The 281,129-nt window shown below is 51.2% G+C and overlaps 56 protein-coding genes and 1 non-coding gene across 57 annotated transcripts; 25 read left to right on the top strand and 32 right to left on the bottom strand.

Moving 5' to 3' along the window:
* Nucleotides 1-496: 496 nt before the first annotated feature.
* On the top strand, nt 497-3,225 carry DCS_05829 (heterokaryon incompatibility protein Het-C; the record flags this gene model as incomplete). The annotated part of the gene is made up of 6 exons (XM_040803130.1): nt 497-850; nt 921-1,227; nt 1,298-1,858; nt 1,924-2,103; nt 2,163-2,695; nt 2,746-3,225. 6 exons carry the CDS (start codon nt 497-499, stop codon nt 3,223-3,225), a joined length of 2,415 nt encoding a protein of 804 aa, XP_040658163.1.
* Nucleotides 3,226-3,848: 623 nt separating this feature from the next.
* DCS_05830 (uncharacterized protein) lies at nt 3,849-6,562 on the bottom strand (the record flags this gene model as incomplete). Its single annotated transcript, XM_040803131.1, has 4 exons — nt 3,849-5,250; nt 5,431-5,957; nt 6,038-6,391; nt 6,440-6,562. 4 exons carry the CDS (start codon nt 6,560-6,562, stop codon nt 3,849-3,851), a joined length of 2,406 nt encoding a protein of 801 aa, XP_040658164.1.
* A 2,565-nt stretch (nt 6,563-9,127) lies between these two features.
* On the top strand, nt 9,128-10,458 carry DCS_05831 (hydantoinase/carbamoylase family amidase; the record flags this gene model as incomplete). Its single annotated transcript, XM_040803132.1, has 3 exons — nt 9,128-9,426; nt 9,473-10,336; nt 10,386-10,458. The coding sequence occupies 3 exons, from the start codon at nt 9,128-9,130 to the stop codon at nt 10,456-10,458; spliced, it is 1,236 nt and encodes a 411-aa protein (XP_040658165.1).
* A 1,362-nt stretch (nt 10,459-11,820) lies between these two features.
* Nucleotides 11,821-13,669, bottom strand: DCS_05832 (uncharacterized protein; the record flags this gene model as incomplete). Its single annotated transcript, XM_040803133.1, has 2 exons — nt 11,821-11,847; nt 11,918-13,669. 2 exons carry the CDS (start codon nt 13,667-13,669, stop codon nt 11,821-11,823), a joined length of 1,779 nt encoding a protein of 592 aa, XP_040658166.1.
* A 2,500-nt stretch (nt 13,670-16,169) lies between these two features.
* On the top strand, nt 16,170-18,017 carry DCS_05833 (uncharacterized protein; the record flags this gene model as incomplete). Its single annotated transcript, XM_040803134.1, has 1 exon — nt 16,170-18,017. One exon carries the CDS (start codon nt 16,170-16,172, stop codon nt 18,015-18,017), a length of 1,848 nt encoding a protein of 615 aa, XP_040658167.1.
* Nucleotides 18,018-20,370: 2,353 nt separating this feature from the next.
* Nucleotides 20,371-22,408, top strand: DCS_05834 (uncharacterized protein; the record flags this gene model as incomplete). The annotated part of the gene is made up of 5 exons (XM_040803135.1): nt 20,371-20,545; nt 20,598-20,771; nt 20,892-21,022; nt 21,077-21,553; nt 21,623-22,408. 5 exons carry the CDS (start codon nt 20,371-20,373, stop codon nt 22,406-22,408), a joined length of 1,743 nt encoding a protein of 580 aa, XP_040658168.1.
* Nucleotides 22,409-24,548: 2,140 nt separating this feature from the next.
* DCS_05835 (uncharacterized protein) lies at nt 24,549-25,304 on the top strand (the record flags this gene model as incomplete). The annotated part of the gene is made up of 2 exons (XM_040803136.1): nt 24,549-24,616; nt 24,704-25,304. The coding sequence occupies 2 exons, from the start codon at nt 24,549-24,551 to the stop codon at nt 25,302-25,304; spliced, it is 669 nt and encodes a 222-aa protein (XP_040658169.1).
* Nucleotides 25,305-25,382: 78 nt separating this feature from the next.
* DCS_05836 (uncharacterized protein) lies at nt 25,383-28,253 on the top strand (the record flags this gene model as incomplete). The annotated part of the gene is made up of 1 exon (XM_040803137.1): nt 25,383-28,253. The coding sequence occupies one exon, from the start codon at nt 25,383-25,385 to the stop codon at nt 28,251-28,253; it is 2,871 nt and encodes a 956-aa protein (XP_040658170.1).
* A 538-nt stretch (nt 28,254-28,791) lies between these two features.
* DCS_05837 (WD domain containing protein) lies at nt 28,792-30,428 on the bottom strand (the record flags this gene model as incomplete). Its single annotated transcript, XM_040803138.1, has 6 exons — nt 28,792-28,950; nt 29,037-29,163; nt 29,236-30,015; nt 30,070-30,165; nt 30,215-30,254; nt 30,302-30,428. 6 exons carry the CDS (start codon nt 30,426-30,428, stop codon nt 28,792-28,794), a joined length of 1,329 nt encoding a protein of 442 aa, XP_040658171.1.
* Nucleotides 30,429-31,967: 1,539 nt separating this feature from the next.
* DCS_05838 (phospholipase A-2-activating protein) lies at nt 31,968-34,401 on the top strand (the record flags this gene model as incomplete). Its single annotated transcript, XM_040803139.1, has 3 exons — nt 31,968-32,018; nt 32,088-33,573; nt 33,626-34,401. The coding sequence occupies 3 exons, from the start codon at nt 31,968-31,970 to the stop codon at nt 34,399-34,401; spliced, it is 2,313 nt and encodes a 770-aa protein (XP_040658172.1).
* A 462-nt stretch (nt 34,402-34,863) lies between these two features.
* On the bottom strand, nt 34,864-35,631 carry DCS_05839 (uncharacterized protein; the record flags this gene model as incomplete). Its single annotated transcript, XM_040803140.1, has 2 exons — nt 34,864-35,420; nt 35,493-35,631. The coding sequence occupies 2 exons, from the start codon at nt 35,629-35,631 to the stop codon at nt 34,864-34,866; spliced, it is 696 nt and encodes a 231-aa protein (XP_040658173.1).
* A 2,467-nt stretch (nt 35,632-38,098) lies between these two features.
* DCS_05840 (uncharacterized protein) lies at nt 38,099-38,974 on the top strand (the record flags this gene model as incomplete). Its single annotated transcript, XM_040803141.1, has 1 exon — nt 38,099-38,974. The coding sequence occupies one exon, from the start codon at nt 38,099-38,101 to the stop codon at nt 38,972-38,974; it is 876 nt and encodes a 291-aa protein (XP_040658174.1).
* A 439-nt stretch (nt 38,975-39,413) lies between these two features.
* Nucleotides 39,414-41,658, bottom strand: DCS_05841 (cell wall glucanase; the record flags this gene model as incomplete). The annotated part of the gene is made up of 3 exons (XM_040803142.1): nt 39,414-40,627; nt 40,718-41,274; nt 41,327-41,658. 3 exons carry the CDS (start codon nt 41,656-41,658, stop codon nt 39,414-39,416), a joined length of 2,103 nt encoding a protein of 700 aa, XP_040658175.1.
* Nucleotides 41,659-46,979: 5,321 nt separating this feature from the next.
* Nucleotides 46,980-50,347, top strand: DCS_05842 (C6 zinc finger domain protein; the record flags this gene model as incomplete). The annotated part of the gene is made up of 6 exons (XM_040803143.1): nt 46,980-47,018; nt 47,313-47,337; nt 47,394-47,575; nt 47,621-47,989; nt 48,072-48,205; nt 48,418-50,347. 6 exons carry the CDS (start codon nt 46,980-46,982, stop codon nt 50,345-50,347), a joined length of 2,679 nt encoding a protein of 892 aa, XP_040658176.1.
* A 389-nt stretch (nt 50,348-50,736) lies between these two features.
* On the top strand, nt 50,737-50,816 carry DCS_t58. Its single transcript has one exon. It is a non-coding gene; the product is annotated as a tRNA-Gly (tRNA).
* Nucleotides 50,817-52,418: 1,602 nt separating this feature from the next.
* On the top strand, nt 52,419-55,587 carry DCS_05843 (helicase-like protein; the record flags this gene model as incomplete). The annotated part of the gene is made up of 2 exons (XM_040803144.1): nt 52,419-53,128; nt 53,187-55,587. 2 exons carry the CDS (start codon nt 52,419-52,421, stop codon nt 55,585-55,587), a joined length of 3,111 nt encoding a protein of 1,036 aa, XP_040658177.1.
* Nucleotides 55,588-56,183: 596 nt separating this feature from the next.
* On the top strand, nt 56,184-58,361 carry DCS_05844 (uncharacterized protein; the record flags this gene model as incomplete). The annotated part of the gene is made up of 3 exons (XM_040803145.1): nt 56,184-58,081; nt 58,133-58,249; nt 58,298-58,361. 3 exons carry the CDS (start codon nt 56,184-56,186, stop codon nt 58,359-58,361), a joined length of 2,079 nt encoding a protein of 692 aa, XP_040658178.1.
* Nucleotides 58,362-59,785: 1,424 nt separating this feature from the next.
* Nucleotides 59,786-62,268, top strand: DCS_05845 (dimethylaniline monooxygenase; the record flags this gene model as incomplete). The annotated part of the gene is made up of 5 exons (XM_040803146.1): nt 59,786-60,058; nt 60,128-60,616; nt 60,678-60,942; nt 61,146-61,973; nt 62,057-62,268. 5 exons carry the CDS (start codon nt 59,786-59,788, stop codon nt 62,266-62,268), a joined length of 2,067 nt encoding a protein of 688 aa, XP_040658179.1.
* Nucleotides 62,269-62,873: 605 nt separating this feature from the next.
* DCS_05846 (uncharacterized protein) lies at nt 62,874-64,475 on the bottom strand (the record flags this gene model as incomplete). The annotated part of the gene is made up of 1 exon (XM_040803147.1): nt 62,874-64,475. One exon carries the CDS (start codon nt 64,473-64,475, stop codon nt 62,874-62,876), a length of 1,602 nt encoding a protein of 533 aa, XP_040658180.1.
* A 1,269-nt stretch (nt 64,476-65,744) lies between these two features.
* On the bottom strand, nt 65,745-67,604 carry DCS_05847 (zinc finger domain-containing protein; the record flags this gene model as incomplete). The annotated part of the gene is made up of 1 exon (XM_040803148.1): nt 65,745-67,604. The coding sequence occupies one exon, from the start codon at nt 67,602-67,604 to the stop codon at nt 65,745-65,747; it is 1,860 nt and encodes a 619-aa protein (XP_040658181.1).
* A 5,767-nt stretch (nt 67,605-73,371) lies between these two features.
* DCS_05848 (uncharacterized protein) lies at nt 73,372-74,718 on the bottom strand (the record flags this gene model as incomplete). The annotated part of the gene is made up of 2 exons (XM_040803149.1): nt 73,372-74,390; nt 74,505-74,718. The coding sequence occupies 2 exons, from the start codon at nt 74,716-74,718 to the stop codon at nt 73,372-73,374; spliced, it is 1,233 nt and encodes a 410-aa protein (XP_040658182.1).
* Nucleotides 74,719-75,614: 896 nt separating this feature from the next.
* Nucleotides 75,615-78,736, bottom strand: DCS_05849 (Nitrogen assimilation transcription factor nit-4; the record flags this gene model as incomplete). Its single annotated transcript, XM_040803150.1, has 7 exons — nt 75,615-75,638; nt 75,702-75,996; nt 76,096-76,785; nt 76,841-77,075; nt 77,148-77,266; nt 77,325-78,409; nt 78,482-78,736. The coding sequence occupies 7 exons, from the start codon at nt 78,734-78,736 to the stop codon at nt 75,615-75,617; spliced, it is 2,703 nt and encodes a 900-aa protein (XP_040658183.1).
* A 1,520-nt stretch (nt 78,737-80,256) lies between these two features.
* DCS_05850 (Nucleus export protein Brr6) lies at nt 80,257-81,816 on the bottom strand (the record flags this gene model as incomplete). Its single annotated transcript, XM_040803151.1, has 3 exons — nt 80,257-80,607; nt 80,664-81,619; nt 81,705-81,816. 3 exons carry the CDS (start codon nt 81,814-81,816, stop codon nt 80,257-80,259), a joined length of 1,419 nt encoding a protein of 472 aa, XP_040658184.1.
* Nucleotides 81,817-82,221: 405 nt separating this feature from the next.
* Nucleotides 82,222-83,552, top strand: DCS_05851 (transcription factor IWS1; the record flags this gene model as incomplete). Its single annotated transcript, XM_040803152.1, has 2 exons — nt 82,222-82,713; nt 82,767-83,552. 2 exons carry the CDS (start codon nt 82,222-82,224, stop codon nt 83,550-83,552), a joined length of 1,278 nt encoding a protein of 425 aa, XP_040658185.1.
* A 1,015-nt stretch (nt 83,553-84,567) lies between these two features.
* DCS_05852 (protein kinase domain protein) lies at nt 84,568-85,926 on the top strand (the record flags this gene model as incomplete). Its single annotated transcript, XM_040803153.1, has 4 exons — nt 84,568-84,961; nt 85,029-85,348; nt 85,408-85,648; nt 85,715-85,926. 4 exons carry the CDS (start codon nt 84,568-84,570, stop codon nt 85,924-85,926), a joined length of 1,167 nt encoding a protein of 388 aa, XP_040658186.1.
* A 1,083-nt stretch (nt 85,927-87,009) lies between these two features.
* On the bottom strand, nt 87,010-87,819 carry DCS_05853 (uncharacterized protein; the record flags this gene model as incomplete). Its single annotated transcript, XM_040803154.1, has 1 exon — nt 87,010-87,819. One exon carries the CDS (start codon nt 87,817-87,819, stop codon nt 87,010-87,012), a length of 810 nt encoding a protein of 269 aa, XP_040658187.1.
* A 2,108-nt stretch (nt 87,820-89,927) lies between these two features.
* Nucleotides 89,928-90,947, bottom strand: DCS_05854 (uncharacterized protein; the record flags this gene model as incomplete). Its single annotated transcript, XM_040803155.1, has 1 exon — nt 89,928-90,947. One exon carries the CDS (start codon nt 90,945-90,947, stop codon nt 89,928-89,930), a length of 1,020 nt encoding a protein of 339 aa, XP_040658188.1.
* Nucleotides 90,948-93,483: 2,536 nt separating this feature from the next.
* DCS_05855 (uncharacterized protein) lies at nt 93,484-94,434 on the bottom strand (the record flags this gene model as incomplete). The annotated part of the gene is made up of 1 exon (XM_040803156.1): nt 93,484-94,434. The coding sequence occupies one exon, from the start codon at nt 94,432-94,434 to the stop codon at nt 93,484-93,486; it is 951 nt and encodes a 316-aa protein (XP_040658189.1).
* A 1,486-nt stretch (nt 94,435-95,920) lies between these two features.
* DCS_05856 (uncharacterized protein) lies at nt 95,921-96,708 on the bottom strand (the record flags this gene model as incomplete). Its single annotated transcript, XM_040803157.1, has 2 exons — nt 95,921-96,643; nt 96,703-96,708. 2 exons carry the CDS (start codon nt 96,706-96,708, stop codon nt 95,921-95,923), a joined length of 729 nt encoding a protein of 242 aa, XP_040658190.1.
* A 1,374-nt stretch (nt 96,709-98,082) lies between these two features.
* Nucleotides 98,083-100,485, bottom strand: DCS_05857 (serine/threonine-protein kinase Sgk2; the record flags this gene model as incomplete). The annotated part of the gene is made up of 1 exon (XM_040803158.1): nt 98,083-100,485. One exon carries the CDS (start codon nt 100,483-100,485, stop codon nt 98,083-98,085), a length of 2,403 nt encoding a protein of 800 aa, XP_040658191.1.
* Nucleotides 100,486-101,441: 956 nt separating this feature from the next.
* On the bottom strand, nt 101,442-102,008 carry DCS_05858 (uncharacterized protein; the record flags this gene model as incomplete). Its single annotated transcript, XM_040803159.1, has 1 exon — nt 101,442-102,008. One exon carries the CDS (start codon nt 102,006-102,008, stop codon nt 101,442-101,444), a length of 567 nt encoding a protein of 188 aa, XP_040658192.1.
* Nucleotides 102,009-104,706: 2,698 nt separating this feature from the next.
* Nucleotides 104,707-105,907, bottom strand: DCS_05859 (glycosyl transferase; the record flags this gene model as incomplete). Its single annotated transcript, XM_040803160.1, has 2 exons — nt 104,707-105,741; nt 105,887-105,907. The coding sequence occupies 2 exons, from the start codon at nt 105,905-105,907 to the stop codon at nt 104,707-104,709; spliced, it is 1,056 nt and encodes a 351-aa protein (XP_040658193.1).
* Nucleotides 105,908-107,771: 1,864 nt separating this feature from the next.
* On the bottom strand, nt 107,772-109,341 carry DCS_05860 (uncharacterized protein; the record flags this gene model as incomplete). The annotated part of the gene is made up of 4 exons (XM_040803161.1): nt 107,772-108,030; nt 108,089-108,289; nt 108,354-109,172; nt 109,229-109,341. The coding sequence occupies 4 exons, from the start codon at nt 109,339-109,341 to the stop codon at nt 107,772-107,774; spliced, it is 1,392 nt and encodes a 463-aa protein (XP_040658194.1).
* Nucleotides 109,342-113,876: 4,535 nt separating this feature from the next.
* On the bottom strand, nt 113,877-115,123 carry DCS_05861 (uncharacterized protein; the record flags this gene model as incomplete). Its single annotated transcript, XM_040803162.1, has 4 exons — nt 113,877-114,002; nt 114,059-114,243; nt 114,335-114,850; nt 114,907-115,123. 4 exons carry the CDS (start codon nt 115,121-115,123, stop codon nt 113,877-113,879), a joined length of 1,044 nt encoding a protein of 347 aa, XP_040658195.1.
* A 4,937-nt stretch (nt 115,124-120,060) lies between these two features.
* DCS_05862 (uncharacterized protein) lies at nt 120,061-120,906 on the top strand (the record flags this gene model as incomplete). Its single annotated transcript, XM_040803163.1, has 1 exon — nt 120,061-120,906. One exon carries the CDS (start codon nt 120,061-120,063, stop codon nt 120,904-120,906), a length of 846 nt encoding a protein of 281 aa, XP_040658196.1.
* A 3,834-nt stretch (nt 120,907-124,740) lies between these two features.
* Nucleotides 124,741-126,552, bottom strand: DCS_05863 (uncharacterized protein; the record flags this gene model as incomplete). Its single annotated transcript, XM_040803164.1, has 1 exon — nt 124,741-126,552. One exon carries the CDS (start codon nt 126,550-126,552, stop codon nt 124,741-124,743), a length of 1,812 nt encoding a protein of 603 aa, XP_040658197.1.
* A 1,076-nt stretch (nt 126,553-127,628) lies between these two features.
* Nucleotides 127,629-133,102, bottom strand: DCS_05864 (uncharacterized protein; the record flags this gene model as incomplete). The annotated part of the gene is made up of 17 exons (XM_040803165.1): nt 127,629-128,280; nt 128,364-128,444; nt 128,507-128,940; nt 129,017-129,201; nt 129,252-129,316; nt 129,371-129,421; nt 129,473-129,544; nt 129,602-129,800; nt 129,867-130,109; nt 130,170-130,332; nt 130,454-131,148; nt 131,230-131,249; nt 131,388-131,601; nt 131,655-131,934; nt 131,993-132,222; nt 132,278-132,833; nt 132,941-133,102. 17 exons carry the CDS (start codon nt 133,100-133,102, stop codon nt 127,629-127,631), a joined length of 4,302 nt encoding a protein of 1,433 aa, XP_040658198.1.
* A 2,656-nt stretch (nt 133,103-135,758) lies between these two features.
* Nucleotides 135,759-141,070, top strand: DCS_05865 (vesicular transport protein; the record flags this gene model as incomplete). Its single annotated transcript, XM_040803166.1, has 6 exons — nt 135,759-135,767; nt 135,822-136,326; nt 136,380-138,993; nt 139,755-139,899; nt 139,957-140,192; nt 140,248-141,070. The coding sequence occupies 6 exons, from the start codon at nt 135,759-135,761 to the stop codon at nt 141,068-141,070; spliced, it is 4,332 nt and encodes a 1,443-aa protein (XP_040658199.1).
* A 1,094-nt stretch (nt 141,071-142,164) lies between these two features.
* Nucleotides 142,165-143,887, bottom strand: DCS_05866 (uncharacterized protein; the record flags this gene model as incomplete). Its single annotated transcript, XM_040803167.1, has 3 exons — nt 142,165-142,927; nt 142,988-143,060; nt 143,128-143,887. 3 exons carry the CDS (start codon nt 143,885-143,887, stop codon nt 142,165-142,167), a joined length of 1,596 nt encoding a protein of 531 aa, XP_040658200.1.
* A 1,097-nt stretch (nt 143,888-144,984) lies between these two features.
* On the bottom strand, nt 144,985-145,535 carry DCS_05867 (uncharacterized protein; the record flags this gene model as incomplete). Its single annotated transcript, XM_040803168.1, has 2 exons — nt 144,985-145,315; nt 145,375-145,535. The coding sequence occupies 2 exons, from the start codon at nt 145,533-145,535 to the stop codon at nt 144,985-144,987; spliced, it is 492 nt and encodes a 163-aa protein (XP_040658201.1).
* Nucleotides 145,536-149,624: 4,089 nt separating this feature from the next.
* On the top strand, nt 149,625-150,758 carry DCS_05868 (uncharacterized protein; the record flags this gene model as incomplete). The annotated part of the gene is made up of 1 exon (XM_040803169.1): nt 149,625-150,758. The coding sequence occupies one exon, from the start codon at nt 149,625-149,627 to the stop codon at nt 150,756-150,758; it is 1,134 nt and encodes a 377-aa protein (XP_040658202.1).
* Nucleotides 150,759-157,385: 6,627 nt separating this feature from the next.
* DCS_05869 (uncharacterized protein) lies at nt 157,386-159,557 on the bottom strand (the record flags this gene model as incomplete). The annotated part of the gene is made up of 1 exon (XM_040803170.1): nt 157,386-159,557. One exon carries the CDS (start codon nt 159,555-159,557, stop codon nt 157,386-157,388), a length of 2,172 nt encoding a protein of 723 aa, XP_040658203.1.
* Nucleotides 159,558-161,484: 1,927 nt separating this feature from the next.
* Nucleotides 161,485-163,599, bottom strand: DCS_05870 (uncharacterized protein; the record flags this gene model as incomplete). Its single annotated transcript, XM_040803171.1, has 2 exons — nt 161,485-161,784; nt 161,842-163,599. The coding sequence occupies 2 exons, from the start codon at nt 163,597-163,599 to the stop codon at nt 161,485-161,487; spliced, it is 2,058 nt and encodes a 685-aa protein (XP_040658204.1).
* A 3,867-nt stretch (nt 163,600-167,466) lies between these two features.
* DCS_05871 (uncharacterized protein) lies at nt 167,467-168,411 on the top strand (the record flags this gene model as incomplete). Its single annotated transcript, XM_040803172.1, has 1 exon — nt 167,467-168,411. One exon carries the CDS (start codon nt 167,467-167,469, stop codon nt 168,409-168,411), a length of 945 nt encoding a protein of 314 aa, XP_040658205.1.
* A 6,335-nt stretch (nt 168,412-174,746) lies between these two features.
* On the top strand, nt 174,747-175,388 carry DCS_05872 (uncharacterized protein; the record flags this gene model as incomplete). Its single annotated transcript, XM_040803173.1, has 2 exons — nt 174,747-174,890; nt 175,023-175,388. The coding sequence occupies 2 exons, from the start codon at nt 174,747-174,749 to the stop codon at nt 175,386-175,388; spliced, it is 510 nt and encodes a 169-aa protein (XP_040658206.1).
* A 4,364-nt stretch (nt 175,389-179,752) lies between these two features.
* DCS_05873 (uncharacterized protein) lies at nt 179,753-180,544 on the bottom strand (the record flags this gene model as incomplete). Its single annotated transcript, XM_040803174.1, has 1 exon — nt 179,753-180,544. One exon carries the CDS (start codon nt 180,542-180,544, stop codon nt 179,753-179,755), a length of 792 nt encoding a protein of 263 aa, XP_040658207.1.
* Nucleotides 180,545-187,145: 6,601 nt separating this feature from the next.
* On the bottom strand, nt 187,146-187,805 carry DCS_05874 (uncharacterized protein; the record flags this gene model as incomplete). The annotated part of the gene is made up of 2 exons (XM_040803175.1): nt 187,146-187,460; nt 187,650-187,805. The coding sequence occupies 2 exons, from the start codon at nt 187,803-187,805 to the stop codon at nt 187,146-187,148; spliced, it is 471 nt and encodes a 156-aa protein (XP_040658208.1).
* Nucleotides 187,806-193,791: 5,986 nt separating this feature from the next.
* Nucleotides 193,792-194,226, top strand: DCS_05875 (uncharacterized protein; the record flags this gene model as incomplete). Its single annotated transcript, XM_040803176.1, has 2 exons — nt 193,792-193,841; nt 193,914-194,226. The coding sequence occupies 2 exons, from the start codon at nt 193,792-193,794 to the stop codon at nt 194,224-194,226; spliced, it is 363 nt and encodes a 120-aa protein (XP_040658209.1).
* Nucleotides 194,227-205,227: 11,001 nt separating this feature from the next.
* Nucleotides 205,228-205,636, bottom strand: DCS_05876 (uncharacterized protein; the record flags this gene model as incomplete). Its single annotated transcript, XM_040803177.1, has 2 exons — nt 205,228-205,554; nt 205,613-205,636. The coding sequence occupies 2 exons, from the start codon at nt 205,634-205,636 to the stop codon at nt 205,228-205,230; spliced, it is 351 nt and encodes a 116-aa protein (XP_040658210.1).
* A 14,956-nt stretch (nt 205,637-220,592) lies between these two features.
* Nucleotides 220,593-221,531, top strand: DCS_05877 (uncharacterized protein; the record flags this gene model as incomplete). Its single annotated transcript, XM_040803178.1, has 1 exon — nt 220,593-221,531. The coding sequence occupies one exon, from the start codon at nt 220,593-220,595 to the stop codon at nt 221,529-221,531; it is 939 nt and encodes a 312-aa protein (XP_040658211.1).
* Nucleotides 221,532-225,521: 3,990 nt separating this feature from the next.
* Nucleotides 225,522-226,827, bottom strand: DCS_05878 (beta-lactamase family protein; the record flags this gene model as incomplete). The annotated part of the gene is made up of 2 exons (XM_040803179.1): nt 225,522-226,648; nt 226,701-226,827. The coding sequence occupies 2 exons, from the start codon at nt 226,825-226,827 to the stop codon at nt 225,522-225,524; spliced, it is 1,254 nt and encodes a 417-aa protein (XP_040658212.1).
* A 5,709-nt stretch (nt 226,828-232,536) lies between these two features.
* On the bottom strand, nt 232,537-234,406 carry DCS_05879 (uncharacterized protein; the record flags this gene model as incomplete). Its single annotated transcript, XM_040803180.1, has 5 exons — nt 232,537-232,990; nt 233,042-233,044; nt 233,153-233,266; nt 233,375-233,710; nt 234,225-234,406. 5 exons carry the CDS (start codon nt 234,404-234,406, stop codon nt 232,537-232,539), a joined length of 1,089 nt encoding a protein of 362 aa, XP_040658213.1.
* A 1,081-nt stretch (nt 234,407-235,487) lies between these two features.
* On the top strand, nt 235,488-236,937 carry DCS_05880 (uncharacterized protein; the record flags this gene model as incomplete). Its single annotated transcript, XM_040803181.1, has 2 exons — nt 235,488-235,705; nt 235,761-236,937. The coding sequence occupies 2 exons, from the start codon at nt 235,488-235,490 to the stop codon at nt 236,935-236,937; spliced, it is 1,395 nt and encodes a 464-aa protein (XP_040658214.1).
* A 1,048-nt stretch (nt 236,938-237,985) lies between these two features.
* DCS_05881 (uncharacterized protein) lies at nt 237,986-238,502 on the bottom strand (the record flags this gene model as incomplete). The annotated part of the gene is made up of 2 exons (XM_040803182.1): nt 237,986-238,162; nt 238,335-238,502. The coding sequence occupies 2 exons, from the start codon at nt 238,500-238,502 to the stop codon at nt 237,986-237,988; spliced, it is 345 nt and encodes a 114-aa protein (XP_040658215.1).
* A 4,226-nt stretch (nt 238,503-242,728) lies between these two features.
* DCS_05882 (putative GMP synthase) lies at nt 242,729-245,518 on the top strand (the record flags this gene model as incomplete). Its single annotated transcript, XM_040803183.1, has 17 exons — nt 242,729-242,773; nt 242,841-242,879; nt 242,941-243,122; nt 243,173-243,201; nt 243,257-243,385; nt 243,461-243,574; nt 243,636-243,799; nt 243,855-243,951; nt 244,019-244,174; nt 244,226-244,256; nt 244,317-244,387; nt 244,439-244,492; nt 244,692-244,735; nt 244,790-244,827; nt 244,912-245,104; nt 245,161-245,197; nt 245,268-245,518. The coding sequence occupies 17 exons, from the start codon at nt 242,729-242,731 to the stop codon at nt 245,516-245,518; spliced, it is 1,674 nt and encodes a 557-aa protein (XP_040658216.1).
* A 3,316-nt stretch (nt 245,519-248,834) lies between these two features.
* DCS_05883 (uncharacterized protein) lies at nt 248,835-250,222 on the top strand (the record flags this gene model as incomplete). The annotated part of the gene is made up of 2 exons (XM_040803184.1): nt 248,835-249,210; nt 249,270-250,222. The coding sequence occupies 2 exons, from the start codon at nt 248,835-248,837 to the stop codon at nt 250,220-250,222; spliced, it is 1,329 nt and encodes a 442-aa protein (XP_040658217.1).
* Nucleotides 250,223-267,069: 16,847 nt separating this feature from the next.
* DCS_05884 (uncharacterized protein) lies at nt 267,070-267,936 on the bottom strand (the record flags this gene model as incomplete). The annotated part of the gene is made up of 1 exon (XM_040803185.1): nt 267,070-267,936. One exon carries the CDS (start codon nt 267,934-267,936, stop codon nt 267,070-267,072), a length of 867 nt encoding a protein of 288 aa, XP_040658218.1.
* Between the last annotated feature and the right edge of the window lie 13,193 nt (nt 267,937-281,129).

The following is a 281,129-nucleotide window of genomic DNA, read 5'->3' on the forward strand; positions in this document are numbered from 1 at the left end:
GCCAGCTGGCTGCCGGGGAACACGAGTGCGTCGGTTGCGCGCTCTGCAGGTGCGTGCTTGCATGTATCCTATGCTATTACCCGTACATCTGCTCCTGCTCCGTACTGTAGGTACTCCCTTCCCTGCTCGCTTCGCTTCCCCGCCTCTGCAACTGCTCGACATCCTTGCATGGATGCCGCCTGTGCCGACGCGGAAGAAAAAAACCTCATCCTCCTCCGCAATCCTCGACGCATTACTCGTCGAATACGCCGCTGCTCATCGTCCTCGTCGTCGACGCCGCCCTCTGTCGCCGCCGTCCAAGTACGCTTCATGCTTGCCCCGCGAGCGGCCTCTGCTCCCCCGACGCATGAGGGCTCGTGGCGAGCGAGCCAGCCTACGTCAGGCGTGGCCTCTTGCTGCCCATCGTCGGCCGTAAGCTCACTCACCCCTTCCTCCCCTTGCGAGATGCAGAATCTCGGCTCCATTTGCTCCGAGCTAATCTTGACCTTTCCAAGCCATGGCCGTCGTGGGCAAGGCTAGGACTAGCGGCCCTTTGCTGAGACGGGATGCCCACACCTCCTACGCATCGACGACCAGCCCTCAAGGGGAGGTGGCACCTACCGTCGAGCTAGCTTCGCCCCTCGACCTTGGGGCGGATCACCCTATAATGCAAAAAGTCTGGGTGCTCGCATCCGCCTCATGCGTCGCACCCGTGAACACGGCACCTGCACCGCACCACCCTCGACGGCCCCGGCCGGGCCACGGGGACCAGGGAGGCGAGAAACCAGCATGGCGAGCAAGACGAACCGCTCGAGGGGCCTTCGTGTCATGCACACGTGCGTACCTTGTTGCCCTTTCCGCCGCGGTACCGGTGCGGGAACCCGGCTGCATCCTCGTCCTCGTCCTCGTCCCCTTGCCCGCGTCGTATACGCCTATATCAGCATGTCGGTACCGTGCCCGTTGCCCGAGTCGCTTCGGCTTCTACGGGGAGCATCGGCGTATATATGGATGGCCCCCGGCCTCCCCCCGTCACCGTCCCATCCCGATCCCCCGCTCCATCACCGATCCGTTCACGACGCAACGCTTGGCTGGTGCTTGCCCGGAGCGCCGAGTACGTCGACATGCTCTCCCGCCTTCACCTTCCCGGTCTCTTCCTCGCCTTGGCCGTCCCGACCGCCCTCGTCGGCCAGGCCGATGCCTTTGGCGCCGGCAACGTGGCCTCCATCTCCAAGGTCGAGGGCAAGAACTGTAGGTGCCTCCGTACCCTCCGCCGGCACCTTCGAGGCGAAGCAAGCTTACCTGGCCCCCCCCTTGGCAGGGCGACACGGTGACATCGAAGATGTGCTCCTGACCTTGGACAAGGCCCAGGCCTTTGGCGGCGGCGCCTTTTCCCCCACGGATGTGGCCCACGTCTACTTTGGCAACTGGCTGCGCGACTACTCCCAGGCCATCGACGTCAGCACCCTCAAGTCCGTGCCCATCGATGCCACGGGCCTGCTCATCAGCATCGTCGGCTTCTTCACCTTCGGCTACGGCACCGGAGACTTTGAGGTCACCGCCAGCCGTCTCGGCGTCTACCGGCCGGAGGAGCACATTGACAACCCCAAGAACTACAACAACAATGAAAACGCCCGCCAGTACGACAAACGACTGCGAGGCCGCGTCAGGGACGAGGAGCTCGCCGTGGACCCGAACTCGGGCATGAAGAACTACATCGCCAACGATGATCCGCAGCTTAAAATCATGACCTCGTCCAAGTTCGTCAGGAGAGAATTCCAAAAGTTCATCTGGCTCGGCCGCGAGTACAAGAAACATCGCAGATCCAGGGACCTCACCGAGGCCCTGCGCCTCCTGGGCGGTGGCCTCCACTGCCTCGAAGGTGAGATTCTCCCCTCGTCGTCCCCGTCATCCTCGACGGCCGACCCGAGCTGACCCGACGGCTAGACTTCTTCGCCCACAGCAACTACGTCGAGCTTGCCTTGCTGGAGCTGGGCCAGGGCAACGTCTTCCCCCACGTCGGCACCAACACGCGCATGCCGGTCAAGGGCACCAACAGGGACGTCTTCCCCCTTGTCACCGGCACCTTTGGTGCCACCGACTTTCTGCACTCGGTCCTCGGCGAAGGTTCGCGCTTCCGCTTCCCTCCGAAGCGACATGCGTCGCGGCTAACCCGTCGCCGTCAGTCCACGACTCGGTCGTCCAGAACGAGGTCGACGAGCTGGAGGGTGTCCTTCGAAACTTCACCAACACCAACACCGGCCTGCTCCGCTCCCTCTTCAGCCTCATCCCCTTCGGCGTCCTCCAAGGCAATCCCGGCGTGACCATCGACCACCTGCAGAACGACGCCAAGCAGAACATCGCACCCGTCTCCCCCAGCAACACGGGACTGTTCACGACGTACATCCGTAACGTCATCATGCACGTCATGCCCGGCATCAAGTTTCACGACGACGTCGTCATGGCCATCTCGCAGACCGTCCACGGCATCCCGATACTGCCACGGGTCGTTCAGCAGCTCCAGGAGCAGATATCCAAATTCGTCTTCTCCGTCATCGCCCCCGTCGTCGTCCCCCTCATCCATCAGGTTCGCGGCGGGCTTCAGGGCGGCGCCCACGGCGTGATCCAGAGCAGCTCGGCCGAGCAGTTTGTCGTCCTCGACGATCCGCGCAGCCACGACCCGACCCACTCGATGATCGCCAAGGATCACTTCTCCAACGTGGGTTCCTCCGCGGCTCAGTTGCGGCGCTCGGATGCTGACCGACGCAGATATTGAACGGCATTTCCGGCGAGCTTGCCGCGATATCCGTGAAGCGGATTGTGCCCCAGCTCATGCATGCCGTCGACGACGAATCCGTCGATGTCGACGCTCTCCTGACCCGCATCATCCACGGCGTCCTGCACCACCCGGCCCAGAGGAACATGGGACACGCCGAGGTTACGGCGGCTCGCATGGAAACCTACAGGCACGTCAAGCAGTGGTGGTCAGGTTTCGGTAGACGCGTGAAGAACGACTACCTCCGCAGGCTATCGATCAACGGCATCCGCCATGGCTGGAATCACATCCATGGTGTCCAAGACTCTTCGGGTCGGCTGCCGATGAATGTTCTCTTCCGCAAGAAAAGGACCTTTGGAGAGAGGATTGCCGACTGGGCTGCGTCTGCCATTTTCGGTGGCATGAAGACGATTTTCCTCGCCATCATCAACAAAATCAAGGCCTCGCTGCCGAAATGGCTCCGTCCGTCATGAGAATTCACACGACAAGCGCATGTATATACGTCAATTTCAAGCGTAATGAAGGGTTGGCCGGGAGTATGCTGCAAGGGACCGAGATCTTACTCTGTCGTCAGAGTTTATGTTGGGTGTAAAGACGATACGAAATTTGATCAACAATTACTACTGACTGTTGCGTGATGGCGGCGTAACGGGCACCCGAGCTGCTTTCCTGCCGTGCCATGCCGTGCTGGTCATGTCATAGCCCTTGCCCCGTGGCTGATCATTACCACTAAAAACCCTTTGCCTAGGATACCGGGAGTCTGCATCCCAGGCTCGTCATCCGCATCCTGCCCACGTAAAGCCCTTTGCAAGACGCGCAGATCACGATATGATTGGACCACCTAACGATGCCATACCGGTGCAAAGGCACAACGACAACGGACTTTGGGGGGACGGGTGCACAACGCCAGGTAACCAGTGCAATGTCATGGAATAACAATGATCAAGTGTATCATAGCAACTTGCATCTAGGATATACCAAAGTAACCATGCGGAAAGACAGTACTCGGGCGTTCGCTCCCCCCCCCCCCCCCCTTCTTCTCGGAGACACGATCCCGATCACATCGGGGTATGGTCATCCACTAGCAACAGTGTGGCTATTCTTGGTATTTAATGTTAAAGGACGGTGATACGGCAGTGTCCCAGTCGGCATGATTTGTAGCATTACCAAAGATTCGTAATGCACGGACGACAATCATATACCTGCCCGGCGGCGCGTAATTACCCGATTCGAGCATACCGTCAAAAGCAGCCGTCAATTCCCCGTGGGGGTTGTTGATCTGAGGGAATGATTTTGGCTGGCCGATTGTCTTCGTGCCCCAGTACTCGGTTGTAATATTCTGACAGGGGCAGGATAAAGGCAGAAGATGTGCTGTCATGAGACGAGATCCAAGGATTAGCCTGCAGCCAATACCGGGTAGGATATCTGCGGCATGTTCTTTACGACCTCGTCTAGGGAGAGTAATGGTTTCTCCTTCCTTTATAAACTGCGAATTGGGAGACTGCATCATCCCGACACCATTGGGATCCAAAGAGGTCGAATTGCGAAGCGAGCCGGCAAGACCTTGGTAGGGTATAGATAGAGAGGTAGTGCCGTCGGTACTGTTTATCACAATCCAGCCGGACCACAATGGTAGTCGCCAAGCATTGAGGCCCGATGGAGGGGTTGGTTGTGCTTCGAAAGTAACCCGTTGGCCAGCTTTGACAACAATGGTGTCCTGGCTAAACTTAAACTCTGCAGCAGCCGGAACGGTCTCAACGCCAGGGAATGGGGATGCGTTGCGGGACCCATTGGCGAGGGTATATATGGTAATGGCGGGCACGTGGGATATTCTATAAGTCATTTCCGTCGAGCCATTGTTATGAATGGTGACCGCTTGCGACCTGACAAAATGATCGCTATCGTTAAAGGAGAGGCTGGAAGGCGCAAGTAGGGTTTTGACAAATGCTGCATCGTACGCTTGAACGAGACCAGCTCCCTGCTGGGCGACCGGGGCATAATAGTCGTAGAACTTTGTGCCATCATTGAAGCGCTGGGCCTTGGCAGTAGAAGATAGTAGGCTGTTGATGGTGACGGGGTCAAGATGGCCGCGAACTTCGCGAATCAGTGCAACGATACCGGCCACCAACGGCGCAGAATTAGACGACCCTGACTCGACAGCGTATCCCCCCGCAAGGTGGGCAGACAGCATATTTCCACCGGGAGCCACAAAGTCGGGTTTCTGATCCATCGTCCAGGTAGGGCCCCAGGAAGAACGGAGGTCAACGGCACCGCCAGTAGCACCGTTGACGTAGGTAGATATCCTTTGATTCCGGGTAGAGGGGCTGGCCATCTTGAGGGTGACGGTCCTGCCCTTGCGGATAAGCTCGACCCACCGGTCGCCCGTGTCTTTGTCCACCGCACCGGCGGCAATTATCCTTGCTCGGGTAAGATTCAATTCTTCAACGTCATACCCCGTACCATGTGTTATGAAATACTTTGCCCCGTGAGCAACAGCACTGATGATTGTCGAGCGAAGGCACTTGTTGTAGGGGACCAAGACAATCTTCCTTCTCAGGCCGGGCGTGCCACGCGGGAGCTTGCAAGAGCGAGAAGTGACGGTGCTCGTGGCTCAGACGTCGAGCGCCACGCCATGCCAGGCAGAAGGTTTATGCGGCAAATAGTTAAAATCGACATACCCATCACCATCGACGCGGTACTCTGCCTTGAACATGGGCGTGGGCGTGAGGATATTATCCGAGAAACCAACCGAAGTTGCCCCCTCTGTATCGCCGGGAGAATTTCCATCGAACGGACCGGTTTCGCCCGAATTGCCCGCCGCAAAGATACAAGGGACGCCGTTCCAGACAATATTCCTGATTAACGAAGACTCTATTGAATCGGAGAATCCTTCAGAAACGCTAAAAGCACCGACGATGACATGGGCGTCATCTTCAAATGCTCTGCTGTATGCTTCGATTATCGCAGCGGTCGACATGCGGCCCTTGCAGTCGACGACACGGTACGCGCCGAGGGTAGCCTTGGGAGCAACGCCGGTAAAGCCCAGCCGGTTAGGCTGAGCGGCGATAATACTAGCGACGGAGGTGCCGTGGCCGTTGCAGGAATCCATAGGGTCCTTGTCTCCATCGACAACGTCGTAGCCGAAGGATACGAGACAGTCTTGCTTGCGAAAACAGCCGCCGAAAGCGTCGTGGTGATAATCAACCTATAACCGTCTTCAGTACCACGGCCGTCATTGCCGTTTTTATCCTCGCACGGGTTGTGGTGATGGCGAGGACAGCGTACACCCGAATCGACAAGGGCAATCCTGCTGCCGTTGCCGGTATAGCCCTTGGCGTGAAGCATGTCTATCTGGGCCATCATAAGAGGGCTGTTGACATCAGCCACGTTGGCATGACGACGCTTCACCGTGTGTTCCTTCTTGTCGGTCCCCATCGACGTCGTTGGTGATTTGGGCGTCTGGTACTGCCGAACGCGCTGGCAACGCTTCACCGCGGGATTCTTTTCCCACTCTTCCGCCAGCCTGATGGCTTTTGTCGACTGCGAGACGACAACAGTGTAGCCCCTGAAGACCTTGTAGTTGAACTCCTTGACAACGGTTGCCGCCCCGGCGACGACATTTTTGACCGTGCCGAGGTCCTAACCATGTGAGCTTCAAACCAGACGCAGTCTGTGACCAAGACCTACCACGCCATCCGCGGCCTCGATGATGTAGGAGACACTCTCGTCATCGGTCGCGGCCGTGGAATTGTCGGCCAGAGTCGTCAAGGCGATTTTCGCCAGCAAAAAAAGGAGCGATATGCAAACCATGGCTGCAACCTGCTACCCATGAACCGATGGCGAAATGACGGGCAAGACGGGAGGGAGGCGAGCAAGACGTTCGCCGGGTCGGGGGTGGCGGGCCATTTTGAGGGAAGCCATACGAAGCAATACCCGTACGCCGCAGGAAGGTGGTTGATTAGAACGCATGATGATCGTGCAGCGATGCTTGTGCTATTCGGTGTCGGCAGCCCTCGCCGAGGCGGCCGTTGTGTGCAGTTCATCGCTCTAGTCTGGACGCCAACTTGACGGCATGGACGACGGTTCTTGTCCGCGCATTATGCCTTTGACGAGGAAGCCAAGCCGTCGCTCGAGGAGGACGGCAGAATCCAGTCGCGGTGGAATAAGACACCAGCGGGCCATGGGTGCGTAGGTAGGCAAGTGGCATTACGATGATGTCTGGAGGTGCATGTGGAGGAGCAAGATGATGGCGAGTGATCAAAGTGTGTGAAAAGGTTGCCATGGACAGAGCTTCACCGCCATTCTGTGAGTGCACCGCACAGTACAGTGCGGGGCAGACGGTGCAAGTGCAGACTGCCAGTGCCTTGTCGGTTGACTCGAGCACATGAACGGACACTTGCTCCGTACTGGCAAGTTGCTCGTGAACTTGAGTAAAACTTGAGCAATACAAGCAATGCACGGCACCCCATCTACTGTAGGTTATGAAGACCAACTAATGAGTATTCATCCTGCACGGAGTATCACGGAACAGTTGTACTCTGTTTGCGTACGGCACTGCAAGTAATGTACAGTACGGAGTACGGAGCAGACGTACTGTGATTACATGTACGGAGTACTCCGTACAAAGTCCTTCATTGCTTGTAGGTGTGCTTGTAGGTGCAGTTAATGCAAAAAGTACAAGTACTTAGTAAGTACTCAAGTGCTCCCGACGGAAGCAAATGACAGTACCTAGAGCAAGTACTGTACATGTACAGTACAGTAGTAATACTCCGTATGATTCTGCCGACATTAGCACCAATAACGACAAACAGTACAAGTACTAGTTAATGTTGGTACGTGTACCAAGATAGGAGGTGTACACCCAAGTACTTGCATGTACAGTACATTCGGCGGCAATGGAAGGACTTGTGCTTGTGCATGTATTGTAATATCCTTTAGCATGTACTTACTGTACTGCACAGCCATTACAATGTTCAGGTTCCCCGTAAGTACGCAGTACAAGTCCTGTAACTGCTGTAAGTACTGTACTTGATTCCTCGGGCACATGAGCCTCCAATAGCAAGTACTTACATGTACTCCGTACGCCATCATACGACCAGCATGGGCCCGTTTTTCGCTACTCCTCACTCAAGTACAACCAAGTACTCCGTACTTGTTCTGTACGCACTTGTACACCTTCTCATACTCGGTGAGAAGTGCGGCGCGCAGTCGTTGGTACTTATTCCGTACCTACATCGCATGTATTGTTAGTTACAGTGCGGAGTACGGGGTACACCAACGGTACACTGTAAGGACTTGTTTAGTGCTTCGCCTACATGAAAAAACGCTGGGTCACAATGTAATATTGCTTGTACGGATACAGGTAGGTTACTGCACATGGGTGCCACAGCATTTCAGCATGTCGGCAGGTGTGTAAGGGTGTAAAACTTGGTACCTAATATCTAGCATGATGCAACGAGTCGAAATGTTCCCAATGGCGTGGTGCTTGAATGATGGCTCTCTTTGCTTCCAAGTACTTACCAATGTGCAGTACCTAGCAGGTACGGAGTAAATACGAGGTAATGGGTGGGTAATGTACTGTACAGTACCTAGTGCTGTAGTTGTACTGTATGCTCCTCCTCGATCCAAGCACTGCGCTGACAAGCATGTACGTTGTTGTAATACTTGTAAAATACTTAGTGCACTGTACTCCGTACATACAAGGGCACGATAGGCAGCGTACTCCGTGCCGGCTGCATCTCTGTGCACTGTACTCCGTACATACATGGGCACCATAGCCAGCGTGCTCCGTGCCGGCTGCATCTCTGTGCACTGTACCCTGCACATAACGATAGGCAGCGTAAGTACTCCGTGCCGCCTGCATCTCCGTGCACTGTCCTCCTTGTCACGGGACCTCCCATTATTTCGAGCCTCACACACAGTTGGTGACAATGGTAGTAATAAAACAGACGATATCGCCAAATGCCGACGGCATCCAATGCCGGCCTGCATGCTCGATAATATGGGTCCTTCCACCCATGACACCGTCGTGTCGCCCTCGTCGACGAAAAACGACAGGCCGCGTTGACAGACCGCGTTTTTCTCCCTTGCCCTGGCAGCCGACGGGAAACGAATCTTGCGTCGAGCCATGGCCATGGCCACCACCTTCACGCGGACCGCCGCCTCCCGGCCGTCGCTGCTCTCTCGACGCCATCATTCGACCAGTCTCCGGATCAACGGTGACAGGCTCAACGAGACGCTCCATCACACGTGCCGCTGGGGCGCCGCTCATCGCTATGGAGAGTCCGTCGACCCCGCTCGTGCCCCGGACGGCCCTCGTCTCCGTCGTGCCCCGGACTCGGCTGACGCTGAAGCAGGCACCCGACCCAGACCGGCATGGCCCGCCTCGCGCTGACGGACGACGACGCGAGGGCGAGGCGCTGGTTCGCCGAGGAGACCGAGGCCTTGGGCTGCCGCCTCGTCGTCGACGAGATGGGAAACATGTTCGCCAACCGGCCCGGCTCCGCCGCCTCCCCCTCCCCCATGATTGCCATGGGAAGTCACCTCGACACGCAGCCGCGCGGCGGGAGGTACGACGGCATCCTCGGCGTCGTGGCTGCCGTCGAGGTCCTCCGCACGCTGCACGAGAACGGCTTCAGGACGCACTTGGACGTCGGAGCCGTCAACTGGACCAAGTGAGTGACTTCGTCCGCACCGAGTCGGGGCTAGCCTCCCAACCAGCCAGCATCGCCGGCTGATCGATCCCCCGTCGCCCAGCGAGGAGGGCGCGAGGTTCCCCAAGTCGATGCTCTCCTCCGGCGTCTGGGCCGGCGTCGTCCCGCTCGAGGATGCGTGGAACCTGGCCGACGTCTTCGACCCGTCCGCGACGGTCAAGTCGGAGCTGCGGAGGCACGGCTACCTCGGCGACGTGGCCTGCTCCGCTCGTGCCGACGCCGGCTTCCCCCTGTCCGCCCATTTCGAGCTGCACATCGAGCAGGGGCCGATCCTCGAGCGCGCCGCCAAGCCCGTCGGCGTCGTCCAGGGCGCGCAGGCCTACCGGTGGTTCACCTTCACCGTCCTCGGCCGCGACGCCCACACGGGAACGACGCCGCTCGACGCTCGGAGCGACCCTCTTCTGGCGACGGCCAAGATGATCGCCTCCTCCCACGCCATCGCGAAACGGCTGGGCGCCCTCGCCTCGACCGGAATCGTCAAGATCCCCCCGAGCTCGTCGACCAACACCGTCGCCTCCGAGGCGAGCTTCACGCTCGACATCCGACACCCGCGAGACTCGGTCGTCGCCGACGTCCAGCGGCTCTGCCTTGAATCCTTCGAGAAGATCGCGCGAGAGGACGGGAAGGGGGTCCATCTCCGCTGGACGCTCGACACGGACTCGCCGGCCGTCAAGTTTGACAGGCGCTGCATCGAGGCCGTCGAGGCGGCGGCCGACAACGTCGTCGGACGAGACCGATGGCTGCCCATCACCAGCGGCGCCGGCCATGACACGGTCAACACCAGCGGCAGGTGCCCGAGCGCCATGATCTTCGTGCCGTGCAAGGACGGCGTCAGTCACCATCCGGAGGAATACTGCAGCCCGGAGCATTGGTGGGTCCCTCTCTCGAATGCCACTTTTGCTGCGCTGACTCGCCTTCAGCGCCATCGGAGCTCAAACTCTCCTCGAGGCCGTTCTCAACTACGACAGGATGATGTCGGGGAACGCACTCTAGCCTTTGGCTCGAAGACAAAAGGCCCTACGTTTGAACGGCATGTGGCTCGCACTCTCGAGTGCTGGCTTGTTTGGGTGCCATGGCGACGAATGGCACACGGGGCTTTCGCATGTTGCGTATTCATGCTGCAAGAGCCAGGGGGTCAGTCGTGCTCGTCATGGCGTGCAGTCACGAGAGGACAGATCATGTAGTCATGATGCGTCCTCCCACCGTTGCTGCATTCAGGGGTTTGCCCCTGCCGTGCTGGATGTGTCGTTACGTTTGCTTTCATCGCGGACCCCTTGCCGGCTGGCCGCTGGCTGGATAATGGCCAACTACCAGCCGGGCAGAATGGATCATGTTGTCTCGCGACCTGCTGGAAAATGTCTCGATTTTACCCCGTCGTTGCTCCGCTCGACATACTTCTGTATGAATGATTCGCTCGACTTCGTACCGTTCCATACTGGGGCCGATATGCTTCCGTCAGTCGTCACCAACGTGGTGAGCCAAGTCGACGTAGGATACGGCACCACCGAGGCTGAGGAACCCCTTTGTTGTTACCCTCGCCCTCCCATTCCCATGGACATCAAAATGCGCCATGAAGGTGGTATGGAATGGATTCGGTTCGGCCAGTTGGCCACCGATGACGGAACCATCTTCGAGCCATTCTTTCCCGCCGCATGGAAGGAGGGAAACAGTTGGACGATGGCACCGTGTCTATGCTGAAAGGACAATGCTTGGGTTGTTGGGAATGAGAAATGAAGAGCGTGACCAGAGCACCAAGTGTGGCATATGACTATAGTGACAATAGTGACAAGTCATGGTGAGAGGAACTGCTACTCAGAACCTTCCTCGCCATCTTTTCATACGTATCGAACGAGGGACGGGGGGCATCTGAACATGTCCATGGGCCATCTGGAGCGTGCGTAGTGTATAGGCCATCTGGAACGTGCGTAGTGTACGTGCCATCCTGGGACGTACGTAGAACGTGCGTATGACGTGAGTAGAACGTGCTTAGAACATGCTCCGGAGCAGGGAATCGAGGTGTGCCCCGGCAAGTGGATGATGCTTTACACTCGTCCGATGCTCTTCAGCGACGCAACCTGCCGTTTCAAGGGTTCCCTCCAAAGGTGAACTGGACCGATCGCAGCAAAGGCACCTCTGTTCCGGGAGGTTAGGGATGCAATTCACATTTGCCGTAGTATTGGGCAAGTTCGGTGTACAAGACTGGACCAAACTCTTGCCCAGATACCCCAATACTGGCGAGCTGATTTTGTGGGATTATTGGGGGAAGACTTAGGAAGAAAGCGTCTGCTATTTTTCTCTCGTCTGAACCGGGCTAGAGTTGCCAGTCGTATCAGCATGGTCTACTGTTAGTTTCGTTCAGTACCGGCGGGAACTTACTGGTAACTAGATTCGGCGGCTTTTGTCAGTGTTGTTTCTTGCAGCAGAATCGTCGGCGGTCAAGGATGGAACTTACAAGTTGATTGTACCCATTCCTGAAATCTCCGGCAGCCTTTGCCAGTTGTGAGGGAAGATGCTGAAATGCTCTTACGATGTCGAACGTGCTGTTTCGGAGGTCGTTATAACCATCTTCCATTGCCCCTGGAATTTCGCCGACTGCTTCTGCCAGATCACCAAGGGAGCGGGCAAAAGCGTCCAAGTTTTTGGCACTTTCGACAGTGGTGACTAACATGACGCCTCCCACGGGCACCATGATTCCCCGTAACCCTTCCCCAAGGTCTCTGGCAGACTTCTTGAACGCCTCGAGATTTTCCGCGTTGCTCAGGTCTTGCACGGCGCTTTTCACAGCCTCCGGGATTCCCTTTACCGACTCTACAAGGTCTTTGACGGACTTTCTAAAAGCCGTCACGTTTGACATGTCAAACAACCGCATGAAAGTAGGCCCGATCGAGAGTATCATGGCAGGGAGCTTTTTGATTCTATCCATGAGGGTGACGTGCTTTGAAGGCACCACCACCAGGTGAACATGATTCTGCTGCAATGGCCGAGGGCCGATTAGAAGACTGCCGAGATTAAATCCGCCATGAATCATGGGTAAACGTACCGAATGTCCCCGTGCCTCGCAGGTAACAATTGCCACGAGAATGCCCCACGTAAGACCGGTGACAAAACTAAAGCCCTCAGATAGGCCCTGTTTCTGATGCGGGCTCTTGGCCGGCCTTTTGTCGGAGTTGCAGATGCCCCTCTTTCGCTTGGACAAAGTGCATGACTCCGAAGTGACGCCCTTGAATTTTGCCTTGTCGGCCAGTTCTGGTGGTGCAGCCAGGATGACGGCTATTTGACTGTTCAGGGTTCCGTCGAGCGTTCCCATCTCCCTGTTGCGGTGATATTGCAGAGACATTTTCTTCCAGTCTGTTTCCAAGTTCACTTGCTGCCTGCGTTGTTCTAGGAGCCTACGATATTCCGGCCTGCTTGCTTTCGAGCCACTTTCCAAATACCAGTTGGCACTGATATCCGTCGACAGCTTTCGGAACCTGATGGCTTCGCATACCATCTCGATGATGACGATCAAACTCCTCTGTAATTTTTGCATATCCTTTCCTAAATTCTGCTTGTCCTTTGCGTTTCTGTCGTTTCCTTTGCGTATGCGTTCCGGCAGAGTAGCGACTGAGATGACGGCGTCTGCCATTCTCGCCTTGTTGAGTATGAACGAATCTCTACCATCAACTCCCGCACCAGGCAAACTTGCGGGGGGTTTCTCCAGTTGGCCGTAACTGCCATCATACGCCAATTCATGAAACTCGTCCCCGCCATATACATCCTCGACACCCATGAATTGATAGCATTCTATGCCGTCAGCGGTCTTGGCACTGTACCCGTCCAGGTAGAGGTTGTCCTTTCGGACTTTCAGTACCAGTTGGACAGTTTCGCTTTGTAGTGGAACGTCCCACCAGTCGTGATCTGTATCCGATGGGAGAACCCAATGACTTCCGTCGCCCTTTACAGCCTTCCTCCCGACCTTGTAGCGCCATTTGTCTATAAAGTCGAGGTAATGGTCATTGGTACTCTTATCGACATCAAAAGGCCTCCTTGCAATATCGAAGTTCTTGGGTGACTGTACATTCTCGATCCGATCGGGCGGCTGAGAAGTATCGTCAGGCCCCCCTCGCTTGTCAACATAGCCCTTGATGATGCCTGCTTCTAGGCCGACCAAGGGAGGGTTTCGAGGGGTAACGACGGAGGCGGTGACCGTGAAACCGATGAACATCACGCGTGCGAGACAGGACATCATGCTCCTGGCCAAGCCTAAACAAGTGATGAAATTATCGAGTTGTGATTATTATTTTGCTCGCAAGTGCCGTGGTGGGTTGATGAATATTGCCGCCGCTGTCCCCAACTGTTTTGTGATGGACGAGAGCCTACATGCAGGGAGATTGCCGACAAACATGTACATGTGGTCATGTGTTGAACCGCGAAGACTTTATACACTTACTTCTTACGCACAAGATGCATATTATGGCATTGGTCGATGAACCTTCGTCCACAATACTCTGCTGAATCGTTGTATGCCGATTTCTCGTCCTCAAATGGCCTACGTTGCCGCACGTGCAACAAAGGGCGTCGTTCATGACACGTTCATTCCTGGCACGAGACATGTCGGACGCTGCTAGACCAATACGAAGTTAGCTTCACGGCTAGGCATGGTGTTCATCCTCAGTTAGATAGTTTGCATAGTGCAGTTCCTTTCTCTAGCCCAGCTGAAGTCTGCCCCTCTCCACCCGCCCCCGCCGGGTTGCTTAATGCGCTTCTCGTATTGGAGTTTACGCGCAGCAATGCCGTCGTGATTCTGTTGTCATCGGGCGATGGATGCCTCATCCTCATCAGCTTGGGTCGTGGAACTTTGCTAGGACGGGAGTATGGCCGCTGCCAGCGTCTGAGCGGTGCCTGTACCACACGCTGTATGCCGCGCTCAAACGATTGTACAAGTATTGAGACTATTCCGCCATTACAAGTAGACTATTGTAATCGGGGTGGGGCATATTACACCCCGGAGGATCCTTCGATGCATCAAATGAGAGTCACTTGATCCTGCTCAGTGTTTGCAGCGTCTTGAGCGGGTGTGAAAGTGAGCCCATATTCATGACTACGTGGAACCACCAACCCAGAAACTCGGTCCTGCAGCCTCGCGGCAATGATGGCAAACCAGTTTATCGCAATACAAGTTGGTGGCCAACTATCTACTCACAAGGGGCTTGACGACAAATCCTGGAGTGTGCCAGTTCAGGGGTTAACGTACAGATGGCGTAGTCCACTGGTGGGGATTGTTGCCATTGAAACTGCAGTTTTGACATTGCACCGAGCGTTGCCACAAGGCGATGATGCACCACCGCTATATATCTTGGTCGCTGGAAGACAATGGCTGGATACTTGGCCCTACAACGATACCATTGTGTGACGGTTACGCACCGTGTTCTACCCCCTGCAACTGTATTCAGAACGGCAACAATGTAAATCAACCATGTGTCATAGGCAGGGTTGTGATTTTGGTTTGTTATTTACTTCGCTAGTTAGTTGACGAACGAGTTAGTCTTACAATTTGCAAGGAAAACATTGCAAGTATATGGCACGGATTAGGGAATCAACCAGGCTGTTAGTAATAGCGTAATGGAACCAGTCAGTAACTCGACAAGAGTGGGATATTGCAACATATGCGACACAGTTGTAGCAGCAAGTGTGCAATTACAATGTATGGGGGACGGTTAAAAATGCGGTGCGATTATCTATGTAAGAAAAGTACGGGAAGGACAGGACTATGTATGTTCAGGAGGTAGTACCTTAATTGGTAACAACAGCGTAGATCAGCATGTAGTTGTCGGCTTGTTCTGAACAATCTATTGATCTGCGCATTCGGCGATTCCGAATAGACTGTTGGTCTGTTCGATCAGCCGCTCTGGATAATCAGTTGGTTTATTCGGTTGGCAACCTCGAATAGCCAGTTGGTCCGTGCAACTGGTTGGTAGAACTGTCAGAAAAGCGGAAATTATACAATAGAATAGCTAGAAAAATGCATTTCTTTTTCCTGCCGCGCGCTGACCGTGGATAAGGGTGGATGTTACCGGCCGCTGTTAAATCGGCCTGGGAATAGACACCGTATCCCAACAGCCTACCCGGCTTTTCACCTGGCGCCCTAGTGCCGATCAGTACATTACGAAAAAGCACGGAGAAAAACGAGCTGTACCAAACATGAAAATATTCCGTTTGCGGGACCTGGTAGGAAAATAGTTTGTGTGTGTGATGGTTTGTGTGTGTGTATATATTGACCAAGGCAAGTCGGCAGAATCACCTAGACTAGGATTAAATAGGTCGCGTCACTGCAACCTCTTTTCCCCCCCTTCGTACCAGTTTGATTCATTGAAAGAGATCTCTTGTTACCAGTTTCCCCCAGAACTGAACCAACATTGTGCCTCTTAATAAATAGTGTGTTAAATATATCCTACTACTTAGTTTCGAATAACGTATGGGGTAATCGCGGAGGCCCCCCATATCCTTATAGGCCAATTTCTTATTAGTACAATGCTGTAATTACATGTCCGTTTCCTGCAAGTACATAATATCCTTGACTCAGCTATGTATGTGTATACAAATTATACAAATGGAACAGTACCGCTTTGATATCAATACTAATGGCGGTTATACGACATGAGCAAGTACAGATTCAGGACGAACAATACCCGAAATTGTCATGACAATATATCATACTGGACTGCATGAATCTTCTTCGCGAGTTGGTCACCGACTTGGATGCGAAAGTGCCCTTGTCCTCTCTACATCAGACTCTTAAAGGTCCGAGCACAGAGACGCAAGACGATGCCAACGCGGTAGAAAAGGAAGAGGCGCAAGAAAACGGACAAGCGGATGGATCCAAGGAGACAAAGGGAAACGGCAAAGCAGGAACAGACTCGGGGGAGGAGGCGGCCCAGCCGATCCAGGGGAACGAGGACGAGGGCACCGCCGTCCGCGAACCGCATTGCAAGCGCGGGCTCGAATGCAGACCATACGGCCAAGGGGAGAGGGCGGCGGCCGGCGAAGAGTTGACAGTCGTCGTCGAAAAGGCGTCGGCCAAGCACTTTGAGACACTCGCCTCCCAGCACAAGCTCACATCCGTCGTCGAGTCCACCTTTCAGAAATCAATACCCGAATTTCGCAAGGATACCTTGGGCTATCATAACGGCCATCCGGCCTTTGCCGAAGAGCCGTCGCTGTTGAATGGAAAGGTGCTGGCATCGGCCGGCAAGTCGCTCGCCATGATCGGCGCCGGCGCCTACGCCTACTCCGTCATGGAGGTCATGGTCAAGAATGCGAGCACCATAGACCGCGTCGCAGCCCTGACGTCTATTGTGCCGCTCGTTGGCTGCGGAGCTTCCCTTGTCGAGCACGTTGCCGAGGGCGGCACTGGCCAAGGGGAGATTCCCGAATATCTCGACAATGCCTTGTGCGCCATAGGCGATACCCTGCTCTTCACACCCCTGGCCCCCATCGGCGTCGCCATCCAGGTATCCCGCTTTCTCCTCACCCTCACCAAGGCGTTGGACGGATACATGTCGGAACCGAGCCAGGCCAAGGCGGCGCGCGACGGCGCTTGGCAGACCTTTCTTCAGGATCACATGTACCGCAGGCTCTCCTCGGTCGAACTCGGTACGAAAGTATACAACGTCCTTGCCGTCGAGTCCCTGGTCTTGCTGTCTGAGGGCGCCCACACGATGGGAATCCTCGAGGCGGGCCGGCAGGGAGCCCTCGACCGGACGGGGAATTTCACCGAGAAGGAACTGCTCTCTACCTTTTTCCGCAACGCCAAGGGCGAGGTCGAGAAGGGCATCTCGGACGAAATGGCCGAAGCCCAGCGTCGGGTCCTGCTCAAGCTCGTCCAAGACGCGCTCGATAAGCATGAGGCGGCCTCGCTCCGCGCGCTGGCCTCCCAGTACAATCGGGCCTTTCTCCGCGACAAGTTGGCTTCCTCGAGCGAGCGAATCAAAAGGTTTATACGCAACGATCGCTTGCCCATGCCCAACCCCCTCGTCATCGCCTACCTCATCGGCCAGTCGACGGGAAAGACGGCAAAACTGCCACCGCTATCGCCGGCATCGCCGTCTGATGCCGACGAGGCGTTGACACCACCGAGGGCGGAGGAGAGCAGCACGGTCGGGCACCTGCATCCGCTTACGTTACACCTCGCCGACTATTTGCAGCGAAAGCAGCCTAGCCTGAGCAAGGAGGCTGCCGACGACATCATCAGGCGGCAAGCCCATGCCGTCATGGACTTTCTCCAGGGGAAAGGGGACATGGAGGATGTGGCCAAGGCGTCTCCGGAGCTCAGCTTGTCGGTCGTGCACGAGTTTTCCATTTTGGTTTCCATGAAGCTGGGACGGCTCTTTCAGTATTGGAAACCGTCGAGCACGGGCGACTTTGCATACTTTCCGAACTCTGCTAGGGAAGGGCCGGGCATAGTCGAGTCGGCTCTGGGCGCTGCCAGGGGACTGGTTTCGGACTTTACCAAAGCCTATTGTGGAACACCTATATTGAAGGACTTGATGCTAGGATGCGACTATTTTGGCTAGAAGGGTGATTTTTGGTGTTCTATGATGGATGAAGGTGTGTATGATTTCTTTTGCAGGACTTTTCAGCACTCTCCATATACGTTGTTAGACTTCTCTCTGTCCAATCTCTCTACTGTTTGTCCTTGAATTTTGAAACTTTCGAGACAGAGTAGAGTCGCGGGTATATAGTCTTGACCACTAAGAAATAGCTTTAAAGATTAGAAACATTGTCATGTTGTAGGCTCGTCGAGCAGACGGTCGTGGAGGCAAGTAATTATAAACAACTTGCCTGCCTACTAAGGGTCACCTAGCAGCTACGGCCTTTCAGCGTCTGAATGCAATCACCCATAACTGTGCATTAGGTCTTAATCGTCTCGTTATCGGAGCCAGATACTACGTGCGCCGAGTTGTGTAAGTTCCATCCACATTGCCCAAGTCAATCTCCGTCCTCATCGACCTAACGCTGCGCACGAGTCGTCGACCACAGGAATTGCATTCGTACGATATGCAGCAAATATAACGGTGAAATTCTCGAGGCGAGTGGACGTGTGCGCTATGGCCAGGTGCAGTTGTTCTCCAGCCCAGCCGAAGTCCGGCCCTCTCCACCCGCCTGAAGGCTTGCTTAATGCGCTTCTCGTGTACGAGTATTCGCCCAGTGATGATTTTCGAGTGGAACGAGTAGCATGTCTCAAGTACGAGCAACGCGGCCGTGATCCTGTTGGAGATGGCATCACCTCGTGGAGCAGGCGTCGCGGAACATGCTCGTAGCGAGGAGGTTGGCAACTGCCCGCAAATGAGCAGTGCCGGCATTACCCTGAACCGATGCCGCGCTGAAATCAAGAGACTAGGGAATTATCCAGTTGGGGGAGTACCGCCGGGTTTCATGCACCAAATCAGAATATCTTGAAACCGTTTGGTGATGGACAGCACCTTGAGCGAGTGAAAGTGATCCATGTTCACGACTACGTGGTGATATTACTTCTCAGGACTTTAGCTCTCCAGCTTCAGGGCTGATAACAAACAGTATACACTGACAAATATCATCTTCGTAACGTCGGCGGCTTCACGTACATCGTGGAGTATGCCAGTCCAAGGGGCTATAGTGAGGTGGCAAAAGTGACGATTCACTTTGTAACTTGAGCTCTAACAAAATCGAATCGTCACTTTTGTCTAGTGACTGTAACGTACAAAGATAAATGGCGCAAAGTCCAGCAAGGGGGAATGATGCCGCTGAAACTTATGGTGTCGAAAAATGAACTGGGCCCATCATCGCCACTTGGTGCATTTTCTTTCTTGGTATTCTCGTTTATACACCTGCGGAGCACTTGTTAATTATTGCGAGAATGCGACTAGATACTACTCCGTAATACGGCCCTCCATATCGAAAACAAATGTGTCGTGGTTGCGCACCAATTTAGCCCCCCCCCCTAGTAATAGCTGCAGTTTGAACGCTGGCAGTGCAGATCACCCATTTGCCAAAGGCACTATTTCGATCGATCAGTGCCTAGTAACTCCTCTCATGGTACTTTGTAGTATCCATGCCATGATCTACTCATGCGGGAGCGGGAGCATTTACACTTATATTCCTATATTCCTTTACCCATTTTTTCATGCAGTTAACATTGGGTGTGAAGGCATTCGACATTTTCTCACGTGCGGCTTTACAGTTTCCAAATACATAAACGCTGAACAATCTGTATGATTGGATGAAACAAGCAACTGCTTGTAGATCAATACGATTTCTCTACACACCCATCAACTTGTTTCGACTTTGTCAACATGTAGAGTTTAGGGGGCTACTAATGCCTGGCAAGCTGGAGTAAACCCGGGATAATACTGCGCCGATAAGATAGTAAATCAGCATTGGCCAAGTTAGTATATACTTGCATGAACTGTTGCTCCGCTTCTAATTTCTGCATGCTGCCACAGGCAAGATCATGACTCAATTTTGCTGCCACTAACCGATGCAAGTTTATCCATCTCATTACTTGTACAGGCAAGCCAGCTTCCCACCTATCACATGCGGCGTATCGTATCATGGTGCACTGCAGGGCCAGGCTAAGCATCCCGCGATGATATAGTCAAAGTCGGGCAAATTCAGAGAACTCACTTTGCCATGTCAAGAAAGGTTAGATCACGACTTAGTACTTGATATGATCTTGAAGGGAGAATCTTAGCTGAATCAGGCAGAACTTTAACTATTCTCTTACCGCAGTTGTGCGGGGGCCTCGCAATGCACGAATTCCAATGCGTCCCTTCTGGTTTCTGTGGGTAGAGCCATGTTGTGTCTGTTCAAAAAGGCGTGAACCTGCTGCTCCTGCGAACCAGACGTCAATCCAACCAGACACCCTTTGACGACGACAAGCATGTCAAAATGTGGGAAACATTCCCGATTATTGCGCAACTGAAAACCCTGGTTCAGGCTATAACTGGTGACGTTGCCGGTGCCAGGAAGACTAATGAAGAATTCATTGATGCTTGGACGAACCATCTCGGACAAACGGCTTCGGATTTGGCGGATGGTGTTCCAGTCATTGGACATGTAAAAGGTATGCCGCATTGGCTACTTTCACTCTGTGACAGTTCTAATTTGTCAACTAGGAATTGTACACTTTATTATGGGGGATGTCGAAGCTGCAATTCATTCAGAAGAAGCAGCATCTCGCACACTTGTCGTCCTCAGTGCTGCAGCCCTTACGGCTGGCACCGGGGGTCTCGCTGCACCTGTACTAGCAGGTGTTGTAGGAGGGCTTGCGGCCGATACTGTTGTCACAGGTTCGTTCGATGAACATTCGTATGTGGGAGCGATTTGAATTCGATTAACGAGGTACGAATAAGGAATCGAATCCGCTCGTCAGCATCACTGGGCACCCGAAGGTTACCTAACGGTCGCAGACAATGTCATTTCGAAACTGAACCAAAGCCACTACGAACAGCTTGGTGGTGACCTATTTGATGGCATCGTACTCGGTGCTATGGATCGATATGTTGGTAGAAAGAGCGTGGCAAAGTCCCAAACTACAAGGGTAGGCTCATGCTTATTCATTGATATCCCGAGTCGTACTAACCTTATGCTGAAGATATATCGAGTTGAGGGCAAGAGCATGATAAGGATGAACAATGGCGAATCACTCAAGGACTTCTTTGCCGGCGATAATCAACGCGTTTTCGAGTATAAAGGACAAGTTGTCACGCGAGAGAAACTTCCAGGCCTAGAGCACCCCGAGTCATTATCAAGCTCGGTTGAAAATCCGCCCCCATCGATAGCCAAGCCAAAGAAGCGGGTTGGTAAACTACGGTCGGTTGTCAGCATTCCTCGCAAGGAAACTACAAACGCTTTCATCTCCATCTTCGACCCTAACGCGTTTAAAAGTCACGGGCGTATGATCTTTCTTAACTTTGGAAATGCTAAACGAATGTACGGATACTATGCGCAAAAGCTTATCGACCACCGGAAGTTTGTTGCACAATATCGAAAGAAGTATGCTCAAAGCGTCGATGGTTCTACCAGCAAAGTAACGCCAAGCAGCCATCAGCTTAGGGTCAAGTCATTCGAGGTATTTCCGATTCTCCTTTTTCAAACATCAATATAATATAATACAGATTGACTAATGTCCTCTTCCTAGGTTATGACACGCGACCTCTCTGCCATTGAAGTAGAGGCCATTTCGGAGTACAATAAGCATCTTGACCCTCAAAGCTACAAAGGAGTTTTAGTCGTGGATGCACACGCGAGTAGGCAGTACGGGTTAGAAAACTGGCGCTACACGCCTATTTTTGAAAAGATGATACCGAATACGTTTCGCAAGGAGACGCCTTGGATTGCGCACTTGCCGACACCGGTACTCAAGCTGATCCGAGATAACATTCTTGCTGGTGGAAAAATCCGAACTTTCAAGTACGTGAACGGAAAAGGGATAACGGGTGGTTCCGAAAACGTGGATGGCAGCAGAGGTCGACGACTGTCAGCTATGGAGCTTCATGCAATCACGGGAGAGGAAATCTCTACCGAGGATGTCATCCCAGACCTACCTCTGCTACACTGTCGACATGTTAAAAGAATCGTGCAATCGATGGACGACAACGCCACAGACTGGACCGACCACTACGAGTACCTGGTCAAATTCGACGAGGCGCCGCCGGAGTGGGTTCCAGCTGACTTTATATCCATCGAGCTTCGGCGAAATTTCTTCCTCCGCGCCATGAAAACCGCGAAACCGGTTGGTGAGTTTATGAAGGCCGCGGCGCCTGGTTTTGTGGCCGTCAAGCGGCCGGATGGAGAGGTTTCCGTCATCGAGGAGTCCTCTCTGTTTTGGCGCGAGGAGGAAGTTGGCACGCATGGCCTCGACCCGCGCGAAGTTGATTCGATCCTGTACCACCTGCAGACGGACGATCACAGGCCACCCGCTTGAGGGTGAAGCATCGGCCGAGAGCAGACGTGTAACCGACGGACGATGGCGGTCTCAGGACGATCATGTACATAGCGTGGCGTATTGATTTTAGATTCGACTCTGCACAGGTCGGCCAAAATACCTGTACGAGTATAGCACAGCGGCATTCGTGATGGGAGGATATATAACACCGCCGTCAACGGGGATAAGGCTCGGATTTTCGCCGAGCAACGACATCTACCAAGACGGTAATTTTCGGCGGTATTTGGACAGCTAGTCCTTGGAGGAGACAGGCCACTGATCTCGCCCCAGTGCTGCAGGTCCTCCGGATACTTGTACATGTATGTCACCATCCTGTACCACCAGCAGAAGGAAGACGAGAACTTGATGGCAGGCTGAAGAAGCAAACGTCGGTGGGAGCTTTGTAGTATCGTGAAGGGACCTTTGTCGTATCGTGAAGGGACCTTTTTCGCACCTCATCAAGTCAAGGGTTAGATTGGCCATGCAGCTTGCGAGCCGAATCTAATCATTGTCGGGGATACCTTGGGCCACCTAGTTGCGGGATGAAAGGGGATGGAAGCTCCCGTATTTGTCAAGCGAATCCATCGAGGCACCTTTGGACATTGGTGACGATGATCAAAAGATGACTGTTCAGATGCTCATGCCATCCACCTACTGGCTCGCCGCCACCAAGCCGTCTGCACTCGGAACCCTTGGTTGGAGTAGGTCGGAGTGCTGATGATGGGTCGGAATAGCAGCCGACAGACTTGGAGTCGGGAACAAGACTGTCATGCTCCGGAGTGGGCTTCATGTCGTGAGAAAAGAGGACGAGTTGCTGCTTGCTGATAGTCCTGCCGCCACCAAGCCGTTGCACTCGGAACCATTGGTTGGAGTAGGTCGGACTGCGGATGATGGGTTGGAATAGCAGCAGACAGACTTGGAGTCGGGGACAAGACTGTCATGTTCCGGAGGGTGAGCTTCCTTTCGTGAGAAGGGAGAACGAGTTGCTGCTTGCTGATTGTCCTGCCGCCATCGCTGCGTTCCAACGGCTGGCGATAGATGGGCGGCATTGGTTGCTGCCTAACGATGCCCAAGGCAACAACTTCCACGCACGGAAGGAAGTCTTGCCACTCACTTCAGTACATGCATGGCCTCGCTTATACACATACAAGCATGTCTGCTCACGAATAGTAACAATACAGAGGAATAATAATACTTGGTAAATACTTGGTAAATACATGTTCACGTTTGCACTGGACCACTCACTACTGTACATACTGTACATGCTGTACACGCTGTACACGCTGTACACGCTGTACACGCTGTACACACTGCATACAGCGTCGTACCCAGTCCACGCATAGGTACCTACCCAGTCCACGCATAGGTACCTACTCACCACGCATAGGTACCTACTTACCACGCATAGGTACCTACTTACCACGCATAAGTACCTCGGTAGGTACCCACGACGCCATGCACCTGGGCTTGTACGCCGCACACGGCACGAAGAGCAAGCACCACGATAATCAAATCTTCAATCTTGGTCGAGAGGTGACTGATGTCTAGGTTGCCAGCATTCCTTCTCATCTTTGGTTAGGCCAGGCAGACACTTCGCTAGCAGCGCTGTGCGAGACCCGCGCAATGAGCTCGAGATCTCAGGGCATTCTGCATCGATATGCCATGGGGGTTTGATCCAGGCACTCCAGGCACCAGCTCGGCGCTGCTGTCCAAGTCAGCGGTGTCGGTGCTACAAGTATCGTAACGAGCTCGCACCATTTGCGGGTGCTGTCTTGTTTGGTGCAAGGTATTTGCCGGTGACTCACTCGGCGCCCAGTGGGTGGTGCCACAGCGGTCGACCCCCCCGAAGGACTCGCTCGTGCTGCCGACGGGCGGCCTCCCTCATTACGTCACCCGCCAAATGACGCCACCGAATAGACCTTCTGACCCGGCCTGGCCTAGCGAGGCAGAAGCATAACGCCTACCGTATGCCAACACCTGCAACCCCGGCAATCGCTGCCATCGTCCCCCTCATTCATTCCCCATTCCGCAGTCGATGATGGAGGCCGTGCCGAGATGCCCAGGGTCCATGGGCTAGCTGCTCCTGGGGGCTTGACCTTGAGGACGCCCGTTGACGCCTCCGTCCGGGCTATCGACGGCGATGAAGCACGAGGGCTGGCATTGGCAACGAGGGACTGAACAGAGCTTGTTCTCGATATCAAACTGCGAGTGAGCAACAAACAAGCAGCAACAACTCGAAAAGTCTACAAATAGATCTCCTGCCCGCCCCCCCTCGCTGAATTGCCTTCCAACTAGGCCGAGCAAGAAGCTCCACTCGAACAACCAGCTCGACTTCAACAACCAGCTCAATTCCAGCAATCAGCTCAGCTCAACTCCAGTAACCAGCTCAGCTCGATTAACCAGCTCAGCTCGACTCCAGCTCAGCTCGACTCCAGCATCCCGCTCATCCAGACTTCAGCAACCAGCTCAACCCAGCTCAACCCTGTTCGGGCACTATTCGGGTAGGAAGCTCAACCCTAGCAACCAGCCCGACTCCAGCAACGGGCTCAAATCCAGCAACCAGCTCGACTCCAGCAACAGGCTCAAATCCAGCAACCAGCTCGACTCCAGCAACGGGCTCAAATCCAGCGGCCAGCTCAGCTCGATTCCAGCAACCAGCTCAACCCAGCCCAACCCCCAGGTTGAGCAGGCAGCTCGGCCTAGCTCTAGCAACCAGCTTGGCTCCAGCAACGACCTCAAATCTAGCAACGACCTCAGATCCAGCAACGACCTCAGATCCAGCAACGACCTCAGATCCAGCAACGACCTCAAATCCAGCAACGACCTCAAATCCAGCAAAGACCTCAAATCCAGCAACTACCCCACATCCAGCAAACAGCTCAACCCGCTCGAATAAGCAGCTCAACCGTGGCAAGCAGCTCAATCCAGCTCAAACAACCAGCTCAGCATAGCAGCCACCTACCTATCGATGACCATGGCTCGCCATATTCCCAACCTACCCCTGTGCGGCTGCTTCGTCGTCCACGCCGAGCGGCGACAATGGCTTCCCCTCATCAACCTCGACGCTCACGCCACCATTCTCGCCTCCACCTCCCGCACCACTCTCACGCAGACATTCACCAACGACAGCCCCGCCAAGCTCGACACCGTCCGCTATGATTTTCCCCTCTATGACGGCGTCTCCGTCGTCGCCTTCAAGTGCACCGTCGATGACCGCGTCATCAACGGCGTCGTGCGGGAGCGTGAGGCCGCCAAGAAGACGTTTGACCATGCCGTCGCCAGCGGGGAGACCGCTGCGTTGCTCGAGCAGAACCTGCGGGCTTCCGACGTCTTCACCACCACTCTCGGCAATGTTCCGGCCGCCGAAAAGGTCAAGGTCGAGATCACCTATCTCGGCGAGCTGGAGCACGACGCCGAGGTCGACGGTCTGCGCTTCACCATCCCCACCAGCATCGCGCCGAGGTACGACGGTGGCGGCACCGTCCGAGGCCACCACAGCAACGATGCCGTCGGCGACGGAACCATCTCCATCGTTGTCGACGCCGAAATGGCCGAGGGCTGTTCCATCTCCAACATACAATCCCCGTCACACCCCATCTCCGTCGACATCGGCAAGACATCCGCCTCGGCATCCTCCAACGAGCCCGCCTCCCTCCGGAGGGCATCCGCGAGGCTCTCTCTCGGCACCGCAGTCCTGGACAAGGACTTTGTCGTCTACGTCGTCGCTGATGGCCTCGCCAACCCGACAGTCTTCCTCGAAACCCATTCAAACCTCCCCAACCAACGCGCCCTCATGGCCACGCTCGTGCCCAGGTTCAACCTCCCCAACGACAAGCCCGAGATCGTCTTCATCTGCGATCGCAGCGGGAGCATGGGCGTCGGCGACAAGATGCCCAATCTCGTTGCCGCCCTCCAAATCTTCCTCAAATCGCTCCCTGTGGCCTCGCGATTCAACGTCTGCAGCTTCGGCTCTCACTTCAAGTTCCTTTGGGACAGGTCCAAACACTACGACCAGGAATCCCTCGACCACGCCGTCGCCCACCTCGAGTCGTTTTCCGCCGACTTTGGCGGTACCGAAATGTACGAGCCCCTCAAGGAGGCCTTTGCTCGACGATTCACCGATATGAACCTCGAGGTCTTCCTCCTCACAGACGGCGAAATTTGGCAGCAAGATGAGCTCTTTGAACTCGTCAACGACAACGTCTCCAAATCCAAAGGCGCTATTCGAGTCTTCTCCCTCGGCATCGGGGAGGACGCAAGCTCCGCCCTCATCCATGGCGTCGCCCGCGCAGGCAACGGCTTTGCCCAAATGGTTGCCACCAATGAAAAGATGAACAAGAAAGTCATCCGCATGCTCAAGGGCGCCCTCACCCCTCATGTCACCAACTACGCCCTCGAGATCAAGTATGAACAGGGCGACGCGCCGGCTGACGAAGACTTTGTCGTTGTCGAAAAGGCCATGCACACCCTATCCGTCCATCTCGACGGCTGCTCGAGCGGCGACGAAGAGACGAATAAGGGAAATGGTGCAAAGGAACCAATATCGCTCTTCGACCCAACCATCGAAAACAAGGACCTGGAAATTTCCGACGCAAGCACGGGCATTGGTGACAAGTTCAACAATCTTCCATTCATCTCGCCACCCTCCTACCTTCAAACGCCTTTCGAAATACCTGCGCTCTTCCCGTTCAATCGCACCACCGTCTACGTCATGCTCTCCGACGCTACGCCTCACAGGGAGCCCAAGTCCATCGTCCTCACCGGAACCTCTACGCACGGGCCACTGCGGCTAGAGATTCCCGTGACGAAGCTTGCGCGCGAGGGGACGACGATCCACCGTCTCGCCGCTCGCAAGGCGATCCAGGAGCTTGAGGAGGGGCGCGGCTGGATCGTCCACGCGACCGACGGCAAAGGCAACCTCTTGAAAACCAAGCATGAAGGCCAATTCGAGAGAATGGTCCAGCGAGAAGCGGTAAGACTGGGCGTCGAGTACCAGGTCAGCGGCAAGTGGTGCTCATTTGTTGCCGTCCAAGAAAAGAGCATGCCTGGTGAAAGGGCAGAGGAGAAGATGGTGCTCGGAGAGTTTGAGGTTCTTGGTCCCGAACAGCCAACGCCCAGAGGCCATGTACAGCTGATGTGTAAGGCTGCCGCCCCCATGGCGCAATTGGTGGGAAGAGGAGGACCCATGTTGGCTCAAAGGCAAGCTCCGATGGCTGCCCAGATGGCTCTTCCGATGCAGGATGCTATGATGGCTGCTCCCATGGGTGGTCCTATGCCGGCTCCCATGGGTGGTCCTATGCCAGCTCCCATGGCCACTCTGATATCACCTCCAGCACCTGCCAAAAGCTTCGGGGGTGCCTCTTGGTCGATTCCATCCTTTCGAGCAGCAAAGGCAGCCATAAGTCGCTTTGGTGCTCCAGGATCATCCGAGGGTGCTTTGCGCAAGAGAGCACCGAGCGAAACGGCTTCCTATTCAGCTGCTTCGCCTGGGGCTGCGGGGGGTGGTGGTCATGCGTGTGGTGGCCATGCGGGCGCCAACCCTCTCTCGGAACTGGCCTCCCTCCAGACTTTCATCGGCAGCTGGGAATGGAATGCCGCGCTCGAAAAGGTGCTGAACGTGACGGAGAAGCAGACTTCCGCCATCGTGTTGCCCTTGACGGGGGGCAACAGGAACGACATTCTCGCCACCATATGCGCTGTGCTCTACCTGAAAAGGAAGCTGGCCAGTGAAAGAGATGCTTGGGAGTTGATGGTCGACAAGGCGGAGGGCTGGCTGGAAGAGCAGACGGGGAAGAGTGCGGATGTGCTGGTGAAGATTGTACTGGATGCTGGCATTCTTTCATAGTGTGGGTTGATGAATTCATTCTAACCCCCCTCCCTGCCCCCAACCCTCCTTGCCCCCAACCCTCCTAGCCGAGCAATAATATGTATTCGAACACGGATGTTTTGAGTCTTGTCAATAATGTATGCACATGTTTATGCATTCTACGCTGTTTCCCTTTTCCTTGGCAGGCTACCACGACAAAATACTCATGATCAGCAGCAAGCAAGAAAAGGGGCCCTCGTATCCAAGGCGCCGGAAGCCTCCCGTCTCGCCACTCTAGTGCTACCGCAACTTGCAATCAATGAGCCAGGCACGGAAATGGATCGTTCAGCATCAACGACACATGACAAGAGCCCTCACATGGGTGAGAATAGCATCGGAAGCTCAGGCGATGAGCCATCAGATGGTTGTGTGTAGCATTGGAAGCTGGGGAGGTATCTGCAGCCACGTCGCGACCAGTCGATGCATCCCTCCCTCCACCACCGTGAGAGTCGCTCAGCAAAGCTCCAACCTAGGGTGATGTGCAGTCATCTCAAAAGTGGGTGGGAAAAGACGACGATTAGCCCGACGATATCTCGGCAACATGTGAAAATGCTTCGTCAACATGCGCCGTCCAGAGCCAAGCCAAGTTCCTGTGCCAAGCACCACTCTGAGGCCCATGATCCCCGGCACCGGGAGCGACGCCGGCAACGGCTGCATCGTGGCCGTGTCGAGCGGTCTAGTGTATGAAGCATCGGAAAGGTTCTTGGCAGAGTGGTCCAATGCAGGTCCATCTCGAGGTTAGAGTCCCCGTATCCTACTCACGTCGGCGGCATGCTCGTCTCCGGCCTGCCTGCGTTTCGAATCCACCTCGGAGCCGGTCGCAGACGTGCTGCCGGTGTCGGCGACGCTCGGCTCAGAGTCGTCACGGCTGCTCGGAGGACTGAAGCTGCTGGCATGTGATGGTTCGCGTCGGCTGCGGCGGCTTTTTGCGCTCGTGCCGAGCTGCTCTGCGTCGTGCTACTCGGCCGAGCGCTCCTGGTTCGCGCCACCCTTCCAGAGGCCGTACTGGCCCTCGCAGTTCTTCCACAACTTTATCGTGCCGTCCTCCGAGGCCGTCGCGTACAGCTTGCCGTCGGGCGAAAAGGCGATGGACCATATCGGCCCGTGGTGGCCCTTGAGCGTCTCGATCTCCACCTCGTCGTCGTAGCGAATCACCCTCGCCCACGTGCCCGGCTCCTCGCCCACGACCAACTTGCGCCCCTTGACGTCGAGGCCAACGCTCGCGATGGAGCGAGGCATGGTGATGCGCTTCAGCTCGTCCATGGCCTTGTGGCCACCCCAAAAGCACGCCGTCTTGCCGGCGGCAACGGCGAGCACGGGTTTGCCGCCGCCGACGTCCTCGGCAGACGCGAGGCCGGGTGCGAGGGACACCATCTCGCACGATTTGATCTCGCCGTCGAGGACCTCTTGGTGAATGCAGGCGCGGCTGGGAAGGTCGAGCCAGCGCAGGGTCTTGTCCGAGGCCGTCACCACGACGTTGGGGTCTTGGGTCCAGCAGATGAACTTGATGGAGCTCGTGTGAACGTTCTCCCCAATCTCGAAGCCGGACGCCGCCGGGATGGTGATGGCCTCGCCGTTGAACGAAGAGGCCAGTTCGGAGAGGTCAAAGATGCGGAGCTTCTTTTCCATGCCACCGGTGGCGACGAGCTCCGAGTTGTCGGGCGGGTAGGCGACGGCCCGGACGATGTGATCATGCTGGAGCGATGCGAGCTGCTCGCCCGTGTGAGAATCCCAAACCTTGCTGCGGCGAGGTCAGGGACGAACAAACGACAGGTGCCGGCGGCGGCTCACGTACGCGGTAAAGTCGGCCGAGGCGGTCGCTGCAAAGGCATGGTTGGGGCTCAGCCTCGCCTGCCAGACAGCTCCCTTGTGGCCCAGAAAGGTTCCTATCCTGAGGGGAGATGAGCATCGCCACTCGACACCGTCGAGAGGGTACTGACCAGTCTCCGTTGACGCCGTCACGGAGCATGGCGTTGCCATCTGCGCCGGTCAGCGAGCGGTTCCCCGGAGCGGTCGGCCGGACGAACCTTTGCAGGCCGAAACCATGAAATATTGGCCATCCTTTTCGAGGTTGGAGAAGCTGATGTGCGGCACCGGTCGAGAATGGCCGTGGCAGGTAAGCGGGACGAAGTTGCGGGGAGCCTCGGCCGCCATGACTGCGTGCGAGGTGAGGTCGGTCTTTTGCTCGACGGTGCAACAAGTTCAACGTGAGCGGAGCCGTGAGCAGGTTCCGGGTCGAAGGCTGCTTCGTGGGTGAGATGGTGAGAGGCAGCACGGTGCGAAGTAAAGGAGGGCGGAGCACAAGAGGAGCAACGTATGTGATAAATCGTAGCGATCGTGGGTCTCGTAAGCAGGCGTCGTGGCGTGGCTTCTGTCGTCGAGCTGTCCTCCGTCACGCGAGAGCGGCGGGTGTCGAGGTCGTGAGGCTTGATGGCAAGATCGGCACGGCGGCGTCTCCGTCGTCTGGATGAGAGACGAGGGAATGTCGACTGCGAAAGGAATGAACGAATGCCGCTCCCAAAAACAAAAAGAGGCCAGACTTGGTGCGGTCGTGGAGGTCGAGTCGGACGGAGAGGCGATGAAACAGGAGGAAGCTTTCACCTGACACTCGTAAGTCGTCGACGGGGTTGAAAATTGGCGGGGCGGCTGACTTCATCGGCCGGAAAGCCTTGACCGCCTGGCCTGATCCGGTCGGTGACGGCGAGGTCGAAGGCGGCAGAATCCAAGCGCCTGCGACGCCACCGCAGCGAGGCTCTGGAGCCCATCGTGGCGGTGGTGGCGGTGGTGGCGGCGGGGAGGCAAAGGCGGGGTTCCAGCTTCCAGGCACCCGTTGCCCAGGAGTAGTAGTTGTAGCCGTGGGTAGCTCCAAGTACCTGCACCGCCACCCGGTCGTATCAGTACATGGAAGTGCTGTAAGCAGTACCTCTCAGGGCGTGCACTCGGGCGGGTGCCAGCGCTATAAGCTGGCGCTGGACAAGGGGCCTGCATGTACAGCTACATGTTATGCCATTTTATGTGCCTCGTAGGTACCTACCTGTGCAGGGACTTGTGCTACATACAAGTACTGTGCAAGTATTGTATTATTAGGTACCTACCTGTGCAGGGACTTGTGCCATACACAAGTACTGTGCAAGTATTGTATTATTAGGTACCTACCTGTGCAGGGACTTGTGCCATACACAAGTACTGTACAAGTATTGTATTATTAATTATGACTTTGGTACCTGAAGGCTCCAAGGCACCAACTAATCCAACCAATGTGTCACCACCACCAAGTCAGTCGGCTGAATCACCATCCTGCTCGACCTCGCTGACTGCCATGCAACTCCATCCCGCCCCCCACGCTGCTCACGGCCCAACTGCCAACGTCGACTTTCGCCTGCCAATCCGCTCTCATATCTCCATCGCCTCTCTCCTCCTTCGACGGCTCGTATAGCTCCTGCACGGTCGTACTCGGGGGGGCTCCCAGCGTCATCGTGCTTCCTTCTTCCTTCATCCCCTCCCCGCGTCCTGATTCCTTCCCACGTCCTCCTTGCGAGCCAGAGCAGCATCCTCACGCTCCTCTCGCCTCACCCGCACGTCCCCTTCGGCTTCGCTTCTTCAGCACACCTCGACAAGCCGAAGATCGAGAGCCGAAGACTGTGGGCCTTGAACGGAGCTAGATTTCATCCTCGGAAGACGATCACGGCCGCCATGGCAGGTGATTTCCAGCTGTCGGCGCAGCTTCTTGGCCACGAAGCCGACGTACGCAGCCTCCCGCTGTCCATGCCCTTCCACTCGGCCGCACCGCCTGTGCTGACACCCTTCTCCTAGGTGCGGGCGGTCAAATTTCCCTCCCCCGATGTCATCCTCTCGGCGTCCCGCGACTGCACCGTACGCGTCTGGCGTCGCCAATCAGGCTCCCCGCCCTCCTTCGAAGGCAGCCTCGTCAACAGAGGTTCCGAATATGTCAACTCGTTGGCCTTCATCCCACCCGGCAAGGACCACATGGACGGCCTGGTGGTGTCCGGCGGCAAGGACACCATCATCGCCGTCAATTCACCCCGGCCAGCCTCGTCGGAGCATTCCGAACGACTGCTCATCGGGCACGCGCACAACGTCTGCACCCTCGACGTCTCCCCCAGCGGCAGCTACCTCGTCTCGGGCGGGTGGGACGGCCAGGCTCGCGTGTGGAACTTGACCAGCTGGAACACGGAGATGACCCTCGGCGGGCACGAGGGCATGTCGGTCTGGAACGTGCTTGCACTCGACGACAAGACGGTCGTCACTGGTTGCGCCGACAAGGCCATCCGAATATTCGACCTCACGCAGTCGTCCGGGGGCGAGGCCATGCCCAGGTCGACGATCCACACCCCCGATATCGTCAGAGCACTCTGCAGGGTACCCAGGGGCCACCCCAGCGGTGCCGACGTTGCGAGCGCGCACAACGACGGGACGTTGAGGCTGTGGAAGCTGAACGGGCAACAGGTTGCCGAGCTTCACGGCCACGACAGCTTCGTCTACTGCTTGGCCACTTTACCTTCCGGAGAGATCGTCAGCTCGGGTGAGGATCGAACCGTCCGTGTATGGCGCGGCCAGGAGTGCATCCAGACCATCGTCCACCCGGCCATCTCCGTCTGGGCCGTCGCGGTGAACGCCGAAACCGGCGACATTGTGACCGGGGCCAGCGACGGCGTTGCCCGCGTCTTCACCCGTCGCCCCGATCACGTGGCGGACAAGGAGACGCTGGCGCTGTTTCAGAGCTCCATCGAGGCCTCCTCGATTCCGCAGCAACAGCTTGGCGGCATCAACAAGGAGAAACTTCCAGGTCCCGAATTTTTGACGACAAAGTCGGGCACGAAGGATGGTCAGGTGCAGATGATCAAGGAGAGCGACGGCAGTGTCACGGCGAACCAATGGTCGATGAGCAAGCAGCAGTGGACCAAGGTTGGAACGGTCGTCGATGCCGTCGCCAGCACGGGCAGGAGGGTTGAGTACAATGGCCAGTCGTACGACTACGTCTTCGACGTCGACATCGAAGACGGCAAGCCGCCGCTGAAGCTGCCCTACAACCTTTCGGAGAATCCGTACGAGCGAGCAACCAAGTTTCTCGGCGACAACGAGCTGCCCCTGTCCTACCTTGACAACGTCGCCAACTTCATCACCGAAAATACAAAGGGCGCCACGCTGGGCCAGACGGCGCAATCATCGGGGCCAGACCCCTACGGTACCGAGTCGCGTTACCGGCCTGGAGAAAGCTCTCAGCCCCAGCTTATCCCTCAAAAAGAGTATCTCGGCATCTCGGCTGCCAAGTACGAAGGTGAGTGCCGCGTGTGTGCACGTTCGTTTCGCGGCACTGACAAGCGTCCTAGCCATGTTTAACAAGATTTTGAGCATCAACAAGAACATGGTCTCATCCGGTGGCAAGGATGCGGCCCTGAACCCCGGCGAAGAGTCGGTCCTTGTATCCTTGCGGGAGGCGCTCGAGACGAACAAGTCGATAAACCCGCAAGCGCTGGATCTGGTGGTTCGAATCGTGACGCGATGGCCGTACAGCGACATCGTCTCTGGGCTGGACGTGCTTCGCTGCGTCGCAAAGTACCCCTTGGCTGCGCAGCGCTCAGATTCTCAAACCGGAACGATCCTCGACGTGGCCATGACGGCCTCGATCCAGGACAGCTCTGCGCCGAACGAGAACGCGGCCATGATGGGCGCGCGCACGATTGCCAACCTGTTCGGCTCCGCCGATGGCCGCAGCCTCGTCAGCTCTCACGCCGGCAAGGTCATGTCGTTCCTCGAGCGCCTGGCGGGCATCACGGGCGGCGAGCCCATCGGAAAGACGAACCGCAACATGCTCATCGCCTTGACCACGTCGGCTCTCAACCTGTCGGTGCTCGTCAGCAAGGAAAAGCTCCTCTCGGCCGACCAGCGTCGCCGGCTCCTGATCCTTCTCGGCACCGTTCTGAAAGACCAGACCGACTCGGAGGTGCTGTACCGAGCGCTCGTCGCCCTCGGCACGACGCTGAGCGCTTCCAAGGCCGAGGCGGCGAATCTCGATGCCGCCGCGTGGGTGCGTGCCGCAAGAGACAGGGGCGCCGAGGAGAGGGTCAAGACGGTAGCGGATGAGTGCCTGCGTCTGACGCAATGAGCATCGGCAGCTACGAGCTCGCATGGCCTGTACGATGTGCATGTTGGGTGCTCAGGGGAGCAGAGCGGGTTGCGCGTCTTCGCCGGGTGGCGAAACAACTACGACAATGTCACCGATGCGTCCATCCGTGCGGCCGGCAAGCCGAGATGGTGTGCAGAGTCGTGAAGTAGGAGAATGATTGTGTTCGGTTACGCGTTGCGTTGAATTATTCGTCACGTTTACGGTGACCTCGTATTACGTCGTAGGCTGCACGGCGCCGCCATGTCCGAAAAAAATGAAATGACTTATGACATGAGGCATTGCAAGGCATATTCAAGCTCGGCCGGTTATCGGGAATCCTCCTAGGGGTATCGAATTCGTCACATGTTCGTTGGGGTCCGGTGATTTTTTTTTTTTCGTGTTTTCTCCTGCTCGAACCATTTTTACTTTCCACCCCTCGCTCCCTGGCTCTGGCTCGTCGCTTCATGGCAAGGCCCAGAAGGCACCCAGCAGCAGCGACAGGAAGCCGAGCCAGCTCAAGCTCTCGATGGACCGCACGGCGCCGCTCTTGGCGTAGTTGCTGGATCCTGGATTCTTGGTGGTGATGGTATACATGCTTGCGAAGCCAATCTCGGTCGAGTTGAAGCAGTTCGTCTCGTTGACCTCGGGTATGCGCGGGTCGCCGGGATCGGCGAAGATGATATCGACGCAGGAGTACAAGGCGGCGCCGTGCTGGGCAAGCTCGACAACCTGGATGGTGGCCTTGTCGCCGGCCTTGACGGACGCGTTGGCCGGGAGAGGCACTTGGGGGAGGCAGACGGTGCCCGGGTACGGGTTGTTGGTGGGACCGATGATCTGCAGCGGGTGAACCATGGGGTTGGACATGTTGGGGGGGCCACCGTCGGGCCCGTCGGTGCCGAATCCGAGGTTGACGTAGATCAAGGCAAGGGAATGCCCCCGGAACCAGCCGGGTTGGAAGGAGACGGCACCGCCCGTCGTGGGCCAGTACGTGCGATTCTTCGTCGTAGGGACCCCGCCGCCTGAGCAGAGCAAACGTCAGCCGCAAGGTTCCCGCCGTCACGTGCATGCGGGACGACGAGGCACCGTCTCACAGGGATATATCCATTGCATGCCGTAGGGAAACGTCTCGTTCGTGATCAGGTTGTTGCCTCTCCAGCCGGGATAGGTGAGGACGGAGTGGGCGGCGGCGACGGCCACGAGAGCCAAGCTAAGGAGGCCCGCGAGCGGCATCGTGACGTGGACGAAAGGCTTCGTCGAGGCGTGCCGTGGTGGATGCCGAGGAGAACAGCAGAGGCTCAAGTCGACCACTCAGGCTGCCAGCAAGATTCGCATTTCGTATCGTGGCAAATTTTACCGGCGCGGCCAGAGAGTGGTGCGAGCCGGGAGGGGTGCGAGGTCGAGTCTGGGGTCGGTTCGAGTTAAATGGCGAGCGAGCGAGCGAGCGACTGCCCCGGTCGGCGGTCTAGGTAATGGCGGTCCGTCCCCATCATCATGGCTGGCCTATATTGCACGGCTTGCAAGTAATAATCCATGCAAGTACACGCATGTACTTGCTCCGTACTGCTGCTGGACTTGCTTGCCGGGCCCCAGCCGCGTTCACCCAACCGCCAACGCCCAGTGCAACGTCGATGGGAGGGGGGGCACGGGCAAATCGGACAAGACGACGGCGGCAGGGTTTCGTGTGGGAGGTGGCCAGTACTGTTCCTGCTATGTAAGTAATAGCCAGGTGTCAGTGCAAGTACGAGCACTGCAGACGCGACGCAGAGCGAGTGCTGGGATGGCACACGACGACAGAGTTTTTGCACCTCCCAAGCACCAACTCACCGGACTCCATACTGCACGTAGACGCGGTACTTACCTAGCAACACTCTACGGTGCCCGCACGGGACACCAAGCAGCGAGTAAGTACCATGCACCGTACGTGACAGCACATCAACGCCCGTGTGCATGCACCTGTTGGTGTGCCACCGTAGGTTGAGAGCACACCGCACCGCAGCACCGGTAGGTAAGTAAGAACATGTACTGGAGGTTGGCCGGTAGGTGATCAGTGGCACGGCACGGTATCCGTGCGTGTTCGTGGACGTGAACCGAAGGCGTGCTGGGGATATTCATGCGGGCAGAGAGGCCCAACGGCTGAACGGCAAGGATGAAGCATGCGGGAAGCGTCGACGTCGGGGGGGGCAAGGGACGATGCGGAGCCAATGGCGAGCCAACTCCAACGGGTGGCACTGCGAGTTGATGACGCCGCAAGGGACGCAGGGGCCGGAACCGAGGAGACACGGGCTGGTGGTTGGACGGGGTCCATGGTTCTTAAGCGCCCAGCCAGGGCATGGGTGCTGACGATGTGGATCTGCCAACCAATCTTGGGCACCCCCTCCCCTCCGGCCAAGGGTCATGCGAGATGAGTGCAAGGCACCTAGCAGGTGCACGTGCGAGCATCGACCTGGGATGTCTGGCGGTGCCGATGCTCGAGGCGAGATGGAACGTGAAGCTGGCGATGGAGGGCGAGGCCGAGGTTGGAGGTTGAATCCGTGGTGGAAGCTGGCCGAGTTGGTGGTGGAAGGAAATATTGACTCGGTCACGTGCTGCACCTGCGCTCGTATCCTGGCTTGGAAGATTTCGGGTATTCATGGCTTGAAAAGCTTCGGGTATTCATGGCTTGGACAAGTACAAGTCGAAGGGGGGTAAACTGGTAATACCGACAGGCCTAACGAGCGAAGATTCGAGGTACCTCCATAACAATTTCAATCACACACTGGCCGAAAACCACTATAGCGTAGTAAGTACTGTACAACAATACAAGCACAGTTCACGTACTAACCCTAGTCCTGTATGTAAGTACGGAGTACTCCGTAAGTACTCCGTACGCCTACTGGGATGCCTGTGGTGCCTGGTACAGATAACGGTTGGATAGGTACTGGGTACTTGCATGCACATGTATTGTTGGACAACCTGTGCATACAACTACAGTACAGCACAGCACAGTACACACACGTACTGCGTATCCGTACTCCATACATGCTGCGGTTGCTTACAGCACGGTGCTTGTAGTTACTTGTACTCCATGGGGAGTCAGTATTAATTGACACGATAAAGTACTATCTGATGATCCTGTACACGCAGTGCCAAGTTCAACAATCAGTGTGAGTTCAAGTACCGTCGGCGGAAGAATAAGAATGTCGCTGTACTTGTACTTGCTGCACTGTACTGTAAGTACTGTACTTACGAGCACCTACGTAGGCACTTCAGTACAGTACTTGTACGCCTACTGGTAAGTACTAGGTACTTGATTGTACAGATCTCCCCACGTACTATTCTTGCAATACAGTACAACTACGGAGTACGGAGTACAGAGTACTTACAACGGACTTACAGTGCAACTACAGGACTCAAGTACTAAGATGCACTGTAATTACTCAAGTACAGTACAACTGCAGCACTCCGTACGGAGTAGTTGCACAGTAATTACTTACGTACAACTACAGTAGTTGCACAGTATTACATACAGTACTACCTGCTCTACAAGCATACATGCATGTAAGTAGATAAATTTTTGCTCCCTCACGACAACACAACCACACTTCATCGCAGTCGGCAGAGTGCCATCGCTCGCGGCACTTGGATTACCATCATGTCGGAACGCGCCGGATGACAATGTCGAATCCCATTCGATCCTTCGATTCACGGGCCAGCCGTCATGTCGCCCCTCCCCGCATCCACCTCCAACGACAGGTCGAATGAGGACGACGACGACGGGCAATGGATCCATGTTGCCCGCAAATCAAATCGACGCCGCCCTCGTAGGCAACCTCCTCTCGCCGCCGTTGACTCCCGGCCCGCAGGCGCTTCCCGCTGCGTCTCCTCCATCGCGGCCGAGTACCGCTCGCTCCGGGCCTCGTTCGAAACGACGTCCTGCTGCGCTCGACTCCGCGCCCTCGTCTCCGAGCGCATCGTCCAGAGTGCACCGGACATCACGCAGGCGGTGTGCCTCGGCATCGGCACCTTTGACCCCCCCGACGGCGGCTGGGAGGCAAGGAAGAGGACGCACACGCAACTGGCTGCCTTCCTCGTCCTCGTCGAAGAGCTCGGTAAGCTTCGACCTCGCCATGGAGGCTGCACACATCCTGACGGCTTCGTAGAAGCCATCTCCGGCGACGAGATACGATGCATCTTCCAGGAACCCATCTTCACGCCGTCGGACGTCGCCTTCATCGCTTCCCTCGGCCACCGTGTCGTCGCCGACCCGCTGGCTTGCGAGCTCGTCGACCCGCAAACGCTGCTGTACGGCATTCACCTCTACCGACCCATATACGCCCGGTCGCTCCGGAAATTCATGCCTGCCATCTTCGTCGGCACGGGCTGGGACGTCTGGGACGGCGTGTCCCTCCATGACGATGACGCGAATGCCGATCTGTCCCGCCTGAGGACGATGGAGCGGGAGTATCAAAAAGCGTCCTTTCCGCGGGACACCGGAGGCACTGCGTTCTCGAGCACCTCCGTCTACTGGAGGCAGTCAAGCGAGAGCAAGGGAGCGGACAGGGCCCACCGGAAAGGGGGTGGCGGCGCAAGCTGAGGCATCCATCGGCCCGCACAAACAGGACTCCTTTGACGGTCGGGACGACAAGCCAAGCACGTACTTTGGTGCCGTATATTCACTCGCATGCCCCCCTGCGTGATCATATCGGGCGCCTCCTTTGTCGCATCGGCATCGCCATGGCGGGCGTCCCAGGCACGCACGGACCAGACGAAAAGGTGTGTGGGAATAATGCCCCAAGTCATGTGAGATGGTATGTGGTCGAAGCATACAACAAAACAAACTGCAAGCAAGCCTGCGCATACCTCTTTCGATCCCTCAAACCCAAATCCTAAACGCCAAACGCGGCAAGCAAAGAAAATTCCGACATGGCAAAGGTCGGTCGAACGTGCGCGTCAAAAGTACGTGCGAGGTGAGCTCGGATCAAGGCCGGAATCGTCACGTCGGCATCCGACGCCGACGCCGACGGCTCCTCCGCTCAAGAGACCGTCTTGCCGCCGCAGTCGGGGATTTTGATGCCGTCCTTGAGTCTCCGGCTCGTGTCCATGAGGCCCCATTTGTCCTCCCATTCCTTGCCCTTGGTGTTGAAACGGACCTTCCACGGCTCGTCAAAGGCCTCGAACCAAAAGTAGTTTGTGCCGTTGTCGAGCGCCGCACACACCCAGTCCGCCATGAACTGGTTCATCTCGTCGATGCCGGCAACGGAACCGGGCGAGCACGACGTCGTCTGGTCGCTGCCGCAGCTCTTGCCTCCGCCGCTCGGCCATCCCGTCTCCGAGATGACGTTCTTCTGCTTGTCCGACTTCCAAAACGGGCCGTCCTTGTTCTTCCAGAAGCTCCAGGTCCAGCTGGCAGCCTTGTCGGCCGCGACGCCGGCGAAGAAGGGGTGGATGTTGGCCATGATGTAGTCGCTGTCGTCGCCGAGCTCCTTGGTCCAGTCGTCGCCCAGGTCCGACGTGGCGACGGGGAGGTTGATCTTCTTGGCCGTGAGGTTGGTCCGCACCTTGTCGAGGACCTGGCCGAGGGTGGTGATGGTCATCTCCTCGCGGAAGAGGATTTCGTTGGCGACGATGACGCCCTCGAACGGCTTCTCGCCGTACTCGTCGAGGATGTCCCACATCTGGGCCAGCTGGCGGCTGTTGGTCGTCGCGTTGCCGTCCTGCCAGACGCCGAGCCAGATCTTGACTTGGTCGGTCAGCTTGAGCTGGTTGACGGCGTGGATGAGCATCTGCGTCTGGTTGCAGTCGGTGCCGTAGAGGCGAATCTTGTTGGTCAGCTGGCTCAGGATGGCCACGTCGCGCGTGACGTTGTTCTGCGACGGCGGGTTCTCCAGGCAGTCGGGGTACTGCGTGTTGAGGGGCGTGTAGTCCATGCCGGGGAAGACCTTGTGCAGCGCCGGGTTGTTCATGAGCTCCTTGATCTCGGAGCTGTTGATGTCGAGATCGCCGTTCTTCTTGGTGTCATCGGCCGCCGACTCGCCGGAATTACCCCCTCCGGCGGCATCCTTCTTGTTGCCGCCGACGACGGCACCGAGGACGCCGCCGACGATGCCGCCGACGACGGCGAGGATGACGACGATGATGATGATCCACTTCCACTTCTTGCTGCGGCCCTTCTCCTCGGCCATCCAGGCCGACGGCTTTTCCCCGTCTCGCTGGGCGCCGGCGTCGTAAACACGGCCACCGCTGCCGCCTACGCAGGCGATGAATCGTCGTCAGCACTCCATCTCGACCTACGCCGCAAGCACGCGCGCCGCGGCACGTCGTCGCCGGATCGACATACCTCTGCTGCTCATGAGGCCGGCCGCCCCTCCCGCCGCGGCCGCACCGCCCACGGCGGCGGCGGGACCGATGGAGGCGGGAACTCCTCGGTTCGAGTGGGAGCTCGGGGACGCGGCTCGCTGCGGGCGAGTTGCGTATTGGATGCCGTCGTCTCCGTCGTCGTCGATTTCGTTGGGATTCACCACGCCCAGCGTGTGGTTGTGCTGGGGTCTGGCGGATTGCTGGTACGGGTCATCGGCGTACGAATCGTTGAAGCCCAGGCTGCGCACGCTCCGTGCCGGGGAGTGAGTGCCGGAGCCGGTGCCCAGGGGAGTGCCGAAGGGGTTGAGGCTCGAGTGCGAATCCTGGTCGGGGCCGCGAGGTTGGTTGGGGTCGTACGGGTAGCCGCCGCCGCCGCCGCCGCCGCCGCCGTTGTACGGCATGTACTGTCCCCTCGGAGCGAGCTGCTGGGTCCGCGAGGGGGGAGGGGGGATGTGTCCGGGGTGCATGACCTCGAGATCGGACCGGTCGGCGACGGAATAGGCTATGGCGGCCATGCCTCCGGCGGCGGCGGGTTGGCTGAGAGTGTCAGCGGCGAAGGGGGAGGGGAAGGGAAGGGCGGGAGACGTACCCGTACGACGAGGGGCCGTCCTGGGGTGGCCGGCCTCTACCGTTGCCGTAGTAGCCGTGGTCGCCGTGCGGCGGCGGTAGAGGCGCCTGGCCGTTGTTCGGCAGACCTCGCGCGGGTGTGTTTGAAGGTCGAGGGTAGTCTTGGGGGCCTCGCGAGCCGCCTGGGTGGTACGGGGCCTGGTTCCGCGACGAGGCATCATCGTAGTAGGGCGACGCCGACTGGGGGTATCCGTCGTACGGCACGGCGGCGTGACGACCGGGGCCGTCAGGTTGGCCACCGTAGGATCCCAGAGGTTCCCTTTCGTAGGGATCGTCGACGGGGTAGTGCTGCATCTGCGCGGTGACTTGACGACGCGACAACTGTCGACCGGCGGCCGCTGCGTGGTGTTGTAGGGGGGCGGGGGACGACCTGGGACGGTGCCGCAGGGAACGGAGATGAAATTAACGAGTTGGGTGGTGGTGGTGGTGATGGTGGTGGTGGTGGTGGTGCAAGACGATGGCACGACGCAGACGAGGATGCATCGACAAGCCCGCGTGTCGAGCGAGACGGGAGGATGGGGCGGCACCTGGCTGCGTGAACTCGTCGTTCCTCGTACTCGTATCGTACACTTTTGTTTCCTGCTCTCAGTCTCTCGTGCACGGCTGGATGGCGGCAACGCAAAACTGCCAGACGACGTGGCCGTGCAGAGTCACTGCAAGCGACGTCTTGTCACGGGCCTCGCGGTCGTCGAGCGGGCGGGAGGACTGTGTGGCGATATCAACCCGTTGCTGGTTCGGTGGAGGCTGTGGTGGTTCGTTCCCAGGTCAGACGACGAGTGCGGCAGCTGGCGGGCAACGGACGTGAGCAAATCAGACGGCGTTGCCGCGGGCGACGGTGACGGATGGAGCAGAGCGGGACGTCGTCGTCGGTACGCCGTGGGCCAGAGGACCGTTCGGTGGCAACGGGTGGCGATGGAAGGATAAGATTGAAGCCGCTGGTGATGATGCCGAAAGCCTGAGGGGGTCAGCCGAGGTGAGAGGAGGACACGCAAGACCGTCACTAGGGTGCCAAGTGGCAAAGGGCCGGGACTGCGATGGATGATGGCAGGCCCAAGAGACTGACGGGCCAAGCTCGACGCACCCGTATATACGACAGGCGCACCGCCTCACGGGAACGAGCAGGGCCGCACTGTACACAAAGTACAAGCAGCAGCACCGCAAGTACCTACGTTGCATGTACTGCAGACGCAAGTACCTACGCTGCATGTACTGCAGACGCAAGTACCTACGCTGCATGTACTGCAGACGCAAGTACCTACGTTGCATGTACTGCAGACGCAAGTACCTACGTTGCATGTACTGCAGACGCAAGTACCTACGTTGCATGTACTGTACATGCAAGTACTGTACGAGTAAGCCCAAGTGCTTCGTATTCAGCAGCGTCGCAGGGTGGTTCCGGCCTCCGGTGGCTTGTGTCGCAGCCCTCAAGTGGGAGTCGAGCGATGACGGCCACATACCTCGACCCAGCGACATTGTATCTTCGGCCGAGGCGGGAGGTATCGGCTACCGGGGACCGCCGGCATCCCGCAGGGCAACGGCATGTACAAGTACATGCGGACGGTGGCGAGGTACCGTCCTCCCACTACGTGCCTGAGCCAGTCCCTGTAGAGTTTCTCGCCGCCCCAATCTCCACCAGGACGATTAGCGCCTTTGCCCATTTCAGATCATGTACTGGCACGTACCGAGCACCTCGCCGACACGGTTTGCTGCGCCGCCGCGGGTGGAGGGATACCTGCAGGTACGAGGATCTGCGTGTTGTGATCAGCGGGGCAGGTGCTTGGCGCCTCCGCCCCACTCGTACCTGCTTGTGGCAGGCAAGCAGCACAGCACCTGCACTCGGTACTTGTACCGTACCGTACATGCGCTTTCGCCTAACGACTAGTATGAACTTGGTCGGTTTCCAAAAACAATGCTAGTCCCCAAATAGCACAGGTTTGTGCTATTATTAAGTATGTGATTTGTTGTGATTTGTTGCTGCTACAAAAGGAGTAAAGAACTTGCGTGCCCAAGTATACTCCGTACTCGCTTGCTTGTGCCTATACTTTGTACATACAGTACTTCTTTGTACATGCAAGTACTGTACAGTAAGTACTTGTACATACAGTACATCTTTGTACATGCAAGTACTGTACAGTAAGTACTTGAGTAAGTACTAACCCGTACAGTACGTACTGCAAGTACAGCAGGTACTCCGTACCGAATTACGGAGCACGCTAGCCACAAGTACAAGGACAGGTGCATGTACTTGTGCGGCAGTAATTTCTCGGTGCTCAACGCCGTACTTGTACACCCACCTACAAGTACCTTTGTCCTTTGCCGGTAGGCATCACCACGTTCGCCTTCCTCCCCAGCACCGCCTGCTCGTACGAGCAAGTGCGTGCCATGACGTGTCGGTCGGTTCAACCTTCCAGTCCACCAAGGGCTTCCTACTGCGTGTAGTGCCTTCCTAGGACCTCCTGCTAGCAGGAGCCGGGACCATGAGCGGTACCGGTTTAGTACTAGCAAGCGGCAAGTACTACTTGTACGTGCTAATGGTGCCAAAGATACCTGTGCGTACGGAGCACGGAGTGCTTCTTCTCCGAACAGAGTGCAATGGTGGTAATAATTGCCTGCCTCAGGGGTGCCCAGATGAGCGCTTTTCCCAGGACGGGTGTGATGAGAACGATGGTGCCATCACTCTGCCGTGCTCGGTCGCCTCAAGTGCTCGCACGTCACGACCGACTGCCTGTGCTCCGCGCCGAGTATCCATGCTAATAACGGCGGGTGTCGGTACGCTTGCATGACCCGTTCGTCCACCTCCCAGTTCCTGGTACCAACCGACGGCTGCTAACCTTGCGGTCGGACGAGTGGGTTGGATCTGCATCCGACACGCAGAGCGTGTGCACACGAGCACGTGGCCGCAAGTCCTGCCGTTTCCAACAAGACGAGGCCGACAGCGATGCCCTGGCTTCGGTCCCCCAGGAGTCGGCGCAGGTTCGTGCCCGGATGCGAGCCAAGCAAGAGGCTGGGCACACAAGTCACGGCCGAAGGATCATCCATGCTCTTCGGGTGACGAGTGCGTGCGCCTCTGTTATGTTGTTGTTTGTGGGCATTCCTATCCGTTCGTCATGCCTGCGAGGAAAGGTCGGCATCATCCCGTGGGCGGCATTCGTGGGCTCGTGCCTGCTTGTGGACGGACAGCAATCAACAACACAACACCTACCAATGCTAGCGATGCGCCTTGTTGGAGAGGGTCGGCGTGCAAGTGCTGGCCGTCTCGGGCCATTCGTCCATTCGTCCGTATTTGGCCGGCTCCATGTGCCCACGGCCAACAATGACCTGCCTGCTCCTCGGATACTTGCTGGTACGACTCGGCAGACGCCGTCATCCGTTGCCGAGCTGGCCCACTGGGCAGTGTCGTGTTGATGGGCAGGAAGACGGAGCCCTTGTCGTGAGACGCTTCATGCAGATGCTGCTCGGTGTCTGGTGTACATTTTGCCCCCAAGTGCTTCGGATCAACGAGGCCACGCCGGCACTTTCCTTGCGTGCCTTAGTATCATTGGTGCGATGCACTGTACAACTACTTGCTTGCGCACCAACGGTGGTGCTCCGCACGGAGTACTTGTACTGCGGTTACTGTTGGCGGTACCTACTGTTGGTAATTAGTAGCCACCACTCCGCAGATGCAGGTGCCTGCAGTGCCTGTACAGCGCCTAGTACATACAGTAGGTATGGTGACTACTGTACAGTACAACGTCTCGGAGTGCTTGTAGTACTGTGCTGCGGACGCCCTACTGAAATTTCTAATTAATCAGTAATATAACAACTTGCGGGATTTATAATTTTAGGTTGCAACACTTGCTATTAATTATTAATTGTGCTCGCGCATCCATGCCTGCCTACAGTACGGAGTACATGTGCGGGAAGCACCAAGGTACCAAGATGTGTGCCGTACATGTTGGTACCTCTAGTACCTGGTCGCATGTACATGTACTTACTTGCCCAAGCAGATGATGTGCAGCAGTATTTACATGCCACATGCCATGTGCCGTGAGTTGAGGAATGAACATGGCCAGGTGGATACAAAGTAAACACCTACTGGCATTTCGGAATAATAAGCAGAAGAGCCGACATTGCTTCAACCATGCCGCTGCAGGTACCGGCCGCGTACGCAGGAGGACAGGCCAATGTGCAGGCCTCGTGTGCTAGGTACTGCTTGCAAGCACCACTAGGTACCTACCTACTGTGAGTATTGCATTGCTAGTAATTACCTAGTAGCTACCTAGTAGATACCTCTGTAACGGCATCAAGATACCTACCTCCCAGATATTAGTAGGTACAGTACCTATCCACAGATACCTCCGTAACGGCATCAAGATACCTACCTCCCAGGTATTAGTAGGTACAGTACCTATCCACAGATACCTCCGTAACGGCATCAAGATACCTACCTCCCAGGTATTAGTAAATACAGTACCTATCCACAGATACCTCCGTAACGGCATCAAGATAGGTACCTACCTCCTAGATATTGGTAGGTACAGTACCTACCTATCCACTGTAGCAATTTGTTGCAGGTCTGGTCTCGGCATGTTCGCCTGCAGCGCGGCACAGTAATTATTACTGTCCTCTTGCAAGTTTCCGCTCTGATCGACAGAGAGCCCCCTCCACGGAACTCTCCTGCACCTCGCAACAAGGCATTCCCACATGCCACCCGAACTCGCACAAGGGCCACACTTGCGCCGTCCTGCCGTTGGCAATCTTGCTTCCACGCCCATACGACGGCACGACAAGCGTCGCGAGTGGACTCGCATCTGTCGCAGGCATGCCCTGGCAGCTCGCAGCTGCTGGTATTATGTAAGCACGTCAAGCGCCAGGCTCGCCGAGTTTCGTCTTGCCACCAATTACGGCGTACCGGCGTATTATTGGTTGGCGGAACCATGAAAGCATCCACACGCTCAAGGCCATAAGTACTGTAGGTATATTACATATAGATGCGCGTACAACTACGGAGTAATTACTCGGCACCATAAAGTGCTACTATTTACTATACTTTGACCTGGCGGGCGCAATGACAATCTGCTCGTACATGTATAGTAGCAAGCTTGCATGTGCCTGCATGATACTCGTGCGTTGCGCATGAGGTGAGTTTGAGAATGGCACAACCACAATCTAGCTGACTCGCCGTCGGCCGTCTGATGCATGCCTGCCGTTCCTTTGAACCGTTTCACCCTAGGCAGCGCTTGAGTCGTCGTTTCTCGTTTGTGCATTCCGTCGTGGATGTATCGTTGGAAGCCCCGAGAGCCACTGTATTCATTTGCACCGCCTACACCGTACTGCAGGTAGTTGGCTGGCTCAAGCATCGGCGAACAATTGTCAAGTGTAGGTGTAGGGTAGCCACTCACACCGTGACGGCAACCTCGGAAACCAATAATATAATACAGTATTGTTAGTGCCTAGTTGTCGTAGTACTTGCTGTACCATGGGCACGCGGTAGGGGTACTTGTAATTACTTGAATACTACTAACCAATATTACTAATTACTAATAATACCTACAGAGTCCTCCGAACCTTGGTGCTTGTACTTATTTATTGCGCCGGCCAAGGCATGCGGCGGCCTGGGGCATCAATCCATCATGGAACCATTAGCAATTTTCACTTCACTTGCAGACCAGGTACGAGCAAGCAAGTGCTTGAGAACAGTCCTTTGGTACATACGCATGTTGAATTGAATTTTCATAAGGTTCACATTACAGTACGGATGGATTGACTGACATGTTCTTGGCTGCGTGCTGCCGATACGCAGCGATCGGCTATAGTGGCAGTGCCACCGCTGTAAGATGGTGGGCAAATACTTGGTTGTTGGCGCCGGAAATTCGTGCCGTAGGGGGGACTGGCGCTGTCCGTTCAGTGTCTGTCTGCATCTAGTACTAGTACCAAGTACAGCACTTACCTACACTTACCTACAGTATACAGTAGTATTATCAGTACTAGGTACCTTTGGCCCCCCGTACAAGCTCCTTGTTGTACGGGTTCCGGTACACCTGCAGGTTCCGGTACACCTGCAGGTTCCGGTACACCTGCAGGTTCCGGTACACCTGCAGGTTCCGGTACACCCGCAGGTTCCGGTACACCCGCAGGTACCGGTACATCCACTGGCACGTACGGCGGCACAACCATCGAGTACATGTACAACTACGGCACGCCGACTCCGTACTCCGTGCAGCACGACGTCAGAGCTGCCCTTACTGGCCGGCAAGCGGCAACTCCACCGTAGCTCCTGTCAAGGTGGCGAGGCCAGCCTGTCGCCGGCTTCCTGTGCACGCATCCCCCCGTCTGCCGTGCTTGCGGCCGACTCCATCGTTCGCATGCCGTCCTCGCCTCGCCAACCGTGACACCGGCGGCTCCTCCAACTTCCATACGACACGTCGGGGCCCCCGTCGGAGGCGGCCGTGCAGCGCTGCCGCGACACCACTGCCCATCACGAGCGGGCCACGCCTCGCCACCCGCTGGCCACGCCTCGCCACCCGCTGGCCAGCGGTTCCCAAGCACGACAGCGGGCGTGCCGGGTGCTGTCGTTTCGGGCACGGAGGGCAGCCATGGAGATTCAGTTTTCTCTTTCCCTGACGGGTGCCGACCAGAGCAGGTATGCGTCCTTCGTTCCGTCGCCGGCCGACGAACCGTCACCTTCACCTTCACCGACTGACTGACTGACCCGTGACCCGCAGCTCGACGCCGTCACCCACCGCCAGGTCGACCTGGTCGGCGTCGAGAGCCGCGGCCACGCACAGGTTTGCTCTCGAGTCCAGGACGAGACACACCCGTCGCAGCTCGGTGCGAGCACGCACCGGCTGCAGCACCTGTAAACCCTCCTCTTCGCCTCCGCGGATCGCCCTCGGCCCTTTCCGCCACCACGATCCGCCGCTCCCGGCAGATTGCTAATTGCTGGACGCGTAGGCAAGTAAGTGCAACTCGACACGAACCCGTCCGAGTCGAGCACTCCGACACCCGCCACCAACATCCGCCGCCATCCTCCCCTCACCCCCCTCGACTTGGTTGACAGCGGCCTGCCAGGAAACGACATGTCAAGTGCGATGAGACGAGGCCGGCCTGTCTCAACTGCCTCAAGTGGCGAGGCTACTGCGGCTCATACGCCCGCGAGGCCGCCGACTCTCCAGCCTCGGTCGCCGGTGCGCCGGACAAGGCGAGGACCAGCCCGAAGCCCGTTGCCGCCGCGAGCGCTGCTCTGCTCCTGACCGAGCCGACCTTCCACGCCCTTCGCTTCGCCAGCGTCGAGCAACGGGCGTACTTTGACGAGTGGTGTGCCCTATCCGTCAACTTCCTGAGCGGTGGTCTGGGCCGAACGCGGCTGTGGACGGTGACGATGCCCCAGCTGACGTTGGAGGAGAGGACGCTTCGCTACGGCGCCATGGCCGTCGGCGCCATGCGCAAGGCCCGCGAGGTGGCTGCCGTCGGCGGCAACGAGCACTACCTCAACGCCGTCGTCTACTACTGCGAAGCCCTCCGCCTGCAGTCCAAGGCGAGGCCGACCGAGGAGGGGCTGAGGACCGCGCTCCTCTCGTCGCTGCTCTTCATCTGCTTCGAGACGCAGCGTGGCAACGTCGCCGCCGCCCTCAAGCACGTCACCCACGGCTTCAGCATGCTCAACGAGCTTGCCGCCTGCACCGAAATGGCGCCCGCCCTGGTCCGCATCGCCCCGGCCCCGCCCGCCCTGGTCCAGGAGATTCTGGACTGCTACAAACCCCTCGAGATGCAGTCTCGCTCGTTCTTGGGCTCCTACAGGAAATTCTTCTTTCCCCCTCAGCCGCCGCCGCCGCCGCCACCGCCGCCGAGCGATGCGCCCTCCGGCTCGCCGGCTGCTCCGCCAAAGTCGTCGCCGTGGCCGTCGCCCATGCCGTCGCCGCACGCCGTCGCCGCACGCGCGCCCACCTCCCGGTCGCCGCGGCTCGGCCTTCCGAGTCCGCAAAGCCCTTGCAGCCCGGCGTCGGCGGCAGGCGCCGCTGGAGCTGCACCTGGAGACGTTCCCCTGTCGGGCAGACCCTCGCGCCCGCCGGGCATCCTGCCCTTCACGAAGCTCACGCCCTACTTTCGACCCAAGCTCACGCGCATCACGGAGTTGCGAGATTTGCCACCCGCCTTCCGTGACATGGACGAAGCCCACGGGTACTGGGCCCTGGTGCAGAGAAGCATGGTGCGGAGCATTCCCATGCTGAGCATGGTCACCTCGCGCCTTGCCCTGACCAAGGCGGCCAGCGAGGCGGAGGTGGAATCCAAGTTGGCGACGGTCAAGCAGAACCCCGACGTGTCCGAGTTCGTCGCGACGTCGCGGCGCTGGCTTCGGAGCTGGAGCGACGCCTACGAGCCGCTGTTCCGGGAGGCATGTCGGAACTCGAGCAAGCACTCGGACGTGCACCTCGAGGCCCTGAACCTCCGCGTCGAGTATCTCCTCCTCTACATCTACACCACCATCCCCCGCTTCTCCGGTCTCGGCACCGCCAAGGGCCTCACGACCCAGTATCGCGAGATCAATCGACTTGCCGAGACGCTTCTGTCGGCCACGCCCAGCTGTGGCTTCGCCATGGACTCGGGCTGGACCTGGCCGCTCTTCGTCTCGGCCTTTGCGTGCAGGGATGCCGCCGTCAGGGCCGATGCCATCCGGATCCTCGGACAGTATCCGATCCGAAATGCGCTGCGAGACAGCCGTGTCTTCCGGGCGATTGCCCTGAAGAACGAAGAGGTCGAGGCGGCCGTCGCCATGGACGGCCACGAAGCCGACCAGTGGCTTCGCCTGAGGAGGAGGGAACTGGTCTTTGAGGATTTCGGCACGAGCATCATCTACCGTTCACCGCGGAAGAACCCGGCCACGGGTCAGTGGGACCTTGTCGAGGAAGTCGCAGGGTTCAACGTCGGATCGGACGGAAAGCTTCATTGGCAAACGCAGCCCATTTCCGAGTCGGCCTCGATCCTGTCGGGTGTTTGTTGACATGCGACCCGGAACGACGTCGCCAACGGTTCAGTCTTCATCATACGGCAACGACAGCCGAAAAACAATCAATGTCGGAAGCTAGAATTGAATCCAAAGGCGGCCCGGCCCCTCACCCATTCCCCATGCCGCTTGGCGAGCGTGTACGATGGTCCATCATACCCGTGCATGATGACTGCAACGAGAGGTCGACACCCGCCAGTTTCGCTGGCCATGCTCTGCGAAAATAAACCGTCCTCACTCGGTACTTGGTCATTGATGGTCATTAATTTGAAGCAGAGCATCGTGAAATATCATCCTCGGCGTCGCGCTGGCTTGCATCACTGAAGCCCCATTCGGCGGAAGCATCGTACTGCTTAAGTTGAAACTACGCTCCACTCGTCATCGAAGCGTGATTGGTTTAGTGGTAAAATTCTCCGTTGCCATCCGCAACGTCGGGGAGCCCTGGGTTCGATTCCCAGATCACGCAAGTCATTATTTTTTGCCCATTGCTCCAGCAAATGAATGACTTTATTTTTGCTGAAGCTTGCAGCTTGCCCTGCCCATCATCTTCGCTCGCGTGTGAGTGATGAACGATCTTGCTCTCGGCTGGTACTGTGCTATTCGTATGGTCGGCGTCACTACGTTTGTGATATTCACGCCCACCTGCATGCGCGAGTGGCAAAGGTCAGTGGTGCGTAGTCAGTGGTGCGTCCGCAGAGCATGAAAGGCAATTGAACGTGCCGGTTGATTGAACATTGCATGATGAGGGATTGTGATTGATTTGAAGCGGAGCAGCGTAAGCAGCGTATAGTTCACGTCGTCTTGTTGTCGCAAAATTGCCGCTCGAGCCAGAGACAACGTCGTTGATGGTGATGCTTGGTTTCGCGAATATAGCATCATGAGCTCGGTAGCCAAAAGATTACGTGAAAATTTCGTCACACGATTCTCTTATTATGTCTTGCACATAGCCGCCACTGCTTGAATGACCAAGTTCTGCAGAGTCGACAGGCGAACGACCCGGCTCTGAGTGCCATGGCAACCAACCAAGGCGTGAATGCTGTACGGCAGGCGATATTACAATGACCATAGCCATTCGTGAGCCAGCATGTGAGTTGAACGGCCTCTCTCACGTGAGGCTCGTCTGCTCCAGCATTGCGTTTTCCTCCGACTCGCACTCGTCTTGGAACCTCATCGCTCGCTGACTTGATGCTGAACGTTGACACCTGGATGGAACAAACCACCGACCACCAACCACCAACCGACAACAAGACACTGCCCGAGCAACCTACCCAGATACACCGACACCAGTAGGCAAAACCATACTGTTTCTTGGTCTGATGCAGATCGCCCAACAGACGCAGTCCGTTCCGCTCCAAAGGACCCCGGAATCGAAGAGATCGAAGTGGTTGACGGAAGAGTACCACGAGCACTCGGTTCCTGCCTGAGGTTGAAGCCCGAGAGACGAATTGAACACCAAGAGACTGTTCGCTGCGCTTTATTTCCTCCTCCAACCCGTCTTCATCCATCTCGCCCCCCTCTACTTTGATTTCCTTCTCAGCTGCTCACGAGCCGTTGTGAATAGCGCGTTGGACTGCAGGTGGCTACGAAAGTCCCTGACATCTTGTGAGTGTTCTCTTCTGATTTTCTTTCATCTCCATCGCTGAGCGACTTGCTCACGCCGCGTCGGTTGCACCTTGCGTATGGCAAACTTCAACCCTTCCGTTGTCAAAGCTGCCTGCTGGCTCTTCCATTGCATGTTTCTTCGTGCCCTGCTACAACTCCCTACTCCCTGAAAGCTACGACCTCCTAGATGCTCCCTTGATTTTGGAGTTTGATTGATTCAAGAAACCTTTCTGGCTCCGCTGTCACTTCGGAAATGCCCCTCTACACATGCATCATGATAGCAATGGACGATGACGATGACAACTAGTGGTGAATTTCTTGCTGGAAAAATCACTGACCGTCGTCCAGGAACACCACTCATTCCTCCAGTCTCGATTGTTCCGCCGCCACCAAGACGCCGTGTTTGACTGGTTCGGTTTCTCGTGCTTCCTTTGTAACGAATCGACGACGAGCCATACGACGCACCATGGAGTCATCATCTCCTCGCGAAATCATTGCCCAGCATGTGCACAGACGGCAACCTCACGACGTCAGCGGACTGCCGAGTGCCCAACGTTGGTGCCTCGCCCCGGAGGTCCCCCTGGCTGCTGAGTTGATGGCAAATGACCCGCCGGCCTTGCCAAGGGTTGATCAAGAAAGGGCGATGCCCAAGATGGAATATCTGGAGGCGCAGTATCGTCTTCACAGATACGAAGCCACGGAACCGCTGCGGAAAGCCATCCAGCAGTTTCGTCGCGACCAGTTCACGGCGAAACAAAACAATGCGTTTACATATACTCAGGTGTGTCGCACCACCGATCCGGGCCGCCAAAGGTATGCTGACCCGGTCAAGGTCAAGATACATGGATACATTATCAGAAACTCGAGAGCCGCGTGCCGCGTCTCCTTTTCCACGGAAAACGACGACTCGGAGATGCTGGGGACGGCTCCCGAACGACTGCTCCCTGGAACTCTTGTTGCTCTGACACCTCGTGCAGATGGATTTCGCACAAAGTGCCTCGTCGCGACGGTGGCTGCATGCTCCGACAGCGGTTCGGCCGTCGACTTGACCTGGGCCGTCGACACCGACGCGGTGATGGACCCGACAACCATTTTCGTCATGCTGGAACCCAAGCACGGATACTTTGAAGCGAACCGTCACATCATGCTTGGCCTGCAGCACGCTGCGTTTTCCGCGTAGGTGGACAAGAGGAGTTTGTTCGTACCGTCCACGTTGACTGACATCCTCGCCCAGATCACGTCTCGACAAGTACATTTACGAACCGTTTTCGGGGCACAAGGATGCTCTGATTTTGCGAGAAACCCCCTGCAACCGAGCATCGATCCCACCGTCGGCGGAAAGCTTGGATCCGTCACAGCGCGACGCATTCAACCTCGCCACCTCCAAGGAGCTCACCATCGTGCAAGGTCCACCAGGTACCGGAAAGACCTTCACCTCGCTGGTCGCCATCGAGAGCTTTGTGGAAACTCTCAAACACTGCGAACATGGCAAGTGTGAGGGGACACCGGCACCGCCCGTCATCATCGCGGCCCAGACGAACCATGCCCTCGACAAGCTACTCGACCGCTGCATGAAATGCGGCATAGGCAGCATTGTCCGCCTTGGAGGTGGATCTACCAGCAGCACCATCATCGAAAGATCGCTCTTCAACCTTCGTCGGAAGTGTGGGAGTCGTGATGGAAGTGCAGAGTGGGGGACGCAGAAACGACTTCGCCGTTCCCTCAGAGATGTCATCACCGAAGGGTTTCCCGCAGGCTTGTTGGAGGCCAAAGACATGCTTCAAATGGGCTTCATTAGCCATGACCAGTACCGATCGCTTGTCGAAGGCGACTGGGAGACGGCGGAGCCGATGGAAGGACCTGTCGCCATCTGGCTTGACCATTATCATCAGCAACGGCAGCGGGAGAGCCCCGATGCATCCGCGGCCTCTGCGTTCACGTCGGGAGGCGAGAGGGACTTTACGCCGATTGAAATATCGAGACCCGTGGCTGCTCTTTTGACCTTTCAGCATGCAAACGATGTCAACGATATCTGGCTACACCGGGCAAAGCGGCTCTTGGCAATGAATTCTGACCTGTATCAAATCAAACCAATCTACAGAGGCAACGTCTACTGCTACCTTTACAAAAAGATGTTCGACGCAGTCACGATCCAAGTGCAGCGCATCGTGCGCGAGCTCGACGCGAGCTGCAGGAACCTGACGGCGGCCCGATGGGAAACGAGCGTCCGGGCGATTCGCGACGATGGCGTCCGAATCCTTGGATGCACCACGACGGGTCTTGCCAAGTACCGCGGTCTGATTGCGGCTCTCCAACCTCGGATCATGCTCGTCGAAGAGGCGGCAGAAGCGCGCGAGGGCAACATCGCTGCCGCCTTGTACCCGACCCTTGACCAGCTTGTTCTCGTCGGAGACCACCAGCAGCTCGTGCCTCAGGTTCAGGTCCACGAGCTCTGCGTCGAACCTCACCGGCTCAACGTGTCCCTGTTCGAGAGGCTTGTCAACCTCAAAATCCCGTACTGCGCGCTCCGCGTGCAGAGGCGCATGGTTCCCACGCTTCGTCGAGTCGTGCAAACATTCTACCCCAACCTCGAAGACCATGAAAGCGTCACAAGGCCGGCGCTTCGACCTCCAGTCCCGGGCATGGGCGACTGCCGCTTGTGGTGGTTCCAGAATCGGTGGACGCAAAGTCGAGGCGCCGACGGTTACTCCTACGCAAACCCCAGAGAGGCGGAAATGATCGTCTCGTTCGTCAGATATCTCGTCCAGAACGGAGTGAGGCCGCAGCAAGTGACGGTCTTGGCCTATTACTCGGCCCAGGTTGAACTGATCAAGCGCAGGATGACGCGCAATGCCTACCTCATGGTTCGGGCCAAGGCCGTCCGGGACGAGACCTTGGCGGACTTTGAGTGGGCGGTACGAACCATTGACGGATTCCAAGGCGAGGAAAACGACGTCATCCTGCTGTCCCTGGTTCGCGGGCCAGACACGCTCGGCGGCAGGGCCAAGCCGGGATTCGTTGCGGACGAGAACCGAGCGGTCGTTGCGACGAGCCGCGCGAGATGCGGATTCTACATCTTTGGCAACGTGGAAAACGTTCTCCAGGGCAGCAGAAGAAGCAGGGAGACCTGGGGTAAAGTTTTTCGAGCATTCGAGGGACATACGGGCGAAAGCCTCCCGGTAACCTGCCAGGCCCACGGCAAAGTTACCAAAATATCGCAGCCAAGAGACTGGGATGACGTTTCGACTGGTGGATGCCTCGCCAGGTGCAGGGTAAAGTGCGCAAATGGCCACCCTTGCCTGCTGACCTGCCATCCCCGGCAAACCGACGACGACGTGGGCAAGAGGGATTATCCCAAGAACGCAGCACCATACGGCCAAGCGTGCCAGTGCGCCCAAGGCTGCGGCGTCTGGGACGACCAAGCGCAATCGATCGGCCTCGATGGCAGCTTCTCTGCACCTCAGCAGCCGGACGGGTGCGGTAGCCAGGACAATGCGATGGTAACGAGTGACATGATTCTCGAGCAGGGAGCCCACAACTACTTTGAAAGCTTAGCCAGAGGAAACCAAAGCGACGAATCCGACTCGGAGTCGTTCGAGGAACTGCTCATTTCGCTGACGCGGAACAAGAAATAGAGCGGCAACGGCAGGGCTGGGCGAGGAACTTTTCTTCGCCGGAACCGAGCAAGGAGTCGACCAAACACCAGCGGGCTCCGACATTGAGAGAGGATGGACGAAGTAATGAGCAAATATTTGGGAGACTGGCAACCCTGAGACGACAAGGCAGAGACATGAGGCGATTGTCAAGGTCGATGATATGGCCGTCACGGAACAAGAATGAGGCAACGTCAAGGACGGTTCGGTTCGTTGGAAGCCAGGTAAGGGGCAATGGGGTCACGCAATAATTTCCAACAAGATGGGATGCTTGATATCTGGCTGATTTCGTGACGTGCATGGGATGAAATTCTTTTGTTGGTGTCGTATTCGGTGAAGATGTCGAGCAGGACTTTATTAACCGTCGAATATGCAGTGCTGCCTATTGCTGCGGCGGCCAGGACGTGGGTGCCCCAGGCGTTAATTCCTTCGTGCCTTACTAAGCCGACCAGTGAGAGCCTCAACTACGACGGCGACGAGGCTGAAGACCTAGCAACCTCCCGTTTCCCAGACACTTCCAGCTCAAAATCGGCGCTCTCGGCTCTCGGCTTCGTCCTCAGGCTGCCCCATGGAACGCGATGGACGAGGAGGATCGGTTTTCCGCCAGCTCGGCCGAGTCGGAGCGGGAGAATGAGCAGGATGAGGCGATGGAGGACGTCGACGAGGCAAACAACGACAACGAGGCAGACGAGGACAACATGGACGAAGATGACGACGGCGACGACGACGGCGAGGTCGACAACGAGGTCGACGGCGACGACGCGGCTGACGACGGGCAAAACGCCGACGGCGAGACGAGGATGAAGCCGAGCAAGTCTGCGAGCCCCGGCCCCCCGACGCCTCCGTCACGACCCATGGTTCGACCCGAGGTGCTCACGGCGAAGCTCTACGACATTGTGCCCACGATGGCGGCGCCGCAGTCCACCAGCGTCAACGCCATGGCCATCACGCCCGACCTGCGATACTGGATAACCGGAGGCTCGGACGGGTACATCCGCAAGTACGACGGCGCCGGCACCATCAACGGCAAGCTCGCCTTGACGGTGGCGCAGAAGCACCCCTTCGTCGACAGCGTCACCAAGGCGGGCATCCTCATGTCTTACTGGGAGAACGAGGAGCCGTCGTCGTCGAGCCGCGGCGACCAGGAGCACGTGCTGTCGCCCGTCTACTCGCTCGCCGTCCACTCCGAGGCCCTCTGGCTCCTGTCCGGCCTGGAGTCGGGCGGCATCAACCTGCAGAGCGTGCGGCACGACGAGGGGAAGAAGATCTGCTGCCTGCAGCGGCACACCAACGCCGTGAGCGTGCTGACGCTCGCGCCCGACGAGACGAGCGTGCTGAGCGGCGGCTGGGACAAGAACATGTTCGACTGGGACCTCAACACGGGCCAGACGAAGCGGAACTTTGACGGCTCCGGCGGTCAGATATCGTCCATCGAGCTGCGGCCGGCGAGCGGCGTGGCCATCCCGGCCGAGGCGGACGAGCCGATGCCGTCGACGACCATGACGTCGCACGACGGCCTGCCGCTGCTCAACGGCGGCTCGCACGACGAGGTCGACGGCGGCTCGGCGACGGGGTTCGAGGCCGACGCGTCCGCCGACGCGCGCGACGCCGAAGCCTCGCCTGCCCACGAGAGCCTGTTCGGGGGCAGCGACGCCGGCAGCCTGTTTGGCGAGACGGCAGGGGAGCAGCCCTTTGGGCACGACGACGACGGATTCGGCACGAGCATGGGCATCATGAGCGGGCACGAGGGCGGCATGGACCACTCGGCCGACATGGCCATGGCCGGCATGGAGGCCGAGGAGGGCGAGCCGGCACCGTCGACGCAGACGCAGACGCAGACGCAGCAGACGGAGCCGACGGAGACGGCGTCGGAGCCGACGCAGACGCAGCCGACGCAGACGCAGCCGACGCAGACGCAGCCGACGCAGACGCAGCCGACTCAGGACGAGATGGAGGCTGGCGCCCGCGCGACGAGCGAGGGCCGAGGGGACGAGTCGCCACCCGCGCCGGTGACGACCGAGACGGGCCCGGCGGCGGCCCCTGCTTCCCCCTCGCACCGGCCGCCGGAGGATTCGCGGCAGCAGGCGGGGGACGGGAAGGCGGCCGGGAGGTCCCCGTCGCCGGCCATGGTGACGACCAACGCGCAGGCTCCGGCGCACTACGATCCTTCGCGGTCGTCGACGACGACCTTTCTCTCGTCGGCCATCGACGGCACCATCCGGCTCTGGGACAGGCGGATGGCGCAGCCGGCGGCACGCATCGCCAACCGGCCGGGCGTGCCCCCGTGGTGCATGAGCGCCTGCTGGAGCCCCGACGGCAACATGGTGTACGCGGGGCGGCGCAACGGCACCGTCGAGGAGTTCGACGTCCGCAGGGCCAAGCGAGGCTGGGAGCCCGAGAGGGTGCTCAGGTTTCCCGCCGGCAGCGGCGCCGTGAGCGCCGTCAAGCCCATGATGAACGGCCGGCACCTCGTGTGGTAGGTGACGACGCCTCGACCGACGACGGGGCCATGACTGACGGGCCGCAGCGCATCTCACGACATCCTGCGCCTCTACGACCTCCGAGACACGCGTGCGCTCAAGCACTCGACGGTGCCCTTCCTCATCATCCCGGGGCCGCCGCGGGCCGGCGTGATATCCGGCCTGTACGTGGACCCGACGAGTCGGTTCATGCTGAGCTCGTCGGGAACAAGGGGGTGGGAGGGGACGAGCACCGAGGTGCTGATTGGATACGAGATCAACGTCGTGAACGGCTAGGCGGCCGTGCGTCGCGCGTGCCCTCGCGTCGAGGCGACGGCCGGGACGTGCAAGGGTGGGTGGCACGCCGCCGCGAGCTGCGGTGCGACCGACCCTTGGTGGCCGGCCGGAGGATTCTGCTCGACCTGGCGTCGGTTGGTCGACGGGAGTTGTTGGCGCCCCTCGGCACTCTTCGGTAGGACCGGAGGGTGTGGGGGGTGGTGCTTCGTATTATTCGGTGCTGGTTTCCAACAGCCTAGCGGCATCTCAGCATGAATCTTGGTGTTGGATACGGACGCTGGACGACGGACGCTGGACGACGGAAGCTGGACGACGGAAGCTGGACGACAGACGCTCCGCCGGATGCTCGGTTGATGGCGTCGCCGATGATTGTTGGTCGTTGCGTTGGTCGTGTCGTTGCTCTGGCTGTCCCCGTTGGTCCGTCAAGGTTTCTCCCGCCTCTGGGTGTGCGTGTGGGCGGGTGGGTGCGTTTGCGTTTGCGTGAGTGCGTTGGTTGTGTTGTGTGCGTCGATTGTGTTGCGTGCGTCGATTTTGTCGTGTGCGTCGATTTTGTTGTGTGCGTCGGTTGTGTGGTGTGCGTCGATTGTGTTGGTGGTGGTTGATTTCGGTGTGGTGTATTTCCTGTTGGTTCTGCCCCCCTCGCCACCCTCCTGTTTCTTCCCCCTCTCCTCATTCGACCGGCCTCGACGACATGGACACCGTTGGTGGCACAAACGCCGCCACGAGACAGCTATTGTCGTGCCATCGACCCACTCGAGCTTGCATTGATTCCCATTGTCGGCTTCGCTCTAATCCGTTGGATCCGTTCGCCCTTCCCGACGGCGGATCGCCCTGCCGACCGGTCGACTGACGTTGCACAGCTCGTCCGTCTCGAGCAGCCACCGCTGGCGGGCCGTCTGGGTCGATGCGGACGCTGGTCGGTCTTTGCCTTGTCGGAACGGCACTCGCATGCTGTCCATGACTGCTCTCTGCCACCCCGGACGTGTCCTTGACCCTTCGAGTCCTCCGATGGGATCGATGGTGCACCTGCTGACGGTTGTTGAGCATCGCGAGACGCCACGAGGCCGACCCATTTCTTTCAAACCACGCCAGCCTCGCCTTTCGAGCTGCGGCAGACGGCCTGTGCGGAATGGGACGCGGCTAGAGTTATCGGACAATGTAGGACAATCGGCCGCGGCCTCTCGTCCGAGTCGACTCGCCGGGGCGCCTCGTACGGCTGACGATGGGCACGGGCCAGACTCGACGTCAACAATAGGCATCCTCCTCGCCCGTCGGGGGAGAGTCCACGATGGGTTCAATAGAAGCGGGAAAAGTCTGTGCGTCGTCGACGACGCCGAGCGGAATGGTCCGACGAAAATCGAGTCGCCGGCGAGGCGGAGCTCACGATGAACCGGAGGCATATATTTAGGTCGACGAGATCGACGATGCCTCGAACCTCCGTCAGGCCGCTGCTCCCACGCATCCCCTATCCTAGCCTCTCCTTCGACTCGCCCCCTATTCTACCTCGTGTCCTTAGCACGCCATCTCCCATCATGAAGGTTGCCATCATCGGAGGAGGCCCCGCCGGCCTCGTGACGCTCAAGTACCTCAAGGAAGCCCACAAGTCGCTGGCATGTGAGCCCGTCGAGGCTCGCCTGTTCGAGTATCATGAGCGTGTCGGCGGCACCTTTGCGGCCCGGACGTACGAGGATGCCGAGGTGAGCGAGCCGTGCTTGACCGCGGCCGATCATCGAGAGCCCGGAGCGGCCGTCTGACCGTTGAAACAGCTCGTCTCGTCCCGACAGCTCACCATGTTCTCCGATTTCCGCGTCGACGGGCCCGAGGACTTCATCGCGGCGGAAAAGTACGTCAAGTACATGCACGACTACTGCACGCGTTTCGACCTTTGGCCGCACATCAAGCTGCGCACGCGCGTCGTCGCCGTCAACCGACGCGCCGGCGCCGACGGCAAAGGCCATGTCATCACCTACAAGGCCCAGGACAGCCAGACGCGCCACGAGTGGGAGTGCGACGCCGTCGCCGTCTGCTCCGGCTTGCACGTCGACCCCTGCATCCCGCACATCCCGGGCATCGAGAACGTGCCCATGACGATCCACTCGTCCCAGTTCAAGACGAGGAAGCAGTTCGGCGAGGACAAGACCGTCATGGTCGTCGGCATCGGCGAGACGGGATCCGACATGGCCCACCTGGCCGTCACGTCCCCGACTCGGAGGGTGCTGGTGTGCCACCGCGACGGATTCCACTCCGGGCCCCAGGTTTGTCGCCTCCGTTGCGTTCGCGCTGCGTCTGTGCCGATGCACGCTGACGGTCGCCCAGAGGAATCCCGGGCCGGCCTTGTTTCCCATCCTTCGCGGATTGAAGGACGAGGAACACTTCAAGGACCCGGGCATCCCCATCGACGTCAGCCGAGCCAACATCTTCGACACGGCCTACGTTCACCCCATCCTCCGGAACTCGATGCTGCTGTGGAACTATTACGACTGGTACATCAACTCCATCCTCTGGCTGTCTGGAGGCAGCACGGCCGGCATGGACCAGTGGTGTGGCGAGATCAGTCGCGAGCGCCATCACCCTTCGAAGAGTAAGCAAAGAAATCCACGCAACCCTCCCCCCCGGCCCCCTTGCCGTCTCCTTTACTCTGCACACGCACGCACACACACACGCACACACACACCTACCCACTCACTCACGCACTCGCTCTCACACTCTCTCACACATACACTCACTCTCACATGCCATGTTTGACAGAGCGCGCCCGGTAGCTGACGATTGTGCACGATGCAGTCTTCTTCAACAAGTCGACCAAGATAATCCCCTACCTCAGCCAGCCGTACCGTCCCTCTCAGCCTGGCAAGGATCTGTGGCTCTTTGCTCTGCGATCCGCCATCGTCCAACGCCCTTTTGTCGACACCAAGGGCAGGCACGTCGACCTGGCCCCCTGGCCCGAGGAGATCGACAGCGACGGTTACGTGCGCTTCCGCAACAACGGACGCCCCGAGTACGAGCGCATGAAGAATGAGAAGATCAAGCCGGACATTGTCGTCTTCGCCACGGGATACAGCCAGAGCTTCCCCTTCCTCAACACCACCGACGGTGGCAAGGCCGGAGGGGAAAGGAGGTACCCGATCGCGAGCGAGGCAGACGTGCGCGAGGTGTGGAAGCGGGATGACCCGACCGTCGGCTTCATCGGCTTCCTCCGACCATCCTTCGGCGCCATCCCGCCCCTCGCCGAGATGCAGGCCCAGCTCTGGATCGTCAACCTCCTCGCGCCCAGCAAGATTCCGCGCCCCCTTCTCGCCGAGGACGAGCCGCACTACCGGCTGCTGCCTCCCAAGGGCTGGCGCATCACCTACGGTGTCGACCACGAGAGCTACGTCTACCAGCTCGCCAAGGACCTGGACTCGGCGCCGGGACTGTGGGACGTCTTCGGACTCATGGCCCGCCGATTCACCCGGCCCGTGGCCTGCTGGAAGCTGTTCATCCTGTGGGCGTTTGGAGCCAACCTGACGACCAAGTTCCGCCTTCAGGGTCCATGGCAGTGGGACGGCGCGCAAGACCTCTTTGTATCCGAGGAGTTTTGGCAGACAATCACCCGAAGACCCATTTTCTGGGGTAAGTCCTCGTTCCCCTCTCGCCGTTCCATCCCCCACCACGCCAAAACACGGGCACAGTTTCTGATGACGGTTGAAATACAGGCCACTTTGCCGTTTCCATCCTTCCCATGTCCATCTTCGGTCCCCTAAGCCTGCTGTGCTGGATCTATGCCACCATCGTGGGCGCCGGCTCGTGGCTTCTGAGTCCGATTCTGGGATCCTCTCACGATGGAACCGAACCAGAGAGAAAGGACGTCAAAATGGAGGTCAAGAGTAATGGAACAAAGCTCACACGATGCATGTCATCGCAGTAGGCAGCCCTCTTCATTAGTTGCCTCCTTGGTTAGGTTCATCCTCGGCCATCTCTACGAGGCCGAAGGTGAGCGGGAGAGAGGGTCAGAATGGATGATCGATAGTCGATGGAGGCTGTTGAGCTGTACGGAGAATGAACGTGTGAAATGGCCATGGGAATATGGCATGCAGCACCGAGGTTTTTTTGGGGGCGTTTCCGAGTTTGATCGTTGGTTGTGTACATATTTATGATCGTGTATTGTTCCCAACGTGTGCAAGCTCTCTTCTCAAGTGCCGTCTCGTTTGTCTCCGGCGCGCTACTGCGCTGAAACCGCAGACTCACTCTTCATTCGATGCATGAAATCACCAGCTCAGGATTGGTCATTTGAAGTTGTATTCTATGCTTCATCTTGAATCATTGCGAAAGCCAAGGATGTACGTCAACAGAACAAACAGTGCCATAGCTGTGCTTACCAAGACTAATCAGACAACAGGCAGGCAGATTGACTCAACACGGCCGAGCCTACCATCGTCACGCCTCATCGTCCTGCCTCATCGTCCGGCATTTGATAATAATGGTGGATTGCTGATTTGAACCCTCTCAATCCAATTTTCGCCCATAACCGATCTATTGTAGCGGCCCTTTGCCGTCTCGAAACACCTCATCCCACCAATGCTCGTTTTCATCAGCCGAGCGACAGGCAGCATCAAGCTCAATCTCTTCAAGTGGTTCAGCAGCCGAGTCCTTGAGAATCTTTGGCTTTTTTCTATCCTTGTTTGACATTGGAGCCCAATAGGTGATGTTGGCGCCTTGGCGATGGATCGAAGCCAAGGGAGCGAGCTCTGCCAGCCGGAGATGAAATTCGAGGAGTTGTCGAAGGTACGGGAAATACCAAGGTCTATCCCACCACGTCGTGATGCGGGCTTTGCTGTCATTAACGTGAGCGTTGTGGTGCATCGCCACCGGCACGACTTCGGTGAACAGATCGGCGTATAGAGGCATATCCTTCCAAGCGGGAGCCTTGACGACGTCCGCCAGAGGATTCCGTGCCGTTGCAACGTCCTCCGGGAGATGCGTGAGCCGCACAGGGGAGATGTTGAGCCGCGCCGAGTGCTCGTCGATGGCCGTCTGGTTGCTCAAATGCAGAAACTCGCCATCGATTTCAGAGAAAACAGTGGGAACGACCAATTGCTGACGGTAGTCGAGACCGAGATGGAACTCCAGGTGATGCTGCACTAGATCCATGGCCTCGTCACCGACGCCGGTATCGTGATCCCTCTGCCACTGCCTCCAGATCTCCTGATCGGCGAAGACTTCGGCAAACATGCCCTGGTCGCTCCATTTGTGGGATCTATCGCCAACGACATCGTTGAGCTTGCCGAGGACGCGTCGGAACAAGTGGCGCATGTCACCTGCGGGACCGAGGAAGCTTCCACTGTTCAGGTAACGCGCGCGATTTTGGCGGAACTCCGGATCCATGTCCGTCTTGGGGCCGTAGAGGTCTGCCTTGAGCGGACTCTCCGGAAGCTTGTCGCAGCGCAGGTCGTACCCATCGGAGGGCAGTGGCCAGCATTTTTTTTGAGACGAGGCGACGATGGTCTGCTTCATCGATCTCGGCATCGGCCCTCGTCCGCGCCACCGCTTCCTTAGCTTCGCGTTTGCCTCTGCGTTGATCTCGTGATACCGCTGCAACATGACCTCTGGAGGAAGCTGGAACCAGACGTCGTGGGCATCTATCATTAGGACTAGATCATCGTCACCGAGCTTCTCGTCGGCGTGGGCGTCGTCTCGCATGACGGCGTCGAGATAGCGCATGCCGCCCGATATCTTGGTGAGATGGGAGCCGCCATCCCACTTCGTCACGTCGCGGAAGTCGATTCCCCAATTCACGAGAATTGGGCTTGGATACCCAAGCGCGACGGCACTCGCGATAACCTTGCAGAGCTTGGGGCTAGGTTTGTCCACGGGGATGATCACGACGAGACGACGATCGCTCGGACCTGCGTCTTCTTGGTCCTGACCTTCCGTTGCGCTCAAAGGTCTTGGGCCCTGGCCTTTGCCGCGAGTGAATGAATGGCCTGCCAATGCGACCAAGAAGAGGGACAAGACGATGACGGCGATTCGGAAGGTGCTGAACGGCTTTCGCGAGCTGCCCGGCTCGTTCAGCGGCCGGTACCGGTGCAGGAGACCCCTGGACACGGCCGATGTTAACCATGACTGTCGTGCCATCGCGACTCTCGTGTCCCGAATCACAAGATCATAGCGTAGAGCCCCACGATTGGGCTCGATGATTGCGGAAATTGAAAAGATCGGACGCTGCTCGACAAAAGGAAAAAAATCACCCGGGAGATGAAGCAAGCCAGGGGGGGTGAAAGTATGTTAGCCTGGGAAGCCACAAATACGAGTGCGTGATCAGTCACCTTGACATACTTCCAGCGTCGTAGATGACCATTGCACACTAATAACAATACGCAATTCGCTCCACCTATGGAGGATTAGTTACTCTTGTCTTGGTTCATTGGCAAAAGTTTCCATGACCTACCCAGGACGGAGGTGTAACGCCACCAACTGTACTCGGTAGGGGCCGACGGTGAACGACGAGGAATCCAACAAGCATCCAGCTAGATCGTCATTGCATCTCAGAGTCCTGGGAATGCAATCCTGTTAGCTCGGATGCGGTGTCCGAATGGTTAGTTGGCCATGCCTTGACCAACAATAGGCACTTGCACGAGAGATTACATGGAAACCGGTGGCCAGGACAGCATCATCGGCATCATTTTGCTTGCATGTCAAGGTTGAGGATGGTTGCAGGACCCTTGGTCGTGGCAGCACTGGGAAGCCGTTCTTGTTTTCGACATATTGCGACATGCAGAGATCCGGTTCCTGTTCATGGTCAGGATCGCGTAAATGAGGTTTCGGGAGACAACATCATTCGTGCAGCGTACCATCGTCACTTACAGTAGATTTGAACCCGTGCCACCTTGCAACGATGGCTTCCCTAGAATCGTGTTGGATGCTCCGGTTCACAATGATCCGCCGCCGACCGTCCGAATCATGTCCCAGCCTCCACGGTTGTCTTGCACAAGACTGGGTCCCGCGACTCCAAAAGCAAATCATGACATAATTAATCTTTTGAATTCCCAACGCATCGATTGCCACCAGCGCCGGATTCTATAACGACAAGCTATAACGAGCTACTTGCATTAGGATTCTAGACGTCATGCTCGGCATGTCGCAAGTGTAGCGGCGATCCCAGATGAGCCTCCAACCCACCGTCAACCCACCGTTGATCCCACCGTCATGGGGTATTATCATTACTTCTTATCGTGGTGTTGGCTGCCGGCTGCACCATGTGTGAATGGGACAGCGTCACCCACGGGCCATAAAATCGAAAGGGTTCATGAGCGCATTCGCAACAGAACCAAGGGATGAGAAAGTTGCAGGAAAAATCACTAGGTCGGCTTCGCAGGCCGTGCGACGACTCGGCCGCCGCATCGATCATGATAGGACGCCGGGGTCGCCAAAGTACTGCAGAATATTCCAGTCCACCTCGGTTCCCTGCGACGGCTGCGTGCTTGGATCGCTGTGGATGACGGCACCGGCGAGACTCTCCCAATCCTCGAAGACGACGGGCGTGGGAGAGTACTCAAAGTCCATCATGGAGTCCGACGAGGCGGCCGAGGAAGACGCCAGTTGTGGTGGCTTCTGGTGCTCCATGGGCGAGTGCGTTGCCGCCAATGGGGATTGCGAGGCCGTCAGAGGCGAATGCGCGGCCGAGTCTGGCGAGGGTCTCGCGACGGCGGCGAACTGTTGCGAGGGGACGAACATGGTGCCTCGAAAGGGTGGCGCAAAGGGGCCCTGGCCGCTGAGCCGCGGCGACGAGAGCATCGGTTGCTGCGAAGGAAGTGCCGGCAGCTGAAATTGGGGGGGCGCGTCCTGCGGCGAGAACTGCTGCGAGGGCATCGCGGCCACGGCGGAGAACTGGGGCGATGCCGAGGCCTGGAGGGTAAGGACGACATCCGCCAGATCGTAGGCCGAGCCGGCGATCCAGCGCGCCTCCTCCTCGTTCCCGGAGAAGAACTCTAGCAGGTCCTGGAGCTGGCCGTTGTTCTCCTTCTCGAGGAAGCCTTGGGCGCGACCCGTCTTGCTGGGATGCCAGCTGAACTGCGGTCGTCGGCCCGAGTATTCGCCTTGCTTGCCGCCGACGAGAGCGTCCCACGCCTCGTGGATGAGCGGCTGGTGGAGCAGGCCGTAGACGACCCTAGAGTGCATCCAGTCCCCCTTGGTGAGGCCCGACTCGAAATGGCGGGCGACATGCTCGACGTGTCGTTCGCGGGCAGGGTGCAAGGCGGAGCAGAAGCCGCAAGCCCAATACTTGCGCTTCCGCAGGAACTTGACCACCTTTTCGGCGTGCGGGCAGGTTGTGCAGCCGTGGCACTGCTTGTGGTGCTGGTTGAAAGAATTGGAGCCCCAGAAGCTGCGGTTGCAGCCCGGTTCCGGGCAGGGATACTTCCTCCATCGCTCGTGAAACTCATCCTCGTGCCGTTTCCAGTCGTACTTTCGCTTGAAGCTGGTTTCGCACGAGGTGCACCAGTATATGTTCTGCCTGCTCGGGCCGACGGCCGTGGCGGGCCCATGCGTGCCGTTGAGCACGGGCAGGCCGGAGGTTGTCGGGGGGATCGGCAAGGGTGCCATGGATCGTCCGCCCGTCGTGCCCGAGTTCCACGAGAAAGAGGACTGAGCAGAGTTGGTGGACCATATCGAGGCGTGGCCAGACGAGCCGGAGCTGACGGAGGAGACGGATATCCTGGGATGATGGGAGTGGGAGAAGGGCGCAGAGGGAGGGGCGAAGATGGAACCGTCAGCATCGCCGACAGTGCTCGAGGCCCGGCTCTCGGAAGGCGCATTCACCGCAAGGTGAGCGGAGGACCATCGTTCGGACACGTCGTCCGGCAGCGGCTCGAGCTTGACATTCCCCGACGGCGACGACGGCGACCGGGCGGGGGGACCGGTGACGGCGAGCGTGGGCGTTCTTCCTGCCGCACTGGTGCCGGAAGCCAGGTGAGGCGGCGGCGAGGGGCATGGAGGCGGCGACGGCGGACGCTCGGCGACGAGCTGTTGCGACTGCAGCTGCGACGAAGCGGGTGATGGAGTTGGTGACGAAAACGAAAGCTGTAGTGACTGGCTGTCATCGACCCACTGGTGAAGAAGGTCCTTGGACAGACCGGAATCGATCAAGACTTGCAAGTTCTTGCGCGCCTCGGCGAGAACGTCCTGTGGTGTAGAGTCCGTAGGCTGCAAGGGGGAGGCCGACGACGGCTCCGGCCGGTGATGCTGGTAGTTCTGGCCCTGTTCCATGGTGAGATGTCGCCGAGAAGTTTGACGACGGCCAACGAAACGAGCGAGAAGACGGTGACGACGACGACGCACGGCAATAAAAGACGGTGATTAGGCGAGGCGCCGTGGGAGGGGGAGGGGGGGGGGAGGAGGAGGAGGAGGAGGAGGAGTAGGAGGAGTAGGAGGAGGAGGGGAGAGGGGTTAACAAAAGGAGCGAAAGCGTTGGACTGTTGCGAGGAGAAGATGCAGACGAGGCGACGAGAAACGTTTTTAACGGATAGAGTCCGCGGGTGATGCGAGGAAACGCCAAGATGGAATGAGCAACGACAGGGTTGTTGCTTGCTGCGCAGTATGGCAAGCGAAAAACAGGCAAGGGGACGGTCAATCCTGTGCCATACTTTATGGATCAGGCATGAGATCCGCTACGGCGCGAGTTCCCGGTCAGCCCAGCAGGCCCAAACCGAAGGAAAGTCCGAGCATATAGGGAGCACAGGGCGATTGCGGATAGAGGAAGCGATTGGGGTCAGCAGTCGTCCGTACCCGGTCGGGACTTGAGGGATGCTCGGCGTCAGCGAGGGCATGAGCAGATGCGGATGCGTGCTCGTGCTATTTCGGTTCCGAACGACTTCTCGCGTCGGCCGAGATGATGATGATGAAGGAGACGACGGATGGGCCCGGTGACGAAATGAGCGAATGCGCGGACGAGCTCTTCACTCGCGCTCAAGCTGCATTTCCTTCCATACGGACGCACGTGGTGGTGGAGAAGAGGTGAGCGGCCGGTTGGGTCTGTGCCGGGACGATGCAAAGGCGCAGGAAGCTTAGACTTGACACTGGAGCGAAGGGCCTGAACATGCTTTCGAGCACGGGCACACGGACGGGGAATGGGCCAACCAAAGCGGTCTCCTGTCGGCAATCGCACGACGGAGGGACCGTTTCGTCGACCACGTTGCCAGCAGAGGCTGACTGGATGATGGGTTTTGATGAGCGATGGGGCCTGAGGGTCGCCGACAGGGCCCCTGCGCGTCTCTGTTCATTAGGCGGACCGCAGGACGGCGGCGACGGACGGACGAGAGGTGAAGGGCCCGGCAGGGGGTCGCGCCGGGACACGACACCAGGCCAGAATGGCAGCAGGGGTGTAAGGATGATTGAAGGGATCCTGGATGCTTCAGATGGAGTGGATCGTCGTCGTACAGCGCACTTGGACCTGCCGGCGGCGCAGGCACTCGAACGTGTACATGCATGTGCACGGCATGGCGGACGACCGGCGGCGGCGGCGAGCGAGCGAGCGAGCGAGCAAGGATGGGTGGCTGGATTGGGGGCCGTCCTGCCGAATTGGCACCGTGGCATGTCGGCGCAGATGCATCTGACGGGCCGGCGAGGTCGTCATCATCATCGACGCGCCTCTTTGGGGGGGCCGCATGCTGCCGGTTCGTGCATGGAACGACTCGTCCCTATTCCGGCTCGACCGATGACGGACGGGTGACGAATGGGCAACCAGGCTTCGGCTTGGCGCTCAAAGGCCGAAGCCTGGGCAGTGCGGGCCAGTGGGAAAGGAGAACGGGCAGCCAGGGGCAGGTCGAGCCAGGGGCAGGTCAAACGGTGCCTGGGCGAGCTGATTTGTTGCCGATGATCCACGGGGCCCTTGTGCCCCGGAGCGCCGACAGGGAGAAGGAACTTTGCCAACGTACGGGCAGGTAGGCGTTGCGGTGCGAGGGCGAAAAGGCCGTCACACATGTGACCTGAAGGTCGACGGCTTCGTTGGCTGACATTCGGAGGCGGTTCGTGTGCAAAGGACTTGACCGTCGTTGCGAGCGTGATTCACATGGTTGAGACTTTGACACGGCGGCGCCCGACGGCGACTCGATACCCTAGCAGAGGGAGCATCGGCATCATGGTCACGGCCAAGGCGGCACCCAATGACTCTTGATGGCGGATGCTCGACGCTGGATGCCGGAAGCTCGAGGTTGGATCGTGGATTCCAGATGTTGCAGGCCGGAAGCTGGAAGCTGGATGCCGGAAGCTGGATGTCGGAAGCTGGAAGCTGGGAGCTGGAAGCTGGAAGCTGGATGCTGGATGCTGGATGCTACTAGACGTTACTCCGTACTAGATGCTGAATATTGGATGCCAGATGTTGGTGATGGATGCCGGATCCCGGAGACGCATGGGTGGCCTGCTGCTGGAGCCGTTTGCGCGACTTTCCGCTGCCTCCTGGTGGTTGGTGGGTTGATTTCGCTGCCGCTGGAGGCTGATGTCGCCTTCGATGCAGCCATGTTTGAGGCAAATGGGCCGGCAAGGATACTTTGCCGCCAGTCCATCAGTCATCTCCTTCATCATCAGTCGAGCCTTCCTTGCTCGAGGTGCTACGAATTGTGTGCAAGTACGGAGTACGGTGTAGACGCACATGTATGAGTACATGGCTCTGTACATGCATCCTTGCATACGGAGTAGTATTCATCATACATGTACAAGTTCAAGCAAGTACATGTACACAGTTCCATGCGGTGAACGGATCTCCCAGCGGCGCCTTCCTTCTTGCTTGCATCCTCCTCTCACTCACCACAGCAGGAAGAACTGACGGCGCCAGAGCGGTACTCGTACATGCATGTACTCGTACTTGCATATAAGTACTCGTACTTGCACAAGTACGCCGTGCCGTAGAGCACCAGTAATTGATACCCATGATAAAGTGCTAGGGTGTACCTACAAACTTGTATTCGTTAACCGCCACGACTTCGTTCAGAGTACATGTACTGTACGACATGCACTCATACCTGTACATGTACTTACTGCCGAGTCTCGTAGCTTCCCCGACGATGCACAATTTGCTCCTACCGACTTCGCACCGCTAGGGGTCCTCCGTCGTCCATGTTGTTCCTGCTCTTTGGGAACTGGCCAGATAATCATGATTCATAACAAGAATGGAAGACTTCACCATCACCATCCCGTACACTGAATGCAACAGTATGCTCGTGCCGACAATGGCTGGGCCACCGCGTCGTGGCAAGACAAGGACGGCGACGGTCTGCCGATCAGTCAACCCTAGGATCGTGCAACTCCATGCGATGCCCAGGTGCTACATGAGGTGCTACCAATACCTCCTGCCGATGATCTACTCGCCACCTCGTTAGGTGCTACGGTGCTACGGTGCTACGGGTGAGATGAAGACTCGTTACCGCCCCAACTCCGTATCCAGGCCGGTGTGCATCACAAAGGTACCTCCAATCTTCATGCAAGGTCTTGGTACTCGTACTCATGAAGTGCACAGCCCGCCAAGCACAGCAGTAGATGACCTCGATTCTCGATGCCAGATCGTGGTGTCCTCATTGGTCCCCCCGTACGAGCTCCCCCGTCCTTCTCTTCTCTCGGCTCTGACCACCAACGACACAAGCATCGGCGCCAACGAGCATCAGGGCCAACGCCAACGCGACCGACACCTGAAACATGTCATGAGGTGCTGGGCCCCTACGAGTGCCTCTCAGACTCGATGTTGGCGAGATATGGGGAACTGGCTCGAAGCTATCTGCCGCCTGTCTCTGCTCCCCATGACGATCTCGCGCCGGGTTCGCTCGCCTCGACCTTTGGCCGTTGACGAGTTGGCATCTCCCGCCACGGTCATGCCGACCCTTTCGATACGCCATCCAATTTCTCTCGTTGATGCAAGCTGGGACAGGCCTACAAGCTTGGATGCTCGACGCTTGCTGGTACCTCGCAGAATTCCCAATCCGAAATGAGCCGGAGGAGGCACATCTGCCTTTGCACAGCCGGACTTCCTGGACCGGAACTTGGATGGATATCGGCATGCGTGGAGAAAAGGCAACGGAGCCAGCCAAGCTATTCAATCATTGGCTATTCAATCATTGGCTACTCCTACCATCAACATGGCCAAGGTGACCATCGGGCCGTTTGAGCTGCTTGCCACTGACTAGTGGCAATAACCGCAGCAAGCACCGGGTAGAGCCACGCTCGATTGTCCATGGAGCTTGGATGATGCCAAGTGCCATTTTTACTCTTACTTATGCCAGCTGCGTGTCGTGCAATGAGTTGTTTGCCTTTGCAGCCATGGGTTCTGGCACTTTGTTCGCCAGCCAAGACATATCACTGACGCCGAACAAGGTCTACCTGCATTTCGGGTCTCCAATCGCCATCCATGGTGTTCTTTGAGCCTATCCGCACCCGCCGTCGGAGGCCCGCAAACCCGCAAGAATACGAGGGGTGATCGGTTCTTCTGCCCCGTCTCGTCACTCACTCACCCGACTTCAACACCCTTCGATGGGAACGAGCACAGCACGCCCCGGGCTTGATTTATTTCGCCGTCCCTGTGCTCCGCATGAACCCCACCACCACACAGCACGTTTACAACCTTCTGCCAATACTGCAGAACGAAGCCCCACGCCTGGCCGGGATGTGTTCGGTTGGTTCACGTTCTCGGCGCAGAGAAACCAACACCCCATCGTCGTGCGTTTGAACCAGTCATGCTGAAGTTCTCCCTACCCTGCTTCTGAAATGCTCGTTGTACTGAACCCCTCCAGGGACTACGAGGTATTGCCTGTTCATCGATCTGCGATCGTTGCACAGACGTCTGTGCATCCAAACCATACACCCCCCAGTGCAGTCGGTAGTTTTTAGGCCGCCATGACCGCACGATAGCAAGCCAAATGCAAGGTTGCTCGCTCGCTACCCAAAAAAAATGCGGGAACTCGTCATGACGATTTCCACTTCGGCCTTGGGTGTCTGTCGAGGCCCAGTGGCGGCGTTTCGGGGCACATCGCTATCCACTTTCCGCTCGGGCCGGCGGCGCGAGCGCTACGACCAGCACGCTTCGGCTTCGGCTTCTTTTGCAAGGGTTCATGCAAGCCGTCGCAGTTGCTGGATCCCGGCATTGGCCCCCCCTTTAAAGCATTTTTTTATTATCGGGGTCTGCTCATGGGTACGGTCCTTGTGTGGACTATTACATCATTCCTCCATGCGCAAGGGCTCGAATTCCATCACTACGGCGCAATCTTTCTTCGCCGGACGATGCTCTCGTGTGCGCGTTTCGTCCAGAGATCATCTTCATTTGCACTGCTATTCTCGTTGAACGATGATGGCAAAGTATACAAGGACTCCTCTTCACAGCAACGGATGAGGCCCACGGCACTTTGCGATTGCTTCCAACCAGGTTGGTGTGCAGTACTCGGCAAGTTGGATTGCTACGGAGCGAATCAGGTCGAGTTTCCGGAGCACGAATGGTGTCCCACCGGCGACAGAGAGATGAAACGCCGGTCTTCTCGGCATCATGCCGCAGGAAACAGGAAAAAAGTAATCATGGTTTATCCAAGGCCAGTTGCCCCAACCGTCGTCGGCCGTCTTTTCAAAACAGCCGACGGGCATCGCCGTGAAGCACCACCACGCCATGCACCATGTAAACCAACTCGACGGTCTGACCAGTTGATTTGCACCGATCCGGCCGACGCACACGGCATCAACGGAACATGTGCGAGGAGGCAGATGAGCACAAAGTCAAGAAATGAGGCCCGCGGAACGTGCATATCGTCCAAGGACGGATACAGGGCGCCGCCTTGGCTTGTAGTCGACCTGCTGCATTTGAGCCAAGCCACGTCGTCGAAAAGAAATGCCTGATCCCGTACTCTTACGCCCCGCCCATGAAACATTCTTGCAGACGACCAATGCAGAAGGCGAAGCCATGGCATGCGAGCCGGCGGACGTGCACAGAGGGAAGAAGTGAGTCTCTTGGGCACCAAGTTGCGTGCAGAAGCCGACGGGACTCGCGGGCTAGGCCCCGAGCATGTCAGGCGCTCGTGCTGAAGTAGTAGTTTTCCCACAGGTACTCGTAATCCTCGAGAATGCCGGCGACGAAGCCTGGCATCCTCCTCGTCACGCCGCCCACGATGTTCTTGGTGACGTTGTGGTAAAAGGCGCCGCGCATCGTCCACCAGCCCATGGCCCATCCCCTCTTGTTCCACTCGTCCCGCTCGAGCGTCGTGGCTCGCAGGCTGCGGTCACGAAGCTGGCGGGCCGCATACTCGACAGTCAAGCCGACGAGCCACGGGGTCCACGACTTCTTGTTGCGGCTTCGCGCGAGGGCGATGGCGTAGACGAGGGGCGCGAGAATGTGAAGCATCTCGGCGGCCTGGGCGCTGCCTTGAACCTCGTGAAGGAGCTTCGTCGCAGGCTTGATGTCGTCGGCGGTGAGGACGCGGCCAAGCAGATAGGAGTTGATGTCGCTCGAGTCGGGAAGCGACGGAAGGCTCATGCCCGTCCTGGGCATGAACCATTCGCGCTCGTGAGGCGGTCGTGCGTTCTCGGGGCCGCGGCCGTCCATGTCTCTCGCGGCGGCACTCTCGGGCGCAACGTCGTCCATGAGCTCACTCTCGCTCCGCGGAGAGCTCTGCTCCTCGAGCGCCGAAGGCTCGTCGTCGTCGCCTTCGGGGATCGGTTCGCGCTCCGGCAGAGCCGGCGTCACGAGAGGGCGCGAACCCGTGATGCGGAGCAGAAGCAGACGGCAGACGGCCTTGATGGCCTCGAGGAGCACGACGACCCTCCACCGGGACCTTTCCCCGCCGCGGCGCTTGGCTGACATTTCGCAGAGGAGCTCGGTGTAGACGACCATCTGCAGAACGATGGCGATCCGCCGATAGATTGTGCTCTTTTGCGCCCAGAAGCGGGTGTAGCGAGCGTGACCGGACCGGGTTGGCGGCACCGGCAGCTTCGAGACGGCGCGCGAGAGGAGGCTGTCGTGGTAGAGGGACAAGAGCTGGACGCCCGAATGGATCGACTCGGACGCAATCTCGGCATCGCGGAAGCGGCCTATCGGACTCGGACTCTACACGTTAGCCTGGACGCTCGTCGGCCCTCGGCACGCTCGCATCTCCACCGGCAGCAGGGCCGGCCGGGCGAGGGTCGACGACGTTGAGGACATACCAGGTATTATGTAGGTGAGGCTCCGCAGCGCGCTCTCAATCTGCGAAACCTGGCCCGCGTTCTTGGCGATGAAGTCGTCGTACAGAGACAGCCATTGCGGTGGGAGGCGGAGAAGCTGGCCGACCGTGGGCTGCTTCTTGCCCGTCGGTGGATGCTGGGGCGACGGAGCCGCCTTTGGTCGAGGGGATGAGCCGGCAGACGCGGCAGCCGCCATCGTCCTTCCGTCTCCTATCCGATATTGCGAAGCTATTCGTCGTGTCGGCAGTTATCGGAGACTGCACATGTTGGTCGCCAACAATCGAGGATGCCGAGGGAGAGATGGTCGACGAAGCGGCAGTCCGTGCGTGGAGAGAGTGATGAGATGGATGGATGGGGAGGGAGGGAAGCGATGGATGCTAGACAGTGTGATACTGTTGGATGGCCGAGTCAAACAAGGTTCAACCGGTCGGGTGGTTGGGTTCGGCCAGGTTGTCGGAATGAGGAATGAGGAAGAACGAGGTGTGGGTGGATGCGAAGGTGGGCTCGCCTTTGGGTTACTCCGGTTGGCTGGCTGCGGAGAAGTCAGCAGCCGGCAGCAACATTACAGCACCCTCCCCGTCAGGCACAGGCTCTGGCATGGCGCCGCAGGTGCTGGCCTCTAGGTGCTTACAGGTGCTTACAGGTGCTTACAGGTGCTTACAGGTGCCTACAGGTGCCTCTAGGTGCTCTGTTGGACTCTGTGGTGCTCGGTGGTGCTTACAGGTGCCTCCAGGTGCTTACAGTACAGTTGCCTCCAGGTGCCTCCAGGTGCTCACAGGTGCTCACAGGTGCTCACAGGTGCTCACAGGTGCTCACAGGTGCTCACAGGTGCTTACAGGTGCTTAAAGGTGCCTACAGGTGCTCTGTGGTGCTCTGTAGTGCTCTGTAGTGCTCTGTAGTGCTCAAGGTGCCTACAGGTGCTCACAGGTGCTTACAGGTGCCTCCCGGTGCCTCCAGGTGCTTACAGTACAGTTGCCTCCAGGTGCTCACAGGTGCTTACAGGTGCCTACCGGTGCCTACGGCTACGCTCCGGTACCTATGGCAGCACTGCAGTCCTACCGCACAGGGCTCCTAGCGGTCGTGCCCAGGCTCCTAGCGGTCGTGCCCAGGCTCAAGCTGATGATTCGGATCGTCAAGCTGACTCTCATTGCCGCAGCAGGACATCGCAGGTATGCGTACCAAGTTTTTCCATGCTGAGATGCAGGAAGAGATGAGATGCATCTCTTCGCAGGTAGAGACATGGGCGCGCAAGCCCAACGTCAGGTTGCTCATGTCGACGGCAGCCTTGCCTTGGGAGTGCACGTGAATCATTCGCATTCGCCATTGATACTCCGATGGACCCATCGTCGTCTCGCCCGTCGCCTTCTCTCGCCTCATCGTCGTCTTCTCTCGCCTCGTCGTCGTCTTCTCTCGCCTCGTCGTCGTCTTCTCTCGCCTCGTCGTCGTCTCATCTCGCCTCATCGTCGTCTCTCGCCTCATCGGCAAAGTGTCGCCAAATCCATGGCGCAGTGGCGGCGAGCGCAAAAGGATTCGCGCCGTGCGTCGCGTCGTTCATGCGGCGGCCGCGGGTCACAGTATCGCAAAGCCCGCCTCCTCCAGCTCCTTTCCGGTCGGGAGCATGGGCCTTCCTTGCATGGGAAACGGCCAGAACAGCGGGTTCTCGACGCTTGCCGCCACCTTGCTGCTCGTCGGTGACCTGTCCATCTTGCCGCCGAGCTCCCGCGCCTCCTCGCCCGCGCCCCAGGTGCAGATAAAGTCCTCGACGTCCATGTGAGGGGTGTAAAAGTTCAGGCTGCTCGTGTAAGGCCTCACCAGCCGGTCGTACTCTTCGGGGTTCAGCGTCGTGCCCGTGTCGATGTCGACGTCGACGTTCCACTTCCTGGCCAGGTAGCGCAGGATGTTGAGCGCCTGCTCCGCGAACCGGTGGCACGGCGCCATTTCCGTGAGGTCGGCGATGCCTTGCTTCAGCGCCTCCGACACTTGCGGATCGAGCTTGGCGGCCGTCTTCATCTTCCCCTCGCCCGGCTTGGACGGCGCCGACGAGGCACCGACGGCCAGGAGCATGATGGACGAGGTGAGGACAAAGTACGGCACAAAGGACGGCGTGTGCTGCAGCGTGTAGAGCTGCGAGTACGAGGTGAGGACCCCCTGTATGGCGGCGGCCGCCTGCGAGCAGACGTCGCGAGGCGCCACCTTGGAGCCGATGATGCGAAGCTTGATGAGCGGCCGGAAGAGGAGCAGGATGGCAAAGTGATAGTACATGCTTGGCCCCGTCAGCGGCGGCACCGGCAAGCTCGACGGCGGACGAGGGGACCTACTGCGCGAACAGGACGGCGGGCGTGAAGTTGTGGCCGAGCCGCAGCACCTCGGGGATGCTATCGTACCAGTTCAGGTATTGCGTGTAGATGCTCAGCAGGTCGCGCGCCGTCAGGAGTTTCCCGGGCGAATGGAGGAGGTAGAGGGACTCGTGAACGAGCTCGCTCAGCTCGCAGAAGCACTTGTAGACGGACCGAACGTTGGACGGCTGCTCGCACGATCGGTGCAGGGGCGCTCCTGCGACGTCTCAGCACGTCGAAGGGGGCATCCCCGTCGGCGGAGGGGAGGGGGGAGGGAGAGGCGGCTTACCGTCGTCCGTGTAGGGAACCCACCTCGATGCCTCGATGCTCCCTATTATTGCCGGCTTGGGCGGCAGATGCGGGAAGCGGGAGCTTTGCGGCAGCGAGCCCGTTGCCAGCGACCAGGCGCTGGGCGAGCGGCAGTCAGCACCGTCGACGGCTCCTCTCGCGCGGCGGATGAACCTACTGATCCAGGGCAAAGGCGCCCCAGAAGGTGGCCGACTGCACCGCCAGCTCGTCCTCGTCAACGTCCCCGTGGATGCGGTGCAGGCCCATCTCGACGGCCAACCGTATGCTCTGGCCGGCGTAGTACCAGCTCTCCGAGTCGCGACCGCAGCTCGCCTCTCGGATGGACATGATGCCGAGCGCCTGGATCGTGGTCAGGGAGTGATGGTCCGTCTCCTGGTAAAGCAGACGTTGGGATTCCTTGAAGAAATGGTCGCCCGAGGAGTTGGCATCATCCGGGTTCGCCCTCGTCCTCGGCTGGGTCGAGAAGCGGCAGCCGAGGGCGAGCAGCGCGTTGACCAAGATCGGCGAGCAGTACCTGTGCCGGACGTCCTGGAAGTCGCGGAGAAAGTGCTCTTTGCTGAGGGAGGCAAAGGTCGGGTACTCCCAGCAAAAGTACAGGGCGAGCAGGTGCTGGACGAGGTTGACGTCGCCGGTGATGGTCGTCCACGTCTCGGCCGACCGCCTCATCTCCGGCTCGTTCAGGGGGGACAGGACCTGCTCGAGCCCGCGGAGCCTGGGCAGGGCCTCGGACACGTCGTCGGTCTGCATGCCGTCGTCCCACGACCCGACCCTCGCCTGCGGCGGCCGGACGTCGGGCACCCAGCTCATGGCGTCGGCGTGAGAGTGCCTCCGGCCCACGTCGGCCTGGCCGTGCGTCGAGTAATGCCACAGGCTGCTCTGACCCATGTCGCCCCGAGGGCCAGCCTGGTGGCCGTCGAGGACGAGGCGTATGGGGGCCAGGGTAGGGCCGAGCGACGGGCCGCCGAAGTGCGTCATCTGGCCGATTTCGAGATCGGCCGGCTGCACGGGCGGAGGCAGGGATCGACGGTTGGACGCCAGGGCGCCGCCGGCCCATTCGGATATGTCGTCGATGGTCTGGCCACCACGCAGCCGTCTCAGGGCCTCCTCCCACAGCTCGGGCCGGACGAGGGCCCTGAAGACGACGTCGCTGGAGCGCTGACGCTGCCGCAGGTTTTCGATTTCGCTTCGAAGATTCTCCTTGGATTGCCGCACGGGGATCTCGTAGACGCATTCGGCGTCTCGCTGCAACCTGCAGCGGCTGCAGGGCCTCTGCCCGTCGCACTACGCCGAGGGGGCCTTGGTTAGCCGGTCGACGCCAACGTTGCCACGGCGGCGAGATGGTACCTTTGCTCGCTTCTTGCGACATTCGGTGCAGGCATTGGGCGTGACGACACCGAGGCCCCGTCTCCGCTTGGAGCTTTGGTTCGCGTTGGCCCCCGCCGTCGAGCCGGCGGCGCCATGACTGACGGGAGGGAGGCCGGCGTTGGATGCCGTCGCCTGCGGCGTGTCGCCGGTGCTGGGCTGACTCGGACCCGAGGGCGTCTGGCTGCTGCTTTCCCGACTATCCATCGGTGTCGAGGTGCCGTGGCCGAGCTCGAGCGGATGGGGCCCTCGCTTCACCGACGATGGGCAGCTGGGATGGGCCGGAGACTGGACCTCGCACCTCTGCCGGCGAGATACATGTCACGGACGAGCCGACGAGACCTCTAGAGCTCCCGTGAGATGCAGACCTGCGAGCCAGCACTCGCCTGTGGTGGGTCGAGAGAAGCCGGACTATCGCCACCTCGCCGACGGCGGAGCTCCAGGCGGTGGCTCGGGTGAGAGGTGCTGCGGGACCTGACCTTGCTCGCTTTCGTCTGTCAAGAGTCGGAGCCGAGGGAGGCGGCGAAGGAACCGAAACAAGCTGGGTGACGTCCGTCAAGCACTGAACCTAGGATGCTTCCTCCTCGACATTGTCCGTCCGACGGCGGGAACGAAGATGCTGGACGAGGTCCGAAGCTTCCACGACGTCGAATGCCGGCGACGAGCTTGGGCAGATTCCGACCAGAAAGGACCGTCTTTGAGCTGACCGTACCGAATTAACTGTACCGAATTAACCGTACCGAATTGACTGTGCTGAATTGACCGTTACTGAATTGACCGTTACTGAATTGACTGATGGGTAGTGGAAGAGGGAGAGATGTCTGGTTGCGGGAAACACGTATGAGGTTTCGACTCTTTGTCGGTCAAGTGGCGCCTGCTAATTATTCCGATTACCTACTCCGTCGTACTTGCCGTAGCCGTACTTGCTGTATTAGTTGTAGTAGGTGAGTACCTTCAGCAAGCAGTACGGAGTGTTACTGTGCTTGTACTTGCAGTGTATTGCTCCTTGCCGCACAAAGGTACATCTACACCGGCTACAAGTAGATGTACGGAGTACGCATGTATCTATGTACAAAGGTGAGTCGGTAAACGCCAAAGGCTAGATGCTAGGTTGTGTCGGTACTAGGTACCTGGCATTCAGGTGCATCTACAAGTAGAGGTACCTGGCGTTGAGGTGCATCTACAAATAGAGGTACATTCGAAATACTAGTCCGCCTATTTCCCGGCATCGACCATCGATAGCGGCTTGGTGTCCTGTGCGAATCTGTTAGGGATCGACAACAGCGATGTATAGGGGCGAGTGATCCGCTACGGGGGGACTCCGTTCCCTGTTGCACCCATTCTCAGCGAAACATGCCACTGGAGTTCCTCGGGACAGCGATCCCAGACTCCATATAGCACCAGACACAGCACCCCTCAGCGCCTGTAGGCAACGCCTAGCGTCTGAACAGACCCGTTTAGCTTGCCATCGTCGCCCGCAGCCTCGCCTCGCTCTCGGGCAGCGATCTCGCTCCCATCCGATTGCCTCTTGATTCTGATTCCTCAGGGCCTTTTTTCCCGCCGCATAATCCGACAAGACGCTTACTAATCCTACAATTTTCATCCTTCATCCAACCGTCATCCATCCTTCATCCAACCGTCAAGGCTGGTCGGTTCATGGAGACTTGCCAACGAATCTCGTACGGCAAAGAAGAGCAGTCTCGACGTGGCAACCACCCAATGCATCCTCAGCGGTAGATGTTGCTCGGAGGAGCTCGTCCGTACTTGACCGGACTCGGCTGTCGGCTTCCCTTGCTGGGGCTTCGTCTCCCCGACGGAGTGCCGTGCGGCAGCGCCGGCATCAGGTTGAGCGGCGAATTCTCCGTGTCCGTCCCCTCGTCGAGCATCTCGGAACGCTGCACCTTGGGCGTCTGCACCGGCACCAGCATGTAGCCGGGGGCGATGCCCGGCGACTTGGCCGAATCTCGAAAGCCGCTGCTCGACAACGGCGGGGAGGGGCTCGACTTGATGCCGCTGGGCCTGCTCAGCGTGCCGACGTTGAGCGTCGTGCAGACGAATATGAAGCAAACGACGATGCCCTGCCGTAGGGTCAGCACGTAGCACCGGCGCGCGGGGCGTCGTCGTGTCCACCTACCCAAGCCTTGAGGTTCATGGCCTCGGAAAATTCGTTGATGATCTCGGCCACCTGCTTGGCCGTCACCTTGATCCTCATGATGGACTCTGGCGTCTGCATCATGCACTCGTGCCACTCGCCGCACATGGCCGTGAGGGCGGGCCTGTCGCCCTTGGCGCACTCGTTGATGCGGTACTGCGTCTGGCATTCCGTCATCTTCCGCTCGAGCTCCTGCCTCGCGAGCTCGTTGGCCCGGAAGATGTCGTAGCGCACCGTGCTGACGATGGACCAGCCGAGGTACGCCAGGACGCAGACGAGAAAGAGATTGGCCCCAAACTGCATCCATCGCTGCATGTGATCCGGCGCGTTGGGATACTGGTTGAGCATGTGAAAGAAGGCCTCAAAGGTGCCCTTCTGCCGGAGCCTGTCGTTGGGCCTCTTCGCCTTTGAGGCGTGGGAGACGGCGTTCGTGTCCGAGTCCGCGTCGCTGTCCGTTCCGTGGTGACGGCCGACGCTGCCGACGTCCCTGTCGTAGTTGTGCCGCTTCCGCTTCCTCATGCTAATCGACAGCTCTCGGCACGGCCTAATCTCCCCCCTGCCCGCCGCGTGCTTCTTCGAAGGCAGCCCCGACTTGCCGTATCTGGACGCCTTGTCGATCTTGAGCGGCAGCATCGCACCGCCCATGGCGACGTCGGATTTGTGGTCGACCTCGGGCGTGTCGTTGGGATAGTCGGACACCTCCGTCAGCGCGGGACTGTCCTCGGCACCCGAAGCCTCCGAGAGCACGACTTCATCGATCGGTCTCCTGGGCGTCGTGAAGGCAGGATTTCGGAAGGGCGGCGCCATGTTCCTCGACGACACCTGCGGCGTGAAGCTTGACGTCTGCGGAGGGAACGGACGGTATTTCGACGGCGTCGAAGGATTGGTAAAGGGATTTTGATTTCTTCGAGTCGGAGATTTGAGAGGCGAGGCAAACACTGAAGCTCATCTCAGCCAAGTCCTGCGGCGTGCGGCAAGACGCAGAAAGGCAACGGTTCGCAGCTTGGGTCGGGCGGAACTCACGGTTGCCTCTCGCGACATTCTGGGCGGCTTGTGCGAAGGGACTGGTGGGGTCGAAGGGGCCTCGATCTTGGTACTCCCAGTCCATGGGACCCTCGCACGTTCGAGAATCCATCGGCAATCAACGGCGATGCCGAAATGACGACGGTGATGATGCTCGTGTACAGAGTTCGCCAGCCAGAAACATGGGCGGCAATTGGAAGTGGCAAGTAAACAAATGCCAGGTGGGGCACCAGGCGCGCTCTGATTTGCTGCCTCTTCCATTGCTTATGTCATCATGTCTGCCTCGCCAGGCTGAGATAAATTCCCCATTGTCATGAGGCATTCGACCAAGTAATTACTGGCAAGAATATCGCAGCAACCTTCAGCAACCTTGAGCATCCGATTCGCCGTGCATCGCTGATTAGATTTCGACAGAGGCTGCCATTCTGCCTGCGACGAATTTCCATCATCGGGGGTCGACACACGTGAAAAACCGACGAGCATCCTGCCAAGGGACGTCGGCAGCCCCATTGCCACCATGTCAGACGCCGAGTCGGTGCTCGACTCTCCCGTCGACTCGGACGGCGGCTTCGACCAGGATTCCGACCTTCTCTCCGAGGTCGACGAGGACCAGTTCGAGGACTACGACCCGGAGACGGCCAACATCGAGGACCGCCCCGTCGACATCGACGAGGATGTCGCTCGCACGCTAAAGGCGAGCAAGCGGAAGCGTGCCGAGGGCGAGGCCCCCAAGAAACCGAGGGAAGGTCGGCGCGAGAAGAAGCGTCGAGACCGCGACAGCCACGTCGCCGCCGACGATGAGCCCGATGCGGAGACCGAGAAGCCGCAGCGGAGACCGAGACGGGTCGGGGATGAGGAGAGACGGCGTGCCAAGGCCGACGCGGCCACGAGGGCCCAGAACGACCAAGATCTCACGCCGGAGCAGAGAAGGGCCATGGCCATCGATCGAGCCCTGGACGCGGCCATCAAGAAGCCCTCGGCCGGCAAGCGGAAACGCAAGGACGAGATCGTAGGTCCCACCCGGCAGCGGCCTGCCACGTCCGGCTGACGTTTCGGGTCTAGGATCTGGAAGACGAGATCGACGACAAGCTCGCCGAACTCAAGAAGCGCATGGACAAGGCGTGCGTCCAGGACAACGAGGCCCGGGGCGCCGGCCAGCCGGCCCTGCACAAGCTCAAGCTCCTGCCCGAGGTGGTGGGGCTCCTCAACCGCAACAACGTGCAGCACGCGGTGCTCGACCCCGACACCAACTTCCTGCAGCACGTCAAGTTCTTCCTCGAGCCGCTCAACGACGGATCGTTGCCGGCCTACAACATCCAGCGCGACATCTTCATGGCCCTGACGAAGCTCACCATCGAGAAGGAGTCCCTGCTGAGCAGCGGCATCGGAAAGGTGGTGCTGTTCTACACGCGCAGCAAGAAGCCGGAGCAGAGCATCAGGCGCATGGCGGAGCGCATGCTCGGCGAGTGGAGCAGGCCGATCCTGAAGAGGACCGACGACTACAAGAAGCGCCACGTCGAGACGCGCGAGTTTGACCACGAGTACGTCGTCCGCACCCACCTGTCGGGTGCACCTTGGCTGATTCATCCCAGGGCCGCCACGGCCGCGCAGCGTCGAAAGACGGGCTCGCAGTTTAGCCTCACCCAGCGCCCGTCCGTGTCCGCCCGCGACGCGTTCCTGGCCCCGTCCCGCGGCGACAACCAGGCGAGGATGGGCCACCTGCCGCAGAGCTACACGATTGCTCCCATGAGCACCTTTGACGGCACGCGAGGACAGGATCACCGGCCGCTCGGCGCCAACGGCATGGAGGCCTTTAGGCGCATGACGCAGAAGAAGAAGCGGGCGTAAATCCGCCTCCTTTGCCGTCGCCCCGACTCCTAAGCGAAGATTGGGAGATGGATTGGCCATTCATCGCCCCGGACAAGCACTCTGATTAATTGCCCGCAAATGATGAGTTGAGATTTAGGCACGATTCGGTCCTTTGCAGCAATCTTCTTGGCAAGCATACCCATGGGCAAGCCTTAATGACTGTTTTATTTCCAATACATGATTGCCCCCCCCCCATGACCTCCATCACGCACTGCTATTCTGATCCCACTCTCGGTCTTCAACATCCATGTGCAGGTGTGCAAGTAAGTACAGACTTGAGGGATTCTAGGATGCAAGTAAGTGATGTTTGGCAGGACATTTCGGCACAGCAAATACAACCTGCACGAGATTGAAGCATGATTAGTACAGGGGGACAGAGGCCGGGCCTACCATGGCGTATTGCCGCTGCTACTAGATTTGCAGCAAATATCCCAGGGGCTTGAGGCAACATTCATTCCAGCAGCAAGGAACCAGCCAAGCATGGTATGTATATGTAACATACTCGGCACATGTGAACGGATCATTGTTCGCCGCCGTCGGATGAGGCTATCCGCTGACAAGGCTGTTGTCACTTTTTGAGTCGCTGAGGCGCGGCACGTGACTCTTTCATTTTCGTTGATTACGCGTCAGCCTTCAATACGCCCCGACCTGCTCTGTTCAACAACGAACCATACATACTTGTGTTTGTGTGAGATACATACTTGTGTTTGTATGAGCCTTTTCGAATAATCTTCCGGCATGACCCTTGTTCTAATACGGCCACGAACCATTGTCCAGCCGCTTCTGCTTCGTATACCTGCCTTTCGCCGAGTGCACATTATACAATCACCTATTGAGGAGGCAGAGCTTGCCGGTAATCGTTTAGCTGCATTTCATCCTACAAGACCTGGACATGTACTTGATGGACGATTCAAAGTCGTGCTGAAGCTTGGCTTCGGCATTTCGTCCACTGTCTGGCTGGCGGAGAATCTTCAACAGTGAGTGCTCCGACGTAATGCGAGGTATTACTCCGTACTTGAGGCTCTATTCTTACTGGCAAGTTGGTGCAAGAAGCAACAAGTCCCCAATGCCACGCTATGTTACCATCAAGATCCCAGCACTTGACATTGACGTGTCAAGAGAGACGAGATATTCAAAGCTCATCAACCATGCCAACCCTACTCACGAAGGCCTCTCCTTCCTCAGAGTTCCGATTGACGAGTTCAAGTTAAAGGCTGCCACCGGCACACACTCCTGTCTGGTTTACGAGCCGATGAGAGAGACGCTGTTTCAACTGCAGCACAGACTAAAGCGACAGAGGCTGGCCCTGCCGCTTTTTAAATTTTTTATTTACTGCCTCCTTCAAGCCTTGGATTATTTGCATACAGAATGCCGAGTTATACATACAGGTTGGTGTTTTCATTCTCCACTTTTACTTGGTCCCGGTGCCTCGATCCTAATGAAGATGGTCCTTAGATATCAAAGACGACAATGTTATGATAACGATAGAGAACGACAAGGTGCTGGAGGATTTTGTTGCCGAATGTTTGGAGGAACCACATCCAAAGCACGTCAGGAGCGTTGATGGCCGAGAAGTTTACCTCTCGAGGGGCGACTTTGGGCCGCTCCGAGGCGCGAAACTGTTACCTGAATTGGCCGACTTTAATCTCTGCTACCCTGGTCTGGGAGATCGCCGGCATCTCTCACCAATCCAACCCCATCGCTATCGGGCCCCGGAAGTGTTTCTCGGGTGCCCATGGTCATATAGCGCTGACATCTGGAACCTGGGCCTTGTTGTAAGCACTGGGATTTGCCGCCAGCTGTACGTTCAATGACACTGGCTGACACTCGGCAGATGTGGAATCTCTTGGAAGATGCCAATATATTCGAACGCCCTGCTGGCGAAGATGGCGAGTATGACGCCCATGTTCACTTGGCCCAGATGGTATCCCTTCTAGGCGACCCACCCCCGGCCTTGATAGCTCAGGAAAGGCTCATGCGGGACCACCAACTCAAGGAGCCCGTGACTAACTCGCGGGGTGAGCGGTATTACAACATGAATCAGTATTGGGGAGGACCATTCTTCGATGACCACGGTGCGTTGCCTCGCCGGCCCTGATCGGCACCACCCCTCCACCGTGCTCATCACATGTCCATTGCAGGTAAAATCTTCCGCCAAGATTTGATCGACGAGGAACGGTCGCTTGCGGATACGGTTACCGAGATCGGTGGAGACGAGAAGGAGACGTTTCTTGACTTTGCATCCTGCATGCTTCAGTGGATACCCGACGAGAGGAAGACGGCAAAGGAGCTTTTGAAACACCCCTTCTTCGATTCCTTCTATGAGGAACGCATGAACGACAAAAGCGGTTGACGGTTTTGAGACGACATGTTTGGCAGTGGTTGCCTCGAGATGGCAGATTGGACGATGTGGCCACTGTCGCAGGGGACGCATGAGCTACCCGTCCTGTGATGATTGGGGACCATGTGGCCATTGTCGCAGGGGACGCATGAGCTGCCCGTCCTGTGATGATTGGGTACCGGCTGCCATCAACAGCCATGACATGGTCCGTTTCGTCCACTTTGCAAGAGCTCGCCTCACATCTCCGGGGGTTTTATGTCTCAAAAACGACGATCCGCCTCCGCAGGTTTAACGTCCCAAAAAAACGACGATCCGCCTCCGCAGGTTTTGCGTCCCAAAAACGACGATCCGCCTCCGCAGCATCATCTGATGCGATGATGACGGCACCGATCGGGCACCTTGCACGATGAGTGGATATGTTATGGCGAGAAGACGCTTCGCAAAATCAGAGCACGTCATTCAAACGATCGCAACCAATGCGAAGCAACCGGCTTGGCCACTGCTAGATTTGACGGCTGCCATTGCGTCTCGGGTGCTTCGCTCTCCCCGGTAACCTCTCGGATGCATTCAACTTGTGCTTGTGCTTGAAAATCTTGGAGCAAATCTCCCAATGGCGTCTGCTCCTGCATGAGTATCAATGCCCTTCCGTGTGCACGTCGATGACAGGGGCAAATGCTTGGTTGCCATGTGCTCCGTACAGACACGCACCGTTCACTCGACTGCACACTCAGGCATGCACCGTACGGAGTGGTATGGCCCGCCACATGCTTGGGCACTTGGGTGAAGAAGGTGAATATCGTGGCCTCCTCATGTACGTGCACGGCACACCGAGTACATTGACTTTGCAGCCATCCGGACGTCAACTCGAGTGCCGTACGCGTTGTCGCGTCCCGTATCGGCAGTGTTGATGACTCCCCCAGCCGGTCTCGGATAGTGCTCGTCGCCATGCCGGAGTCTTGCCGTTGTGCGAGAGCCGTGATGATTCCATTCAACCACCGTGATCCTTGTTGCCTTTGTTGGAATGCACGAGTATCGAGCTCCTTTGCAGGGCAACGCTTCATGTTCTCGCCATCTCCATTCATGCCCGTGTCTGCGCTATATGAAATTTGCCGCTCTCCTCTCAATCGCGGGCTCGGGCGTTGCGATACCGGTATCTTCCAGTTCGTACGACTCATATCGATTCGGGGTACATGGCCATGTCGTCTTCTCGCCCGACGGAGGCGCCTGGCTGGCGGCCGTGGTCAAAGGTGACATGGCCGATTCCATATATCCCCACGCCGAGAGGCTTCGTGACGAGGCTGCCCGGGACGCTGCATCGACGCCGCTGGCCGGGCTGGGTGTGTATCCTGGGGGCGGAGGAATCGATGCCACAAGCTCCGCCGGTAAGGGTCGAGGCGGTGTTGATGGCTGAGGCGGCATCGGCACCATGCGCGAATGGGTTGCGGCTGGGGGGGTCATGTCCTCAAACCTCCAGCGCTTGGGCTCGACCGAGTTTTTCATTTCTCGTCTCGACTTGCGACAGCGGAAGAAAATAATCAGGCCGGCGAGGGCCATGGCGGCGGCGACCATTGCGCCGATGGCGATGCCAATCTTGGCGCCCGTCGAAATGCCTCCCAACTTGCCTTCAGCGTCCGGATCCGCAACACCTGCGGCTTCGAAGAAACCATCTCGACTCATCTTGATGGGCATGTGAAATATGTCGCACACAGTTGACATGTGCTCGTAAGCTCCTGGCAAACCGACTTGGTCTGTTTCGCCCAAGCACTCGGCATAGTCATTGAGGAATTGTTTGTCATCATAACCGCAGATGCATCGGTCATACTTGGTTGTCTCCAGGAACGCGCAATCATTCTTTGTCAAGGATGAGCCGAAACATGACGTCCCGTTTGCCGGGGGCGTTGCCATGCTGGCTTCGAGGCTTCGAGGTTGCAAGCAGGACGAGTTGGAGCCGGCGTAGGGCGAAGGAGAACTGTCAATTGGCCTCCAAGGGTCAATGGCCTCGTCACCGCCCGGGCACTCGAGAAAATTATTGGTGCGGCAATGAAGCTAGCGATTTTGCCTTTCGAGCATTGCTGGAGAGCATGGGCCGGAAACGTTGCGAGGTCTGGTGCGGGTGATGGAGCCACCGACGACGAGCCAAACATCCAAACGCGACGACAGCATGCGAGATTGGATAAAGGCCGTGGCAGGACGAAGGATTAGGAGTACTTGCTTCCCATGAGCCGTTTCCTACCAGCAACCAGCAGGCTACGCGTTGATCAACGCACACGCTAGTGGTGTAAGTCCTGCACGAGTCAAGTTGGAGCAGAAAAGTCTTCCATCGCCCTATGCTTCTCCACATGTCATGGATCAACCAAGCAGTTGACACACGGATTCTCTAGCTCCTCATGGTGGGGGGATTCCATGGGACCAATGCGGTGACGAGTTCATCACTCCGCCATCTTCTGCATGTACCAGGGCGCGAGAAAGGGATTCGAAGACGAAAAGCGTGGACCAGAGGAGCATGGATAATGGACCCATCGAGCTGCCCGTGCTGTGATGCTTGGGTGATGCTTGGGTGATGCTTGGGTGATGCTTGGGTGATGCTTGGGTACTGGCTGTCATCGACGGCGATGGCATGATCCATTTCGTCAAGTTTGCTCGGGCTCGCATTTCCAGCGTTTTTGCGTCCCAAGAACGACAATCTGTCGAGGCAGCAGCATCCATCCAAGACGATGACGAGGGCACCGATCGGGCGGGGGTTGCACGACGACGACTGGATACTCTAGAACATGTCGAGGTGAGCAAACGGTCGGTACAACAATGACATGCCATTCATGATGAGCAGAATGACTGCGACCGATGGCTAAGCGACCATTCTGGCCACTGCTGGGTACCGTTCTGTTGGACCGCCGAGGTTGCGTCTTGTTGCCACGCTCTCGCCTGTAACCACCAGGGTGAGGTGGCAAAGGTTGTGCCGTGAGGTGAAGTCTCGGGGCAAATATCGCCATTGCATGTGGGTATGCATGTATGTGGGTATGCATGTATGTGGGTATGCATGTATGGGCTTCTGCGTATGCATGTATGCGCTTCTCCGTATGCATGTATGTGCGTATGCATGTATCGGCTTTTGCATATGCATGTGCTTGTGCATATGCATGTATGGAGCTGATATTTGTTGCGCGTCCAGAGTGCTTGGTAATACCCGTTACTGAAACTTGTTTGGGTGACAAAGGTACATGTCGTTGCATCTTCATGTACTTGCAGGCGTACGGAGTGCGGATGGCTACTTTCATCACACCTACCCGAGTACATGCATCAACCCCGTATGTAGGTAAGCGATACTCTCACATATTCCTCTGTCGCGCCAAGGTGCCTGTAACGGGGTGGTAAGCGGGGTGTTAGTCGTGTAACGGTGTCCCCTTCCACGCCTATGCAACAGCGTGGCGGTGAAGTTCTCGTGATTCCCAGCAACAACACGAACACCAATGAACCAACTTCTCCCATCCGACGACGATTGATTCATTGATGCCGTCCATCAAGCGGATCCCCTGCTCGATGTTGCAAGGGACAAGTAATAATTATTGCACCTACGGATTGCTCCCTATCCATACTTCAGGACTGCACTAATCGTCGCAGGGGCTGTGCTGTTGACCCGCAGCGTCTCACATTGAGCTCATCGCCATGCGAGCCTCCTCATCTTTCCGAGAGCGCAACACCTGAACGAGCGGGCCAGAAGCACAGTCGTCACGGAACTGTCCTGCTCGATTACCGTCGTCATTTTGTTTCATCGGAATGCACGAGCATGGCACCCGTTCACGCGGCCTCGGCGCTGGGTCCGAGGAGTGAGCTCGGGAAAATGATAATATTACCTCGGTGCGGAGCGAGGTGCTACTCTTCCTGCTGATGCCGGGAGCCCAGCTCGCGCAAATCAAAGACATCGCTTCATGTGTATGAAAAGTACATGCTTTTTTCCATTCGTTCACGGCCGCTTCATGCTCTTGGCAATCTCGTCACGCCGCGTCCGCATCGATCTATATAAAGTTGGCCACTTCCACCATTCCCTCGCGGCTTTGCCTCGCCGGCTCGGGCCTTGCGATGCTGGTATCTTCCAGTTCGTACGAGCGGTATCCATTCTGGCGGCATGGCGATGTCGTCTTCTCGCCCAACGGCGGCGCCTGGCTGACCATTGTCAAGGGTGATATCGCAGATTCCACGTACGTCCACGCCGTCGGCGGCGCGGCGGCCTGGGGCGGCGTCTGCGGCGAGGCTGTCCGGGGCTGCGTCGGCAGAGTGTTGACACCGCTGACCGGGCTGGGCGTGTATTCGGGCGGCGGAGGAACCGAAGCCGCGAGCTCGGCCGGCGGCAAGGGCCGAGGAGGCATCGATGGCCGAGGCGGCGATGGCTCGGTCGGCGTCGGCCACGCGCGCGGCAGGGCCGTGGCCGAGGGCGAGATTTCCTCATATCTCCAGGACTTGGGCTCGACAGCCTCGCTCCGTTGCCGTCTCGCCTTGCGACGGCAGAGAAGAAGAATCAGGCCGCTGAGGGCCACGGCGGCGCCGACGATGGCGCCGACGGCGATGGCGATCTTGGTGCCCGTCGAGATGCCTTCCGCCTTGTCGTCCGTGCCCCGGCCCGCGTCCCGGCTTGCGTCCTTGTCTGCGACCGGATCGACGTCCGGATCCGCGACACCGGCGGCTTCGAAAAAACCAGCTCGAGTGATGTTGACAGGCACTTTAAACCTATCGCACACGTCCGCCAGGTACTGGTATGTAACCGGCAGATCGACTTGGTCCGTCGCGCCCAGGCACTTGGCGTTGTCTTTGAGGAACTGGCTGCCGTTGTGACCGCATACGCATCGGTAATACGCCGACTCCTCGAGGTACACGCAGCCATTCTTTACCGCCGACGCCTGGTAACATGACGTTGCGTTTGTCGGGAGCAGCGTTGTGGCCGGTTGGAGGGCGAGGACAGAGGTTGCCAACAGGGCAACGACGAGCAGGCGTACGGCAAAGGCGGACCGTCGTTGGGTCGCCAATATCACGCCTGTCATTGCGCTCACTGCCGCGGCCGAGGCGGCGTTGGCCTCGGAGGGCCGGTTGCCTCGTTGATGCCTTTTGATTTGGAGTATTTCGTCCTCGCAGGAGAAGGCACGGAGTTTGCGGTTCGATCAAGGCACGGGCGCATGGGTCGGCAACGTCGTAAGGTCCGGTGTAAGCAGGTTGTAGGCTGTAAGTTGTAGGTTGTAGGTTGTAGGTTGTAGGTTGAAAGGTTGTAGGTTGTATGGAGGTTGTAGGTTGTATGTAGGTTGTAGGTTGTAAGGTTGTAGGTTGTATGTAGGTTGTAAGTAGGTTGTAAGGTTGTAGATAGTTGAACAGATGACGATGAGCCCCATGTCTAAATGCCGACGCAACAACAAGCGAGCAAGGAGGCGAAGAGATGATGATGGCAGGACAAAGGCGGGACAAAGAAGGGGGATGGAGCAAGGAGTAGAGCAAGCTGCCATTCTTCAAGAATTCTCCTTACTCGTTCGATCATGAGCCCTGCCCACTAGCGGTTACACATTCTTCCAACTCATACCAGGAGATGACTAGTTTTGTTGTTAGCTCACCACAGTCCGCGAACGCGCTATACTAATTCCGCCACATGTTTGGAATCAAGGAGCAGGCCAAGGGGGGGGAACCGCGCAGTTGGCACGCGTGGGCGTTGTCCTGGACCAGGGCAAATCTCTTGACTACCATGTAATAAGTAAGAGAGAGGAGGGAGGAAGAATGGCGAGAGAGTCCCGCAGGGATCAAGACAGTCATCGCCTCGTTGCTGCTGTGAGCTACAACAACTGGTGACTAGATCCAGACCTCTAGGGTAAGTGTCGTTGCGAGTCGAGCTCCACGATGGAACTCATGAATACGGATCAACTCCATCGTTTCCTCCTCAGCCTCGTGAGCTTGGAACCTCTCAGCTGCATTGATACGTGGCAGCCCCTTTGCGGCATCCGATAGCCCAAGCCCCGTACATTCGTCTCGGTTGTCCGATCCAACTTGCAGAGTGTATCCCATCATTTTGATCCAGTCTTCCGTTGTCCTAGAAACTATTATTGCCGACTTTCGTTCCCGACATTGGCTGCGCATATAGCGCTTCGGCTGCTACCAAGTGCTGCCTGTTCGTACCGGTTGTTTGTACATTGTTTCTCTCCATGTCGGATATCCGAGCCGATAGCTACGAGCTATGACTAAAATCTCCTGCCTTCCTCTGGTTGATTTTTGCGATTAATGGTGAGATGCAATAGGCAACTTTTAACCTGCGACATGGTAGTTGAACACCCGTGACATGGTAGTTGAACGTAACACGGTAGTTGAACACCCGTGACATGGTAGTTGAAGGCAACACGGTAGTTGAACACCCGTGACATGGTAGTTGAACATGACATGGTAGTTGAACACCCGTGACATGCCAGTTAAACACCCACAGGCTTCGGTTGTGTTTCCCATCCACATGGAATCATGCTCCAAAACAGATGTAATGAAAGGACTATGAACCTGGTCACTTCCGAATGGGCTGAGCACGGGCTATGACTATTGTGTTGGAAGTATTTCGAAAAGGTGCATTGGTGTTATTGCATTAGACATTTCGCAAATCCTTCAGGTATTGTCCCACCGCCTTGAAAGAAGCATGCACTCGATCTGTCGGAGGCTTGGGAAGGGCAACCGTATTGAGGAGGGCATCTGGAAGAGGCCATCCGAAATAGAAATTCCTCGGGGGCATCACAGAACGGCATTCTTCATAACAGGGCAATGCTGTAATAGGCTCTCAAGACCACGTTTTTTGAAGTTTGTTGGAGGCTTTTTTTGATTTGAGACGTCATTGATTTGCTACCCTTATTATTCGAATCATGTGATAACACTATATCTGTACTGTAGTATAATTGCCATCGAATCCTTCAAGGAGGGCGGGGAACGGCATGAATCATGAGCAGTCCAAGTTCTACCACGAAATGGGTGGGTACGCAAATATCTCGGTGGGAGAGACATTCTATACCTACCCAAGATATCAACAGCATCATATCTTCAGAATCAGTCTGTCAAGTTCGTCTGGGTCTCCAGGGGGCGTTACAATACCTATCCTTTGCTTTGGACTGAACCTTCTTGACCTTCTTGACCCGGAAGTATAGCGGCCTGATAATATCGAAAGCTTCTGGGACTTGACTCAAAATTTTGAAAACATAAAGACTCATGTTATTTTTGGCGGTTGCAACATCGTTGAAGCTCCTGATTTCCTACACATGGGTCGACTCCAGGAAGTTTTAATCCCGCGGCTAAGTCCACGACTCGAGCGCACACATCCAAAGCAGGACATGGAAAGAGACGCAAGATCGTGGCGGTAGGTATGATCGGTCTTGCGGAGCACCTTGAATGCCATGAGTTTATTGCATTGCACCCGTCTGGTGCCGCGCTCGGCTCAGGCCACCATCTCTTGCTTGAGCTCGACAAACGTCAATAATGGTACCACAGAAGCCATCTCCCACCGTACATAATGTTAATGGTTGTTCAAGGCAGCTTTATGCTCTCAGCAGTCTCGCTACACCATCGGATCTAAATAAAATTTGCCACTTCCGCTATCCTCTCACTACTTTGCATCGCCGGCTCGGGCGTCGTAATGCTGGTATCTTCCAGTTCGTACGACCGATATCCATTCCGGGTGCCTCGCAATGTCGCTTTCTCGCCCAACGGCGGCGTATAGCTGGGCATCGTTTGGGGTCCTATGGCAGTTTGGGGTCCTATGGCAGATTCCATATACGTCCAAGCCAGGCGCGTTTGCGGCAAGGCTATCCGGGACGGCATCTGTAGAGTATCGATACTACTGACCGGACTTGGAGTGTATTCGGGCGGCGGAGGAACCGACGCTGCAAGTTCCGCTGGCAAAGGTCGAGGCAGCATCGACCGCGGAGGCAATGATGGCTCGGCCGGCATCGGCAATGTACGCCGCAGGGCTGTGGCCAAGGGGGAGATTTCCTCATATCTCCAGTCCTTGGGCTCGATGGACTTTTTCATTTCTCGTCTTGCCTTGTGACGGTAGAAGAAAAGAATCAGGCTGCCAAGGGCCATGGCGGCTGCGACTGTTGCGCCTATGGCGATGCCAATTTTGGCACCCGTCGAAATGCCTCCCGGCTTGCCGTCAGCGTCCGGATCCGCGGCACCTGCGGCTTCGAAGAAACTATCTCGACTAATCTTGACGGGTACTTTAAATTCGTCGCACGTATCTGACAAGTACTGGTAAGCAAGTGGCAAATCGACTTGATCTGTTGCGCCGAGGCACTCGGCAAAGCCTTTGAGGAATTGGTCGCCATAATAACCGCACGTGCACCGGTAATACTCGGTCGAATTCATGTACATACAGTCTTGTGACTGGAAACATGACGTTGCGTTTGTTGGGAGTCTGGTGGCGGGTTGGAGGGCGAGGACGGTATTTGCAAATAGGGCAACTGTAAGCGTACGTATTATGAAGGCGGACCGTCGCTTGGCCGAGCTTGTCGTGCTTATCATTGTTATTACTTCCACGGCCTTGACAGCGTTGGCCTCGAAGGGCCGATTGCCTCGTCGGTTCCTAGCAGTTTCGGATATTCCGTTCTATGAAAGAATGCAAGGAGTTTGTAGTTCCATGAAAGAACAAGCACATGGGTTGGCAACGCTGCAAGGTCCAGTCAGTGTATGTATGTGTTGAACCGATGACGAGTCCAATGCTCAAGTGCCGACACAACAAGCAAACAAGGATGAGGCAAGAAGATGGTTGGGAGAAGAACGTGGACAGAGCGAAGAGTAGGACAAGACATCCGATAATTCATCCTACTCGTAAGTACATGATAAGCCTTGCCACTAGCGAATATACGTTATGCTAATTCATGCTAGAAGTTGCCCGGAACTAGTCATGCTATTATAAGTAGCACACCCGAGTCCGCGAACGAGCTTTGATTCCCCACATGTCAGGAATCAGGGGAAAAATGGCAGGCATAGCTAGTGGGAAGAATCACGTTATTAGCCATGTGTGGGAGCTGGTTTGGATGTAGACGAATCTCATGACCAATTCCTCTATAATATTTGGAGGCAAGGAGGGTTCCGAAGGCATTCAAATCAGACCTCCATTCCTGCTGCCAGCCACAACCAGTGACCGGACCGCTAGCTGCTAGAACTCTGGCGTAAATTCGCTATTGTGAGTCGATTAGATCTCCACAATCGAATCAGGAATCCTAACAATTCAATCGGTGGCTCCCCTGCCTCGAGAGCTCGGAACCTTTCGCCTTCTCTAATACGTAGCAGGCTTAGGGTTGTAGCATCTGATACGCCCACGCTCCGTAACTCGGTCTCAGTTGTCTGATCCATATTCTAGAGTATATCCAATTTTTGATCCTGTCTTGCGTAGTTAACCAGGAACCGGTGCTACTTGCATACGTTCCCAACATGGGTTGCGCATATTGCCTTTTCTGACATTACCAAGCGGCGCCTGTTAGTACCAGTTGTTTGTACATAGTTTCGCCATTATGTTGTCGAATATCCGAGCAGCTAGGTACGAGATGTAACTGCAGTCTCTCCTGTATTCCCCTGGCCAATTTATGGGAATCAATAGCCAATAGGCAACTCTTACCCTGCGACCATGGTAGTTGAAAACCCGCGACATGTCAGTTGAACACCGACAGGCTTCGGATGTGTTGGATGGAAAGGGGACAGAGCTGCCCTTTTTGCAATAATGGGGTATCTACTGCCATGAATGGCAATGTGGGTGGTACATTTTGTCAACTTTGCTTAAGCATCTCTACGCATTTTACGTCCCGAAAAGGACGATCTGCCTAGGCAGCTCCGCGAATAACAATAATGCACGCAAGCTTGGTCCTCCGTTCGGAGTGAGGTGCTACAGAGAATCCAATCTCTTAAACAAAACATATCGCTTCGTCTCATCAATATGGATAACACATGATTATATTATTTGATCAAGCCTGCTTTATGATCTCGGCAATTTCGTTGCACCATCAGATCTTTACACTTTCTCCATTCTCTTCTCACTTTGCACCGCTGGCTCGGGCGTTGTAGGACTAGTATCTTCCAGTTCGTACGACGGAGTTCTATCCTGAGTGCCTGGTGGTGTCGTTTTCTCGTCCAACGGCGAGCCATGGCCGGCCATCGTTTGGGGTCCCATTGCAGATTCCAAATACGTCCAAGCCAAGGGCGTTTGCGGCGGGACTGTCTGGGACTGTGTCTGCAGAGAATCGTCAACACTGGCCGAACTGGGAGTGTATTCGGGCGGCGGAGGAGCCAATGCTGAAAGCTCCGCTGGCAAAGGTTGAGGCAGTGTCGACAGAGGCGGCGATGACAGCTCGGCCGGTGTCGGCAACGTGCGCGGCAGGGTAGTAGTTGAGGAAGATAGTTCCTGAAAGCTGCAGGACTTGACCTCGACAGCCGTTTTTATTTTTCGTCCCTTGTAACGGCAGAAGAAACAAATCAGGCCACCGAGGGCCGCGGCGACGGCGACTATTATGCCAATGGCAATGCCAGCCTGGGCGCCTGTCGAAATGCCATCCGGCTTGGGTTCCGTGTCCAGGCCTGCGTCTGGATCTACAACACCTGCGGCTTCGAAGAAACTCTCTCGACTTATCTTGACTGGTACTTTGGACGCGTCGCATATCTCTGATAAGTACTGGTAAGAATCTGGCACATCAACTTGGTCTGTCCTGCCTAGGCATCCGGCAAAGTCTTGAAGGAACTGGTCGTTACTGTAGCCGCATATGCATCGGTAATACTTGGCACCCTCCTGGTATTTACAGGCATGTTGTATTCCGTACGCATGCAAACATGGCGTTGCATTTGATGGGAGTGAAGTAATCGCGGGTTTGAGGGCAAAGACAGTAGTTGCAAATAGGGCAACTGTGAGCGAGCGTATGGTAAAGGCGGACCGCCGTTCCGTCGAGCTTATCGCGCCTATTATTGCGCTCTGTCCTGCGGCCATGCGGCGTTGACCTTGAAGGGCCGGTTGCCCCGTCGATGCCCAGTAGTTTAGAATACTCTGTCCTGTGATAAAGGGGTAAAGAGTTCGCGGTTTGATAAGGTGGGCAATGTTGCGAGGTCCGGTGTGTGTATTGTTGAGCCGATGACGACGAGCCCAATGCTCAAGTGCCGACGCAACAAGCAAGGATTAGGCAAGAACAAGAAAATAGTTCGAAGAAGAGTGTGGATGGAGCAAAGAGAAGTTCAAGGCATCAGAAAATTCTTCTGCTCGCAAATTACTACAGCCATCCCATTATCGATTGCCATTGTGCAAACTTTGTGCTAGGAGATGCCCTGAACGAGTCATGTTTTTCCAAGAAGCCCACCAGAGTCGGCGAACGCGTCATAATTCTCCACATTCAAGTAATTAAATTAATAACAGGCAAGGCTAAGGGAAGAATCATCTGGGGTAGGCATACGTAGGAGCTGGTCTGGAAGGAGGCGAATCTCTTGAAACGTTTATAATTGATCATGGTGCAGGAAAGGGGGAAACCGAGAAAGTCATTGCCTCCATTCCTATTGCCACAACCCCTATTGCCACAACCAGTAACCAGACTGCTAGCTGCCAGACCTCCAGGGCAAGATCGCCGTCACGAGTCGGGCTCCACGATGGAATCAGGAATCAGGAATCCGGAGCAATTCCATCGGTCGCTCCCCAGCCTCGAGAGCTTGGAACATTGCGGCTGCTTTGACACGTAGGGGGCCCTGGTTTGTAGCATTTGAGACCCCAATGCTCCGTAATCCGTCCCAGTTGTGCGATCCAACGTCTGGAGTATATTCAATCATTTTCATCCAGCCTTCGTGACATGGCTAGATGGACCAGAAAACCGTTTCATCAAAGTATCCCGGACATTCCGGCCAATGGTGCATCGTTGTGACTTCAGCTCCATTGGCACGCGGATGATAATGGCCTTACACTTGAACTACGGGCATTTTCGTAGGATATTAGACATGGCTGATTCGCCAACTTCACCTTCGAATCATGCAGGAACCCCATTACTCCGCCATCACGACATGTACTGCATCATGATGTAGGCCTTTGAAGAAACCAAGCGGGGAGCGGAATAAAGTCGTAAACGGTCCGAATCCGGTCACTAAATGAGAGCGCCATGTTTTCGGTGGGAGACCGTATATCCCTACTCATAATACCAACAATTCTTACAGACCTCCAATAGCCTCGTCATATGCTTCTATCATGGGCCTGTAAAGTTGGTCTGGGTCTCCCGGGGGGGTTCCGAAGCTCACCCTTTCATCCTTGTCCAAGGGGAAGAGAATCTTCCTGATCCGGAGGCATAGCGGCTTGACAATGTCGAAAGCTTCTGGAAACTCGCCCATAATCGTTTCGAGGCCGTTGATGCTCATGTGATACGATTTGGCGTCGGCAATATCGTCAAAGCTCCCGACTTGCCACTTACGGAGCCGACTCTTGGAAGGTTTGTCTCCGCGGCTGAAGTTGTTTTTGGTCCATGATTCGCGCGCACACATCCAAAGCAGGACGTAAAAGAATGACTCGAGGTCATGGCGGTAGGTATGATCTGTCTTGCGGAGCACCTCGACTGCCATGAATTGCATCGTGCCCGTCCGGTGCCGCGCTCCGCTCGGGCTACCATCTCTTACCTCGGCTAGATCAAGGTCAATAAGCATACCGCAAAAGCCATCTGCAGTCTTGGACTCTGTAATAATAATATTATTGGAAGAGACATCCCGGTGGAGAATATTACCGGCCATATACAGGGGTTGATGTGCTTTGATGGCATCTCGCATTGACTCCAGTAGTTCCCTGATTGTTGTAAAGTTGCTGATATAACGGCCAGCTGGTGAAATGACGAGGCATGAGTAGATCCTATTCTCCCATGGGCCCTCACCACACGCATATAAGCTAGGCGTAGTCTTGGTTATGGACAGCTGCTTGCTTAAATTCGCGGGCAGCTTTGAGAGACGATTCTTCCGCAGCCGCTTAGGTCCAGACGCATCAGAGGTATTATCGAATGATGATTCACGCTTGTTGCTCTTGTTGCTCGATGTCTTTGCGCTTGGTGTAACCGATGGCGAATCGTTAAAGCAGACTTCTTCATTCCGGAACTGGTGACGTTCCGGAAACTGTAGCCCCATGCGCATTTCAGCAATAGTAGTAATGCGACGATAGGCCACTGCTCTTGCTACCCCCCGAACGCCCCTTTCTGCTGCCAGTTTGAGCTGGTGAATCTCAAGCTTTCGCTTGTCTGAAGCCCAAGAGAACTTTGCAACACTACTATTTTCGGCCTCGCAGCATGTTGTTCCGCGACAGACGATGGCCTTCTGTCTGACTATTGGCATCCCTAGCCTGATCCTCATTTCGTTGCTGCTACTCCCTGTATCGTCCAGTATAACATGACGATATCTATCCTCCCGCTTAATAAATGTGTCCAAGCCCATAGCATTATCGTCCATTGTAGCATACCCAACAATAGCCCGCGCAAATATTTCCGGCTTATCGTGAATATCGAATGGTCCCGAGCTGTAAGGCCCCGACCGATCAAAGACCCAAAGCTCCATTGTAGAAGCGCAGAGGGTAAACCCATGGACAAATCGGCGTGTGGGTTGGTCGATAAAGATCCCTCGGATATAGCGCGTAAGGTGTAGGAGATCTGCCTTTAATCGGCCCTCGTTATATGACTTCTTTTGCTCTCCAACAACAAGGACCTGCTTGAACTCAAAGGTTGCGCTTGCTCCTTTACTTGTTATCCGAAAGAAGAGATCCATTCGGCCCCTTTGCTCCTTGAACTGGTTGGCGGTTTTGGTAGTTTGGAGCTTGTATGGTGCGTCGGCTAGGTTTCGCTCCTCTACTAATCGAAGCCAGTCCCAGACCGGTTTTTCATCAGGGCTGGCCGGAAATTCCGTCCATTTCTTGCCGTTATGCATTTCCATCATCCCCTTGAGCATCTTTTTCTGTTGTTTACACCAGGTCTTGGTATCAAAATACTTGTCACAGAAACCCCCAACATTGCGGAAGGTACAATCTTTTATCTCGTAGAAGAGCTCTCGCCCAATAATCTCACGCGTCTCGCTATCGGCAAGTCGACTCGACCTGGACTTGACTGGCGTTCCTTTGAAGGTCGGGGTGATGCTAGACAGAGGAGGAGGGCCAAGAGTGTCCAGGAGATAAAGGGCAGCCTCCCAGATATCGGCATCGGAAGATTTTGCGATGGCAACGTCAATAAGTGGCCTGAAATTTTCTAGACAAATTGAGCCTCCGCGGACAGACTGCTGTATGGCGAATAACTTTCCCGCAATGTTGCCGCTTCTGTCTGGTGTAGGTAGGAAGTATGCTGCGGAAGAGTTGAGGAGCGCTCCCAGAAGGCTAGCAACCAGACCAACTTGCAGCTCATCGGTGCAATCGCGCAGTTTAATGCAAACAGTAGCAAATGCCTCATCGAGTGGGTTCTCTGCGACAATCTTGATCTGGTCCTTGCTCAGAGCCATGCTTGAGGAGGTCGTGTTGTCACGTCGTCGTGTCGCGTCGTCGTGTCGCGTCGTCGTGTCGTGGGTATGGGACAGCACGTCGCGACGAGAGAAATGCATAAGGCACACGCCGAGTGACGTAATAGAACCGGAATTGTAAAAAAAAGCATGGATTGATTGCCCACTACAGTACTTATCCCAATAAGCCGGCTTGTAAGCACATGTAAACCTAGGTTATTAGTGCTTGCTCAACTCATGTAAATAGCATAACAAGGCAGAACTCGAGCGGTATACTGTACTTGCATACGTACAAAGTACAATTCGTTCATCTCACTGGGTAGGCTATATTGTTCTTGCCAGGTCAACATCTGTATATATAACGGCCTGCTCGGATGCTTGTTTGTTTGCTTCGAGCCGCCAACTTATCTCGAATGGCTGGCTGGGCGACTCGTTTTGAAGCCCTTGATCATAATGCCCCTAATCCTAGTGGCCGATATATCGTCAGGCATTCGCAATCATGGCTGATTGGCAGAGGCAACCTTGTTGAATTCATGTGGTTTGTAACAACGCCGCTTTTACTCTTGCACACTGGTATCAGCCCAATGTTGTCTTCTTGGCTATGAGCAGCGACTCGAAGTCATAATCAATGCATGCTAACCCTCATGTTGGTAAACCAAGGCTTGCAGTGCGTTGAAGCCAAAACAATAAAACGTACGATACAATAAAGCCGGCTTATTGGGATAAGTACTGTAGTGGGCCGTCCATGCTTTTTTTCTGTTATACCTCGATGCCAAGAGCCTGCTTAATTTTTCACAGCAGACAGAGTTGAACAGTAATACACCAAGTGAAGTTCTTAGATTTACTTGTGCTACAACCGTTACAGGAACTATAGTTTTACGTAGCTTACACACCCGCTACAAACAAGAGCTTTAATCATCTCCTTATGCAATTTACAAGCACTAGACTGGTGGTATTCGTACCCCCCGCCCTTCCCAGGAAGACACAATCCATAGTATGAAAGCAGTAGATGAAACTGCGGGAGAATCATCAAACTCAATTCTCGTTGTGTGCAATAACTATTCCATCTCGGGTAGGTATGACTTCATTTTACCGCATTGGTCAACTGGAAACAGATCTGCCGACTTGCGAAGCAGGCCCGAAAATTGGCCGGCGTGCTCTTGAATGTTGTGCTGGTAATCCGCAGACACCCTAGCAGTAACAGTCTTTGTGACTGATTGGAATTCGTTGTCGATCATCGAAAGGTAAAGCCGAGCGTAGGCACAGGCACCCGCTTTGATGATGGCATCCCTTGTATCGGTAAAGGCAGTCAGAACAGGCTTTCCCTCCTTCTCGACGTTCTTGAAAAGCTCTAGAAGCGCTTCGGCTTCCTGTTTGGAGAGTTGAGCCGAGGAGTCTTTGAAATCGTCCCCGGCCTGTCTCAGGGCACCGAAAACCGGATCGAAGCCTTCACCGAGTGCGTTGTTGAAAAAGGGAGTGAAGACTTTCGGTGGGTTCTTGGCGAAGATCCTAACGCTATCATCCAGCTTGTCTACGGCATCGACAAGAGGAGATAGTGGGGACGCATTCTTGACAACGCCGGCGGAGGCGACGGTAGCAAAGGTAATCGCGGATGTGAACTTCATGGTGGACGATGGTAGTGTAGAGAGCGGTATTCGTTGGCGGTAATGACAGCGGTGTATTGACAGAGGGAGTAATGATAGTGGTAGTAATGATTGTGGTGGTTTTAGATTTGTTCAGATAATTGTTGCCGATGCATTCGGATACTTATATATATTTGTTTTCCACATGAGAACTCAGGTTATGAAAACTGGTAACGCAGCACTGCGAGGGAGTTCCGTTTGATCTGAGACTCAACACTATGCATGACATCTTGTTCTTCACACAACCCGTTGCGACCGATGTCTCCCATGCGCGAGTAATAGCACTTTCAGGCTGTTTGCAGGAGTATCCCCGAGCCGATGCAATTGTACACGCCATGCATTGACTCTTTGCCCTTGCCCAACCTCGGGGCTGTTGGTTGTAACGGGGACGACGCTCTGGAGCTCATCAACGTCTCAGGCATAGCGTGTCAGTTCTGAGTTTGGTATCTTTCACGCAATTTGCAACACGGCAATCTACGCCACTGTCATAGGGCATTTGTCGTGAATAGCATGGTCCACTAGGCACCTTTAACGCCCGTACAGGAGTGCATTCACAGCAATTACTCGTGAAACAAACCCCTGATCATGTAAATGCAAGTACAGGTACGATATGTATGAATGAAATCCATTCTCATGACCAGGCGCTATGTCGCTGATCGCGTCTTGCTTCCAGTTATCAGGGAGACGTCTTGAATCTGAAGACAATCCCCCACTCAGGAGATGAGTGCCCCCTCTGTACTTGAATGGGATTTTTATTGCACTGTTACTATTTTTATTTCATTTCTCGAATCGTAGCATGACGCGTTCTGGATAGGAGACCAAATCTAAAAACCTAGCGCCGAGCGCGGTGCACACTAAAATAGCGATTCGTGACTCGTCTCTGCGTGCCATTGCAAGTTGCCGACCGTAGGATCACAACGATGCGACTGTTTCTGCATTCACACTCGTCTCTGCGTGTCATTGCAAGTTGCGGACCGTAGGATCACAACTATGAGACTGTTTCTGCATTCATACTGAAGGGCTGATATGGATTTGGTGGTCAACTGAGCTTTACCGTATTAGCCAACTTTCACAGCTATTACTGCAATGTTCACATTATTACTTATGTCTCACTTAAAAATGTGACGCCACACTAAGTGCGGAGTTAAGAGCCTACATATTGTAACGACTTAATTTCCAATTTACATCACGTATTCGTGACGTGTTTCATATGCAAGATTCACCTCTCTCATTAGAGCCAGGTGTAACTGGGCATGAAGGCCTCACAACTTGGCTTGTTGGAATCGCTCACTTCCATCCACAGAGGTAATTGTCCGGTAACACCGGCGGTGTACATACAGTAATCATCTCCGGTAGTTGCCAGCCGTAATGTGCAGCGAAGCTATAACACGTCAAGCAAAGTTTACTCCGTATGCTCAAGCAAAATGGTTGGACCTTAAATTGCGTCTCAAATTGTTCAAAGGTTTTGCCGCCCGAGTTGAGGATTGAATAAGGCTTTAAACCCCCGGGACTGGAGGCGTTAAAAATTTGCAGACTTCACAGTCCTGTTCACTGTAAATAAGGCAAAGAGATCCCCATAAGGCGAGTATTTCCCAATCTCAACTCGCAAGCTTAGAAAGTCAAAGTTATGAGCAACACTTGGGGATGACTGATCCGAGATGCCGCAAGTCGTTTCCTTGAAGTATTGAAAGTATTAAAAAGATCCGAGATGCAGCAAGTCGTGCCCTTGAAGTATTGAAAGTATTAAAAAGATCCGAGATGTGGCAAGTCGTTTCCTTAAAGTATTGAAAGTATTAAAAAATCCGAGATGCGGCAAGTCGTTTCCTTGAAGTATTAAAAGTATTGAAAGTATTAAAAAGATCCGAGGTGCGGCAAGTCGTTTCCTTAAAGTATTGAAAGTATTTAAAAAGATCCGAGATGCGGCAAGTCGTTTCCTTAAAGTATTAAAAGTATTAAAAAGATCCAAAATGCGGCAAGTCGTTTCCTTAAAGTATTAAAAGTATTAAAAAGATCCGAGATGCGGCAAGTCGTTTCCTTAAAGTATTGAAAGTATTAAAAAATCATGGGTTTCTTTCGCAACGCTCAGCAAGGAAATTAGGTCATGCGAATTTTTGTACGCAGTTCAATTTGCGGGCGGCAATGGAAGCTGTAGGCGCAACCCTACTGATTAACTGGGAGACCGCAGCCAGCGTTATTTATGACCCTTATTGCTTAGCACACGGGCTCGTCGCAGGCCCTACCGATTATAACTTCTTCGGCCTCGCTCAATTTTTCAACAACTATGATATTCTCAAAGGTCTTCTTTTTACAGATGCAAGAGCACATTCCACGAAGCTTGTTTTATTGTATGTAGCTTGGCATTCGGCAATGGCAGCCGGGTTATCGTAACTCGGGCATCGCCATAAACCGCACCTGATGGGTTTTTTGACAGTGCCGTCAGAGGACGGACACCTGCACCGGAAAGGTGGTCCTCATACAAGATATTCACTTTCAGGAGCGTTGATCAGACTGGTTGAAATCCTTATTGCTAAAGTGGCTGTAAGTGTATCCGCTATAAGTTTACTTACTTGTATATGCTTCTAGCTATCACTGGTAGGTATGCTATCCAAACTTAGTCTATTGGTACACAGCAATTCCAGCAACCGTTGCGCCTCGTTTTTAACCCAGAGTTCTCTACTCCTCATTTCCCGGTGTTGGTATCGTTCAAACTGATCAGTCCTCTTTCATACATTACATTTGCAATAGGATATACTGCGCGCGCAAAGTTACTCTGTCTTTCTAGTATATATCGTGGCGTAATCCCTTTGTGACCCTTGATGTTGTATACTTTCTTTGAACCTTTAAATGCGTGTAGAATATAGCTACTGGACCAATCTCGGGCCCAGGTCGGGCGGTTGTTATCCACGACTGGTAGCGGATCGCCCTGGGTGAGATTTTCGATGGCCGACGTGATATCGTTGTGGACATCGTATAATTTGGCGACGTCATTGTCTTCCCAACTGAGAGGTCCAAAGGCCGCTCGCTCCATGATCAGCATTTCTCCAGGTTCGGCAATGAGTTTTTCCCCAATCTTGGTAATGACCTGGTTGCTATGGGTTGCCCATTTTCCGTCGAATGCCGGGTGCATTTGCTCGGTCCATTGCTCGATCATCTTGCCGCCTTTTGCCGACATAAAAGTGCCACTCATTACATCGCCATCCTTTTGCCTGCCTCCAATAGCACGGAAGCCGCTCTCGCGCAATACCTTGATATCTCGCAGGGGGTGAGCGTCGAAGTCGATATACACACCCCCAAAGTCACGTACTGCCTTGACCCTTACGAAATCCGATCGATGCGCCATGTGAATGATCTCGGTGCCGGTATTCGTGCGGGTTGGAGCTTCAACAATATTCACGACGACCCCAGGAATGCGGAATATCAGCTGGCTCCATTTACCTGCCTGGCCGTTTCTTGCGCGTGTAATGGAACCATCCAACGCATTGGTGTGCAAATAAATCTTCTGAGGCGCCCAATAGTGCTTGGCGGCAAATATGGACAAATAATCACTAAACTGAAAGCCGAAATCGGCCTTGGGGTCTTTGAGTACGTAGACGAAATGTACCAGGTTGGGGATACCGTCCCGACCGGCGTGTGAGACGTCGTTCTGACCAGCATGCGAGATGTCGTCCTGGACGGCATGCGAGATATTATCCTGGACGGCATGCGAGATATTATCCTGGCCGAGAAGCAAGAATACGAAATTTTTGCGTTCAGGATGTAATGAGAGTATGATAAAGATTGTAACGCAAAGGCTGACTGCAATGGCAAAGACTGATTTGGAATAAAGGAACAGCATCGTTGACAAGGTCAAGATATCATACGCGCAGAACGAACTGAGCCATTGGTGAGGGTCGGAACTGTTTCAGAACTGTTAACTGATTGCAGGGATGCATTGATATAAGTACAAGTGCTGCACTTGTACAACTAGGTGTAAGTAATAAGTGCTGAACAGAATGGCGCGACCTGACTCGTGAATCTAAACAATGCTGTACTTGCAGTAATTGCGTAGCTGCTGTTATGCTCCGTACCCATACAGGAGAACTGCCTATTATGCGGTCTACTGATCAAGCAAGCCTTGCATTTTTATGACACGCTTTTTAACACTAAAGTAGATCGGGGCCATGCCTTCAGTGGACGGCGTAGGAGGGTCGACGCGTCAGTCAAGTAGGCAATGGATGCCCTCCTATTCTACCCCGTGCTCCGTGTGTACAGTACTTGTACTGTACAAGTAAGCACTTGAGTAGGCGTAAGTAGGTATTACTTCGTAGTACATCAAAGGACAGGCATACAACAATAGTTGCGTTTCGTGCTAAAACACAAACTGTTGCTCTTAACTATACTCACTAGTACCAGCACCGCCGATTTTGAAGCTATTGCCAAACCGCTCCCCACCCTTAATGCTGCTCGTAGTGCCGCTGGCGGAATTTCTCCAGATGAGGGCTTTGCTTTTAGCAATATCTCGCTATTGTTTTCTTAAAACGATGAAGCTAGGTATAGGGAGGCGCAAGATTTGTTTCGATGTTGACCTTGCGAGCGGAGACGAGGCTGAGTGGACTCAAATGAAGGTTGTAGTTGTATTACATTACATGTAAGTACTTACTGTAGTTGTTAGTATTATTGACCCAGAGGCGGCGAGAGGTCGAGGGAGTGGCAGGAGTGACAAGTACGCCATTACCATATGTATTGAAAACACCCTACCAAAGCTTTCGATATATATGTACAAGCACTAACTGGTTGCTTCATTAATTTAAAGCATCGATTGCTACATTACCTAAACACAAGAATATAGTACTATGACCTAGCAAAAAGGCCAGTCCATACCTACTACTCCGTAGAATGGGGGTTCCTTCGCACGCACTACGTTAAACGAATCTGCGTTATTAAGAAATTAAACAAGTTCTCCCGCACTTAGTCAACAAGACGTCTTGATTTATTTTCTGTTCAGTTCGTATTCGTCATGTAGTCCGAAGCTCGGGCTACCAAAACGCCATCAGCAACACTGGTGCACTTCATCACCGATAGCCACGGGCATTAGTGGTACAGTTTGGGCATCCTCAGCCGCCAGAGCATTCAACAAGCCGGAGCAGTACGCAGCCTAAACTTCTGACAGCGTGGTTGATCGCTACCCTCGCTTGCTACCGTGAGCAACTCACTGCTACTAGTAGAGTTTGCGGTTTCACCTACTAGTAATTCCTGCCACGTAGAAACAGGACGTATTGCACTCTTACACAAATGAACAATGCATGGACAACTAGCAATGCCAGAAGCAGCAAGAGTTTTCTTCCACTTTGCTCATGATAAATGGAACAGCTTGCCTTTGTTCGATGGCATAGCTCGGACTTTGACTGATGTCAAGCTCCTAGTATACCTTCGTGGAAAGACTGGGCGTCGATATAAATAGGCGCAGAGATGTACGAAGGTATAGTGACTCGCCAGTGACCGCGATACGCATGCAATAGTTCACCGTGGAAATGGTGGGCTCCAGACGGCATGCTAGTAATACTGCAGGTTTTATTTAATTCCAACCATTCTTGTGACTCCCGATTCCGCAACCTCGTGGCGGCGAGACGATCATGGGCATAGCCTTTTACTTATCGGACGGCATTCTAAATGCTTTCTTGACTGTCTGCCTTGTCGTATTCACGCGACTTGCTTCGCCATCCCTTCTTATGAATAGAATGCCCGTGTCCTACCTGTGCTTCGAGCTCACGGGCTTGTCGAGTTTGTCTTGTTTCTAGCAGGAACGCCATCGAGGCTAAGGGCAAACTTGGCGGTGACATACGCGGCCGCCTTAGTATTGGCCAAGATGGCCTCCTGGTTGACGTTGGTGATGTTGTCGCAGGCCTTGTGGTAGCAGGCGTCAGGCGGGTTGTCTACCGGTAGCAGGCCGCCGGTGTAAATGCCAGCAGCTGGGATGCCTAGCTTGACAAAGCCGGAATAGTCGGAAGAATTTGCATCATATTTCCTGTGCACCGTTAACGTTTAGGAACCGCCACTTCGTCACGCAAGCGATGAATCCCTACACGATCTTGGCCGGGAAACCATTTTTCAGAAGATGCTCGACCAGGGGAGCGGCCCCTGCCATATCCGCGTCGTTGTTTGCCTCGACTGTATAGTTTGGCCTAGGGCTGCCGATCATATCCAAATTGATGTACAGCCGAATCTGGTCCGCCTCGGTTTCGTTCAGCTTCGATGCGTAATGACGAGAACCGACGATCGCAGGCCTATTTCAGCGTGAGCGCAAAGGTCACTGCCGGCTGGTATTCCTCCGTAGGACAGGTTGCTTACTCTTCCGCTCCCCACCAGGCGAATCGAACCTTGTTCTTGAAGCCCGTATACTTGCAAAAGTGCTTGGCCATTTCTAAAAGGGCCGCAACACCGCTACCATTGTCGTTGATGCCGGGCCCCGCTGGAACGCTGTCCAAGTGGGCGCCGAGAAAAACAACATTGTTCGAGTCGCCCGATTTGGTCTCCGAGATGATGTTCCAGGATTTCCTCGGCTCGTAGAGTGTGTCGACAAACAGGCTTACGTTCAGCTGCTGTCCATCCGTTACCTGCTGGCTCCATCTCAACCCGGTATCAAGCCCGACAACACCGACAGGGAGTGGCTTGACGACAGTGTCACGATCGAGATAATCACCGACCATCTGTCCAGCCTTGTCGCTATATACGATAACACCAAGGGCACCATTATTCTTGGCAAGCTGCACCTTCTCATCAATGTAGCATTTGCCATGCTTGATCAACACAAACTTCCCACTGGCATCGGTGCCATTCCACTGGTCTCCAAAACATCCCGAGCCGCGTTCATCGTCCACTGGAATATTCATAAGCAGCGCCGTTAATCCTTCGGGCGGCGTGGCCATGTTGTGCGTCGGCGAGATGACCGGGGTGTTGTCACCAGTCGGGCCGGTGAGTGATATGTTTTTCAACTGGTAGTACGTATGCGTAAACTCCTGGACCGTCGTGTCAAAGTACTTGCTGATGCCATCCTGCACACGCTGGAGAACATAGTTGAAGGAGGCGAGGTAGCCGGACGTGCCGAAAGCCCGATTCCCCCCGTGATCGTTGGCGATTGTGCTCAAGTTTTCCAGCACATTTATCAGGCTGTGAGAGTTAGCCCATGGTCACAAGTGATTAACGGAGAGGAAATAACGGCCAACCCGGTCCATTCAATATCTGCCTCGATCGCTTCAGGCGTCAGCGCTGGAGGAGCCTCGGCCGCCGCTGCAACAAGGAGCCGCGAGGCGTACAACACAACAAGGAGAAGATTCATCGTAGAGCCTCGTAGCCAACAGGGGGGTTGCCTTTGTAGTTGATCCTGCGTTCACAGTTCAAAGAAGGCTTGAACAAGTTAACTGGGAATTCATGGTAAAAGTACTCGTAGGTGTACTTGATGCGCCAACAGCCTTTGCCAGCACATATGTCAAATATATCCAAACCCTAGAGCCGGCTATATAACTCATACGTAATGCGAGTACTCCTGCTGCATCGTCCATGTAAGCACCTGCCCAGTTGGGGGGGCTAAGATGAGATGTTCGTACAGTGTTGCATGTAACTAAAGCCCTGACCGAATCCACCCGCTCGATATATCGAAAGAAGTGGGCATTGGTTCGTTGATAGACCCATGTAATGCACAAGTGATATAGCCGAAAGAAAGCATTGCTCGGAGAACCGGCAAGAGTTGCCGCTGCATGGATACCTGCACTACTACTAGTACGCAACCATCGAGTAGATGCGAAAGATTGTGTACAGTAAGTACGCAGTGTCAAGTACTTGCTGTGAGGAATAAATTTAGGGGCCTAGGGTCCAGGCTCATATACTTGGTGGTTCATGCAGATACAGGAAAAGCGCTCACTAGATCGAAAACAGCAGAACCCGTAACATAATGGTGCATTATATGTACGCAACGGTGTATTCAGTGCAGGTTGGGAAGTAATGCTCTGTGCACTCTCCAGAAAACAATGGATTTAGCTATAACGTTTGAGTGACATTTCCTGTCCGGCTCGACCTTTTGATAAAACCAACAATAATCTACATTCTGTAGATACCATATGCTGGACTCTACTTGCAGAATTGTGTCCATTTGAAGATTCAATCATCTCCTTGTTTAATATGCGAGTCACCAAAAATATGACGACTCATCTGAAACAGGAGTAAAAGTCGAAACACTGCTCGGGAATGAACATCCTGTAATACGACCGTTGTCAATATCCCATACGTGGCGCTGCTGGCTCATACAGGCCGCAGCGATTGTCACATCGCTGCTATGCAGAGGTGCGATTCGTTTCGACCTCCAACGAGAATCAGCACAAAAAGGACTCATGTTTGCCGACACTTCTCATCTCAGGCTTTGTAAGCTAAATATCTAGTTGATGGAGTAACATTTCAGCCACGCGAGCAACGATACAATGGATCTTTGTTTAAACGAAGCCCATATAGCGGCCTCCAACCCCTGAGATGGACCAAGCCTGGGGCCGTTTTACCGAGGCTGGCAGCAGTATGTTGGTCAAGATAACGGAAGGTCCGCCTTTCTGCTCTTCAGCATCGTTTCTGACTGCGTTTGGATCCAGAATCGATACCAGATTATCCTCCAATACTGAACATTTCCTTAGAAGATGCTCGAGCATCCACAAGTTTTCCACTTCAAACAGCTGTCCATCTCAGTGAAACAGAAAACCTTGGCTACATGGCCAGCCTAGGATTCTTTCATCAAATCCATTGTCTCGTCAGCAAACTCAAAGAGGCCTGTTAACAAGCAAATACTGACCAGATAACGTTATAGAACATGCTTCGGAAATTTATTCATCTCGATTATTATATAGTGACTGAGCCCGGCTGGTTCTCACAGCCATATCTGCGAGAGCATGCTGGTTAGACCCTACTTGGCTTAAAATGGTATCTTGCATTCCAGTTTGTACTGATAGACGAATCTAGATCACTGCGTCGACATGTTGCGCGAATCCATCATGTGTTACGGCGATACTACCTTGATCGTTTATCACTGGATTTACGGTTACGGTGATCCGGTTCCTGATTTCAGTACCAAGGTACGTCCGTCACAAAGATTCAGACTCAAGGTGACTAACAGATCAAATTAGCATACTTGCCGAAATCCGGAGGCTATCCTGGACTGGATGAAGAAAAACCAAATCATACTCAAAGACGCAGTGTTGAAACATGGGGAGTTGGATCTGCCCGAGATATTTTGAAGAGTTTATCTGAACCTGGCAAAGGCAAATTTTGGATACAGTACGATGAATACAAGAATGTGACAAGGATATGTGGATTATAGTTAATATTGCCTACATCAGAAAGCCTGTGATCAATATTTTGGAGAGTTTCAAACCCGCGGGAATATTTGGCACCCATCTATCTGTCAAGTTAAAAGTCATTATGAATATTGCCATGTAGTGTGTGCGTGTGCCTATTTCTGCTAGAGATCAATATCCAATCGAATGTACAAAGCAGGTGCAGGTCGGTAACAGAGGCTGGGGATACTATCATGTGGGTTAATATGCGCAAAGCATTTATTGTTCATATTTTTCAACTTCAGAGTATAACGCTTTTGGTATTCGTACCCAGGTTTCTTTCTGTTTATTATTGGCCCCGGCTGACCAACATTACCGATCTGGTGCTGACCGAAACCTGTAGGGCACTCCAAAACGGCTCAGTTACGTTGGAAGGCTCCATGTGCGGAAGGTAACATCGAAATACGTCATGCCGAGTACAAAGGTTCTGCGCAATATGAATATCCCCCGCATTAATGTACATATACTCCGTTTTAAGTACTCTGTGAATATCCAGTAAATGCCTCGAGTTAACTTTCCGTGTGAAACCGTCGGAGTAGAATCTCCGCATGAGTGACATCGAATAATTATATCATCCTTTCATGTTTGGTCCTGAATGGCTTGAGAATGTAAGCCTCAGCTCTGTTTGCAGCAATATTGCAACCTGCTGCAACGGAGTTTGTATTCCTCTTATGAAAAGTGAGTCTGAACAGAAATCCCTTTTCATGCCTGTTTTCCCATGCAATAACAGTAACCAAGATCACGAGGCCAACTTTTAGATACACCTTGGCCGTACCATGAGACAATATGTTTCCACGTTGGTCTCGATTGTTGAGCAAAAATGAGGCTTCAAGATACCAATTGTTAGAGCATTCCGAGGCTGTCTCTAGTCGATGGCAGCATCGATTTTAAGCTTTGTTTATTACTTATATCGTCACAGTTCTATGTGTCATGGGGGTTGACGTTCTTAAGTTGAAAAGCAAGTACCTTCTCAGTGAGACGGAGCGATTATATGCCATCTTTAGCAAAAGTAAGTTTGGCTATCTTGAACGATGGGGCAATAGTTGACTGTATGAGAAGTTCCAACAGAGTCAAAACTGTTCCAACCAAACCAGACACTCAACGATGTGTTTCCTCACTCCGTTGCTACAAACCTTACAAACCGGAGTCTGTGGGATGCGCTGCAACCACGTAAGATATCATTATGAACTGGCCGCTTGTGGACTTGAGCTTATTATTAAAACAAAGGAGGTGGTGGCTTTATTGCAATTTCGAATCCCAAGCACTACGACCTTACTGGTGGGTTTCCCGTACGGCATGACAAAGGCGACGGCATCTCACGTAAAGGATTCGGCATATCAATGTTTCACCAGCTACATTGTCTAGTATGTCATCAACCAAGTTTCTCGTCAAGTATTAGCGTTCTAATCATGCCGTCACTTTCAGGCTGCAATCAGGTCAGCATACCGGACAAAAGCTATTAATGACCAGCATCTTAACCACTGTTTCGAATATCTCCGCCAAACATTGATGTGCATAGGGGATACAACTCTAGAGAAGGTTATTGTTGACAAAAATGGATTACTCAAGCCGGAAATCGATGGCTGGGATACTATCCGTAAATGTAGGAGTTGGAATATGCTCTTCGAGTTCGCAGAGAGTAGGCGGGTTAAAGTTCAAGACTAAAGCTAAATTGGATGTAATTCTGGATAACGTCATTGCTCAAGAATGACCCTCCACCCCTTGCCAAGGCTTCAAGAGGACTATTAAAAATGGTGTGCATTTAGTCATTCGATTATACACAATTCATGGATACGGAGGATTAAGCTCTAAATTGAGTCGTCGAAACAAGGATTGACCTCTTAATTGAGTCGTCGAAACAAAACGCTATCCGCATCATAAACTTCAAACCGGTATCTACATTGTACGGTAGATCCTACAGGACAGTTCGTCTTTGAAATCACAGCGTATTCCAGAAGTCGCTAATTGCCTAGAAGAATTTCTAGACATTTTGCTTTACTCGTGATTTGACCTCTTTCACTAATCCTAGCCCTCCTGCACAACTCAACCCCGGGGTGCTACAAGCTACACTTATGCCTCATATACCCATTTCCTTGAAAATGGTGCTATCCCATGTAATATGTAAGGTTAGCGTGGAGACCATACTATAATGAAGCAATTTATGATAGCAGGATACAACAAACGCATGCAATACAGCTACCTGTACCAACCACAATACAGTCATTGTGCCTGTTACCATCACATCATAGATACAGATAAACTGTTACTCACTGCCAATTGAATCCCATACACGAACGAGTATAAATATTACCAAAAGTACGATGCTAATGTACCGATATCCCGGGTTCTCCTACAGACACGCCTGGCTATTTCCCTAATATACACAAGGCTCAGTACTTGATCTAGATAACCAAGTACTGAGGACTAATGTGAATCTACAGACTATTCTGCAGGTTTTCGTAAATCAGGATTAGATCCATACCTCCTGACTGATGCCCAATCACTCTTGCGGCCCAATGTAATATTTCTCAGTAGCCATCTCTAGTATCCGATCCAGGCATTTCGGGTTCAGTATCGAAACGCTGACTTGCATTCGGAAAAATCCGATTTCCTCTATAATTTTGGCCTTGTTAGCTTCCGATAACGTTATGGAGCTAAATTTATTCTTTAAGAGGAACATACCAGACATTTCCAAAGTTGTTGATCATTTTCTTTCCCGATTTCCGCTTGCCACTTTTCCAAGGGTAAATCTCCAGCCCAGACTGGTTTCATTTGTTTTCCGCAATGGCCGACTGGGGTTGGATTCACAACAGGGGCATGGTGGAAGTAAAGGCCCGTAGCAGTGTGGCGTACGCGCAATCGAATACCTGTTGGGTGTGATTATTAGCAAAATAATTCAAAAGCTGTATTTCATTCTGTACGGCTGGCTTGCCAACAGATATATCTGTTCAGACTCACTTTTCATCTTGAAATAATCACAGGGCGGCGGGAGGCTACCATAAAGGCTAAATTTAATGGCAGGCCTGTGCAGTAGCTTGAGAACACTCAAGTCCTTCAGCGATATGTCTTTCTTTTCTCCGTATACATCTGGAATGTTAACGCTGACTGAAACGTTTTCTCCCCTTGAAATTCCATTGAATAGGGGAATTGGTTTCCCCCCTCCGATATCAGCAACGACCTGGCCATATGCCTCCGCCCCAGGCTCATCAGCAATCTCAACCTCCAAGGTCAGTTCGTCAAATTTCGCCTCCTGGGCAACCTTGTTCGCAATACTGCAATGCATCTCCTTTGATTTGCCGTTGCACTCATCTAGCTTGCATTCTTTTGTTGACGTATCCTTGCATGAGATGCCAGGTACGCAGTTCTGCACATACCGACAATCGAGGCCGTGTATGCATGCCCATGTATCAACCGTATCGCTGCAACTGTCCCCTCTTCTTTGAATCAAGTGTGGGGTTTCTTCAGAATCTTCTGCTGACACTCATCTTAGTACACAGACGTGCTGCTGAATGCCACAGTAATCTTCTTACTTCTTTTCCTTTTGATGGTGCCGGCGTTGGGATTAACGGATTTACGCATGCTGGGAACACACTGAATGAGATCATTCTGTAGTGTTGTTTCCTCCAAAGCTTCTTTGAACAGCCGATGTTGCTCGCTATCTGTTGGACATTGTAACCCTCTAGCTGTTAAGGTGAATGTCGCTTCGCTATTGTCCAATGGTCTTTCATGTCGCTCAAGAGAGACCATATGTCGTTGGTTGAAGTCTTTAGGTTGCGCAGCGCCGACCTGTATCGCAATTGTAACGAAAAGAGCGAAAAATGAGCTCATCTTCGTTCCATTCTGCGTTAGCCAAGCAGTCAAAGTTATCCGTGTATTTGCAAGGAATACCTTTGCATACGACATGACCCAACTATGTATTATTGTCGTTTTCCAAATAGGACGAGGTCGTGAAGTTGACGTATATTACAGTGATACTGACAGTCTTTCAAGTCGTTATATATTTATTGTCGATGCAGCAGGTCTTGCCAAGCCAATGCCACGTAGGTGGTTTAACTTTGTGCACAAGGGACGGAAAGTAACACTAGGTCGATGACTCGTTTTTGAACGAAATATCCCTGAACGCAGCCCTCAATGTACGTGTGCTTGTGTGGCCTCACACGTTTGTATATACTTGAGTGCATGTAGAAAGAATTTATAAACCTGTGCTTAATTAAGCAGGTTGCTATGTTTATATTTTCCTCGTATTACTTCGGACCATATGTGGAGTTTCAGCACGTAGTGCAGGGGATTTGCCAGGCATTCATTCCTTCCTGCCTCCTTCCCGCAATACGTATGAATATTACCAGCACTCGGACGTAACGTTTTACTGCGCCTTCTCCTTTGTGAATGGAAACATTTACCAACCACGGCCAAGGCGGGGAGATATGGCGCGACTTTGCCCCATTATACGATACTCCTCGGTTTTAGGATCCGACACTGCTGTCAAGGCCTATACTTTAGTTGCCTACATGGGATACGCAATTAAGTAGACATCAATCGGTCTATACTCGCGCTGCGTCACGATACAGCCAATGTTCACTACAATAACCCGCGAGAAGCAGTCTTTACGACTTCTACTACCAGTGTCACTTATTTTGATGCTTTCAATGTAAACTAATAATCTCGTTTAAGTAATTACCGCTCCGACTACGGAGTACCAAGACAGGTCGTCACTCCGGCCCGACCTCATACCCTCGTGCCTTGACGCCGGCGGGCCCGTCTCCGCTCGAGGTAACTTACATCTTTAGGTAGGAAGGCTACACATCCATTTCGGGGCGGACTCGCATCACCAAGCGTAGTAGGCTAGGCGTAGCCATCATTCGCCCGGCTGTAGCTGTCGTTGCCCAACTGCCTATGACAGTTGCCTATCATTAAGCTATTTCCATTATTACTTCAGTGCAACGGCTAGTGGACTAAAAAGAGTCAACTCTTAGTGTACGGATGAATGAGTCTGGTGATCGACTTTGCGGGAATCATACCCCGTTGCTGTTTTGTCATACAAGAGGCTGTGAGATGTTAGTACCATGGCTTGTTGTTGCTGTACGTGCAAGAAGGGACTTGAAGTGGATTGTAAATTTGCGGATCCAAGTGAGGCAAAGAAGAGTTTAAAAGTACTTGTCCAATTTGTTTGCTAGAGAAGTCTTTTCCATCTTCAGTTTGCTCAGCATTACTATACATAATCGGCATGGTTTTCGCAACCTAGTAATCTTGTCCCGCTGGTATGTCTGTTGCGTGAGCGGCCTGGATAATAGCACGAGTTGGGATGGCTTAACTTTCAGCCAGACCTAAGCTCCGTCAACGATTGAAGGATGTATGATAATTACCTAGCAGAACAAAAAAGTTCCATGTATACATAAAAATGTATTGAACATCGGAAATATTTTAGAGTGTGAATGTACCTACAGGTACGCCCGTACTAGTAGGGATTAGCTGATGCTATAGTGTGCTATGTAGTTGTAGTTGTACTTAAGCCCAAGCACCGAAAACTCAGAATCAGGTACGGAGATCTCTTCAGGTACGGAGATCTCCGTAGGTCAGGCCCCCATGATAGTTCCAGTGGCCTGCCTACACAGGTACATAGGGGGGTGGGGTCTTGAATTTTCATACTCACAACTATGTACGTGCACGTTGAGAGGGATGTAATCAAGCATCACATGTACTCTGCTCCCCCCCGTATTGCTTGTGCAAGATACGAGATCCATCATCTGGCGCTGCGGAGCACCGCCAAGTTTGAACTAGTCCTCGAAGACGAGGCCGGGCGAGGAACAGTCAAGACCTAGTCCCACTTGCCGAATGTCACGATGTGCCGTAATGTGACTTCAAATCAGGGAGTACCCTGTATTATATGGTACCATGTAGAAAATACGAACGCCGCAATGACCCGAAATAGGCGCCCTCTCCCGAGAGACCGGTTTCTGGGAGGTTCCCCCATTCTCCGATCATGCTATACTCTATCTCTATACGTCGTTTGATCTTGAGATGGTTGAAGTTGAACAGTATCTACATCGCACCGCCAATATATTGACATTGAACTGAGCCATCAGCTCGACCTAACGGTGTCGCTCACGGGTTTTGATGCCTGCTAGTGAAATTGAGACAAGTCATGACAATTACCTCCCAAATTATCATGTAATGGAGGATCGTGCTAGATACCTACAACGTGCAGAAGAGTAATACTCCATACCTGGCCTGCCATTGAAAGGATTCGTATTATTTGACTGCTTTAATTCAGCATTTAGTATAATTTCATTCGTATAATCGTATCGATCGTTGCGCCATCAGGCATTATTTGTAGCCTGCGTGCTACAACTATCACCGATGGGTGATAACCATTGCGCCCGGGGGGGGGGGAAACAAGAAGTGCATTGCCCCATAAATCAATCGTATTTCCATCTGTCGATGATACATGGTAGCATCGACAAGCAACAAGGCCAAGACTCTAAGGAGTCAGGTCGGATCCTTTCATCCCCGACACAGTACATGCTTGAGCGGGCGCCCCGACGGCGGAATCTTCATCCCGGCTTGTAATCCACCCGAGGTATTTGAAGCAGCTCCCGAGGCTGCTTGGTGGATCACCGTGCCCCTGCAATCGCGTTTTGGACTCGCCCAGTAAATCGGCTGGGAGCTAGTAATACTAGTATTTGTACTTGTAGGATCGAGAATAACGCTTGTTACTTGGACTCGCTTCTCAGCTTGCCCATTTTTAAATCTATTAGTCCCCCCTTTTGAATTCTAGTATAAAATCAGGTAGGTGTACTGATACATGTACTTACACAAAGTACGGAATACCCGTCTTGCTCCATGCATTATAATCTGATACTTAAGAAGGTGTATAGACCGCCTGCTGGTCGCCATCTTATTATATACAAGATCCACATATCTCCATGGTCAGTATCGGTAGGACTTTGCTTCATGACGGCCATATGTAGCAATGATATATCCTGGCATGAGCTAGGTGTAACCGGACATGAAGGAATCAAAGCTTGACTTGCTGGAATCGCTCACTTCCCCATCCACTCCGAGGTACGTTTCTAGCAGGGCTGGTTTGTCTGCTCAATACGTATGATTAAGCCAGTAATTACTCGGTGCATAATGTGGGATTGCTGTAAGTTGCCTAGACAACGAAATTCTCTTCTAAACATCATAATTTATTCACCAAGCGTGGGTAGATTCTCAGCTATGATACTTCCGCCTTACATACACCACGCAACTGTTGCTACTAGTACTCCACGCATGCCTCCCTGCACTTTGCAAAAGTTATTGATCCTCACACTTCAAGGTAAGTACGGAGTACTCATAGTGCTGATAGCGATGGTACCACTTTGCAATTGCAATTTCATTTTGCGCAATGCTGAGCATTCATTTCCGCTACCAGTCAAGTACAACAACTAGCAGCACTTGATGTAAGTAAGTAATACTTGTTAGTATTTCCAATACGAGTAATTATGTGTGTGTGCTCGTACTAGTGAGAGCAATCAATAGCACATTCACGGTACACTCTAGAGGGCGTTGCGGGAACCGCGGGGTGCTCTCCCTGTAGACACGACTTGGAGGCCACTCATGAGAGAACTTGAATTAATATCCGGTCGTTCGATTTGCCAGCAGTCCACAATTGGTGGCTCAACTACAACCACAATACTTATAACCAAGTGCGGAGTACTTGCAGTATAGTTTAAAGTACATGTTACGTTTTTGACTCCGGTTTGCAACGTGAATAAATGTGGCTGCAAACACGCCAGAAGACTGCTCATGCTCAACCGATACACGGTTAGGGGTTGGTTGCCTTTTATTTTTGATCCCAATGAAATAACCAGTGAATACAGGAGAGACTTTAGGGAAATATTGTTAACTGTAGGCATCCATCAACCGACCTGCTCGGATATTCGACCGTGGAACCCGTCCCTGCCCTACCGGTGTGGCTGTTCATAGTTCGATCACGAGCGACTGGCAGAGGGAACAGAGGCGATCGATGACTGTCTGATTCATATGAGAGCCTCCTTCGAATTAGTCAAAAAGCTTGTCCTTCTTCCAGACAACTCCAACACGTACCCAGTCGCGTGATGATTCCCTCTGGCCTTGCCTACGACTTAATTCTTGATATGTGGAGAGTTCAGCGCGTTCGCATGACTTAGTGTGCTAAAATTACTACAAGATTATGCATCATGGAAGCCAAGTAATACAGAACTTGCATGAATCGGCAATTCTTTTAACAAGCCGCTAGTAATGCAGGCCCATATACGGAGGAGCCACACGAACGAAGAATTCTTTGAAGAATAGCCGACTTATATCACTGCACTCCTCGCTCCATCCATTTCCTTCTTCTTCTTCGTAATATCTTCTCCTTCTTGCCGCCGTCTTTGCTCCCGGCTGGCTTTATTCTCGGCATTTAAACATTCGGTTCGTTGTCATCAGCTCAATAACCTTCATCAGCCCTTACAGCGTTGCCGATCGTTGCTTGTTCCTTTATCGAATCGCGAACTGCTTGCCTATCCCATGATGAAATAACCCGAATTACGGGGGATTGACCTGGCAACCGGCCCTTTGAGGCCAACACCGCCATGGCCACGGGAGTGAGCGCAATGACGGGTACGACGAGTTCGACAAAGCATCGGTCTGCCTCCGCCATACGTTCGCTCACAATTGCGATGCTCGCAACCTCTGTCATGGCCCTTGAACCCACCACAATGATACTCCCACCCAAAGCCACGCAATGCTACCAAACATCCTCAGTTGAAAATGGCTGCATGTATCAAAACAACCAGACCAAGTACTACGAATGCGTATGTGGCTACGATGGCGGCCATTTCCTTAAGGATAACGCCGAATGCGTAGGCGCGATAGAGGTGAAAATCGATTTGCTAAGTGTTTATCAGTACTTGCAGGTGACGTGTGATGCGTTCCATCTACCCGTCAAGATGAGTCAAGATGATTTCTTGAAGACAGCAGGTAATATCACGGATCCGGAACCGGAACCGGACGCAGACAACAACCCAGGAGGCATTTCGACTGGCGCCAAGATTGCCATCGCTATGAGCGCAATAGTCGCCGCTGCTGTAGCCCTCAGCGGCCTCATTTATGTTTTCTGCCGTGCTAAGGCGAGACGAGGAATAAAACAGTTTGCCGAAGCCAAGTCCCGGAGATATAAAGAAATCACTCCACTCCCTCAGCCACGGCCCTGCCGCGCAGGGCCATCCATGTCGCCTCGGCCATTGCCAGCGGAGCTCGCAGTATCGGTTCCTCCGCCGCCCGAATACACGCCCAGTCTGGCCAGTATTAATGCAAGTGCAAATGCTCTGCGGATTCCGTCTGAGGTTGCCTTGCCGCAAACGCGCTTAGCATGGACGTATATGGAATCTACGATGTCATCCTCGACGATGCCCAGTCATGCCCCGCCGTTGGGTAAGAAAACGACATCGCCATGTGTACAGAATGCATATCGGCCGTACGAACTTGACGATACCAGTATCACAACGCCCGTGTCAGCGATATAAAGACGCGAAAGAACGACGGAAGTGCCAAGTTTCATTTAGACCTGATGCGGACGCAATCTACTGAGATCACCAAGGACTCAGCATGAATATTGGTCGTACGGACTATAAGATTTTACTAGTATTACAACACCCGAGTTAATTGCGTCTCAAGTCCTTCAAAGATTTTGCCGCCCGAGTTGGGGATTTAATAAACCTTTAAAACCCCGAGGCCGGAGGCGTTAAAATTTGCACAGACTTCACAGTCCTGTTGACTGTAAATATGGCAAAGATATCTCGATAGGCGGGTATTTGCAGACTTCACAGTCCTGTTGACTGTAAATATGGCAAAGATATCTCGATAGGCGGGTATTTCACAGTTTCAACTCGCGAGCTTAGAAAGTGAAACTTATGGGCAACACTTGGGGATGACTGATCCGAGATGCGGTAAGTCGTTTCCTTGGAGTATTTATATAACATGTGTTTCTATCTCAATCCCCAGCAAGTCAGTAACGACATGCGTTTTTTTGTACGTAGTTCAGTTCGTGGCGGCAATCGAAGCTGTAGGCGCAACGCCTGCTTAACTTGGAGATTGTAGATAGGGGCTTTTTCGGAACCGTATCAAGTAGCACACGGGCTCGTCCAAGGCCCTACCCATTATCAGTTCTTCGGCCTCGCTCGATACTTCAACAACAGTAATATTCTCGAAGGTCTCCTTTTCCAGATGCAGGAGCACATTCCATGAAGCTTGCATTATTGTATGTTGCTTGGTACTTAATCGGCCCTCCTATTACCAGCCACAATGGCCCTCAGTTTGGCATTGGCTCGCTACTACAAACGTTGGCTTGATATTACATGGTTTGCAGTATGTACAAACGGAAGGCCACTATTGCTGCATCGCCAGCTTTCCAACTCGACACACCAATGTCAATAGCCATACCTCAGAATGGGGCTTCCTTCGTACGCACTACGTCAAACGAATCTGCATTGCCAAGGAACAAAACAATTTCTCCTGCACTTAGTCAACAAGGCGTCCTCATTTATTTTCTACTCATCTCGTATTCGTCCTGTGTCCAAATATTAAAGCACCCCGCATTATTATGCAATAGTATATTATCGACTTTCAGCCTGCTTGCAATTATACGCATGACCTCCATTCAACACGATGGCCAAGTATATATATTTTACTTTTATACAATGACACAAGCATAGGCCTGTTGCAAAACATGACCGTGCAGCCTGTAGAAACCACTCTTGTACTCTTGTTGGGTAAACTGTAGAGAGGGTACCGACAAGACACGAAGCCAGCTAAAGATTCTGTAGAAACCTTGCGCTGGGTTCAAGGTAGAGGGGACACGGCTGCCATTGGTAAAGCTCTTGAAATATAGTTAGCTGTTCGAAGGCAAATTATGGACGCAGCCCTCGAGAGTATTGCGGAGGGAAAGCTACTCAATTGCAGACCGTCACTCTCCTAACTATTTGCAGCTACCAAGGGCAGCTTTGCACCAATATGCCTCCTTCCCGCCCGGTGTCCCAACACTGGATGAACTCCCTTCTTGAGGGAATTCACCATATCATCAACGTCGAGGTATCCCCTCCAACATTGGCTCCTCATTACACACCCTACGACAGTTGCTCAAGGAGGACTAAGGGTCCCCAGAGGGCCCGTCTGGTAGACGACAACATCAGCGCTCTTATCTACAAGTCATCAACATTATTTTTCCAATTTTCTACCTGTCCATATCTCGGCTCTACGGCCTTTAAGATTGCTAGTAAACCTACTGCCTCGGGCGCAGTGCGTTTGGTACGTGGTGCATGTTACCTCCACCACATCACTTGGAGGTAGATAGGACTGTTTATTCCAAAATACCTAATTATCTACTAACATTCATAGGTGGGAAAGAGTAGATTTAACAATGGAGCAAGTTGAAATTAGTGTCGAAATTGTAAAATGCCGGGTCCAAATAGCAATCCTCTCGAGAATATAGCGGTACAAGCACTAGGATAATCAGTCGCTGGGAATGACATTGTGGATGTTACTACTTCGTACTCTGTTCTTGGATTGGGGAATGCTCTCGTGAATATATGTAGTACTCCATACGGAGTACTTGTAGAAGGATCGATCACTCCGCACATGCATTCCTGACTACCTGTTGCGATTCGTTTGGGCGCGAGAGGATCAAGTCCCAGATCATGGTATGAGGATTCTGTAAAGTAATGGAATCCACTGGTCGTACTACCTAGGCTCCTCGAATATACTTATACGCATCCTGCTCGGTCTATATGTAGACAGTACATTTTTAGGGCAAGAGCTATTTTTGCGAGATGAATATCTAATTTCTGTGGACTAATGTAACAACCGCGACGATGGCCCCTTTCAAGTCATAAGGCCAGGACGCCGCAGTCAAGTCTCGTTGGTTTTTTTTCTCATTCCATTCAGAGAACATTCCTACGAAAAACTCTCTACTCCTCAAAAGAGTTGCGAGGCCAACAAGAAGCTTCCTATCTGACGACTTCAACCCCAAATCGTAATATTGTGTTGGATTGCAGAATGCTAATTTACGCCTTGACATCGGTATTGCTTTTAGGGGCCTTTGCTGCGCCCGTTGATACCACATCCAACCGTGTCCAAGCAATGGATCCGGCGGCCAATATGAGACTTGCAGATCAGAGAATCGTGAGACGATCAGAGATCGTTTCTGGCAAACCTAAAAGAAAATGCATTGGTTGTACTGTACGTTTCCCCGTTTCTGCATCAGCCGGCCAAGAACATGACAGACTGGTTTTACTAACAAAGGTCCATGTCATGTAGCCCAGTGGCGATTCCCCATTCCATCGCGATATCCTCTCCTTTGCAAGGCGTTAATGCTACATCAAACCATGTTTTATGCGCAACTCAATGCCGTCTGGCAAAGACATATTTACGTCGTTTGGGCAAGCCATGAAGTCGTCGGGGGGGATTATCGGTTACAACTATTGGGCTTTCACAACTAGATTTCCTCATTGTGTGCAAGGCTTGTACTAGTCAAGGCGCCTATTAGTGATGATACTGGACAGCTTAGTATCCTCAGATAATATAAAACAAACCCTCGCACCATACTTTGAGCCCATGCTTACCAGTCAACACATTTGGGTATTCCGTTGGGCCCTGCAACAGTGGCTAGACAATTCACAACATGGCGTTTGCAATCCAAGGGGGGAAGCATCGATACGAATACTTTGCACAATGACAGACATTACTCGGTTACAAGAAAGGGCGTGATTCGTAGAAGGCATCACGCAGTGTTATGAAGAACTTCTGTGTTACGACATGGTGGGTGAGTACAGGCCTCACCGTTACATGACGGCATCCTCAATCTCCTATGAACGAACAGGCGGAAAGCTTCGACAACGACTTGGTCTTTACCGCTTCTCTTAGCCGAGCTCGTGGATCCTGTTGCCAGATACAATTTTGCGCTGCAATCTGACGTTGGAAGTCGCCGGATGAACCTGTCTGGCTAGCAGTGACGACAAGTGGCAAGGCTTCCTATCCCGCGTCCCAAACCAACCCTTTCAGGTGAGGGCGGACTACCCTGGATATTCTACCACATATTGCTATGATAGCTGACAGCTATTACCGCAGACTTGGGCGGTTTGAGGGTTAGGGTTATGCCTCGCGTATAATGCAGTGATTTCCATAAAGAACTGCATATCGTCATGCATTGGAAATACGAAGAGTAAAGTATGTGCAGTGAAAGATACAAATTGCGCCCACGGCCAAACCCCAACCTGATATCCCTTGATCAAGTGCGGCATGTCCACATATTCACAGCGTCCTTCCATACGCCCACGGCCAGATCCCAACCTGATATCCCTTGATCAAGTGCGGTATGTCCACATATCCACGGCGTCCTTCCATGTCATAAAGTAAGGGTTCTGAAACGCAGCAGCGGGTTCCTCTCCCAGCTCGTGGATCCAAGGATGGCCGGCACGGGTCGTAGCGACGTGTTCAGAGGCGACATTGTGACCCCACCACCACCATCGCGCATGGTCTTCGGGATTCGAGCTTGTTGGAGGAAGGCCGTATCTCTCAATGACGCCGACGGTGAAGAAGCCGCGGCAGTCGTCACACCAGAAGCTTTCCGAAAGGTGAGCGGCGAGGGCTCGTGAGGCCGCGACACCCTTGGCACTCAGGGGGGACGGTTGATTGTGCATCGCAAAGTGAACAAGTGACCACACTTGATTCGGCTGGTTGGAGAGCGTGCCGGCTTCAGCCAGGGCCTTGTTGATGGGCGAGCCGGCGACGTCCGCTTGGGCGACACAGTCGGCGGGACTCCCGAAAAGGTTGGGATCCGGGATCAGCTTCATGACTTCGTCGAAACTCGGTATGGCGCCGAAGAGTTCTGTCGGCCACAGAGCGGCGATGATGTTGTAGAACCTGTGCTGAGTCGCGAGCACGCTCACGCCGATCTTGCTCGCGCGATCCCAATAGGGGCACGCTCCAGGGCTCGCAACCTCGCCCGGATACAGGAGGACGACGCGCCTCAGCGCTTCCACCGTCTGGTTCTTGTTCAGACCACCCTTGGGCGTGCCGGGTTGTGTCCTCGGGCACTGGGTAGAGTCCCACCACGGACCGTAGAAGCATTTGTTGACGGGTCGTTGGATGACGCAGGTCGACGGGCGGACGTCAAAGTCGGCGCCGGTGCATGTGAGCCCGGGACCGCAGACGAGCGGCCGAGGGAACGGCCAGCCGTTCTCCTCCCGGAAGTAATTCAAGCCGAATTCGGGCTCAAAGGGGCCAAACTCGAGCGGGTTGCCGATGCAGCTCTGATCCTCCTTTCGGAACTTGACACACCGTCCCCGGGCCGGTTTCCATGCCTCAATCTTGGGCCCGAGCTTGATGCCGTAGTCACCGACGGTGCTCGCGACGCAATCCGCATTGTAGCTCGAGATCAACGCTTCGTCGGTCGAGTTTGCGACGAAATCGGCGGCGTTGTAGCAGTACTCCCACTGGGGAGTGGTTCCATCACGATTCATCGCCCACTGACCCCATTTCTCGTGTATGTCGATCATGCACCACTCATCCGCCGAGCAGATCCCGGGCTGTTCGTAGCAGTCAAGTCGAGGTGGGATCGGACAAAACACATCCTCGCACGTCAACTTGACAAGGTCTCCCTTGGCCGCCGTGCGGACCACAGGGACAGTGCCGCTCGTGTCGGCGTACGTCATGTCCTGACTCGCGATGCTGCAACCGGCCTGAGTGAACCACATTCGCTGGTCCTTGTCCTCTACTCCGCAATCGATGGCATCCTTGCCACCGCGCTTTTCAACGGGACATATCGAGTCGTTGGACGACAAGCGCTCGACCCGTAGCATCGCCCATTGGTCCTGGACAGCGGCAGGCCAGGAAAGGCGGTAATGTGATGGAGATGCACGAGCATGGCCCACGAACGTCGCAAATACGAGGCCGAGCATGGCGTATCGTTTGCGGGGTCCTGCTCGGATGTTCATGGCAGAGACTGCAGTGCGAGCGTCATCCAGCTTTCGGAGAGTCGACATATTTGCCAAGGCTTGGTGCCTCGAGATATCTGGGACCACAGTAGGGTTGAGGTTGCAACTTGGAATATCGACAGCAACTAGCTCCAAGTCCAAGTAGTTGAGGCGAGCTAATAATTGATATTCATCGTTCATCTGCCAAATCAATGGTGTTATTCTAAACGCTACATTCCACGGTTCTCGCCGGCTCGCGTGTTCGGAATTCAACCATTCCTTGCAAGCAAGGGTCGCGTGTACCATGGAAAAAGGGAGGGTTGTAATAGCACGAATTGCGAGGGCGACAAGCTCGTCCAGCCAGCCCTATCTATGTCATAACTCGCTATTAAATAGGCTTCGGCAACGGGGTAAACGCACGGCTGATGTTCCCAATGTTGCATGCGGCAAGTGTGTTTGTTTGGATCCAGAAACGCTGTGTGCTTTGTAGAACGAGCCTGTCAGAAATTGCACTCGTATGACTGTGCTGTGCCGTTAGAAATTGCACTCGTATAACTGTGCTGTGCCGTCGTAAAATTGCAATGCTTTGCTTATTTATCTGGCGGCCCTTCTTCCGCCCTCGGACACGTTAAGGGGCGAATGCCTCTGCTCCCTCACTACACTTCCCCCGGCATCGATATGACGCCGGCATTTACACATTCTGAAACAACAAAAAAACAGTTTAATACAGCCTGTTTGGCATGTCGAACTCCTGAAACAAAGCCGACTATGAACACATCGCTCATTCCCGCGGGCAGCTCCATCCTATTAGGGTGCAAGTTGCGACACCATCACGATTTGGCACTAGGAATTCCAGGGTTTCGCTGTCTAGCCTTGAATGCTTGTTTATATTTCTAGTGCACACGTGCTGCCTTGATGGAACATTTGGGCCGCCACCGAGAACTGCGTGGTTGGCGATGAATCGCTTGCTTGGGATTGCGTCTTGCACTCTCCAGCCAAATCCCTCCTTTGGGAAATGCTGAAATGGTCAGGAATTGGCACAAGAGAACTTTTACTGTTCTCTCTTCGCATACCCTTGATTTGCAATTGTGAGATATAGCGACAATTTCGGCACTGACATACAATGAGATCGTTATGGATAGCACATCATCCAAGTTGGTCGCGTGGATCTACAAAAAACACGCCGAGGGAAACCTGCTGCCCAGAAACTGGTTGTGCAGTACAGTCCAAGGTACTGAAACTCATATCGTCTGCCATCGTCATTGCATATTCGCGCATCAGAGGCCGGACTCTATGGATGGAGTCGGGCGGTGATCCAACCCCAATACTTCATCTGTCCTTTCAACTTTCTGTATCACACCGTCGGCCATGGTGACAATCATGTCCGTCGACCTCGTTTGACTGGCGACAATGCTCAATCTGTGAGATACGGCGATGACTGTGTGCCCCTGTTGGCAGAACTCCTTGTCGATCACGTCGTGGATCAACGATTCTGTCTGTGTGTCGAGCGAAGATGTTGCCTCGTCCAGTAGAAGAATTGGCTTACACTGGGATCCCAATATGGCCTTCTTGGTCAATGCCCTGGCAAGCCCCAACAACTGGGTTTGACCCGTTGACAGGGTGGGCAGCTCGGAAACCTTGCGATCCAGAATGTCCGCGGGATTTGCCAGTTGCGGACCGAACAGGGGCTCCCAAACGCCAGTCTTTTTCAACGCGTCAATCAATGTCGGGGAGTCGGCTTCGCCACTTGGGTCAAGGCTGATGCGTAACGAAGCGTCGGGCAAAATCATGGGATCCTGCGGCACGGTGATGAAGCACCGCTCACGAATTGTAGCTCTGGATACGCTGGATAGGTCGATGCCGTCCACACTAACGTTGCCGGTGATGTCGATTAGGCGAAGCAAAGAGAGAAGTATGGAGCTCTTTCCACTAACATTTGAGAGGCAGCGTCAGTTTCTTGATTTCATCGTCATCAATGTTGAAAAGAAAAGCATCTGAATTTGGCTGCTTACCTCCCTGTTCGCCCGCAAATCACTACCTTCTGACCGGATTTGATGTCAAGAGAGATATTACAAAGTGCAACGGCTTTTTGGCTATATTGTTATCCGTTAGCTAATGACATCGTCTTCCATGTGTTGCCGAGACTGAAACTCACTTGTATGATGCGGTGAGTTTATGAAGCACTACGTCACCCTTTTGTGGCCAGGATACATCGGGAACGACGTCTTCCCACGGCTGGTCTTCGTGTTGAATCTCATCATCCAAAGTCTTGAGGCGATCGATGGCTCCTAGTGAGATCTCAAAAGTCGCCCAGGATTCCACCAAACGCAGAAGCGTAGCGTTCGTGACGATGATGACGTTTAGTGCAGCACCTATCCCGGCACCGTCGGTGGCTCCTCTGCCAAACAAGGCCAATGCGATAATGCCTATGGAGATTGCTGCAAGCATGAGGTCCAGCACAAGGGTAAGCCACCGCCGAAGACAAGACAAAAGGTACAAGGGGCCTTGCGAGACATCAAGCGCGCCGTCGAGATTTGATTGACAGTGGCCTTGCCAGCCAAAGGCGCGTATAGTAATTAATCCTTCGACCTACAGGCAATTTTCACCGGTTAGCGACGTCCACCCTTTGAATAGCTTGCAGAACGAGATGGTGAATCCCACATACAGTCTCGGTGATTTGCGAAACGACTGCTGATCTCGAGGCAAGCTCTTCAATCTGCACCCGACGCGACATTCGCAGGTATACTTTGGCGATGATGTAAACGATAACAAGGCATATTGGAATGCTCCAAAGCAATAGTTTTTGCACAGCAAGGAGTACACCAATCTGCACGAGGATCTTGAAAGTCTCTGCTTCAGGCTTAGCATTATCCAACATTCTCGACAAGCAGACTTCTTACGATTGCTGAGAGATTGAAACGCTGCTGGTAAATCTTTGTCAACGAGCTGAATATCTTGGCTAAAACTGCTGCATTGTCAGTGGCGTACTCTCTTGTCCACGACTGGCGGAATAGCATACCGATTCAAAATAACTCCAGCATCTGTAATGGCGAAGAATGATAGTGGTGCTCTAAAAGCAGTCAGTTTATGAGTTGACCGAAAGACGACAAGACCGTGCTACCCTATGATGTTGCTCAGTAACCTGGAGTGAAGACGACGGCCTGACCGAGGGCTGACGAGCATGTAGGTAGACCTGTAGAATCGTAAAATGAGCAGTCTGTCACAAACACTTCACACGAGCGAGACCAACCACATCGTCCCGTTTGTGGCTATCCATGCAAACAAGGCTAGCAGTCCGTACCCCAGAGCATACATCCATTCAATCTTCGGATCGGCTTCCGTCCAACGCTTGAGCCAGTAGTGTGGAAAAGTAATGAAAAAGGAGTATGTGGCAGTGCAGCCCATCAAGAAGCAGGAACTGAACATGCCGACGGATCGGAGGTAGTAGCCTTGCGCGAAGTGAGTTCATGATCACATGTCCAACTGGAAAGGGACCATCCATCGAGTGTACTTACTATATATACGAACATTCCCCGTCTTTCGGCCGACATCAAGCCGCGTGTCTATTTCCTTGGCTCGTTTCTTCCCAGCTTCCATCAACATGGCTTGGGTTTCACTGGCACTGGATGCTTTCAAGTTTTCAGGCATTACCTTGCGAGATGCTGCAGGGAATGAAGTCAGTTCGCTCCACTTTCCATGTTCCTTGATGCGGCACTTTTCGAGCACGACTACGCTATCGGGCAATCCAAAATAATGTGCTAGGAGCATGATTAGCGAGAGGAGGCTGCAGAGCTCGGAACGGGGGACTCGGTACTGACTCGCATTGGTGATCCAAAGCACGGTCGTCTTTCTGGTTCTAAATATGCCTTCCGGTCCCAAGAGGTTTTGAATAACTTGGTCTTCGGTTTGGCCATCTAAAGCGCTGAATGGGTCGTCGAGGATGACTACATCACACGCATCATATAACATGCGAGCGAGGGCCTGCGATTCCAATGAGCACTCAACATCCATATCTCATTTTTAACAGAGGTCCTGTTTCCAAACATTTTGAATGACAGAACATGTGTAGAAAGGCGCATGGAATGACGCGAGGAGGCCTTACCACTCGTTGTCGCTGCCCTCCAGAAAGGTTCAACCCGCGGCTTCCAATCTCAGTGCCGTCTCCCATTGGGAGTTGTCGAAGGTCGGGCACGAGGCAAGTGGCATTGAGAGAGCTCCAATATCGGGTTTCGTCCACGTGGCTCGCAAAGTTGACGATGACATCTCGAATGGAGCCGTTCGGTAGCCAAGGAGTTTGATCACAGTATCCGATTCGCCGCGATCTCAACTTGACCGTACCCTGCGAGACGTGTACTTCCCCTAGCATTGCTTTTGCCAGCATTGTTTTTCCTGCTCCGGTTGGGCCAGTGCAGGCGACAATGCTTGAACGCTCAAGCCTGAGGAAAACTGCATCGAGTGCTAGTCTTGACGTCTTATCGGCTTGAACCGAGACATTCTCAAGATTGATTTCCCCGTCATTGTCATCGACAGTATCAATTCTTTGGTCATGGCGAGGAGGCTCCAGTAAATAGCTCTGGATACGGTCAAAGCTGGCAAAGCACGCAACGATGTTGGGAACAATGGTCATGATCATATTTGCCGGATGGATGACCATGAAGAGAACTGCAATGGTTGTAAAGGCCGTTTCGGGGTCTATGTTAACATGATGTCTGTGCGAGACTATTCCATAGAGAATCATGGTGATTGCCGGTGAGAATATGCCGAGTGCGTTTGCTAACGGATCGTAAGTGTCGCGAACTATGCATTGCACGCAACGAGCCTACGGCTTTCTGCCACCAGAAAAATACTCTCCAGCCATTCTCGAGTTGTGAAACTTACCACTCGCATTATATGCAATCCTTTTTGAGTTCTCGTTAGCAAATCATAAAAGTTCAATCTCGGTTCAAAGGGACAAGGGGAAAAGATCAGGGATGTCAAGGTTGACCATCCAACGCATCGTGACACTCCATCACAGGGAAGCAAATGGGCAAGCATACATTACCCATCTCACGCGCTTGGCGCTTTCTATCTCAGCCGACCTGAGGGAGGTAATGAGATTTGCCATGGCGCCGGAAACACCAAGCGACTTGATCGTCTTGATTGATCCCAGAAATGTGCTAATCATGGACAGTCGATTCTGCGTGGCAGCATTCCAGTCCTTCTGTCGGCCGCGAATGTTCTGAGCAACATATTTGCTGACTCGGGAGCAAACTGCAGATCGAATGAGTACGATTGAAAATCTTTGGGGCAGGAGAAGCATATACAGAGAATGATGACGAGCGGGACCGGGGACAGCCATCCGACCTGGGAAGCCAGGATGAACATGCCGATGACAAGCTCCAGAACGTAGCCCCAAACATCGTGGGCAAATCTAGCAATGGTGACCAGACTGTCTACGTCGGTATTGATCAGAGTGACTGCTTTTCCGAGATCGTGGCCATTGCTGCGGCTCCTCAACGTCTTGTGGTAAACAAGACCCACGAGAGCACCACGTGTCTTGGCGCGAAGCCTGTCCTGTTGATGCTGGTATACAACACTGCTGATCTGAAACGTACATTAAACCCCGTTCCGGAGAAGGCCGACGATTCGATTGAGGGCTTACCGCTTGACCGATGTAAACAATGACGGCAAAAGCGAGGATGCGCGTCGTGCGTGTAGATAATCGCTGCGCATCCCAAGGCTGAGACAGATACCGTATAGTCTCCTTCATCAACAGGGGAGGGCCGTACTGGAAGAGAATAAGAAATACACGGCTTGGCACTGCCCAAAAAAAATCATTTCCGAGGCATTTGAGCAACACCAGCGGCAAGGTCATCATGTTCTCCGGTCTCGCTGCAGATGGTAAGAGAGTGGTCCAAGATGAATATGAATGTGAGAAAAGTAATACCTCGACCATCCCACAGCCTGTTGATCGAGTAACGTGCATTTCTCGACGAAAGTTTGGCATCCGTCACCTGAAGGTCGTTGCTTCGCAGGGTGCCGGACGCACCTCTGTGGAGAATGGGATTCACCCACCAGAGGAACGTTCGTTGGATGATGCCGGCAGATTCCTCGGGAGCAAGCGTATTTTCCGTCTTCAAAAGGATGTTCTGCTTTCCTCTGGATTCTGAAATGAGCAACGTAAGCTTGCATAGGGAGCCGTAGAACACCCCCCGAGTGGTGGCACGCTTGGCGAGGTCCTCCAAAGCGGCGTCTGCCAAGGACAACCACAAGTGTAGCCAGTCGACGACGAGGGATGCGACAAGGAAGAGAACGATGGTATCTGAGGGCTTGATCGAACGCATATGCTCAAAGAATGATAGAATTCCGATGCCAACGGCGCAAATAAAATTGAAAGCAGCGGCGGAATAATATATCGTCGTGACTTGGGGGTCACGGGGAGACGCTAGAACCACCATGGCGAGGGTTGCCAACTGCGCGAGGGCGCAGAAAACAGTGATGAACTGCGCGGCGGTCAACCACGATGCAATACTTTGCAGTGCTAGGTGCACCCCAACGTTTCCATGGGTGAAATGAAATCGTATGGGGCGCAGGACTCGCCATCACTCACCTGCTTCATTCGTGCGACGACGGTGCGGCGAACGACGTCTGGCTCTCCTTGAAGCTCCCAAAGTCGCATAGGGATAACAAGAATGAAGGCGAGAGACACGGCGGCGGAAAGGCAGTCGAGCCATGACGAACCGAGGCCCGATAGCCACGACTGCTCATCCATGTGAGGAAGTAAAGGTATCAACGGCAGCAGGTTCGTGACGAGAAGCGATGCTGAACACTCTGGCGGTAGTACAATCACTGCACCAGAGTTTGGCGGCCGTCGGCGTGGTCTGCTAATATGCCGCTGACAAATGTCGTTTCGATTTTCTCCTGGGACACATGTAAATGGAGGCGCAATGGAAAGAATCTGGTCATCCGTATATTGCACGGAGAAGGAAGTCCAAGAAGGCCTGTAGCCTGAGCGACCAACGAAACCGGTGCTCAGCCGCATCGCATCCTAGTTCATGGCAAAATCAGTGACATTATATAGGCGGTGCGCGTACTCTGCATCCATCAACCCTAGCACATGTGCCGCCTTAGTTTCCACGGCATGGTTTTATCGTCATGAACCAGGTCAACGTGCCGTGCTCATGTACTTGCGGGACTCCTTTCGTGTCCAAGTAGGTGTAGGTGTAATAGATCGCCCTGCTTCATCTGCAAGCTAACGCACTCTGACGGGTAATGCAACGTTAATTTCACAGCCAACAACATTTACTGGTTGACCCGCGTCGTGCAGTGTCGGAGAAGAGGTTGAATCGAGTTAAAGAGAAATACATTTACGGGTACAGTGTAATAGAGTGAGCACGAATACTCCGTGCACATATAACATGGATGCGGAGTTTGGAGTACCGCATGGGCACGCACGAGTAAGATCTGAAGCATTCCAGGAAGTGCACACGCACAGCACGTGTACACTTGGCACCCCATACATGTAGTGCACTGTACGAACGAAGAAAAGAACAAACGAGACCGTTGATGTTGAGTTGGTCCACACGAATGGTATGATGCCTGACGTTGGAGTTTGTATTCCGATTCGATGGTCAGTAGGGAGTACACGTACACCAGACATTAACACTTGGGAGCACCCTGTATTGATGGTTAATAGTGTGCTCCGTAGTTGGTCGCACTCCGTACATGCACTTACATGTCCTTGTAATAACGAGGACTGGGCGCTGACACTGGACAAGTGTCATGGAGATGACTGGTCGCTGACACTCGACAAGTGTCATGGAGATGACTGGTCGCTGACACTCGACAAGTGTCATGGAGATGACTGGTCGCTGACACTCGACAAGTGTCATGGAGATGACTGGTCGCCTTCCATGCAAGCCCGTGAAGACGAGTGTCGCTGTCACTCGGGTCGTGATTGTTCAGATACGGTCCGCATTCTTCATCGTAAAAAGTGAATATCGGCTGAAGTTGGCTGGGAAGGTGAATTGACCTCACGCGGAACCACCGTCGGAAGTGTAGGGGTGATTGCCGACATTCGGAGACGAGCATTCCTGCTGGCGTCCAGCCCTTAAGCGGCAGTGACACCATTAGCGTTCTCTGGTGGTATTCCGGCAAAGGAAGCCAATTACCCCAGCATACAAGGGCAAGGATTGCCTGATCCGGGTATTCACATACCTTGACTCGGTGGGTCCTGGGTCCTTGCTAAATAACTGGGCAGATATTACCAGCAACAAGCCCTGCCGTCTCCGAGATCTGCCCATGCATGTATATGTGTTTCATGTGGTCCGGGAAAGGGAGTGCCAACCTGCCTCGTTAGGTGTACGGTACGGCATTGCAACTTGCGGAGTAGTTGTGATCCAAGTACGGAGCATATGTGCATGCTGAGATTCATGCCACGATTATGCATCGTGCCGCTACGAGGTGGATGCACGGCGAGCACTAGTTATTGACAAGTATGCTCACGGAGAGCGGCTCGTTCCCGTCGGTCGGTCAGTGCGTCGAAACTAAGAAGAAAATGACTCGATCAGCATGGTGAGTGACCCCACAACGATGGCATCAGTCTCGACCTACAGCACGACCTGGGTTCCCGATGGTTTGGGGGGCACTCCCCAGAGACTGCCAACCTGGAGCCTCATGGCATCCGGGATCGAGTCCGGCGAAGTGCAATGCAACGTTGGACGTTGAAGGCACGAATGGGCCTGTCTGGCATTCGCAAGCTAAACAACGATGGTGGGATGTGCCTCTTGTGGAGGTGAGATGGACGGAGCCACAACAGTTGTGCCCTTTGTTGCTCGTCACGGAAGACTGGATAGGGAGGGTAGCGAGTGTTGCAACCAGCTGCCGCCTGATCATGGAGTCATCGTCTGCGTCGATGAATAAATAGCCTGTTATCGTGGCAGCATGGACGAAGTAATGATGCAAATGTTGTATTTTGTGTTCACACTTGAGCCTCCTCATCCGCACTCTCCTCACTGAGCAACATGACTAAGCAACCGCCTTAGTCAGTCGAGGTCCCTGACCAGTTGGGTTTGGCGCGTTTGCTTGTACTCCGTGCTGTTTGTTAGTCGGTGCTTACATAAGTACGTGTACATAACTTTGGTGTGTCTCTGCACTTAATCGCCGTGGGGCATGACATAACCGTCTCTTTTATAGGACAACGCACCTGTTTACACCGAGCACGCTGTCCATGCCTGTGGCCTTCTGGTGCGCAACGTGATCGCTCCGACTCTGCATTCCCTTGCATTTTGGTGTCACGGCGATGCGAGAGACTCGGGCGTACCGTTGATGTTGGATTTGCCCGCTTGCCCCAATCGCCTCCTTCTTACATCTGCTTCTGTTCCGGACCGACGACGACACGGACGGCAAACGTTTGAACGGAATCCAACATGTTCCAAGTACGTCTCGCACCCGCCCGCACTTGTTGCCTCCTAACCGTCATGTTTCGGTAGAGAATCCGGGGTGCCATCGACAGGACCATCGCGGAGGAGCAGGCTCGGCAGCAGAGGATCGACAGCGCGACACCCTCTCGGTCCGCGTCGACCTCGTCGCGAACCAGCACCGCCGCCGGCAGGGGCAGGCGTCCGCGCCGGAAACACCCCGTGGAGATTCTCGACTCGTCGGTGCCGAACCCCGATCCTGCCGTCTTCGAGGCCGCCTTCGTCATCGACGATAGCGATGAGCCGAGCCGCGCCGGCACGCCGAGGGTGCCCTCCCAGGAGAGGGCGGACAAGGTTGGCGGCGCGGCGGTCGTGCCGGTGATTGCGATAAACGGGGAAAGGGAGCAGAAGCGGCAGGTGAAGGAGACGGACGGAGCCGACGAGAAGACGCGAGAGGATGGCGACGACGTCGCCGTCGCAACGTCGACCGAGACGGAGCCTGCACCTGCCAACGAGCAGAGCCCCGAGATTGCGAATCGCCTCCGCAAGCTCGAGAAACTCGAGGCCACCTACCCCGGTACGTCGCCCTCGAGATGACGCCCCCGTGGCCGGCTCGCTGACCGTTTTCAGAGCTGCTGCGCTCCTACCGAGTGGCCCACAAGCGAGCAACGGCCATCGAGCCCTTTGAAAAAGCCTTGCGAGAAAACACGCCCCTCACGTCCATCGGCGACCCGAACGCACTCGTCGAGTATCTGAACCAGATGAATCTGCGCAGCGAGATGGTCATGGCCGAACTTAAGAAGGTCTCGGCCGAAAAGGACGAGCTCATGAGCAAACACGACGAGACCCAAGAAAGGTTGAAGCAGGTCCAGCAGGAACTCGATGCTCTCGTGGCCGAGAAGCAGAGGGCCAAGTCGAGCGCAGCCTCCAGGAGATCCAAAGTCAAGGCAGCGACAGCCACCGATCCGTCCGATGCCAAGGGTCCCGACGACCGATCCGACGCGGAGGAATGCGTCGAGTCGCAGAATGCGTCCTCGTCCAAAGGTTCCGCACGATCGCGACTCGACGAACGTGACAAGGAGGTTGCAATGCTCCGAGAGCGGCTGGAAACAACCCAGGCTCAGCTGACGGACCTCGAGGACCAGGCGAAGAAGCAGGACGAGGTAAGCGCAGCCGTTCGTGTGGAGTCCGGTGCGTCACTCGCAGCGTCTGACAAGAAGTTTGCCGAACCGCACGTTCAGCTTAGCAAGGCCAACGACGCCAAGACGGTGTCGATGAAGATTGTCGACGATCTCAACACGCAGATGAGCGTCCTGAAGCGAGAGAACGCCGAAGCGACGACGAAGATGGAAGAGCTTGCGAAGAAACTCGAGATTATGCCGACGACGGCGACAGGCCAGCAACCTCCGGTGACGCCCGCTTCCTCGACGCCCGCCGCGCCCGGTGCTTCGAAAAAGAAGAACAAGAAAAAGAAGGGCAAGGGGGGCGCGGCCGCGACGGCGACGTCGGGTGCACAGGGTGCCAAGGGCGTGCCGGCGGCGGAACCATTGGCGAGTCCCGGCATCGTCGAATCGGAGAGAGCCGCTTTGGAGGCGGAGATTGCCAAGCTCAAGGACGAGGTTCGAGAAAAGGACGCTCGGATCGAGGCATTGTCGGTCAAGCGCAAGACGGAGGAGGACCTCCTCGAGGAAATCGAGACACTGCGCGACAACCTCGTCGACATCGGTCAGGATCACGTGGCCGCCAAGGACAAAATCAAGGACCTCGAAGCGGAGAAGCTGGCTCTGGAAGGGCAGATTACCGAGCTCGAGAGGATGAGCCCCTTGGTGCCGCACGAGGTCGCCGGCGACGATGCGGCGGGCGACATGCAATCCCTGCAGGACGAGTACGACGAGCTCCAGGACAAGACGGCGGCGCTGCAATCCGACCTCGGCGCGGCGCAGCAACTCGCGCAGAGCCGATTCAGGGACCTCACAGAGCTGCGCGAGCTGCTCCAAAAGGCGCAGCCCGAGCTGAAGACGCTCCGGCAGGAGTCGGCCGAGCTCAAGACGGTCAAGGAGGTGCTCGGGGTCAAGGTCAAGCAGATCATGGAGGCGGAGAAGAGGGAGCAGGACCTGAAGCTCGAAACGTGCCGTCTGCAGCAGGTCGCGACGGATCGCGAGACGGAAATCATCAACCTCCAGGAGAGGCTCAGGGCCGGGGGCACCGGCAAGCAGCAGGCCGAGGAGTCGAAGCGGACGGCGGAGCGCGGCCTGCGGCGCGCCGAGGCCGACAAGATCGAGCTGAGCGCCAAGATTGAAAAGGCGGAACGCGAGGTGCAAAAGATGCAGGAGGAGTCGAGCAAGCTGCGGCCGCAGATCAAGGAGCTCGAGGCGCAGCTGCACAGGATGAAAAGGGAGAAGGTGGCGGCGCAGGAGGAGGCCGACTACAAGTCTCAACAGTACCTGACGGCGCAGGGGCTGCTCGGCAGCATGCGGGACCAGACGACGGAGATATCGACGCAGCTCAAGGAGTCCAAGGAGCTCGCCGAGTCGCTCGAGGAGGAGCTCGCCGAGGTCCAACGGCTGCTGCAGGAGCGGACGAGGGAGGGCGAGACGATGCGGCGGCTGCTCGCCGACGTCGACGAGCGGGCCGACCACAAGGTGCGGGAGATGCGAGGGCGCATGGAGGCGGCCGTCGAGGAGCGCGAGCGGCTCGAGGACGAGTCGAGCACGCTCGCGAGGAAAAGGTCCCGCGAGACGGAGGAGCTCAAGCAGAAGATTCGCGAGCTCGAGCGGGAGGTGAAGACGCTCGGCAGCGAGCGAAACGACCTGGAGGAACGGCAGCGGGCGTGGAGGGAGCGCAAGTTGGAGCTCGAAGCCATCGAATCGCAGGCCGAGAGCGAGGGGAACGAGCTGCGCTCGGCCGTTGCCCAGCTGCGTTTGGCCCTCGACGCGTCGGAGAGCCAGCTGCAGGACAACGAGAAGCAGCGGGCCGAGCTGCGCAGGATGCTCGGCGACTCGACGCAGCGCTACGACAGGATTGCCAAGGACCTCAAGGCGGCCCAGGCCAAGCTCGTCTCGAGCTCCACCGTCTCGGGGGCGTCGACGCGCACGTCGACCGACTCGAGCCGCAGCGGCGCCGTCGGGGGCCACCCGGAGATGCTGTATCTGAAGACGATCCTGCTGCAGTTCCTCGAGCAAAAGGACGGGCGACTCCGAACCCAGCTCGTGCCCGTCCTCGGGAAGCTGCTCAAGTTTGACAAGTAAGTCTACGCACGCCTGCCACCCCCGAGGTGTCACGGAATGCTGACGATGGGCAGAAGCGAGGAGCAGAAGTGGACCAACGCCGTGCAGCACATAGAGGTGAAGTAGTCGCCGTCGGAGGGGCTCTGCCACGACACGTAGGATAGTCAACGAATGCAGGCTTGGCGAACGGATGATTGCACCATGAATGCCGGGACTCCCACGATGCCCATCGACGAAATGCCTCGATGATGGCAAGCTTGGCGATGCTCGTAGCGATGAAGGTCGTGAAGGCGGCAGGGAGGAAGACGTCGACGATGCCTCACGGGCAAGCCTGCACCACTGGGGGCCGGACGAAAGCGACGAGGCGAGTTGAGAGGAACGATACGCATGGTGTCTGACACGGGATGATGGTACGAGTAGTATTATTCGTAGCAGGGAGCCTTTGACGATGAGGTTTGTGAACAAGTATAGGGTAATTATGGTGGATGCCATGAAATAAATGCACTCCATACTTGGATATAACAGTATTATTAGTATTACGTAATAATTTCTTGGTGGAGGTGGCACTTGAGAGGAGGAGTATGGGGGATGAGTCAGCCAAAATATGGAGGCAAGAACCAGTGGGCATCGTTCCTGCCGACTACCGCTGGTGCACACTGTGCGGATTATTCCCGAGCTTTACATACCGGTACCTAGGAGTACATTTAGATTGGTAGTCGGTCCTAGCGTTAATCAGGTACATCGAGGTACCTACGGAGGTGACCTGCTCGTGATGCAGGCACGCCGTGCTATTTCGTGCTTCTCGTGCTTCTCGCCACCTTGCAAACTTCATCCCCCCAGCCGCAGTTCATCTCTGCTTGCCTCGCTCCGACATCGACAAGGGCATCCGTACCGCTGCCATGGTGTCCTTTTGGCCCTGGAAGGTTCGTCACCCCTTGGCCGCCGCGGGCGACGACGATGCGTGCTGACGGAGGCCCAAGGGCAACACCTCTTCCACCGCCTCGTTCGAAAGGACGCTCTCGACGCTCGCCGTCCGAATCGCCTCGTCCCAGACGCGCCTCGATGGCCTGCGCTCCAGCCTCCGTCGTGCCAAGGTCCTGTCGACGCTCTACCTCGCCTTCACCTACACGGTCTACGCCATCGTCCTGCTCCTCGCCGTCGGCTACCGAAACCTCGGTGCCTACGAGTGGACGGGCTTGGTCGGAGGGCCGGTGCTGTGGGTTCTCCGCGATGCCGCGCCGTCGAGAGCTTGCCTGACGGGTCCCACGCAGCATATACCTCATCCGCACCCTCACGACGGTGTACTACAACTTTCGCATCGAGAGCACCACCGCGAGGCTCAAGGAGTACCAGGAGGAGCGTGCCAAGACGATACAGGAGCTCAAGGACGCGACAAGATACGACTCGACCCTGCAGCTGATCGAAAAGTACGGCGGTGAGGGCAAGGCCAAGAACGCGGCCCAGGGACCGCAGGACGGCCAGAGGACCAAGGGCCACGGCGCGCAGGCCAAGGGCACGGCGAAGCGAACGACGATGCCCCCGCCGCCGACGGCCAACATCCAACGCCCTGCTGCCGCCCCGGGAACCCCCGACGGGCCGCCGCCCCGGGGATCGCCTTGCCCTCCGCGAATCGACGACGGGCCGCCCCCGGGTGCCGAGTTTGCCCCCAACGCCGACGCGAGCTATGCCATTCCCCAGCTCGCGACCCCCCCCGGCGGTGAGGCCGAGACGCACTGGTACGACCGCATCTTCGACGCGCTCCTTGGCGAGGACGAGACGGCCCGCAAGAACCGCATCGCGCTCATCTGCCAGTCCTGCCGCCTCGTCAACGGCCAGGCGCCTCCCGGCACACGATCAGTGTCCGAGATTGGCATCTGGAGGTGCGCCGACTGCGGCGCGTCCAACGGCGACGTGGACGAGGACGAGAAGCTCGTGAGAGAGGTGCTCGGCTCCGCGGCTCCCGACGACGACGAAGACGAGGAGGAGTTGAAGGGCGACGAAGCCGGCAGCGCCGACGAGGTGGCGGCGCCCCGGGTGACGACAGACTCTCCGGCCGCCGAGCTGCGGTCACGGAGGGCCAAGGCGAAGAAATAGCATGCCCCTCGAGGCTTCTCGACCCAGGAGCGGCGGTTGGAAGCAGAGCTGGACCTCCGAGCACATCAAACGGCGCGACGATGCATCGTGGGTACATTATTCCCCGTCATTGTGCATCGGACATTGAAGTACATCGAATACCACGAAGATGCATTGTGAATACATTATTCTCCGTCATGGTGCATCGGACATTGAAGTACATCGAAAACCACGAAGATGCATTGTGAATACATTATTCTCCGTCATTGTGCATCGGACCTCCAAGTCCATCGAATAGCGCGACGATGCATCGTGAATACATTATTCTCCGACATCGTGCATCGGGCCTTTATCTACGTCGAATACCATGACAATGCCCCGTAAATACATTATTCTCCGTCATCGTGCATCGGGCGTCTACGTCGAATACCGCGTCAATGCCTCGTGAATACATTCTTCTTCGTCACCATCCATCGGACCTCCGAGTACATCGAATACCGCGACAATGCATCGTGAATACATTATTCTCCGTCATCGTGCATCATATGGACAGCTTGCCCTCTAGCAAACGCAGAAGAGCCCTCGCTCTCGCGGTGCGGAGAGGCAACTCGCGCAAGTCTATGTATCGTTTTATTTCCCTTCCATTTCCTGCCGTTCCGTTCCCATTCCCGCCCCGGCCCTGCCCTGCTTTTTCCCGCCGTCGAGGGCTGCGAACAAGTCGAGGCTCGAGAGCCCACGGCGCACGTCACGCGAGTCGTCGCGTCCCCACGGCCCGTCGCGTCAACCTCGCCGCGGCCGACGGCGGAACGAGCCACGCCCCGACGCCAGCGACGCCGTCGGCCGAGGGTCGGGGACCGTAGTGGCCGCATCGACCGTCGGGGCCGAGGCCGAGGCGGCGGCAGCGGCAGCGCAGGCGTGCATCGACGGGGACCCGACGCCCCGACACGCCCCGGCCCCCGTCGTCGCGGAGGAGGCAGTGCGCGGGCCGCGCCGAGGCGGCCGACGATTTCCAGATTTCCACCGGGAAGCGGCAGAGAGAGCGTGGCCGCGGGGGGGGGCGAAGGCGACTGCTCCCGGCGCGAACCGTCGACGCGGCGACGACGCGTGCCGGCCCCTCATCGTTTCCTCACCTCCGTCGCCCACCCGTCGATGCCCTCGCCGCGGCTGCCGACGTCGAGACCCTCGATGCGGAGGCCCTTCATGCCCGGCGTGTCGTCGAGCCAGGCGTGGCCGGCCATGCCGCCGGCGTTGGCCCGCTTCTCGGGTATCAGCTCGAGCATGGGCGTGAGGAAGTTGGCGATCCTCTTGGCTTCGTCCTCCTTGAAGTGGTACTTTTCGCGCAGCACGTCGGCGAGGGCCCAGTGACGGAGGCGGTGGATGTTCCGCAGCTCGCCCTTTCGGTTGAATATCTCTTGGCTCCACTTGCCGCTGAGGCACAGCGATCGCGGAAAGGGCCCGAGCAGCTCGATGATCTGGGCGATGTGGTCGTCGTCCTTGCCGTACTTGGTGCCAGACTGGGGGTCGAAGAGATAGTCGCCCGTGATGAGCTCGAATACCTGGGGCGACTGGTCAGCGCGAGGCAACGGGTACCCGGGGGGGGGCGGGCAGAGGGCGCGCACCATCGAGGCCATGCTCCAGACGTCGGTGCTCGCACCCCACTTGGCACCGAGGATGACCTCGGGGGAGCGGTACTGCCTCGTCTGGATGTCGTTGGTGAAGTGGTGGTTGGTCCAGCAGGCGTTGCCGAGGTCGGCGATCTTGACGCTGATGACGTCCAAGGAGTGTGCCTCGTCGGCCTTGCGCTTCTCCCCCGTCGAGGCCGACGAGCCGGCCGACCTCTCGAGGGAAATGCTCGACACCTCGCGGGAAAGGATGTCCCTGGCGTCCGCGACTCGTTAGCGATCGACGGCGACGGCGATGAGACGGGCCGCGACCTACGCGGATTTTTCACGATGCTTCTGGGCGTCGTCGGGCGACCTGACGGACGAGTCGGCGGCGGCGGCGTCGGCGGCTGCGGGCGGCGAGGGACAAGGGTCAGCGCGGGAGGGGCGGTCGCGAGAGAGAGGCCGCGGGCGTACCTTCGTTGACGACGCCGGCGAGGCTCGGGCCGGCGGGGGGGAAGATGCTGTTGTGGTTGAAGGAGGCGTTGAGGGGCGACGGCAGCGGCTGGCTGCCGGTGATGAGGGTCCTCCGCCTGCGGCGGCCGTTGCGGCTCGGCTCCTTGTCCCCCGGCTCGTTTTTGACGACCTTTTTGACGATCTGCTCGACGTCGCCGATCTCGATGAGGACGTTTTCGGGCTTGAGGTCGGTGTGGATGATGCCGCACTCGCGGTGGAGGTAGTCGAGGCCGAGGAGGACCTGCTTGGTGATCTGCTTGACGAGGGGCATGGGGATGCCGCGGTGGTTCCAGCGCTTGATGAGGCCGAGCAGGTTCTCGCCGAGCACCTCGAAGACCATGCAGACGTGGGTGCCGTTGGGGCCCTTGTGCTCGAACGAGTCGAGGAGGCTGACGACGTGGCGGCGGCCGGGGTGGTCGGGCTTGGCCTGGACGATCTTGTTGAGGAGCTTAATCTCGTCGACGGCCGTCTCGGTGTAGTGGGCGGCGGAGCGGACGACCTTGAGGGCGACGTGCTTGCCGTGGGTGTTGTCGCGCGAGAGCCAGACGGTGGAGAAGTGACCCCAGCCGAGCTTGCGGACGACGGTGTACTTGCCGTCCTTGAAGGTCTCGCCGATGCTGACGGGGTGGTAGCCGCCCTTGCAGTAATCCTCGGAGTCCTCCTCGTCGGCCGTGTTCTCGGCGGGGTCGTCGACGGACGAGGACGAGGGCGAGTTGGCCATGGCGCCGGAGAGTTGATGGGATCTGCAGGCGAGCCTCTGTCAGCGACGGTCAAGGGGGCAAGCGAAGTGACGGCGAGGGCCAGCGGGAGAGGTGGGGGGATGAGGAGCGTGGGATTGCAGGAGCAGCCGCCGGAGCAGGATTAGGGAGGGTTAGGAGGGGATGGTCGAGGCGCCGAGGAGGATGAAGGAGAGGAGGAGGGAGGACGGGGGAGAGGAGGATGAAGGAGAGGAGGAGGGAGGACGGGGGAGAGGAGGACAGAGGAGAGGAGGAGGGAGGACGGGGGAGAGGAGGACAGAGGAGAGGAGGGCGGAGGAGAGGAGGACAGAGGAGAGGAGGGCGGAGGAGAGGATGACGGAGGAGAGGAGAGGAGGGCGGAGGAGAGGAGGACAGAGGAGAGGAGGGCGGAGGAGAGGATGACGGAGGAGAGGAGAGGAGGGCGGAGGAGAGGATGACGGAGGAGAGGCGGACGGAGGAGAGGAGGACGGAAGAGAGGGCGTGAAATCAGCGTCAACGGGGGCACGAGGGTAGCCACCTAGACTTGAGGAAGCTCATGTTGCCTGTGCCGCATGTCGTGAGCCGTCGTCGAGGGCGACTTGCCGCGGGAAGGAGGATGGATCTCGGCCGAGCTGAGGGAAAAGGCGACGACGGAGGGGACCGCTGGAGGCGAAGCCTAGCTGGCCGCCGTCGTCTCGTCGATGATGCGGCCGACGGCAGAGGACCGTCGAGCGAATCCGAGGGTCGAGGGCACGCCGGAGAAGGAAGCAAGCGGACGTGGAGAGCGCCAGGAAGAGATGCGGCGGCGGCGGCGAGTCGAGAGACGGCAAATCGACGGTGTGGGAGGAGGGCGGGAGGGGGGGGGTGTGTGTGTGTGTGTGTGCGTGTGTGTGGTGGTTGTGACCTCGAGGAGGAGAAGCGCGGGTCGGGACGGGGGGTCGGACGACACCCTAGCAGGCCCCAGCAGGCCCCGGCAGGCCCTCGGCAGGCCCTCGGCAGGCCCCCAGCAGGCCCCCGGCAGGCCCCAGCAGGCCCCAGCAGGCCCCAGCAGGCCCGGCAGGCCCAACGACCCCTCACGGCCACGACCTGGGCGTCACTGGCTTCAGCGCCCCAGCGTCGTCAGCCTCGCCAGCAGCACAGGGCACGGTCCGACAGGCCTCGGATCAGCCTCGACCTCGGGCACGAGGTGCCTGGCCTTGGCACACGACGGCCACCAATGGCAGGCGGCCCGACGTCGTCGACGCAGGCATCGTGGCCAGAGGGAAGACGACTTGTCCTCTTTCCACACCGTCGGCTCCACGGGCTTGGACTTGGGCTTCTGGGCTTGAGCTTTCGGGCTTGGGCTTCTGGGCTTGAGCTTTCGGGCTTCGGCTTTCGAGACGAGGCGAACCATCAAGGCCAGCTCGGCCCACGGCTCAGACGGGGCAGGCCGGCTCGGCGAGCGTTGAGGACGACGGGAGGCGTGAGGAGGCAGGGGGCGACGGATACTCACCCCGCTCGTGCCGTCGGGTCTTCGTCGTCGGCGTCGGTGGTGACGATGGGCTTGAGGCCGTCCTTCTTACGCTTCCTCGCGGCGAGGCCGTCGCCGCCGTCGACACCGGTGGCCGGGGCGAGCGGCGGCTTCTGGCCCTCGGTCGGCTCGCCGCCGTTCATGGTGGCGATGGTGTCGACGCGGCCGCTCGTTCGTGGCGGGCTCGTGCGGAGGCTTCGTTGGCCTCGGGCCGCCTCGTGTCTCGCCGGCGGCGAGGGGTCGGGGGGGGCGAAGTGCTCGTGTCGCGGCCTTGGGCTTCGAGCCGGAACCGTCGGTCGGTCGGTCGCGGCCAGCAGCTCGGGGGGGGGGGGGGAGACGAAGTGGTGATGTTCGATGACAGGGTCGGACTGCTCGCCGCCAAGGTGTCACGTTGGCCGACCTCACGGCAGGCGGCGGCGGACCAATGAGAGGGGCGGGTTCAGGACGGCTGGCGGCGAGGCAGGCCTGCGGCGGTGCAGGCGGGTTAGAGCAGCGAACAGGGGATACCTCGTCCTGATTGTGGTCCGCGGCATCGCAGGTACCGGATACCTGCGACGGCGGGTGCGCGCGAGGGCGAGACGGGGTACAGGGCACAAGCGTCGCTAGCGGGCCCGAGGTACCGAGGCTTCACCGAAGGCGGTCGGAACGGAACAACAGCAGCCGCGGCGGCGAACCAGATGCGACTTGGCCGTGCAGGAATCCCTGCACAGTGTGCTCACGGACGACTCCGCACTGAGCCGCCAGCTCGGTTCCAGACGGCGGCTCGAGGGTGGTGCGCCGCGGCTGGGCTTGTCGTGCGCAGCAAGAGATGATTATTTTGAGTAATAATTATCGTACGGAGCACGGAGCACTTTTCCATAAGCAGCAAGATGATTATTTTACGGCGCAATTACCGTACGAAGCACGGAGCACTTGTCCGTAGGCAGCAAGAGATGATTATTTCATGGAACAATTACCGTACGGAGCACGGAGCAGTTGAGTGGTCATACAGTGCTCCGCACTGTACATGCGCACGCAGCTCGCGCTCTCAACGGTGCAGCTCCCAGGCATTACTAATTGTACAGTACTTGCTTGCACTTGCCGTGATACCATGCGCACGTGCTTGGATGTACTCGGGTGCCGTTAACGCCGTACATGAGCGCCGTCCTCGTGCAAGTACCCTCCCGGACAGGGCGCGGTACACCCACCGCGACCGCACGGCGGCGAGGTACTCTGCACTGCCGTGGCGAGTACATGCACAGCCTGGGCACGCAAGTCTCTGCCTATCCGACGTACCTGCACGCCACCGCCGACGAGGCGCAGGGGATGCCTGAGGGGCAGCGGATGCCTGAGGGGCAGAGGATGCCTGAGGGCGCAGCGGATGCCTGAGGACCCGAGCGACGGGGCTCGAGGGAAATTATCGAGGCCAAAGAAGGGTGGGTGTCGGTACTGTAGATGCGCAGGAGGGTGCTGCAAGTATGTCGACAGAATGCACAGCAACACTGCACGGTAGTATGCGAGTAGGTGCCTGTAAAGTACCTACTGCTAGGTAGGCAAGGTAGGCAAGGTAGGCAAGGTAGGTAATTACTTACCAGCACTCGCAGCAAGCACAAGTAGGCGTGCAAGCTACAGCATCGACAGCGCGCCGTGACGAGGTGGTGCGCGGGTGTGTGTGTTGCGCTGGTACTTGGGGCTTGTGCCGCAGGTACTTGTGACGATGGCACGAGGGACCTCGAGATGCACCCGCGCCATGCGTGGGAACTCGGTACCGAGCGCTCAAAATTGCACGTGTGCTTGTACCGTTCTCGGGGGGCGTGAGTACCTGCATAACGCACTGCGGGGTCTGATGCGTCCGCCTGTCATGCCGTGCGTCACTCGTTCGGCGACGCACCTGATGGCAACAATCACACCTACACCTACCGTGACGAATACGACGACGACGGCGATGCACCCGATGGCAACAATCACACCTATATCTGCGACGAATGCGTGCCCCGAGCACGGCCACCGAGCACCCGTGTGCACACGTACACGTGCTCGTCGCCGCAAGTGGTCGCCATGCAGAGAGAGTGCAGCTGCTCGCGCTCCGTTCTCGACGCCGTCACCTTTGGGCAGGCGACGCACCCGCGACGTGGCACTCGGCATTCCCGTCTCGCCGCTGGATCGAGTGCAGGGAACCCCGACTGCGCGGCGACAATACTTGCGCGCCGGTTCGCCCGCGTCGAAGAAAGGAGCCGAGCAGGGATGCGGCGGGTGGGAGGAAATAATGCGTCGCCGACGCATGGCATGGGTAACCCTACGAGTGCTCGGGATGGGAATGCCCACGATGCCACGGCCACTGAAGAGCAAGTATAGATGATTATTACAGCACTTGCACGGGCATCATGAGCAGCAATACGGAGTGCTCGGCAAGCACATGGGCTCATGGGAATGCCATGATGCTACGCCCGCTGCGGAGTACAGAGTACTGCAAGTAAGTACAGGTAATTATTACAGCACTTGCACGGGCATCACGAACAGCAATGCTCGGCAAGCACATGCGCCCATGGGAATGCCCATGATGCTACGCCCACTACAGAGCAAGTACGGAGTACAGGAAATCATTACAGCACTTGCACGGGCGTCATGAACAGCAACGCTCAGCAAGCACATGCGCTCACGGGAATGCCCATGATCCTACGCCCACTGCAGAGCACTGCAAGTACAGGTAATCATTACAGCACTTGCACGGGCGTCATGAACAGCAACGCTCAGCAAGCACATGCGCTCACGGGAATGCCCATGATCCTACGCCCACTGCAGAGCACTACAAGTACGGGTAATTATTACAGCACTTGTACGGGCAATATGAAGCAGTGCTTGCTCGGCATAATTGCCGAGCGCGAGACCCGCCAACGGAGTATTGAGCACCGACGACACCGCCCACGACGCCGAGCCTGTGGCGAATGTGCGACGGCGAAGCGCAGCACGAGATGCCATGTACAAGTACTTGTCGGCATGCCGAGCGGCTACGCGCGGTGCCGTGCAAGTAATCGTTCGTATCGACGCACGTAGCTTGCACGTCCAGGTACTTGTCAGGTACGTGCACCGAGCGCTGGCTCTCGGCGGAATCATTGCGCGTGGTGCTCGCAGCCTGCCGCGCAAGTAGCTGTACTTGCACCGCCACTGACAGGACAACCGCAACGTGCTCGTGTACGTAAGCACAACCAAGTTTTACCTGCCGTACAGTATCAAGTACAAGCATGTACAGTATCAAGTGCATGCATACAGTATCAAGTACAAGCATGTACAGTATCAAGTGCATGCATGTACAGTATCAAGTACAAGAATGTGCGCTATCAATTACAGGAATGTGCAGTATCAGGTACCAGCACGTACAGTATCCAGTACAAGCATATGCAGTATCAAGTACGAGCATGTACAGTATCAAGTATTGCATGCATGCACGGTATCAAGTACAACGTAATACCGGACGGCTCCCAAAGCTGGTACGCACCCTGACCGTGACCCGCATGGCCAATTCCATGGAGTAATAGGGTAATAATTGTTGAATTATACTGCACTTGCTGCGCTCGAGTAGAGGAATTCTCCGTGCAGGGAGCCAAGGGCGGCCGGAACTGACCTGTAGAATGAACGAGTACTGTACCGTGCTTGCAGTACTGCAAGCACCGTGCGTTGCAAGTATACGCAAGTATTCGGAGCTGTTCTTGCATGCAAAAGTGCCGAGCGAACCCACCAGCATCCACAACCGAGTACATGTGCGGTACATGCGGCGCAGGCACATCAGCTACACCTTCACTTATAGGTACGAGTGCCTTGACTTGTAGGTACGAGTGCCTTCACTTATAGGTGCGAGTGTCTTCAATTATAAGTACGAGAGCCTTCACTTATAGGTGCGAGTGTCTTCACTTATAGGTACGAGTGCCTTGACTTGTAGGTGCGAGTGTCTTCACTTATAGGTACGAGTGCCTTCACTTATAGGTACGAGTGCCTTGACTTGTAGGCACGAGTGCCTTGACTTGTAGGTGCGAGTGCCTTCATTTATAGGTACGAGTGCCTTGACTTATAGGTGCGAGTGCCTTCACTTATAGGTACGAGTGCGCTGTAGAATGACCCGGAGTCCCGCCGCGAGAAAACTCGAGCAGGCACGGAATATATAAACCCGTGCTCCGAGCGTTTGCCTGCTTGCCTGAGGTGTCGTTTCCGCCGCTGTACGACTGCACGCCTGCTCATCCTCGTCACCGTCCTCGACGATGAGGTCAACCGCCGTCATTCCCCTCCTCGCCGTCGTCGCCGCCGCCGCCGTCGGTGGCAGGATCGAAGCGATCCGTACGGTCCAAGTCCGTCTCAACAACACCGTCACGTCCTTTGCCCGGAGGAACCCCCGCCGTCCCGTGAGCGAAGCCGTCCTGAGAGATGCCGCCCTGAGCGATGCCGTCCTGAGCGATGCCGTCCTTGGGCCCGTGCTCGAGTCGATTCACCGTTCCGTCGCCGACTTGGACGACGAGCTCGGTCGGTTGGCCCGTCTTTCCGAGGACGAGGCTACGGAGCTCGTGCGAGCCTTGGAGGCCTTTGAAACGACGGCCCGCACCTTTCGACGAGCTCTCGGGGAGGCCGTCGAGGCCGTCGAGGCCATCGGAGACGGCGGCTCCTGCGGCCTGGCCATGGATTGGATGGGAAGCGTCGGGTACGTCTCGTGCTCGCTCCCCGGCAAGCTCTCCGGCATCGTTCCTTTGGACCTCGAGCCGGTTGCCTCGAGGGCGGCCAAACGTTTGGCCCTCGTCTGGGACGATTGCCACGAGCTCACCGAAATGGCCTGTCTCGGTGACGAGCGAGACGTGCCCACCGACGACGCCTCCGTCATCGGCCGCATATTCACGCCCATCCGTCGTGCCCTCGACAGACTCGGCAGGAGGATCGACGCCGCGGCCACGAGACCCAAGCCGTCGATGGTCGTCGATGCCAGCTTCGGCCGTCTTTCCGATGCCGTGGAGGCTGCCGCGGACGCCTTGAACGGCGTGCACAACCTCACCGAGGCCGACGCCGTCCGGTTTGTCGACACGCTCGGGAGCCTCGAGGCTCGGTGGACCTCGGTGTTTGGCAAGCTTTCGCGCGCCAAGGAGCAGCTTCTGCGTCGGCGTCGTCCCTGCGCTCACCGTGACCTCTGGGCGAGCGCCCTACGTTGGCTGCGGCAATTCGACGCCAGCTTCGCGTCCCTTTCCGGCACCGTCGCCCTGCTGGTGCCCCCGGGCTCCAGGCGGCGTGCCCTCGACGCGACGACGCACTTTTCCGCCGTCTTCTCGGGCCACGAAAACTTGGCCAGTCGTCCCTCCGACTTTCACGTCCTCTGCCACCCGAGCGGAGCGACACTCCGGGGGCTGCCGTGACGAGTCGGCGTCCCGAGGCATGAGGCGGTCGAGGCATCCTGCTGGGCCGCGGGGCAAGAGCCGGAGCCGAGACGACGACGACGACGACGACTACGATGGTGAAGCTGGTCGTTGCAAACGGCCCGTCGCGAGGCAAGAGTTTGAGCCGAGAAGACGACGACGATGGTGAAGCTGGTCGTTGCAAACGGGCCGTCGCGAGGCAAGTGTCGGAGCCGAGACGACGACGACGACGACGACGACGACGACGGTGAAGCTGGTCGCTGCAAACGGCCCGTCGCGAGGCAAAGTCTGAGCCGAGACGACAACGACAATGGTGAAGCTGGTCGTTGCAAACCGGCCGTCGCGAGGCAAGAGTCGGAGCCGAGACGACGACAATGGTGAAGCTGGCCTCCTTCGGCCGTGGAGCACGCTCGACGCCACGACAGCCCGCGACGCCCACCGGCGGCTTCTTCGATTCCACGAGCACGAGATGCCGTCCCCGACGCCGACCGTCCCGGCCTCCCTCTCCCCCCACCGGCGGCTTCGTCGATTCCACGAGCACGAGACGCCGTCCCCGACGCCGACCGTCCCGGCCTCCCTCCCCCCCCACCGGCGGCTTCGCGAGCCCGACCTGCCGACCCATCCTCGGGCGCTCCATGCCGGCGAGGGGAGGCGATGAGCGACCAAGACGCGACGCGACATGGGTTGCTCGAAAGGCGACGAGAGGATTCTTGCTTTTGCGCCCGCATCCGCCGCGGATGTCGGCAAGGCGCCCGGCAGGCACACGCCTAGGCGTGTCGCTATTTCCGCTACCGACGACGCCGGCAGAGGCGATGGTAGCGAAACCAAGGCCAGCGGCGTCGGCAAGCTTCATGATGACGTGTTGCTTCGGGAACAAACCTGTCGGCCTGCGACTATCAATAACTTGGTAGTGATATTCATTACTCATCGATTACCATGGCATACCGTGCTTGCAAGTACAGTATATGTGCGGAATAAAATCAAGTCATACCCACCCCGTGTATATGTATTCGCCGGTACGTGTAGGTCCTACGACTGAGGCACTCCATGATACAGTATGCTTACACGTGCCTACACCGTATTCGACTTGAGCATTGCTATTTAGCCGTGATACCCCTTTTACTATTCATCCATACACCTTGTTGGATGGACCTTACCAATAGCAAGTACACAATCAAGGTTACAGCCATCTTACGGCCACCAATATTGGTCTAAGATAGGTAAAAGAAGGAGGCCCACCTTATACGACTGTACTGTACCTATAAAATAAGGTTGTATGATGGTATATATAGCGGATATGGTTCCCATACACTTGATTAAGACAAGGATTTCTACTAGTCTATCCATGTTCCACATACGTGACTATCTTGTTGTATGATGGTTATGAGCCCGGTCTGCACACAGATTTGGGACTCGCAGCACACAATAAGTTATTTTAATACTTACAATACATTACTGTATAAGAACGTATCTCGCAACGCATCAGTAATACAATACACTGCTGTTTAACAACGTATCTCGCAACGCATCAGTAATACAACTACAATACTTGCCATAATATAACAACAATGGAACAAGATGAAAATTCTTCAGGCCTTATTCGTAATATGACTTCTGACTGGACTCTATGGATTGCACAAATTAAACAACTTGCTATATCACTTGGTATATGGCAGTATCTTGATCCCTATGCTGTTACAGTTAACCAGGATTCTACAGTTCGGAGCGACAGGTACAACGACGAGTATATTATTATCGACGATAAGCGGCTTAAGTTGGAGCAACTAGAATCACTCAAGGTCTCAGCCTGTAACTCTACCGCACTGCAATTTTCCAATCCATCTACAGACGAAATGGTCCGTTTTCAGATGGCACAGGATATATTTAATAAGAGTTTTCCCGCATACCGATACAAGCGAAAGGCATTCTATAGTATACAACAACACATACACAAAACAGTTGGGATATATAGTGTAAGGCGCGCTACAGGCGTGTAGGCCTTATAAGCGAATGTGAGGTGCAGTACCCGCACTAAGTGCGGATACTGGCGGATCTTTTGACAGTTTGGCCATTTGGTCGAACGGTTAACTGGTCTATTGTCCATATGGGCACACCTCCCCATATGTGTTACATATAGACCAATAATCTCTAGAGCTGATACAGTTCCAGAACAAGTATTAGTCCCACGTAAAAGGGTTGCCCCCAACATATGGACACAATAAGAATATATCCAAAGTAAATACAAAAATATACTTACCTCGGCTAGCCGTACCAAGGGTACCGAGTGGATAACTCAGTAGCAACACGTCCTGGAAGAGGCTAAAAGTGTAGACCTAGACCAGGCTATGGGACTACAACCTACGCGAGCATTCCTGCGGGCAGTCTATCCAATAGACCAAGGCTTTACGGAACATTGGGAGAGAGAAATGCTCAAATACTCCAGGCCGGGTTTACCTAACTGGCAGCGTCTTATTCCTCATAGTAGGGAAATCTCGGAGCTGTTTGAAAGTGGTTACCTTGGGCGAGAAATATTAAATTCCAAGTCTATACAACAATCATCAGGGTCATTCAATTCCTCATTCCAAGGTCAACTATTGTCTACAACTAATTAACAAAACGCACAGGGTAATCCTTATTGTTGTGACGATATCGTATATCGTATTCTCTTCCTAGCCTACCCTACACCCTCCATCACGTGACGCGCGGACCGTCTGGGTATATAGGCCGTTCCTCGCCACCCTTACTGTTTTCTGTCTCTTTTCTTCCTCCTTAGTTCGAAAATTCTACAGTCTTTGCGCATACTGCCTTCCTGCTGGTCAGCTTCGTGACAATTGTATATACAAGGAGTACTATTACTTTTTAGAATGCCCCTATCTATTTCAACACATTCGTCCACCTATGTAGGTTGAGAAAAAGGATATAGTACGTTCAGTATACGATATACTTGCGCAAAATGATTTTATCCAACGAGCAATTAAACGATTACAATCTAAAAATTATACAAAGGGTACCGCGTTTATTACTAATACAGTCTTTACTATTACTGCCAGATACTCATTAAGAACAATTTACCCACTATGGAGAGCCGGAAAACAGGATACGGTTACAACGTTATCGACTGAAGCAGAATTACTAGCACTTGCCTATGTTGTTAGAGAAACTATAGCTACTTTTAGGCTATTCCAAGTAACCCACTATAAGAGAAATCTACTAAATGTAACCGACTAACTAGGCTAGGCAATATACGCTAGATGCAAGAGTACTCTATAATACTATTGTTGGTTTGGTTCTGGGGGAAACTGGTAACAAGAGATCTCTTCTAATGGATTCAATTTGGTACGAAAGGAGGGAAAAGAGGCTGCTCCTAAGCGGCTACTTTTATCCTCTCTGTAATCGTACCCCACACGATTACGTGATCCTAGTCTACTATTGGCCACTATATACATATAACACATACAGATAATACAACCAGATTGGACTTTTAGGCAGATGTACAATACATTGACACAAAAATTGAATACAGAGATCAAATTAACTGTAACACATATGGGGAGGTGTGCCCATATGGACAATAGACCAGTTAACCGTTCGACCAAATGGCCAAACTGTCAAAAGATCCGCCAGTATCCGCACTTAGTGCGGGTACTGCACCTCACATTCGCTTATAAGGCCTACACGTCTGTGGCGCGCCTTACATTAACTCAATAATTCAACGAATAGTCATCGGTTAGGAACGAAAAAGACAATACAGGCAAGGACTTACAGCAAATCCTACGGATACTAATACAATGGATACAACTATATTAACGGGCGTTTGGTAAACACAAAATACCAGACGAAGTACTACTTACTACATTAACCCGGGCATACGAATATGTGCCGGGGTTAGACCAGGCTTTTCTACAAACACCAGTAACGTTACGACAACTATGTGCTGATCTACAAGTATTGATACAGGCATACGAGAAAAGACACAATGCTACATGAATCAGCACCTGCTTTGTTGACCAACGGTATAACAACAACCGTAACCAACAACAACAGCAGTAGCAACGCTACCAAGGCACCTACCAAGGCACCTAACAAGGCACCCACTAAGGCACTCATAGAGGTACACAACAAGGCAGACAACGACAGCAGTGGAATCACAAGTGTTACATCTGCCGTAAGACCGGCTGTTTGATGCGGAATTACCTAATGGAGGAACAAAAACGTGCTATTAGGCAATGGAAAGAGGAACCCCAATTTCCAGTAATAACAAACAACCATTTTCGGTATACCTTACGGAATTCGAAGGCGGACTAGATAACAACAATAGTGACAAATACAATACTGGTACCGATACTCCCGACGATAAGGCTATAGTATACTAGAACAACCAAGTTCCTAATGCCTTTTTTGTGCATTCGTTCCTTACTACCCAGGCTGCTTCCTACGACTTAACGGGAAAAGTACCACCACCAGAGACAATAGATAAAGTGGTATATGTACAGAAATTCCTTATGGCTAGGTATTCAGACCACTAATTCCAAGGCATTCTCCCGGATACAGGAGCAGCAGTACACTCAGCGGGCGGCTACAACTAATCCCGGGCCCTACAACGGGATATCCCCTTTCGACTTGGCCAATTGCATACCAGGGAAGTTGTTATCCGATTTAGACATATGGAACGTATTTGTTATGGAGTCACTAGGCCACTGCTCTAGAGCTCTCAATGATATTTATTAAAAGACTTAAAGGAGGGAAAACTACTTAACAACTAGCGCTTCTAGTTGTATGCGTTCCTCCTAGTGGGTCCCTTGGTTCCCTCCGTTCTCCTATATCGGGCTAAGCCCGATACCATAACAGTATTGAATCAATTGGGTCCGTTGAGGTAAAAATACCAATTGGGACAGTAACCTTTTACATTATGCGGACGAAAACACTGTTCCTATTGTACCTACAAGACCTAGACCGACTAGGTACTTATTTCAACTCGCAGAAAAATGAAATCGTTAAACAGACCCTAACAAGTACAATTACAATACCAGTTACCCGAAAATAGGGACACCTGTTATGGTATTGGGCTTAGCCCGATATAGGAGAACGAAGGGAACCAAGGGACCCACTAGGAGGAACGCACACAACTAGAAGCCCTAGTTGTCAAGTAGTTTTCCCTCCTTCAAGTCTTTTAATAAACATCATTGAGAGCCCTAGAGCAGCTGCCTAGTGACTCCTTAACAACACCCTTAGCTTTCGCTCCGACCTGAAGTAAATGCAAGTCTTGTTATGGAGTCACTAGTACTACCAGTATCTAGTGGTCGGAAATAGTTGTTAAGAAATCTACGGAACTCTAACTCGAAGTGCTAGGCATTGGAGTACTTATACTCCAATGCCTGCTTAGTCATAGGGTACGAGTCACGTGCGGTAGTACGTGACCCTATCCTAGGACATAGCTCTATTAGGCAAAGCCTAATATTATAACAAGTCTCTATATTACCGATGTACAAATGCGACAAGTATACCGAAGACACGGGCACCTATTAGTTGCAAAGTTATAGGATTTGTTGCTATGCGCAGGCGAAGAGGTAGAATACGACCGGATTGCAACAATGACCAAATTCTGCTCTACTGCTAGCTTAAGGAGGACGCACCTACTAGATTTAAATTTACGTTAATGGACGACTTCGAATTTAACCATAATGTCCTAGTGGATATTGTTAATATGGAAGGCAACAAGACCCTATATATTGTAGATAAGGCATTATTATTCTAAGCAGTACGATTATGCCCGATATGACTGTAAAATTAATATAGGAAAAGTTACGAGAATACTGGATCGATATGTACCTGGGACTTCCGGATATCTCAACAATAGATATAGGTACCGATTTTACAGTATCCGAGTTCCATACAGAAGCACGATTAATAGAAATTATATGCCACCAAGTGCCGACAGAAATACATTGGTTGGTAGGTAAAGTCGAACGGTACTACCGACTACAATGCCGAGCATACTAGATTATCAGTAAAGAAATCAGGGGACATGCAACAAAGGAAGCAGTATTATAGATAGCTGTAAATGTGTTACGGAGTCGCTAGGCGACTGCTCTAGAACTCTCAATGATGTTATTAAAAGACTTGAAGGAGGGAAAACTACTTAACAACTAGGGCTTCCAGTTGTGTGCGTTCCTCCTAGTGAGTCCCTTGGTTCCCTCCGTTCTCCTATATCGGGCTAAGCCCGATACCATAACAAAATGCTGTTAATAATACTGTAGGTTTTGGTTCGGTTCTGGGGGAAACTGGTAACAAGAGATCTCTTTTAATGAATTAAATTGGTACGAAGGGAGGAAAAAGGAGGTTGCAGTAACGCGACCAACTTATTACAACTTCATCGCGCGGGGTGCACTCACATAATCCTAGTCTAGGTCACTCTGCCTAAGTACCGACTTGCCTTGGTCAATATATAATACACACACCCCTCCTCTTTTTCCTGTACCTTATAGCCTGCCTAGCCTCCTGCATGTTTTTTTTCGGTTTTTCCGGGCCCCACCCCCATCTACCTACCATAGCGTAGCGGGGGCCCTGCCACTGCCAAGTACAGCCCAACCACCTAGGGTAGATCCTTTTAGTAATATCGCATAATCTTTATAGCCCCAATTCCAGCCAGGCTTCATCCCACGTAGCCATCAGAGCTGAATCCACAACACGTTCAACTAGGGGCATTATCGCTAGTATCGTCAATAACCGTACGTTTTGCAAGTCACCTTGCTCGTCTACTAATTTGTCGATGCTATTGGCTTCCCCTCGTCGATGCTTTTGTGCCGGCTCCATCTGCTTTTTCGCTGACTTCTGAGAGAATACCGCTCGTCTCTCTACAGAGGTCGACGCCAGGTCTTCTTTGCTTGCCGTACTTTGAACATTTCGTTTGATTGCTTCCTCGAGCACTTCTGCTGCCTTTTCTGCTGCAACATCCGCCGACTGTCCAATTACTATTGCCGAAAAGCCTTCTCCAAGGGTTGATGCTCCAGCAGCTCCAGCAGCCGAAGTTCCGGCGCCTATTGTACCGGTAGAGACTGCTAGGGTTATCAACCCTGAAGCAGCTAGTGTTACTATACTGCCACCAAGTCCAATAAGAGCCTTGTCCATCCAACTACCGGGAGGTGCTTGGTCGTGGAGTTTCTCGGCCTCACGCACCGTTTCCATTAGCCTTAGCTTTGCATCCGTTATCGCTTTCTGTTCTGTGCCTAGCCTCTCTTGGGCCTTTTTTGCTTCTTCTTGTGTTTTTGCAGTTTTAAGTTCCTGTCTCTTCATTTCATCTGATATCTCGTCCCCAATCCCTTTGACTTCATCCAGTATTTTTTTGAGGTTTTTGTAAAACTCTTGATAAATCGCCACTACCTTGGAAAGAAGTTCAACTTCTCGTGTTATGGCTGTAGCGATACCCTCTCGAGGTAGCCCTAGCCAGATTATTCTGCTTTTCTCCTGATCCTGAAGCGATGTTTCCGCTTGCATTAGCTTCTCGCTTAGCATAGCTCGCGACTTTACCATTTGGTTAAGCTTCCCTCTGGCCATATCTGTATAGAGTTCTAGTTTTGTTGTAACCCCTTGGATATTCGAGTTATGTATATTCGCTTTATCGTTCAAAACCTGTTGCTTTAGTTTTGTGGCACCTTGCATCCAAGCCGCGCCACGGACTTGGGCAACATTTATTTTGGCGTTAACGGTAGATACCCATGCCTCGTCAAATATGGAGCGATCGATATAGGGAGTGTCTTGGACAACTTGACCTACAACCTTGATGAGGCGCGAAATTCTATAGGATGCATCAAGAACTTTGTCTATTGCTTCGTTGCCAACTTTTATGGTCCATTCAATTGTTGGTTCAGCTCCCTTCAAAGAATTTTTGTTTTTCGTTTTTTGGTCGCCGTATGATGATGGATTTTCTAGGGTTTTCATTACTTCGGTAATTGACAATGCCAAGTTTGCAATCTCAGCAGCTGCATTCATAGCGTCCTGAGGGGAGACAATTAATGGGAAGCCGTGACGCCACTGTACAGGTGACCCGTAGGCCTCCATAAACTCGACGGCGTACTGTAGAGTTTTTGATGGATCGTATTGGCTGTATCGAGGTTCTCGCCATGCTGGATGATTCACTGGAAACCCAGCAAGTTTTGGATAATCTTCCGTCGCAAAAAATTGATCGTAAAACGGGTTATAGTCCTTGTTTTCGACGTAAACCCTCTCTGCTTCAGGCGTTTTAACCCCCTGGGCTAGGTATGTATAACCCATGACTTGCGGCCACCGGATGCCTCCAAGGGCCGAATACTCATCCTCATGGGCAATATGAATATCCTCCAAAGTCATAAAGTCGGTGAAAAACAACCACTTTCCTAGTGATTTGGGTTGGTGAATGAAATTCGCTGTTGCGTGGATCCGATAGAGATATCCTGGTTTCGTACCAAGAAAACGTTCGGCTGCGATCTGACTTCTGCTTGTGGATACGTAAAGGGTAGGCTGGCTGAATTTCGGCTGAGCGCCTCCACACATATGGTTGTAGAGGCTCGCTGAAGCGCCTCCAGCCATTATGTTTTCCGGAGTACGTTTCAATGTGCCTACAGGTTGAAAACCCCCATGGGCCTTGACCTCGTCTGGAGAGCGAAAATCGCTGCGGCTAACGATATCGGTGCGAACCGTTTCGCTGGACGATGGCTCTACTGCATCGCCAGAAATTGGCTCTCCTGGTAGAGTAGCGAATCCAATGCTGGTCCATTGAAAGAGCAAGAGTGCAGTGACAAGAAATGATGAGGAGGGATGCATAACGGTAGGGTTGAAGTTTAATGTCGGCCTGCTTTGGAAGCTAGTAGGGCTTTGGCAGTATGGCATCTGCGAAAGAGAAGTACCGACGACACGTATATACGTATTTGCTATATGGAAAGATATGCTTGCCTTGCATCTTGAAAGCTCGTAGCATTCTATTTGTTAACACCAAATCCATCCGGGTTTCGGCAATTTTGCCTCTGTGGACCCTCAAGTTACAATTTATGTCGTGGGAAAGCCCACATTATAGCAAGTGTACCCATACCTTGCCGTTTGTAGAGTACGATTTAGTATTATGCTGCAAGCGACGGGATCTTCTTATGTGTTATCTGCTATCCACTTCATCAGCCTTACTCATACTCGCACAGTGGTTGTAGTTAGGCTATGGATTATAAGCATGAATGCTCGGACGGAGGACGCAGCAGACACAAATAAACAACACAGTTAGATCATATATAATACAGAATGATTCGTATACGTTTATTATATTTGTCATTTCGTATTGATGAGGTCGTTGAGCCCCTGCTAGATTTCACATTTGCGTTACGTCGTCTTGACTCACTATGATGCTCGGCTCTCAGCAATACTTTCGTAAGCCATGACCAGCACCAAACACGTATCGACGGGCTCGGGGGCCAAGGCGAACCCATGGAAAGTCAGGAGGTGTTGTGCACGGTGTGGTGCTCATAGGTGCCCTGTACCTGTATGAATCGATTTGGTGTAATACCCTGTACGGAGTAGTATGCGAGATAATAGTCCGCCCCAAGTGCCGTACCAGTAAGCGCATGTATATAGAACGAGCATGTAAGGTAGCGATACCAATAGCAGTACTTACTGGTTACAACAAGAAGGGCGTTAAAGGCCGGCCGTTGACACCTGCTTTTCGTCATGCATCTGCCATTGACCAGGAGAGCTCGTACCCGTACGGCCTGGCCTATCCGCATGTACTGTACATAAATGTATAAGTTGGTTATAAGTATACCTGACTTTAGATGGAAAATACGAGTACAGTAGTAATAATACGACTGTTACTAATTCACCATCCAAGTGTACTGGAGTACCCATAGACCAGGATATCGCTAGCGTACCAACCTATATAGTCCTACGATCCTTCGCTGGGCTGGTTCTTTAACCGAATGAGGAAGATTAGACGAGGGAGCTGTTGCCCTTAACATTTAGTAAATCGTTGCACCATATATAGGGGATCCAATAGACGCACGGGTACCAGTGCATCCAAGTAATGTAATAATAACATTACCTAAGCGCTATTTACTACTAAACGCGTCGCGCGCACAACCATGGTACGCGTTACGTAAACAACATTACCATTATTACCATTACACCATCGGCTAGGGCGTTGCTAGCGAAAGGTAATGCGAGACGACTAAAACTGTCAGAAGTTTGGTAATAAAATTACAATAACTTCTGTTACCGTTAAACGGATTGGAGATACGAATGTATGGGGATTGAATCTTCGTTTATTATTCTTCCTTGTCGTTGTCCTCCTAATTTTAGGTCGGGGCAAGGCAGGTTATATACAATTATTCTAGTTACACCTGTACTTAAAGACCGAATTCCTTGTTTCATTTCAACTTGGGCATCGGCTGCTTATCCTACAAACAGTCTCTGACGGTTGGTTGTTGCACCGGTGTAGCTGAACGGTATTGGTATTTCTATTGTTGAATATTGCTACATTCTTATTGCATTATCTTCTGTTGATGGCTGGCTATTGCGACTTTTGTTAGCCTCTATGGCTGGTAAGCTGAACGATGTGACTGGTAGTGTATTATCCACCACACTACTTTTAATGAATCACTACAGTAAGTATATTGAGTGTGAATTCATAATTACTAGGTATACTGTGCAACAGCCAATCTTCTGACAGGTAGTATATCCACATCCTGTGTAATAGCCGATCTTCTGACAGTTATAGACTAAATTCACGGTAAGCTTCATCCAAAGTGTCCATCAAAGCCGATTGCAAAATTCGCTCAACCATAGGCGTTATCGCTAGCGCCATTAATTGCCGTAGGTTGTGAGAGATATCTTGACCTCCGACCAACGTATCGATACTGTTCGGCTTGACGACTTCTCGTCGATGCTGCCGTGCTGGCTCGCGAACCAGTTGCTGTGCTGAGCTTTGAGAAATTACTGGCTCCCTATGGACTGAGTGCACTATCGGGTTGTTATCAGCAGCCACCTGGATGGTATCTTGCACCAAGGTGCGCTGGAAGACTTTGGCCGCCTCCGATGACACAACTGTGGCCGACTGTTGAACTACCACCGCGGACAATACTTCTCCCAAGGTAGCTGAAGTTCCGCCTATTGCACCAGTAGCCACCGCAGTCGTAGTTAAGCCTGCGGCAGTAAGTGTTAACACGGTAGCGCCGAGCCCAACAAGCGCTGTCTCGAACCAAGTGCCAGATGCCGCTTGGCCATCGAGTTTCTCCGCCTCGCGTATTGTATCCATCTGCCTCATTTTCGCATCCACAATTGCCTTCTGCTCAATCGACATCCTCTCCTGGACCTTCTGTGCCTCCTCTTTTGTTCTTGCCGCTTCCATTTCCTGCTTTTTAATCTCGTCCAGTACCTGGTCTGCAATTTCTTTAATTTCATCTTTTGTTTCCTTGAGACTCTTGTACTGCTGTTGATAATGTGGGATGACCTTGGAAAGGACATCGACTTCTCGTTGTATAGCTGCTGACTTTGCCTCGCGTAATCCCATCCCGATGGTGCTCGTTACCTCTTGAACCTGAACCGAATCTTCTTTATGCTCTAGTGCAACGCTTAGTCTGGCTCTCGACTTTATCTTCTGGTTAAGCTTCCCCCTTGCCATATCAGCGTAGAGCTCCACCATAGTAGCAGCCTGCTGTATATTCGGCGTCAACAATTTTTCTTTATCATACGAAACCTGTTGCTTTAGCTTCTTAGCAACTGCCGTCCAGGTTACCCCATGCACTCTGGCTACAGTTTCTCTGGCGTCGCTAGCAGAATTCCATGCATCGTGGTAGACAGCGGGCTCGAGATAAGGGCAATCTTCGACCATTTGCGCCACGACTCGCAGATGGCCCGTAATCCTGTAAGATGCGTCCAGAACTTTTGAGATGGCTTCGTTACCATGTTTCAAGGCAGCCTTGGCTGCCTCAGAGGCTTCATTGCCCGTCTGCGGATCGCCAGCCATCAACACATGTTCCAAGTCTTTCAAGACTTGCGTTATTTCCAGAGCCTCCTTTGAAACCTCAGCAGCTTCTAGGGTAGCGTGCTGGGGAGAACCCATTAATGGGACTCTATGACGCCATCGTACACTTGCACCATTTGCATCCATGAATTCCATGGCATACTCCAATGCTTTTTTGGCATCAAACTGGTTGAATGGGTGTTCATGTGCTCCTGGATGCTGTTGGGGGAAAGCTGCCAGCTTCGGGTACGACTCTGTGGCGGTTTCCATATCAAAACTCGCGTTATAGTCCTCGTTTTCCACATATTCTCTTTCCGCTTCTGGAGTATTCGCCCCTTGAGGTAGAAATGTCCAACCCATTACTCTATCCCAAGGGATACCGAAGGGAGCCGAGTACTCCTGCTGATATGCTACATCATCAATTATCATCTCTGCTCCGTGGAAAATCTTGTACCAATTTCCAAGCGACTTGACTAGACCGACAAAAGTCGGCCCTGCATGTATGCGATAAAGATATCCCGGCTTTAGATGAAGGTATCCCTCAGATACCGTCTGGACCTTTGACGTCGAAACGTAAATGGTGTTTCTGGGTTCCTTAATGGAGCGAGGTAAAAATCCTCTACTCATGTGGAGAAAAAGACTCGCTGAATCGCCATTAGCCATCATATTCTTTGAATATGGCCCTATGATGCCTAGAGCTTGAAAACCACCATCGGCCTTGACATCTTTAGGCGAGCGAGAATCGCCGCGGAAAACGATTTTGGTGACTTCTGTATCGCTTGTAGGCGGCTCGATAGAAGTAACAAGATTTGCCCATTGAAAGAGCAGCAGCGCAAAGAGTAATAATGACGACTCGGGATGCATTGCGGCAACCGATAGACCCTGGCCTGCCTGCCTTGAATGCGGTGTAAGTAGATGAGGGGGCGGCAAATGCCGTAGGATATCAGCAAGTGTAACGACCGGGTCGACGAATATTTGCTACGCCCGAGAGAGGATGAGGCGGCGTACAGCATACTATACTTGAATATTCTCGCTGGGCTTTTTATCTATTGGACTCCAAGCAATAGCCCACTGCAAATATATGTTCAAATACAAGTACATGTACTTAGTGTCTGTGTTTTGCAGAACCCCGCCGGTTTACCCTATCGCATTACATATACTAGCAGGGTATATTAATGGTTCAAGTCCATTACGTACATGCACGAAGTCATGAGTTTAAAGACGTAATTGTATATGTACATGTACTGTAAAGTAATGTATACGTTTGGCTCTTGTTCCGATTGAATTACTCACAGAATGCGGAGGCCTGGCAAAACAGTTCCATACTTGCAGGAATACAAGCACTGTACATATAAGGCGACTGTATTAGTATGGGTTATTATAAGACGTAATTGATCCTGCAAGTTGCCTGTTATGCATGTAGTTGTACGGAGTACTCGCGTAGTTGTACTGTACTGGAGGCAAAATATTAGATACTGGAGCGTAGTAGGGCATGTTTTATGGGTCACATATACATACTTTCGCTAGCCTTTGTACTCCGTACGTACCTTCCGCGAAATTTTTCAATAATTAATGCATGCATGCATTTTACATCTAACCAATCATATTGCATCAAGCACATAACAGCAGCAATAATATTGATTGTGCATAATATTGAAAGAATGAGGATAACTTACGTAAATGCGCTAACTAGGGTTACAAAAATAAACATTGACTACAATAGATGCTCGAAGTGAAATTATTTGCGGTTCATAGAAACGAGTTATACAGTACTTATTAGGCTCTGGAGCAGCCTTTCCTGTTTCTAGATAATTTTTCTTCTGTTGAGCAGTACCCAGTTCGAGCTGCGGTGTTTTTGGTACATGGCCCACCTTGAACATTTACCAAATGGCACAGTGTACTTATGGACGCGTCATAAATATGAATGCATTATGATTATTAATTACATACGAGCAATACTATTCACATTGCAAGACATCCTTGCACCCTACTTTGTTATAGTCAATCAGGTGCTGTCAACGCCGCCATACCAAAAGAGAGTTGCAAGCATGGCCCGCCGCAGTAGGTATGCGTTAATCAATCGAGTAATGCTACCTGGCTGGCTCATAATAGTGCCCATAGCGTCAACAGCGGCGTAGAAGGTCGTGATATGTACTCCGTATAGGAAGGAAGGTCGCAGGAGCTAGCCTAATTTGCTACCTGTATTGCGTTAGATGTACAGTACTCCGTACTGACTCTGTGCATACCCAGGAGCATACTCATGACCACTATGCATACAGATGGATCAATGGATAGGCAAGGGTAATGCACCTTTACTTACTCCGTACTGTAAGTACAACTACTTGCCGTACGTAGGAGGAAATGGACTATAGCAATGTACCGGTATGGCAACAACTATGAGCGGTACGGAGCTGTAGTTGAATGTACTTGGTGCTAATATTCGCAACGCAACAAATCAATATCCGAAAAGGCATCCACCGCCGTATTTCGTTACCTAAACCCACCTGGATTACCCAGCGCGCTATATGATGCAAATTGTGTGTGCAGGGATAGCATAGGCTGCAGCCAGGGGATTAGTAAGTTACCTGTGTTACGTAATCTTACGCCCACCCAGCTTTGGCTGTAGTCACAGTCATTCCTGTTCTATCCGTACATATACAACACAACACGTAAGTATGTCCAACGCTAGTTTTGCAGCCATTCGACTCCACAATCATAACTTTGTTCTTGTTAGCATATCAGGCTAATGTAAGGAATGTCGCTGTAAGTAAATTTTACTGCACCTGACGAATGCCAAGTAACTGCTGCACCAACAAATGGTAATCTTAGTTTTGATATTCACTATCGCCACGTTTCGTCATTTTCGACGACCTGTTCGACCTTATATCCGAGTTCCGGCTACACAATGGTGCTGTAGGTGTGCTCATTACAGGATCCGTCAGTCTTCCTACTTAACCGTCCAATACGACTAGGCCGAAGCGAGTGCCTGAAAATGCATGCATTCGCAAGCCCTAAGTACATGTACTTTTACAGTATATGCATACTTACTGTACATGTACGTGCAAGTAAGTAAGTACTTACAGAGTATTACTGTACTTTAAGTACAGACGTTAGATTGCCCCATCAAGGTGTTAACATCAGCCACTAAGTAATAAGCTAACTACTGTAGAACACATCTACTCAGTACTTACTTAGTTGCAAGTACATATATTTACAACTACACTACGTCGCTTAGGCGGCACGGAATGGATGAAATCAATTCAGCGGGGGATATGTACTTACAGTATGTCTGCTAAAACCATTTTTTGCGTTGTAAATAGTCATAATACTTTACACCCATGTAATAATAGCGTGATGACAGTCACAAGGGTGCAAACAAGGGTATAGGGATCGCATTATTGTTACTAGCGTGTACGGAGTAGTAACAGCATAAGTACTTGTACATGTACAACTAGGTGTACTTGTAAGTGCATGTGCGGAGGACAGTGCCTATTACTTTTGCCCAACCGCTTTGGCGCTCTGAATTTAATCATGGAATAGGAAGGGGCCCTAACGGAAAATATGTTAGCGGGAGGCAGTGGGATTCGGTACGCTACCAGGAATTACCCTCATTACTCAGGGAAGGGTCTCAGAACAAGGCACTAACGAGTATTACTTGTGGAGCATTTACTTCTGTTAAGCATCGGTACATTATTGCCGTAGTCGTATACGGAGTACAATTATACTTAACCGAAATGGCAGCAGATACAAGTAAGTGTCGTCCATTGTTTGACGAAGTACAAATCCTAACCCCGTATAGATGGATTGCAAGTGGCCATCGACCATTAAAGCACACAAAGCTGTACTGTACGGAGCAAATGTACTCGTAATGTATACTACAGTGTACATGAACATGAAAGTCTTTTCCGTTGCGGAGTATATTATCCCGTAATATTAATGGGTTATAGTGAAACGAGTACTCCATGTACAGTAAATACCTTGCCACAGGCAACCATGGTTATTACGTGTATGCCATACTTGTACAGTCCCAGCGTAGGCAGAACCGCGTTCAAAAAAAATAAATACTCGCCACAATCGTTACCTGTTCGCTGCGTACAAGTACGTCTAGTGGATTATTGGACTTGTATTGTATCGGACAAAATGCACTCGTCTCCGTTTCGCCCGGCCTGTCTAGCTCTGGCCCTCCTTGCCTGCATTCTTCCTACGTTCGCCAAGGTAGTTCATGCCCCATACCGTCGAGAGACAAGAGAAGCACTAACATATCTACCAAAGTCAAAAAAACCATGGCAGATTGGACGGAATCTCTGCTACGACTGGACCGAAGCCTGCGCCGGAACGGACCTTTGGTGCGGGACTTATTATCACGACTTGGACGAGAACAAATATGCAAGCCAGGACGACTGCTTCCGTGATCGCCAGGAAAGGCCAAAAGGAGTATATGATGACTGGGCTCAGCCCAACACAGATTGCGTTGCGTCGAGCGAATTTTGCGTTGGAACTGATGAAGTATGCGGCCGCATCGTTAACATAACTATCCGGAGTGCCTGCTTTCACGCTCGAGAAAAGGGCCCTTGGCTTGCACCCAATTCCCCCCAGTGCCCCGGTGCGGGCGTCGATGTTGAAGCCTGTGTCGGTACAGATGCATGGTGTAGATCTCGCGCAAAGATATATGGATCCGTTTCGGCTTGTCTTGAGCGGAGAGAGGCCCGTCCATCTAATCAACCTCCCCAAATGCCTTGGCTTCCTGGCGACAGATCCAAATGCCATGGAGATGGTACCTCGGAGAGGTGCTTGGGAACAGCCGAATTTTGCGACATGTCCGCTACGGCGAACGTGACCAAGGGGTTGCATCCGGATGACGTGCCTATCTTTCTCAGTCTGAAGCAACAAAAAACAAGCGGAGGAACGAGCCAAATAGTGGAAGCAGCCCTGAAGCACTACTACCAACAAGTACGTGAGTGCTTGGCTGCCCGAGACCTCCGTCCCTTTTCTATCATCTACTCCTCACGCTGTAACGGCGAAGGACATACCGAGGATTGCATGGGATCCAAGGCATGGTGTTCGCGTCCAGAGTCGATTAAGCTGCATGGATCGCAAGAACAGTGCCTAAATCAAAGACAACGGAGTCCTAGAAAGCTCTCCAACTGGCAATTCCCTGCGGCAAAAAACCAAACATGTATATCTGCAAATGAAGCTTGCGAGGGATCGGAGCTGGTCTGCATGAAAGGTGTACCTTTTTCCCAGAGAGCAGAGTGCCTTGCGGCCCGAACTATGCCTCTGTGGATGTGGCCGAGCTCACTAGATCAATTCCCAGATGCTGAGGTACAAGAATCTGTGAACGGCTCCGACTGGTGGTGCCATAATCGCTACGGCTGGATGAACTATGTCGATGAGATCGAGTGCTTCGAGACGCGTGGCTTGCAGGTTCGCAACTTTTCAGATGCCCTCTTTAAGGTGGTAAGGCAGAGTATGCGAGATACAATACGGGAAATGAGCATTAAGTTGGCTAGAAACGCAGCCCTCCACGAACTAATAACTAACCAAGCATCAGCTGGGGATGCTATGAATGCTACAAAGGCAGAAGTTCGCTTGTTTTTGAAGCAAACGCTAATTAATGTTAAAGATGTTATTCCTAAGTCAGTCCAGGTTGCATTAGAGCATATTAGCCAGCCCTAGCTAGTATCATTACAATTTATGGAGAGGCAATAGGAAGTATTATATGGACTAGGGAATAAAAAGCGCTATTAGTATCAAATAGCAGGATATGCTATTTAGTAACGTCTCGTGTGATTTGCAAGAAAGACAGTTAGAAGTACGGAGTATATCGGACGGACTAGGGAATCAATCATACTGTGTGTTGTATGTATATAGTGGCCAATAGTAGACTAGGATTACGTGATCGTGTGGGGTACGATTACAGAGAGGATAAAAGTGGCCGCTTAGGGGCAGCCTCTTTTCCCTCCTTTCGTACTAAATTGAATCCATTAAAAGAGATCTCTTGTTACTAGTTTCCCCCAGAACCGAACCAATACTGATCAGTGCTGTATGTAAAGAACAGCGCAGATTGGCAAGGCTTGAAGAGGATCACGATACTACTACCCGTTTCCTACCAGAGAAGCCTGGCAGTAGTACGCGACTAAAAGGGTCAGATTCACCAGGTATCCGTACGTATTTAGGCGGACCTAATACCTAGAGTTTGATTGCTACAACAAGATAAAGACTATCTTTTCGCCTATACCTCAGGCCATTAGATATATTTACCTTGTGCCTAGAGACCTATATACTAGATTTCTAGGAGTATCATATTACACAACAACCAACAATCCCAGTACGACCGTACGTTATTGCCTCCGATTACCCCGCACTAAAGTACGTCATACTATACAACCTACAATAAGTGTACGCTTCCAACAAGGACACGTAACCCACTTCCCCACTCGCTACAGTACCAGTACAACAAGTCAGAATAAAACCACAATACAGAAAAACAATTAAAAACAAATATAAATAAGAAAAACAATAATGGAAGAATCAATGGAATATCAGCTATCTATATCGGAAGAGCAAGATTCGTTAATGGAATATATTAGTAAAGGGGCAGGTTGCGACAAGGAAACCGAGAAACTACTACAGGCAGAATACTTGGATTTTAATTTGATCCCAGACAGTACCGCACCTATTGCATTTTTAAATAATTACGTTATTCGAATTATCGCTCGTTACAAAAGGGACAATAGCTTAACAATGGAGGAAATACAGGTAGACTTCCAAAATGATTTCAAGGGTTGGGATGCAAATATATTCCAACAAGTTCACCTACTGGTAAGAAAAATGCTACGGAATACACTAAAGTACTACGGTATTTATATAGGTCCATTACGGGCAGGTATATCCCGCCAGTTAGAACAAGTACTTCAAGGTGCAATATTGCTAGAATGGGATAAGAAGGACCTTAGGAACTGTATTTATAAATGCTCACCTTTCTTTAGGAACTATATTAGTGAAACATTAAATACAGGCACTAACTATAGCTCGTTAACTATTGTTGTTGATAATACGACCCCTAGTACAGGGAATGATTTTTCGAGCGGTACAGTATTACAAATACCTAATTCAAGAGATACAGTAAGACAATCGACCGTACGACCGACCGAGAACACACAATACAATACTATACGACCGACCGAAAACACATAATACGATATATCGTACCGATTCCAAACAACAGACACTACAATTCCAACAGATACAGCAAATACCACAATTCAACACACTACAATCCCAACAGATACAGCAAATACTACAACTCAACAAAACACAATTCCAACAAATATTACAACCTAAGAATATAATAAAAATTCAACACTACCAGTATTGCAAATTTACCGCGGACAGAATGAGGAAATTGACCACCGGAATTTTATTTAATTCCAGAAGATATGGAAATCGGAACATATGTTTTCTGGACAAATGTATGATATATTGGACGATAAAGTTAAGTATTTCCAGCAGACATGTAAAACAATTGGAATACGACTAAGCCAGTATCATACAGTATTTACAGAGATACTAAAAGGAGACGCACACATATGGGCTATACAGAATATACAACAAGAATGGACTTTTGGACAAATGTATAATGCACTAAAACAGGAGTTTAATACAGAAATTAGGTTCGAAGAATATTACAACAAATGGACAACAATTACATTTGCAGCAATTAGGGACCAAGAAGAAAATACAGGTAAAGACCTACAGGATATTCTATGAATCGTAATATAAAGGTTACAAATATGCCAACGGGCATTAGGCTAGGATTACTTAGGAGAACGTCAATTAATGGCTGCAATAATCCGTACATGTAAACAAGTACCAGAATTAGCACAGGCATTTATAAAACCAGCTAAGACATTCCAGGAATTATATGCCGATTTACGTACTTCAATACAAGCACATAAAGAAAATTGTATATAAGGAAACTATTTTGTTAACCGGAGATATAATAACAATAACAACTACCGTAACCAAGGTAGTAGGCAAGGCACCTACCAAGGTAGCAAGCAAGGCACCTACCAAGGTAGCAATAAAGGCACCTACAAAGGCACCAATCAGGGCACCTACCAAGGTACACCAAATAGGCTACAGCAAAAGTGGAAGAAAAGGTATTATATCTGCAATAAGACTGGATGCTGGATGCAGAACTATATATTAGAGGAACAACAACAAGCTATTGGTCAATGGACAAGGGACCGTAAATTTACAGGCAATAATACACAACAGGTCTTATTATACCTAACGGAATACGAAGGTAGACCAGACGAAGATAGCAATAAATGCACTACAGTGTTACGGAGTCGCTAGGCGACTGCTCTAGGACTCTCAATGATGTTTATTAAAAGACTTGAAGGAGGGAAAACTACCTAACAACTAGGGCTTCTAGTTGTGTGCGTTCCTCCTAGTGGGTCCCTTGGTTCCCTTCGTTCTCCTATATCGGGCTAAGCCCGATACCATAACATACAGGTACTGAAATACCCGAAGATACAGTAATTATACAGTACAACGATTAAGCCCAGGATGCCTTCTTAATACAGTCGTACCTAACTACCCAAGCAGTATACCATGCACTACTAGGCAAGGTACCTCCTCATAAGACTATAGATACAGTAGTCCAGGTACAATAGTTCCTTATCGACAGGTATTCGGACCACTAATTCCAAGGCATTCTTCCAGATACAGGAGCAGTAGAACATTTAACTAGAGGGTATAACTAATTTCGGGCACTGCAACGAGAAACTACATTACAACTTAACAAAATACGTACAGGGGAAGTAACTATACAATTTAGAGATGCAGAACCAATTAAATCTATTGGTACTGTTGAAGTCAATATATTACGGAGTTACTAGGCAGCTGCTCTAGGGCTCTCAATAATGTTTATTAAAAGACTTAAAGGAGGGAAAACTACTTAGCAACTAGGGCTTCTAGTTATATATGTTCTTCTTAGTAGGTCCCTTGGTTCCCTCCGTTCTCCTATATCGGGCTAAGCCCAATACTATAATATACCGTCTCGCTCTACCCGTTCGAAGTAAAGTCTAGCTGTAGCTGTAGCCAAACTACCCTTCCTTGGGCTGGCTTCCTAATCTAAAGCTCCCCCTAAAAATAAATTTTTTTTTTTTGGGTATTCGTCGGGTGCTTAGCGTATACGGCCTCCTCCCCGCGTCGTCCCCTATTAGGAGTTTACTAGTTGGCTAGGGCAACTAACTCTACCCTACCTTAGCTTTTCCTTAGGTATTTACCGGGTGCCTAAGGCAACTACTTTATCCTGCTTCGTCCCCTCCTTAGGTGTTCCCCGGGTGCCTAAGGCGCCTAGCGTTATCCTACTTTTCCCCCTTACCGCTCCCTCTATATTAACCTCTCCGTTCCCTTCCTATTATACTTTATTGTTTCTCTTTCCTTTAACTATTATACCTACTTATTTCTCTAGCTTCTTACTATACAATTTAATATTAATTCCTTTACCGCCTCCTACCGCGCTTGCTCCTTTATTACTATTATTCCTCCCCCATAAGGTAGGTTGCTGCTTCCTTATTGGAGCCGTTCTGTATATCCTTTGGGTAGTTAGCTAATAGGCTAGTGTTAATAGGAACTATTAATCTTACTCTTACTGCTATTGCTCCTCCCTTATAGAGGATTTATTTACCTTTTTCGTTACTACTGCTACTGCCATTATATCTACCGCTGCGGGTACTCCCCCCCCCTCCCCCTGGATGCAGTTTGGGCCCGCGTTACGGCTATTATACCGATAAGTCGGACTATCGTTGTACCCTAGGCGACTTTTTAGTAGAGGGTAATTCCTCCGATAAGGAGTTTGCTCCTCCGGAGGAGGTATAGGGAATGTACCTCCCTTGTATTAATCGCCTTATTACTAGTGGCCGTAACTCTTACAATTTGTATGCGCAAGAGGAGGGGGTAGTAGAAGTATATCGCACGGACCAGGGAATCAATCAAGCTGTTAGTAACAGCATAAGGGGTGCCAGTTAGTAACTGGGCAAGAGTGCACAATTGGTAGTACCGAATTATACAAACGAATGCGATTATTCTTCTAACTAAAGTGCAAGGGAAGTACGGCTATTTATGCCTACAGAGTAGTACCTTGTAGGTCCAGATTGTGGCTTGCGCAGTCACACCATAGTTTGATCGCCCGTTTGATCGCACAATGGTTTGATTGCCCATTTGGTCGCACAATGGTTTGATCGCCGTTTCGGTCGCACAATACTTTGATTGCCCGCAGTAGTACTGTGGGCTGGCAATAGCTAGTAGCGACTGGGAGAGCGGCAATTGTCATTCCGACCAATTGGCTCCTGTAGTAGGACTGGCTACTACGTATACAAGTTGTATTGTAGTAGTGAGTTGGCCGGCAGTAGTACTGCCGTCAGTCGTTCCGAGTGGTAGTTCGGAGAAGTAGTATGTTGTATACTATTGGTCAACTCGGTATGCTTACTAATACTCGCAGTATAGTACAGCATCTTTACTAGTAGTAGTACTACTAGTAACAATAGGATAGTATCCTATTTGGGTAGTCTTACTAGTATAAATACCAGTATTTTAACAAGTAGTACCTTGTAGGTCCAGATTGTAGCTTGCGCAGTCACACTATAGTTTGATCGCCCGTTTGATCGCATAGTGGTTTGATCGCCCGTTTGATCGCACAGTGGTTTGATTGCCCGTTTGGTCGCACAATGGTTTAATCGCCGTTTCGGTCGCACAATGGTTTGATTGCCCGCAGTAGTACTGTAGGCTGGCAATAGCTAGTAGCGATTGGGAGAGCGGTAATTGTTATTCCGATCAATTGGCTCCTGTAGTCGACTGGCTACTACGTATACAAGTTGTATTGTAGTAGTGAGTTGGCCGGTAGTAGTACTGCCGTCAGTCGTTCCGAGTTATAGTTCGGAGAAGTAGTATGTTATATACTATTAGTCAACTCGATATACTTACTAATACTCGCAGTATAGTATAGCATCTTTACTAGTAGTAGTACTACTAGTAACAATAGGATAGTATCCTATTTGGGTAGTCTTACTAGTATAAATACCAGTATTTTAATACTACCTACTCCTACTAGTTAAAGAAACGCTCTGCTTACTCTTAAGGGTACGCTAGTTTACTAAACTAAATGTATAAGTAGTATTCTACAAATTATATATAGCGCTAGGAGATAAACCGCTTATAGTATTCCGTATACAATTTAGCCTATTCGAATAGTTAGTCTACCCCTTCGGCCTAGTTAGAGTACTAGCTTTATTCTAAAAATATATTAATAGGGTATTATAGGATAAATTAAGGGAGTAAGTTATAGCCTATTTTGTTATGGAGTCACTAGTACTACCAGTATCTAGTGGTCGGAAATAGTTGTTAAGAAACCTACGGAACACTAACTTAAGGTACGAGGCATTGGAGTACTTATACTCCAATGCCTGCTTAGTCATAGGATACGAGTTACGTGCGGTAGCGCGTGGCTCTATCCTAGGACATAGCTCTATTAGGCAAAGCCTAATATTATAATATATCCCCCTCCTTCCCTAATTCCTCCAGTAGTCCTCAATTAATCCAATAACTTTTTTTTTTTTTTTTTTTTTTTTTTTTTGCCTCTGTCCTGTTCGCGGGTGGTTGCCGGGCGCGTGTGTTGATGCTTCTGTAGCTAAGGTTCCGTTGCGGCCCCGTTGCGCTGCCCCTTTGTCCTGTTCGCGGGTGGTTGCCTCTGTCCTATTCGCGGGTGGTTGCCGGGCGCGTATGTTGACACTTCTGTAGCTAAGGTTCCGTTGCGGGCAAGTTGCGTGTTTCCTCTTTCCTCCTTCGTGATTGCCGCTTCCTTTAACGCCGCCGTTACAATTTCTTGCTTCCTCCCGCTCTCCCGCCTTCCTTACGGTACGTGCCGTACCGGGGTTCTTGCTGCCGCTTGTTGCTAACTGCTTGTGTTAGTCGATTACTCACTTTCCCGTCGCCGCGCCGCTATGTCTGCCGCCGCCGATACTCCTCCTCCTCCTCCCAACAACAACAATGGCCCTGTTCGTAGCTACGCTTTGGACAAGGCGTCGGCCGTTCGGTCGATGGGCGGCTTTGCCGTCCAGGGAGACTCCTCGGACGAGGAGTATGACGTCCCTACCGCCGAGGCTTAGATGTGTTTGCCCTGCATTAAACGTCTGGTCCGCACCGGCGCTGCCTACTGCGAACGTGGTGGCGGCAATGGCTGCACCACCTGCGCCTCGGCTTGGCGTAGGTGCGAATAGATTCCGCACCTGCTAACGCCGCATCCGCGCCTCCGCCGCATCGTTCGCGAGCTCGTTCTTACCGCCGCCAAAGGCGACCATATTGTTTCGGCTGCCCGTGCCAAGACGGCTGAATTGCCCGGCCGCCGCGTTCGCCTCTCCGCCCCGTTTCGCCAGCTTGGCGATACCTGGCGTGAGCTCTATAATGCCGCCAGGACGACTCCCGCCGACGTTGTCCCCGCTACTCCCCTTACCCCCGCCGGCGGTGCTGCCCGTGGTGCCGCCGCTGCGGCGCTGCCCTCGACTCCCGGCGACCCCATGGGTGCCCTGGTGCTGGCCTCGCAGGCCCTAACGCCGTTGCGCAGCGGTGGTGTGCAGCAGCAGTAGCTGCAGATGCTAGTGCGCGGTTTTGCTGGCGCCGTGCAAGGCCTGCGCGACTATCAGGGCGCGCAGGACGCCCGGCTCAACAGCTTTAAGCTGGTGCAACAGCAGCAGTCGGGCCTTATGGCCGCGATCCACGAGGAGCTGGTTGCTGCCCGCCGCGCCCGCGAGGCGGGTGCGCCTCGTTCGCCCCGCCCCCCCCGTCGGGGACTACGGTCCCCCTCCTCCCCCCGTCGCGCTGCCGCCGACCGCTCCGGCCCGTCTCGTCTCGCTGCCGCCTCGCCCTCTACCGCCCCCGGTGGAAGTCGCGCCCGCCGCGTCCTGTTTGCGGACGGCCTCCCAGCGCCGGCCCCGCCCCTTTACCTTTCGTCCTCAGTCGAGGATAACTCGAGCGAGTTGCCGCCTCCCCCCGGCCGTTAAGGGCCCAACGTTTGTGCGCTACGGCGCTGAGACTTCGTCTTGCTTGTGGCGCCCCGATTGGGGCTGGGAATTCTTCGGGGCCGACCTAGGTCCTTCGTTTTAAGACGTTCCGGTTTGGGACGGAGGAGTTATTTGCGCCCCTTTCGGGCTGGTTGAATGCAAGCCGCGCTAACGCCATTATCGCAAGGAGACTAGTCCGTCGTAAGTAAGTGCGCTACCCTATTTTTGCTCGTAGTCTGCTAGTGCTTTGGTCTCCTGTAGATTTTCCAGCGGTTCCTACATAGGTTGGTTATGCCCGGCCCATTTAACCAGGATATTGCGGCGCTTACCTTGCCCTCTTGCGTTCTTTGCGGCTAAGATTTCCTCTACAATATACTCTTCCTGCGGTACGCCGTCCTCGTCCTCTACCAAGAGCGGCCCTGGCTCTATATTCGTTAAGGCTTAACTAGGTAGCGGATCCGTTGCGGCCCGCTCTACTAGGTCCACGTAAAAGGTAGGGTGCATGCCTTGGGGGACATCCAGCGTAACAGTTAGGGGGGTCGGTACGGCCACGACCGTATACTTAGCTGTTACCTAGTCTAGCTTCTTGGATAGGCGTAGAGACTTTATATAGCGTAGACTTAGCTATACCTTATCCCCTACCTAGAAACGCTCCGCTAGGCGCCGGTGGGAGTTTGATTCTTCCTCTAAGCGTTACTGTACAAATGCAATTGCCGCCTGGGCCAGCTCGGTGCCTTCGCGCAGGCGCTGTACGAACGCTACTGCTCGCCCTTTACCCGTAGTTGCGCTTAGGGTAGGAGCTTCCACCCGTTGTACTGCGTTAACTTCGTATCCCAATAGGAGACTGTTCGGGCTTATGCCGGTAACGGAAGAGTCCCTACCATTTAGCGCTAGCTGGCATACCGCTAGATGGTCCGGCCAGTCAAATTGGTCGAACGCTATAAAGGTGCATAGGATTGCTTAAACTTCTTGGTTCGCTCGTTCCGTGCCTCCGTCTGACTGCAGGTGATATACTGTAGACAGCCGCTGTTCGATCCCGACAATACGGTATAACGTTGCCCAGAACTGGCCGACCTAGTCTGATCCTCGGTCGGATATAATGTATTCCGGGAACCTACGGAAACGCTACTAGCACTCCTTGAACCGTTCGGCACATGCTTCTGCCGTTATAGACGTTATAGCTTCTAGCTGTACGTACTTGGACAGCCTGTCTATAAGTACCATTATGTACTGTGGCGCTTGTTTGTCTTGTGCGGGTAGCTCCGTTATAAAGTCTACGGAGATCTGTTTCCAATATCTGTCCGGCGGCTCAATTTGCTGTAGTAGGCCCTAGCGGCGCTGCCTACTCTTATGGCTGCAGTAGTAGTAGCAGTTCCGTACAAATCGCCCTACCGCTGCCGACATGTAATCCTAGTGGTAATTCCTCTTTAGCACTGCAAATGTAGCATTTCGTCCTGGGTGCCCCGAGATAGGGGAGTTATGGACTTAGTGGATAACGCGTGTAGTTAGCGGTTCCTACAATAGTAGCTACAGGCGCCCTCGGAACTGTAGCGCACCGTGCGCGTTAATGGTGCAGTCGGCTACCTATTCCCGCGTATCTGCTTCGTCCGGGAACTTACGGTCTCCGCAACGTATAGTATCTAGGCGTACTGCATACGTCTGGTCCTTAATGACTGCCTGGTCCTATAGCTCCTGCAAGCTGGTGTCGTGGAATAGCCGTAATCCTGGTAGTAGGTTGCTAGGCGGTTGCTCTACGGGCGCGCTGCGGGTACTCGGCGAACTTCCGAAATTGCTGATTGATACAGGTTGTAATACTTGCATAGTTCGGGGTTAGTGCTCTACGTCCTGCTGCCTGCGTAATAGTACATCTGGCCGTTGCGCTTAAGATCCCGGCCTGTACTGTAAATGAAAGTTAAACTGCGAGAGCTTCTCAGCCCACTGTGCCTAGCGCTCCGAGATTTCCCGCGGTCGGGTGAAGTATTCCAGGTTCTTGTGGTCGGTTAGAACCGTAAACGGTGCGGACACCCCTCGCAGGTCTGCCTACCATGCCTTAAGGCAGCGCACTACTGCCAAGAGCTCCTTGTCGTGGATTGTATAATTGCGCTCTGCGGCCGTTAATTTTGCCGAATGGTATGCAACCGGGCGTAGGATGCCTTTCTCGTCTACCTGTAATAGGCATCCTCCTAAAGCCGTACCGGAACAATCTGCCTCTACGAACGTTAGTCTCTCTGCATCCTATTGTGCCAGGATCGGGTGCAATATAAATAGTCGCTTTAGTTCTTCGAACGCATTGTCCTTGTCGGTAGTCCAGCGGAACGGCTGCCCCTTGTAAGTAAGCTGGGATAGGGGCGCTGTTAATTCCGCGAACTGGGGGATAAATTCCCGGTAGAAGTTAGCAAACCCCAAGAAACTGTATACCCCTCGGACGGTCCTTGGTGCCTCCTAGTTGCGGATAGCGGCTATCTTTGCTGGGTCGGTCCGGATTTCTACTCCCGCCTGAACAATATAGCCCAGGTACTTAACTTCCTTAACTGCAAAGGCGCACTTGTCTAGGTCCAAGTATAGACCTGCTTTACGTAGGCGTTAAAGTACCCCTTTTACCTTCCGAATATAGTCCGCCTTAGAGCCGCTTGTATATACTAAGATATCGTCCAGAAAGGCCGTTACGAAGTTACCTAAATCAGTTCCGAGTACCCCGTTAATATAACGCTGGAATATTACGGGAGCGCCTGTAAGTCCGAACGGGCAGACCAGCCATTTAAATAAGCCGAAGCGGGTGCGGAATGCCGTAAGGTGCTTACTGCCGGGCGCAATACGGATCTTATGGAAGGCCGCCCGTACGTCGAGTTTCGTAAACCAGCGGGATCCTAACAGGGAGCGCAACGTTTCCTTTATCAGCGGTAGGGGATACCTATCCTGTATTGTAATCTTGTTCAGTGCGCGGTAATCTACGCAAAGGCGCCAACCCCCCCCCGGTTTCTTAGTTAGGAGGATCGGTACCGCTGCCGCTAAGGAGCTAGCACGTATCCACCCTTTGTCCAACAATTCGGTAATCTACTGTCGTACCTCCAACAACTGGTCCCGTAGCATATTGTACAATAGTCCCTACGGTAGCTCTGGGGGTTCCCCGTTGGGCCCGGTTCGCAGCTTGATGTAGTGGTCCCTTAGTCCCTGGTGCGGAGGAAGGCCGGAGGCCTGCGCCTTATCGAATAAGTCGGCAAACTCCTTTAGGTAGGCGGGCAGGTGTCCCTCCGTCCCGCTGGGCTCGGGGCTCGGTGCTACTTAGCGGAGTACTGCCGAGATCTCCATTAAGTTGGTAACTACCGCTTGGCTCTCCGGTTCGGCCATAACAAATAAAACAGTTGCAATCTCGAGGTTATAGCTGCCGCGCTGCGGCCGCGTATCTGCTGCTTGTACCACCTGGCCCCCTGCCGCTCCAATTGTAAGGCGGCGTTCGGCTGCATGCAGGTCGACACCGCGGTATTCCATCCACGGTAGGCCCAGTATTGCATCTCGGCTAAGGCCTAGCACTATGTATAGTACCGCTGGAGACTCCCAGCCGTCTATATCGAGCGCAACTCGTACTATGTGCGAGATATATAGATATACCTCCGTTGGGCCGCCCCGGCGGCGTATTACTGCTACGGCTGTCTTTAACCGGCGCCGTACCGGTAGTAGAATAAGCTTAAGGCGCAGACTTTGGGCCGTACGTTCGCTAATTGCGCCATAACAATCGCAACCGCAATCGATTTAAACGTCTAAGAAACGGGTAGAATTTACAAGCGTTGGGATAAGGAACGGCGGCCTATCCAACCGCGCCTCGATATCCTGAAATTGCTTCCTCTAACGCTTGGTCCTCCCGCTTTGGTCCTTATCTGTACCGTCTTGCCCCCGCGCAAGACTTAGCTCGGGGGCGCTTCGTTTTCCGAGAACTGGTCTAAGGATTCCTCCTATGCGTTCTCCCTCTCTGTATTTACCCGATAAATGGATAGATTTTGTACCGGTTGCGCTGCGGGCCGCATTTTGCAGTCTTTAATAAAGTGCTGCTTGGATCCGCAGCGTAAACAAGCGCCCTCCTCCTTGCGCGCGTTAATTGTACTGCGGGGGACCCAAGTTGCACGCTGGCTTGACGACTGCCCTGGGCTGGTCCTTGTTCCTTGGGTTACTGGGCGACGGCGCCCTACAGTTGCTGCATTGATGCCCGTCATCCGTGCGTTACCGTCCTCGTCCGTTATGGGTTTTGTCGGGGCTGTTGCGCGGCCGTAGCGGTTCCGGTATTTCTCCTCCAAGCGGTACGATTCAATATCTACCGCAATGCTACGGTAAATATTAACGGCCGCCTCGTAACTGTCTCGTAGGATATTGCGCCCAATACTGCTATCCCGCATGGTCTTATTAAGCGCGCGACGCAGCTTGACGAGTTTAATTTCGTCGGGCCAATTTATTCCCCTAGCCAACGCCAGCTTTTGTTCGAAGCGCACGTAGAATAAGGTAAATGCCTTATTGCTTGCTTGCTCTAGTTGTTCGAGCTCGGTCTGCGCTATCTCCATCCGATGAGGGTCGGCGAAAACGGATTCGAGGTAAGCCAAGAATTGTAACGGGTTGTACTGGTACGACGGCCCTGCTTCGAAGAAGGCTGTAACGCGGGACTGAATCTTGGGCGCTAAGCACTGCCAGACGAACATCCACTGGTCCTTGTCGGTACCGATAAACTCGCGGTCGGTAACTAGCTTGTGGGCCATAAGTATCTTCCAGGCTGTAAATGTGGTCTTATCTCCATCGTATGGTGCCCCTGTTGGTATTGGTTTACGTCGGACTTGGGGAAGTATTGCTGGGCCATTGACAGTTGAGGGGGTCCGTACCGATCCCGACGTGGTACCGGGCTGCGCCTCCCGGGACGCTTAGTGCTGCATTACCGTAGCGATTTGCTGGCGTAACTGCTGGATTTCTGTAAACCAGTCGGGTGGTGGTTGGCTAGCGGTAGCATTTTGTTCGCTAGGTAGTGCGTTGTTGTCCTGTTGATCTATTGTTCAATAGTCTGCGGCCTACTGCTTGCCGTAACGAAGGGAGGTTTCTTAAATGTTATGGAGTCACTAGTACTACCAGTATCTAGTGGTCGGAAATAGTTGTTAAGAAACCTACGGAACACTAACTTAAGGTACGAGGCATTGGAGTACTTATACTCCAATGCCTGCTTAGTCATAGGATACGAGTTACGTGCGGTAGCGCGTGGCTCTATCCTAGGACATAGCTCTATTAGGCAAAGCCTAATATCATAACATATTTAGATAATATCCTAATTTATACCTCCGGATCGAAGGCCAACTACCTTACTAAGGTTAAGGAAATCCTTAAGCAGCTCTAGATAGCCGGCCTATACCTAGATCTCGATAAGTATATTATGGTATCGGGCTTAGCCCGATATAGGAGAACGGAGGGAACCAAGGGACCCACTAGGAGGAACGCATACAACTAAAAGCCCTAGTTGCTAAGTAGTTTTCCTATTCTTTAAGTCTTTTAATAAATATTATTAAGAGTCCTAGAGCAGTCGCCTAGCGACTCCGTAACATTTAAAAGACTTTACTTATACCGGTTAGGAGGAAGGAAAAGCCTAACTATCGTAAGTCAAAATGGATAAGGGAAAACCCAAAGAAATTAACCTCCAGTAAGTTATGGAGGACTTTATGGCAAAAGTCCATACGGAGTTTGGCCGAATGTACGCCTAAATGGAAACGTACTCTATCTAAATCTTAGCTCTACAGAAGAATGGGCAGCAACAGGCACAGCAGGACCCAGGGCACTTGTCGGCCCAGCCAATAGATACCTTAATAATCGACCCCTAGCAGGAACGGACCGGGAACGAGTCGGGCATACTACGGGCCCGTATTAAACGCAAACCGATTCCGGTCGGGGACCCGTACGACGGCAACAAGGGCACCTTTGCAGCCTGGAAGTTCTGCATAGACCGTAAGCTTCGGGTGGATAGGGACTTCATTGGGTCCGCCTAGGACTAATGGATCTTCGTTTAGCAAAACCTCTTGGCCAAAGTCCAGCAACAAGTTATAACGTACTTCGAGGAAGGCTCCCGCATCGGTTACGACCCGTTCCAATTTCTAACGTACCTCGAATCGGCTTACAGCAACCCCTACCGCTAGCGACTAGCGGTTGTCGAACTAAAGGATATTAGGCAAGGGACGTTAAAGTTATTCCTAGCGTTCCTTATACGCTTTAAAGAAAAGCTTATACTAGCAGGAGGGATGCATTGGCCTAGCGAGGTAAAACTTATAAAGCTCCGTATTGGGCTAACTAAGAGAATAAGGGACTATATCCTCTAGCGGGGGACTACAATGGATAACTATAACGAGGCGGTCGATATATATAAACGAATTGCATCCGAAATGGAATCGCAATATATAGAGGATAAAATTAGGGACCGGAGCGGGCCCGGCCAGGGGACGGCCAGAGCGACCCCCCGACCCAATAAGGACGGCGATACCCTAATATTAGGGGTTAATACGGCGGGCTCTAGGGCTACGGCCGGGCCCAAAGCGGCTATAACTAGACCGATAACAAAAACAAACCGGGGCCAAGGCGGGCCCCAACAGCAGGCGAAATAGGTTATACGGGAAGAGAGAGACAGGCATAGGGCGGCCGGTATATATATCCGCTGCAGGGAGGGAGGCCACTATATCCAACAATACCTATAACGAGCCGTAATCCTATATACCCTAGGGATAAGTATTTAGGCCGCTTAGGGAGAAGAATAGGTTTATAAGGAATTAAAGACCAAGGAAAAGGAGGGAAATAAGGCGCCTTTAAGCTAAGTCTCGCATAAAGGTATAAAGGGTTTACAGGCAAGCGGACTATAAGGAACCAGGGGAATTAGGAGACCGAGTTTAAAAAGATTATACTAAGGATGGATAGACTACTCTTTCTTATTGCTATACTTATAAATTCTATAAGATTCCTTAATGTTTAAATCGATAGCGGCTGTAACTGCTATAGGGCTATTAGCGAAAGGATAGCCTAATGCCTGCAACTTAAGCTTATCCCTCTTCCAACAAAATGGCTACTCCAAACGGCTGTTATAACTTCTCGGCGGAATATAGGCAATACCCTTACCTACCCTACAATAACCAATATAGTCCGTACGACAATCGATATAGATAGCTAGGAGAGCCTAGTACTCCTATACGTTATCCTAGGCCTAAGTTAAGACGCTATACTGGGTCTACTATAGATAGAATACCAACGGGTTACCCTAAATGCAACAGATCGGACCCTTATAATTAGGGCAGTAGGTAACTAAATCGTATAAGCAAACGATATCCACCCTCCCAACGGGTCCCAGGAGGTATACCTTACGCTAGTATAAACCTTTTTACGGAAACAACAGGGAGTACTAGTAGTAATAAGCTTGCAAGAAATAGCAACAAAACTACAAGAAACAGCGCTATAAGCACCCGGAAGTATAAATATAATAGCAATAGCCCTACCTACTCTCCCGGTAGCCCTCTAGGACTATACTAATCTCTTCGATAAGGAACAGGCCTTAGGCCTACCACTACACTAGGGTTCCCAGGACTACTACATCCGACTACAACAAAACAACAAGGGAGAAATACTATAGCTACCCTAGGGCCTACTGTACAATTTACTACAAGACTAACTACTTAAAGTCCGTAAATAAATTACAAACCTACTAAATAAGGGATAGATATAGGTAAGTTCGTTAGCAGCAGTAGTACTAATACTACTTACCAAGAAAGAAAACGGAGGATAGAGGCTATATATAGACTACCGGGCCCTAAATAAGATTATACAACAGGATTGCTACTTATTCCCGCTAGTTAAAGAAACGCTACGCTTGCTCTTAGGGGTACGCTAGTTTACTAAACTAAACGTACGAGCAGTATTCCATAAGTTATATATAGCGCCAGGAGACAAACCGCTTACGGTATTCCGTATACAATTTAGTCTATTCGAATAGTTAGTCTACCCCTTCGGTCTAGCCGGAGCACTAGCTTTATTCCAAAGATATATTAATAGGGTATTATAGGATAAATTAGGGGAGTAGGTTACAGCCTATCTAGACAATATCCTAATCTATACCTCCGGATCGAAGGCCGACTACCTTACTAAGGTTAGGGAAATCCTTAAGCGGCTCCGGGCAGCCGGTCTATACCTAGATCTCGATAAGTATGCATTCACAACAACAGAAGTTAAATACCTTGGGTTTATTATCCAAGTAGGCGTTAAGGTTAGGCCCGACCTAGCGAAAATCGCTGCAATTTAAGAATAGCAACTACCTACTAAGGTAAGGGGGATTAGGAGCTTCCTAGGTTTTGCGAACTTCTACCGTAAATTTATTCCCAATTTTACAAGCCTTACGGAACTACTTACAGCCCTTACAGGGAGGGGTATACTATTTCGCTAGGGACCCGAAGAAGACGTAGCCTTCTAATCCCTTAAGCGGGCCTTTTCGTTATACCCAATCCTAGTACAATAGGACCTAGATAGGAAGACTCTTATTAAGACCAATTGCTTAAGTAAGGCACTAGGCGGATGCCTCTTGCAAATCGATAGCAAGGGGGTCCTACGACCAGTAGCCTACCACTTAGCCAAACTTACCCTAGCAGAAAGGAATTATATAATCTACGATAAGGAACTCCTAGCAGTTATTAGCTGCCTTAAGGCGTAGTCGGTAGAACTATAAGGCGTTACGGAACTATTTACTATTCTAACGGACTATAAGAACCTTAAATACTTTACCAAACCGCGGGAGATATTGGAACGATAGGTACGGTAGGCGGAAGTCCTTGCAAACTTTAATTACTCGCTATAGTACAGACTAGGCTTATAAGTATAACGGCCGGATGCGCTCTTGCGTTAGGAACAGGACGAGGAGGACGCACTACGCCTAGGACAAATACTTCGGCCGGTATTAATCTCTATACTGCAGGAGGCGCCCAAAGGCCAACCCGCGCAAGAAGGTCCCAACGCCTAGGACATCCAGGATACAGCAATTACAAATACGGGAATAAATCGGGCGAATATAGGGATAGACCGGGCCCGGGCCGGCTGCAAAGTACCAAGCGCCTAAGATATAATAGCTACAAATACGGGGGCGGACCGGGCCCGTCTAGAGACGGAAGGGGGATAAGGAGCTATTAACATATCCTAACTACTCCCAGCAGTACAGGAACAGACAGGGAAGGAGATACTATTTTTACAGAATACGCTAGCCGGCCGACTGCTCTTCCCAGAACCCTACCTATAGGAATTATAGGACCAGGCGTTACAAAACAATACAATATACAAAGCCCGATAACAAGCAGTTGCAACAGGCGCACGGAAATTCCTAGCAGAAGCAAAGACAAAAGAACAAACGGCTAATTGTACTATTAGTACCTATAGCGCAATATACTATAGGGGACGCCTATAGTTACTAGCCTAGGAACTACTAATAACGCAAATAATACAACAGGTATACGAATTACCTATATCGGGCCACTCGAATCGAAACGGAATATTCCGGGCACTTTAGCAAGACTTCTACTAGAATAGTATATTACAGAACGTAGTACGGTATATTCGGAATTACTACTACTACCGGAGCTGCAAGAGCCGTCTATAGAGATAGGGACTCCTATAACCAATCCCCCCGCCAGACCGTTATTAGAAGTAGATATCGATCGACTTTATAACCGACCTACCAGTACAGAACGATAAGGACCCCCAATTCTTAATAGTTATTACAAACCGCCTCTCTAAATTCATTTAACTAGAGGCAATAACTACAATAAGTACAAAGGCTTATGCAGAACGGTTTAAGACCTATTGGTAGCAATTTAGGGGTTTTCCTACCTAAATTATAACGGATTAGGGATTAGACTAGCTTAGTAAGTTCTGGATATCCCTATACTCCCTTATTGGTACGGAATAACTCTTATTAACGTTATACTACCCCTAGACGGATAGGGGCACTAAGAGGGCAAATCAGGAAATTTAAGCCACCCTTCGGATCCTAATCTCGTTTAAGCAATTCGACTGGCCGGCCCACCTAGCCGCCTACCAGCTTACCCTAAACAATAGGGAGTCTTTAGTTACAGGAGTTAGCCCAAACAAGCTATTATTGGGCTACGAAATCGGTACAATACCTAGGGTAGAGGACGACTAAGCAAGCATAACAATACCAAAAGGGAGGGCTATTGCTTTCCTATAACACCTAAGGGAAGGAACAGAAATTACATAAGCGGCTATTACCTTTATACAACAACGCTTACACAAGTCGGTAGTAGCTTTAGGTCGCCCAGTAGAGAAGTTCTAAGTAGGTAATCAGGTCTAGCTTAGCCTTAGATATATTAAAACCAACAGGCCATACAGAAAGCTAGACTAGGTAGCTTCTAAGTTTACGGTACTAGTAGTACTAATACTACTTACAGTAATACTAGATATTCCTTAGGGCTTACACCCTACCTTCTATATAGACCTTATCGAAAGGGCAGTAAACGACCCCTTGCCCAGTTAGGTAGTACGGGATTCGGAGCTAGGCCTACTGCTAGTCCAAGACGAGGACGGTACCTTGCAAGAGGAATACTAGGTCGAACGCATCCTTGCAACAAGGGGGGCCTAAGGCTAAAGGGGATAACGCAATGCCCTTATAAAATAGCTAGGTTACAAACAACCAACCTAGGAACCGATAGAGGCTCTAGTACAAACGGAAGCCCTAGAGGAATTTATATAGCAATAGGGAGATCCCTATACAAACGGCAGAGCGCGGGTAAGCCGCAAAACGAAACGTAAAATTTCGACTATACCGAAGGAAAAAACCGGCCCTAGAGCGCCCCCAATAAGGGCCCGACCCAATACTACTACTACGGATATACGCTAGCCGTACTACTTAGACTTATCGGTCTCCGTATCCTCCTTGCTCTTGTCCTCCTTGGTATCCTCCTTGGGGAGGGTCTTAAAACTATCCGTTGCGGTACTTAGGCGGGGGCGGGACGTTATTAAGGGGGGCGGGGGCGGGGGTATAAAACGGAGGCGCTAGGCGACTTAGGCAATGTAAGGGGCGGAGGCAACAGGGCGGTACAATAGAGTTGCGTTGTCTATGCAGGACGGGCGCGACCTGCTACTATTGCGGGCGATGCAGGGAGTAGAGGGGGCAGGATAGCGCGACGAGGGGGAACTATCCGCGCGAGACTCGCGCGACTTACAGATATTGCAGCGCATCTTGGCCAAGGTAGCTACTAACTCGGCGCTAACGCTCTCCTGCGCCTGCTAACGGCGGGCGAGACCGCGCACGTTACTCTGGATGCCCGTTAGGGCCCGGGCCACGCCCTAAGCAAATACGCCGAGCTGCGCGCTCGGTACGCTACCGGAACGGCCACTAGCCCGAGTCGGGGTTAAGGCGTTAGCGGCGAGGACGAGGGCGCGGTTCGGGTTGTCGTCGTCGGCAGCGGCGGGGGGGGAGACAACACCCGGTACGGGGGCGAGGGTGTAGGCAGGGCGTACGGGGGCGGGCTCTATCTCGGCTAGGGCCAGGGTGCGAGCCCAAACCCGGCCTAGGGCTAGAAATTCGGGCGAGAGGACGGCGCGAGCGCCCGGTACGGTTCCAACCTTAGGGCGGGCCTCAACCAGGATGTAGACGTTGCGCTAGGCGTAAGTACAAAGGTCGCGCAGGGCGCAATACAGCTAAGGGCGCGCGGCGAATAAATGCAGTACCTAGACGCATTTAGCATACGCGCGCGCGTACGCACGGCAACTAGCACTACAGCCCGGTACGCAGTCGTTGCGGCCGCTGGTAATAAGGCGATTGACGCAAGGGAGGCACATCCCGCGCACCTCCTCCGGAGGTGCGAACTCCTCGTCGGAGGAATTACCCTCCACTAAGTATTCGCCCAGGGCGCGGCGATAGTCCGACTTGTCGGCATAATAGCCGTAATGCGGGCCCGAACCGTATCCGGGGGGGGGGGGGGGAGTACCTGCGGCGGTAGACATAATAGCAGCAGTAGCGGCAACGGAAAGGTAAACAAATCCTCCACAAGGGAGGAGCAATAGCAGCAAGAGTAGGATTAACAGTTCTTATTATTACCAGCTTATTAGCTAACGGCCCGAAGGACATACGGAACGGCCCCGACGAGGAAGCAGCAACCCACCTTACGGGGGAGGAACGACAGCAATAGAGGAGCAAGTACAACAGGAGGCAGCAAAAGAGTTAACAACAAATCGTACGGCAAGAAGCTAGAAAACGGGTAGGTACAATAGTTAAAGGAAAGAGGAACAACAAAGTACAATAGGAAGGGAACGGAGAGGGCAATATAGAGAGAGTAGCAAGGGGGAAAAGTAGGGTAACGCCAGGCGCCTTAGGCACCCGGGGAACACCCAAGGAGGGGACGAAGCGGGGTGGAGTTAGTTGCCTTAGGCACCCGGTAAACACCCAAGGAGGGGCTAAGGCGGGGTGGAGTTAGTCGCTCCGGGCAACCAGTAAGCTCCCGACAGGGGATAACGCGGGGAGGAGGCCGCGCGCACTCAGTACCCAATGAATACCCGAAAAAAAAAAAAAATTTAGGGGGAGCTACAGATTGGGAGGCCAGCCTAGGGAAGGGTAGGTTGGCTACGGCTACAGCTAGACTTTACTTCGAACGGGTAGAGCGAGACGGTATATTATGGTATCGGGCTTAGCCCGATATAGGAGAACGGAGGGAACCAAGGGACCCACTAGGAGGAACGCATACAACTAGAAGCCCTAGTTGCCAAGTAGTTTTCCTATCCTTCAAGTCTTTTAATAAATATCATTGAGAGTCCTAGAGCAGTCGCCTAGCGACTCCGTAACAAAGTATATATTTATAATAACAGAAGTTAAATACCTTAGGTTTATTATCTAAGCAGGCGTTAAGGTTAGGCCCGACCTAATAAAAATTACTATAATTTAAGAATAGTAACTACCTACTAAGGTAAGGGGGATCTAAAGCTTCCTAGGTTTTGTAAACTTCTACTATAAATTTATTTCAAATTTTACAAGCCTTACGGAACTACTTACAGCCCTTATAGGGAGGGGTATACTATTTTGCTAGGAACCTAAAGAAGATATAGCCTTTTAATCCCTTAAGCGTACCTTTTCGTTATACCTAATCCTAATATAATAGGACCTAGATAGGAAGACCCTCGTTAAGACCAATTACTTAGGCAAGGCACTAAGCGGATACCTCTTGCAAATTAATAGTAAGGGGGTCCTATAACTAATAGCCTACTACTTAGCTAAACTTATACTAATAGAAAGGAATTATACAATTTACAATAAGGAACTTCTAGTAGTTATTAGCTATCTTAAGGTATAGTTAGTAGACCTATAAAGTATTATAGAACTATTTACTATTTTAACGGACTATAAGAACCTTAAATACTTTACTAAACTACAGGAGATATTAGAATAATAGGTATAGTAGGCAGAAGCCCTTACAAACTTTAATTACTTACTATAGTACAGACCGGGCTTATAAGTACAACGGCCGGATATACTCTTATATTAGGAATAGGATAAGGAGGATATACTATACCTAGGATAAATACTTCGGCCGGTATTAATCTCTATATTACAAGAGGCGCCTAGAGGCCAACCCGTACAAGAAGGCCCTAACGCCTAGGATATAGTAATTATAAATATAGGGATAGATCGGGCAAATATAGAGACAGACCGGGCCTAGGCCGGCTATAAAATACTAAGCGTTTAAGATATAACGGCTATAAATATAGGGGTAGACCGGGCCCGTCCAAAGACGGAAGGGGAATAAAGAGCTATTAATATATCCTAACTACTCCTAGTAGTATAGGGATAAATAGGAAAAAAGATATTATTTCCATAGGATATACTAGCCGGCCGACTGCTCTTTCCGGAACCCTACCTATAGGAATTATAGGATTAGGCATTACAAAACAATATAATATATAAAGCTTAACGATAAGTAGTTGCAATAGGTATACGGAAATTCCTAGTAAAAGTAAAGACAAAAGAACAAAAAGCTAATTATACTATTAGTACCTATAGTACAATATACTATAGGGGACGCCTATAGTTACTAGCCTAGGAACTACTAATAACGTAAATAATACAATAGGTATACGAATTACCTATATCGGGCTACCCTAGTCGAAACGGAATATTCCGGGCACTTTAGCGGGACTTCCACTAAGATAGTATATTATAGGATATAGTACGGTATATTTAGAATTACTACTACTACTAAAGCTATAAAAGCCATTTATAGAGATAGGGACTCCTATAACTAATCCCCCCGCTAGACCGTTATTGGAAGCAGATATTAATTAACTTTATAACCGACCTACTAGTATAGAACGATAAGGACCCCTAATTCTTAATAGTTATTATAGACTGTCTCTCTAAATTTATTTAACTAAAGGCAATAACAATAATAAGTACAAAGGCTTATACGGAACGGTTTAAGACCTATTAGTAGCAATTTAGGGGTTTTCCCGCCTAAATTATAACGGATTAGGGATTAGACTAGCTTAGTAAGTCCTAGATATCCCTATACTCCCTTATTGGTACGGAATAACTCCTATTAATTTTATATTACCCCTAAACGGATAGGGACACTAAGAGGGTAAATTAGGAAATTTAAGCTACCCTACGGATCCTAATCTTATTTAAGCAATTCGACTAGCCGGCCTACCTAGCTACCTACTAGCTTACCCTAAATAATAGGAAGTCTTTAGTTATAGGAGTTAGCCTAAACAAGCTATTATTAGGCTACGAAATCGGTATAATACCTAGGATAAAGGACGACTAGGCAAGCGTAATAATACCAAAAGGGAGGGCTATTGCTTTCCTATAATACCTAAGGGAAGGAATAGAAATTATATAAGCGGCTATTACCTTTATACAATAACGCTTATATAAGTCGGTAGTAGCTTTAGGCCGCCTAGTAGAAAAGTTCTAGGTAGGTAATAAGGTCTAGCTTAGCCTTAGATATATTAAAACCAACAGGCTATATAGGAAGCTAGACTAGGTAGCTTTTAAGTTTACGGTACTAGCGGTACTAATACTACTTACAGTAATACTAGATATTCCTTAGGGCTTATACCCTACCTTCTATATAGACCTTATTAAAAGGGTAGTAAACGACCCCTTACCTAGTTTGGTAGTATAGGATTTAGAGCCAGGCCTACTATTAGTCTAAGATAAGGATAGTACCTTACAAAAGGAATACTAAGTCGAATGCATTCTTACAATAAGGGGGGCCTAAGGCTAAGGGGGATAACGTAATACCCTTATGTTAAAATTACTGGTATTTATACTAGTAAGACTACCCAAATAGGATACTATCCTATGTGTTGCCATTTGCAACACCGGGCAGCAGTACTACTGCTTGCCCATATACTACCACTGTACTGCACGTACAGGTAGTATATCGAGTTGACGAATTGCACTTGCTATGCAAATTCTCCTCGCTCCGACTTGGTACAATTGATGGCAGTACTACTGCCCAGCCAATTTACTACTGTCGCACGTTACGTGCAAAGTGGTACTTGGTCGACTAAGCAAGATCATTGATCGGGCCGTCAATTAACGCGCTCCCAACTACTACTAGTAGTTGCCCGCCAACAGTACTACTGTTGCGCGGAAGGACCCACCCAACTGCAACTAGCAGTTGCTTGCCAGCAGTACTACTACTGGCCCACTCGACTACTGCAGTACTACTGCTGTACTGTCGCGACCGAACCCTAATACTAATCAACCCTGCTAGTTGCAACCAACTTGCAGTATGACTCAACCAGAGTATTTAGAGCTGCATTGAATGCAAGCAGATTGTTTGGAGATGCATTGTATGGAATCAGACAGAATTCCAACACGTGCATATTGCACTGATTGAGGTACTACCTCTTAGGTATAAAATGGTCCTCCCTTTCCTACACTCTTAGATAGTTAGGTACATAACGCACGTATGCGCGCAAGCAAGTACAAGAAACACAACAGTCTTTCTTTTCTGAATTGTCCCTTGGTACTACTATTTGACTTATTCAAATCTGTATTCCCTGCCCAGTTACTAACTGGTGCACTTCCTGCTGTTACTAACAGCCTCGATTGATATCCATTTTGGATAGTCCGTGTAACTGAACTTCCACTGCGCACCCTTCCTATTTTACCCCTTTATTCCAAGAGGTAATTCCCCTTTTTATTTTAAGAGGTTATAAGCCCGGAAGGACTACACCAAAATCCTCCGGAACAATCGACCCAGCTGCCAATACAACAAGTACTACTTGTTGTACTTCCTAACGCACTTCTGCTGTAAGTACTACTTACGGCAATTCCAGGAAATCAATTCAACTGCAGCATCCAGCTGCCAATACAACAAGTACTACTTGTTGCAACTACTAGTACTACTAGTATAAAGGTAAACCGAAAATCTAGTTACTAACTAGATTGTGTCTGTGTTTTTAAAATGGATTCTACCAAGGAAGGTCAGGCCACCAAAACACCCATTATGTCGGAACTTAAAGCAATTATTCAAAGGCAACAAATGCAGTATAATGATCTTTCCAATCGGTTCAACCAACTTACGGACCAATTAAACAACACTATTATACCAATCCAAAAACGTCTCGACAAAATGGAGCCTGAACATACACCTATCCAAGGAATCCCAACATACAGTAGTGGTACTACTACTACTGAAATGACTGATCTTAGCTCCAACATGGAGCTATCCAAGAAGGCATTCTCATTTCCAGAGTATACTAAGCTCAAAGACACCAAGAACTTTAACTTATGGGAACAATTACTTTCCATCCAACTTGGTTCCCTTCGCCTGGAAGGATTTCTGAAAAACCCATCAATTGCTATTGGTTACTCACATTACAATTAATGCTCCTTGCTTATGCTACTTCGGGATAGCTGTTCTGAGGGCCCACGAGCATCAATTGCATGGATTTACAACCCAACCGATGCCTATCTGTTGCTAAAACAACAGTACTCAAAGGGCCAGGCAGCCCAACGCTGCAATCTCTACGATTCCTACCACAACCTTACACTTAAAGGGTACAAAGGAACACTTAAGGCGTTTAATTCGGAATTCAACAGCTGCCTCACTCGACTTTAACTTACTGGAGTAAGTATCGACCCACTGGATCAGGCAAATCGATACCTTACAACTGTTGGTCCTGTTTTCTCACAATGGGCTGCAATACAACGCAACAATCTCCAAACCAATACCGTCTTAGGGATTAATACAGCATCCCTCAACCTGCAATATCTTTAGACCAACTTACTGGAAGAATATCAAAATCCTAATAGTCCCAGTTTCCAAGCATTCAGTCACAGGATAACACAACTATCCAAAACACCAGACACTAGGTCTACTAGACCTAGTCGACCCAACCAACCCAATCGACCTAACCGACCCAACTAACCCAATACACCCAATCGACCCAACCGACCCAAACAATACAATCGAACCAAAAACCACACACCAGTCAAGGGTACTACTAGTTTCCTGACTGGTAACTACAGCCTATCAACTGGCTGTATAGGGTTACCTGATTCCTGTCAGGAATCAGATACCGACTCTGATTCCGAACAAGAATTGGTACTATTACCCGATTTGGGTAATATTGGTATGACATATCGTGTTGATAACAACGATACGTACCGAATGGGCCTACTTTACGATACTGGCTCAACCTGTCATTTGGTCAACAACCGGCTTAAGTTTACGACTTTCCGACCCATTGCAAAATCCCAAGCAAAACCAATTACAACAGGAGGTAGTCCAATTTATCCCAAAGGTATTGGCTGTACTGAATTTACTGTACTAATTCGTACCAATCCATCTGTCTACGGTACTCTTGTTTTACAAGAAGCACTGTACATTCCGAAACTGAAGGTCAGTATTGTTAGTGGAATTCGCCACTATGCGTCTGGAGGAACACTTATTAAGGAACATCTGTACAACTTAAATCGATAGTTATGCGGACTCCTCAACTTCCAGAAACACGGCTTCTTCCTACAACAGCAAGGTCAACAAACGCCCTATCTAACGAAATTAGATACTTCCCACTCTAGCTACTACAGTAGCTACGGAATTACAGTCGAAATTCCCTCCCAACCCCCCCCCTGGGCTACCGAAGCAGAGGATTGGTCGGCACCTTCAACGGTGCCTCGGTCGGCACCTTCAACGGTGCCTCGGTCGGCACCTTCCCCGGTGCCTCGGTCGGCACCTTCATCGGTGCCTCGGTCGGCACCTTCATCAGTGCCTCGGTCGGCACCTTCCCCGGTGCCTCGGTCGGCACCTTCATCGGTACCTCGGTCGGCACCTTCATCGGTACCTCGGTCGGCACCTTCAACGGTGCCTCGGTCGGCACCTTTACCGGTGCCTCGGTCGGTACCCAGATCGGTACTTAGCCCAACTGTCAGTTCGGCTACACCAAGGGACCTTACTAAGGCTACCCTATTCAAAGACCCTATAGAAGACCCAATTCCTATAGAGGCAACAGACCAACTAGTAGTCCCAACTGCTAGTCTTGGGGAACAAGTTCTTCCAACTACTTGTTCGGAATCCAACAACCAGTCTTACCAAAGACTATTGCAACAAGCGGGCATTTGGTACATTCGACTGGGACATATCAGTCTCCCACTCTTGAAAAAGACCAGTAGTATTACTACTGGGCTGCCTGACTTTTCGTCTATTCAGGCTGCCGATTTCCAATGCCTTGCCTATATTCAGGCCAAATCCACTAGACGCTAGTCTAGGGATCCCATTACCGATCCAGATTATGTTCTTAATTCAATTGCGGGCGATACATTTGGGATTCGACCAGTATCCTATAATCGTAAGTCTGTGGGTCTTATACTAATTGATCGAAAATCCCGCTTCCGTTGGGTATTAATCTTACCCAACAAGGAGGGATTAACTGTTCTCCAGGCTATTCGGAATCTCTTTAAAAGCCTTAAACGACAGTATAACTGTTACCCAAAACAGTTATTTTTCGACAAGGGTACAGAAATCAACACATTGCTCCAGACTTAGTTGGGTAAGAAAGGAATTCTATTCAATACATCTTGCCCGTATACGCCCGAACAGAACGGACTTACCGAACGGTCCATACGAGTCATCCTAGACCGACTACGTGCAACAATAATCTAGGCAGGCCTTCTACTTTTCCTCTGGTCTGCCGTTCTTCCTGCTATAGTTAATCTTGTTAACTATACTGCAATTTCGAACCGGGATTTGAGTCCCTACCAATTACTAAAGCAGGAATTACAGGGACTGAAAATGCCACTAAATCTCACGGCCTATAAGGCTATTGGTGCATATTGCGAAGTCCTAATTCCTTATCAGAAACGGATTCAAAGTGCCAAACTGGCATCCCGAACAGAACCAGCAAGGCTACTAGCCACGCTAGGTTCAAAAATATACCTTGTGTATGTGCCTTCTAGGAGGTCGGTTACAAAAACTACCTTCCTAAAAATCCTAGAAGGTATTGGCCCTATCTCCCAAGGGCTTCCCCAACTACCAAGTCCCAGTATTAAAGGACTAGAGTCAGAGGGGGAAATTGAGATAGTAGATTCAATTACTACTATCTCGCAAAGCAACTCCAGTCCCCTAACACCTAGGGAGACAGAGGGGGCTACTGGTCCTACGAGGACCAGTAGACCTACTAGTCCTACTAGGACTAGTAGGTTGCAACTGGCCAATGGACCGACTAGTCCTACTAGGACTAGCAGGTTGCAACTAGCCAACGGACCGACTAGTCCTACTAGGACTAGCAGGTTGCAACTAGCCAACGGACCGACTAGTCCTACTAGGACTAGTAGGTTGCAAGAGGCTAACGGACCGACTAGTCCTACTAGGACTAGTACTACAGAGGGGGTCCTAGCCCAACCAACAGAGGATTTACTAGATACCTCTCTTCCAGATAAACCTGAATTAGAAGACAATTCTAATTCAGTAGATTTCAACCTGGCATACTGGATTAAGAACCTATGCTACCAAGCTAAGGCAAAGCAACTACTAGTTAGTAGCAAGCCTACTAGCTGGAAGCAGGTACTTAAATCAGACAACAAAGACCAGTGGATAAGTGCTATATTCTCTGAATTTCAGCAACTTATCCTGGCAGGGGTATTCTATTTTATCCTACTTTAAGAAATACCAACTGGTAGACGACTCCTCAAAAGCCGTCTTATCCTACGAGTCAAAAAGGACCAGCAAAACAATCCCATTAAATTCAAGGTACGTTTAGTAGCCAAAGGATTTATACAGATTGAAGGTCTTAACTACCTAGAGACCTTTGCAGCTACAAGCATTCCACCTACCTGAAGGATACTACTAGCTCTTACTGCCCAGAACAATTGGTATATTGAACAAATCGACTTCATTAGTGCTTTCCTCAACAGCGAGCTACCTAAAGTTAATTTCCTTAAAATGCCTAATGGACTAGAAGTATTTATTAGTCTCAACAAGACTAATAATATAGGTATGCAACTAGCCAAGCTAGGCTACAACCCAGCAGTCAAACAAGGCATTCTTTTAAAGAAAGCACTCTATGGTCTTAAACAAGGACCTAGAGAGTAGTAAGATGTACTTTCCAAACTGCTCCAACAATATGGATATTGCCCTCTTGTATCCAATCCAGCTGTCTACTATAATGGTACTGCCAGTACCTATATAGTTAGCTATGTTAACGACTGTTTGCTTATTGGGCCGAACCTTGTGTATATCAATAAGTTGAAACAAAAACTACATAAGGTTTACCCAATTGAAGATCGCGGGCAGGCTGCATTCTTCTTAGGCGTACAGATCAGCCGAACGACCAAGGGTATTACCCTTAGTCAAAAGGGATATATTGAAGAAGCACTATTGCGATTTAGGCTAGAGGGGGCTAAGGCGGTAGCAATACCGTTACAGCCAGGTGTACTTAAACAAGCCACAACAATACCTCTTCCTCCCTTACCTGCAACCGATCAATTAGTATACCAACAGATAGTTAGGACCCTAATGTACCTAATGCTATTGACCCGACCAGACATAGCCTTTGCAATCCAATGGCTATCTCGGTATATGCATTAGGCTACTAGTCTCTAACTATCAACCGGTAAGAACCTTCTTCGATATCTGAAAGGAACCATAGACCTAGCTGTTTGCTATTGGTCTAAGTCCCCAGTACCCAGCCTGTCTGGATTTTCAGACAGCGACTTTGCAGGTAACTTAGATTCCTCTAAGTCTACCTATAGGTACCTCTTCACCCTAGCAGGTAGACCAATCTGCTGAAAGTCAAAAAGGGCAAGTACAATTGCTCTTTTAACTATAGAGGCAGAATCCAATGCCCTACTGGAAGCAATTCGGGAACTCAAATGGCTGGACGGTCTGTTTACAGAAATAGGTAAAAGTCTTCAAAAACCCATTCCACTTCTATGCAATAACAATGGATCCATCTCCAATGCCAACAACCCAAATCAGCACTCTCGCACCAAGCACACCTTACTAAAGTTTCGGTACATTCGGCAAGAAGCAACAAACGGCTTGGCTAAAATTAGCTATCTCGATACTAAGTCAATGCCTGCCGATAGTCTTACTAAGGCCCTTACTGCTAATCTCTTCCAATAATACCTGGGCCTACTAGGTCTTCAAAGGGTTCCTATTTAGCAGTATCCTTACTAGCTAAATAGAGGGGGTATTAAAATTACTAGTATTTATACTAGTAAGACTACCCAAATAGGATACTATCCTATGTATTGCCATTTGCAATACCGGGCAGTAGTACTACTGCTTGCCCATATACTACCACTGTACTGTACGTATAGGTAGTATATCGAGTTGACGAATTGCACTTGCTATGCAAATTCTCCTCGCTCCGACTTAGTACAATTAATAGCAGTACTACTGCCCAGCCAATTTACTACTGTCGCACGTTACGTGCAAAGTAGTACTTAGTCGACCAAGCAAGATCATTAATCGGGCCGTCAATTAATGCGCTCCCAACTACTACTAGTAGTTGCCCGCCAACAGTACTACTGTTGCGCGGAAGGACCCACCCAACTGCAACTAGCAGTTGCTTACCAGCAGTACTACTACTGGCCCACTCGACTACTGCAGTACTACTACTGTACTGTCGCGACCGAACCCTAATACTGATCAACCCTGCTAGTTGCAACTAACTTGCAGTATGACTTAACCAGAGTATTTGGAGCTGCATTAAATGCAAGCAGATTGTTCGGAGATGTATTGTATGGAATCAGACAGAATTCCAATACGTACACATTGCACTAATTAAGGTACTACCTCTCAGGTATAAAATGGTCCTCCCTTTCCTATACTCTTAGATAGTTAGGTACACAACGCACGCACGCGCGTAAGCAAGCACAAGAAATATAACAGTCTTTCTTTTCTGAATTGTCCCTTGGCACTACTATTTGACTTGTTTAAATCTATATTCCCTGCCCAGTTACTAACTGGTGCACTTCCTGCTGTTACTAATAGCCTCAATTGATATCCATTTTGGATAGTCCGTGCAACTGAACTTCCACTGCGCACCCTTCCTATTTTACCCCTTTATTCCAAGAGGTAATTCCCCTTTTTATTTTAAGACCTTATAAAATAGCTAGGTTACAAATAGCTAACCTAGGAACTAATAGAGGCCCTAGTATAAATAGAAGCCCTAGAGGAATTTATATAATAATAGGGAGATCCCTATACGAACGGTAGAGTATAGTTAAGCTGTAAAACGAAATATAAAATTTTAAATATACCGAAGAAAAAAACCAGCCCTAAAGCGGCCCAAATAAGGGCCCGACCTAATACTACTATAGATACGTACTAACCGTACTACTTAGACTTATTGGTCTTTGTATTCTTCTTACTCTTGTCCTCCTTAGTATCCTCCTTAGGGAGGGTCTCGAAACTATCCGTTACGGTACTTAGGCGGGGGCGGGATATAACTAAGGGGGGCGGGGGCGGGGGCATAAAATAAAGGCGCCAGGTAACGTAGGTAATATAAGGGGCGGAGGCAACGGGGCGAAGCAATAGAGTTACATTATCTATACAGGACGGGTATAACCTACTACTATTACGGGTAATGCAGGGAGTAGAGGGGGCGGGATAGCGCAATAAGGGGGAAATACCTATACAAGACTTACGTAACTTATAGATATTATACCGTATTTCGGCTAAGGTAGCTACTAACTCGGTACTAACGCCCTCCTGCACCTACTAACAGTAGGCAAGGCCGTATATATTACTCTAGATGCCTGTTAGGGCCCGAGCTACGCCCTAGGTAAATATACTAAGCTGTATGCTCGGTATAGTACCGGAACGGCCACCCGCTTAAGTCGGGGTTAAGGCGTTAGCGGTAAGGACGAAAGTATAGTTCGGGTCGTCGTTATTATTAGCAGTGGTAGGGGGAGAGACAATACCCAGTACAGGGGTAAGGGTATAGGCAGAGCGTATAAGGGCGGGCTCTATTTCGGCTAGAGCTAGGGTGCGGGCCTAAACCCGGCCCAGGGCCAGAAATTCAGGCAAGAGTATAGCGCAAGCGCCCGATACGGACCCAACCTTAGGGCAGGCCTCGACTAAAATATAGACGTTGCGCTAAGCGTAAGTACAAAGGTCGCATAGGGCGCAATACAGCTAGGGGCGCGCAGCAAACAAATGCAGTACCTAGACGCATTTAGCGTACGCACGTACGTACGTATAGCAACTAGCACTACAGCCCGGTATATAGTTATTACGGCTGCTAGTAATAAGGCGATTAATGCAAGGGAGGTATATTCCGCATACCTCCTCCGGAGGTACAAACTCCTTATCGGAGGAGTTACCCTCTACTAGGTATTTACCTAAGGCGCAACGGCGGTCCAACTTATCGGTATAGTAGCTATAACAAGGGCCCGAACTGTATCCAGGGGGAGGAAGGGGAGCACCTATAGCGGTAGATATAACGGTAGCAGTAGCGATAGAAAGGTAAATAATCCTCCAAGAGAGAGGAATAACAATAGCAAGAGAGAGATTAACAGTTCCTACTAATACCGATCTATTAACCGACCGCCCGAGGAATATACGGAACGGCTACAATAAGGAAGCAGTAACCTACCTTACGGGGGAGGAATAATAGTAATAAAGAAAAGGCATAATAGGAGGCAGCAAAAAGGTTAATAACAAAATCGTACAATAAGGAGCTAGAAAACGAGTAGGTACAATAGTTAAAGGAAGGAGGAATATTAAAACAAAAACAAAAAAGGAACGGAAAGGTTAATATAGAGGGATCAGCAAGGGGGAAAAGCAGAGTAAGGCAGGGCGCCTTAGGTACCCGGTAAACACCTAAGAGGGGCTAAAGCAGGGTAGAGTAGGTCGCCCTAGGTAACTAGTAAGCCCCTAGGGAGAGGATAAAGCAGGAGGAGGCTGCACGCGCTATACGCCCGGTAAATACCCGACCAAAAAAAAAAAATTTAGGGGAGCTACAACAATAGGGAGGCCAGCCCAGGGAAGGGTAGTTCGGCTACAGCAACAGATAGACTTCACTTCGAATAGATAGAGCGAGACAGTATATTAAAGTATTGGGCTTAGCCCAATATATAAGAACGGAGGGAACCAAGGGACCCACTAGGAAGTATACATATAACTAGAAGCCCTAGTTGCTAAGTAGTTTTCCCTCCTTTAAGTCTTTTAATAAACATTATTAAGAGTCCTAGAGCAGTTGCCTAGCGACTCCGTAATACCAATCTACCAACTTATAGTACTCTTATACTATAAGAGGTACTATATATTCCGAAACTGGAAGTCAATATTATTAGTAGGATACAATACTACGGATTAGGGGGAACGCTTATTAAGCAGTCCCTGTACAACTCGAACCGAAAAATATATAGCCTACTTAACTTCCAGAGGTATGGCTTCTCCCTACAATAAGAAGGCCTAGATACGCCCTATCTGAGAAAACCAGACTTAGCCCACTCAAGCTACTACAGTAGCTATAGAATAGTAGTAGAAATTTCCTCGCAGCAACCTTCCTGGCCCAATAAGGCAGAAGACTAGTCGGTACCTAGATTAGCACCCTAGTCGGTACCTAGATCGGTACCTAGGTCGGTACCTCTTAAAATAAAAGGGGAAATACCTCTTGGAATAAAGGGGTAAAATAGGAAGGGTGCACAGTAGAAGTTCAGTTGCACGGACTATCCAAAATGGATATCAATCGATACTGTTAGTAACAGCAGGAAGTACACCAGTTAGTAACTGGGCAGGGAATACAGATTTAAATAAGTCAAATAGTAGTGCCAAGGGACAATTCAGAAAAGAAAGATTGTTGTATTTCTTGTACTTACTTACGCGCATACGTATGTCTTAAAATAAAAAGGGAATTACCTCTTGGAATAAAGGGGTAAAATAGGAAGGGTGCGCAGTAGAAGTTCAGTTGCACGGACTATCCAAAATGGATATCAATCGAAGCTGTTAGTAACAGCAGGAAGTGCACCAGTTAGTAACTGGGCAAGGAATACAGATTTGAACAAGTCAAATAGGAGTGCCAAGGGACAATTCAGAAAAGAAAGACTGTTGTGTTTCTTGTGCTTGCTTGCGCGCGTGCGTGTGTGTTCACAGCGTATGCATCTTGTATGTATGTTGTACCTAACTATCTAAGAGTGTAGGAAAGGGAGGACCATTTTATACCTGAGAGGTAGTACCTCAATCAGTGCAATGTGCACGTGTTGGAATTCTGTCTGATTCCATACAATGCATCTCCGAACAATCTGCTTGCATTCAATGCAGCTCCAAATACTCTGGTTGAGTCATACTGCAAGTTGGTTGCAACTAGCAGGGTTGATCAGTATTAGGGTTCGGTCGCGACAGTACAGCAGCAGTGCTGCAGTAGTCGAGTGGGCCAGTAGTAGTACTGCTGGCAAGCAACTGCTAGTTGCAGTTGGGTGGGTCCTTCCGCGCAACAGTAGTACTGTTGGCGGGCAACTACTAGTAGTAGTTGGGAGCGCGTCAATTAACGGCCCGATCAATGATCTTGCTTGGTTGACCAAGTACCACTTTGCACGTAACGTGCGACAGTAGTAAATTGGCTGGGCAGTAGTACTGCCATCAATTGTACCAAGTCGGAGCGAGGAGAATTTGCATAGCAAGTGCAATTCGTCAACTCGATATACTACCTGTACGTGCAGTACAGTAGTAGTATATGGGCAAACAGTAGTACTGCTGCCCGGTGTTGCAAATGGCAACACATAGGATAGTATCCTATTTGGGTAGTCTTACTAGTATAAATACCAGTAATTTTAACACCCCCTCTATTTAGCTAGTAAGGATACTGCTAAATAGGAATCCTTTGAAGACCTAGTAGGCCAAGGTATCGTTGGAAGAGATCAGCAGTAAGGGCCTTAGTAAGACCGTCGGCAGGCATTGACTTAGTATCGAGATAGCTGATTTTAGCCAAGCCGCTTGTTGCTTCTTGCCGAATGTACCGAAACTTCAGTAAGGTGTGTTTGGTACGAGAGTGCTGATTTGGGTTGTTGGCATTGGAGATGGATCCATTGTTATCACACAGAAGTGGAATGGGTTTTTGAAGACTTTTACCCATTTCTGTAAACAGACCATCCAGCCATTTAAGTTCCCGAATTACTTCCAGTAGGGCATCGGATTCTGCCTCTACAGTTAAAAGAGCAATTGTACTTGCCCTTTTTGACTTCCAGCAGATTGGTCCACCTGCTAGGGTAAAGAGGTACCCATAGGTAGACTTAGAGGAATCTAAGTTACCTGCAAAGTCGCTGTCTGAAAATCCAGACAGGCTAGGTACTGGGGACTTAGACCAATAGCAAACAGCTAGGTCTATGGTTCCTTTCAGATATCGAAGAAGGTTCTTACCGGTTAATAGTTGGAGACTAGTAGCCTAATGTATATACCGAGATAGCTATTGGATTGCAAAGGCTATGTCTGGTCGGGTCAATAGCATTAGGTACATTAGGGTCCCAACTATCTGTTGGTATACCAATTAATCGGTTGCAGGTAAGGGAGGAAGAGGTGTTGTTATAGCTTGTTTGAGTATACCTAGCTGTAATGGTATTGCTACCGCCTTAGCCCCCTCTAGCCCAAATCGCAATAGTGCTTCTTCGATATACCCCTTTTAACTAAGGGTAATACCCTTAGTCGTTCGGCTGATCTGTACGCCTAAGAAGAACGCAGCCTGCCCGCAATCTTTAATTGGGTAAACCTTATGTAGTTTTTGTTTTAACTTATTGATGTACACAAGGTTCGGCCCAATAAGCAAACAGTCGTTAACATAGCTAACTATATAGGTACTGGCAGTACCATTATAGTAGACAGCTGGATCGGATACAAGAGGTCGATATCCGTATTGATAGAGCAGTTTGGAAAGTGCATCTTACTACTCTCTAGGTCCTTGTTTAAGACCATAGAGTGCTTTCTTCAAAAGAATGCCTTATTTAACTGCTGGGTTGTAGCCTAGCTTGGCTAGTTGCTTACCTATATTATTAGTCTTGTTGAGACTAATAAATACTTCCAGTCCATTAGGCATTTCAAGGAAATTAACTTTAGGTAGCTTGCTGTTGAGGAAAGCACCAATGAAGTCGATTTATTCAATGTACCAATTGTTCTAGGCAGTAAGAGCTAGTAGTATCCTTCAGGTAGGTGGAATGCTTGTAGCTGCAAAGGTCTCTAGGTAGTCAAGACCTTCAATCTGCATAAATCCTTTGGCTACTAAACGTGCCTTGAATTTAATGGGATTGTTTTGCTGGTCCTTTTTGACTCGTAGGACAAGACGGCTTTTGAGGAGTCGTCTACTAGTTGGTATTTCTTGAAGTAGGATAAAATGGAATACCCCTGCCAGGATAAGTTGCTGAAATTCAGAGAATATAGCACTTATCTATTGGTCTTTGTTGTCTGATTTAAGTACCTGCTTCCAGCTAGTAGGCTCGCTACTAACTAGTAGTTGCTTTGCCTTAGCTTGGTAGCATAGGTTCTTAATCCAGTATGCTAGGTTGAAATCTACTGAATTAGAATTGTCTTCTAATTCAGGTTCATCTGGAAGAGAGGTATCTGGTAGATCCTCTGTTGGTTGGGCTAGGACCCCCTCTGTAGTACTAGTCCTAGTAGGACTAGTCGGTCCGTTGGCCAGTTGCAACCTGCTAGTCCTAGTAGGACTAGTCGGTCTACTGGTCCTAGTAGGACCAGTAGCCCCCTCTGTCTCCCTAGGTGTTAGGGGACTGGAGTTGCTTTGCGAGATAGTAGTAATTGAATCTACTATCTCAATTTCCCCCTCTGACTCTAGTCCTTTAACACTGGGACTTAGTAGTCGGGGAAGCCCTTGGGAGATAGGGCCAATACCTTCTAGGATTTTTAGGAAGGTAGTTTTTGTAACCGACCTCCTAAAAGGTACATACACAAGGTATGTTTTTGAACCTAGCGTGGCTAGTAGCCTTGCTAGTTCTGTTCGGGATGCTAGTTTGGCACTTTGAATCCGTTTCTAATAAGGAATTAGGACTTCGCAATATGCACCAATAGCCTTATAGGCCGTAAGATTTAGTAGCATTTTCAGTCCCTGTAATTCCTGCTTCAGTAATTGGTAGGGACTCAAATCCCGGTTCGAAATTGCAGTATAGTTAACAAGATTAACTATAGCAGGAAGAACGGCAGACCAGAGGAAAAGTGGAAGGCCTACCTAGATTATTGTTGCACGTAGTTGGTCTAGGATAACTCGTATAGACCGTTCGGTAAGTCCGTTCTGTTCGGGCGTATACGGGCAAGATGTATTGAATAGAATTCCTTTCTTACCCAACTAAGTCTGGAGCAATGTATTGATTTCGGTACCCTTGTCGAAAAATAACTGTTTTGGGTAACAGTTATACTGTCGTTTAAGGCTTTTGAAGAGATTCCGAATAGCCTGGAGAACAGTTGATCCCTCCTTGTTGGGTAAGATTAATACCCAACGGAAGCGGGATTTTCGATCAATTAGTATAAGACCCACAGACTTACGATTATAGGATACTGGTCGAATCCCAAATGTATCACCTGCAATTGAATCAAGAACGTAGTCTGGATCGTCGATAGGATCCCTAGACTATCGTCTAGTGGATTTGGCCTGAATACAGGCAAGGCATTGGAAATCGGCAGCCTAAATAGACGAAAAGTCAGGCAGCCCAGTAGTAATACTACTGGTCTTTTTCAAGAGTGGGAGACTAATATACCCCAGTCGAATGTGCCAAATGCCCGCTTGTTGCAATAGTCTTTGGTAAGACTGGTTGTTGGATTCCGAATAAGTAGTTGGAAGAACTTGTTCCCCAAGACTAGCAGTTGGAACTACTGGTTAGTCTGTTGCCTCTATAGGGATTGGGTCTTCTATAGGGTCTTTAAACAGGGTAGCCTTAGTAAGGCCCCTTGATGTAGCCGAACTGACAGTTGGGCTAGGTACCGAACTGGGTACCGACCGAGGCACTGTGGAAGGTGCCGACCGAGGCACCGTTGAAGGTGCCGACCGAGGCACCGGTGAAGGTGCCGACCGAGGCACCGGTAAAGGTGCCGACCGAGGCACCGTTAAAGGTGCCGACCGAGGCACCGGTGAAGGTGCCGACCGAGGCACCGTTGAAGGTGCCGACCGAGGCACCGGTGAAGGTGCCGACCGAGGCACCGTTGAAGGTGCCGACCGAGGCACCGTTGAAGGTGCCGACCGATCCTCTGCTTCGGTAGCCCAGGGGGGGGGTTGGGAGGGAATTTCGACTGTAATTCCGTAGCTACTGTAGTAGCTAGAGTGGGAAGTATCTGATTTCGTCAGATAGGGCGTTTGTTGACCTTGCTGTTGTAGGAAGAAGCCATGTTTCTGGAAGTTGAGGAGTCCGCATAACTGTCGATTTGAGTTATACAGATGTTCCTTAATGAGTGTTCCTCCAGATGCATAGTGGCGAATTCCACTAACAATACTGACCTCCAGTTTCGGAATGTATAGTGCTTCTTGTAAAACAAGAGTACCGTAGATAGATGGATTGGTACGAATTAGTACAGTAAATTCAGCACAGCCAATACCTTTAGAATAAATTGGACTACCTCCTGTTGTAATTAGTTTTGCTTGGGATTTTGCAATGGGTCGGAAAGTCGTAAACTTAAGCCGGTTGTTAACCAAATAACAGGTTGAGCCAGTATCGTAAAGTAGGCCCATTCGGTACGTATCGTTGTTATTAACACGATATGTTATACCAATATTACCCAAATCGGGTAACAGTACTAATTCTTGTTCGGAATTAGAGTCGGTATCTGATTCCTAACAGGAATCAGGTAACCCTATACAGCCAGTTGATAGGCTGTAGTTACCAGTCAGGAAACTAGTAGTACCCTTAGCTGGTATGTGGTTTTTGGTTCGATTGTATCGTTTGGGTCGGTTGGGTCGATTGGGTTGGTTGGGTCGACTAGGTCTAGTAGACCTAGTATCTGGTGTTTTGGATAGTTGTATTATCCTGTGACTGAATGCTTGGAAACTGGGACTATTAGGATTTTGATGTTCTTCCAGTAAGTTGGTCTAAAGATATTGCAGGTTAAGGGATGCTGTATTAATCCCTAAGACGGCATTGGTTTGGAGATTGTTGCGTTGTATTGCAGCCCATTGTGAGAAAACAGGACCAACAGTTGTAAGGTATCGATTTACCTAATCCAGTGGGTCGATACTTACTCCAGTGAGTTAAAGTCGAGTGAGGCAGCTGTTGAATTCCGAATTAAACGCCTTAAGTGTTCCTTTGTACCCTTTAAGTGTAAGGTTGTAGTAGGAATCGTAGAGATTGCAGCGTTGGGCTGCCTGGCCCTTTGAGTACTGTTGTTTTAGCAACAGATAGGTATCGGTTGGGTTGTAAATCCATGCAATTAATGCTCGTGGGCCCTTAGAACAGCTATCCCGAAGTAGCATAAGCAGGGAGCATTGATTGTAATGTGAGTAACCAATAGCAATTGATGGGTTTTTCAGAAATCCTTCCAGGCAAAGGGAACCAAGTTGGATGGAAAGTAATTGTTCCCATAAGTCAAAGTTCTTGGTGTCTTTGAGCTTAGCATACTCTGGAAATAAGAATGCCTTCTTGGATAGCTCCATGTTGGAGCTAAGATCAGTTATTTCAGTAGTAGTAGTACCACTACTGTGTGTTGGGATTCCTTGGATAGGTGTATGTTCAGGCTCCATTTTGTCGAGACGTTTTTGGATTGGTATAATAGTGTTGTTTAATTGGTCCGTAAGTTGGTTGAACCGATTGGAAAGATCATCATACTGCATTTGTTGCCTTTAAATAATTGCTTCAAGTTCCGACATAATGGGTGTTTTGGTGGCCTGACCTTCCTTGGTGGAATCCATTATAAAAATACAGACACAATCTAGTTAGTAACTAGATTTTCGGTTTACCTTTATACTAGTAGTACTAGTAGTTGCAACAAGTAGTACTTGTTGTATTGGCAGCTGGATGCTGCAGTTGAATTGATTTCCTGGAATTGCCGTAAGTAGTACTTACAGCAGAAGTACGTCAGGAAGTACAACAAGTAGTACTTGTTGTATTGGCAGCTGGGTCGATTGTTCCGGAGGATTTTGGTGTAGTCCTTCCGGGCTCATAACCTCTTAAAATGAAAGGGGAAATACCTCTTGGAATAAAGGGGTAAAATAGGAAGGGTGCATAGTGGAAGTTCAGTTGCACGGACTATCCAAAATGGATATCAATCGATGCTGTTAGTAACAGCAGGAAGTGCACCAGTTAGTAACTGGGCAGGAAATACAGATTTGAACAAGTCAAATAGTAGTGCCAAGGGACAATTCAGAAAAGAAAGACTGTTGTGTTTCTTGTGCTTGCTTGCGCGCGTGCGTATGTTGTGTACCTAACTATCTAAGAGTGTAGGAAAGGGAGGACCATTTTATACCTGAGAGGTAGTACCTCAATTAGTGCAATGTGCACGTGTTGGAATTCTGTCTGATTCCATACAATGCATCTCCAAACAATCTGCTTGCATTTAATAATGCAGCTCCAAATACTCTGGTTGAGTCATACTGCAAGTTGGTTGCAACTAGCAGGGTTGATCAGTATTAGGGTTCGGTCGCGACAGTACAGCAGTAGTACTGCAGTATTCGAGTGGGCCAGTAGTAGTACTGCTGGCAAGCAACTGCTAGTTGCAGTTGGGTGGGTCCTCCCGCGCAACAGTAGTACTGTTGGCAGGCAACTACTAGTAGTAGTTGGGAGCGCGTCAATTGACGGCCCGATCAATGATCTTGCTTGGTCGACCAAGTACCACTTTGCACGTAACGTGCGACAGTAGTAAATTGGCTGGGCAGTAGTACTGCCATCAATTGTACCAAGTCGGAGCGAGGAGAATTTGCATAGCAAGTGCAATTCGTCAACTCGATATACTACCTGTACGTGCAGTACAGTGGTAGTATATGGGCAAGCAGTAGTACTGCTGCCCGGTGTTGCAAATGGCAACACATAGGATAGTATCCTATTTGGGTAGTCTTACTAGTATAAATACCAGTAATTTTAACAGTACCTAAATCGGTGCCTAGGTCGGCACCTAGATCGGTGCCTAGGTCAGCACCTAGATCGGTGCCTAGGTCGGTACCTAGTCCAGTACCAAGACCGGGACCTAGACCAGGACCAGGTCCTAGCCCAACTACTAGTTCGGCTAACCCAAGGGACCTTACTAAGGCTACCCTATACAAAGACCCTATAGAGGACCCGATCCTTATAGAGGCAACAGACCTACCAGCAGTCCCTACTGCTAGTACTAAGGAACAAGCTATTCCGACTACTAGTATGGAATTCAGCAACCAGTCTTACCAAAGACTACTACAATAAGCAGGCATCTGGCATATTAGACTAGGACATATTAGTCTGCTATTATTAAAAAAGACTAGTAAGATTACTAGTAGGTTACCTAACTTTTTATCTATTATGGTTACCGATTTTCAATACCTTACCTGTATACGGGCAAAATCTACTAAACGCCAGTTAAGGGATCCAATCAAGGATCCAGACTATACACTTAACTTAATCGAAGGGGATACATTTAGGATTAAACCTATATCCTACGATCGAAAGTCCACTGGACTAATCCTTATCGATTGCAAATCCCGATTCCGTTAGGTATATATCCTACCCAATAAGGAAGGACTAATAATTCTCCAGGCTATAAAGAAATTCTTTTAAAGCCTAAAAACATACTATAGCCGTTACCCAAAAAGGCTATTTTATAATAGAGGACCTGAAATTAACATACTGCTTTAGGACTGGTTGGGTACCAAAGGAATACTATTCGATACGTCTTGCCCGTATACCCCTGAATAAAATAGACTTACCGAACGGTCTATACGAGTTATTCTGGACCGGCTACAAGCAACCATAATCTAGGCTGGCCTCCCAGTATTCCTCTGGTCTACTATACTTCCTACTATAGTTAACTTAGTTAACTATACTGCAATTACCAATAGGGATCTAAGCCCCTACAAATTGCTTAAGCAGGAGTTACAAGGGCTAAAAACGCTACCAAACCTTACAGCCTATAAGGCTATTGGTACCTACTGCGAAGTCCTGATCCCTTACCAGAAACGGATTTAAAGTGCCAAATTGGTACAACGCACAGAACTAGTAAGGCTACTAGTAACGCTAGGTTCAAAAACATACCTTGTATACATACCTTCCAGAAGGGCAGTTACAAAAACTACCTTCCTAAAAGTCCTAGAAGGTATCGGCCCTATCTCCCAAGGACTTCAACAACTACTAAGTCCTAGTCTCCAAGGACTAAAGTTAGAGGGGGAAATTAAAATAGAAGACTATATCTTGCAAAATACCTCTAGTCCCCTAATACCTAGAGAGACAGAGGGGGCCAACGGACCTACTAGCCCTACTAGGGCTAGTAGACCTACTAGTCCTACTAGGACCAGTAGGTTGCAAGGAACCAACGGACCTACTAGCCCCACTAGGGCTAGTAGACCTACTAGTCCTACTAGGACCAGTAGGTTACAAGGAGCCAACGGACCAACTAGTCCTACTAGGACTAGCGCAACAGAGGGGGTCCTGGCCTAACCAATAGAGGATCTACTAGATACCTCTCTTCTAGATGTACCAGAACCAAAAGACAACCCTAACCCAATAGATCTCAACTTAGCATATTGGATCCAGGACCTATGCTACTAAGCTAAGGCAAAGTAACTACTAGATAGTAGCAAGCCTACTAGCTAGAAACAGGTACTTAAGTCAGACAACAAAGACCAGTGGATAAGTGCTATATTCTCGGAATTCCAGCAGCTTATCCAGGCAGGGGTATTTTATTTTATCCCCCTTTAAGAAATATCAACTAGGAGACAACTTCTGAAAAGCCGACTTATACTACAAGTCAAAAAGGATTAGCAGAATAACCCTATTAAATTTAAGGCACGACTAGTAGCTAAGGGATTTATGCAAATTAAAGGCCTCGATTATATTAAGACTTTTGCAACTACTAGTATTCTACCTACTTAGAGGACACTACTAGCCCTAGCTGCCCAGAATAACTAGTACGTCGAACAGATCGACTTTATTGGTGCTTTCCTAAACAGTAAGCTACCCGAAGTCAATTACCTTGAAATTCCTAAGGGACTGGAAGTATTTATTAGTCTTAATAAGACTAATAATTTAGCTAAGCTACTAGCTAAACTAGGCTATAACCCAGCAGTCAAACAAGGTATCCTTTTGAAAAAGGCACTCTACGGCCTAAAACAAGGACCTAGAGAGTAGCAGGAGGCACTTACCAAACTGCTATAACAATACGAATACAGCCCTTTGGTATGTAATCCGGCTATCTACTATAATAGTACTACTAGTACTTATATAGTTAGCTACGTTAACGACTGCCTACTTATTGGACCAAACCTTGCATATATTAACAGGTTGAAACAACAACTATACAAGGTCTACCCAATTAAAGACTACGGATAGGCCGCCTTCTTCCTAGGCGTACAGATCAGTCGAACAACTAAGGGTATTACTCTTAGTCAAAAAGGGTATATTAAGGAAGCCCTATCCCGATTTAGGTTAAAGGAGGCCAAGGCAGTAGTAATACCACTACAGCCAGGAGTACTTAAGCAGGCTACTATAACGCCCCTTACTCCCTTGTCCGCAACCGACCAACTGGTATACCAACAAATAGTAGGGACTTTAATATACCTTATGCTATTGACCCGACCAGATATAGCCTTTGCAATCCAATAGCTATCTCGGTATATACACCAGGCTACTAGCCTATAGCTATCAGCTAGCAAGAACCTTCTTCAATATCTAAAAGGAACTATAGACCTAGCTATCTACTACTAGTCTAAGCCTACAGTATCCAATCTACTCGGATTTTCCGATAGCAACTTTGCAGGTAACTTAGACTCCTCTAAGTCTACCTATATGTACCTCTTTACCCTAGTAGGTGGACTAATCTACTGGAAATCAAAAAGGGGCAATACTATTGCTCTTTCTACCGTAGAGGCAGAATCGGATGCCCTACTGGAAGCTATTCGGGAACTCAAATGGCTAGATGGTTTATTTACAGAAATAGGCAAGGGTCTTAAAAAGCCTATCCTACTTTTGTACGACAATAATGGATCTATCTCTAACGCTAATAATCCCAATCAGCATAACCGAACAAAGCATATACTGCTAAAGTTCCGGTATATTCGGTAAGAAGCAGCAAACGGACTAGCCAAAATCAGTTACCTGAACACTAAGTCTATGCCTGCCGATGGCCTTACTAAGGCCCTTACCGCTGATCTCTTCCAACGCTACCTTGGCCTACTAGGTCTCCAAGGGATCCCTATTTAGCAGTAGTCATACTAGCTAAATAGAGGGGGTGTTAAAATACTGGTATTTATACTAGTAAGACTACCCAAATAGGATACTATCCTATTGTTACTAGTAGTACTACTACTAGTAAAGATACTATACTATACTGTAAGTATTAGTAAGTATATTGAGTTGACCAATAGTATACAATATACTACTTCTCCGAACTACTACTCGGAACGACTAACGGCAGTACTACTGCCGGCTAACTTACTACTATAATACAACTTGTATACGTAGTAGCCAGTCGACTACAGGAGCCAATTGATCGGAATAACAATTGCCGCTCTCCCAGTCGCTACTAGCTATTGCTAGCCTACAGTACTACTGCGGGCAATCAAACTATTGTGCGACCGAAACGGCAATCAAACCATTGTGCGACCAAATGGGCAATCAAACTATTGTGCGACCAAATGGGCAATTAAACTATTGTACGACCAAACGGGCGATCAAACTATAGTGTAACTGCGCAGCTACAATCTGGACCTATACGGTACTACTCTGTAGGCATAAATAGCCGTACTTCCCTTGCACTTTAGGTAGAAGAATAATCGCATTTATTTGTATAATTCGGTACTACCAATTGTGCACTTTTGCCTAGTTACTAACTGGCACCCCTTATTGCTGTTACTAACAGCCTTGATTGATTCCCTGGTCCGTGCGATATACTTCCACTACCCCCACCTCTTGCGCATCCAAATTGCAAGAGTTATTTAGGTCCTTAGGTCTTAAACCTACAAAGGAAATAGAAGCCTCCTTATTAAACTCCGTCTTATAACCGCTACTATAGGAATGTCTGCCCTAGGTAACTAGGGGCCCGATGAGACAAATGAGGAAAACGAAGCCAAGTATAATAATAAAGTTAGTCGAAGAAGGTACTAGGAATTGTAGAAATTGCATATAAACCTGCAGATGTAGGCTAGATATATATATACTAATGGCATATTGTATAGTAAGTAGGTTTAATTAGAAGTCATTTTGGAGGCGGAGTGTGGAGGCTCGGTAATTACGACAAGCTATAAAATAGCAAGGTACTAGGTACTATGGGACGGATGCGCGCGCTCGGATTATACGCCGTATTGTACCTGTATTTGCCTGGGATTATAGTATAGGTACTAAGGGTTTCCTACCGGTAAGTACGGGTATTACCTACGAGAATATGCTAGCGTTATATGTCTTTCTTCGTTCTCGATATTATCCAACAATACGTATTAGTACTGATGTATAATATCCCGTACTCCAGCCGTCAGTCGTAATGAATTACTTTATCGTATCTATTCCCTACCTTATGCATTATACAATGCAGCTTCCCATTAATTAATTCTTCGGCAATAATACGTAGGGCTTCCTATTCTCCGGATAAGGTATCGAAGTCGGTATAGTTTGGAGCTGTAATGTATAATAGATTACCCGTGCCATATGGCCTTGGCGATAAGGGATCCTTAAAGTACCTCCCTACAGATAGCTAGGTGTAGTGTACGTATTGCTAAAGACATTAAAGAGCTTCCTTAAGGTAAGAAATTTCCTCGTTTTGTAGAAGGTTCGTCCCTATATACTTCTACTGCTTTCTCTAGAAGATCTATAGTACTAATGTTGTTATCTGTAAAGAATATTAGCTGATCTGTCTTTCTAGCTTAAACGGAGGGAGGAGTAATATAAGTAGTTAAATTACCCTCCCTGCTCTGGGCTGTTATACCAGATAGGTTCGATATATGCTCTCCTAGAACGCGCAGCACGTCTATATTTAAAGCTTCTGCAGACTCTGTACTACTAGTCGTTGTTGTAGCGCTGCTTGTAGAGAAAACGACGAAATAGCTATCCCTAGAGGGGGGATTGAACGGATGTTTAGGTAATTTAGTAGCCTTTGCCTTGGACTTCGCTTTTGCGGTTCTATTGCCTCAGTATCTAATGGTACTTGGAATCTAACGTTTATATTAACAACGAACATTCTGTTGGCGTATCGGGTGAACAAAGTGCTAAATGAAGCTTCAATAACGTAACGGATACGGTAGATTACAACCTTTATGTATTTTTAAATATCCAGTAACTAATATTGTAACACATATGGGGAGGTGTGCCCATATGGACAATAGACCAGTTAACCGTTCGACCAAATGGCCAAACTGTCAAAAGATCCGCCAGTATCCGCACTTAGTGCGGGTACTGCACCTCACATTCGCTTATAAGGCCTACACGCCTGTAGCGCGCCTTACAAATATACAACGTCCACCAGCGCAAACGACATAGCATTCTGTCTCTGTTGTCAGAGCAGCAGACGTCAGCAATATAGTAATATATGCAGGGATTGATCGGCCCTCCGCTGAGCATTCGTGTTCTATGCTCTACGAATATGTTCTACCCTAATATCCAAGTGCAGGATTACAGAGCGATGCGCACTAATCGTTAACTGCCTTTCTAGTCTGGAAAACCGGATACTTTATGACACATGGCAGGTCAGCATGGGAAGGAGAGGCTAACTATCGGACAACAAATAGCACTTAACGACTCTCTACTCTGGCCTAGTAGCTGTGCAAGAGCAATAACGACAATCGGCCACCAACAGACCGGTTTGCTCTTGCAGAGCGTCCGTACTTCTCCACAGTACGCACAGAGGTTCGAAAGCGTAACAATGTGCCGTTAAAGTTACAGGCACTTCTATGCACATTCTGATAAGCATGCGCGGGAGAAACAGGTAAACGAAGTTACCGACTTTAACTGGTCCATTCTGCGGCAGAGACGCGGTGCAAGTCGGGGGTAGCGTCTAAGCAGAAGTCGTAGACTGAAAATAAGATAGGCAATTGCTAAGCCGGCATGACTCTTACACAAGCATGACTTCTATAGCCTCTGATTCGCTCTATATTCCCTTGTGCCTCTGCCTGACCTTTCTCTTATTTGCTATTAGGGTGGCTAGATAGAACGCCTAGCCAGTACGCTAGAGATCTTATTACTATTTCTTATTGTTATACTGCTGGCCTTTGCTACATTTATTAGTCTTAACTCCTGTTGGTTGAACTGTAGACCATAGAAGGCCGAGCCACTTAGTGAGGAAAAGGGCTTTTTTTCTGCTGAAAATAATGTTGCGTTGTCTGCTGCAGTATGTATATAGAACATCGTCTATAATTGTATGCTGGTGGTTTCTAAAGCTCATGGATAAAATTAACAGGTTAAATGGCTGCTAACATACATACACACTGCGGACCATAGATACAATAGCGGCGAGGGGTGAAGCCCCACAGTAGACGAGCCCCTGCAGTGGACTAGGAACGATATTGGACAATGTTATTAGAGGCTTATTTTCGGCCTTAGGAGAACTTGGGTATAAACGAATATTGTTGCTGGGCAAAACGTTTCTCGCAAACCAGATGTCTATTGTAACCGCAAAGCTCTAATGCGTGTCTCACAATACTACTATTGACTGACCTGGCTCGCTTGTTGGGTCTCGTTTACTGGCTGCAACAAAGGGCTGGAAGCTCGTCGTATACGAAGTGATGTCCTTCTGGATAAAGCAGTCACTCTCAACCTCCGTAGTCATCCATTAACAATCACCTCGCGGGTATCTTCTTTGATCTGTTAGCGACAAGGACATGGGCTTACTGTAGTATATTCAAATCGGTAAGACAATAGTGCACTCTTTACAATAGCAAAACTCAATCCTCGTGTGGCTACTTTCCAGTTGAAGAAGCTCTGAGGGAACAATAACCAAAAGGCAAAACAAGTACAATTATTACTAGTATGATTCGCTCAGACTTCCCCCACCAACCCCCCCGCCTCCCTGGTTCGGAAGTGGCCGTTGATGGCAAGGGGCTATTGCTCTAGGGCTGCTGCAATCGCGTGGACTAGTAAGACTGGTACGCCCCGGCAAAGTCTTGGACGCTTTACAGAACATATACAGTTCGCTTACAGTTCTCAACACTACGCCGCCTAGAATAGGGGTCTCACGTTCGCGTTAGTATCAGGCTGGGAGACTGAACCAGGGGCAATTGCGCTGCAAAAGAAGAAGACAACTAGAGAGTGGTACTAGATATTGTCTTGGACAAGATACAGGGGACGTATGTGTTACGATGCGGACTAGCAGGAAGGCAGTATGTGCAAATACTGTAGAATTTTCGAACTAAGGAGGAAGAAAAGAGAAAACAATAAGTGCGGGGAAGGGAGAGGCTATATATAGGGTGGTCCGTGCATCACGTGGTACGTGATGCAGAGTGTAGGGTAGGCCAGAAAAAGAGTACGATATACGATATCGTTACAGTATGACCGTTTTACAAAGGCTCAGAAATCCCTCCGCCCGGACATTCCGTAATTGGTCTGCCGTATTTGTAACACATATGGGGAGGTGTGCCTATATGGACAATAGACCAGTTAACCGTTCGACCAAATGGCCAAACTGTCAAAAGATCCGCCAGTATCCGCACTTAGTGCGGGTACTGCACCTCACATTCGCTTATAAGGCCTACACGCCTGTGGCGCGCCTTACAGTATTACTATAGACTAGGCTGACGAGTTTTCTGTATAGTTGTTTACATTTCAGCTGTTGAAGCCAGAATGCATCTGACCTAGCAAGTCCTTAGCTCTATTTATGTATCCCTACCTAGCGGGAGCAGCAGTCGGTTACTTGTTGCAACAACCGTCAGACCTGGGAGCTACTTGTCTGCGTACGGACGCCCGATAGTTGTCCGTAAAGCAATAGTACCGTCCCGCTCATTATTGGAGCTGACCGTAGAGAATCAACTGCCTCCTTGCTATCCCTTCACTCTTGCTAATAATTTATTACAATCCGTCAGGGAACAAGTCTCATCCAGATTCGTCCAACGAAGCCAATTAACGGACTTGTATTACGACCCCGGACAGTTAGTCTTCTTCGCGCAGCTAATGCAATAGAACAGATTATGTCCGATTCCTACATATCCGTGCATGTATATATTGTCAGTTGGCATCAGCTCCGTCCCGTTGGTACAATAAAAGCAAGGCGCAACAGCGAATGCTCCTACCTTTATAATAAATGAAACGACCGAAAGAGGAAATAGCAAAGCTACGGAATTTAAAATGATCCGATCCGTAATACAGGTCTTTTAGATTGACAGTCTTCTGCTCTATTGCTCCTCGTCGGAGCATACTGGGTTTAGGTAGTTTTTACTTATAAGTGTGACGATATCGTATATCGTACTCTTCTTCTGGCCTACCCTACACTCTTCATCACGTGATGCGCGGACCACCTATGTATATGGCCCCTTCCTCTCCGCACTCACTGTTTTCTTTCTCTTTTCTTCTTCCTTAGTTCGAAAATTCTATAGTCTTTGCACATACTGCCTTCCTGCTAGTCAGCATCGTGACAATAAGATTACTGCGGAGTTAACCACTTCCGGCCGCCCGTTTTAGAGATGTATGATCCAACTAATGCCTGGGTGGATATGGAGGACTCTATCCGGCGCCCCAGAAAATTACGTCGGAATTGTTTTGCTAATTGTTTTGGAAAGTCTTGTCTGTAGTGACTATATGTACCCGCTGCTACCCTGTACATCGTGCGCCCATTGCAAATACGCTGCGCAATTTCCGGTAGCATCCCTCTACGTTGTCTACCAGCGATATAACAACAATATGGAGGCATTCTCCCCGTAGGGCTGTTACTGGTTCAAGCCCTAATTAATCTACTGTTGCAAACTCTTCCTAAGCTCGTGCCTTTTCGATCCTCGTATGCACTACTGCACCATCGAGAAGAGACCCGAGGAGTAGTATTGAATGACCGGCATAATGCGCAAAAGTAATTAGTCGTTCAGGTTCTAAAAATACTTCAGCTCGCACGTCAATTGATGGAACTCCTTAGTGAGCTCGGCTGTAAGGGGTTATACACCGTATATTCACTTGGGCGCTGCCCAAGCAACGGTTCTGTGTGTCATGTGTATATAGTGACCAATAATAGACTAGGATCACATAATCGTGTGGCGCATGATTACGGAGAGGATAAAAGTGGCCGCACAGGCGCTGCCTCTTTTCCCTCCTTGCTACCTTCTTATTTACTTAACCAAATTATCCCCATTGAGTCTACTACCCTAGTTTAGCGACTACCTCTTACTGACTACCAGAGTAGTCCAGAGGAGATCGAAAAGTAACCCTTTCCACATCTCTTATCTCGTACAGCCAACAATACTAATTACTTAATAGTGGGGCATGACTTGTGATACGCTGGTCGAATCCTTCAATTATTACGGATCCACCCTTGGCATGGGTTTCGGGGCAATCATGGTTCCCATGACGTCATGGCGACCAGGGTCCAGAAATCTATCCTACAACTCCTTCATCTAACCACAACACCATCCAGACGGACTCCCAACACTATGTCTCCTCTATGCTTGCCAGCTCGACACCTCGCCATCTCAGTCTTGTGCGCGTAACGTAGAATTGACTTCGGGGAGAGTACAAACTGCTCCATAAGGACCATCCTCGTATTCTCCTTGATTCCTGAAAGACAATCATAACGCCTCGTTCTATGCGTTTTCTATTCCAAAATCGGCCCCTGACCTAGGTGCGGTGGGAGCTTTGCAGCGAGATCTGCTACCGGTATTATGTTACGAAGTACAGGAAACGAGATTTGGGTACAGCCTCAAACTACTAGCTGTTGCTTTTCGGCATGGGCATTCATCCAGTCATCCCCACCTGTGATTATGCGCCCCGGACGTTCCCCAGCATTGGCCCTTGAACAACGGCACTTCGTAGATTACGATCATGAGATCCCCCCACTTAAACATAGCCCACTCTCGATAAGCCACTCCACACCTCACCAAACGCTGTACTTGCAATAATGAACGAATGATCCGACATTAGCTGCTGCGAGGTGATAAATATGGACAATTGCATGAAGTTCAGTTTCGAATTTATACAACTACGTACGAATTACGGATATTATATGCCATGCGACACACAACCAAAGTTTGGGAGAGTTTTATTCCGTAGTTACTTTGCTATAATCTAGCAGCTGCTTGCAGCGTAATAACTAGGCATGTTATAGTCTTAGGCTTTGCCCAAGTACAATCGTTAAGAAGAGCAGCAACGGCCTTTATAAGCGTGGCTAATTGATAAAGTGTCAGCTTTGTCAATACGTACCCTTTTGCTAGATGCAATAAGGGGGCGCCGCATGGCGCAACGGCTAGTAGCATGGCCGCTGATTATGCCCTTCTGGGGTCAGTCCGTAACAAGGCATCTGTAAGAAGATCGGCTGCACACAATATATTGAGTGCGAAGTCATACTGATTATACTGTGGTGATATTATTTCTGAAGTCGTACAGTGGATGAATATTACACAACTATTACGCTACCTACACTTCGGTCAACCTATCAGCCATCTCGGTCAACGAGGTCAACGAATAACATATCGTACCAGAACAATAACAATGAATTAGATTACGGTCTGTAAAGATACATCAACTAACGACTTAGAAGCTGTTGTAGGATACGGAGCAGATTCCCACGTCACAAATAGAACAAGAATATGAGCCTGTACGATTGTAGTCAGACTATTATGAATAACCCGCTGGTCTCTCCTGAAATCAGAAAGGAATAAGCAAGTCAATCACAAGATTACCACTTGTCCTCATTACCACCTTTTGCCCAATTGAACACTGAATTATTACTTCTTCAATTGATCACTAAAACTATAGTTTGTAAGACTGTTATACGGAGCCTACTTTGCTCCTTACCACCTTATTATTTATCTATTCAATTCAACCAATTGATTCCGCTACCGTAGTTAGGAACTAGTCTATCCCGGATTACCAGAGTAGAACAGAGGAGATCGTATCGTATAAGTACCCCTTTCCTCATCTCTTACTTTCGACAGTACCATTAATAATGCCAACTACACTAATAGCACAATAGTAGGGCACATCTTCTGACAGTTTCTGTGTATCTGTGCACCCTAATTAATAAGCTAGGAAGCCTACACAATACTGTACTGAGTACCTTGCGTATGCTATGCGGCAGTTCGTGAACCCTGCTCAGCCGGAATTCGCCCGCTGGCCGATTTCGGAATCGGCGAGGCCGACTGCCCATTACGGAGGCTAGCCAGTAGTACGTTTCATTTCAGCTTCCTGCACCCCGTACTGGACGGATTACGAATATTTAAAGTCATGTGTGCGCTCGACCACATGACTGGAGCTTGAACCTAGTGGTCCGGAACGAGACACCCCAAATGAGTCAGACAGAGGGTTAGGCCGATTGCCCATTACGGAGGCTAGCCAGTAGTACGTTTCATTTCAGCTTCCTGCACCCCGTACTGGACGGATTACGAATTTTTAAAGTCATGTGTGCGCTCGACCACATGACTGGAGCTTGGACCTAGTGGTCCGGAACGAGACACCCCAAATGAGTCAGACAGAGGGTTCGTTGCCTGGATCAGATGGGGCAAGGACGCGTGAGTCTTCATTAATTTAGAGCAACCTGAAAAGGATTCATAATAAGGTTAGAGATACAACTGAGCAGACTAGCAGGGGCACTCTTAGAACTGGCAGAAGAGGTTCTATTCATTAAAGAATTAAAGACGCTGCAAACCAGTTCAAGCAGCCAGCCAATAACTGATGCGATCACTTTCGTCGCATTGCTGATCTCAATCGGAGTAGCGTGAACCGAGCCCCACGCCCCATTGTGGGGTAAAGATTACGCGATGAGGCTGTGTACACCCACCGTTCACGGCAGGTTGCATTTACATACAGCACTAGGAGATTTATGCGCGATATTGGCCTCGGGATTATTTGTAAATGAGAATTATCTATATATAGGCTACATCTTCCAGCAAGGAACAATATATATGAAGCATCTCTGTTATTGTACAGAATACGTTGTTGGACTTTTTATCATTACGTCCCAAAACGCCCGAGACTCATAAACACGTCGTTTACTCATCTATTGTTTATTTTCCTCCCGTTCATAATTCCTTGTATACCGCGCGGCCCCTAGAATAATGTTCGGTGCTTCGCTTATCGCATTTGTGGCCCTTACTTACTGGCCTGGTGTCTACGGCGAACAATACCCCGGAAAGGTTCAGGAAATCCTCAATGGTCTCCGCAGCGGAAGTACCCAATTGATCTTTGATTCGACCGATGAAGGACCACATACGTATGAGTACAGCCAACCCGAATCTCCTTGTTTCATGAAGTGGGCTTCATGCGAATGGGTTTACTTCAAACAACGGTTCAAGCTATCAGCAGCGACTGTCTATAACTTTACTGTAATCGCTACAGACTTCGGCAGCACTAGTAGTCCTGACTACAACGCCAATACCAATCCATCCGACATTAGTCGAAACTCGGCCGTCGCAAAGTTCTCCCTTGTAGATTCCGACTCTACAACGACAGGCTGGAAAATTTCGACCAAAGTCTCGGGCGGTTTACAAGGCGGTCCAGCAGCTTTTAATATCAAAGTCGAAAACGATCGCACAGAGGAAATTCATGGGGAGCATACCCAGTCGACTTCAAATACACAAGAGGAATGGTATACAGAGGACTGCCCACTAGGCTTCGACTGTGCTATTCGCAGGTACCTTTTTTACGTTTCAATTTCTGGATCTTGTAACGTCGAGCCTACTATCAATTGTGGCGGTGAGGAGGACGCATGCGAGTACCTAGATTCGTATTATTATAAGAATCACCCATATAGGTTGGATTTCAAGCCTGCCTTCGCGTGCGACCAGTTTAAGTATTACGCTGGGAGACATTGTGGAAGGCGTGAATCTTGTACGGTTGAGAATGTCCAACTGGTGCGAGATGGTGGTATGCCATTGTCACATGTATGTTTTAGCAAAACTCCCCAGCAAGGTGCCCACAAGGGGGAGGATTCATGCTCACCAATTACATCTGGACATCGAGGTACCGGACGCCGTGCAATCCGGTTTGGTAGCTAATCTACAGTAAGTAGCAAAAAGTATTTGCCCACCCTCAAGTACTACATTCCTAGTCAATCTAACCTAACCTATTTCGCTAGTATCATAACAATCACTCACATACGCGTCAAACGTAATAAATATAGTCAATATACTATCTTAAAGCCCAACTATAACAACAACTGTAACAATGCCTCGAGGTACAGAATTATTACTGCAAATGCGATTAAGGATTTGCGAGCTACGGTCCCTTCGTTACTTATTTAGGCAGATCCAAGCAGCCCATCCAGAAGTTAAGCTCTCAACAATCCGTTATACTTACCAAATTGAAGCAAAGCGAAAAGAATATATATCCCAACCGCATTCCGGGCGCCCAAGGTCTCTTTCTGAAGAGGATTGCGATCAGATTTACGAAATCGTTACGCATTAAGATCCGCATATTAAAACAAACAATCTTCTCGAAGCTATAAACCATAAAGTCAAAGCACGGGCCCTCCGTATGATCTTACGCGAAATGGGTAGGCGAAAATGGCTCCAACGGCGCCGCCCGCATCTAACAGATCGGTATACCTCTCTCCGGCTTGGATGGGCAAATAGATATCGAAATCAAGACTGGAAGAATGTTGGTTGGAGCGATAAAGTCTATTGTTAAACGGAGTGCCGGCGCAAGGCCAACATGGACCTTCGTACGGCCGGCAGATCAACTTACTGCTTACGATATCTTCGAACATTATACAAAGGGCGTAAAGCAGATGTTTTGGGCTGCCTTCCGATATAACGAACGAACGGATCTTATTCCTCTTAACGGCCGAGTCGATAGTTTCATTATCTTCGAGCTCTATAACTCCTTTCTATTCTCATTTTTACGGCCTACAGATATCTTTATGTAAGATAATGCACTAGTCCATACAGCTGGAATTATACAAGGCCTATTGGAATACGAAGGGATTAACCTAATGATCTGGCCGCCTTTCTCGCTAGACCTTAATCCAATAGAGAATCTATGGGTATTAATGAAGGCAGAAATTTATTGTTAGTACCTCCCCTTTTCTTGTATTTAGTTTTTGCTTAGGTTGGGGTTCGGTTGTATTCTAGAGTCGTTGGGCTAGCTGTAATATCCCCTCCCGGGTACAGTCTGTCACGATGCGGGCTAGCAGGAAGGCAGCATATACAAAGACTATAGAATTTTCGAACTAGAGAGGAGAAAAAAGGAAGAGAACGATGAGTGGGAATTGGGGAAGCTATGTACATAGGGTGGTTGCTGTGCATCACGTGATACGTGATGCAGAATGTAGGGTAGGCGAGAAAAGACATCGATATACGATATCGTTATACAGTCCTCAATATTCTTATATAGGTTAATCTAATATTATAGTTCCAGTAGTAGCTTACTAAAGTAAGTATACGCCCGTTCGGATTCTAGTACTCTTTTAAAATAGTTTTTGATTAAATCTAGGTAGAGGCTAAATTCCGTTAGTAACTAGTATTAAAGTACTGGTATTTATACTAGTAAGATTACCCCAATCGGATACTAATGATTGATTGAATCGATGCCCGCTCCTCCCCTGTCTTCGTTGGGTCAGGCAGGGTATATCCCATTATTCTAGTCTATATACAGAAACTGTGTCCTTATTCCAAGTAGACTCGTAAACAGACTCGTCAACCGACTCGTATGATTTAGACTTACAGTAATCCACTGTAAGCTGGGTCTACTGTATAGTAATCCACTGTAGCTGGGTCCACTGTATAGTAATCCACTGTGGCTGGGTCCACTGTATAGTAATCTACTGTGGCTGGTAGTATATCTATTATTACACTGTGTAAAAGCCGATCTTCTGACAGATATCAGAGATCCGTTGGATTAACGGGAGCGACAACCCAGCCGATGCAATAACAAAGGTACAACTAAATCGAATACTGGAACGGCTTGTATCTCGAAGGTTGGGTCGATAGGGAGTAAGAAGCAAGTAGGAGTTTCAGGACATTTTAAGAGCTGCCTGTGTGTGTATATATTGACCTAGGCAAGTCGGTGCGTAGGCAGAGAGACCTAAACTATAATTACGTAATCACACTACGTTTTATTACAGAGGGATAGTAGGTCGCGTTACTGCAACCTCTTTTTCCTCTCTTCATACCAAATTGAATTATTGAACGAGATCTCTTGTTACCAGTTTCCCCCAGAACCTAACCAACACTATTCGTAATACATGGCAGGATATGCTAGTTAGTACCTTCTCGTGCAATTTCCAAGAAAGACATTTGGAAGTATACTAGACGGACTAGGGAATCAATCATGATGTTGGTAACAGTAGAATAGGTGTCAGAAGTTTAATAATAAGAATGCAATAACTTCTGATACTGTCGAACGGATTGTAGATACGAATGTACAGATTTTATCTTGGTTGATTGATTGATTGTGTAATGGACGAGTCCGTCTGAGAGACAGTTAGGTAAGCAAGAGCCCCTCGTTCAATTGTGAGGTTGTATTCAAGACTAAAGCTTGTCCTTTGTTGGTTCGGTTCTGGGGGATACTGGTAACACAAGATCTCTTTTCAATGGATTCAATTTGGTACGAAAGGAGGGAAAAGAGGCTGTACCTGTGCGGCTACTTTTATCCTCTCCGTAATCGTGCGCCACACGATTACGTGATCCTAGTCTACTATTAGTTACTATATACACGCAACACACATCCTTCTTCCAAGCTTTTACGATTCTCTGCCCTTTGTAGCCGCTCAATTGCAAGGGCAGACCTAAGAGAGTAGAGTCTGTCCTACCTCCCGGCCTAGCCGAGCTTTACCCTTGCGTCTAGCCTTGTAGATTGGTTCATCCCTTCTTCTCCCTCCGTATCAGTAGGGTAAGGTAGGGTACATACTACTATTCTAGTTTACATATAGAGATCGTGTCCTTATTCCAAACAGACTTGCATGATTTAAACTTATTGTAGTCCAATGTGGCTGGTATTTAATCCGCTACACCATTTTTAGTGTACTACTACAGCGTAACTAGTAGGAATTCATATTTATTTTATTGTATAACAGCCGATCTTCTCACAATAGGTGCCAGTTAGTACAGTTAGTAACTGGGTAAGAATTGGGAATATTTCACTGTATGCGATGCAACTGTAATAACAAGTAAGCGATTATAATGTATGGGGTACGATTACAAAAAACGCAGTGGGATTTTTTGAATGGATCTAACCAAAGGCTAGTACTTATTTAAGGTTACAGCCATGTTGCAGCCGCCGGTATAGGTCCAACCGATCAGTAAAGGAGTAATACTGTATGCCCACCTTATAGGATTGTACCAAAAAAATAAGGTTGAATAACCTACCTAGTTAGCTAGAAGTATATATAAGGGATATGTGTATTATATATTGACCAAGGCAGGTCACTACATAGGCAAAGTGACCTAGACTAGGGTTACGTAATCGCACGGGATGCGATTACGTAGGGGATAAGTAGGTCGCGTTACTGCAACCTCCTTTTCCTCCCTTCGTACCAAATTGAATTATTGGAAGAGTTCTCTTGTTACTAGTTTCCCCCAGAACCGAACCAACAGGAGATATGATTCCCACACACTTGAACAAGACAAGGATTTCAATAAGTCTTATCCATGTTCCAAATAAGTGATTATCTTATTGATAGATCGTTGTCGAGATATTATCCTTCTACCATTCGGTAGTAAGCAATCAGTACATTCAATCTGTTGGTCCCTTAGTACGCTTGCCTATTGTATTCTGTATCAGTTGCGCTAGTGCACTTCTATTTGTATGTCCTAGCCGTCGATGCCAAGTAGTGCAGTTGCTGCTTGGAATTTTTGCGGCTCCTTCAAAGATATAAATAGGGTTGTATATGCAGGGGCCCGACTACTAGTAGCGGTATGATATCTGCAACTAGCAGGGTTATTACTACTAGTAGTAGAGTCGCTATGGCTCAGGCTCACGCTCTCCAAGTACTTACCGACACTCTGTGCGTCGGAAGGCACATTTCGAACCCTTATACTGCTTGCCAACTAGCCAAACGTCTTCCAAGCGTCATACAAAAACCGAACCGCAAGATTGTGTGCTTTTACATCGTAGCCGGGCAGCAACTGGGTAACGAAAAGCATCATACGCCCCTTTTCGCGATTCATAGTCCAGATGATATTGGGATTCCCTTCAAATGCAACAGTCCCTTTAGGGATGCCTGATCCTGGGATGGTATTATCCTCTTCAATAAGTACGCCCGCCGCGGTCCAGTTAATGGCCGGAGATGGTTTTAATGCCCATGATACCTTATGGGACACGTCCTGTTCGAGGGGGAGCAGGAAGCCATAGTTTGTAGTTTCGGCCAGCAGCGACTGGTGTGCATGGCTACCGGGAGTCAACTGCGGCGTGAAAAGCAAATCACGGTGTTCTTGGCGCTGTAGCAGCTTGCAATCCGGCGACATAATATCGCTAAAGAGCCGGGAAATATCGGATACACTGCAGGTCAGGCCATATGTGTCCTTGTCACGGGCCATGAGGCAGGCTTTGCCGTCCGTCGTAGAGGCATTTGCCTTACGCTCTACCATCTGTAGGCGACGCTTCCAGACATGCGGCACAAGTTTCGGTAGGTAGGTAGAAGCGGTCATGCCAAGTACACTGAAGATATAGTGGTCGATGTACTGGACGAACGAATCCTTATCGCCAACCCGCTCGACGAGTAGCTGTACGCAATAGACACTCCATCCGTACTCAAAGCCCTCACCGGGCTCAAAGACGAGGTGCGTAAATTGACTCTTGACTAAGGGATGGGCGTTATCGGGAAATTCCAGTGGTGGTACTCTATCCTCGCTGCCAAACCGTTCTTGGTACGTATCGGGGGTGCCCATACCACTCATATTCAAGAGTAGATCGCGCAGTGTAACGCCGCGGATTGGGGAGCGTAGCCGTATTTTTTCATCAATCTTCTCGACGAGCAGGCATTTCTCAATCTCAGGAACATGTTTGCTAATCGGCTCGTCGAGCATCAAAATACCGCGTTCGACCAATTGCAAGGCCGCGATATTAGTGAGGAACTTGCCAGCCGAGGTGAGCGATATAGTGCAATCAGGATCCAAGGGCGGCGAGTCGGTATCAAGTAATTGACGTCCAGCAGCATGTCGGTATAAGAAGTTTCCTGCCCATATCCAACAGGATGAATTAGATCCCCTCTTATTATAGCCCCATACGCATTTCAGCACTCGCAAGGAAAAGCTCTGTCTCACCTTTGTTGTCAATAACTATAGCAACGGCACCCAGCAAGTCCCTATTACCAAGATTTGTTGCTTTGGCCAACTCGGCTTCAAACGCTTCCATTGCATGCAGTATTGACGTCTTTCGGTGGGCAGCAAACAGAGGGTTCGATAGGAGGAAACACTACGAAGAAAACCTCTAAATGATCTTAATATACTATACCTGAGCCAGAGTAGGAAAGATAGTTTTGACTGGGCATAGATGATGTTTGTCTACTGCGGGGAACCTTTAACGTCATCGGTCAGCGCTAATTTCTCACGTCATACGAATTTAGTCCTATGGAATTAGTGGAAATACAGCTACTGTACTCTGTACAACGTGCTTTTGGTATATTATCGATAGTAGCAGCTTGTGTACTGCCGTCGTAAGTGCGTGCGTTTGCCCTTTCGTCTCCAGCGCGCTCACCACCTCGTCCATATGCTTCCTTTGCACTGCCGATTCTTCGATTACATCCGACGGTACGCTCGGCTCGTCCGTCTACCGCGTGAAATGCCGCCCGGGCATATGTACCACCCTGTAATAGTACGCCATACGCTGCTTCGTCGTATTGAAGTAATAATTGGCTAGCGTTGTGTTGTTCTTGAATGCGTGCAACCCCTCTCCATCCCAACGCGCTATCGTAGAACTAATTGAGCATGGCAGCCCTGATAGGCGTTATCTGCCTCTCCAGCGAGGCATCGCTGCAGCGTACATACGCATTCCAGAGAACAGTCTCGGTAGCCTCCACGAGGTAACGTAATATCGCATTATTATCATCGCCCTCACGCTTGCCTTTACGCTTCTTCGGGGGCAGTGCCAATAATAACTTAGTCTCCCTTTGCGCTAGTCCATCCAGATGGGCGGGTAAGCCTGTAAATCGGAGCCATGGTATGCTTGCGCTTTTGTTATTTCACCGAAGCCAACCACTCTCCCCGCCTGCTCATACAGGTCATTTGCCGCCTCTCGGATATCGAATCGTAGCTTGTCCAGCATTGCTGCGTCCGACCCTACTAAGCCATGGCCCGAGTCGCTTTCTGGCTGTACTTTCGTCGAGTCTACTATAAAGTATTTCATTATGCCCTTAATAAGGGCTGTAACTGTGTGTATATATTGACCAAGGCTAGTTGGTGCATAGGCAGAGCAGAGGGACCTAGGGGATCCTATAGGCGTACGGGTACCCGTGCATCTAAGTAACATTACTATAATATTATATAAGCGCTATTTACTACTAGTAATTGAGTTCGCTGGAGTACAGTACTATATGCAGTTGGGTATTTTATGATACATTACGGAAGGTTGAAGAGCTGCAGAAGCTACTTCACAACAACTACTTACCTGGTTTTACTGGTCTATTTTCTCAATCTTGTAGTCTCCCTTGCGTACATACAGTAAGGGCCCTACAAGAATAAAATCAAGCCCTTTATTTACAGCTCTTCTATATACAGTTGTTACGGAGTTACTACAGTAGGCAGCTGCTCTAGGAATCTTAATGAAGTTTATTAAAAGACTTGAAGAGGGAAAGGAATGCTTGTCCGTTAGGGCTTCCTTTCTATGTGTGTCCTTTGGGTGGGTCTGTTGTCCCCCTTGTCTTATGTCATCCAGTCGGGCTTCGCCGAATACCATAGCATGTATCTTTTTGTACTTATTGCATTGGCGCTAAAGTTTTATAGCAGGGCCACTAGACGAAAAGTCGTGTGAATAGCGAAAACGGTTCGTATAATTAGGAATACTCTTACGGGATGTTGACCTTACTCTCCAGTTTTGGCTCGTTCGCCTTTACGGAAAGTTGATCTTGAACGTAAACTATATGAACCATTGCTAAGCTGGCAGGGGGTATCAAGACCCAAATCCAGGGACTGCGCATGATTTCTGCTGTATAAGGTTCTATTGAGATTCGATAGGGGCAAAGGATGCTGCTACTTAGTTTATGAATTTCCGATGCAGCAAACTTGAATAACGAGAAGGGGGCAGTTATATACACTTTTTCGATAGAGTTAATGCTACGGTTGTTGTTTTCATTCTTGGTCTAGACGAGTCTAGACTTGAGTGTAAAGATATTATACGAGGTACGGCAGCGAGTTCTGCTTCCAAGCGGTACTACGTACTGCACGTGGATCCATTACAATTCCGATATACAGTACTGTAGTCTGAATATAGGGTATGTAACGCCTCGTATTCTTGTTTAATTTAGCGACGTCCTTTACCAAGAGCTAGCTCTAGTTGTAAAAGTAAAGATAGAACAGATTATTAGTTGATTTTCGAACCGATTTTAATTATCTCAACGTCCTGTTAGAGAAGAAAAACTGTATTTCTTTTAGTTGCAATAAACTCGAACCCTGCGCAATATTCTGCTACAATTTCCGTTCTCGCTCTGCTTGTACTCGTATAGCATGCCTGGATTGCGGTTATTACCGAGTCATGTAGAATGCCTGTAGATTATCTCTACACGAGAAATTACACTTTGATGGACTGGGCAATTGAGCTATTACGTTATTGTATATACTATCTCTTGCAATTAATGCGCAAGAAGTAGGGTAGCAGAAGTATATCGCACGGACCAGAGAATCAATTACGCTGTTAGTAACAGTAAAATGGGCACCAGTTAGTAACTGGGCAAGGGTGCAAATTTAGTTTTGTCGAATTGTACAAACGAGAGCGATTATTCTATTCAATAAAGTACAAGGGAAATGTGCACATTTATGAATACATAGTAGTACCTTAATGGCCACGTATATATAGATCAAGGTTACAGCCACCGTTACACTATATGCGTAGACTTGTCCTGTCAGATTAAGTAGACAGTCGATCGTACCATATAGTAGTTTGACGGTTCCATTGCATAATAGGTAGATTGCCTGTTTAATCGTACCATAAGTCACCTGTTTGGTCAGCCTTGTATTATAGTTGAAATTGCTAGCAGTAGTACTGCTGGCTAGCAACGGCTAGTAGCGGTTGAGAGGATAGCAATTAGTATTCCAATTCAGAGTATTCCTCCATCTTGTGTCCCATATCGAGCTAAGCCCGATACCATAACACAAAGGCTCTTGACTTTGCTGTCCGAGATGGCCTAGTTAACGTAACTCGGCTAGATTTTCTATCATTAATCCAAGAAGTTCGAAAACAAGCATCTAAACACACTACAATACTACTATTGTCAGAAGTTTGGTAAATAAAATACAATAACTTCTGCTACTGTCGAACGGACTGGAGATACGAATGTATGGATGAATCTTGATTGAGTGAATCGATTGTCCCCCTCCCGTCTTCGTTGGGTAAGGTAGGGTATATCCTATTATTCTAGTTTACATATATAGACTGTGTCCTTATTCCAAACAGATTTGTAAACTCGTATGATTTTGTGTGTTGTGTGTATATAGTGACCAATAGTAGACTAGGATCACGTAATCGTGTGGCGCACGATTACGGAGAGGATAAAAGTAGCCGCATGAGTGCAGCCTCTTTCCCTCCTTTTGTACCAAATTGAATCCATTGAAAGAGATCTCTTGTTATTACCAGTTTCCCCCAGAACCGAACCAACAGATTTAGACTTATTTTCGTCCAATGTGGCTAGCATTATATCCACCATATACAGTGTAACTAATATGAATTCATACTTATTATACTGTTTAACAGCCGATCTTCTGACAGCTATCGGCATTTAAAAAGACTGGTATCAATCCATTGGATCCTCAGCTAGTTATTCTTACTTTCTAGTGGGGAATAATATCCGAGGAAAACGAAATCTCTACTGCAAAATACCCGAGATTTGCGCAGTCCTATTAAGGCTTGTTGCCCCGCGGCGCTTTTGGAGCGTATTGACACCCTTGACAAGAATACCCTTTGCGGTCACCGTGTAGCCTTTGCCTGCATGCCGCCGGTTGACAGTCTTGATGAATAAAGCATCAGTGCCTTACCCAAGCTCCTCCTCGACGTCAAATGGACAAAGAATACGCTCCGGATATACTGTCTCGCTTACCCTCGACTGCTATGTCTATCCCGAACCGCACTTCCCCCCTCTTCGCCCGCACAATGCACTATCGGCCAACAGTTTTCTCGTCGCCGACAACAGACATATTACTGTACCTCTGATGGCTGGATTCTAGTATAGCTATTCCGATCGATTCCTCGAACACTAGCAAAGGTTTTCCCAGAGATTACACCGTTGACTACCCGCTCATCACCCGCCGCCGACAGAGGACTGTGTCAATAGTCGCACATATAAATATGCTTGGAATACCGTAAGAGGAAATGCTGCTGTGGGATATTGCGCACCGACGGCTAGAATTTAATGAGCAGGTCTGTTGCATCAATAACTTGCAAGTAGTTGAATGTGTCGACGGCCAACTCAGGGGCTCCGAGGTCCCGTGATGTGACGGGTAGATTGTGAGTACATGTATGAATGTTGCAAGCTGCTGGGTCATCCAGGACCTGGCGCTGCCAACTGGGATGGTGCACACGAGGCAATGATCCGAGGCATGTGATTGTTCCAAGGCGTGCTTCATGAGCTCGAATGATACAACCAGTAGCCAACACTATTATATATGCTATTCTACTCAGGTTTTTGATACTCAGCATAAATCAGTCACTTTTAAGCATTTACAATGTCTTCCAAGCGGAACTGACTAACTTCACGATAATGCTGCTCAATTGTCACACAATACGCTTTGGTCTTCAATAGGAGCATATGTATTAACAGGTGAAATAGCCTTTATTCTTCTACAAAAGAGATTCTGGCCATTGTGCCTTTTTCTAGTAAGCATTCTGCTCAGATACAGTAGCCTCTTTCAATAAGCTTTATATCTATTATAGTTATGCTGGGACTATTCTTAATCCGAGTCTTTATATATCCAATTGTATAATTAGTACAATCACTATGAAGGGGCGTTAATACATCTCGCGCCATCGTCTGGAAGTACACCGGTGCTTCCAATTCTTTGCAAGCTCCCTGAGCCATCAACCTTTACCTTATACAAACCGGAAAAAGTATTAGCAAATAGATACCCATCCGAGCTACCAAAAACATCTATTGATGCAGAATTACTACCCACGCTTCCAAAGTTTTTAACGACACTAAACTTATGGGTATTCATATCAAATCGATAAAGGACCGTAGGTGCAACGCTACCAAACCCGACTGCTAACCCGTACAAGGCATTACCGTTTCCGGGAACATAGGCCCAGTCATCTATAGAATAACTATAGGGCACTGTTCCTTGGGCAATCACGGTGCCAAAGGAGGCCGTACCCGGACTCGATAGGTCAATTTCCGCCCACGACGTCTGGCCTGGAACTTGGGTAAAACTCAGAATCCAATAATGCCCGTTCGGAGTAATATCGCCACAATACGTAAAAAATGGCAACTTTATGCCAGGTATTTGCCGACCTTTACCTGCAGCATCAATTTGTACCAAACCTTGGGGGTGTGCCGAACCGAGGGACCCATATATTCGCCCGTCACGTACATTATAGCCGATAGCATTTATCTGCGACGCCCCAGGCAGGAGGTCTTTGTTCAAGAGAGTAGCATTTCCGCTTGCGGGGTCTACCATATAAAATAAAATTGGGTTGATTGACGTTGCAGGTCCAGTTTGTTGAAGCAGGTACCCAGGGCCACAGGGCAAATCGGTAGCGGTAATTATAACCCTCGTCGTACAGGGATGGGTGCAGTCGGCAGGCGGTGTAATGGTCGACGTACCGGGTACCGTACCAATTGTAGTAGTTGTAATAACTGTATCTGGCGGATGGTTCGACGTAGTTGTTATAATAACCGTCGTCGTACAGGGATGCGTACAGTCAATAGGCGGGGTAATAGTCGACGTGCCAGGTATCCTGCCAGTTGTAGTAATTGTAATAGCTGTATCTGGTGGCTGATTCGGCGTAGTTGTTATAATAACCGTCGTCGTACAGGGATGCGTACAGTCTATAGGCGGCGTAATAGTCGACGTGCCAGGTATCGTGCCAATTGTAGTAATTGTGATAACTGTATCTGGTGGCTGATTCGGCGTAGTTGTTATAATAACCGTCGTCGTACAGGGATGCGTACAGTCTATAGGCGGCGTAATAGTCGACGTGCCAGGTAATGGTCCAGGGACTGTTTCGGTGACCGTGCCGCCATTCTGTGTAATTCGAACAGTAGTTAGGCAGTCGGTAATGCACCCAGCTGATGGTGTAATTGTAGTAGTACCAGGTGTTGGTCCGCCAGTAAATTGCGTTGTAACGCCCCCAGTCTGTGTGATTCTGACGGTAGCTAGGCAATTGGTATTAGTGCATCCAGCCGATGGCGGAATTGTAGTAGTACCAGCTGTTGGTCCAGTAGTAGTTTCAGTTATAGTACTGCCAGTCTGTGTAATTCGAATAGTAGTTAGGCAGTTGGTAATGCACCCAGCTGATGGTGGAATTGTAGTAGTACCAGGTGTTGGCCCGCCAGTAAATTGCGTTGTTACGCCCCCAGTCTGTGTGATTCTGACGGTAGTTAGGCAATTGGTAGTGCATCCAGCCGATGGCGGAATTGTAGTAGTACCAGCTGTTGGTCCAGTGGTAGTTTCAGTTATAGTACCGCCAGTCTGTGTAATTCGAACAGTAGTTAGGCAGTCGGTAATGCACCCAGCTGATGGTGGAATTGTAGTAGTACCAGGTGTTGGTCCGCCAGTAAGTTGTGTTGTAACGCCCCCAGTCTGTGTGATTCTGACGGTAGTTAGGCAATTGGTAGTGCATCCAGCCGATGGCGGAATTGTAGTAGTACCAGCTGTTGGTCCGCCAGTAAATTGCGTTGTAATGCCCCCAGTCTGTGTGATTCTGACGGTAGTTAGGCAATTGGTAGTGCATCCAGCCGATGGCGGAATTGTAGTAGTACCAGGTGTTGGTCCGCCAGTAAATTGCGTTGTAATGCCCCCAGTCTGTGTGATTCTGACGGTAGTTAGGCAATTGGTAGTGCATCCAGCCGATGGCGGAATTGTAGTAGTACCAGCTGTTGGTCCAGTGGTAGTTTCAGTTATAGTACCGCCAGTCTGTGTAATTCGAATAGTAGTTAGGCAGTCGGTAATGCACCCAGCTGATGGTGGAATTGTAGTAGTACCGGGCGTTAAGCCGGTAGTTAAATGCGTCACATAACTACTAGGAGCACCACTGCTCGAAGTCGAAGATAAATATATGAATACAGTCGTTACGCAGCCTTTTGTGCATCCAGGCAGTGGTAGGATTGTAGTCGTTCCGGGCGTCGGCCCAGTTGTTGTATGTATAAATATACCGCTAGTAACGGGGACGGTTACAATTACTGTAGTCACGCAATCCGGACTGCAATCGGGTAGTGGCAAGACGGTATTGGTACCTGGCGTAAGCCCGATTGTTGTCGTGGTTATAATGCCGTTCGATATACTAACCGGGCCGGGGTCCGTTTTAGTATACGTCCTGTTTCATTGTGTTAACAGTATGATCTTTTACTGGAGGTAGTTGAATGATTGACAGGCTTCAGATGAACATACCTTGTCTTGCTGCTTTCTAAAGGCCCGGTAATACTAGTACCCATACAACTATACTCGAAAAATAATTCCTCAACAACTACTAGCGAGCCGTAAGCACTCTTATTAGAGTCATCTCCTCGAGCAAGGCCGAAAACCCCAGCAAGCAGACCCAGGGTGCAAAGGACTGGGATTTGTTGCTTCATAATCGTTCGTAAGTAATAAATAGAATACACAGGTTCTTTAAAAGTGTAGTAGAAGCAAACACCGTAATATATATTTCCGAGTTACCTGTTCCTTGGAATAAGGTTTGTACTTGTATTTTCTAAACCGATTTTTATTGGCGGCTGTTCTCAGCGCTGCCTGCGTATTTCAACAATAAGCCCTTCGCCATTACACTAAACTGTGGACTAGTGAGTAGTACCACTCGTATTCCATAAGTGCGGAAGCTTATTGCTGCATTGCTGCAGGGTACTTCCGCGGAAAGGAGCCAAGTCGATCAATGTCGAGAGGCCGTTGCCTTTCGGTACCGCTATCCAGGCATATTCAGGCTGCCGGTTCTCTAATATCCTCCTCCCAGGTCTACTAACAAGATCCTCCCGACTTCCCTACCTTTTCCGACAACCAGCCTAGTATGCTGATTCGGGTCCACAAAGGTGCGCAATAGCGGACCAAGGACAACGACTGTATAGTAAACTCGACTGTGTAGTAAACTGGCGTCTGTAGGCGTGTGCGTGTGCGTGAGAGTGTTTGGGATAGGAGTCGAGAGTGTGGCTTTATTGATTTAATAAGGAAGGATGAAATTGAGAATAGTGAGGGATCATCCCCTGCAGTAAAACCGTGTCAACAAAGAAGCCCAAGGTCTTGCTTGCCTACCTTACCTCTACTACCTTTAACAACTAGCCTGAGTGTGCTGATTCAGGTCTACCAGGGTAGGCAGCAATGCATCTACCTACCACCAGGGACAACCGTATGGCGAACTAACCCTATGCGTATTGTGAGATAGTTAAACTTGAACCCAAACCGAGTAGCGAGCGTTCTGGGTTTGGCGTAATTTGCCAATAAACTCTACCAGCAATTCGTGCCGCATAAGTGATGGAAGTCCATACCTACCCGTCAATAGAAGCTTGTCAGCTCGTCGTCATTGGGTTGTTTCTAGGCAAGTGTTTCAAGCCACCATGCTCACCACATTCCTCTCCGACTCGCCTGCTAGTTTGATGTTGATGTATAATTACCCCGCCCAGGCCAAGGATCATCGTCAAACTGTAATCCTCACAGCTCATCACGATGCCCGACGAGTCTGTAGCAAAATCCCAGGCCAAGCCGCTCGTCATCCTCTGCGATGGCACGTGGTGCGGCCGCGAGACGGATACGAAAACCAACCTCTACCTTCTCGCCCGGATGGTTGGAATCCATATCGACGATTCGACAGACACACGTCCGCACGTCTTGGACGGCAGGGCATGGTACATGCACGGCGTCGGGCTCGGAAGCACATTCATGGAGTAAGCCGTTCATGCCGGTCGTACACGCGGTTCGTTGATCGCTAACGCGACGGAGTTATATCTTCAACGGAATAACGGGACAAGACAGCGCCGCGCAGTGCATAGCGGCCTACCGGTTCCTCGTTGATAATTATAGCTACCCCGACCGAGAGATCTGGATGTTTGGCCTGTCGAGGGGCGCATTCCTGGTGCGGTCGATTGCGGGCATGATCAACAACTGCGGCATCGTCAAACGCGTCATGAACGCAGACGGCAGCGTAAACTTTGCCGCAACCGACCTGCTCTGTCGCCAAGTCTATAGCGTTTACCGCTCTGACGATCCCATCCACGCACCCCACTCGCCGCAGTCTCTAAGCTTTCGAAAAAACGCGAGCTGGCCGCTGGTCGGTGACGCCGGGCACGGTGACCAGCAACTCTGCCCACCCGTCAAGTTCATGGGCCTCTTCGACACCGTAGGCAACCTGGGGATCCCGGATTTTGTTGGTGGTGTCGGGCTGGACTGGCCGCGGTTCCACGACCAGAATGTTTCGACCGCGGTCGAGCTTGTCTACCACGCCCTGTCCCTGCACGACCGCTTTTACATATTCACGCCCTGTCTCGCCAAACGAAAACGACAGGCCGGCAAGCCGAACAACCATGGCATCACCCAGCAATGGTTCCCCGGCGTGCACTATGACCTTGGGCGACAGCGGTTCCGTTTCTTGCGCATGTTTGGCGGAGGATGGCTGGAACGACTGCTGGCGAGATGGGGTTGGGCGAGCCGGGAAATCGAGCCGAACGAGGTGTTGGCGGATTTGGTGTTGAAGTGGATGCTCGAGGCCGTACGAGCAAACGATCCCCGTGGGGAGGTCATCCCAACGCAACAGCTTGATCTTGAAATCGCGGCGGCGAATCGCAGAATGGTCAACGCAAACCGGCGTTCGGGGGACGGGGATGTTTACCAGAACATCATCGCCTATGCGCCGTTTGGGACCTTCACCCTACGCCTCTTGACGACGCTTTGGGGGACGCAATGGCAGACCAATCAGATTTACCAGTTGTTCTTTGCGTTGAGGGATCGCGCGGTGGCCGACTTGCATTCGCGCGTCTATGACTATGCTGCGGTTGACCCGCACATTCCGGACGCCCACGGTCGAACCGTCGAGGAGTTGGCAGGAATATCGAATCGGAGATATCCGTCACGGGCCTACGAGACATGGAGGCTGTATCGCCGCATTTTGGGTACGACTTAGTCGACGAGGCGGTTCCGTTTCAAGTTTGCTAAGAATCGGGGCATTTGTGAGCAAGTTGCAAAGAAGAAGCCCACGCCGCGTTCCATATGCCGATGCTTGAACGGTTGTTTGTGTCAGCATCGCATGACAGGCCAACACAGTCGTTGTGATCGGACCCAATGATGGGTATGCAACCATGCCAAAAGACGCAAACATGGCCCGCCGGTGCATCTCCAGGATGGCCGCAGCCATGTTAGAGCCATGATGGCGCATCCAATCGATCAAAGGTTCTGACGAACCTTACCCGATGGTATTGTCAAGCAAGCTCAGGAAGCGTTGGCCAGAAGTAGACTGTAGCTGCATGGGCAATAGGTAGATGACGAGGCTGCTGATTCCACAGATGGTAGCAATATAATGATTTCTACCACCCTCACCAGCGTTACTAAAGTGGCCATCTTCCTCTCCGACTTGGAGAGTGCCGGTATTGTCAATGCCGGCAGCGCAACGACAGCCTGGAAGGCGGTATCCAACCATTGGCAACGACCCGAAGGGTGCGAGATGAGGCCCGTAAAACCAGGCAGATTGCGGAGTTGAGCACAAGTTGGCCGACTGTGCAAATACATTCGTCGGCATGGGCAGCAGAACCAGTACTTTGTCTTCATCCGTCGAGGTGGCCGATCCCTCGGAATCTGGGACTATCCACCGCCTGGACTTGGGAGGCTTGTGCCCTGATGCTACACCGTCGTCCGTCTCCGAAGCGCTGGAACTTGGACCTCATTATCCGCAGTAGTCGGCTGTTCTTCCAGGAACGCCCGGCCGCGATCCAGGTAAACAGGCACCATCGAACGCGCGAGAGCACCCCCCAGTTACGCGGAGACGTTAAATTGTTCATCGAATCGTACTCAAGCACGCCGGATGGAAACCGGAAAAATCCCCGTCGAGCAGCCATAGCCCTTCTGACGGGCTCACTGCCACGCTCCGCGGCGCAAGACCGTGATGAGTGAACACCAGCTCGCCTGGCTGGAGAGGTGAAAATTGTCCAAGTGACGAATGATGGTGGCTACCTTTTTTAAAATTCCTGCCGGATGGATAAAAAGTCGACCCGGAAGGCTAAAAAGGCCGAGATGTCCTTGGGCATCGATCTCGGAGGCAGGCCAAAGTAATCGTCCAACCAGGACGACCGGCACTTGCCCGTAACGAATGAGCAGGCGGTTTTCGACGTGACGGACCTCATCTTGAGGATGGACTGCCGCAGCTGTAGTGCCAGACGGAATGAAAAGCGACAGCCTAAACGTCGCCTAGGATCTTCCAAAGTGTCCTATTCAACGCGCTCCATGACGGCGAACACCGCATCTTCTCATTGGACCGAGCGCACAATGCGCAACGCGCGAATCCCCAGTTCGGCGTGCGGATTCTACGGCCTCGAGAGTATCTTTGGCAGAGGCTGGGTCGTATGCTTTTGCCAAATATCGATTCGACAGCCGCACGATGCCGGGATGCCGCTCGAGGCTAAGGCTCTCGAGGATCAAAGCTACCACATCCGACTCGGGATATTGCAAGACACGGTCGTCGGGAGAGGTGGCCATATCCGCGGAAGAAGCCCAGTCGAGCCTTGTCTAGGACGTTGCCGGTGGAGCTTTCGAGCCGCGTTCGCAGAGGACGGTTGCTCGACCCGGTGGATTTGCTGGACTTGCCCGAAGATGAAGGCCAGCAATAGCTCGACAGCAATTACTCCCTGCATATTGTTGACTGAAAAGCGGGAAGACCAGCATTCCGGCGTTTCATTGGCGAAAGCGCGTGAGTGCAGTGCCGTCGTACCTGTGCATGCATCGGAGTACATCATATACGAGGACGTATTGCTAGAGGGCATATGACGTGCTTCTAGCAGGATGCAGCAGCGAGCCCGTAAGTATCGCCCCTTGTCGGTGGACGCAAGCAGCTTCAGCACCTTCAAGCATCAACGCCGTTGTGCAACGTCATGGCCCGGCGTCGTTCGAATCCAGCGCCAGGGACCGGCCAATGCCGAGCCACTGCACGCTACCCCGGACCAGAGCAGCGGCTGCCACAGGGTAGGCATCTGCTTGAGGTTATTACCTGCACCCGCTGCACGGGGTAGTCCGCCGTGAATGGCAATGTTGCAAGGACTTGCTGGTACACCTTCATCCCCGTGCACGGAAAATCCGACGGGGAAACATTGGAGGCCGAGGCTTCCCAGGCACGGACGCACCCCATCCAGCACGAACAGACTGGCCCTCCCGAACCGCAGGTAGATCTGAGGAGTCTCGAGTGCGACATGGCAAAAGGGTCTGTGCATTGGATTCGGGAGTTCAATGACTGAAAGGTGTGGCAGCCGCTCAAAGTGCGTGCATGGTTTGATTTGCAAAGCGAAGCTTGCTTGATGCATTCTCAAGGGGCACAGCCGTATTGCCCTTTGTTGCTGGTGTCCAATGCGCATCCACGTGATTGTCCATCGCATGTGGGATCCTGATGGAAACGTCAACGTGACGTTGGCCCACGCTGCCCACCGAGCATGTCGAACGAGAGCCACGAGACGCCGTGGTCGTTTCAGTAGAATTCGCCCACGTCGTCCCCTTGAGCCGGGGCGCCTGACGTTGTCGGAGAAATGGAAAAGGGCGGAGGCCATGGACATTGGGCGCGGCCGTTTGGAGGGTTGGCCAGGGAGTAGGTCGAAGTGGACGCCGATGAGGCGAGACGAACCCTGGCCTCGGAGTGGCTCGTCGATGCGGCAAAAACGTCGCAGCAGAGGGCGTCTCGATCGAAGCGACTCGGGCACCTCCTTGTCCACGCAGGCCCGAAATCGGTGGGGTGAGGGAATGACGATTCGGAAATATCCCCATCGGCGGCGTTGGCGTCGCCGGAACGTCACCCGCGTCGGATACGCACGTCACGGAGAAGTCGGGGAACGGCCACTCGGGAAAATCCTCCGACGAAGCTGACGTCCGTGATGAGGGAACGACGAAGAATTTGCGTCATGCTTGCCTCGATGCATGCTCCGGCCAAGGCCGAGGTGGTGTCGACATTTCAGGTGACGAGAGACGGAGCCTGGCAATGGAGCTGTCGTGGTTCGCCCGCAGCATTCGGGCTACCGACTTGGTCGAGACGGCGGCGTCCGAGGCATGCCGTGCCAACTTTGGGACGCAGGCGATGCATCGTCTAATGTCGGCAGCGGCCTCTCGCGTGACGGGGGACAGCCAGCGTCGGGAGGCGTGAAAACGATGCAGAATTTTCGGGAACAGTGGCGGACTGCCGCGGCGGTTGTCGACGTCGTCAGATGGTCCAAGGGAGCAGAGCAGCTCGAGCCCGGCACGTCATCGCTGTTCTCCGTCCGACGTCGGAGCCCAGGGCCGCCGCTCGATGCCAGACGGATCAAAAGCTGGTCGCTGATGGGGGGTGAGGGAGGAAGTGAAGCTGGCTGAGGTGGCCAATATACGACGCGAGGCAAGCTGCATGTCAGGTGACCGGAGCTGTTGTCGGTGCAGAATGCGAGGCACCCGTGGCGGTCTGGCAATATGGTCTCATTGCCGCCAGTGCAAGAACACGCAAGTATTTTCTCGGAAATATGAATCATCTGAATAATGAATAAGCAGCACGATTAACTTGGGGGAAAAGACGTAGTAAATATTCCGTACAGCAAGTGCAGTATGAATTATCGACGGTGCCATTTGAGCATTGCTGGTCGACGAAGTACCCCCCCCCATGGGCACAGCGGCATGCAGCGGCTGGCGTCGGTTGGTCGTGACCGACTCAACTACTCATTTGCTGGTCAGTGACTTGACGTGGCGAGAGCAGACGGGAATTCTCGCTCGCCAGATGAACCCAACCCGACCGTTTGGCGAGGACATGCTTTCTCGCAACGTCTTCCGACCTGCGCAGAATCGGCCAAGTCGGTACAACAATAGGTGTGAGAGCACGAAGTAAGTACTGGTCAACCGTCATGATGAAAATGGATCCAACTGTGGCTTGATAATGCAAAGCGAGAACAGGCACTCCGTGCTCGTCGTACTCCGAACCGATGCCGCCAATCTTATCCTTGCCGCTGGGAGATTGCAGCAGTCGTAATGCCTCTACTTGCAATACAGCACTTGCGCCGTCGATTGCCATCCAAAATTGTCGCCATCCGTACGATTGCCGAGGCGGAAGGCCATGCCCGGCTGTTGGCACCACGACGAATGATGAGGCATGCCCAGCATGGCCAAAGGGATCGAGGGAACCAAGATCCGTACGATTGCCGAGGCGGAGGGCCAGGCCCGGCTGTTGGCACCACGACGAATGACAAGGCGTCCTAATGGCTTCCACTTGGATGGCATTTGACGGCATAGAAGCACCACGACGCCTGCAGCGCGGCCGCGGAAATTGAGGGAATCAAGATCCGTACGATTGCCGAGGCTGAGGGCCATGCCCGGCTGTTGGCACCACGACGAATGGCTTCCATTTGGATGGCATTTGACGGCATAGAAGCACCACGACGCCTGCAGCGCGGCCGCAGAAATTGAGGGAATCAAGATCCGTACGATGGCCGAGGCGGAGGGCCATGCCCGGCTGTTGGCACCACGACGAATGGCTTCCATTTGGATGGCATTTGACGGCATGGAAGCACCACGACGCCGGAAGCGTAGCGGCAGGGATTGAGGGAACCAAGATCCGTACGATTGCCGAGGCAAAGGGCCATGCCCGGCTGTTGGCACCACGACGAATGATGGGCATACCCAACATGGCCGCAGGGATTGAGGGATCCAAGATCCGTACGATTGCCGAGGCGGAGGGCCATGCCCGGCTGTTGGCACCACGACGAGTGACAAGGAATGCGAATGGCTTCCATTTGGATGGCATTTGACGGCATGGAAGCACCACGACGCCTGAGGCGTGGCCGCAGGGATAGGGAACCAAGATTGGCGATATCGGCGCCTCGCGTCGTCAAGCCACAGCTGGGTCCACTGATGGATGGCCGTTTAGCACATCGAGCTGCCCCTATAATAACGGCAGCCCTCCATGACGCAGTGGCATGTCGTCAATTGACCACAAGTTTGTCGTCGCCATGCGACAGTATAGCTACTGTACGATGCAGGGAAGACGATATATCAATCGCATATGCAGAGAACCCGCAGAACTGTACTATGGGCCGAGTAATGGTTGGGTAATTGACGACGTGATGGGCGTGCATTTCCTGCACCGCATGGAGGGGAAAACGAACTCAGCCACACTTAGTATCCTCGGTACTTGCAGCCCTCCGCGCAGTACAGTACTTACAGCAAGTGCACATGCTTAGCCCACGAGTGGCTAGTGCCAGCATGGCTAATACTGTACACGAGTAGCCTCGGCCACGACGTCGCCTGCCTCTCTTGCAGGCTGTATTAAGCACTTCGGGAGGGACAAGTCGATGGACGGAGCGACATGATGGTGCAGTATTGTTGTTGGTGCGTACAATGCAATGTGCGGAGGGATGGTGCGAATAACTTCACGTCGAACCTCGCGCGCGATCACGTGCCTGCGTGTTGCAAACCATTAAATAAATCCATTGCGGTATCGGGGCTGCGAGTACATGCAAGTACATGCCCGCTGAGGTAATCTCGCAGGCCGGCGCGCTCATCCGGACCCTGGACCAAGTACTTGCTTGTACTCCGTAGCGCTCTACAGTACGCACTAGTATCGATACTGTACGTGTAGGGGCTACTGTAGACGGGGCTCGAAACTTTTTGTCCCGCCATTGCATCTCCGTAACCATTTTGAAAAATCATCACCGTCGAAACACCAATCTCCGTCTGCGTCCTTTGGTGCAAACGTCCTCTGCACAATGACCGACACGGCCCAGGCGGCGCCGCCGCATAATGTCTTCGACGTGAGTGCGGAAAGGTGCCTGCTCGTCGTCCGGTGCCCTCAGAGCTGACCGTTGCCGCTTCGTCTAGACCGTCCTCGTCTTGGATATGGGATCCCAGACCAGTCATGTTCGTTCCACCTGCACACGATTGCCTCGACGCTCGCAGCCAAGCATTGACAGTGCCAAAGCTCATCCTCAGAAGGCTTCGGTCTCTCGGGGTGTACTCCGAGATGCTACCTTGCACCCAGGTGCTCAAGGAACTTGCTTGGAAGCCGGTCGGCATCATCCTCAGCGGCGGGCCGTCGAGCGTGAATTCCCCCGACGCCCCGACCGTGGATCCTGCCGTGTTCGAGCTTGGCGTCCCCGTGCTGTGCGTTCCACGCCGAGGCCACGACGGAAAAGGTCGCTGACTTGTTCTAGGGGCGTCTGCTTCGGCAACCAACTGATTGGTACCGTCACCCTTGCGTCTCTCCGCACCGTCGTTCGCTGATCGTCTTGTTCCAGCCTGGCGTTCGGATCGGACCAGTGTCGCACCCGGCCTGAAGCGCGAGTACGGTGAAACCTCAATGGCCATCCGAAGGATCGGTGGCCACGCCGATCGGCTCTTCGACGGACTGGGAGACACCTTGAACGGTTCGTCGACTCCCTTCGTGCGGATGTTCCCCGTCCGCCTCGCCCTGGTGCCCGTCTGACATGCTCCGTCTGCAGTCGTCATGAGTCATTTCGACAAGGTCGTTCACCTGCCCGACGGCTTCGAGACCATCGCCACCACCGCCAACAGCGAGTTTGCCGGCATTGCCCACAAGTCCGAGCCCATCTTCGGTGCGTGCGTCCTCGACACGCCGGGCTGATTCTCGAGCTTGCTGACGGGTACGGCTCGTAGGTATCCAGTTCCACCCTGAGATCTCGCACACCGAACGGGGTACCGACATTCTCGCCAACTTCGCTCTCAAGATCTGCGGCGCCCGCGCCGACTGGAAAATGGACAACTTCTTGGAGGGCGAGAAGGCTCGCATTCGGAAGCTCGTTGGCGAAAGGGCCCAGGTCGTATGTGCTTCTGCTTTCCCCGGCGACAAAGGCCGGCGCGCTGACGAGTCCGCAGATCGGAGCCGTCTCCGGCGGCGTCGACAGCACCGTGGCCGCGAAGCTGCTGAACGAAGTTATTGGAAAGCGATTCCACGCCATTCTCGTCGACACCGGTAAGATGACGTCGCTCAGGGACATGCCCACCAGCTTCGTGGTGATGTTCTAAATTGTGCCCAACAGGTCTGATGCGTCTGAACGAATGCGACCAAGTCAAGCAGACGCTGGAAAAGCGCCTAGGCATCGTCCTCACCGTCGTGGATGGATCCCAACTTTTCTTCGATCGCCTTCGAGGCGTCACGGAGCCTGAAGCCAAGCGGAAGATTATTGGCGAGACATGTGCGTCGATCCCCTCCAAGCTGGCCGGCTCGTCATATTGACTCGGGACAGTCATTGACCTCTTCGAGAATGAGGCACTCCGGTAAGCTCGCGCCTCGTCACTTGTTGAGCCGTGGCGAACTTGACTTAACCCTGCATCCAGCATCGAGGCAGAAGCAGAGCACACACCCCATGCTGGCAAGGTTGAATGGTTCCTTCAGGGGACGCTATATGGTGCGTTGTCCACCCTTCTCAGGCGGGTTCAGATTTGTTAACCCTTTCCAGCCGATATTGTGGAAAGCTTGAGCTTCAAGGGAGCCGCTAGTTCTACGATCAAGTGTACGTCTTTCCCCTGTGATTCATGGCTCGTTCCCCCTTTTCGGCGTGCCGGCGAGAAGGTGAAGCCGCCTGCCGAGGCTGAACCGTACCTCGAGAATGGCCAACCCTTTCAAAGCTGCCTCCCCGTGTTAGAGCCAATTCATCTCCCAACTTTCCCAGCCGAATGCCTCTGCGGTACTCCAAACTAAGATTCGAATAGCTCATCACAATGCGGGAGGGCTTCCTGCTCGTATGCAGAATGGCGTAAGTTGAACTAGGCGATATTTGGTGGTCAAAGAGGCTGACACATGACAATAGGAAGCACAGCTGAAGCTGCTTGAGCCGCTGCGAGAGCTGTTAGTTCCCCTCGGTCCTGTATTCGGGCTTCGGGAGTGAGGGTCACTGCTTGTTGCTGCCGCTAACAGCTCGGGTCCAACTAGGTTCAAGGACGAAGTTCGGGCGTTCGGTCGGCAATTGAACATCCACCAGGAGCTTATCGGTAGACACCCTTTTCCCGGGCCTGGCCTCGGTATCAGAATTATCGGCGAAGTTACTCGCGAGCGAGTCGAAATTGTGCGCCAGGCAGATGACATCTTTATTTCCATGATCCGCGAGGCCGGGATCTATGATGAGGTTCGACAGGACCAAACCTCACGACGCAGGAGATGTTTGCTGACGAGAGAGTTTAGGTCACCCAAGCCTATGCTGCGCTTGACTCGAGCAAAGGTAAGCCCTTCCTTCCGTGCCTACACTTGCGTGCTTGTGGCTACCCATTCCTAACGCTCGTGTCGCCCAGCCGTCGGTGTACAGGGAGATGCTCGGGTTTACGGCTACATCTGCATTCTGCGAGCCGTGACTAGCGTAGATATGATGAGTGCCGAGCCATACGAATTCACGTGGAGCTTCCTCCGGGCTGTCAGCAGGAGGATTGTCAACGAAGTAGACGGCATTGCGAGGGTCGTGTACGACACGACATCGAAGCCTCCAGGTGAGCATCCTCTCTACCCCCATTCTCTCTACGCACTACGATGCCAACAAAGTCAATAGGCACGATTGAATTAGAGTAAAGAGTTTACCAATAGTGTGTTGGAAGTGGCTGGTAGCCGGATCGACATCCCTTGTACGAGCCTTGGTTTGACGACAAGGTGCCTCGATGAGGGAATATAAGGAGGCAGTATGCCTGCGCTACATTTGACGGATCATGGTTAATTATTAATTAAAAACTACAACTCCGCTGTTTTACCGCTTCGTTGCTTCTTCGGGAGCAATTACATGGCTCTCTCAGTCCACATCAATTGCCCAGGCAAGCAGAGCAATTAAAACAATCGGAGCCGAAAACGCTACGTGACAGCAATCAATTTACCAGTGGCCACGAATTCCTCACAGCATCTGTTCTGCAGTCACGTTGTCTGACAAGATGGGCGCACTTGCGGGCATGGTGTGTGCGTGTGCTTGTGCATATGAAGCCTCCCAAACGCTTGCAACACCATGGGATTAGGAGAATAATTAAAATAAAGGTATGTAGGCGCGTTCCCTATCCCAGGCCTTTTCGTCAATCCGAGAACCAGCTCAGGAGCGCGCCGATAATACAGCCTCCCCGCAATAACGTCTGGTAGGCACCATCATCAATCCCACTGCGGTTCCTGGGAGACGTGTATGGCCAGTCATTTTTGACCATCGACCAGGTGATGGACTAAATGGCTATTCGTCTCCTTGATGAGCAGAGAGAGTCTATTCGTTCCGTTTTGCAACGAGTATCATTCCAATATGCCGACTCCCCTCCACAAGCCATGCTACAGCAAACAACTTCTATCTTGAGGAAGAAAGATGGCGTGTCGACTACAGTTAGCATGCAATGAGGCAGAAATTGCACGGGCCGTTCAAGGCTACTGAAGGCATATACTGATCTCATCAAAGGACTGACCCGAGTGCGATGCAGCAGGGAGCCCTTGTCGCTATTTACAGGGATGTTGGGCCGGATTTTGTTCCAACGTACGAAAAGTTGAGCTTGTGAGTGTAAAACCCAATCATTGTGCAATTTGTGCCTCGAATTGATAATAACAGTATACAGCAAGCATCTTGGATGTGAATCAGGCAGTCAAGGAGGCTATTCCGACAGACCACAATCGTTGTCATCATACGACCACATGCGTAGCCCAGTTCATGCTTGTTGTCGACTGGATGAATCATTCTGACAGAATAGTTCAACGTCTTGGTATCCAATGCGACAGCCAAAACGAGGAGAATATTGGTCCGCATCATCTCGTTTACCAAGGTGAAACCAGTCGCCCTGCAATATCTTCCAAGACGACGGATATGGTCAGCGGATATGCTTGACTAAAGTCCTCACATTCATTTGATGACTTTCCCCAAGGCGCCATAGTATTGCTGCAGTGTGATTCTTCCCCTCACGCAATCCATCATAGCGAGGGTGCAGCGCTGCCTTGCCTTGTTGCATTCTCCACCTTGGAGTCGCCGGTCGTCAAGGCTTACCCGGAACAGCGTCTTCTCTTTACCGAAGACGGCCACTAAGCCCGGTTTTTACATTGGCAAAGTGCTGTCAGAAAACGTGATCCCGAACACCGGCCTTTACTGACAGAAGCTACATCTGAGATTCTGCATGCAAGGAACGTGGCTTTCTTTACTGGAATCAGAATTTGTCAAAGTCACTCCAAGAATTATGCTCATTTGATCGGCCGAACTACGCATAGTATTATTGGCTGAGAAAGGCCTCGTCTTGGGAGTGGATACTGGGAACACAATCCATGTCATGTTGAGCATCCCAACCAGACCATTGAGTTCCATTCCTCGCACCATAATCCTCAAACGAGTGCGACGGGACATGGCCAAGTGTCCATTGATTCAAGTCGACGAGGATGCATGGGAAAGCATGAGATTGCGGAGGAGCGTGGCACGATCTGCTCGGGAGTCTGCTCACAAGCATACCCCTCTCTGAGCAGTGAGAATGGACACAGCTGCCCGTGCTGACCACGACATGGACTAGTTCTGTAGAGGTCCGACGGCATCGCATCTGTTGTCGAAAATACGAGGATTCCAATTTCCTCAACTACCTTGGATGAGAATGTCAAGCACGTCCATGGAGATTTGACTTTGCATTTAGCAGTGCTGGTACACGTGAGAAACGGACAAGAGAAGGGTGGCAGTCCAAACATCCGAGACGCACCTCGACAATAGATTCCCTCTCGCGTTGGTCCACAAGCAAGGGGGCTTGGCAGGCTTCGGCCCCTTCACTCTCATTCTGAAGGGATTGCTGCGGGCCGGGGGTCTGCTATCGGCCACGGAAACCAGCCCGATTGAAGTTGTATCATGAGTAATCCATCGAGATGTCGGCAGGTATCATGTCAAGTCCCCGGTCTCCATGACGGCCAAGTTGGGTAATTGTCTGATGCGACGACCCGTTGGCTGGATTCATACGATAACGGGCAGCTACCCTGGAGTCCATCGGGTTAAGCACCAGGAGGATCCGGATGTCAACTGGTACGATTTGCCCTGCCTGCTGCGCACGGGTGACATGACTTTATGTTTGTTATTTTATCAGGAAAATGCGGTGACATGCTATTATCAGCGTCGGTCCACACGATCGTCCGAGCGAGTGTACACGAAACCCACGACACCAAGATGCAGGCGGAGACAAATAGGCATCATCTCGGCCAGTCGATTAATGGATAGAAGTGGTCCATGATCAAACCGCGAGAGGTCTAGTGTCAGAAGCAGGGCATACAAGGAACATGACGGCCGTATACCAACAATCTGGCGCACGTACTTGTACTGTGAGTCAAGCAGAGCTTCTTACATGTTACGATGGAAATAAATCTCCTGACCCGTTTTCGAAGGAATTCCAGACCAATTGGCAATTCCCGATTACTAGGTGCTTGCGTAACACTGGTGACGAGTCGCTCGGAATGTGGGGGGTGGAGTGGAGGCCAAGTCGACGAGCGTTGCGTGTCAAGGGCACGTCAGTTACGTTTTTAACTTTCAGTGCATGCTTAGCCTTTAAAGTAGGCCGGGAGTTTGCCAGCGACGGCTTGTTGCGATGATGGCGGCAAGCTTTGGTTCTCACGGCGCCGTCACTAGACCCCGAGGAGCCAATAATGACGCCGGTATTGGAGAGTCGAGACGCGTTATCCAAGACCCTAGGTTTGGAATCGTTGCTTGCCTCGACATTCTGGTGCCAGGATGACGACTGGACTTGGCAGCTGCCCTGGCGCACGCCATGTGATGTATGCAACACGCGGAAGCTGGTTGTTATCCTCCTCGGATCCGGCAGAGCACAGAGACATCTTGTGTATAAGTACTCTGGGTAACTCGCACCCGAGTTTGATCTCGACCACATACACACAAAATGCGGTTCCAAAGCCTCGCTGCCTGCACCTTCGGCCTGCTGGCCAGTCGAGGCCTTGGCCATCCCGGACACGATGCCAACGAGGAGAGAGCTGAGCGCCTCGGCTTCCTTAGCTCTTCCGGAAAACGCTCGCTCGACCACTGCGCCGAGAAGCTGGCCCTTCGCGGCGTTGAGAAGCGAAACGTTCTTCGCCGGTCGCAGCGGACCAACGCGGCTCGTGTCAAGCGCTCCCTCTCCGCGAGGGACGTCGACGCGGCCCTGAACAAGTCCCACGACGACACATCCCTCGGCTACACGGTCGACACGGACCCCGCGACACTGTTCTCGGGCAACAGATCGTGCGTGCTCACGCCCGAGGTTACCCAGGGACCCTATTGTAGCACCCCCACCCCTCCTCGACTCGTTGAAGCGGCGTCCCCTGACCATGCGGCATAGACGTCTCGGGTGAACGCGTTCGGGAAAACATCGTCGACGGCCAGGACGGCATCAGCCTTTTTCTCGACTTGCAGGTCATCGACGTTGAAACGTGCGAGCCCGTCCCCGACGTATACGTCGAGATCTGGCACTGCAACTCCACCGGCGTATACTCCGGGGTTGTTGCTCAAGGCAACGGTAACTCGCAGGATGCATCAAACATCAACAATACGTTCCTCCGCGGCATCCAGGCAACCGACGCGGACGGCGTCGCCAACTTCGAGTCTCTCATGCCGGGTCATTACACGGGACGCACCACGCACGTACACGTCATGGTCCACACCAACGCGACGCTGTACAAGAACGAGACCTTGGGTAATCAGATTCACGCCAGTCACGTTGGACAGGTATTCTTCGACCAGGAGCTTATAACCGCCATCGAAGCCATCGAGCCGTACAGCAGCAACACGCAGCAGCTCACGACCAATGCCGAAGACAGCATCTTCGCCCAGGAAGCAGGCACCAGCGGCGTTGATCCCATTATGCAGTACACGCGGCTGGGAGACGACCTCAACAGTGGCATTTTCGCATGGATAGCCTTTGGCATCAACACGTCGTACTCGGGCGTCGTAACGCCAGCCGTCTTCTTGTACGACTCAGGCGGTGTGGAAAACCAGGATTCCGGCATGGGAGGCGGCTCCGGCGGCCCGGGTGGGGCGCCGCCCGCCGGAACACCTCCTGACGGCGGTCCCAGAGGAGGCTCAGCATCTACTGCTGTGACTGCGGCCGGCACGGTGACCGGTTCATCATCATCCAGAGTGAACGCCTCAAACGCAGCCGGGATATCGTCGAGTCCGAGTGGCTCAAATGTATCGCCAACGTCGGGGACGACACAGGTATTATCGGAAGCCCGTGGCATCTTCGCATTGCTTCCAATGGTGGCCACACTGGCTTTACTGCCAAGACTCGTCTAAGCGAAAACTAGACTCGTCTAAGCGGAAACCAGATCTGTACGGATTTGACGGTAAATCAACGAGTATCATACCAGATCGTCACTTTAGGAACGTAGGTAAGACTGGTAGAATCCCTTGTATTGCTACAATGGGTGAGCCAGGCATCCCCTATATATTTCCAGCTAGTTCCAGTAGGTAGGCCATCTGAACTTGCTTTGCTGGTACAATCGTAGATCCTCCGAGCGATTGGGCGTCGCTTGTAGCTCCAAATGTAACCTACTGCTTAACATACAGTATATTCGTATGTATTTGTTAAAGTTGGCTACTATTTATGCTAGCAAGGCCGTTGCACTGCAAAGCTACCCACTACTCGACAGTAGACACTGAATCCAATATGGGCCTATCTCTTTGAGGAAACTTGTCTCTAGTCACCCAAGTCATGCGGTGGGTTCCCTAATACCATACACTGCACCCTCTGAGCACCAAGTGGTAGATTTACCTAAGTACCAGTGCGCTTGCCCAACATCCAATATACAAAATACCATGTGTTGTATGTTAGTTGTGGCAGTCCTACCGTTTCAAGTCCAGAGGCAATTTAGAACTAATACACAGCTGGAGACAACTCCAGAAACCTTTGGGCGGGCCGATAACGAAATAGAACGAACCTTGCAACGGAGTGCTCCATGAATGAACTATTAAGAATGCTAATCGTGCCGCACCCTACCTCACTAAAGCTTTTATTCGTGGGGCGTGCTAGAATTAACCAATTTCGTCTAAAGTTCAAATAATTCGATGTGCGATATTCTATATATGAGAAGTTCAAGAAATTGTTTTTCTGTTATAATCGGGCAAGGCGAGTCAGATTCTCCATCGAATAGTCAGACTTCGTAGCTCGAACGTAGCTGCAACCATTACTAAAGTAGATATCGTTAAGTCCATCCGACACCCAACGAAAAAGTACTTCATACTGTCATGGAAGGTCTGCAAACTTGGTATATTGTTGGTTCTTACTGGTCTGTGGGACTTGGTTCTGTCGAATTTCGACGGTTTTGTATCGACAGGCTCAGGGACCCTAACCTGCATGATTTGCACCAGACGTCATGGATATTGTGTGTTATATATATATAGTGGCCAATAGTAGACTAGGATCACGTAATCGTATGGGGCACGATTACGGAGAGGATAAAAGTAGCCGCTTAGGGGCAGCCTCTTTTCCCTCCTTTCGTACCAAATTGAATCCATTAAAAGAGATCTCTTGTTACCAGTTTCCCCCAGAACCGAACCAACAGATACCAATTGCTCATGCCGATTGCTGTTACTTAGCTACCTACGTACTCAAGTACCTACCTACTTATACTTTTTGCCTTTTTCTATTGTATTAAACCAAGGCAATTGAAACAATCTCTTAAAAATGGGGGGGAAAAGGTAAATAGGAAGGGTGCACGTAGAAGTACAGTTGCACGGACTATCCAAAATGGATATCAATCGATACTGTTAGTAACAGTAGAAAGGGCACCAGTTAGTAACTGGGCAGGGAATACAGATTTGAACAAGTCAAATAGTAGTACCATGATGCGATTCAAAAGAAAGACTTGCTTGTATTTCTTGTGCTTGCTGCTTGCTTGCTTGCTTCCTATCTAGGAATGTAGGAAAGGTAGGACCATTTTATACCTGAGTGGTAGTACCTCAATCAGTGTAATGTGCACGTGTTGGAATTCTAACTGATTCCACACAATGCATCTCCGAACAATCTGCCTGCACGCAATGCAGCTCCAAATACTCTGGTTGAGTCACACTGCCACTTGCATAGTTGGTATATGCAACCGACAGGCTTAGTTGGTATTAGTGTTCGGTCGCGACAGTACAGCATATTACAGCAGTTGTTAAGCGGGCCAGTAGTAGTACTACTAGCAAGCAACTGCTAGTTTCAGTTGGGTGGGTCCTAGCGCGCAACAGTAGTACTGTTGGCTGGCAACTACTAGTAGTAGTTTTTTTTTTTTATTGACGGTCCGATTAATGATCTTGCTTGGTCGACCAAGTACTACTTGCACGAGACGCGCAACAGTAGTAAATTGGCTGGGCAGTAGTACTGCCATTAGTAGTACTAAGTCGGAGTGAAGAGAATTTATATAGCAAGTGCAATTCGTCAACTCGACATACTACTTGTACGTACAGTACAGTGGTAGTATATTGGCGAGCAGCAGTACTGCTGCCAGATGTTGCAAGTAGCAACACACATAGGATAGTATCCTATTTGGGCAGTCTTACTAGTATAATTACCAGTAATTTTAACGTACTGTACAGATAGATTGAGTACTACTGTACTTACTCTAGTCTACCATTGGTCCGGCCTACGCTACCTTGATCGATAGTTTTTTTTGAGCCCTAATACCTCCAAACCTACCAATACACACACTGCCACCCCCCCCCCCCCAACTCACCACCCGCCCAACCATTGTTGCACTAAAATTCCCGACAAGAAAAATTTACTGTTGGGGATTATTTACCCGCGCTCTGGGCACCTCTACGGCCAATGCAACGTTATATTCGTCGAACGAAATTTTCCGCCCGTACGCTCGTATTTTTCCCGACCCGCTCGGCCGTATATTGGTAGATCTTTTTTACTGCACCTTTTTGACTCGACGATCCCGACCACAAGTACCTTTTCGCGCGCGTGCCCCGCCAAACCGTGCCTACCCCGCTCCGCCCGCGCTAACACGCCTAGGGTTTCCTTTTGACTAAAAAAGCCGCGCCACATAACAGCTGGTCAATAATTCAACGATTAGACTTTGCAATTACGCAATGGATCGACAGTTTAATCGGACCATAAATAGATTGCCTGTTTCATTGTACCATAAGTCGGCTGTCTTATAGTTTGTATTCTCATCGTACTATAAGTCGACTGTCTTATAGTTTGTACTCGTAATACGGATATTGCTAACTAGCAATTGCTAGTAGTGGCTGAGTGAATGGCAATCGGTGTTTCCGATCAATTGACTCTAGTGGTTGACTGGATACAACCTTAACGTATTATGCAGCAGTAGTAGATTGGCTGGCAGTAGTACTGTCGCCCGTCACTTCAAATCGTGTCAAGGAGAAACAGTATGTTGTGCACTGTTTGACAACACGATATACTTACTTTTACTCGCAGTATAGTATAGTATGTTGACTAGTAGTAATTCTCTAAAAATTTTGAAAAGGTACAATAGGAAGGGAGCGCAGTGGAAGTACAGTTGCACGGACTATCCAAAATGGATATCAATCGAGGCTGTTAGTAACAGCAGAAAGTGTACCAGTTAGTAACTGGGCCGGGAATACAGATTTAAACAAGTCAAATGGTAGTGCCAAGATGCGATTCAAAAGAAAGACTTGCTTGTTCTTCTTGTTCTTGCTTGCTTGCTTACTTGTGTGTGTGTTTGCTATCTAGGAGTGTAGGAAAGGTAGGACCATTTTATACCTGTGAGGTAGTACCTCAATCAGTGCAATGTGCACATGTTGGAATTCTAACTGATTCCACACAATGCATCTCCGAACAATCTGCCTGCACGCAATGCAGCTCCAAATACTCTGGTTGAGTCATACTGCTAGTTGCATAGTTGGTATATGCAACTGGCAGACTTAGTATTAGTGTTCGGTCGCGACAGTACAGCAGTAGTTCTGCAGTAGTCAAGTGGGTCAGTAGTAGTACTACTAGCAAGCAACTGCCAGTTGCAGTTGGGTGGGTCCTAGCGCGCAACAGTAGTACTGTTGGCGGGCAACTGGTAGTAGTTGTTGGGAGAGCTTCAATTGACGGTCCGATCAATGATCTTACTTAGTCGACCAAGTACTACTTGTACGAGACACGCAACAGTAGTAGATTGGCCGGGTAGCAGTACTGCCATTAGTTGTACCAAGTCGGAGCAATTTGCATAGCAAGTGCAATTCGTCAACAATATACTATTTGTACGTACAGTACACTAGTAGTATATTAGCGAGCAGTAGTACTACTGCTAGGTATTGCAAGTAGCAACACACATAGGATAGTATCATATTTGGGTAGTCTTACTAGTATAAATACCAGTAATTTTAATAGTAATACTACTAGGTATAGTACTAATAGGATAGTATCCTAGTTGTATAGTCTTACCGGAATAAATACTGTATAAATACTAGTATTTTAATAAGTGTAACCGGAATAATTGCATATAACCTACCTTGCTACGACCTGGAATTGGAAGAAAGAACGCGGAGGAAAAAAAGCAAAGATTCAATCTATACATTCTACCCCTATTATCTCCAATCCGTTCGACAGTTCTTGGAGTAGTATTGTTTACACTAACTGTATATTGTGTATATGACCCGCACAATTACAGAGAGGATAAAAGTAGACGCATAATTGCAACCCTTTTTCCCTCCTTTCGTACCAAATTTGAATCTATTGAAAGAGATCTCTTGTTACCAGTTTCTACTAGAAGGATATATTCTATTATTATAATTTATATATAGAAACTGTGTCCTTATTCCAAATAGACTTGAAAATAGACTTGTCAACCGAGTCGTACGATTTAGACTTATGGAAGTCCACTGTGGCTTGTATTATATCCACCACACTACTTTTAGTATATTCTTATACAGTGCAACTAGTATAAACTCATATTTGTTATACTGTATAACAGCCGATCAGCCGATCTTCTAACACTCTCTGCCCTGGCCTTCAAGTAGGCCAGCTGCTCTAGCTGTATTTAGTTTGCAATGGGTACAACTGCAGTAAAGCTACTAATATAGGTTTAACTAATCAGGAGAGGATTTGACCCGCCTTTTACAAACCTACGTATAGAGCAAGGTCGGAGAGCCTACCCTCCAGCAGCTAGTCAACTAGTCAGAAGATGTAAGGGATACGGTTCCTACCCACTTAACAAGATAAGGTTTAAACTGGTCTTATTTATACTCCGGAAAGTAACTATCTTATTGATCTTACGATATTGAATTCGTTAGTACCATAGCTAGAGCGGATCTCCTATTATCTACTGCATTACTGAACATTTAATTTGTAGCTTTACTATAGTAGTAATCTTATTATAAGCATTGTATATATAGCTATAGATAAGTATATTTTATAGGAGGCGGTCAGGTAGATAAGGTTTAAACGATATATATTATTTGCTTTCTAGATCGATTATAGAAGAGTGATATATTCTTCCGGAATGGCTTTGTTTTTGTACTTATTAGTCGGCGCGTCACGGGTGTAACTAAAATGACTGCTATTATAACTACACCCTCTTTAAAGATATTGGAAGTGGCGTGATTATAAACTTAATTGCTTGCCTTTTAGTGAGGGGTTTATTATAGTCTCAAATCTAACCTTATTGCATATGTGTAATAGATAGTGCTTTAAGGCTTATATTTCCAATTGGTAAACTTTATAATGCTGTACTAGTTGATTTAAAGTTTCTATCGTACCGACGGAACTATAAAATCTTGTAAATAATAATAGTTATTGGAGGACTATTTATACCTAGATTCAGCTTTATTCGGCGTTTAGCGGGAATAAAGGTTAGTATAGAAATACAATAACTTCTGTTACTGTTGAACGGATTAGAGATACAACTGTATAGATTGAATGATCTGTATTGATTGATTGCTTCTACCTCCCAGTCTTAATTGTATCAGGTAGAGTAGATCATATTACTCTAATTTACAAATGGAGAATGTATCCTTATCCCAAACAGACTCGTAAACAGACTTGTCAACCGACTCGTATGATTTAGACTTATAGTAGTCTACTGTGGCTGGTATTGTATCCACCACACTATTTTAAGTTTATTCCTATACAGTGTAACTAGCATGAACTCATACATATAATGCTTATGACAGCCGACCTTCATCTTTGCATCTATATTAATACTCCAAATTTCTATATTTACCAGGCAAATACAAAACTTCCAAACATTTACACCTATATATTAAAAGAAAATCAGATACAATATGAACCACATAACATTATGGCGCTTTCCAATCTTTATTGCGCTTTTATGTATATTTGAACATGTAAATGGTGTCTGTCAAGATTGGATAGTAGTTGTAGAATATGTACCAATTGAAGTGGTATGCTCTGGAACTATAGCTGAGGCAAGAAAAATCCGGTAAGATACATAACCAACACAATTGTAAGCAAACTTAATAACGATACGTCATTAGAACATATGAATCATGCTTGGAAATCGATCCAAAAAGTTCAAAAAACAGTAATACAGGTTTTACAGAGCCCTTCACAGCAATAACGAGCTTCGGCATACAATCAGGTACCTCTTACCATTTCGCTACACCAATCCGGTACAGTATTAACAAGAACGATTCTTATAGTTCAATCGAGTCCAAAATTTACCGGTCCCTTTACGACAATAACAAGTTTCGGCACGGCATTAGGTACATCGACAATATCCTTACTACCATCTGAAACGGACTTAACTGGTACGGTCATTATCGTCAGACCAAGTACAATGTTTACCGGACCCTTTACGACAATTACTAGCTTCGGTATAGGAGCAGGTACCTCTACTGTATCGCTACACCCGTCTGGTATAGATTTAACCGGCACGATTATTATCGTAAGGCCTACTCCGACTTTTATGGGTCCATACACAACAATTACCAGTTTTGCCACAGGAACAGGTAGCTCAACAATATTACTTCCTCCTTCCGGTACGGACTTAACCGGCACGATTATCATTATAAGACCAAGTCCGATTTTTACGGGTCCCTATACAACAATCACTAGTTTCGGCATGGCATTAGACACCTCGACGATATCACTTCCTCCTTCCGGTACGGACTTGATTGGCACAGTCATTATCGTCAGACCAAGTACGACGTTTACCGGACCGTATATAACAATTTCAAGTACTGGTACCGGGTCAAGCCTGTCGACAATCTCAATGCTTCCTTCTGGTACCGACTTAACAGGGACAATTATTATTATTCAACCTAGATCGACATTTGCCGCGCGATTTATTACTATTACGAGTACCGGTACAGGGTCTCAAATCTCTACTATATCAATTCTTCCTCCAGCAATAGATATCCCCGGAACAATCATTATCGTACAACCTACTCCCACGTTTACAGGACCATTCACGGTAATAACCAGCTTCGGCACCGGATTAGGCAGTTCTACCATATCCATCCCCCCTAAGGATACAGATCTAACCGGGACAGTTATTATCGTAAGACCCAGACCGACCTTTACAGGCCCGTTTACAACAATTACAACTACAGGCACAGATACCGATACCTTAACCATAACCAAACCGCCCGGTGCAACTGACTCCACCGGTACCGTTATCATTATTCAGCCATCATTTACTGGACCATATACAACTAGTACGAGTACTGGCACGGGGTTTCAAACATTTACTCAGTTCATATTACCAAGCGGTACAGACCTGACTGGAACAGCGATTATTATCTTCCCATCAGAATTATTTACGGGACCATATACTACAATAACCAGTACCGGTACAGGATTAAAAACCTCATATACCACATTACCACCAAGTGGAACTAATACGATTGGTACTGTTATCGTATTAGTCCCATCGTCAGCTGTCACCGGACCGTATACTACAACAACTAGTACCGGTACGGAATTAAAAACCTCATTATCCACTTTACCACCAAGCGGTAATAATACAATCGGTACTGTTCTTGTTGTAGTAACATCGTCGGCATTTACTGGGCCGTATACTACAATGACCAGTACCGGTACGGGATTAACAACCTCATTTGCCACTTTACCGCCAAGTGGAACTAATACAGTCGGTACTGTCATTATTGTAGTACCATCGACATTTACTGGGCCGTATACTACAATGACCAGTACCGGTACGGGATTGACAACCTCATTTGCTACTTTACCGCCAAGTGGAACTAATACAATCGGTACTGTTATTGTTGTAGTACCATCGTCGATATTTACTGGGCCGTATACCACAATAACTAGTACCGGTACGGGATTGCAAACATCGCTTACTACTTTACCACCAAGCGGTACTAATACAATTGGTACTGTCATTGTTGTAGTGCCATCGTCGGCACTTACTGGACCGTATACTACAATAACCAGTACCGGTACGGGATTGACAACCTCATTTGCTACTTTACCGCCAAGTGGAACTAATACAATCGGTACTGTTGTTGTTGTAGTACCATCGTCGACATTTCTTGGACCGTATACTACAATAACCAGTACCGGTACGGGATTAACAACCTCATTTACTACCTTACCGCCAAGTGGAACTAATACAATTGGTACTGTTATTGTTATAGTACCATCGTCAGTATTTACTGGACCGTATACTACAATAAGTATTACCGGTACGGGATTAACAACCTCATTTGCCACTTTACCGCCAAGTGGAACTAATACAATTGGTACTGTTATTATTGTAGTACCATCGTTGGTATTTACTGGACCGTATACTACAATAACCAGTACCGGTACGGGATTAACAACCTCATTTGCTACTATACCGCCAAATGGAACTAACACAATCGGTACTGTTGTTGTTGTAGTACCATCGTCGACATTTCCTGGACCGTACACTACAATAACCAGTACCGGTACGGGATTAACAACCTCATTTATTACCTTACCGCCAAGTGGACCTAATACAATTGTTACTGTTATTGTTATAGTACCATCGTCGGTATTTACTGGACCGTGTACTACAATAATTAGTACTGGTACGGGATTAACAACCTCATTTGCCACTTTACCGCCAAGTGGAACTATTACAGTCGGTACTGTTATCATTGTAGTACCATCGTCGACATTTACTGGGCCGTATACTACAATGACCAGTACCGGTACGGGATTAACAACCTTATTTGCTACTTTATCGCCAAGTGGAACTAATACAGTTGGTACTGTTATCGTTGTGGTACCGTCGTCGGTATTTACTGGGCCGTATACTACAATTACTAGTACCGGTACGAGTGCGGGATTGACAACCTCATTTGCTACTTTACCGCCAAGTGGAACTAATACAATTGGTACTGTCATCGTTGTAGTACCATCGTCGACATTTACTGGGCCGTATACTACAATAATCAGTACTGGTACGGGATTAACAACCTCATTTGCCACTTTACCGCCAAGTGGAACTATTACAGTCGGTACTATTATCGTTGTAGTACCATCGACATGTACTGGCCCGTATACTACAATGACCAGTACCGGTACGGGATTAACAACCTCATTTACCACTTTACCGCCAAGAGGAACTAATACAGTCGGTACTGTTATCGTTGTAGTACCATCGTCGACATTTACTGGGCCTTATACTACAATGACCAGTACTGGTACGGGATGGACAACCTCATTTGATACTTTACAGCCAAGTGGAACTAATACAGTCGGTACTGTCATTGTCGTAGTACCATCGTCGATATTTACTGGGCCGTATACTACAATGACTAGTACCGGTACGGGATCGACAACCTCGATTGCTACTTTACTACCAATTGGAACTAATACAATCGGTACTGTTATTGTTGTAGTACCATCGTCGGCATTTACTGGACCGTATACTACAATAACCAGTACCGGTACGGGATTAACAACCTTATTTACCACTTTACAGCCAAGTGGAACTAATACAATCGGTACTGTCATTATTGTAGTACCATTGTCGACATTTACTGGGCCATATACTACAATGACCAGTACCGGTACAGGATTGACAACCTCATTTGCTACTTTACCGCCAAGTGGAACTAATACAGTCGGTACTGTTATTGTTGTAGTGCCATCGTCAGTATTTACTGGGCCGTATACTACAATGATCAGTACCGGTACGGGATTAACAACCTCATTTACTACCTTACCCCCAAGTGGAACTAATACAATTGGTACTGTCATTGTTATAGTACCATCGTCAGCATTTACTGGACCGTATACTACAATAACCAGTACCGGTACCGGATTGACAACCTTATTTGCCACTCTATCGCCAAGTGGAACTTATACCATCGGTACTATTATTGTTGTAGTGCCATCGTTAACATTTACTGGGCCGTATACCACAATAACCCGCACCGGTACGGGATTAATATCCTCGTTTTCCACTTTAGGACCAAGTGGATCTGATAAGGTCGGTACTGTCATTATTGTAGTACCATCGTCGGCATTTACTGGGCCGTATACTACAATAACTAGTACCGGTACGGGATTGCAAACATCGTTTACTACTTTACCACCAAGCGGTATTAATACAATCGGGACTGTTATTGTTGTAGTGCCATCGTCGACATTTACTGGGCCGTATACTACAATAACCAGTACCGGTACGGGATTGACAACCTCATTTGCCACTTTAACACCAAGTGGAACTGATACAGTCGGTACTGTCATTATTGTAGTACCATCGGCGGCATTTACTGGGCCGTATACTACAATAACTAGTACCGGTACGGGATTGCAAACATCGTTTACTACTTTACCACCAAGCGGTACTAATGCAATCGGGACTGTTATTGTTGTAGTGCCATCGTCGACATTTACTGGGCCGTATACTACAATGACCAGTACCGGTACGGGATTGACAACCTCATTTGCCACTTTAACACCAAGTGGAACTGATACAGTCGGTACTGTCATTATTGTAGTACCATCGTCGGCTTTTACTGGGCCGTATACTACAATAACTAGTACCGGTACGGGATTGCAAACATGGTTTACTACTTTACCACCAAGCGGTACTAATATAATCGGGACTGTCATTGTCGTAGTTCCATCGTCGACATTTACTGGGCCGTATACCACAATTACCAGTACTGGTACGAGTACGGGATTGACAACCTCATTTGCTACTTTAGCACCAAGTGGAACTGATACGGTCGGTACTGTCATTATTGTAGTACCATCGTCGGCATTTACTGGGCCGTATACTACAATAACTAGTACCGGTACGGGATTGCAAACATCGTTTACTACTTTACCACCAAGCGGTACTAATACAATCGGGACTGTCATTGTCGTAGTGCCATCGTCGACATTTACTGGACCGTATACTACAATGACCAGTACCGGTACGGGATTAACAACCTTATTTACCACTTTACCGCCAAATGGAACTAATACAATCGGTACTGTTATCGTTGTAGTACCATCGTCGACATTTACTGGGCCGTATACTACAATAACAAGTACCGGTACGGGATTGACAACCTTATTTGCTACTTTACCACCAAGCGGTACTAATACAATCGGGACTGTCATTGTCGTAGTGCCATCGTCGACATTTACTGGGCCGTATACCACAATAACTAGTACCGGTACGGGATTGCAAACATCGTTTACTACTTTACCACCAAGCGGTACTAATACAATCGGGACTGTTATTGTTGTAGTGCCATCGTCGACATTTACTGGGCCGTATACTACAATGACCAGTACCGGTACGGGATTGACAACCTCATTTACTACTTTAGCACCAAGTGGAACTGATACGGTCGGTACTGTCATTATTGTAGTGCCATCGTCGGCATTTACTGGGCCGTATACTACAATAACTAGTACCGGTACGGGATTGCAAACATCGTTTACTACTTTACCACCAAGCGGTACTAATACAATTGGTACTGTCATTGTTTTAGTGCCATCTTCGGCATTTACTGGACCGTATACTACAATGACCAGTACCGGTACGGGATTAACAACCTCATTTGCCACTTTACCGCCAAGTGGAACTAATACAATTGGTACTGTTATCGTTGTAGTACCATCGTCGACATTTACTGGGCCGTATACTACAATGACTAGTACCGGTACGGGATTGCAAACATTGTTTACTACTTTACCACCAAGCGGTACTAATACAATCGGGACTGTCATTGTCGTAGTGCCATCGTCGACATTTATTGGGCCGTATACCACAATAACTAGTACCGGTACAGGATTACAAACCTCATTTACCACCTTTGTACCAAGTGGAACTGATACAGTTGGTACTGTTATCGTTGTAGTACCATCGTCGAAATTTACTGGCCCGTATACTACAATGACAAGTACTGGTACAGGATTGCAAACCTCATATACTACTTTAGCACCAAGTGGTACTAATACAATCGGTACTGTTATTGTTGTAGTACCATCGTCGGCATTCACACAAATTAGCGATATCGTTATAATAAAGACGGTACTCGGATCATTATCTGGAACGTCGACGATCACTCCGCTAGCTGACTGTACACATCCTTGCACGACCAGCATTATAGTGACACGGCCTAGTGATATTATTGTAATGACGACGGTAATCGGATCAGCATCTGGAACGTCAACAATTACTCCGCTGGTGGACTGTACACATCCTTGCACGACCAGCATTATAGTTACACGGCCTAGTGATATCGTTGTAACGACGACGGTAATCGGATCAGCATCTGGAACGTCGACGATTACTCCGCTGGTCGACTGTACACATCCTTGCACGACCAGCATTATAGTTACACGGCCTAGTGATATCGTTGTATCGACGACGGTAATCGGATCAGCATCTGGAACGTCAACAATTACTCCGCTGGTGGACTGTACACATCCTTGTACGACCAGCATTATAGTGACACGGCCTAGCGATATTGTTGTAACTACGACGGTAATTGGATCAGCATCTGGAACGTCAACAATTACTCCGCTGGTGGACTGTACACATCCTTGTACGACCAGCATTATAGTTACACGGCCTAGTGATATCGTTGTAACGACGACGGTAATCGGATCAGCATCTGGAACGTCGACGATTACTCCGCTGGTCGACTGTACACATCCTTGCACGACCAGCATTATAGTTACACGGCCTAGCGATATCGTTGTAACGACGACGGTAATCGGATCAGCATCTGGAACGTCGACAATCACTCCGCCAGCTGACTGTACACATCCTTGCACGACCCGCATTATATTTACGCAGCCTAGTGATGTCGCTATTACAACTACAGTGCATGGTTCAAAGGCCGGAACAACTACAGTAGTACCTCCAACTAACTGCGTGCATCCCTGCACTACGAGCGTTATCGTTACTCTCCCAACTCTTGCGTGCCAACGAACGTGCGAAGATGCTACTGGCTTAACTCTAAGTTACTACGCAAATACCTTCTTAACCGGATATGGAAACCAACCAAATGTCCCGCAAGCTCCTCATAGTTGGGGAGGTGGACTGGTATCACCAAATTATTATTTAACTAGCAGTCCAATAGCAGTTACTACAACAAATAACCTTGGGTTTTCATTTTATGCTCTGCTTACCTACAATACATATCTCCCTGGAGCAACACGAACTATTGAGGGAATTACTGTTGATGCTAATTGCTTTACTATGGTTTATACTGGGTATTTCTTAGCGCCATCGACTGGAGTCTATAAGTTTTGCACTGGTGCCGACGATGAGGTCACAGTATATGTCGGATCTCCAAATGCTACTTCATGTGGCAATTTTATGGATATAGACGACGTATATGTTGGAAGTTGGCTACTACAGAGCGTTTTCACTACTGCTTGTCTAAACGGTGGTAACTGCGATCAAACATGTGCCGATATATCTCTAACGCAGGGCTATCTTTATCCTGTTCGATTTGTGTATGGCAATGTCGATCAGTATTCTGTAATGAAATTCACTATTACACCACCAGGTGGATCCGCCCAGTCTTCATTCCCGGGGAATTTATACCCGGAAGATACACAATGCGTGGCGGGAAGCTCTAATATATTTACGCAGCCTAGTGATGTCGCTACAACAACTACAGTAAATGGTTCAAAGGCCGGAACGACTACAATAGTACCTCCGACTAACTGCGTGCATCCTTGTACTACAAGCGTTATCGTTACTATCCCAACTCTTGGTTGCCAACAAACGTGCGATGATGCTACTGGCTTAACTCTAAGTTACTACGCAAATACCTTCTTAACCGGATATGGAAACCAACCAAATGTCCCGCAAGCTCCTCATAGTTGGGGAGGTGGACTGGTATCACCAAATTATTATTTAACTAGCAGTCCAATAGCAGTTACTACAACAAATAACCTTGGCTTTCCATTTTATGCTCTACTTACTTCCAATACATATCTCCCTGGAGCAACACGAACTATTGAGGGAATTACTGTTGATGCTAATTGCTTTACTATGGTTTATACTGGGTATTTCTTAGCGCCATCGACTGGAGTCTATAAGTTTTGCACTGGTGCCGACGACGAGGTCACAGTGTATGTTGGATCTCCAAATGCCACTTTATGTGGTAATTTTATGGATATAGACGACGTATATGTTGGAAGTTGGCTACTACAGAGCATTTTCACTACTGCTTGTCTAAACGGTGGTAACTGCGATCAAACATGTGCCGATATATCTCTAACGCAGGGCGTTCTTTATCCTGTTCGATTTGTGTACGGCAATGTCGATCAGTATTCTGTAATGAAATTTACTATTACACCACCAGGTGGATCTGCCCAGTCTTCATTCCCGGGGAATTTATATCCGGAAGATACACAATGCGTGGCAGGAAGTACTTAGAGCTAGATTGTATTCTCCGTCTAGCTTGGCAAAGAGAATTCCTCTTTGTACAACCGCTTTCCTCCAGTTGTACAACCTGCCCCGCTATAAAACGCCACGACGATGGTACATTTTAAAAACCGCAGATTGCAGTGGATGCAAGCGGTAGCAATACATAACGGTGCCAGACGTACAACAAACCAACAGAAAAGACTGTTGCAAGGTTAGGTCGATGAATCAACAATAAGACTACTAATATCGTTTTAATGCACGGGTATAATAGCTAATAGTCAGAAGCTGTTTGTAGGATAAGCAGACGATGCCCACGTCAAAAGGGAACAGGAAAACCGTGTCTACAGGAGTAACTATAATAATGAGTACTCATAATTATACGAACCGTTTTCTCTATTTATACGATTTTCCGACTAGCGCCCTACAACGCCCCGCTATAAAAATTTAGTGCCTATACAGTACAAAAAGATATAAGTAATTATCTGTTATGGAGTCACTAGTACTACCAGTATCTAGTGGTCGGAAATAGGTGTTAAGAAATCTACGGAACACTAACTCAAGGTACTAGGCATTAGAGTACTTATACTCCAATGCCTGCTTAGTCATAGGATATGAGTCACGTGCTACCGCACGTGACTCTGTCCTAGGACATAGCTCTATTAGGCAAAGCCTAAAACATAACATTATCTTTAGTATAATTCTTGTTGTTCCTCAATATCTTCCTCAATATCTCTCTAGATTCTATTAATACCTTGCCTTATTGGAAAAGCCTGTATAGAAATTATATTAGCCAACTTATTATTAAGGCGGTCGTTTTCAGCCTTATCCCAATTAGTATACGCTATTATTTCTTCACTAGTCCAATCTCTAGTAGCAGTTCGCGTTTAATACTGCTTTCCTATTTACTTCCAATTGTTATAATATTAGGCTTTGCCTAATAGAGCTATGTCCTAAGATAGAGTCACGTGCTACCGCACGTGACTCGTATCCTATGACTAAGCAGGCATTGGAGTATAAGTACTCCAATGCCTGGCACCTTAAGTTAGTGTTCCGTAGATTTCTTAACAACTATTTCCGACCACTAGATACTGGTAGTACTAGTGACTCCATAACACCAATCAAGGAACCAATTATACATAGTCTTTAAAATTGGGGGAAAAAGAATCGGAAGGGTGCGCAGTAGAAGTATAGTTATACGGACTATCCAAAATGGATATTAATCGAGGCTGTTAGTAACAGTAGGAAGGGCACCAGTTAGTAACTAGGCAGGGAATACAGATTTGAGTAAGTCAAATGGTAGTGCCAAGATGCAATTCATAAGTGTTGGTTCGGTTCTGGGGGAAACTGGTAACAAGAGATCTCTTCTAATGGATTCAATTTGGTACGAAGGGAGGGAAAAGAGGCTGCCCCTGAGCGGCCACTTTTATCCTCTCCGTAATCGTGCCCCACACGATTACGTGATCCTAGTCTACTATTGGCCACTACATATAACACACAAAAAGAAAGACTTGCGTATTCTTCTTATTCTTGCTTGCTTTCTTCCTACTAGGAGTATAGGAAAGGTAGGACTATTTTATATCCGTAAGGTAGTACCTCAATCAGTATAATATACACGTATTGGAATTCTTACTGATTCCATACAATGCATCTCCGAACAATCTGCCTGTACGTAATGCAGCTCCAAATACTCTATTTGAGTCATACTGCTAGTTGCATAGTTAGTATATGCAATTAGCAGACTTAGTTGGTATTAGTATTCGGTCGCAATAGTACAGCAGTAGTACTATAGTAGTAGTCGAGTAGGCCAGTAGTTGTTGGTTCGGTTCTGGGGGAAACTGGTAACAAGAGATCTCTTTTACTGGATTCAATTTGGTACGAAAGGAGGGAAAAGAGGCTGCCCCTAAGCGGCCACTTTTATCCTCTCTGTAATCGTGCCCCACACGATTACGTGATCCTAGTCTGCTATTGGCCACTATATACATATTACACACAAGGAGGGAAAATAATAAACAAGATCCCGTTAGTATACAGTATTATCCACTGCCTATGGTCGTATGTATCAGGTGTTGGGCTAGTTAGACCTACGCCTCCGAAGATAGCGGTTTAACGCTTAATTGCTTCTGCAATCACTATGGGATATAGCAATAATCTTTTGAAGGTCAAGGAAATAATATGTTTACAAGTGGCCATATGATTTCATAAAGATAAAAACCTTCATCAACATTAGTGCGTACTGGATCAGTTTCCAATACGCAATACGCAATATTTATTAAATCGTCTTCAATAAAAGAATACATACCATGCCGTCCTTAGAATGATATATTGCATTTCTATCTACCCGTCTGATTCATCTAAGTGATCCGAATAATCACCTTCTGGTTTATCCTCTGACAAGCAGTCTAGAAGTTCGGCATTGCTAGATTCAGAGGCTGAGTCCTCTATTTCCTCTTCCCACTCGGAATAGCGCTTGTCTGCAATTGTCTCCATAAGTTCTCCAACAGCATTCTCGGCGCTCTCACGACGGAATGAATCAGGCCATTCATAATCTCGGTAAATCTGTCTAATGTACTGGATGTCAAGGTCAGTCCCCCAGAATTCCGGTTGGCCAATGATATCATCCTTGCTGATACGGCCAGCTCGTTCTTTTACATCTTCAGCCTCTATAGTTACCCGGCCAGTGCAAGGAATAAGCCAAAGGCTCCGATACGACTCCTTCAACTCTTCGAGGTACTCGTTAACATCGCGTGGGGGAAGGGTATTGGTTTCCATTATATCCTCGGAAATTTCGCCATCCTTGACATTAACCAAGAGTTCTCGACCGCCGCTTTCGCGACACCAAGAAATATAGACGAAATGTTTCGAGTTCACTATCCCGTCGTTGGACCAAAATTCAAAATCACACTCCCGTTGTGCCGTCTCCTTCTTGATGCGTTCCAGGCTTATCGTGGTATAGTCAATTAACCTTGACTTGTAATGAATTGTTGTGCTGGATTGAAAATATAGCAGAAAACGGAGAAGCTCGAAAGCATCGGTGGACTTCGTCCAGCCTGCCCAAGCATCCAAGCTCAAGCTTGGCCATCCGTCATTCGGAGGGATTTTCAGGTCGGTAGCATCGAGGTGCAGTGTGGTCAAGAACTGGTAAAACGATAAAAATGAATCTGCAAGTTGGCGTGGCGTGTAAATCGTAGAATTACCGGTCATGGCTATGACGTAAAATTAGACGATTGGAAGACGAAAGCTGAATTGTACAATACGTTTGCAGGTGTCGCAACATATAAATACCTTATAGCAAAGAGCTGCAAGGACGTGAGCTGTATCACGTGAATTTACATCCGTCTCCCAACACCCAAGTAAGACCAAGCTCAAAAGCTCCGCCACCCGTAGCATGAATGCTTAATAAACTTGAAATAGTCTCTATCAAAAATCATGCAGAGAAAATAGCAAATGCGGAGATATAATGTGCAGTTGACCCCTCTTGGTTGCCTCAATACATAGTGTTCAGGTTCAATACCAATAATAGATGGATGCGGAATTGCGGCTGGTTTAACGTAGATCTGAGATAAAATAAAACTACTCGCAGGCTATCCGTGAATGATGGCAGTATGGACATATCAAATTTTCAAACTACCAAGTCTGCTTAGCATATATTTGCGACTGGCTCAACGTCATAAGAATAAGTCCCCTTGCTAACGCAACCTTCCCGCTTACTAGCATATCGGAAATGCAGTAATTTAAATTTCCAACCCTCTGACCACAAAACACGATATGTATTTCTACTCGTGTAGCCATACCCGTACCAATTTCCGGTACAGCCAGGCTTTTCCCTGTAGCTAATCTGCACTTGCGTATCTGGACAATCGCCTGAAGCAGAAGTATTGATAGACGCAACGGCACAGTTCGTATCGATTCATATGCCACTACTGCCTTTAGCAACAGTAACGTCATTACTCATCGTGCCACTGCAATCTGCGTAGTAGAATGTTTTGACATGGAAGTCCGAATGAACTCCCACGCAGTAGTAATAGCCAGCCCAGAACCCGCTGCAATCTGTTTAAGTAAGTATTGACGCAAATTCATGAGCCCAGGAGGTATCGGAGTGGATTGACGAACCGGTTTGAACAGCGGGATTCCACTTGTAACTGTATACAATTAGAGTACTCAACTTGTAAACAATGGCCCTTAGCAGACACATACAAGTTGTCTAGTCCTATGCTACCGTATTGGTTGACCATGCCAACGCAGGTATCCCCTGGAATGGCGTAATGGTATTTGTCACAATTCTCAGTAATTCCAGCCCGTACAGGCGATGGACTGGCAGGATCCGGCTTTTTATTTGAGGCATCAGTTGTACCCACGCAAACGTAGTACTCAGCCATCAAGCTACCACAGTCTGAGCCTACAGTCGGACTCCATTTCAGGAAGTCGATAAGAGGAAGCCGTTTCTTGGGCTGAAATTCCACTGCAAGTATTACCTTTTTCTACCAGATAGAATTTCTGGCAGTTATCAACCATGCCAGGTTGCGCACGGGAGGGCGTCTCAATGCCGTTACTGGGTTTGGTTGGCATCGACTTGTACCCAACGATAGAAACACAGACAAAACAGTCGACCTAAAGGCCGGAGCAGCTGTCTCCGCCAATTTCGGGATTCCATTTTAAAAACTCTTTGACGGGTATTGCATGCTTCGCTGATATCTTTTGACAGTTATCGCCCGGAACTACCTTGTAGAATTTATTGCAGTTATGGACCATGCCTGGCTGTGTTGGAGCTGGCGTTTCAATATCGCTAGAGATTCAGTAAGAATGATCAAATTTAAATTGGAATAAAACTAACTTGCCGGGCTTTGATACAGTGGTAGGAGGTATCGGAGCTGACGACGTTGGAGTTTGTTGCGTTGCTGATACCGTGACCTCTGATGTCGAGGACCTTGGTGGCTCGTCTGTGGCCTCAACGCAATAAGACCTCAAGGCCACGAAAGCATCGCAAGATTTGGAGACGGAAGGATTCTGGACACGGCAATTAGATACATTTCAGTGGATCTGGAGTTGGTTGTAGGACGAACCCAACGTTTCCACTGTTCCTCTGTAATATCCCAACGATTGGGCATATCTTGGCATCTGATACTGCCATTCTCATTGTCATACAACTATGAGCAGTATTTTGTGGTATCCGGATCAAATCCATACTTGGGCTTGGAGGCGTCCGCATGGAGTTGAGTCAATGCGGTCTGAGACGCAAGGAAAATGACAGAGAGAATAGACAAAAAGCGCATGATAAGAAATCGGCAGATCGATAGCAGCATAATGGAAGATAGCTGTACTATGTGGATAGACACTTGAAAGAACTTGTGATCGTGCGCTACTGAACTATATAGGAAACTGCGTAGATCGACTGCCAGAGAAATATTGCAGCTGTCTCAACACTTGTAACTTTGCAGGCTCCAAGAATTCGTACCTGGCTTGGCTTGATTCGCCAATCCGCGAATTGTCCAATACTAGCAGGAAGCGACGCCGGAATATGTTGGGTCGCTATCCTATGAGCGTTCATGCGTAGCAAGCCCAGAAGCCGTGTTGGACACTGTACTTGTTGGTTCGGTTCTGGGGGAAACTGGTAACAAGAGATCTCTTTTCAATGGATTCAATTTGGTACGAAAGGAGGGAAAAGAGGCTGCCCCTGTGCGGCCGCTTTTATCCTCTCTGTAATCGTGCCCCATATGATTATATGATCCTAGTCTACTATTGGCCACTATATACATATAACACACAATAGTCTTAACTCTAACCTTATTTGATATATGTAATAGATAGTGCTTTAAACCATATATTATTATTTTTGTAGTTGTATTTCCAATTGCTCTACTTTATAATATCGTACTAATTGCATTTTAAGTTTCGATAGTACCGACGGAATAACTCTAAAAGCTTGTAGATAATGATAGTTTTTGGAGGACTATTCACACAGAGTTGAGGCATTATTGAGCGTTTTAGAAGTACGAATTGTTAAAATACTAGTATTTACACTCGTAAGACAGACTACCCAAATAGGATACTATCCTATTAGCACTAGTAGTATTACTACTAATAAAGATACTATACTATACTGCGAGTATTAGTAAGTATATAGAGTTGACTGATAGTATACAACATACTACTTCTCCGAACTACGACTCGGAGCGACTAGCGGCAGTACCACTCCCGACCAACTTACTACTACAATACGACCCGTACACGTAGTAGCCAGTCGACTACTGGAGCCAATTGATCGGAACGACAATTGCCGCTCTCCCAATCGCTACTAGCTCTTACCAGCCTACAGTACTGCTATGGGCCACTTAATCATTGTGTGACTAAAACAGCCACATAACCTTATGACGGAAACAGTCAACTATTGTGTGACTGAAACAGCCATCCAACTGTATAATGGATTCAGCCATTAAGCCATGGTACAATGGAACCTCTAATCTACGATAGAATCTCCGATCAAGCCGCTGAGCAATGGAAACGGCGATCTGTCCAGACCCATTGGGTATTGTTCTGTGAACATAAATAGCCGCTCCTTTCCTGTACTGTAGTTAAAAGAGTTAATCGCATTCGTTTGTATAATTTGGTACTACCAATTGTGCACTCTTGCCCAGTTACTAACTGGCACCCCTTATTGCTGTTACCAACAGTGTGATTGATTGACTGGTCCGTGCGATATACTTCCACTGCCCCCTCCTCTTGCGCATAAATTGCAAGACGAATGTGTAGATTGAATTATTAATTGTATCGATTGATTACCTTTACCTCCTAGTCTTGGTTGGGCTAGGTAGAGTATATCCTATTATCCTAGTTTACATATAGAGACTCGTAAATACACTTGTCAACCGACTCGTATAATTTAGGGTTGTAGTAGTCCACTGTGGCTAGCATTGTATCCACCGTGCTACTTTTAGTATATTCCTATACAGTGGACCTAGTATACACTTATACATATTATACTTTATACTAGCCGATTTTCAGACAATATAATCCTGCTTCTAAATCTTAATCCCTTTTGTAGTAACTCGTATATATCGCATTGTGTATGACTAACCAAATCCGATGGTAAAGACTTTGGTGATTAGTGCCTGAAGGAAAGCGACTAGTGGTATTTGACTTTGTAAGTAGCAGTACTATATACAATACAGGGATTATATAAGCAATTCCTGAGTGTGCTGCTAGCTATTCCCAAAATCATAATGGCCCTTGCTATCTCTCTCAACAGTTGCAGAGCCATTCTCGCGATGAAATATCTGTAAAAAGGAGTGTAGTTGCTCGTATGTATTTAAGACTAGGGATAGCAGCGGCGGTGGGATGATCGTTTTGTGGCAATCTGGCTCAAATACTGGATTATGTTGAGTGAGGTCAGTTGCTTCAATACATACCTAAGCCGGCACTTAGTGTAATGTACATTCTTTTGTTAGCTTTTAAAGCTATATATCACGCCGCCAAATAGGGACCCGCTATACTACGACGGAAATCCCACAAGATTACGGAGTAGTATAAAGTTGTCATGGTTATATTATAAATATTAAAATTTAAACATTGACATGATACGTCAAAAAGTATATTATCAGCAAATAACCCCCGCTGCTACCCCCCTAAATAGTAAATACCAACGCATAATAACATTACTCTACATTAATAGTATAGGTTACGGCGTAAAAAGCCATTAATTCAGTTCTTGCCAAGAGGTTGAAGGTCCCCTCCTGCAACGAGGATCCGGGCGGCAAAGACCTTCACTTGTTAATGTAATGGTGGTAGCCCTAACGCGCCTTGGATAGGGACCAAATTACAAAGGTGCTTTTCTTGATCCTTGGAAAGCCTTTTTAATGGGATAAAAGCTTCTTTTCTCGAAAGGTGGCCGTGTAATCGATCTTGGAGCGTTGCGCGTGGAATTCCGTACTGTGCGACGGCTTGGTATTGCGATAGCCCCTTTTTACGGCCAAAATTACCAATTGGAGCGTTTTTTTCTGAATATTTAGCTTTTCTAGCCATTAAATAGGTTAGGGATAGCTTTTCCCGTAAAAATCGATTGAATTACGCGAGAAAACGAGATTATAATGCGTAGCTTGCATATTATGATGTTGGTGGGAAAATGGGGGGGCTAGAATGGAGGGGGGGCCGGGAAGTAGGGGGGCTGGCTTAGAACCTTTACGATGGGATCTAGGCCGGCCCCACCAAGACCCCGTACGGGATACGAGTAACCCATCGCTCCGTCTTCCTCCCGCTAGTAAAACACCTGGGAAGCGAGGAGCAAAGGATCAATACGTATTAGTGGATACCAAGCCTACAAGTGGACGTATTCATAACTGGCGCCTCATTATAGGCAAAAGTTACCGTACATGCTTTACATAGGTTGAATAAAGTACGACTATAAGATTAATTCGCTAAATTCCGATGCAAATACAACCTGGAATACGAAACTATATCAATATTCGTTTATAAAAGAGATACTGCGCTCGTTTACGCTTTAGAAATTCTTATTAGTAGAAAAAATCATGAAGTCGATAGATCAGGCTCGCGAAATAAACAAAATTTCCGTTACCGATTAACCAACATGAAAAGCCCTACTTTGAAACATCTAGCTGTTGTACTTGGCCTCAGTCGTATTGTTTACGGAGCCAATATACATTGTATCGACGGTATTGTTGTTATAGAGAAACAGGTAGTCGATTATGTTTGCGAAGCCGTTACGTCTCCAAGTACTCTTGTCCGGTAAGGGAGATTGTTTAATAGACTTGTAACTTTTTAATTGACATATACCAGTACATATACAAGTTGCCCGTCTAGTAACCATATCGTTACTATTTCGACAGTAGGCCCCGAGCCTAGTACAACAACAATCCTACCATCACCAGGATGCAAACGAAAATGCACTACAACTGTACTTATTACAGTAACAGACAGTATCGTTACAGAAACATCACTGGGTCCTACTCCTGGCACAATAACAATTCCGCCCTTAGCTGGGTGTACGTTGAATTGTGTTACTAGAGTTATCGTTATAGCAACCGGCGGAGTTGTAACTTTAACAACATTTGGTCCTGTCCCAGGTACTTCAACAATCCTTCCACCCTCCGACTGTACAACCGATTGTAAAACTAGGATTATTATTACTGCTACTGGCAGCATTGCAACAATCACAACTAACGGACCTGTTCCCGGCACTGCAACAATTCCGCCGCTACCGGGATGCACATCGAACTGCATTACGAGCGTTATCATTACAGTTACCGGCGGAGCCGTAACTTTAACGACATTTGGCCCATTGCCGGGTACTTCAACAATCCTGCTACCGCCTGGCTGTACAACGGATTGTAATACTAGGATTATTATTACTGCTACTGGCAGTATTGCAACAATCACGACTAACGGACCTGTTCCCGGCACTGCAACAATTCCGCCGCTACCGGGATGCACATCGAACTGCATTACGAGCGTTATCGTTACAGTTACCGGCGGAGCCGTAACTTCAACGACATTTGGCCCTATACCGGGTACTTCAACAATCCTGCTACCGCCTGGCTGTACAACGAATTGTAATACTAGAATTATCATTACCGCTACTGGCAGCATTTCAACAATCACGACTAACGGGCCTGTTCCCGGCACTGTAACAATTCCGCCGCTACCGGGATGTACATCGAACTGTATTACGAGCGTTATCGTTATAGTTACAGTTACCAGCGGAGCCATAACTTTAACGACATTTGGCCCTATACCAGGTACTTCAACAATCCTCCCATCCCCTGGGTGTATAACGAATTGCAATACCAGGATTATCATTACCGCTACTGGCAGCATTACAACAATTACAACCGATGGGCCTATCCCTGGCACAATAACTATTCCACCGGCACCGGGATGTACGGTTAACTGCGTTACAACAGTTATTGTTACAGCTACCGGCGGAAGCATAACTACAACAACCATTGGCCCAGTCCCTGGTACTTCAACAATCCTACCACCTATTGGTTGTACTGTTGGTTGCATTACAAGGATAGTGATTACGGTTACAGGCAGTATTGTAACCAAGACAACACTAGGCCCTATTCCTGGAACAACAACAGTCTTACCGTCAACAGGATGTTTATCCAACTGTATTACAACAGTTATTGTTACAGTTACCGGCGGAGCCGTAACTACAACTACACTTGGTCCATTCCCAGGTACATCAACAATCTTACCGCCATCAGGATGTACTACAAACTGCATTACAAGTGTTGTTGTAACCGCTGCTGGTGGAATTACAACCACTACAAACGTGGGCCCTATACCTGGGACAACAACAATTCAGCCGCCAGCTGGATGCGTATCAAACTGCATTACAAGCGTCATCATTACAGTAACTGGCGGAGTTATAACCACTACAACTCTTGGCCCAGCCCCTGGTACATCTACAATCTTTCCGCCTCCCGGCTGTGTAACTGGTTGCGTTACAAGTATCATCGTTACCAGAACTGCAGGCATTATAACCGTTACGAGCGCTGGTCCTGTCCCCGGCACAACAACGATTCCGCCGCTATTTGGATGTACGTCGAACTGCATAACCAGTGTTATTGTTACAGTTACTGATGGTATTACGACTACAACAACCCTTGGCCCGAATCCCGGTACATCAACAATTCTTCCGCCTCCCGGATGTATAACGGGTTGTGTTACAAGCGTTGTCGTTACGATAACTGGAGGCATTATAACTGTTACAAGTGCCGGTCCCGTCCCCGGCACGACAACAATTTCACCACCACCAGGATGCACGTCAAACTGCGTAACAAGCATCATTGTTATAGTTACTGGCGGGATTACGACTACAACAACCCTTGGCCCGGCCCCCGGCACATCAACAATCTTCCCGCCTCCAGGATGTATAACAGGTTGTATTACAAGCGTTATCGTTACAATAACTGGGGGCATTATAACCGTTACAAGCGCTGGTCCTATCCCCGGAACAACAACGATCCTGCCCCCGCCGGGTTGCACAGTCCAGTGCGAAACAACAGTTATAGTTACGCAAGTTCCAAATACAGCGGTAACCACAACTATAACCGGCACATTTCCCGGTACATCTACTATTGCTCCACCGGTTGACTGTACTTACCAATGTACGACTAGTATTATCGTTACGGTAACTTCCAACCAACCTGCGGATACAGCTGTAACGACAACGATTACAGCCGGAACAGTACCTGGAACATCAACGGTTTTGCCCCCGACCGATTGCGTTCATCCTTGTACTACGACTATTATTGTTACGCAGCCGAGTACACGACCTTCCAATACAGCTGTAACTACTACAGTGACCGGAACAGTACCCGGTACATTAACAATTACGCCACCAATTGAATGTACGCCTCCGTGTATTACAAGTGTTATTGTAACAGTAGTCTCAAGCCAGCCTCCGAACATAGTAATTACTTCAACAGTTACAACAGGGACAGTGCCAGGAACATCCACAATTTTGCCACCGCCTGGATGTACAAATGATTGCACTATGGTCATTGTCATTACACAACCTATAATGCAGTCTTCTAATACGGCCGTAACCACAACTGTAACTGGCACCGTTCCCGGCACATTAACTATAGATCCACCAGTTGACTGCATTCGCCCATGTACGACAAGTATTATTGTAACAATAACTTCCAACCAACCTCCAGATACAGCTGTAACTACAACGATTACAGCCGGAACAGTACCTGGAACATCAACGGTTTTACCCCCGACCGATTGTGTTCATCCTTGTACTACGACTATTATTGTTACGCAGCCGAGTACACGACCTTCCAATACAGCTGTAACTACTACAGTGACTGGAACAGTGCCCGGTACATTAACAATCACGCCACCAATTGACTGTACGCCTCCGTGTATTACAAGTGTTATTATAACAGTAGTCTCAAGTCAGCCTCCGAACACGGTAATTACTTCAACGGTTACAACAGGGACAATACCCGGAACATTAACAATTTTGCCATCAACCGATTGCATTCACCCTTGCACTACAATCATTGTTATAACGCAACCTCTTACCAACACTTCGAATACGGCCGTAACTACTACAGTAACCGGAACTATACCCGGCACATCAACTATTACTCCACCAGGAGACTGTACTCACCTATGTACAACGAGTATTATTATAACAGTAACGTCAAGCCGGCCTCCTGATACTGTTATTACTAGAACAATTACAACCGGGACAATGCCAGGAACTTCAACAATTTTACCACCAACGGACTGTACGCATCCTTGCACTACTACCATTGTTGTTACCTTACCTCCTAATACAGCTGTAACTACTACGGTAACTGGAACAGTACCGGGAACATCTACTATTTCACCTCCAGTCGATTGCATTCACCCTTGTACAACGAGTATTGTTATAACAGTAACCTCCAACAGGCCTCCAGATACCGCAATAACAACGACAATTACAACTGGGACGATACCCGGTACTTCGACAATTTTACCACCTACAGACTGTACACACCCTTGCACTACGACTATTGTAATTACCTTCCCTCCTAATACAGTTGTAACTACGACGGTAACTGGGACAGTTCCAGGGACATCAACTATTCTGCCTCCAGTCGACTGTACGCACCCATGTACGATAAGTATAGTTATAACAGCAACCTCCGGCCAGCCCCCAGATACCGCAGTAACAACAACGATTACAGCTGGGACAATGCCCGGTACTTCTACAATTTTACCTCCAACAGATTGTACTCATCCTTGCACTACAACCATTGTTATTACGCAACCTCCAAATACGGTTGTAACTACTACCGTAACTGGAACTGTACCTGGAACGTCCACCATTACACCACCAGGAGACTGTATACGCCAGTGTACGACAAGTATTGTTGTAACAGTAACCTCGGCCCAACCTCCTGATACAGCGATAACGACAACAATTACAACTGGGTCAGTGCCCGGTACATCTACGATTTTGCCTCCAACAGATTGCACGCATCCTTGTACCACTAGTATTGTTGTTACGCAGCCTCCGAATACTGCTGTAACTACTACAATAACTGGTACAGTACCTGGAACGTCTACTATTACGCCTCCGATTGATTGTACGCACCTGTGCACAACGAGTGTCATTATAACCGTCACCTCGAACCAGCCTCCTGATACGGCTGTTACAACTACCATTACGACTGGTACAATACCAGGAACTTCGACAATATTACCTCCAACAGACTGTACACATCCTTGCACCACAACCATTATTATTACCTTGCCTCCTAATACAGCTGTAACTACCACTGTAACTGGAACAGTACCAGGAACGTTTACTATAACGCCTCCAGTTGATTGTACTCATCCATGCACAACTAGTATTGTTATACAAGTAACTTCGAACCAGCCTCATGATACGGCTGTAACAACAACAATTACAACAGGCACTATACCCGGTACCTCAACAATTTTACCTAGCACAGATTGCATTCATCCTTGCACAACGACTGTTATCATCACGCAGCCACCGAACACCGCTATAACTACAACTGTAACTGGGACGGTACCAGGAACGTCAACTATTCTGCCTCCAATCAATTGCACGCACCCTTGTACAACAAGTATAGTCATAACAGTAACGTCAAACCGGCCTCCTGATACGGCTGTAACAATAACTATTACAACTGGGACGATACCTGGAACATTTACAATTCTACCTCCTACAGATTGTACATATCCTTGCATTACAACCATTATGGTTACCCTGCCACCTAATACTGCTGTAATTACAACGGTGACCGGAACTGTACCAGGCACGTCCACAATTACACCACCAATTGACTGCACGCACCCATGCACGACAAGCATCGTTGTAACAGTAACCTCAAATCAGCCACCTGATACAGCTGTAACGACAACTATTACAACTGGGACTATGCCGGGAACATCAACAATCTTACCTCCTACAGACTGTACTCATCCTTGCACTACAACAATTGTTATTACCATGCCTCCAAATACAGCTGTAACTACTACGGTCACTGGAACAGTACCAGGAACGTTAACTATTACGCCCCCAATCGATTGCACACACCAATGTACAACGAGTATTGTTATAACAGTAACTTCAAACCAGCCTCTAGATACGACTGTAACGACAACTATTACAACTGGGACAATACCCGGTACTTCTACAATTTTACCTCCTACAGATTGCACACATCCTTGTACCATAAGTATTATCATTACTAATCCTCCAAATACGGCTGTGACAACAACTATTACCACTGGTACGATACCAGGAACGTCCACAATCTTACCTCCTACAGATTGCACACATCCCTGCACTACGAGTATTATTGTTATTGTGCCTCCAGACACAATTGTGACTACCACAATACCAGGAACATTGCCAGGTACCACTACCATAACGCCTCCGACTAACTGCACCCACCCGTGCACTACCAGTGTTATTATCACCGAACCTCATGATACGGCTGTAACTACTACGATAACTGGTACATTACCTGGCACGTCTACTATCACACCTCCAGTAGATTGTTCGCACCCGTGCACGACTAGTGTTATTATAACAGTAACGTCGAACCAGCCTCCTAATACAGCGGTTACAACAACCATTACGACTGGCACACTCCCAGGAACTTCAACAATACTACCTCCAACCGATTGCACCCATCCTTGTACTACTAGTGTTATTATCACCGCACCTCCTGATACGGCTGTAACTACTACGATAACTGGTACATTACCTGGCACGTCTACTATCACGCCTCCAGTGGATTGTACGCACCCGTGCACGACTAGTATTATTATAACAGTAACGTCGAACCAGCCTCCCAATACCGCTGTAACAACTACCATTACAACTGGTACGATACCAGGAACTTCAACAATTTTGCCTCCAACAGATTGCACTCATCTCTGCACTACGAGTATAGTTGTCACCGTACCTCCGGACACAGTTATAACTACAACAGTACCAGGAACATTGCCTGGCACATCTACTATTGCTCCGCCGCCTGACTGCACTCACCCTTGTACTACGAGTGTTATTATAACCGCACCACCAGATACGGCTATAACTACTACACTAACAGGCACAGTACCTGGCACGTCTACTATTACGCCTCCTGTAGATTGTACGCACCCATGCACAACTCGTATTATTATAACAGTAACGTCGAACCAGCCTCCTGATACGGCTGTTACAACTACGATTACGACCGGTACAATACCAGGAACTTCAACAATTTTGCCTCTAACAGACTGCACTCATCCCTGCACTACGAGTATAATTGTGACCGTACCTCCGGACACAGTAATAACTACGACAATACCAGGAATATTGCCTGGCACGTCTACTATTACTCCGCCGCCTGGTTGTACCCATCCTTGCACTACCAGTGTTATTATAACTATGCCTCCTGATACGGCTGTAACTAGCACAATAACTGGTACAGTACCTGGCGCGTCTACTATCACGCCTCCGGGAGATTGTACGCACCCGTGCACGACTAGTGTTATTATAACAGTAACTTCGAACCAACCTCCTGATACAGCGGTTACAACAACCATTACGACTGGCACAATCCCAGGAACGTCGACAATTTTGCCTCCAACCGATTGCACTCATCCGTGCACTACGAGTATCATTATCACTGTACCTCCAGATACAATAGTGACTACAACAATACCAGGAATATTGCCTGGCACGTCTACTATTACTCCACTGCTTGATTGCACCCATCCTTGCACTACCAGTGTTATTATAACCGCACCTCTTGATACGGCTGTAACTACCACAATAACTGGTACAGTACCTGGCACGTCTACTATCAAGCCTCCAGTAGATTGTACGCACCCGTGCACGACTAGTGTTATTATAACAGTAACGTCGAACCAACCTCCTGATACAGCGGTTACAACAACCATTACGACTGGCACAATCCCAGGAACTTCGACAATTTTGCCTCCAACCGATTGCACCCATCCGTGCACTACGAGTATTATTGTTACTCTACCTCCCGATACAATTGTGACTACAACAATACCAGGAATATTGCCTGGCACGTCTACTATTACTCCACCGCTTGATTGCACCCATCCTTGCACTACTAGTGTTATTATAACCGTACCTCCTGATACGGCTGTAACTACCACAATAACTGGTACAGTACCTGGCACGTCTACTATTACGCCTCCAGTAGATTGTACGCACCCGTGCACGACTAGTGTTATTATAACAGTAACGTCGAACCAACCTCCTGATACAGCGGTTACAACAACCATTACGACTGGCACAATCCCAGGAACTTCGACGATTTTGCCTCCAACAGATTGCACTCATCCGTGCACTACGAGAATCATTGTTACTCTACCTCCCG

The sequence above is a fragment of the Drechmeria coniospora genome, chromosome 02 (assembly GCF_001625195.1).
Source record: "Drechmeria coniospora strain ARSEF 6962 chromosome 02, whole genome shotgun sequence".
Lineage (NCBI taxonomy): Eukaryota > Fungi > Ascomycota > Sordariomycetes > Hypocreales > Ophiocordycipitaceae > Drechmeria > Drechmeria coniospora.